Genomic DNA, 285218 nt, shown 5'->3' on the forward strand with positions numbered 1-285218 from the left:
GCTTATGAAGAATGTTCTACTAGGCAAATAAAATGCCAGCTGAATATATTATGCAAAAATCTGATTAAATTTAAAAAAAATCAAAATCAAATCAAATTAAATCAAATCTTGATTGATCATAGAATGGGGTTTTTCCTGGTTAAAATCATACTGTCTGCACTGAATTGTAGGTACGCTTTTTGCAGAGCTCCAAAAAGAACTTTCCATCTCTCCTCCTCCTGGCTTTCGCTGCTGTAAATCCAATCTAAAACCTGGTAAACGAAGAAGGATCTTCACAAAAGAATTTAACACTTGTTCCTTGGGAAAGTGTAAAGAGTGACCATCAGATAGGACTTTGCAGAGAAAATATTTACCTGCATTGATGTCTCAGTAACTTTGAAGAGCATTTTCCAATGAATAGTCAATGTTTGGCTTCAACTCAAGTGGCCCAACACCTAATTCAAGCCGGCAGGTTTTGTTGACCTGCAGACCTAATTATTTGCACTCTCCAGTATTGTGACCTTTCAGAAGCACATTTTAGATTGAAGTGAATGGATTTATGCCAATTTACACCAGCTGTGGAACCAGTCCTTAGTTTTACACCCTGTTCTTAAACATTCTGAGTCAGAACCAAAGTACAAGGGTTCATGGAATTTAAGTAATTTCTGGATGTGCTTCTGGATCCATATCCAAGATATCCTTGTTTTAGCCTTGCCTTCCATCATTATGAGTTCCAGAAGATGTGTTCAGTCAATGCTTCATGCATCAGAAAGGAGTCATTGCTGTTTCAGTAATTCCTGTCTAAGTACAGCATTTTTTTGTCAAGGCCCAGTCTGCTGCTGATTAACACCACAGAAAATCAGGAGCAATGTAACCCACCTGGCTACAAAAAAATGAGAATCTTTGCTGAAGACCACACCTAAGGAAGAAAGAGGAGGGAGTAAGGAATATACCAGCACAGAGCAAGTAAACTCTAAAGCCAGAAATAGCAGCTATGTTTTCCAGTGTTCTCTTAGTGTCACTGGACTAAATGGGTGTGTAATTCAGAGGCTGAATTCAGTTGTAAACTAAATCCATGGAAACACAGCAGAGGAGAGCTAGCCAGAATATCAGGCTCAAAACTTTGGTGTTGGAATTGGAAGGGCTCTTTCACCAAGTTCACAGAGCAGTTCTGGAGTCCTTTGCATGTAGAGCACCTGACTATGAAGTGAACTGGCTCCAGGTACAAACAGACAATTCCTTTTTATAACTTGAGCAATTGTGCACCTACAGAGATAAACTCTAGACAAATACACAGCTATTAGTGCACAGAACTGCAGCTGTCCAACACAGCAACTGGAAGTATTCGAGAGTTGTGGTGACTTTTTGTTGGTGACTTTGTTGCTGAATGTCACTGGATTCTGGTCAGGAGAATTTAATCCATCTTCTTACAAGTAATTGCAGTGGGGCAGATGAGAGCATTCCAAATCTGCTTATTTTAAAAACAGATTTTGAGAGTTTAATTCTTAATTTTGCCCAAGCATTGCTGTGATAAGGATCTCTATCTGCACTTAAGGTGTTTTTAGCCCATGGAAAGGGGCACAACCACAGAGTGAGCTACAGTCAGTGGAAAGATTTCAGGGGTTCCTGACTCAGTGTGTGGCACTGGTGCTTTGAAAAATAAGCAATGACGAGCACTAACTGCAACTGTCCTATTATTTTTCCACAGAAAAATACCAGCTTATCAAAACAGATTTTGAATTTTAATTCAACATTCTGATATTAAGGAAGAAATTTGGATCAAAATCAGAGAAAAATAAAGAGTGAAAGAAGCTGCTACTTCCATCCATTTCAAAATAGAGAAGAAGGTGGCAACTGGGACAGTTACTTAGAACATGAGTTGACTGGCTTCTAGTCCCTCTGATTCAGAAATTTAAAGCTTATACAGCAGCTGTACACTAACTATTACTGTGAAATTTTTACCTTGTTGGCTTCTTCTCTGATTTTTGGGCATGAGAATTCAGACAAAGTTGTTTTGTTCTTTGGGAAAGGCTTGAGAGTAAGTGCTAAAATTCAGCAATTCCTACAAAGTACAGTTCTTATTTCATAGCCTGGATTTATCCCTGAAGCTCTCACAAAGCTGTCAAGAAGGATTTCTGCACTCTTCCATCTCAGTTTCAGCTTTGAGTCTGTTTTGGGCCAGGGAGCTCTACTCCTGTGGACTGAGATTTCTTAGCAAACACAGACATTACACTGTACAGGAAAGACTAGACAATATAGAAACATTCTTATTCTTTCAAAGTCTTATTTTATCTCCTGGCTTTAAACTCACAACCATGTGTATGAGGAATTGGGTGTGCCAATCCCATTAAGAATAATGGGAGCAGAGGGCTTAATTCTCCACTGACTATGCTGAAAATGTGCCCCCTAAAGAAAGCTCTGTGTGTAATTGATTTGGGCTATTTGTTTGAACTTGCCAAATGGATTTCTTGAATATTTGTAGCTAGTTTTGAAAGCACTCCCATCCTCAACCAGACACACAGGTTATTATAGGATTTGATTTGACATTTAACAATTTTGTATATTAATATTCCCCACTTTTTCCTAGATCAACATAATCCTTCTAAATCCCAGCATCAACAGTCATTACACCAAAAGAACAAGATGTTGCTGCTGTCGCTGTGTTCCAGTATTGAATATTGTAGGAGCTTGGTTAATTTGGACAGATTTATATTCTGCCATTTCCTGAACTGTGAGCAGGACCTTGCAAGTTCAGCTCTTTGAAAACATTCACATAAACAATCTCACTTCATTACTTTGAAGGAAATAGATTCAGTGGCATCTGCTAAAGTGGTGATATTCTGTGACATAGAAAGATGTCTTTCTGCCCTCAGTCCTGGCTAAATAAGACTAAATCCTAGGTACCAAGAGACTGGTACCTGATGGAGATCTGATCTCAGATCAAGTGAGGATTCCTGTCATTCTGAGCTACTCTGGATTTCAACTGTTTCAGAGCAAGAAGCTTATTTTCAATTGATGTAATGATTGATAGTACTTTCTATAGACAATGTGAACTGCAAACCAAAGGATTCAATGGATTTTTTTACCCAACTTTTCCTAGGCCCTCATTCTATCTGGCAACACTAAAGTGTTTTCCTGTCATCTCATTCCAATGATCTCAAGCTCTAAACTGTGTTTTGCCAACCTGCCTCAGACTGGGTATTGCATCACTCAACAGATAATTCCATTGCAGTGAATTGGGCTACTCAGAAAATTTACCCTTCAGCTTCAGATCTGGGTGTGATGGGATGAAGAGTCACTCATCAAGTGACTTCCTTATTCCAGTAGGTAGAGCAAGGAAGGAATGTTGGCTCTACATGAGGAGTCAGGAGCCAAAACAGCAAGGTCAGCATAGCAGGAAGATGTAGTTTGCTGCTGGTGTAAACCAGCAGTAACTCTCTACCCCCCAAGAGAAAGTAATGAGAGTAGTGACTCAGAGGTGTGTCTGTGAGTCACAAACAGCCTGGGGTTTATCTTCAAGATGCTGTAATTAACACTCAACCCCTGTTGGGGGCTGTGCCTAAGGGTACAATATTCCTTACATGATGAACATGGATCTGAGCTGGGATTGGTGCTGGATTGAGTAACATCAGTGTTGAGTCTGGGTGGTGAATGTGAGTAGTACAAGTCAGCCTTTAGCAGAGGACACTTTTGAGAAATAAGGAGACCTGACACTTTTGGCAGAAGATGCCTAATTTTTTTTTTTTTTAAACTCTTGTCAGACATGCTTCAAACCCAGGCTAAGGAGCTTGGTTAGGTTAATTTAGGTACAGCTGAGTGTTAGTTATGGCAGAAACCCCCCCTCAGTGAATGAAGAACTATGTTTAGAACCATCCATGTATCAGCAGAGGTTTGTTCCCATGTCCCAGCCTAACTCTGACACTGTTGTGTTCTCCAGGCCTGACTGCATCTCTCCAGGTTGTATGTATGGCAAAAGGGAGAGAACAGCTCTCAGTCTAGAGAAAGGCCTGTCTGACAACCCCTTCCCCTGAACCTACTGCTCCATACACCACACTGAGCACCTCAGGAAATCTTTCTGACCCATTTTGCCTTTAGGTGTTAGTTCTGGATTGAGACATTGGGACCCTCTAAAGTTTATTCGTCATATAAACCAGCAGTAACTAAAAATATACTTCTTTCATATACCTCTTCTCTTTTTTTTTTTTTTTTGTTCTAATATGCTATCTCACTCTTCATATTTCTGTTATGATTCATGGAAAGACCTTGAGTCTATGATTCACATATTTTAAAAATCACCAGTTTTATGACCTTTATTTCCTAATGTGCTGACAGAAGTTGTGGTCTTGGTTGTATTTTGTAGTTTCCCCCTGGTAAAACATCTTGAGAGAAGTTGTGGTTGATGTTGTTATGCAAAAGAGGACTCTCACAGTGAGGATGATGAGGTGTAGCTTATTTGCTGGGCTCAGCAGGACTGAAGGGCTGCATTAGCAGCACAGGCATTGGCTTTTCTAAGCCTGCTTAGGACACACAATCCAGGTCTCAGTAGCATCTCCTTAACCTTTTCTGCTTTCAAAGCAAATTAATTAAGTAGCAGAGAGAAATGGGGTGAGAACTTAAAATCTTCTCTAGCTGTTCAACAACACGTTACACTTTGGTCAACAACACGTTGTACTTTTAACAAAACAGGTATTTTTTTAGTAAAAATACTGTGCTCTTGCTCATAGTGTTGGCTGCTTGCTGTTAGTGTTGGAAGCTCATGGATCCCTGGAAGAATGAGAGTGGCAATCTAGCCATTGCCTGTGAGCCCTGTGGGCATTGCCTTGTCCATGGTGGAGGGGCTGAAATGGTGCAGTGTCTCCAGCCTTCATCTTCATGGCACAGTTACCTAATCCATTTTCTGCCCTCAGCAGCGACAGCTCAGCATAAAAGTCACATTACCAACTTCAGGAGGAATTCAGAGAATGGCTCCAGTGTTGTTCTTAGGTGCCTGCCCCTGTTTCTGTCAGCTGCCACTGGCTCAGCCACTGCTGTGGAGAAAAAGGATTTCCCCTGAAAGCTGCTTCTCCCGAGGCCAAAGCATTTTTGTGACACTGCTGGACTGTGAAAAACTGATACACAGCAAATAGTATTTGTGCCTTTCTAAGACCCTTTGGGGGTTCCTGTACTTAAAATGTTGAAGACACAGAACTTCTGGGGAGGTAATCTTGTCATATTCCACTCCACCCTCTCCAGGTTAAGATGCAGAATTGCAGTCTCAAAGGAAATTATATCCCCTCCACAGTCTTAAACTTTTCATCTGGGCTTGCATGTTTGACTTACAAAAAGCTTGAATTAGGCAGGAAAAGAAAAAATTCTGAAACAAGGGAGCCCATAGCTCATCTTTATTTGAGCTGAAGTTATTTACTCTGATAACAGCCAGTCTTTGGCAGCAGCACTAAAGCACTGTCCCAGCTCCTGGGAGAACCAGCATTCACCCAAACCCACCTCATCTCCAGCACTTGCTGTGCAGTCCTGCAGCAACACATCCAGCCTGGACTCACCTCCTGGAGCAGGAGCTGTGCACAGGGATGGGGTCCAGCCCTCATTCCTCTGCCTCCTGGCCCCACAGGGCTGCTCCTGGTGCCCCAGAACCTGATACAATCCCACCCCAGGAAGGAGAGACACCTTGCTCAGAGAGCAGGAACAGAAGCTGCCGGGGTCAGGCCCACAGTGTGAAAAGGGATGAGTAGAGCAGCAACACTGATGTTTGTGCTTTTGATCAGTGGGGTTATTTTAAGATTTTCATGTCCCTAAAACCAGTATATATGTTCTACAATAAGTGGCACAACAGCCCACAACTTAGATCTGTCAGCTTCATTGAGTTCCATGCATGTCCTATAAATATGAATCATATAGTGAACTAAAAAAAAAAAGGGGGGGGTGCTGATTTATGCTTATTTCCTCTGTACAACTACAAACATCTGTGTAGAAAACAAATATGGACACTGAAGGAAAAAAAAAATAATTCCACCCTTTTCCTTTCCCCCCCTTATTTTGAAGCCTTACAAAGACAAGCCATGTGGTCAACATCTGGAATGTATGTGGGAATTATTCAAATGAGCCTTAGTGCCAGGCTGCTGAAGTGGCAAGGAGGAGTGACAGCCACCACAGTGTGTACATGCCACAGTCTTGTGCACCACATCCACATTCCAGTCATCTTCTCGCTGGGTTTGTCACTGGTGGCCAACAGAGCTGGTGGAACATGACCCCACCTATTTCATCTCAAGTATATTTTGCATGTGTCTGGCCATGTCTTTTCCAGGATCTGTGTTTCACAGTGCCTTTCTTTGGGAGGGAGGGAATGGATGTTACTGGCTTTAGTTTGGCGGGATAACCTTGAGCCCCCTGAGCAGGCAGAGGACAGTCAGTCACATGCTCTGTGCTGGAGCATACAATGAATTGAATGCTCATGAACTGAATTTAGGGATCAGCATCAGGAGAGAACATGGGCCACAGCAAAGACACAGTCCAGTCACTGCTGCAGCTCCCCAGGCAGTGCCTGGGAGACTCTGGCACTGGATGGCCACCAGGTGAAGTCTGTGGCCCTTGTGCTTGGGCTCAGGCTCTGCTTGCCTAAGGTGCACAGCCCAGGCCCCAGTTTGCCCTTTACCTGTGCAGCCAAGTTTGTAACAGCCCACCATGCTCTGATTGGCTTCGCTGAACTTGTATATGTATTTGTGAATATATAGATCTAAAATACTGCATTTAGTATCAGGTAGTTTGGGGTTTATTTTTCTTTCCCCTTGACTATTAGCTAAAAGTCACTGTCCTTACGTAGGGAGGACTTTAGCAAAATCTTTGTCTTCTTTGCTACTTTGTGAAGAATGGCAGAAAACACCCTGTAACTAAGCACACTTTCCCTCCTGAACAGACAAATCTTTCTCCTTTTCTTCCCAAGTAGCCAAGCATCTTCTAATTCGACGCTGGATCGTGAACGCGGTATTCACATCAGCGGCTCAGTACATCAGTCATCCCGACGCTTACGCCGGTTCCGGGCTAATTCTCTCCGAGTTAACTTCGATGGGATAGGCGTGCGTAAGCAGCCAGGAGTCGGCGGGAGCGTAGCGATTCCTTCAGTGAGATCAGCAGTGACCGAAGCTCTGCGCTTTCATCAGCGGAGCTCGCGGGGTGGGAAGGAGGCGCTGAGCCCGCATCGCCACCGGGAGAGCAGCGGGAGCGGCGCCGGGAGCGCTCGGGACTCGCTGCCACCGCGTCCCCGGCGCGGGCGGGCGAGGAACGCGCGGTGTCCCCGCGGCAGCGGAACCTTCGGACAGCCCCAAGGCGCTGCAGCTGCCCGGGACCCCGGCACCGCTCCGCGGCAGCCCGGGGCTGAGCCGAGCCGAGCTGGGCCGAGTCGAGCCGAGCCGAGCTGGGCCGAGTCGAGCCGAGCCGAGCCGAGCCGGGCCGAGCCGAGCTGAGCTGCCCGAGCCGAGCGGAGCCGAGCCGAGCGGAGCCGAGCCGAGCGTAGCCGAGCCGAGCCGAGCCGGGCCGAGCCGAGCCGAGCCGCGCCGGGCCGAGCCGAGCCGAGCCGAGCCGGGCCGGGCCGGGGCGGGCCGAGCCGAGCCGGGCCGGGTCCCCGGCCGTGGCCGCTCCGCCGCTGCCCTCTAGCGGTGCCGGCCCCGCGCCGCCGCTCCCCGGCCCAGGGTCCCCGGTGCTCGGGCAGGGCCCCGCCGCACCGGCCCCGCGTGTGCGAGGTCTCTCCCGAGCGCTGTCCGTGGGCATCGCCGCCAGCGCAGCACCTTGGAAAGGCAATATGTCTCACTGTTGGTAGGGCTGGCCACCAATATTTTGCCAAGGCTGTTTTTCAATGGAAAATTGAATTCAAACAAACAAACAAATACCAAAAGAAAAACAAAATAAAACAAAAAACAAACAACAGCATCACAACAAAGAAAACAAAACAAAAACCCCAGAAACATCTTTTTCACAATGGAGATCTGCTTTTGCAGAAGAAATGTGTTTCCCTCAAGAAGAATTCAGCCTGAATTTTCAACTTCTGTCTGCTCTTAGTTTCTGTTGAAATTACTCATATATAATTTTTTTTAACACAAAGTTTGCATTTCTGCAGCAGAGGAGGAGTCATTTTCCATACAGGTCTATGAATTAACTCTCATAAAACCCCAGCCAGCAGCATGAGCATAGTTTTCTTTTTATGGATGAGAAGCTGAGAAGCAAAGAGGTTAAGTGATTTGGCTTCAATTCCTACAGGCACAATTAAAAGTTCCTGGCTCCCAGTTCTGTGCTCAGAATGTTAGATCGCATGACATATCTTTGAGAGGCTGTTAAATGCTTTCAGACTCCCTTGGATTTCAGCGGGAGGATCAGCCAATGGACGGAGAACAGAAGGAGGGATGGATGGTGCAGCCTCGGCTCACACAGCGCGTCCTTCACGGGCTGGAGCCAGGCCTGGGGACTCTCAGTCGTGGCTTATCAGACAGAACTGGCACTTTCTTCTGGCCTGCCCAGGCAAATTTGTGTCTTAAGATGGAAGAGTGGTGGTTGTTCCATGGACAGTGGTGTTTGGCCTCAGTTTGAAATCTAGTTGAGACGCCGAATTGAAAACTGGAACAATTGGATCTTTCTGAGTGGTGACAGTGCAGCATTACACCATCAGTCCCAAGAGGTGATGGTCCAAAATAAAAGATTAGGTAGCTGAAAGGGGACTGAAGGGCTCATCTCAGCCTTTCTTTGGTTAGAGCCAATGAGCAGAAGTGCCTAACCTATATTTCCAGTTTAGGTACTTTCATGATGTCTAAAAATGGTTAAATCATAGCATTCCAACTCAAGCCATTCTACAACTCAGTTTTCCTCATACCTCAGTTTTCATATACGCTTATAAAGTGTTTCCTGGCCTTGTGAGGGAGCAAGGTCTTACTAAAAGGAATGGTATTTAGCTGTGCAGGAGCTTCAGTCAGCCATGCTGGGGGTTTTGTGTATTCTCCATAGTTGCAAGAGGCCAGATAACCTCCCACTCATGCTCTGAGTGTACACATGGAACTCCAGGGCCACACCCAAAGTGAGGTTCTCACTGTGGTGAGGCAGCAGAGTCTGCAGTGATGTCTTTTTAGTGATTTCCACTGACATGTCTCTTCTCAGATGTTTGGGATACTGAATCACTTTGTATATTGACTATCTCACTGAGAGCAGCCAAGATGGAAAATGTTACTTGGATTCTTTTGCACGCTGGAAAACATAACATTTGCTTTGGGGTGGTTCAGATCTTCTCACTCTTCATGCTCTGTGTGTGTTGATGTTTTTACATTGAAGCTTTATTATCTTCATTCACAATTTCTCTATTTTAGGGCTTGTTATTCCTTCCTTGATGTTCTTCTCTTATTCTCAGCCAGTTTATTGATGAAGCAGGTTGAGGAACTGAGCTGTAAGTTCAGAACAATTCCCAGTCTTGCAGGAGCTACACAAGAAGCCCCACACCGAATTCAGAGGCCACTGACCAAAGCATGCCTTTTATCACAGGAGCCAGTACAATTCTTCTCCTTTCCCACTTCAGAAAGAGATTGTTTTAAAAATACAGTTTCAGGGATGTTAGAAATTTATTTTTAATTCTGAATAATTGGTTATGGAGTCCTTACCACTTTAATACCAGGAGGTTTTTTATGAGCAACTTGAGATTTTTTTTTTTTGCTGTTCCTTAGCCACTTGTGGAGTTGAAAAAATCACTCAATTTTAAGGGAAAAAAACCCATACTTTTTTTTTGCCAGCACAAAACTTCTAATCTCGTTTTTCTTTGATCTCTAATTTCTGTTTCTTTCCACAGCAAAAAAATGACAGATGTTCCTTGTTTTAGGGCCTGGTGGGCACTAATGGCCTTAACTGCCCTTCACCTGTGGCCTCCCCACGCTGTGCCCATGGGTCCAGGAGCTCTGTTTAAGCTCAGCTCTGGGCTCTGAGCTCTTGTTTGGTCAAAGCTGTTGAGGTGCCTCTTTGCATCTCTGTTGTGGCTCTCTTTGGCTGTGGCTCCCACACTGTGGCCCTGCTTGCAGCCTGTTCTCACTGCTTGGTCTTGGGCTTATTGCCATGGGCAGGGCAGCACCTGGCCCTGGTTCCTGTCACCAGAGCTGACCCTGATGTGACTCCTCAACTCGACCTTGTCACCAGGGACTTCCCTGATGTGGGTGCTTGGCTGAGGCTGGTGCTGCCTGGGGCCTGCCCTACTCTCCTTGCTCAGGCAGCTCAAGGGCAGTGCCTGGTGAGCTCACAGCCCCATATTCCTTGTGGAGCAGCCAGCCCAGTTGTTTCAAACACATGGAAGCTGGGCAAGTGTTCATCTGGCTCTTTTACTGCAGTTCTTTTTTCTTCATGGTAGGGAGATAGAAAGAGTGATCAACTAATGCTAATCTTGTTCTTTTCCTCCTCTGTCTGAAACATAGGCTGTTGGAATGTTCAGAATTAAATCTATATCAGTGGGGATTTGGAGACATACAGACAGAAGCTGCTTATGCAGTAGTCTGACAGGAAGCCTAAAAATTAAACTCACTTCTTGAAACAGTGATCTACTACCCAGTGAACCAAATTAAAAATTTTTAAATGCATATTCCCTTCATGTGGAAAAGGGAGTTTTTAGTAATTCAGTTTTTATGTCCTTCCTCTACTCTGTTAAGGAATAGCCAGATAAATTGACTCCTCCTAGTCCCTGGTGCTTATGGTGTTTTGAATCACAGAGTTCATGTTGGTGCCACCTACTTTGCCCCTCATATGAGATGTTTGTGAGATCTTATTGTACTGAAATCACTTTTATTACCAAGTCAGTTCAAATTCAGTAATTTCCAGTTCAAATTTTTCTATTTTGCAACTCAGACAGCAGGTGAACATCTTCATCTAGATACACCTGTAGATGAACCTGAGACTGGTATCTAACCATCCACTTTAGTGATGTTTAGGCAGTGTAATATGTATCCTATACATTATGTAACAATGCTGGGAAAAGCCCGTGCCGTTCCTTTCATTGATTGTTAAAAATTAACATAATCAGCCAAAAAGCATAGGGTTTCTGCCTGAAACTGAGGAAACACAGGCACCTGGAGTCACAGCAGTGTGAAGTGCTGAGTGTGTGGCTGTTAGTGGAAAGTCACACATCATGTACTGGTGTCCATCACTGAAATACTCCACGAACATTAGTCCTCATAATCCCTCTTTCAAAGGCACACAGAGACAGAGATGGCTTAAAATAGCCTGTGCTGTGCCTTGTCCAAGAGCCTGTATTAAGCCACTGGCAGATGCAACATGAGGCCAGGCTCTTCAGTCCTGTTACTGTGCACCCAGTTCCCCCTCTGGCATGGTGACCCTGTCCTGTGCTCCTTGTCCTGGGCAGGTCTGCCAGCTTGAGCTGGAAACCTCCATACTGGGAGAAACTGGGAAAAAAAAAACTAAATTGGGAATTGGTGACCTGGATTATTCCTGTTCTTTGTCATATGATTTCTTCAATCCCTGATAAAATGAGTCTTGCTATCTCACACCAACACAAATAGAAGGAAAATTATGTTCAGTGTATTTGAGGGAGAGGGCAATGAGGAGCACTTCCCCAAAATATTACTTCAGAAGTTTTATGGGAGTTCAAGCTTTGGAGTCAGGAAAAGGCAATTCAGCTAGGCCTTCAATTTTCCTTTTTTTTTTTTTTTTTTTTAGCATGCTTTATCATAATTTATTATTGCTGAAGTATACAAAGAAGTTGTGTAAGTGGCCAGGACTTTCTCTGGTGAAAGCTGCTAAAATTCCCTGTAATTTGAGCAGGGCCACATCGATTGGCATGGACTGGGCATGGTCTCTCTGGAATTCAGTGGACTTCTACTAGTATCCAAAGCAATTTTGGTTGGAGATGCACTCTGATTTGTGTATGAGGTGCCTGGCAACGTGGTAATGAGCAGCTTTATAAATAACTCTGTATTATTATCTTTATGTCTTAGTACTAGTATTGTTATTTTTATGGTACTGTAATGTTTATTATGGCTATTTTATGGTGTAATTTGATTAGTATGTTACCATAATATCACATAGAAAAGGGGAGGGCATTCCTGTCATACTTCTGAACACTACCCCTTCTGTTTCCATCTGAGGAACCCAGAGCCCTTTGGTGATCATTAATTGTCCCACACCATAAGTGAACTCAAGCACAGAGAACTTAAATAATTCCCCCAAGCCCACACAACAAGTCCATGGCAAAGCTGAGAGTTAGACCTCAAGAATCCCAACTCCCTGATGTCTGTGTTAACCACTAGGAAACAATCCCATCACAGGAACAGCAGGTATAATAGAAATGAAGATTGCCATGATGCAGGGTTTTTTAGGTTAGTTGTAATTAGAACACTCAACGTTTTACAAACCCTTTAGGTTTCCTGTTTAGGACTTGATCAAACCATAAACTGCTCGTTTAAATAAGCTCCAAAAACAAAACATACTAGGAAGCTGAGGAGCAAGGAGACAACATTTAACAGCAAACTTATGTTTATTGCTCGTTTGCTTTCCTTGCTGGGATGATGCCGTGTACTCAGATTAAATATGCAGAGCCAAATTTATCCCTAGGGTGTAGTTTTTTTGGACTCTGAATGACACCAGGGTGAATTTGGCACATTTACACTTAAAATTATTATGGGTTTTACGAATATTTGGAATGGTGTCAAAATGTTGTGGGTTAAATTCTGTTCTCAGTTCCACCAGTGCTAACACAGGTTAACACCGTTCTGATCTGACGCTGGATTTACAGCAATGTAATTCCACTGGCCCAGCCTTCAGCTGGTGTGAATTAGTTTATCTGCACTGGAATGCAGGCAGCTCAGCTGCTTTACACCAGCTAAGAATCTGACCCACATTTAAATAGAATTACTCCTAAAATACACAATAGCAAATGCAATGTGAATTAGGTCCCCTGTGCCCCTGATTTGCTGTGGGGAAACACAGCTGAAGCTGGTTCTGCTGCTCTGGTGTGCAACAAACCAAGCTGGTGTCACAAACCTGAACCTGACCCCCACTCACTCTTGTGATGCTTTGTAAGTTTTAAAATAACACTGGAGCGTTACACATGCTGTGTGTGTGTAAATCATCTCAAACTGCTGCAAATCATCGTCCGTTCTCCTGTTTCAAAGCAGAGATTGGGAAGTGCTTGGTGATATTTGGGCTCAGTTCAGATATTCCAAAGCTTGGATGGATGGATTGTTTTGATTCTTTCTTTGAACTCCTTTCCCACCCCTGCTAAAAGAAACAGATCCACTCAGTTTAGCGACAGACAAGTTGGAGACAACGCGCCAGTGCCCTCCCAGTACCACCCCCCACATGCCAAATTTGCAGACATCTGCGAGCTGGAGCACGGCGCTGCGGCAGGAAAGAAGGGCTGGTATTCCTGGGATGTGCTGCCTTTAGCAGTCACAAATGACTGAAATTAACCTCTCTTCTATGGGCCTTAACTCACTTTATGACTGGGGGTCTTTGGTTTTATACCACTCTACAGAGGTGCCTTTGCCATGCTAAAGATTTAACTAAATTATAATGAATGATCCTCACCAGCACTGTGCCCCTAATTAGAACAAGTCGCACAGACATATTGTCTCCTTGATTTCCTCTGTTACATTTCTCTCACTCTCTTTCTCTGCCTGAGACACATGGGTCCCATTAAACATTTAGCATTTAATGTGGTTCCCTTAAATGACTTCTCAAGTTTTCAAGTTCCATTTAGAATTGTATGTTACTCTCCTGACTGTGGTTTTGATTTTGTTATGTTTCATGCATTTAGCCAAAGCAACTGCTCTTCTCTCCCCTCTAGTGGGGAGCAGCTTGGGTCAGTGGAAGCTTGTGTTTTAGCACATTTTGTAGTCATCCATACAAATCTTTACGTTTATATATAAAATAAGGAGATTGGGGAAAATAGCTCCTCATGATTGGTAAACACAAGTGTGGTGATTTTGTGGTTCTTTCAGTGCAGTGCAGTTGATTTGTCAATGAAAACAAAGCATCTTTTATCTCAGTTTACTGTCATGTTTCTATCAAGCTCTCTTTGTAAGTGGTTCTGTAATACACAGTTTCTTATCAATCCTTATATATTTCCAATCTAAATAGGAACTATTGACAAAAAGCTCTTCTAACACATGGTGAGATGTACAATGTATATTATCCTCACTTAGTATCCCTGTTGTACATCTGAAGTGCTGAAGGACAGAGATTTTGTTGTAGACTGCATTGTCTCTAATATACTTCCTCAGTAGCTGCTACAATGAGAATTCCAAATTGTCCTTTCCAAGAATATTGAGTCAAGTTCAAGGTCTGGACTCTAATCCTCAAGGTATTTTGTGGCCTGTGCCCAAGGTGTTTCATAAATCTTGTCTGTGTTTGACTTAAAGCTTGTCTGTACCACTGCAGTTATCCCATTTCAGATCTGTGCCTGGATAATTATTTTGGAATAAGAATTCCTTCTTTCCCCCACTCTTTCCCCATTTAGCTTATGCTCCTCTGAAAATGGGACATACTTATTTGAAGGAAAAGGGCAAGATAATCCAAGATAAGCATCTCTTTCCAAATAGTGTCATTAACAATAAAGAATACTATAATAGCATAACTTTGCACTGGATTTCTGTGCTTCTGGTTACAGAAGTGGTGCTGTGTGAGGGACCCATATCTGTAATGCTGTTGACTTTCTCAGCACCAGATTAACCCTGGCTGCTGTGTTAGGATTGTGAATCCAGAAGCATATTCCTTCTTGTTAAAGGCATTGATACTCTAGTCCTGATCCCATTGTTGCAGTGTTTCAATGGTGCATTGTGACAAGCAGCAACAAAAACACAAGATGTAATTTCAATGACAATGTCTTGCTGCTTAGGGACCTCAGATGTGAAATCAGCTAAGATTTAATTATGGTGATTTACCAACACTGCTTGTTCTTTAGGTAATTCTTAAAAGTTTCTGTGATGTATTGGGTTCCAGGGTTAAGCCACAAGAAGCTTGAAATGTATCTCTGGCGTTGAGGTTTAGGTTTCATTAACAGTTAAGCCTCCGTCTGGAGTGCTGATAGGTTCTGCAGTGGGGAACTTGGCTTGTTAGTAACATTAGCAGATTTGTGAGTCCTCCAACATGTCCATGGATAATTGTGTTTCAGCCTTGTGTTCTTTACTATAATCTGCTGTCTGATAATGGGTGACCAGGGAGATAAGAGGAGGAAACGTGCCAGGAACATTTCATTCAGTCTTGTACACTCTACCTGCAGCTGCTGCTCCCTCTGGGTGGTGGCTGGCTTGGCATCTTCTGCTTTAAAGCAGAGAAAGCCAGGACTGATGACAGGCTCTTTAAGGCCTTTCTTACCAGCCCCTCGTAGAGACTTTGCTGCAAAGAGATATCCCAGGTCTAGGGGCTGTTTCTGGAATCATTCCTCTTGCCATAATGCAGTCGGCCAGCTTTTGTTTCTATTGCAGCAATGATCACTGTTTCTATGAAATAGAGCTCTTTGAAATTCTTTTTGACAGAGCACTTTTCTATTGATAAATGCAGCTCAACTAAAACTGAAGTGTTTCTCCAGGGAGAACATCAGTTCTGGAAAAATTTTCCATGGGAAAGTTAAAAAGAGGCATCTTGGCTTTTTTGAGAGGAATGTCATGAAGCTGAAGTACTTTGGTTTAACTCCATAATTTTAATTGCTTTCTAGATTTTCATTTTTATACTATGCTTACAAAGATAGGTATTTAATACCATAAAGTTGCATTGGTAGATTTCATAGTTTCTACATGATTGTAATAAAGAGGTTTAGCTAATTCTGAAACTTGGAAAGTCTTAGAAATGCTGGGTTGTGGGGGAAAATGGAAATTTCAATTGAGAATGAAAACAGATTCTAAATGCTGAAATTTCCTACTAGAAGAAATGCTGGTTTCTGCATAGTTTGTGTAGCAAATGCAGACATTAATTTCTCTAGCTGTTCTTTTAATTCTTCGTAGCTCTGCAGCCTCTGCAAAAACTTGTATTGCATGAGAGCATTTCCTCAGAAAATATTATGATAAATATTTGCCTTTCTAAACTCTAGAGCTGCATTTCTTCATCTTCCCAGGAAGGTAGCCCTGTTTCCTACAGGCCTTTTCTCACAATACTGATCCCTTAATTTATATAAATACTCATGACTGCTGCTACTGTCTTTTCAATATATTGTAATCACAGCTGTGATTATAAGCACTGATGTTGGGGTAGAGATCGATTTTCTTCTATGAATTAAAAAGGTGACATTTTAATTTATTGATTTAAAAAGGTGAGAAGCCAATATCCAGGCTCTCAAAGACTCTCACACTGTTTTGGTTCTGACTTGCTCTATTATGGTACTCCTGTAAGACCTCTGGTGAGGAATTAACCGTCCTAATTTCCCTGAGCTCTTTGTGGTGGCTTTCTAGCAGAAGCTCTGTGCCTCTCACCAACAACAGCCAGTGCTGAAAAATCCTGACACATCTAATTTAAAGGGTTAAAAATCAAGGATGCAAAGCACAACCAACAAAATGCCATGCCTTTGATTTAATAAAGAGATAATCCTCTTTCTATTAACTACGATAATAATGACTCACCAGTAGTAAATGAAGGAATATACACAGAATGACATCATGTGAACAGCACAGTGTCTGTGGGACTTAAAACGAAGAGGATTATTCCAATATATCAGTTCTGAGCCTAAAACTGGCAAGGATGGATCTGGAGTAAAATTTAACATAAGAAATGTTTATTGAAGCACTAACATGAGAAAGGCATTACATAACTGAAGTTATTAAAAACAATAAGCTCCTATTTCAAAAGCTTTAATTTCAGTAGAATAATATACACCCAGCTCGACATAAGGCTGTAATTCTATTGAGTCATTCCAATGACATCAGGAACCACAAGAGGGGATGTGCTGTGGCTTATTGATGTCTGCAAACCCCACCCCATCCCCGGATGGAATTACAACCTCCATCTTTCCATCTTATGGAGACCAGAGTCTCATCTGGCTCTTCATGCAGAAGAAATTGCCCTGAAGGCCATGGAGTTGTTCTGGACTGGCACTGGTGGAAGAAAGAGGAGTTACAGCACTGGTGGCTCATAGTTCTCAATTTCCAGGCCTCCTGCCTCTAGGCAGCCCATCGATGTGCTTTATCACACAATAGTTCCCAAAGTCCTTCAAACAGATCACAGATTATTCAAAACAAATTACAAACTGGAGCAAAATAATATTTTGTTTATAAGGCTTTTGTCTGATTTTTACAGACAAATATCTTGTTTAAGTTGATTTTTTAGTCTGGATTGTCCTTGATCACCCCAAAGATTGCCTTGCTTGCATGGAGAGGGAGCTGGGGAGTGGCTGGAAGTTGCCACTTTGCCTAACTTAGGACTAAAAGGGTTGTTTAACTGTACTCTGAGCAGAGAGAGGTTCCTAAAGATGACAATATGGAACAAAAACTGAGTAAAGTGCAGATGAGATGGTCAGGCTATGAGTTGCATACCAGGAACAGGTGACACAACTGACTCCTGTGCCCCTGCTGCAGCCTTGGAGGGTTTCTCTGCAGCTCTGGTGGCCCCCATGGGGACACAGCTATGTATGATGCACACCTGAACCTGGGCCCACAAAATGCTTCTGAAGAATCTTGTAGCCCACCTATTTCTCTGTCAGAAAGTGCAGGTGGTGTCACTTGTGTGTTCCTTAGATAACTGCACTAGATACCAGTTAAGGTTTACTCATACTAGGCTTAGATTTAATCTTTTATTATAGCAAGTAAGGAAACACCATTAAGATCTAACAGGCCAAAGCTCCTTCTATTTATTATTCTTGTACTTGGATACTAAATCCTGAATATCTGTTTCTGGTAAACTGAATTGCAGTGGGGAGCAGAAGAATAACTGGGAGGTCAGTGGGATTCCCAGTGGTGCCACCAAGGACGTGTCCAGTGAACCCTGCTGTTGTCACAGCAGTGCTGGGGGGAGGACCTGCCCTGCTCCATGACACAGAGGGTGCTGGTAGGGTATCTTTTATGAGGCATTGGAAATATTCTGGAATCTGCTTCCCACCCCAGTCCAAAGGAGCCCAAATTTGGTGACTTTGCAGGCATGTTGCAGAAGACATCCATTGTCAGATCCCCAGAGAGGACAAGGACAGGGCTCTGCTCCTCTGCTCTGGAGTGGGGTTGAAATGCTGGGGAGTTGATTTCTGGTTATTTAGTCTGTGCTGGGACTCTTGGGCAGTCAACTTCATTACCTGAAAACTAAATAGCAAATGTATATTGGCCCACGAGGAAAACTATAATAGGGTCTTCTACCTATGGTTTGGGATAGGAACAATTTTGACACTTGGGACAGAGGGAATTGTTTATAAAATCTTATGTAAAATATAAGAGTCTGTATTTTCCCTGTGTTTCTCTTGTCTTCCCCACCCACCTCTTCTCATTGACTATAGAAATATTTTATTATCATTCAAAGAGCTGATTTCTTGGTTTGGATGTTGGTCTTTGATAACAAGTTTCTAAATGCCCACTTAAATTTACTCTGCTGCAGATTGCAGGAGAAAGGCAGTTACTAGATGAAGGCACATCAATAAAAAGGTGGATAAATAAATGGACAGGGAAGACGATGTTTTGGAGCAGAGCTGTAAAACTTCTAAGTAGGGTCATTTTTCTAATTATAGGATGGTGAGGCCGAAGACTCCAGTGCCCAGGCAAAGGATGAAAAAAAACTATCCAACTGAATAAATAAATCTCTTAAAGAAAAAGATAGTTGTCTGCCAAGAAACCTAATATGAAATGTTGAGAGTGCAGTTCTGAAAAAGATTTAATTGGAAATATACTCCTAAGAATATGTAAATAGTCTTTCCATTTCTAACTAAAAGGAGAAACAGATGCCAGTTCTAAGATCTGAGATCAAATATGAAAAGTACTGAGGCCTCTAAATGTCACTTTAAAAGTATATAATTAGATTCTTATCTTGCTAAGAGGTTGGCCAGTAGTTTTTCTGTGAAAGGTATAAACTCTTTGGATATATTTTACAGCAAATGGTTCAGTTGTCTGCTCTAAGTGCAGTGAAATTCAAACATCTAGATTTTAAAATGTAATTTAAAAATTTAAGTGGCTTTATGACAAAACAGTGATGTGTCAGTTTTGACTAGCCAGTGTTGTGGTGCTCTTTACTTGGGACCTGCTGATTGGGGATCCAGTGTCTTTTTAGTGTGTGGGTGCCCCAACAGTAAAAATTTCAGTGATGGTTTGTGGACTTGATTATGATGTCAGTTGCAGATAGATCAGTGAATTTGGGCAAAATAAGTAAACCCATTTTTATTAATTCAAGGGTCTGCTACTCAACAGAATGTTAGCCTTACAAACAATGGACAACAGTTCCATAGATTGGGGGTCAGTCATTCAATTCCATCTGGTTTTCCCCTCCCTGACTTTGGTAGGGACCACCCAGGAAAACAATGAACCACAGAGTAGGAGTTAATGTAGACAGAAGGGATGGCTCAGTCACTGCCTGACATTGCAATTTTTCATTTGCATGAGGATATTATATAATTTTTTTAAGAATTAATATAGTGTGCGCTATGCCTTCCTCAGCCACCAACAGACTGAGACACAGGGGTTTGTTTTGTTTGTCTGGGGCAACCACTCTGATTGCAATTCTACTGAAAGCCAAGACATAAAATGAATGTGACATTTCTGATCCAGCAGGAATTTGTAAGTACCAGAAAATTCAAGCAACTTTCATTCCACAAGTCACAGGTTCAGGTAGGAGACTTGGTCCTGGGCTGATTTTGTTCAGTTTTGATTACTGCAATAAATCTGAAATTAAACTGAGCTTTCCAATACTGAGTTTCCAGTGATGCCAGGCTAGATTTATGGTTCTGGGAACAAACCATACAGTTTTGCAGAGATTGTGGTGTTGCCATAGAATCATAGACCTAAAGAGTCTGGTTCAGTCCCTCTGCTTGCTCTAAACAAAATGAACTCCACCTAAATCCCTTCTAATCAGATGCTTGTCTAGCCTGTTTTAGAGACCAGTAATGGTGATTTTCCCTCAATGTTCATAGAAAAATACCTAGAAAATGGAAACTACTCAGACCAGCTCTTTTGGTACACACACCCAGAGGTACCTCATGTGTACACCACAGTGTCTGTGGCCCATGCACAATGAAACCAGATCTTTCTTGGATTAAATGTTTCCATTTTGCTGTTAAAAAAAAAATTAAATGAAAGAGTTTATACAAAATGACGGAGGTAAAAAATGGTTTCAATAAGCTTCTTTCCCTTATCTTGGGGAAAATCTTGGTTGAAAGCTTGGAAAAGTCAGTACTTTCTAGTTTTTCCAAAGAAATGTCCTACAGTTATGAAATTGTGACAAAATGCAGAATTCCTCAAAACTGAAGTTGTCCAAGCATTCCTAGCAGGAGGTCAGCATGGTGCTGGAAGGGGAATTTTATACAGTTTCCTTTGCCCATCCCTGTTCTACTGGATGTGCTTCTCTTTCAAAGCTGCTTCAGAAGGACAAGGAAAGAAATGGTGAGCGAATGTCACTGTCAGTAAAGCCAGCAGGAAACCTTCCCATTGCCTTCTGTTCACTCTTAGCAGTCATGAACAGAAAATCTGAGGAGGATTAGGAGTGCCTCATTCTCCTGGTTTCTCCTTTGTGGCCTTGTTACCCCCAAAGCCAGACTGAAGCCTTGCCCTGAGCCACTCCTGCCTCCACTCACCCTCCTCTGTGCTAAACTTCTGTAAATCCTCACCATCATCCCAGCGTGGTGCTCCACTGCTGACTGTCCTCTTTGGAATTAACAACAAATGTTTAGCCTGGCCAGGGGAATATCTGGGAGGGGTTTTTGTTTCTGTGGGGACGGCAGCCCTGGCCCTGGTTCGGCGGCGCCAGGGCCAGCACAGACGGGTTGGCATCCCTGCAAAAGCATCACCTTTGCCTTTGCTGTCTGCCTCCACACACACATCTCCCACACGGTCCTGGAATGTGCCTCTTGTCTGCTACTCGGCTGGCTTGGGAGGTTTTGAAAAGGTTTAATTTAGCTCTCATTTGAGTTTCTTTGCACTGCCAAAAAATCTGAACTTTGATTCCAAACAGAGTTTAGGAATCCTGATTCCCAGGAGAAAAGAGGAGGGGAGGACGGTGAGAAGCTGAGCATTTTGAAGGAGCGAGAAAGAGATGATACCACATTGATTTTTTTTCCCCTCCTGTTTAAAGGGACAGGTTTTTTGTGTTCCCATCCTCATCGCGCTGTGAGGGAAAGTGCGTGAGCAGCTCCAAAGTTTGGGTAACAGCGACACCCCGTGGTCAGCGGGAGCCGCCCGGCTGCCCTGGCCTCGCCGGCCTCTGTACCTCGGGGCGGCCATGCTCGGGCTTGGACCGCGTAGGTGACAATGCTCTGCCTTGTCGCTCTCTGCCATGCGGGGATGTGCCAGGCTGAGCTCCGAGCAGCCCCTGTGTGAGGCTCAGAGCAGCCTCTGCTTTGCGGTGTCCCCGAGAGCTCCGGCTGTGGCCGGGCATGGAGGATTTCCAGGTTATTCCCAGTGCTGGAGTGTCTCTGGCACACTGCAGCCCTGTCCCAGAGCACAGGCTGTGATGTGTGAGAGAGCTGGCACAGGTGGGCAGTGAGGGCCTGAGGACATCAGGAGTGTGAGTGTCATTCCATGTGCCACAACAGCTGTGAGCACAGAGCAGCTGTGAGCAGGGTCTGGCCCACACCACTGCAGAGCAGAACCAAATTTACAGCTTCATGGCCAAAGCAGGGACCACTGTCTGGCCTGGTGTAAATCACCATCACTCAGCTGAAATCAATACAGTGCTGGGATATCTTGTGGTGTTATTGGAAGTCTGGCAATATTTGGTGCATTTCTTAGAGCCCCAAGTCTTATCTCACATGGATGCATAAAAATCTCAGTTTTCATTTCCAGAAAGCTTTGTCCTTATGGAGGAAAGCTTGATAATGTGACCCAGCACTCTGTGAGGACTTAAATATCTGGAGGCAGATGGGACAAAAAAAAAAAAAAATATAAAAAGGGGAAGAAATCCACGTGAGTTCTCTGCTATACTTTCAAACTTTCAAAATAGCCTCGTTACTCTGGAGGCCCTGGTGGCTTCTTTATTAGCTGAGTTGAAATGAAATTTAACCATCTTCGGTGTCTTAGGATTTGACCTAAATTTCCTTAATACAATAGCATGGGTATGGCAATAAATTCTTCTCATTTCCTATTAATCATCCCTTTTTAGACCCTTTTCCCCCCTTTTCAGTGGTGGTAGTGTATTTCCAACTAAAACACAGCAGCTATGATCTCACTAGCTCAGAAAGAGTCAAGTTTGTAAGTTTGTAGCTATTGACAATTTTTCATGCCATCCCAATAATTAGACAAACAAGACATGTCATGTGCATGTGTAAGGAACAATTACACAAAGTAGCAGTCACAGGAACCACCTTTTTGGGAAGATATTTCTTTCCTGTCTGGTTATAGCATCTGTGGCAGGCACTTTAGCAGCTGTCAGAGAGAACTCTGAGGATCCTTAGAAGATCAGCAATGGGACATTTCCAATGATCTTGTTGACCTCACATGTCAAACATAATCAGCTAACACACCGAGCAGTGAGCTGCATGGAGCTGTCAGCTGGTTCCAAACCAACAGCCCCAGGGTGAGTTCTGCAGCCAGCAGGGCTCCTGAGACAGGAGCGGCTGCTAGGGAGGATGAACAGGAGGATTTCTCCTAAAAGAGTTCTGTACTGCTGCTCATGAGTCTGCTCAGCTGCAGGCCAAGTTATGATGGAAAGAGCAAAAATAAAGGCATTTGTGTTCTAGAGAGAAGTGGTTTCACTGTGAAGTTATTCATGCACTGTGGCCAGGGGCAGCAGTGGCCAAGGACTGCCAGGTTTTCAAGCTGACTGCACTGAAGGATGTGGAGGTGTCATTCATGCTTACCCTGGAGATGTCAAAAGATCTTGAGCAGCTGGAGACACAAATGCCAGGCACATCTGAATGGTGGTTGAGTAGAAAATGCAAAAATCTCAGCTTGCCCCAGAGACGTGTTAATCATCATGAAGATCTCTCCCACCATGAAATGCAAGGATCCCATTTACAGATGAATATTGGAACTGTACTTCAAACTTTTAGACTACCTGATATAAACCATACTATGCAAAATTTAAGTTTATGTTTTGCTAAGAATTGTATCCCTGTCACTGACCACTTCCAGATGTGAGAAATGTTACTGATCTTTTGCAAGTGTTATAAACTCAGACTATGTGACATACACTATAGGAAGGTGAAGTGCTGCAACAATCTGGATGAAAAAGGGAGCAGAGCAAATATCTGGGGAGGAAGGGAAAAGGGGTGGAATAACCAGCCAAGGAAACACCCTGTGTGTTTAAGCTAAAATTGAACTATCCTCAAAGATCTTTACTTGGTTCTGAAATGAGGATATCTCAACCTGAATCTGTTCTATTACAACAATGCAAATAATTACTTTGGAGACTTGTAGTGATATAAAGTGGAAGTAATTAAAAGGAGAATTGGACCTGCTTGATGGATAATGAAGAGCCCCAAAGTTTCAAAGGAACAGGCAACAATACTTTGTATTTCCATGTCACTCTTCATTTGAAATTCTTGTGTGCTTACAAATAGTATTTAAGCTTCAGAATTGCTCCTTTACAGATTACCAGAAAAATGTGTAAGGAGATTAAACAATTTTTCTAGATTGACAGAGTGAGTGAAAGCAGAAGGGAAAAGCAGGAAAATATCTTGCAGGAATGCAATGACCAAAGTGGTGCCCAACACTGAAAATCCATGACTTGTTGAAGCAGCATCCCACAGGATTGATAGACTGGTACTATTTCTGCATATATCTTATGCATTAAATTAGTTATAGATTTCATCTTCAAGGACTTTATTAAGATTGGCAAATAGGCCATTAGAGACTTGAAATGTTTGTATTGGTAGACTCAGTTATTGCATATCCCTAGCAGCTCTAAACAGGACTCAGTGCCTTCAGCTGGGTGACCTCAATTCATGTTTTATGAAGAGGAGAGTAGGAAAAGAGTATTCTGAGAAGGGGGCCAAGCTACCACAGCTGGTCCTTAGCCCAGATGCTGCATAAATACCACTCAGAGCTCATTAACTTCTTTTGTAGATGAATCCGTGTTTGCATGGAATGCTTTAAACCTGTCTGCACTGATCCCATGGATTCCCCACACCCTGTGCAGCTGAGGGCTGCATCATCCCACCCCATCTGCAGTTCTGGGACCCACAGGATGGGAGCTGGCCAGCAGGCACATGCACGTGGATGTGGAAAAGGCACAGACATGACTTCCCTGTTGCCTTATTCATGAGAGATCAATTTCTGCACAGTCATTGTAAATCACCATCATTCTGCTCTGGTTTGATATCCCACTTCATTCCTGCTGCCCTGAACACCCTGGCCTGGAGTGCTGTCACACCTAATTAAAGCTAGGTGGGTACAAAAAGATTGGGCTTCAAGTGTAGCTAAACATCTTAAATGCATGCTGGGGCCAGATCTTGAGCTGCTGTATTTCAGCAAGGATGTTATTTTATATCTGCTGAAGACATAGCTTCTGGTTTCTGATTAGCCAGAAAATAGCTTCCAAAAAGCCTGGGAATATAATATGCTGGGAATTCTTCACAGACTGTTTTTCCATTAGAACTGGCTGCCAGCCTGCTTAGGAGGCTGTCTGACATCAGGTATATCTTTCCTAGGAAGTCTCTATTATCTGATACTGGTATTTTTGTGCCAATTAAACTATTCTATTCTTATTTCAAAATGAAACCATTCTAATGTAAAAGCCCTGGATGGATAATATCCTTTAATTCAGCTGGCCCAAGACACTTCTTTTGTTTTAAACAAATTAACCTAAAATGGAAACAAAAGTTTTGACAGTCAAGAAAGCGTAGTCCAAAATAGCTCACAATTTACAGAGAGCTAATCAGGCAGATGTCTGAGACAGTGGAAGTAAATACTGATCTCATTCACACTGCTCTGAACTGAGAGCTACATGATGCAAGTCCTAGGAACCCCTTCTATCAGCTCCAGGCTGAGCTCATAATCACCAGCTATGGAACAGCAGCATGTGGCTGCAAATTAAACCTCACATCTTCTCTGCAAGCAAGCACCCTGCCCAACTGCAGCAGGGACTTCAGCAGCAAGGAGTATTTGGGGATTGTTTTTTGTCACTGACCAAAGTTGAGGGGAGACTGATGAGGTGTTAGGCTGAGACACCTCAAAGGAACTGATTTTTGGAAATCCTCAAACTATCATGCTGTTCTCAGGGCTGGCTCAAGTCAGGCACCCCAGAACGGGCATGCAAAATCACTAGCCCCTTTTAAAAACCATCAGTCTTCATCTGCCTAGCAGGCAGATTGGAAAATCAGGCTAATGTAGAAATATTAACTGTGAAAAGCCTTGAAAGTTCTGCAAATCTGAAAAAAGTACTTATTAGTGCTTGTAAAATCTGTGTGTATAGTGCAGGATTTCTTCTTCCACTGAGCAGTAGAACATGCTGTCCTTAGCTCCCATGCCCATGAAACTGTTAATATGCTGTATTTATGAATAGCCATTAGAAAAAGCGAACTGTCTTTGCAGTTTTGGTGCTCAGCCAGCCTGCCCACTTGCCCTTATTCTCCTAGAACTGCTGCTGACTGTGCTGTGTTGCTCTTGAGGATGAATTAGGGCAGAGAAGGAAATATTTCTGATAATGATGCAAACTGAAAAGGGCTTGGTTTGCTTTAGAACTCTAGTCTAGGTTGTTTGGGAATCAGCCCAAATGGGCTAGAGCCACTCACACAGATCAGTTTACACACTTTGCTCTCAGTGGCACCTCCTAACAGGCCTAATTAACATCTGAGAGATAATTTATTAGATATTTGACTTCACTTTGCAGTTACAGACCACGTAAATAAGAGTTACCCTGGAAACATGTTAAGAATGACTGTAGCACGTTAATACAACCCCACTGTACTGTCAGATGTTTAAAAAGGTGTTGGAAACTCCACTGCTGGAACTGAATACACTGAGATACATTTATTCAGAAGTTGGATTTTGCTCATTTCGGGCTCTTTTACCTCCTCCCACTCGTTCTACCTGTGACTCTCATCCTGGCATTCTGGTGAGCACTGTAAAAATTCATGTGTTGGCTTTGAAAAGCAAAATGATTCTAACCATCTGTGATGATATTAACATCTACTAAAAGCTAATGAAATGGGTGGCATTATGATGTCAGGAGGAGCAGAGCCAAAGGTGGTTTTCTGAACGGAGACTCTGCATGAATCTCCCCAGACTGCCCAGCAGTCAAGGAGATTATATTCTCAACTGTTAAAGCTGTTTACACATACCAACCAGCACTGACTGCCTCTTTGTGGCAAGTTGTTTACATGAATTTATTTTGGGAAAATTCCATTAGACGGGACCAAGATTTCTTCATAAATCATTGAATTTAGCTTGTGTACTGATAAAATCTGGTTAGTCATTTATTCTTCTGAGCAGTGTTTAGTTAGGAGTGTTCATTATTTGTAAGGAGCAGCTTACATGGGTAATATAAAAATAATGGATTGCCTATGGCTGTTTTCACTGGTGGATATTTTACTCTGCTGGGAAAGATGTATTAGAAAATCACCCTCCTTACCAATTCAGGTAATAAAACAAAGGACTCATTAACTGGAGTCACAGACTTAATGTATGCTCTGAATTTTGCAAATTTAGCCAGCAAAAATCTCCCAGCGAGACACTGAAACTGCTTTGAAAGTGGTCCTGCAGATCTGTTTGCTGTAGTCTGTGGCTGTGTCCTCTGGAGCAGTGGGGATCTGGCTGGGATATTGCTGCTGCTGCTGCTGCTGCTGCAGTGCTTTGAGTCAAAGGAGTCAGTGCTGTTGGATGGGGCTGCAGCACCCCAATTTCATGCACCAGCACAGAGTTTTCACAAAGTACCATTTACCACATTGCAGGCACATACAGAGTTTGGGAGGACACAAAATTCATTCCTTAGTTTTGAACAGAAACTTACTCTTGATCTGCAATTTCAGGTGAATCCACAAAATGTCTGAAAAAAACAACTCTCTCAAAATTCTGTCATTTATAAAGCATCTTTTCTGCTGATTTAAAACTTCTTTACTGGCATTTGCTTCTAATATAGCCATAGATCATCACTATGCATTTTAAAAAGGCCCAAAAAGCAAAGCCATTTCTAGACATCAGTTTTCATACAAACTTCTGGCAGGACCTGCCAGAATTCTGATTTCTTCATTTCAAGCAAAGGGACCAAGGTCAGATTCTTTGTCAGTACAACTGAAATAGCTTCTTTATAACTGTCTGCATCAGTTTACACTAACGTGGAATTTGACACATTGCCATCAAATGGAAGGTGACTTTTCATCCCCTAAATTCACACAGACATATTAATCCAACACTGAGGTTTGGCATAATCTTTAATTTTATATAGCACATTTCTTCTCCAAGTGCCTGACAAATATCACCCAAACACAGCCATGTCTGGTAGGGAAGTTAGAAACATTCCTCACCGCTCACCAAAGAAGGCAACTTAACGCCTCCTTTTATTAAAAATAACATTAATTCACAGAACCACAGTTTCAATTGTGTTGGAAATATTCAGTCACTCAGACTGAACGGCATGAAGCTCAGTTAATGAGGTGTTTAGCTGCTCCTTCCAGAGCAGCTCCTTCTTTACCTTTGCTTCAGGCAGTCTCTGTGTCTCTTGGATGATTCTAGATCTTTACCTTGAGTTAATAATTTGCAGGTCATCTCCAGAAGTTTGCCTATTGTAATGTCCAGTTTCCATAAGGACAAATGGATTACACCTCCTGCAGACAAGGCAGTTGCCACTAAATGATAGTGAACTGTTGGCAGTAATCCTCAAGGGCAAACAATATTTTGTCATGGAAGACATATTTCTGTGAATACTAGATATTTTCTATTTCATCCAGTGAATGTCTTCTTCCACAAGTTTGTAGCTTCACCTTCACCAGGAAACCTAATAGGCAAGTTATTGTGTCTGCTTGTATGTCTGAGTCCTAAAGCAGGACCTTTGAGATCTTTCTGTGTGCAAATAACTCAGATGGAGATTCATCCTCCTGAGACAAAGGAATAAACACAAAATCTTGCTTTCTAGACAAAAGGAAAAGGTTAGGACAACACAGGTGGTTTATAAGTTAGTCTCTGGATTACTTCAGCCAAATAAGGGGATTTAAGACAGACTAGCAGAACTGGAGTCTGGATGTTTGTTGCCTGTGCAGGTGAGGGGAAAATGCACGAACAACCCTTGAGTTCCCATAAGCTCCTTCCTCACGTGTTAGGTTGTGGATGCTGATTTTAGGGCTGCACTTCACCTTTGCAGAGGCAGTGGCATCAGTGGATATTAGGAAAGGGAACATGAGTTCCACATGTGCAGGTCCAAGTGGAGACATTCCCCTTGCTGGACTGCAAGCTGCTCATGTTCAGAAGGACTTCCCTTTGCAAACAAGAGCTTTATTTACCAGCTTGGGGTCCTTAAGGACTCTCTTAACAACCTTTCCCTAAGAAATACACAGGATCAGCATATCTCCCAGCCAGCTCAGCCCTAAACTCTGCTTGTTTGGCCCAACCAACTTTTGGAGCTCACCAGCCACACATTGGAGCATCCCTGGACAAACAGATGTGGCTGAGGCTGAGCTTGGGTGTGAATTGCACTCCAAAAGAGAAACTTCTCACTTAGCACAGTGTGGGAAGTCCTTGAGCAGCAACAAGTTTCAGGCCAAGCAGTTATTTAATTTTTTTTAAATCCCCTTATTGATTCTTTGCTTTTGAAAAGAGATTCTCAGACCCAGTCCTCCTGAAAGCACTGGAGGGATCCAGGGCAGTGTGGGCAGGATTTACAGGAGTGCCTCCACAGAGCTTTGCCAATGCACTTTTGTCCTGGCCAATGCCTTCTCTTCCAAGCCTTGGCCTCCCCAAGGCAGACACTACCAAGTCAGGAGGAACTGAGACCTGTTATTAGGTGGTTTGGAGCTGTGGATCCTGCCCTGCAGAAAATGCTGTGCTTGCCTTCTCCCTGACCTGAGGCAGCATTCCTGCTGGGCTTCCAAGGCAGAAAGTGGAGGGAGGCTAAGTGTGACCAACAGGGAAAGGAAATGGTGAGGAAGGGCCATGTTCACACCCCTCCCCAAAATCCACCCTGTGGCAAGGATCCTGCCTGTGACTTCCAAGGGAGGTTCTGCTTTCTGCAGTGTTAGGAAATTATGTGGTTCCAGCCTGTCCTGGGGATAAGGATTCCCCTTGCTCGCTGAATGTGGGGACCTGAGTCTTTATTTCAGTTGTTGTGCTGTGCTCCATGGTGCCCAAACCGATCCCAAAGAGCAAGGAGGAGCCCTGTGACCTTCCCTAGGGCTGGGAGGTCCTGGCTGCTCTTCCCCTGACAATGCACATGTACAGGGGCTGCTCTCTCCAGGTGCTGGGCAAGGGCTCAGAGGCAGCACATCCAGTGACCCCAAATACAGAGAACTCTGGGTTCTCCCTGATTTTCTGTGTGGCTTTGGGAAAACTCCTTGGCATGTCCACTTCTCTTCACCTTTTTTGCCTTTTACACAATCTTTAGGGATATAATTGCTTCTTCTAGAGAGGAGCTACAGGGTTAGGAATGCTGAGGCATTAAAAGTCATGTTCTTCAAGCTGGAAAATCTCACATTGAAATGAGTAAATCCAGAAACTGGCACAGTTTGATGTTTCACCTAATAGATCACTTTTAACTGATTAAAATTACAAGATTAGGGAAAACAGATTAGGGAAAACTTCAGCTTCCTATAAAACAACCAGAGTAAAGATAAGTAACTAGAGAAAGGCCATCTAAAAAAAAAAACCAAACAAACCAGAACTCACAGAAAACAGTTTCCCCTATGGCTAAAGGCACAAGCTATAAAATAGATTTTTTTCCCCCTTCACAAATCATTTAAACATAAGTAAGAAATCAGTAGCTCCCTCTTCAGAGGCACCCTAAGGAATAAAAGTGCAGTGAATCATGGGTATTTTATTACTAGTCTGTGTGTCTATCTGATGGCAAGCATCAATGGCTTCCCTTACACAGGGTGCCCAGGGGGATAGAAGAATGCAGGGAATAGCTTACTAGTTTCTGTGTCTGTCTGGTGGCAGAAATCCATGTTTTCTTATAGAAGACACTGTGGTAATGCACGGGCAGCCTTTCAGTGTGTGTGTGTGTGTGTGTGTGTGTGTGCCTGGATTTCTGGTGGCCAGGCACAAAGTGGGATTGAAATGTTGCCACTCAGTCATGGCTGCTGTGCCAGCAAGGCACAATTTTGGGCTCAGCCCCTCACAGCAGAGGCAGAAATGTTTGCCAGGCAGGTCTATAAGGGGAGCCAAGGACAAGATTAGGAGAATGCTGGAGGGAATATCCAGAGTTTAATATTAGAAACAGATATTGGTACAGGAGTTTGTTCTGAGGCATGGGAGGGGAATACAGGCAGAAAGAATCTTCTCAGGCACTGGTGGATGCTCTGGGTTTGCCTGGCAGTGCAATAAAGCACCAAACACCAGTGTTAGTGCAGCTCACTGGTTTCTAAGCTGCTTCTGGGTGAATGTTGACAGCACTGCAAACCAGCAGGTCCCAGTCTTTGACTCCCCATGTAGCCTGAACCTCATAAACAAGAACAGGGAGTCAGAGAGGGCCAGAGCCAGCCAATCCCAGAGGAAGAAATTTTTTATCCATAATGCTGAGTGATCTGTTAAAGGGCTTATCTCTGAAAATGGGTTTATTTTACCTGCACACGCTTTCAAGAGGGGCTGTCTGGCAGGACATGAGCATCATCCAGGGATCTCTCCATAAATTCTGTATGAGCTTTAATACTTTGCACAGAAAGTTAACCATGCTGTAGCTACACTGTGGTGTAGATATACACACCTGAGTATCTACACAGGGAGGAGTAAAGCTACACAGGGTAATTTTAAATAGCTGGGGAGGACAGAGATCAGTCCAGCTACACTCAGCACGGGATCATTTGCCTGACCAGCACTACTCTGCCTTTTCCTGCTGGACTCCTGTAGCTCTGTGAGCTCAGTGATTTCCAAAGGGGGCTCCTGTCTCTGCTTTACATCTCAGTGCAACACCCAGACATGCACCAAGTCTTGATTTAAAGACTGAAAGCAACAGGAATCTTGTTCAATCCTAGATAAGATACCGCAGTGATGAAGTGTCCTCATTGTTAAATTTGTGCCTGTTATTTCTTGGTATAGACACTGTGCCTAATGTTGACATTCTGATCTGAAAGGGAAGGGGTTTCTAAAGACCATGGCTGGTGCTCTTAAACCTCTTGGCTGCTCTGCCAAAGACTGGTGATTTTTTCTGATAATAGCAGCACTCCAAGGTCTGGGCAAGAATGGCTTTTTTTTCTCTTTACTTTGGTGCATGCTTCTATTCATAATTTCTTTATAATTTAAAAAAACAAGCCATATACAATTTTGTTCCTCTGATGATTTATTTTATTTTCATGGTGTCTGGAGACATGATGTACTCCCATCCTCTCAGAGTGGTTATTAGCATCTGGCCTGGCAATTTCTTATGGAAAATTATAAAAATGTTTGGTGAGCAAAAGAGACATACTAAGTGCTTTGGTGGTCTGATCAGGGAGGGTAATTAGGGAAACTGCATATTTGGTTTTGAATGACTGACCTGAAGCCTTTTCTGGTGGCAGAAACACACAAACTGCAGCAGAGTTTTGTATTTTTCTTTTCAATCATTCTTTTCACTTATAATGTCTGAATGTTTTGCATGAAACTCCTCACTGTAATGTTTTCAGTTTTAAACAACTTGTGGTGTTTTGGTGAAGGGTAAATAAGCATCCTGACAAAGCAACCATTGGAGCAGCCAAGGGCAGCTGAAATTTCATAAGAGTTAGAGGGTGAATGATTTCCAGTATCACAGAAGATCAGGAGACATGGATAGTAGGTCTGAGTCAAAGGACTGGAAATCAACCTCAGCAGGCTCTGGATCAGGCAAGTAAGAAGAAGAACTGGCCAGCTGGGAGAGGACAGCTTTCCAGAGGACATTGTAATGCTTCACTTGTAATTTCTTGGGCAAAAAACAGCTGTAATCAAACCCTGTTAGTACCAGAAATGTCCTTTTTTTGCAGTGTAATAATAAACATTGAGCTTATAGAGAATTAGAAGTACCACTTCAGTGAAAACCTTGCTTCATTAATTCAGTTTTAACAAGAAAACCACATTTTTCTCATTTTTTCAGTGGTTTTTGTCTATGCAATTTTTGAAAGAAAAACAGCTCAGAATTTTCATGAATGCATTGGAATTAGTAAATGTGAAAAAACAAACCCAAGAAGTTACCACTGAAATTATACTAATGTAAGACAACTGAAGCCTGAAGTATTCAGTTGCTCAATATCAAACTAACACCTACAAGATTAAACCCAGGAATTATAAAAGATTGTTAGAAAAACTAAATAATTTCATTGAACTTGCAGATGAACTATACAAATTCTAATAAAATATTTAAGAAAATGGCAAAAAATAATGCTCACTGTAAACTATCTGGGACATGATTACTTTCATGGTTGTATACAGAGAGGAGTTTTATAAATAGCCATAAATCACTTGTGGACCAGACATGGAATTACTATCACCAGCGCTGGAATTGGTGTTGACTTAAAATAATAAAATAATAATGATGCTGCTCTTGGACACCCTGTAAGAGACCTTGGCTCTCAACATACCCTGATTTCTTCAGCTTCTATACTTTCTGCAACCATATTGGCTGAAGAGCTCAATTCTTCCCTTGGGCCTTGAACTGCAGGTTTTCAGCTGCTTCAGGGTAGCACTGGCCCACAATTTTGTGACTCTTTCCATAGCTCTGTGCAGGGAATTGCTAAGTGAAGATGAAATTCCATGGTGGAGGCTCAGACCTTCCTGTATCTTCCAGCTGCAACCCAGAGAGAAGATACCTTAGGGAGAGTGCAAAACTTGCAACACACAGTCAATATTTTGTGCATATTCTGTATCAGACAATATTTTGTCCATATTCTGTGTTTGTCCATATTCTGTGTCAGTCAATGTTCCACATCAGCCCCTTTCCCCTGCAGTCCCCATTTTCTATCTGTAACTAATGTATATGCATACACATGCATGTTTTGATTTGCCACTTCATTTAACTCCTCTGTGCTAAGAGAAACACTAATATTTATTTCAGAGCACTGTAAAGCTTTTTTTTCCTACAGTGTCTGCTCTCTGATTCCAGGAGAACACTGTCATGTGAAAGAACCTATTCAAAATCCATTGCATTCCCGTCCTTTTAATTTATGCAGTCAGATTTATACTCTGACTTCACATATCAGTTCTTGTCTGCTCTTGAGTTCATTTGCTTTCACAGCAGACAGAGCTGCTAAAGTAGCTGCACACATACCAGCCTTCTTACACTGGAATGATATTGTCCCTAGGTGGGTTTCCCTATAATTGCCACAGATCGTCCCAGAAATTCTGGCAGAGCACATCACAAGTTCAGCAAATGTGAGAGGATTGGATGATAAAAGCCTGTTTGTGCTGCTCTTAACTCAGTAGGAGTAAAAGCTGATTCTTCACGTGCCCAAAATGAAATTAAGGGGGCTACTCAAAGAGGTCGTGGTTGCACGGTCACTTTAATCTGGCATAAATCTGGCTGCTGCTGAAAGGGGCTGTTCCAGCCCTCTCCCCCTTCCCCTGCACCAAGTCACTTCTTTCACCCACTCCTGTCTGGCACCAGTGTCTGCCTGGCTGTGCAATGTGTTGGACCACTGGATCCAGCTGAGTTCAACTCTATTACTTGAATACTATTTTTAAAAGTCAGTTTCTTGGGGTAGTAGAGGCACATGAATGCTTGTGCTGTGGTATCAATGTGCAGAGATGGGTGTCTGGGAGAACAGAGAATGGTTCTCCAGTTGATGCCTCAGGTTTAACTTTTATATTTTTCAGATTCTGTGCTGCTTTAGTGTGTAAGTCTAGGCTTCATATTAGGGGCTGGTGAGCTCTCTTCACAGAGTAGGGAGACAAAACAATTCCTTCTCTAGCTGGGGACCAAGGAGAACCGATCCAGATCTCAGGCCCAAGAGCACAAACAACATGGACTGAAGAGAGAAAAACAAGAAGGATGGAACTTCATGGGCCTGGAGCTGTAAATGGACAATTAGCTCCAATATGCAAATGGAGCAGAAATTATAAAAGTGTGAGATCCCATCGCTGGTCATCCATTTTGGGTTGTGCTGCCCAAGGTGGATCCATTGAGGCCTCTTAATAAATCCCTACTTTATTCTTTAGCTCCATCTAGTCTCTGCTCTAGGTCAGCCTTCACAAGGCATCACAGTAGCAGCCCAAAAGGCCATTGAATGATGGCCTGATTACACCAGCAGCATCCAACCCACAAAAATGAAACTACCCAGGCAAGGCTGTGAACTTCTCACATTTCTTGGCAACTTCTCTTCTCTTTTCTCATAAGCACCTTCCCATTTCTCAGTAGCCACTGGGCACTGAGGTTTGCAAACACTTTTTGTCCCAGGAATCTCTTTAGCAGTAAACACAGTTATCTGTGTTGCCTTCTTTTTTCCATTTGTAATGTCTACTATCCCCCACCAGCACTACTCCCAGCATGTCAAATTAATTCAAATTTCTCGTTGTTCTCTTTTTTATTTTCCTTTTACCACAATGTGCATGCCATCCTAAACTTTTCCAGAGACCAGTCAACCAAAGAAAAACAAGGTATTTTTCCAAATTATCCAGACAATGAGCATTTCATTTCTGAGACACATCCCAAAGTCCATTTCCCAGTTCAGTGAAATACTCTCCTAGTTCTGTTGGGCTCAGGGGCAGCACACAGTTGAGTAGTCCCAAGAGCAAAGCAGTGCTTTGGTTGTGGCTCCTGGGTTTCCTCCTTTCCAAAAGCAGCAATCCATGTTGGCATTGTGCTCGTTCCCCTCCTGGCTGCTGAGCCATGTGAGAGGAGCCAAACCAGAATTCCTGAGCTCCCCTTCCCAGCCCACCCTGCCCCACCCGGCTGTGGGGGAACAGGGAGGCCACTGCTGGGACCTGCCACACCAGCAGCCAAGGTAGGAGAAGAAAGGGGAAATTCCCACTGCCAAACTCTGCCACAAGAGAGACATTCCTGTATCCACTGCTGGGGCTGGGCAGGTTCAAACCCACAGCAATGGGAGCCTTTGTAGCATCTGTGGCTTTTCTTTACCGTGATGGAAAAAGCCCCTGTGTGTGGCACATTTGCACAAGACTTGATACCAGAACATGCTGGAAAAGGGAAGCATAAAACCTAGTAACAGAACAAGAAAATATCTAGGATTATTCTGGAAAGAGAGAAATCTTCCAGGTCAGTGTTTTGCATTTCCCCATCCTCGTTTCAGTTTTATCACAAAGCTGGTGGTAATTAGTGCTGGTTGCACCTTCTGAATCAAGTTGTCTGGTGCAAAAACCCTAAACTCCACAAGCTTCATCCTGTGCCACTGTTTCAATTGTACTGGGAAGAGTCTGGGACTTGTATCCCACAAAATCTGCCCATTCCAAAGAGTAGCAGGATTTGGGTGTGAATTGTTACACAATTGTGTGCCACAGTTTTTCCCTGCCACAGTGTAGGGTGCCATGTGGTGATGTCCATGGAGTCAGTGATCTGTCCAGCTTACAACAAATGAGGGTCTGCCCATTAAAATCCCTTCTTGGAGGAAAAAAGCTATGCTGAAACAAGGTTTTATTTTTAGGTGGAACCTACAAAGTCAGCTTGCCATGAGGAGTTCTGCCATTCTGCTACTGGTTTGAAATACTTGCACTGTGAGGATAAAACTGAACATGACAGTAAGGCTTAAAGCTTTATGTAATTATCCTCTGAGATGAATTATACACAATTTAACAAGAGGTTCTATGAAACAAACTGGAGTTTTCTGCAGAGAATTGTCTTTGTGGTTTTAGTCAAAACACAAGGGAAATGTTCTTAGCTTCTTTTTTTTTTATATACAAATTTTTAGAAGAAATGTTCTCTTTCTTGCCTTTTTTTTCTTTTCCTTTTTTTTTTCTTTTTTGGTAGCTTGCTTGAAATGATTTCTTATTTTTTGAATTGCTCTAGTCTGCTGTTTTTCCTCCCTGCTCTTGGAGCTAATTTCTCTTTCTTTGTCTCAAAAACTGATTGCATTTGTATCATCTCCAGACAGGTTACAGGATGTACACTGAATGCACATCTGGTTTATATCCTCCTCCCCTGAGCCACTTCCCATCCCACAATGCAGTAATTCTGTATCATTGCCATATATCAAAGCACAAAGGACACACAGACAGTGGAGCTAAGTGGACACAGTACATGAAACACAACTAAAGTCTCAATTAGTTTAAAATAACCACTTTTCTTTTAAGCACAGTTCCCAGTTTGTGCAGTAGAGCAGTACCAAACTGAAGAACTTCAACACAATGTAGTTTTCCACAAGGCAAAACTGGCCAACAAACTCAGTGTTCTCGGTTTCCCTTGCAAGAGCCTTCTGGCATTTGTATGTAATCCTGAGAGACTCGTTTTAGGGACAGAAAAAAAGAAGTTTCTATTTAGACAGAACTTGCATTGGTCTCTCATTTTTCATGATATGGACTAAAGCAGGGGTTGCTACACTACCTGTTATATATTTGTAGGTCATTTCTCAGGGGCCCTTGAGCCTGGGACTTCAGCAGGAGGGCAACTTGTCCTGTAGGTGACAGAGGCAGTGGAGATGCCTTCAGGTCAGCATCCACTGCCCCTTCTCTGGCAGCTCATCTGCTCTCCTCTTTGGGAGATGAGAGAATCTTTCTTGGTCAGCACAGGACAATTCACTCTGTGGATCAGAGTGAAAGGACTGAGCCAACAATCATCCCTGAGGCATCACCACTGCAGGCCAGGAGATGCTCAGAGCAAGGGAGAAAGAAGCACTTTATGCTGCCTTGGGTTGCTCTGGCTCTGGCAGAGTCTCACTGCAGAAAGTGTTTGTCCCATAGGCAGGTTTGGTCTGGCTGGCAGCAGCAGCTGCAGCTTTCTAGGGGTACATTTGCAAGTTTGAACAGATCTGCTCAGACCTGCTCAGTGTTTCAGACTTCAGCAGCAGCCAGGCAGGGCTGCAGCCATGGCTGGGTGAGAGGAGCTGCCACATTTCTGGCAATGCTGGGGGGCTGACAGACTGACTGACAGCCTGACTGACAGCCTGAGGGATGTGCTGCCTGGCTGACAGCCTGCAGACAGGGGTGCTGGGCAGCTCCAGAGCCAGCAGCTTCCTGAGGAACTGGAGTGTGCAGCCCCTTGTGAGGCTGCAACCTCACAAGGCAATCTGGCAGCCCAAAGATCAGCTCTCATAACTGAAATCTCTGCTTCTATAAACTCTTGGGTTTGTGGAAAAAAAAAAATAAAAGGCCCTCTGAGTGTCAGAGCTGGGCCCTGGAAAGTGGTGACAGGAATGGGAGCTCATCTAGGCACTGCAGGGATGGTACATGCTGGGAAGGGCAGCACCAATTGCCCTTTGTCTCCATCCTTCCACCCTCCATCCCCCAAAGCTACGTGCACACCTGCACCTCCACACACCCAGTTCTGCTCTGATCTGCCCCTGGATTGAATTAAGGATCAAAGAGCAAAGCTGGGACAGTTTCCACACAGAGCATACACTGGGGCTTCCTGCTGTGGGAGACCAGTGCTGTGTTTGTCCCTGCTGGCCTCACCTGATTCAATCAAAGCACAGCCCAAGGTCTGCTGTCCCAGCCCCAGAGCCTTCCCATCACACCCCCCATCAGCTTTCTTCCCACTCAGACTTCTTCCAACTTTGCACAAAATACTTATGCTCCAAAATGCCAGGAAAGTCTATTTTTTTCTTTTTTTCCCCTCTGGAGTTGGCATTAAAGCTGGAAGGAAAGACATTTCTGTCTGGTCAGAGAGAGGGAATATCTGTTCCAAATGCTTTTAAAATAGGCACATCAAACTTTATGATACTGCCTCTAACACAGTGGATTCTATTTTCCTTATATAAAATTTGGAGCAATTTTCCATGCCCACATCCATGCAGCCTGTCTTATTCCTGGGTTTGGGGAGGCTGGCTCTCCATTAACCAAGCAATGCACAGTTTCTTAAGGTAATCTTGTATTTTTGCAACCATTAAATCTTCAGGTGTAGAGTGAGCTTCTATTGAAAGTGTGGCTCTTAGTAAATAATAACACACAGTTACAGAGTTAAATGCAAACTCTTAAGCAGAATTAAGCTACTTTATTTAAAGATTTCCTCAGAGCATGCAGTCCATTATTCCACCCCAAAAATTGTAGGACAGTCAAGGTGATGAATTTATTGTTCTTAAGTGCCCCACCCTAATACCAATCAATTTGGGCAAAGGCTGCATTGTCCATGTGATAGAGACCAGGAGGTGAAGTTTGCAGGCAATAAACTCTGCTCATGAGGCAAATGAAGTGAACAATGTCTGAGTGATAACATTATGCTAAATGCTGATCTCCCTGATTTTCTGTAACCACCACAGCTCCTTTCAACATCCATCAGCTCTGTCACCACAGGGTGGACACAACCATTGCAGCCCAACTTTAGTGAGTTTGTCTGCATAAGATCCACAACACTGTATGGGGAGGTGTTTGCACTCTGTGTGCCATGGGAGTTGAGTTTTGACAGGGAACACTAGGTAATTCTGTAACTGGATTCCAAAAATAAAAGGAAGCTACCAAAAAGTGCATAGGCTAATAAAAACTTGGCATCTTTTGTAGTCCTTCTTGACTGTATCCATCTCCTGCAGGATAGAGATAGCAGATGAGCACAGCTGAAAACAAATGAGACTCATGTGTGGGAATAAATTGGGGCAACAGTTAAGGAAAAAGTGACCTTGCTGTCTTTTCATATATTTTCTTGTCTTGTTTAATTTAAGGAGTTATGTTCTAAAGAAGCACGTTTTGGTGTTTCTGTGGTCCCTGAGCTTCTCTCTGTGTGCTGGTGATTTACTGTGTGCAGCCCAGAGCTGGAATCCACTTTTCCCTCTGCTCAGGCAAATCCTTCTGGGCACACATGTGTCCATCAAACCTGCTTGTGTGGGAGTGTGGCTTGTGATTCAGCAGCAAAGATGTTGATGCACATGGAGCAGAATTTCAAGTTTGGGAATAAATTAGCTAGGTGGCTTGAACATTTGTCATCCCTGGTAATCAGGAAATAGATGGGCAAGTGAATTGATGGAAGTAGCATCCTCCTAGCCCTTGGCAGCCATGGATTTCAGACTGTGCAGGATGATTCCTTTCCTAAGCAGGGCTGAAGATGTTTCAGCAGTCTCAGGGTGTAAATCATGCTGCAGACCTCAGTTAGCCCAGTCAGTTCATCATCCATGCCCTGGGGATGGATCCCAGCCAGAGTTACAGCAATGCCCTCTGTTCAGGGCACTCTGAAATCCACTGTCAGAGCAGTTGGTTTGAGGGAAATTCCTCTTTGTTCCTGGGTGGATGAGCTGCCCTGAGCTCCTCTGGGGTGAGTCAGCCCTAGGTGCTGCTGGAATGATGAATTCAGAGGCTGGCCAGGGGCAGAGCTAAATGAGACAACCACAATATTCACCCTCAGACACAGCAGTAGCAGTGGGTAAGAAAGCTTTAACCTCCCTGGGCAGTTTGGGCACAGCTGCTGAGGAGGATGTGCAGCTGACAAAAGCAGCCTGAACTGCACTGAATTATCCTCAGTTCACCAAAGCTGGTGAGGTGACCTGAGCAGGTTCAATTCCCACTGAAAGCCTGGGGTGAGAAAAGGAAGACTTGTGACTGCAGAGGTCATGGTCTCATCCATGAGCAATTCTTCCCTGAGTCTGGGCTGGAAAGCTGTAGCTGGTGCAATCACACAGATGAGTTCTGTAAGCACACACCAATAAATAAATAAACGGGCTTCTTATCAGCTGGAGGGATTTTGGTCTTTGACTCTATTTTTGTGATTGCTCACTTGGCTGAAACTCATTGCATCAAAGTGTCTCTTAAGAAAAGCTTTTAGCCCCAAAGTCATATTAATATTTAAACTGTTGTTCTCGAGCAGTGCAACAGCTGTGTGATGTGAAATAAAGACATTTTTCTGTCTTTCCCTGAGCAGCTCTAAAGTATCAAATGGTAAATGAAGAAGGGGAATTTTTTTTCTCTGCTATGACTCTTATATAAAATACCAAATACTAACAACTCACCCCCAACCCTCCTCTGGTGCTATAGATTTGATCTTAGCAAAACTTTGTGTATCACTGAAATGCACTCAAATATTGAGGACTTAAAAATAAATTACTCTGGGCAGAAAATGTTCCTGAAAACCCTAATTTCTGCAGTTGGAATGATGAAATGCAGTTCAGATCCATCCACTGTTGAAACCTAAGCTACATTTCTATAATTTAGAGCACATTAAAATATTCATAAATATATATGCATGTAAAAATAAATATAGACACAGATCCACTTCATTTATTTGTTTTGCTTTTGCATATAAATGAGCCTAAAATCATGGTTTTCACAACTGGGAAATGAATAAATGTATTTGCATAGTTGGCAGGGCTGAGTGAAGGCACAGCTATGGCTCTACCATGAGGCTCCTGCTCAGACTTTAACCTGGCCCACCTGAGAATGGCCAGTAAATGTCAGAATTGGGAAGAACAAGATGTCACATGCCTTGGAACTGCTCCTCCCTAAAGACATAGAATCTGCTGTACACAATTTGTATTTCAAGTTTTTCTTCATACCCAGCAGAGTAGAACCACATTTTCTAAGTGAAAAATGAAATTCTGGTTCCTTCATGGGACTCTAGGAGATGACCAGTAGTAGTTCAGCCTTGATCCATCCCTGCTTCCAGGAAGAATTTGCTCTGTGAACATAACATTTGAAAAAGATGTACTTTATCTCTTTTAAGTCATTGTAGTTGCATTTTTAGCAAGGTGAGGAATCAACATACCCTACTCTGAGTAGGGCTCTGACAGGCTGGGATGGTCCATGAATGGTGACTACATCTGCAGCCTCAGAGAAGATGTTCAGCAGCAGGGAACTAAGAAATTAAGGAGTAAATTTTATATAGGTTGGCCTCAGATGCATTGTCATTTCCCAGTAAATTAAAGAGTCTTCCACTGGACCTTTAAATTTATTGTCCCAGCATTATTCTATGATTGCAGAAACAGCCTGACCCTGTTTTGCTGGAGTGTTCCAGTCCCTACAGGGGAGAGCCCAGTGCTGCTCCTGTGTGGACCATGGCACCAATAAATTGAGCACAAACCCCTTTTTGTGGCTTTTCCTGGGGCTGCCACTTAGTGTTGCTCTTTCTTTTTCACTGGTTTTTTCCCCTAGAACCTTAATCAAAGTATTTGCCAGGGAGAAAAAAAAAAAGTGTTCTGCTAATTACTTGTGTGCTTATAAACCACATTTTGGTAATAGAAGCACAGGAGTTTATTACTGATGCTGGGAGTAAACCCATAGAGGGCATGGGAAGCAGATAGAAGTATATCCTGCACTGATATTGAGCTCTGTTGATATCTGACAGGAGAAGTGCTGGGAATCTGACATTCCAGTCCATTTTGAGGACTGGTCTCAGTTTTATGAACACTACAGGAACATCTGAAGCACTTTGCTGAATTCATTTCTTGAAATCATTCAGTAGTTGCTGTTTATTCTGACAAATACAAAATACAAAATGAAGCAATGTTCTGCCTCACTTTGGTCTCAGATCTCCTGTGTTTAAGGCTGGCTCACTCAATTTAATAAATGTATGTGCATGATGCTTGTGTTATATAGAAAGATGCCCAAATGGATCTTTAGATCCAAATTTCCCCAAATGTGGAAAAAACAAATGCACTTCAACTGATCATCTCTTACTGAAAAAAAACAAATTATGAAGATGACCTTGATATTTGGAATAACATTAGTGCTCCAAACTTTTGGTTTCATGCTGAGCTGAAACTGGCCCTGCTGCTTTGATAGAATAAGGAGAATTTTATTAACTCAGAGTTCACTGAACATTTTCTGCTTTTTACTGTTTTTTATTTTAGTGCACATCTCTACCCCCAGACCTGAAAAAGGATTAAAATGCCAGATAGGAGACAGATCACTCAGCATTTCTAATCACACATCAGAAATCTCAAGACACATAGTTCTCACAAGATTTTCTACTCTTTGTAGACCATAAAAGGCTCAGATAACCTTCTAAAATCCACTCTGATCTCTTTAGTCATTAAAAAATAGGTTCTCACTGAGAATCTAAAGTAGGCTCCTACTGCAGTGATCACATTCAATCAATCCAATTTCACTCCACTGCTTCAGAAATTATTTATGCATTCATTCACTGGGAGCAACAGAAGTCTTCATTCAAAACAATATTCTGACAATTGAAACAGAAAAAAAAAAAAAAGAAAAAAAAAGCCCTGGAGTACTGCAGGGAAACATTTCCAACATTTTCATACACATTATATCATCATTTCAGATGGTTATAGGCATTTTCTTTGTAACTCTTTTTCATATTCATGTTTCAGTAATGTTCCAGAGCAGCTGTCCTGTCATAGTGAGTGGGAGAATGTGCTCACCTGCTCAGCCTCCCTGAGAAGCAGACAAAGACTGAATCATCTAAACTGCAAATGTTAGATTTAGTTTTGCATTTTTCATTACCTTCATCACTGTGAAAGTGAATTTCAAATAAAGCAAGGGACTGACTTGCTTTCAGGGAGCTTTCTGGAAATTCCTGTCTTGGTAAATAAGAACTTCTGGTGCATGTTTTCCTGCAAGGTAAGTCTGGTAGAAAGAGCCAATTAGTTGAACTGCCAAAGTGCTTAGTGGCATTAGTGTAACTACTTCATGTCCTATTTATCTGTCTGTGATAAAATCTTTTGGCCTTGCTGAAAAAGTTGATGCTTTCAAAAATCCCAGCCTTTGCCTTTTTTCAATGAATTCTTGTGTATTTAAAATTAGAGCAGATATTATGTATCTGCTTTTTATAGAGAGACACTACATTTCTGGCCCTGGGCACAGTGTGCCTTTTCAGTACACTTTGTACAGCACCTAACACATAGCTCCCTATGCTGCTAAAGATAATAAATGTAGGAAGATAATGTCATGCCTTGAAGAGTGATGCTTTCACCAATTGATCAGTCTGCAGCTTAATTTGGGGAAAGTGAACATGGATGAAATTATCTACTCTGAGAGGGAACAGCTTCTGCAAATACACAAAATCTGTTAGCAAAAATTTTCTCTGTGTGGATGGCAGGCAGTAAAAACCCACAAACCACTACAATGTGCTTGTAGGAACTTTCAACCATTTCTTTCTGGCATAATGAAGCAGAACCACACCTACACCCACACTCAGAGCAGCCTGCAACCCAGAGGGGGAAAATCAGCCATTTGCTGAAGGTCTTTATTTTATGGGAAAGAGGTGACTTTTGATTTTGATCCATTGAGCTGGGTGTTTTAAGAAAAGGAGTGAAAAACAAGCAGCAGGATGAGGGGATGTGGTGCTCTCAGTGGGCTGGATCCTGGTTGAGTGCAGAAACAGTGGCATCTAGTGGGCAGCTGCTCAGCTCGGGAAAGGCACTGGCTGTAAAACAGGTCCATGACTGGAGCTTATGATCATGTTTATCATGGATGGAAGATTTTCCCAGGTCTGTTTTAATCCCTCTCCTTAAAAGCATTTGGAAAACAACTATTTTTCCAGCTTTCCCACCCTGAGTATTCACCTTTCAGAATGCTTGTTCTTCTGCTTTGCAGGCATGTAGGAAAGTCCAGCATTTTCCCCCAAGATTTTAGACATGGAGAAAAACAAACCTGCAACTAATCCTTGAACACACTTGGTCTACTTCAGCTATAGAGAGGAATTCAAGCACAGCAGAGCTTTGAAGGAAAGATCTGTGTAGAGGAAGAGAAAAAAAAACCCTGAAGGACTCTGAAAAAAAGCTTAATTACATAATTCTGTAGCTATAACTAAGTATAATTATGCAGTGTTTTCTTTTTATGCTAATTATCTATAAGTTTTTTCACTGCTGAGTCACAATAAATGCTTGAGCTAATTTATTTATATCTCATCCTAAGATCCTGTTCTCTTGTTAGTTCACTGGATTCTGTGTAAAACACTGTGTATATTTTATAGACATACAGAAACACACAATAAGCAGGAGGAGGGGTTGCTGCACCATGGCAATAGTTAAAAGCAGTCATATGCCTTCACTCTCTCTTCAGCTTTCAGTGTTTGCCAGTGATGAGCAAACTTATGAAAGTCTGCTGTGCTGTGCTGGCCTCCTCTTCTCTGGCTGCCTCTCCCATAGGCTGGAGGGTGTTTCTGTGTTTACTTGCAAAATTAATTTGTATGAAGGGATGACTTGGCTTCTTAAATCTGGCAGAAGAGATGAATGTCTTAAAAAGCAGTAACTTGGCTATGTTCTTCATGATCACAGGATTCCAGGGGCACTCTTAGGCTTTAGTCTAGGTTTCTTTTATTGTTTTTAACTTCAACATTTTTAGTTCATTCTCCTTTCCTTCATACTTTTTTTCTCCCTTTATTCCCTATGTTTCAAACTTTCCTATATGGTGTCTGCTGCTTTTCTTGCCTTGAGGCACCAGGAGGTTCTTCAGTGGTCAGTTCTAGCCCAGGACAGAGGTGTAGATTGTAGAGAGATGGGTTTGGTTTGAACATGAGTGCAAATATGAGTTGGCTCCTTTTGCCATCAGCCTGACACCAGCATGGGCTAAAGGCTCTCAGCACGACAGCATCATTCCTTCCCTTGTGAAGTGGGAGAGAATGTGGATCAGTGATCAGGAAGTACTTCACTTCTCTATGTTTCTAGTTTTCTCCTTGTTAATTAGATTTAATAATACTTCACTTTTGGTTGGAGATCCCTACATGAGGCCCTCATGTGGAAAAGCAAACTGCAAAGCAATGAGCAATATTCCACATTTGCCTTAGGATTAGCTCAGTGTTACTGAGAAGAACTGAGCAGAACCTTCTGCTCAACCTTCCTGGTCACCTTCAAAATGACTGAGTACAACTAGGTGGGAGTTCTTTCATTTCAAAGAAGTACTTGAAAAACTACTTTCACAGGGTGACAGTTGACATAATTGTCATTAAATGAATTTTTCACTGTGCAAATAAAAACAGAGCCAGGATTTCACCTAGTGACTTTAACTCAAAGAGATATGCAAATTTAGATCTCTGTATTGAGAGAGTTATGAATGAAGCACACAATAGCAGCCTGATTATACTTTTTCACACTCCCAGATTTAATCTATGATTTATCTTGGCAGTAGGGGAAAGCAAGCCTTTGATGCTTTGAGATTTAAATTATTTCCTTGGAGTCATCTAGGAGAGCTGTTTTACTGGAAGAAAAGTGTACCAGAAAAACTGTTGATCTAGTCCAGCCTGTCAAGAGCTCTGTAGCACTAATTACCTTATAGCTATTCATTAAATTGTGTTTTATTTTGCTCCCAGTCCTCAGGCTTCAAGTGTGACTGCAGTGAGGAGCTCTGAAAGTTACTTTGCTCCATTTGTAACTAATTCTGTTGCCATTACAGATCACAGCAGTCATTTAAGAGCCATCAAGCAATTTTTTATGTTGTTTTGCAGGTATCATATGTTTCCCATCTGACTGTACAAGATATTCTTTTCCAAGAAAAAAGACTTCTATATAACTTATAAGTTATAAAGGCACACAGGCAGGAAAGGGCTGGCTGGATTGATTTGCCCCTCCTGGCAGAATTACAAGGGAAAAGGATAATTGTGCAGAGAAACTACACAATTATTAGTCTGCACCATTGGGCTTCCCAGCTGCTGGTCCTACAAAGTCCTCTGATGTTGCCTTAGTACTTCACAAAACTGAGCCTCACTTCCAGTGAGTTTTGTGAGAATATAGTATGGGAGACTAAGGGAACAAAATCATCTGCAAATGAAATTTGAGTAAAGCTTTTATTATGAGACAATACATGAAATACTCATCAGGCAGTAGGAAATAGTGTTACATAAATGTTGTGTCTTCATGAAATATTGTTATTTAACCTAGAAAACTGTAATTAAAGATTTCCTCCAAAGCCCAGAAAGCTGGCCTTCTCTTCATGTTGCTATTCTGCAATTTTCTCTTGACCTCTCCCTCCAAGTTCCTTTTGCTTCAGACAGTCTAAACCTGTGCCCTTGCTAATAAGTTGCTCATACCTCAGAAACTGTGGAAACCCTCAATTCAGTTATTCATGCATGCAATCATTGCTGGTAGAAAATACATGGTGGTCCAGGCCACTCAGAGCTGGAAGTTCTGCTGTACCACGAGGATTGCAGAGAGGTTCTGCTCTACAGGGAGCACATGGAGCCAATGCAGGAATAGACTTGTCCTCCTTAATCGTGTATAAATCCATGTGGAGATCTGCAGAAAAAAGAACGCAGAATATCAAAATCCATGCTGACATGGGCCATACCAATGACATCTTAAGGACCTCAAATAATATAAACACTTTTCTAACATTAATTCTGCACAGTGGCCTGGGAGCAGCTGTTGGGAAGAATTCCTGTAGCTAAAGTGAGCCAGCTTTCAACTGTGTCTCAGCTGGAAGATTTTTTTTTAAACTGCCAACTTACCTCCTAAGGCTGAAGTTTGGGAATGTTATGTTTTCATTTTTAAATGAGTTTCAGATCTTTGTCTCATTGTGGATTAATAGAGCCCCACTGAAGTCTACCACAATGTCCCAATTTTTAAAGGTATTCAGAGATGTACAAATAGATAAAAGAATTTTAAGCAGATGAACTTTCTATCTTTTGAAACAGATCAGCTGTGGCAGATACCATCTCTGTATTCTACTGCTTAAAACTTTTGAAATATGAAGCTAAATCTGCACCTCTTATATTAAAAAGTTAACTGGGAGCAATATAGCTCCACTTTTATAGTGATGATTCAAACTTATCTCAGTTGACAAATTTCATGTCTGTTTAAGAAACCTCCTTGCAAGTCAGACTGCATCCTGAATATCTCCAACTGAGACAACTGAGTTTAATCCTGCCCCAGTCCCACTGATAGCTAAGTGAACAAGTACGAGACTTAAACAGAACAGTTGGAAAAAGAACACAGGCAGACAGGAGGGAAACAGGAGCAATCTGAAGCCACATTAATGAGAATGTTCTGCAGTCACCAGCTTACACCCACATAGCAGAGAAATGCATAACCAGAGTTTTATTAACAGAACAGAGTGACAGATTTGATGCCTGGGACACTTCTGTTCCCTGCCCCTGCTCAGCTGCCCAACACCTTTCAGCACAAGGTGCTTCCCCCAGCCTTTGTTATTCCCCTCTCTCCCAGTGTTTGGCTCTGCCTTTCATTATGGAGAAAAAAAGATGCACTGTAGAAGATATATATATAAATATATATGTATATATACCAGTTGCAGGGTAGGCAATCCCATTAGATTGGGTGCACCAGATCCCTGTTGCAGTGTGGGAGGCAATGAGGATTCAGCCAATGTTCAAGAAATTGCTCTTCTGATCTCTGCTCCAAGCGCTGGAGGTGAAGCATATACTCCTATTTAAAGAAAAGCAAAAGTAATTTAATTGTGTCATCACCCAATTCTAATGTCAGGCCAGGGACCCAGGATAATTTCACAGCTGATGGAAGAGCCATTAATTTATCCCTTAAAATAATCAAATATAGTGAAATGTGTTGCTGGTCAGCTTGCCCCAGCCTAGCAATATTTAGTGAATGACTTCATCTGCAGAACAGCAAAGGTGTTGAGCAAGAATTATACAACAATATTCATAAATTAGGCATTCTGTATACACATTTCTTATTTGCATATCAACACAGGAGCCTTTGTTGGGCCTGAGGGTACAAAGGATTCTCACAAACAGATTTGTTATAGCCCCTTTTGAAAACTGGTTCCTGCTGCTTAAAGAACATTAACCCCTTGCAGGATCATGTGGCAGGACTGAAGGGTTCTAGTAGGTAGCACACACTACCTACACATTTCCCAAGCCACAAGCTATTCTAGTGCTGCAGCTGGTTTATTTCCATTACTCTAAACATTTACAAATCTAAAAATAGTTGCAGCAATCAAATTTAAGCTCTTATCTATGCCAAATCTATATCTTATAAAGTTACAATGGCTTTATCAAACCCCATTTGTAATTCCTACAACAAAATCATTCTGGCTTTATTTTAAGCACAGGTTGTTCAATACCTTTTGTGCTCATAATATCAAAACAAGTTAAAATGTTTATATTTATTTTATTTATCACCAGTGCTGACTGGTGATAAATAAAATAATGTGAATTTTCTACACTAATTTATAGAGAGAGGCTTTGGTCTTAGCAGAAAATGTATTGAAATAAAGCAGGCTGTGTACCAAAAGCTTGACCTCCATCAGGGACAAAATTTACTTTCAAAAAGTTCCAGTCCCAGTGGCTCATAAGCTCTGTGAACACCAGATGCATTCATTGAAAATGATCCCCCATTGCTTTGCAGAGTGGGCACTGTTGGAATGGAAGCTGTAGCCTAAAGCCTTTGCACTGGTCAAGTGTTCCAGCATCAGGATCCTGCCTTTCACTGGGCTTCCTCTGCTCACAGCACCAGAGCCTTGGCACAGATCTCAGGGCAGAGATGCCTTAGGAACCGGCAGGGAACACAGCTGTGTGACTGACAGGATGCCACATTGTCAGAAGCAGCATCTCTGTCAAATTAAGTCTAAAACGTGCTGATAGCATAAATTACATTTTCTTTTAATAATCAAACAGGGCTGATCTTTCTGTCTATAGCTGAACAGGTTCCTGACTCAAGTAGCACTGTGGAAGTCAAAGAGTGTCACAAAGAATTGCAAATTACATTCCCCAGCTCAGCATGATCTGGCCCAGTACAAACAGCTTTTGCTTAAAACAGATGAACAGAGGTGGGTTCATCCCAGCATTCATTTCATTCTGCTACAAAGCATCCATACAAAATCAGTTTTTCTCCTTGAGTCCATGTGCACAAGCTGTGCCCAGGGATGCAGCAGCCATGCACCTTCATTCACATGGAAAATCTCCACATTCCACAGGGCAATGAGGGCTGTTTTTTTATCAGGAGTTTTTTCCTTTTCTACTGAAAACCTTGACATTTAGAAAGCAAAACAAATACTCTTATGTTTGGATTTTCTTACAGAGGGTCAGCTTTGCTTTCCAGATGAAAAACAAAAGAAAATAAATAAAAGAAGGTTGGAAATTCTCAGAAAGTGTCTGCTCCTAATTGTGGTAGGACAGAAAATGTCAAGGACAGAGCAGCAGAGTCAGAAATCCAACATTTCTTTAGCCCTGAATCCCTCCTCTCCCTACACAGAGTCATAGAATTCATAAGGATCACCACATCCAACTCCCTGCTCCTCACAGGACCAGCTAAAACTAAACCACAGATTAAAAGTTGCATGCATGCATGTAGCTTCTTGCCATACAGGAATTACCTCAATCCAACTGTTCTGCTGCTTCATTTATTCTGTATTCAACATTGTTATATTTACCACATAACCTTAATCATGGTGGTATATTAAGCATAAGCCCAGATGGGAGCTGTATTCCTGCTCATTTGCAAAAACTACAAGGCTTATTTAACAACTTAGAAACCAACCCAGTCCTGAGTGTTGTGGGCAGCAGTGCAGCCTTCTGGTTTTTGGCTGTGTTGTGCAATTTTCAGTGTACAGTGTTGTCAACAAGCATGGAGCAATATCTGGGACAGCTTTGGTTTGTTGTGTGTTCACCCAGTGTTGGGCAGGTGGATTCTTTTTGGCTGGTGTACATTACCCACTGGAAAGGGAAAAAGCAGAAGCTGTTTCTACAATCCTGCAAGGCACATAGTGCTCCTCATGTCCTGTGGAGTCCAGAAGTGTTCAGCACCTTGCTAAACTGAGCCCCCTGTGCTCCTCACGTGCACAATCCCCTGTGTGCTCCTGGCTTCTGTGGCTCTGCCTCTCCAGAACCATGTGATTTTAGCTCAGTTTATTTACTTTGGAAAGAAATAGGCAGTAGTTTTAAAATACCTTAAGTACCCTTGATGAGTGCAGGATTATGTGTTAGGTCTTGTCAAAGCAAGGAAAACAGAAGGCTCTTTAATTCTGTTACTTTTTCTTTTGTTGTAATAGGGTTTAGAAAGAAAAAAATGTAGATATTGCATAAAAGCCCAAAACAGTTGCATTAAGCCAGCAATGAAAAACTCTTCCAATATCATAAAAAACATCCTATCTATAGCATCCATAAATAAGTCAATGAAAGAAAGTGATTTTTAAAGCTGGTTGAGAACTGCCTCAGCCTCCACACTGACCACTGACACCTCCATCTCCTCTCTCCCTGCAGTGCAGAATGTATTGTAAGCAGAAGACCTTTCCTGTTACTTACTTCAGGCACAAGCTGATGAAATCCACATCTCTATAAATTAAAAGCCTTTTTCTTCTCAAAAATTTGATTGGTATTTTTGAACCATGATAAATAATCTCCTCATTTTGCAAGTGAACATTTCCTGAGCCATACTCAGCACTTACAGAATGTTTTTAACTGTAATTGAAAGAATTTAAAGGTTTTTTTAATATTTCATGGAAGAACTCAGCTGCTTTGAAGGGTGATATACATAACATAATGTCTGGAAGCAACAGAAATTTAATACTAAGCTCAAACGGTTTGGGGGTTTTAGTGTTGGGTTTTTTCAGTTAATGCAATTTAAGAGTAAATAACATAAATCACCCTCATTGGTTCATCAGGGAAACCAGCTTTTCTTGGTCTCTCTTCACGACGAGTCCTCAGCATCTGTTTGGCATCTTTTGCAGACAAAATTGGTGAAGTGTCTAAAGGCACACAGAACAGCAGAAATTAATTCTGAAATTATCAAAAAGTTAGTATTTTATCTATCAGTTGTGAAATGAAATGTCCCCAAACCTGATTTTTTTTCTATAAACAAAGTGTTCTTTCATTACAGCCCGTTCCCAGGGGATATTTCATTCCAAGAGATAGGAGTGGAATTTTAAACCATTTTTATTTATTGTGTTTTCTCTTGTCCTACTAGTATGACGCAAAGGCCACATATTCACATGGTACTATAAAATGAGCAAATGCAACAGCACCATCAAACCACTGGCATTAGTTGCTCTTACAACTCTTGGTTCTTTTCTGTGTTGCTTTATAGGATTTTTTTCAAAGTAATGAGTTAGATACATTGCAAAGAAGAGATTGCATTGAACATTTCACTTGCAGGACCTTTGTAAAATAATATTAAAATAGTAAGCAAGTAAAACTAAAACTTTGGGGATTATAACAAATGACTACAGTGTGGTAATGCAGAGAGTTAAATATCAAATACAAAATCATGATTGTTAAAAATCAAATCATGGAAACCTGCAATATAAAAATATAAAAATGGTTGAGTGTTAAAATTAAATATATTAAAATATATGAAAAATTAATACTAAAATAGAAGGTTGACAAACTAATACTACTTATATGCTCTGCAGCTCTACACATATACAGGTTTGTTGATATAAACTCCTACCTGTAACAGTGGTCAGCAGGACCAAAAAGGAGACCAACACAAGAAACTTCTTCATTTTGATTCTGCTTTCTCTCAGTCTCTTCCAAAATGAGCAACCCTGACCAAGGCATCCTCCTATTTGAAGGAGCTACGTCAGACCCAAATGTTTGTTTGTGTTTTAATTTCAGTGATAGTACGATTCTGAAGACATCTGGTCTGAAGGTTTGAATTAGTCTATTATCTGCTCACACATTCTCTGCATAACTCTTTTTCCTGAGGGAAAGAAAATAGAAGGCCTTTTTTTCCACCTCAGGCTTCAGAACTACACTGGGTATTTTAAATAAACTTGTGAAAATAAAGTCTATCCCCTTATATTTAGCATGGCAAGCAAAGGTTTTTGGTGCCCAAGGTAAACTATTGTTTTTTAAAAGAAACAACTGCCCAGTACTGTTAATCTCAGAGGCAGCTGCAAAGGGGCCCCTTTCTCAAAGATTGTCTCTAACTTTGCTCCAGCAGAGAAGTACTTACTAATGGGGTTTAACTCTAGCAAAGCCAAATTATGACTGCTGAGAAAGACAGCAGAGTTTTCTATCAAATTAAGAGAACCAATAGAAATGAAAACCCACATAATTCTCCTCCTTTCAGGACAAGTTAGCAGAAAACAGGATTATAAAGCATATTAAGCATAGTGTTAAGGATGTAGGTTAGCAAATGTCACTGCAAACAGGTAGTTTTGGCTTTGAGAAATGTCTAGAGCTATTCTGGGCAGTGCCATGCTGAACACGTGGTACCAGCATCACCAATTTGTAGGGCATGAAATGCATCCCTTCAACTATAACATATAAAATAGATACTTGGAGTTCATCATTGGTCTTACATGAGGGAAGTGAGGAATTTCCCTGAAAATCTGAGTGTTGCCCAGCTGTGCAGTATGTGCATTTTTCGGTGTTTTTTTAAAGATACCAAGACCCTAGAATCCAATCAATTTTGTATATGCTGTATGAATTTACATCATTGCTCACTATACTGTTTTGAAAGTGCAAAAACCTGTAGGTTCTAATGGCAGCCACTATTTTTAGAATTGCTCCAGGGAAACAAACATGTAATGACAGAATGAAATTATGAGGGGAAGGCATTTATGGTCGGGCAATAAAGCACAACCGTGGGACGGACAAATACAGCACGAAGGCACGACTTTGGGGGACCTCACTGCTGAACCTGAAATGTTGTAGTGAGGTGGGGATTGGGCTTTTCTGCTGGGCCGACTGAGGACCAGGGGAAATGGCCTCAATCTGAGACGGGGGAGATTCAGATTGAAGATTATCATCGTTTGGATTATCATCATCATCGTGGTCAGGCTTTGGGAAGGCTGCCCAGGGAGGTGGCAGAGTCCCCATCGCTGGAGCTGCTCAGGAGGATCTGGACCTGGCGTGGGTGCTGTGGTTTAGTGTTACAGTGGCAGTGCCGGTCGGACCGGGTGACAGTAAAGGCCTCTTCCAACTCTGATGACTCCACCATTCTAGGGCAGAACGAAATTATGAGGGAAAACATTTATGGTTGGGCAATACAGGCACAAACACGGCGGTCACTCCGCCCCAAACCAGCGCGGCCTTCGCCTCGGGTCTGGGCCCGGCGAACTGGAGCTAGAGCCGGAGCCGAAACCGGAGCCGGAGCCGGAGCCGGAGCCGGAGCCGGAGCCGGAGCCGGAGCGGAGCCGCTCGGCCAGGCACTGTCGCGGCCGCTGAGCGCCGCTGGCGTCATCCCCGCTGTCGCGACAGACGGAGGGCGGGCGGCGCCCGTGTCCTGGCAACGGCCCCGGGCCGTTTCCGCTTCCGCCGCCCCGCGCATCCCGCGGCGCCGCTCCGAGCCCGCCGAGCGCCCCGGCCCCGGCTCCGCCGGCAGCTCCCGGGCGGGCCGAGGGCCGGAGCTCGCTGTCCGCTCCGCCCCCTGTGTCCCGCGGAGGGGCCCGGGGCAGCGGCGAGGGGCGGCCGGGGCCGTGCGTTCGCGCCCTGCCGGCGCCGGGGACAGCGGCAGGAGGAGCCCGGGGACGGCCGGCGCTGCGCAAGGCCCGGGCGGGCGGCGGAGGAGCCCCGGCCGGAACGCTGCCGTCGGCCCGATGCGGCGCAGGTCGGTGCCGAGCCCTGAGGAGGGATTGGAAGATGGTGCGTGAAGCTGCGCCCTGGCTCCCTGAGCGAAGGGGCCGTTCCGGGGCTCGCCCCGCCGCCTGCCCGGGAGGTGCGAGGGGTTAGGCCGGGGAGGCGCAGGGATGGAGGGCTCGGGCGATGCCTCCCCCGCCGGGGCCGACTGGCGCCTGGTCCTGTGGACCCTGTGCTCCGTGCTGCTGCCCGTGCTCATCACGGCGTGGTGCAGCTTCCAGCGCTCGCGGCGGCAGCTGCTGATCCGGGACATCTTCCGCAAGAGCAAGCACGACTGGCACTACACGGACCTGTTCGGGTCGCCCTCGTACTGCTGCGTGTGCGCCCAGCACATCCTGCGCGGCGCCTTCTGCAGCTGCTGCGGGCTGCGCGTCTGCGAGCCCTGCCTGAAGAAGGCGGACCGGCGCTTCCTCTGCAAGGAGATCATGATGAGGGGCACCGCCGGAGCCCCCAGCTCCATGCCGCACCACTGGATCAGGGGCAATGTCCCTCTCTGCAGCTGCTGCATGGTCTGCAAACAACAGTGCGGCACACAGCCCAAGCTCTGCGACTACAGGTACTGCAAGGCGGTCTGACAGTGTAGGAGCACTGCAGTGCCATGTCAGTGTTGTGTTTTCTACAGGGTTGTTGGGAGACCACACCCCAAAAGAGATCCTGCAGTAGTCAGATAAGATACTGTTAAAAAAAAAACAGCGTCAAATAACCTAAAATTAAAATAGATGCTTGTGAGTCATAGATTAAGAGTGTGGTGTTGTATCTCATGTCCACTCGTTCTCTTAATTGCATTACTCCAGCATGATGTGCAGGCTGCTGTATAATTACATACAAGAGCCTCTCAGTGTCCAAGGGAGTTTGTATTTATGGGGATGATATTAGGAAGTTTCTAATAAATTTGTTGGTTGTACAGTGGACAGCCTGAGAAGTTTGACTGGCACAGCTCACAGTTCAAAGAACCAAAGTGTGCATCTCAAAATTGGCATCTGCTCAGTGTAAGTAGAGCAAACAATGTTCTGTAGAGGTTTCAGGTTCATTTTTAAGGATGCTCAAAAAAGCTAAAGAGAAGTATTATAAGCTACTGCAATATATTGATAAAGATTGTGTTAAGAGTATTTTAAAAATACAATGAACCATTAAATGGACTTGCATTGTCATTAGTAAGGTTGCTTGCAAAGTTGTCAGTGCCAAAATGCAATGAAAGGTGCCCTGGTGTGTTACTTCAGCCTACTCAGAGGATCTTTTCAGCCTAGATTCTGCCAGCTTTTGCTTTGCTTCTATGTGATACTGTCAAACTGCTTGGGAAGTAAGCAGAATTACAGAGAAAAAGAGCAGATTATCAGAAACAAAACCTTGAGAGTGTGTGTAGGAGAGGGAAGGGCAGGAATTTGGAGGCAAATGGGAAAGGAAGGAAGAAGAGGAAAAGAGAGTCAGAGCATAGGCCAAGTGTCGTTGATACTCTAGTTGTGTGTTGGATTAGTCAGGAGGACTCCAAAAATAGCTTTCCCAGCTGCTTAAATCAAGGCTTTGGATGTAGTAAATGAGGATTAACATTCTGCAGAGGCTGGAAGTGGATATTGCAGTATTTCCTCTTGTTCTAGTCTTGTTTTCCAGGACAGCTTTTAGAATAGGTCATAAATCAAAGCAGTTTTGCATAACTAAATCCCATCAGCCTTGTACAGTTCTGTGTAACCTTTTAGGTTTCAGGTTTGAAGGGGTATTATCAATCTCAAGGAATGCATTCATTCATTACTTGTCTCACTGTATTGAATTGAGCTCCAGTATTTTATCTGTGCTCTCTAAGATGCTGAGGGGTTCAGGTTCTTTTACAGGCTTTCAGTGTAACTGTTAATAGCACAAACAGGAGCATATTTATGGCACCTATTTTTTTAATTAAAAACAACTGAATTAATTTAAAACTGTTGGATTTTTTTTCCCAGCAGAATTCAAATGCTTTCCTAGACCTGCAAGCACATGTAATTTTCTATAGCCAATACATAAGCTTCCAGGGAATGAAAATATTACTTATAATGGTGCACGTGAACATAAATATTTTGATAAAAGTCTAAAATAAATGAGCAAAATCAATGTGCCTGTTTGAAGATTGTTTTCATGTGTTTTGGTCTCTTTTCAGGTGTTTGTGGTGTCAGTACACTGTGCATGATGAATGCATGGTGGATTGTTTGAGGACTGAGAATTGTACATTTGGAGAATTCAAAGACTTAATTATTCCACCCTACTATTTGTCTGCAATCAACCAGATGCGTAAAGAGAAAAGAACCAACTATGAAAAGGTAATGGCCTGCTGCTGCTTGGATTTAGAATATACCAAAAAAACAACCAAATAAACCCACACACAGACCTTGAAATTTGAACTCAATACATTGTGACAGTAGCAACTGTCAGGTAAATGTTTCAAGATCTGTTAAGTACTTGCTGTGTTAATTCAGAGGTGTTTGTTATTTTACTAACGTGGTTGTTGAAATACAAGCAGATGTGGATTTGTCTGCCTTACTTCCTTGAACTTTTGTGAGTTTTTTACTGCTTTGTTCATAGCATTCATTTGTGAGCATTTTACTGCTTTGTTCATAGCATTCATTGTCCTGAGCACTGCAGAATCTTCAGCCTTGATGTATCAGAAGTTATTTGTGTTTCGTCTACTTCAGACTAACTGGTGACTTTCTCATTTCAGCCCTTGCAGGGGATGGGGCTCGGAGCAAGGCTGTAAACATTTTCAAATGTGCAGTATTTGTGTGACTGACTGGTTTTTACCTTTTGCAGGTGGTCCCTTACTGCAGTAAACACTGGATGCCAGTAATGGTGCTGGCCAATACTCGCAGTGGAAACAACATGGGTGAAATATTTCTAGGAGAATTTAAAATGCTGCTGAACCCCGTTCAGGTATTTACAGTGCAAAGCCACCATAACAAAACCAAGGTTTAGATCAGAATAGGTATCATCTTGTTTATACAATGGCAATAGGGTCATGTGGAAGATCAGTAAAGGAAACAAATTCATGCAGTTGGTTCTTTTAGCAAGGAAGAGCTTCACAGAGAGCAACAAAATGTGCAGAGGCTTCTCCCAGCCCCAAGTTTGTTAGGATTCTAATACTAGTCCATTTTTTTTGCTTATGGTAATACATGCAGTAATTCAGTCAGAATTACTGCATGTATTACCATATTACCAATTCAGTGGTACCAAAAGTGTACCACTTTTGAAACAGTGTACACTTTTTAGAAAATGAACCATTTAAATCTTCTTTATATAGAAAACCTGTATTTGAATCCTCACTTTATGTGTGGAAATGTCAGTCTTGACAGTTTTGCTTTGTGTAGTTGCTTTCCCCTTAAAATCCCCTGGGATGGCTCAGGATGTTGCATAAGGCAGGCAGTTGTTCTTGGATTTCCTGGCTGCACCTTAATACTCTTCCTTTGAAATTCAAAACCCAGCTGTAAAATACAGCCCAAGAGAAATCACTGTGTTTTTGTTTCAAATGCATCCCAATAAGGCTTTAAAGAATAAACCTCTTTGTGTGCTGAGTATTTTAAAATTACTTTTATCTGAAGTCTTTCATCTTTACAGAATTCATCTTCATGCTTCTAGATGCAGACTTTTCCAAGGGTTCTGTCAGCTCAGTTTATCAATGCCATTTAATCCTAGGGAGGCAGCTGGTGCTCTGTTGTGAATTTGGGAAACAAATCCTGCTCATGAACGTCAAGACAACTCATTTGCTAATGTAATATTGCAAATGGAGAATCTTTGTTTTGCATTAGAGTTAACTTCTTGAAGTCATTTATCTGTGAGGCAAATCCTGAGTCCTGTTCTGTGAACCTACAGAATTCCTTATTTTCCTTTTTTCTAGGTTTTTGATCTCAGCAAAATTGCACCTGCTAAAGCCCTCCAGCTCTGCACTTGGCTGCCTTGCAATGCTGTCAGGGTTCTGGTCTGTGGTGGGGATGGCACAGTGGGCTGGGTCCTGGATGCAATTGATGAAATGAAGATAAAGGTATTGTGTTTTAAATTAAAAGGTGAAATGAGTTTTGATATTGCTAAAGTTCTACCTCTCATCTCTTACCTGCATTTATTGCTTTCATCTTCCTGCATAGGCTTACAGAGGAGTATTTGCATAATTGCTTATTCATATTGGGAAAGGGTGTGGGAAATGCATCTTGTTATTCCTTGTAGTTCAGGGAAATATGAACACTTTAGATTTTAAATTATATTGATAGTAGTTCTTTTCTGCAAAACAAGGAGAGAACAAGCTGCTGGATATTTTCTGCATTGTTATTTTCTCTTTGTCTGAACAGATTTATATTGTCATAAATGGTATTGCTGATATTGGCTGGTGTGCTCTGACTGCTCCCTTCTCCCAGCACACTCAATCTTTTATAATAACCTCATCATTTTGCCAGCTATTCTGGTTATGTTGCCAGTGCATGAGTGAGTGCAGTCATTTGCTTCTGCTCCTTGTCATATGTTCTGAAGAGTCTGTCTGTCTGCAGCTTTGCCTATTAGCTGCAAGTAGAGGAGAAAAAAACAAACTCTGTTTACTGTGGATTTGTAATGGAAGATACTCTTGTTTATGGGATGCTCCTAAGAACTCCTGAGAAAATTAAGAATGTAAAATAATTTTAATAAGCTTTAGTGCTTTACCTAATAAACTTTTTCTCTAGTGCTGAAAGAGAAAAAGTTTTTATATCAAAGTTTTTTACTGCAGCTTTCTTGTTAATACATAAAATGTTGTAGCTGAAGGCCATTATTACAACTTCATGCATAGTCCAACAACCTCTTTGAGAATTATTGTGTGCTGATAAAGTAGAAATAAAGTAACTCTTAAGGTTAATGAATATGAGTATATGGTTGTGTGGTCCTGGGCACTTGATATATTGTCCCTCAGTGCTGATATAGTTGATGAAATCTGTGTTTTTCTTTGTCCTGTTCAAATTGAGTCATTGGTATTAGGTAAACTGTAGAGGTTTATCAGCAAAACCTTTTTCTTATCAGCAGTAGGTTATTTGCTCCCTTCATTTATCTTGACTTTCAAATACAGGTTGATACCTGGCTGATAACCTTTCTGGATAAAACAGTAACCAAAGTGCCAGTTTACTACAAGTGCTTTTCACAGCTGAATTGCAAAGGCCATAGTACAGCTGAAATAATTGTTCACCCTTCTGTGGTCAGGAGAGCCAAGGCCTTTGCTAAGGTGGCTGTTCTGAACAGCTCCTGTCACTGTGCTCTGCAGAGCTGATCTTCACCTGCTCCATCTGTGGGTGACAGCCTGGAACTGAGACACTGACTGTGCTCCTTTGAGTGTCTGTGTTTCTCTGTGTGGTTGAACACTGGTACTCTGTGCATCTGTTGTTTAGACCTAACCTCACTCAGTCTTGTAGGAGCATTTTGGTGTCTTGTTGCAGTTCACAGCCACGTATGTTACATCTCTCAGTGTTCATGTCACTTCCTAGATCCAAAGCATCATTCCTGGGAAGGAATACTCTGCTCAGTATTCATAATGTGTTGTTCCCATATTGTGTTTGTATCTCTTTCCTTCTCACAATGGTTTAACATTTCCTTCCTTTACCTTATGTCTGGGTAAGTAGCTCAATGTGCCACCTGCTCTGCCAGCCCCAGAGCTCTGCTCTGTGGAACAGGCTGCTGGGAAGGTGAATTGATCTAATCTGAGCATTGGGGATGGAAGGGAGACAATGAGTGCTGAAGCAGGAGCTAATCTGCAGTGGTTTTGTGTCCTAGGGGCAAGAACGATATATTCCACAAGTGGCAGTTTTACCTCTGGGAACAGGGAATGACCTGTCTAATACACTGGGCTGGGGTGCAGGTTATGCTGGAGAAGTCCCTGTAGAGCAGATCTTACGAAATGTCATGGAGGCAGATGGAGTCAAACTAGACAGGTAAGGAACAGTGAAAAGATAAAATGTACAGAACCAAACACTGCTGTAGCTCTACTGATGCTCCATTGCAGCAGTTTCTTTACATAAACATAAGTATTGCCAGAAGGAGCTACAACCTGAGGTCTGAATTTAGTTTTTCAGTTGTTCTACAGGGTTTAACTCTATTAATTTAACTAAATTTGAGTGTTTTGCCTTAATCCCAGTATAGATAAGAGATTCCTAACTACAGCTTTGATACTGAGGACTGTCTGTCTCAAGTCTAAGTACCAACTGTTGTTTTTCAGATGGAAAGTTCAAGTAACAAACAAAGGATACTACAACTTAAGGAAACCAAAGGTATTGTTTGCAAGTATAATATGAATTCTATTAAATACTGTATGTTGTCATTTTTTTTGTTGTTTTTATCAACTTCCCATTAAGCACTCTGAATTTTAAACCCTAATAATGATTTTTAACAAGGCATAATTGGAAGTTCTGTCTTACAGGTATTCACAATGAACAACTACTTCTCTGTAGGACCTGATGCTCTTATGGCTTTGAATTTCCATGCCCATCGTGAGAAAACTCCCTCTCTGTTTTCCAGCAGAATCATCAATAAGGTGTGTTTGCTAAAGGGACATTTCCTCCTTGGAGTTGTTGATTTGACTTCAGGCTATTTTTAGGTTCACATTCCTTTACCACTACATCTTTCTTGCCATTTTAAGAGTTTGAATTAACTTTTCTTAGGGAAAGGGATTCCATGGGTAAAACATGTTGGCAAGCCCACTCATGAGTGTTCTGCCTTGCCTCTGCTTGCTTACAAAATTTGCTGTTTGCTCAGTTTTTGCTCAGAATTTCTCATTTGCTTTGAAACCTCATGAATTAAGTGTTTATTCCCTTTTCATGTGGAAATCTAGTTTCTTATGCAAGTTGTAGCTCATCTCGTGAGGAAGGTCTAGTTCAAGGATGTGCAAATATATTATGTGTATGTTTTAAATAAGGTTTGCACAGCCATAACTATACATAAATATTTCAAATAGTCTTCCTATGTATTATCTTTTTCTAACGATATTTTCTTTTCTCCCTGTTTTGTTTGGTTTTTTGGTTTTGGTTTTTGTTTTTTTTTTTTTTTTTTTTGGTTTTGTTTTGTTTTTTGTAGGCTGTTTATTTTTTTTATGGAACCAAAGACTGCTTAGTACAAGAATGTAAAGATCTTAACAAAAAGGTTGAGGTAAGTTTTTTAACTTGCTTATTCTCTGGACAGTCAGTGAAGTGTGAAAACTTATCTTATGAAAAAAAAAGGAGAGAAGCTTTGCTCTTACCATATTTGCACTTAATGATATTTGTGTGAGGGTGGCTATGGCCTTGGAGTATTTTTGTGTTCCTTTGCTATCTGCAGCTTACTTCATGGAATTCATGTCTTTGGGCTTACTGCAAATTCCTGACTTTTTTCCTGGCCTTGACTCAGTTCTTTGAGTGCAAGCACTGATATTCAGCTGTAATTTGCCATAGCACTAGAGGCTTACATAAGCAAGAGTTCCTTTTTTTCTTTTCTCTACTAATAGAAATTTACTATCTGATTTCTTAATGATTTTTTTTTAAATATGGAAAGAAAACACATTTTCTTGGTGCAGGGCCAATTTTTCTTTAACTGGAAACCTATTAAATGCATAAAGTGAGTAAGTTCTATTGAAGTACTGAATTTGATCCACAGTAATTAACTTCTGCTTGTCTTTTAAAGCTAGAGTTGGATGGTGAGAGGATTGAGTTGCCCAATTTGGAAGGCATCATTGTGCTGAATATTGGATACTGGGGAGGTGGCTGCAGGCTCTGGGAAGGAATGGGGGATGAACCTTATCCTTTGGCAAGGTACAGAGGGCATTTTTTGCTTTGTTTTTTCCTTTAACAGTTCCTGCAGTATAAGAAATTCCCTCTGCAGACTGTGCTTTAGTAGCCAGGCTTGTCTGCAGGCTGCAAGGGTTCCTTGGGACAGGCTATCTCACATTTGTTTATTTTCCTTGAATTGGAGACTTAGGGGGTTTTAAGACTATCTCAAAATGTCTGGCATGACAGACAGCAGAAGCATTGGAGAGAGAGGCTATTAACAATAAAGTGAGCCTTCAAAAAGTAGAAGATAGATCCATTTCAGAATCTAAAATACCACATCTCATTAGAGGTTAAAATGGAAAGTAAAAACAAAACATGTCCAAAATTTTGACTCCCATGTTGGGAGCAATACCAAAGAGAAAAAAAAATTCAAACATTAATTATTCCCTGTTGTGACTTCTTTCTTCAGAAGGCATTTATATAAATATACCCATAGTTTTGTTACAAGGCTTACAATCCTGAATTTTTAAAAAATACTTGGGCAAGGTCCTTTACCCAGATCTAGAAATTTAAGCCATTAAAAGATTTTTCTTTTAATGGATATCTGAGTGAAAAGACAGAAAATTGTACAAGTTTATGGAAGACAAATCCACTGTGAGCCTTAAATGTGCACAAGAAGCCTTGGAAAGTCAAACATCCATGATTTCCAGAGGCCAGCTCGGGTGTGCTGACTGGTGAATTAGCTCCATAGCTGTTTGATGGCTTTCTTTGCTGCTCAGTGGGATTTGTGCTCCAGCACAAAATCATAAATGTATTGGTAGCACAACATTTGTCTTCTCTCTGGGAATAGCAGTAAGAGGACGTAATATTTGGGCATATGTGCTGGAGCTCATCAGCATCACTGAAAGAAGTCTCATTTTTTTATTTCATAGACATGATGATGGACTTCTGGAAGTTGTTGGTGTTCATGGTTCTTTCCACTGTGCCCAGATCCAGGTGAAACTGGCAAATCCTGTTCGCCTAGGGCAGGCACACACAGTGAGGGTAAGTGCTGCTTAGGCACCTCTTCTCCTAAATTTTTTTTAATACACAATACAGAATCTCAAGCACTCAACTGCTTGAATCAGATCTGAAGTTGCAGTTTGCAGTTGAGATGGATATTTCTCTTGCTTAGTAAAAATTTATTATGTCATAATACAAAGACCTTTGTTGCTGTGGTTGGTGGCCTGTGAGTGCCACCTACAGTTTCCCACTGGCCAGGCTGTGAATGTGTATTGCAGTTGTAAAAGGTGATTTCAGCCCCTTTGAACTGCTGTGGTTGTGTTGCTGTGTTTGGTGGCAGCTGTGGTTGTGTTGCTGTGTTTGGTGGCAGTTGTTCTGATTGCTGTGGATGTGTTGCTGTGTTTGGTGGCAGCTGTTCTGATTGCTGTGGTTGTGTTGCTGTGTTTGGTGGCAGCTGTTCTGATTGCTGTGGTTGTGTTGCTGTGTTTGGTGGCAGTTGTTCTGATTGCTGTGGATGTGTTGCTGTGTTTGGTGGCAGCTGTTCTGATTGCTGTGGATGTGTTGCTGTGTTTGGTGGCAGTTGTTCTGATTGCTGTGGTTGTGTTGCTGTGTTTGGTGGCAGCTGTTCTGATTGCTGTGGATGTGTTGCTGTGTTTGGTGGCAGCTGTTTTGATTGCTGTGGTTGTGTTGTTGTTTGGTACCAGCTGATCCTGAAGAGCTCCAAGATGCCGATGCAGGTGGATGGGGAGCCCTGGGCACAGGGGCCCTGCACTGTCACCATCACTCACAAGACCCATGCTCTGATGTTGTACCACTCTGGGGAGCAGACAGATGATGATGATGCCTCCAGCCTGTCAGAGTGACACCAGGGCAGGGAGCAGCTGGATCGAGACCTGGAGATTTTGTGGAATTGGGATTTGACGTGCGGCAGCGAGGAACTTCAGCTCATTAAAACACCGATGTCTGATCTGGACTGAGGTTTATCAACTAAGGTTCATACCTGTGAATGAACTAGAGCTGAGGAAAAAGCCATGCCTCTGCACTCATGGAAACTTTCACAGCTGAATTATCACAACTGGTTTGCTTTTAGCTTGGTGGGGATGCCCTCCAGCCTTTCCAGCTGTGGCATGCTCCTCTCATGGCTGGAAAGGGATGGATGCTGCAGCCCTTCCTTGCTGTGCAGTCAGGTCTCTGCACATACACAGCACGGTGTTTCAGAGAGATGTTTCATACCCTTGGAAAGGGGAACAGCTGGGGGTTTGACCTGCTTCCACCTGCCCCAGAGCAGAAAACCAGACCAAGCAGAATATGGGTTGATGTTCTGACAGCAGCCTGCTCCTGGCTACCATCTCTGCCTGGGAGCAAGAGCAGTAACTCTGTGCACCTGCTCATGCAGTGCATTTCTGATAAGCTTCACTGGGAGAGCAGAGGATCTGGGAGCTCTGGGGAAGGTACTCAGCAAGAAAATTGCTTTTGGACCAAAGGTTTCTGGAAATGTTACTTAGGAAATGTCTTTTTTCAGTGGCTTTGTAAGCCAAAGAGTACCCTGAGGTCTTGAGTCCCCAACATACAATTCAAAATACTTGTACCATGAATTGCACTGAATGATCCTGTGACTTGACTTTGCTTCAGTTCAGTGAGAGACTAATTCTAGTTTTTGCAAATAGCAACATCATAGTTTTTGGGCAGGCTTTTTGGAGGAAAACTTGGACAAAGGAGCATCTTTTTTAGCTGTTTAGAGAGAAGGGTTTTAAAGAAATTACGATGATTGTCAAATGTGGGGTATTTTTTAAAGACTGGTTGAAGAAGGTGGCTCATAATTACCTGAGAATGACCAGTAGTAAGTCAGTCTGTTAACTTCCAATTGTAAGTGTGGAGGTTGAGAGCTAAGTTTGCAGAGGTGACTTTCATGTGTAGGATTTGATTGTGGAAAAAAGCATGGAAGCATTTGTTTTCTGACTGGCTCTTAGGTGGTAAGAGATGCCTTGTTGGTTACCCTCATTTCCCTTCTGGATATAAAGTGGGGGAAAAGATGAGTGGTTGATCCTGGTAGTGGAGGCTCAGAACACCTACAAGAGTACACAGAGACTGTCAGGCATGTCTGAAGCTTCTCAGGTTAAAAGCTTCTCAGGTGAAAACATCTTCATGGTTAACAAAAGTAAAAGATCTTATTCCTGTTCTTTTTGTTGTAAGAATTTTAAGCCTGCAGCAAGTGAGAACTGAGTTGAGGTTTAAAATATCTCACTGAGTAAATTCAGTTTAGTTACTGAAGATGCTCTTCCAAGTAGGAAGAGAATTTATCCTGTGTAAGCCAAGATTATAAGAAGGTGAAGGCTTTGGTCTGAACTTTGAATGTTGCTGCTTTTGTCATGATCCCCCAGTTTTTAATTTTTTTTCTTTATGCTGACTGAAAATGAGACCATTGGGTAGAGTAGGCTGTGTTTCTAGGTTTTTTAAAATGAAACCATTTTTCAAAAACCTGTAAAATGATGTTTGCATTAACAGTGAATGATCTATTTATATTTTAAAATAATTTATTGAAACTTGGCAAAGTCAGTATTTTTAAAACCTTCAACTGTAATCCTCTTTGGAAAGCATTTTTAACTTGATGGTATTCCTTGTAGAAAGTGTATGTACTAGAACTTCAATACTACTGATTCTCAGTGAATTTATAGCAGTCTGAAAATGTGATTAGAGTGTAATGAACTGTAAAGCAGAAGCCATTTGTAAATTCCATATTCATTAGCCTTACATGCATAACTTTAATTATTTTATTGTATGTAAATATAGATGAAAAATAATAGTAAAATATATGTAAAAAGTGTTTAAAATATCCTAAGTATGCTATGCTAGATGAATCCATTACCTTGGGTTTTTTTAGTTTTGAGCTTTAATTTGTATTAGCTTCAAAAATCTTACCAGTTAAGTTATTTTTTTTTAATTACTTGTAACCATCAGCACCCTAAAAGTATTTAAGTTCTATGCTGTAGTTCTTATGTAACTGTTGTTTACAAACAAATGAGGAATCTGTGGAAAAGCAGGGTATGTGCTCTAAAAAGCAGTATTTGAAATAACACCACTGGCTACTTTAAACTGTACATAATGCAGTTTAGATTTCCCTGAAGTTGATCAGATGATTATTCAAATTGGTCTGAATAATCAATTTGAATAATATTGGTTTGTAGCCCAAGAACCTTGAACTGTTGAAAAACTTCACTCTTTTGACTCCTGACATCTAGAAAAGAAATAATTGATGCCAAGGTTGGAAGTCTCCCTGTGTTCCCACAGGTGAATGGGCTTCTCCACCTGTGCCCCAGTGGGGCTGTTTGTGCTCCCTCCCACTGCAGCTTGCCATGAGTCCAGCCCAACATGTGTGAAACCCTCTGGGAGAGGTAAATCCATCATTCCTGCTGGAGAAACAAAGTGTAAGCAGCATCTAACTGGGTGCTTGTTTGGGACAACCCCTGCTAAATGGTCTTGGTTTTGGAGGTGAAGAAGTTTATGTCTCACCAATGGACTGTAAGTGATGATGGCAGCAAATGTGGCCCTGGGGAAGCCTCCTGTGAAATTGTACTTATGTTTAGAGAACATTATGTAAGGCTGAAGTGTCCATTGTGACTCTGTAGCTGTCATTTGTGTGGCAAAAAAAGGTCTTGTAAAACCTTTATATAGTTAGCCCTGGAGTCTGTGGGAAGCCTTGCTGTTTCCAGCTGTTCTTTGGTTTCAATGTTTCCTCCTTTCTGGTGTGTTGCAAATTGGGTTAAAGCCTGTTTGGAATGACTTTGATGGAGCTGTTTCCAGTTTTAGCCCCAGTTTGGCCTCAGCAATGGGCTCCCAGATTGTCTGGCAGCAGGAATGGACTTGGCTGATTTGTACAGAGCTGGAGCTGCCCAGTGTGCATTGTCAATGTAAAGTGCTCCATGCTTTTTAAATGTTGTAGGTGCATAGAGCACCATTTCAAGCAGCTCCTCCATCCAAGGAGTTACTCCTTGTAGGTTGGAGCCCTGGAAATCCCCACACTATATTCTCTCTCTGGGAGAGGGGACTCTGCAGCTGGAGCTCCTGTCCTGCACTGAAGAGTTTCCCCTTACCCTGTTAATCATAAACATTGGGAAAATAGAGAAAACAATATTTCAAAAAGCCAAATAACAAACTGTTTCTTCTGCCAGTTTGTATATTATTGCTTTGTGTAAAATGTACAGGGTAAACAGTAACACTGATTGTCAAGCACTTCAAAGTGAGTTCATGAAGTTTATTTTTAAATTGTATTGCTGCATCCAGTAGCAAGTTTGGTCAGTTTCTGATAATTTTCTTTAATATAGGTTCTCAGTCCTGTGACAGGCAATAGAAAAAGCATAAATCTGCATGGAGAGCCTTTCTGTGGGTCAGCTCCTTGCCTGGCTCACAGTTCACTCATGTTGAGAGGATGTGCTGGGTATTTTTATGTGCACAGAACCTCCTGTCAAAGGCTTTGTCAGACAGGAAAATTGGAATGGCTTCACACAGCTGTTCTTGGCCCAGTGACCCACCTGGTTGGCTTTTCCAGTCACCATCACCACCAGGACTCCAAAGGTTCCCCAATACCCCTGGCCTGTATTGAAAGTACAATCTTTGTTCTCATTGCTGCTGGGGAGGAACATCCCTTTTCTCCACAGGTTCTGAGAACTGATCCTTAAAGGGTTTGGTTTCAGTCTGGCCAATTCCTTCTGGTTCTGTGCTACATTGCACTGAAGCTTTTACAGTGTGTGCTACTGTATCTCACTGGTTAAATAAAAAGCTCTGCACCTTTAGCTGTGATCAGCACAATAGCATCAGTGTTAGAGTAGTTACTGGTTTTTACCTGGCAACAAATGCTTTTGGTAGAGCAGCACTGTAACCCAGTTAGTGTCTGGGGAAGAGCAGGACACTTAAAAATCTGCATATGTTCTAACTGTACTGACTACTAGCAGTTTTATTCATTTTGGAAAATAAAAAAAAAAAAAGTCTTCAGTTGGAATTAAATTAGACTGTCTTCAAAAATACGAGGATGTAACTGATTCTTTTGAATGTCAACCACTTAATTTAAAATGCTGGTTTCTTCTGAGAAATGAGAGGTACTTCTTGAACACAGGGTGAGACAGCAGAGACCACTTCTTCCTGTGGTAATTAAGTAAATGGAGAGAATTTACACATTCTTTATTTCAGCAGTGTTGAAGCCAAGTTCTAAAGCACGATTTTATCATCTAAAAGTGCTGAATACCCAATTCAGGCTTTGGGCATCTCAGGGAGATACTTCAAGCTGGAATAAAGCCACATGCCTTGACTAAACCTAGTTATGTTGTGCAGACTGACCTTGGCTAAGGATCTTGCCCTTAACTGTTCAAAAGTATGAATGTGCTCAAAACTGTACTCTAATACTGCCCGGTGTCCTGTGCTGTGTGCCCCTGATGCTGTATGTAATTAATTATTTGCGTTGTTTAATTTGCAACTTGTTTGTAGGTTTCAGCATAAAAATTGTATGTGCGTTTATTGCATTCTGTACCTTCAAGGTTTACATCCTTCAAAAGCCATTTTGTCTGCTACAAACTGCTGTAATCCTTTGAATACCTCCAGCCATCTTCTCTTTCTAGGATTTTTGTAGTTAAACAGAATGGATTTTTATTTTTGTAGCTTGTAACTTCAGTATGTATAGTAGTTGTTTAGTAAGTAGTGATCAGAATACTGTAAAATGTTGCTTTTAAGAGCTGTATCTTTTAATTAGTAATTACTCCTCACAAGAAAATGTCAGCATGTTAACAGTTTAAAAAATATATATACTTTAGCTACACATGCTGTGATGCTGCCACATGGGATTTATATTGAATGTTTGTCTATATGTTCTAAAGTGGCACTAAACAAGGAAAATATGAGCCTCAAGTGCAACAAATAGCTCACAAAATAGAATTCATAACATTTTAGGCAGTTTTCAAGTGAGAAAGGTGTCAGTTGGGATTCAGTATTTTTTATTTCCCACAGAGCAGTAAGGAGTGATCAGTGGACTCTTGGCAGATCAGTTGTTTCCCTGTGGTGTAGTTTGAGATGTGTATTTAGTGCCCAAACGTGAGCAGACACTGACTCCACCATTCCTGCCCCTCAGAGAGCAAAAGCCCAGAGCAACCCCACAGCTCACAGCTGTACAGGATGTAAGGTCTTGCTTGCCATGAAAAAAACAGTTAGCATGATCTTGGACCTCCAGAATAAAAGTTTAAATCAAAATTTGCAAATTTTTCCTTGCCATCAAGCCATGTTTTCAAACCTCAAACTGGTTTTCCTTTGGTTTTGAAGAGAGGCAGGCTGAAATGGAAGGGTAAGGAGGTAATCCTGTAAAAGTCGTTGTTAGAAAAGCAGAGATGTCTAGTTTTACTTGCTGCAGAAGCACAGTGAGTGTGCTTTTGTCTCATACAAATTTGTCATGGTTGGTGCAGTGGTTACATGGGCACAATGTGTGATTTGGGCCAGGTTCTGCCTGAGAAGCTGCAGCTTCAGTGGAGCCCCAGAACTGCCCCTCTGTGGTTACTGCACATTAACACGGGGAAACTGAGAGCTTCAGTTGGTTGTACCATGGCCTCTCTCTGTGACTTACACTCCATAAAATTCTCTATACAGAAACATCTGCTCCATATTCTTCATAATTTGTAAATACAGATTTTTCCCAGCACTGGCTCTGTTACTGAATTTCCTAATGCATCTGTTTGTCTCGTTATTTGTACTGTATTTCTCTGTAGATTTAAGGGCGTGGATTAAAGTATTTAAACTCAGCTTTTCCTTTTCCTCGCTATGCATAAAAATAAATGTGAGTCTTCAACTGTGCAACAGCCCTGGGATGAGGATTACTGCCTGACTCTGGGAGGGCTGCAGCTGGATGAGCTTAGGTATTTTGAGAACTAAGTTGTATTTTGTTGAACTCTGTGGCCGTGCTACTGCCCGAAATTCCTGCTGCAAAATTTGAGTCTCTCAAACCTCAATATATGGGAAAAATTCTAGACAGCATGGTAATGTCATCTGGAGGTAAAACTAACACTGGTAACCTGCAAGAATCTCTCAGCAGCTGTTTGTCTGCTCCTGGTTCACTCTTCTCTACCTTGGGGAGGAGCTGAAGTTGTGTGGATTTTCAATAGGTGTGAAAAATGGTTTGAATTCCCGGGCTTCAACAGTAATGTGAAGTGTCCATATTCTGCCTTCTCACCTCTGGTGCCACTGATTTGGGGATCTTAAAACAGCTTCTGATGCTGCACAGTATTTACTCGAGGAGGGGAAGGAGCCCTCCAAATGCCTTAGCTGTGATGAGCAGTTTCAAGAACGAGGAGATGTTTTGGTATCAGTAGAAACTGGAGATGGGGCAGGAGGTGCTGCTGAGAGCAAATCAGCAAAACTCCCACGGGGCTTTCCCCAGCGAGGGGAAACGCTGCTGCCGGGGACGTTCAGGGATCAAGTGGCTCAATGCTTTCCCCTGATGGTAGCAGATGGGTTCGTTTGGGCCTTTGGAAGTGAATAAATCCTCCTGTGGGGCCACTTTATCATAGTGTCAGTTCCCTCCCCAAGTCCTCTCCTCTGTTCCCTGGTCTCATTTGCACAAAAGAGAGAAGGGCTCTGGCCTCTCAGCTCTTGTATTATGCCACAATCAAACCTTTTAAAGACTATTTGTGTGTTGTTTCCCATTCAGGATGGGGTCAGAGCATAGATATTCAGCAGGTTTTTTCTTAGATGAGTAAGACAATAGTTTCACAGAGCTTTCAGGATCACTGGCACTAATGCTAATAACCATCAAGGTTTGATGCATCTTTAAATGTTTTTAGAATTGCTAGAGCTATGCAGAGCACCCACTTGAGCCAAATTTTAGCCAAAAATTGTGCAAGGAGTCATAGCACAGGTATGTGTGGGGAAGAACACGGGACATTAGTAAAGTGCAAGTCAAGACTGAGATTGTTTCTTTTTTTGATAATAACAGTAAAAATTCAAAGTTTTTGTGAATGAACAGTAAAGTGGGTCGAAGTAGGATTCAAGGAGTCTGGTATCAGCCACTTGAGGACTAAAGCTCTGGTTTCAGGGTATCTCCTCTAACAAATTTATTTTCCTCTTCGGGAAAATCCCTCCTTGCAGAAGGGCTGCAGGCAGCCCCTGCCTGTGCATCTGTGGGCAATGTGAGAACGCGCTGGTAACCGCAAGGGAACAGATGGCCGGAGGGTCCCGGTGACCGCGGGCGCTGCGTGCGAACAATGCCCTGCGGATCCCGGGATGTGCCACCCAGCCGTGCCGAGCGCCATTGTCCCCGCCCGGCCGCGAAATCCCGATTCCACGCTTAGGAGCTGCAGAAAAGAGCCTCGCTCTCCCAGACCTGCAAAAGAGCATCTCCCCATGTCGTTCATTGAAAATATGGAAAGGGCAATGCATATAGAAATCTAATTATTGGCAGGCACAGCCCGGCTTTTAGCATGATAATCGTGGGCCCCGGAGCTTTCTTGTGCACGGACCCCTGAAAGATAATCATGAAAGCAGAAGTTAAAACTATTGAATTTCCATCATTCATTCAAAATTCGCTTTGATTATGTTGACACGATTTTTGTTTGTTCCTACACCGCGATGAGTAACTGTTATTATCACTTCTAAATATTTCAGAGACAAAGGGGGGCTGCCCGGCCGGGGCGATGGGGACAGCGGTGGGCAGAGGGAAGGGTGACGGCGGGGTGTCCCTGCTGTCCGCAGCGCTGGGGGGCTCTCCCCGCGGGGAGGGGGAAGGGGGAAGGGGTCGGTGCCAGGCGCGGCCGCCGCCCCCCGACCCCCAGCCCACCCCTTTCCCTCCCGCCGCCCTTAAAGCCCGGCCCGCGCCCGGCCGAGCCGCCGGCCCATGGCCACGGAGCGGGGCTCGCCCGGGCTGCCGGCCCTGCTGCTGCCGCTGCTGCTGCTGGCAGGGGGATCCCGGCCGGGCAGCGCCGACCGCTGCAGCTGGAGGGGCAGGTGGGTGAGCACGGCCGGGCCCGGGGGCTGCGGGAACCGGGATCGCGGGGAGGGAGCTGCGGTGCCGCCGTGCTGCTGGGTTTACTTCCGTCACCGGCAGGGAAATAGGCCACAAATGTTCTCGATATTCTCAAATATTACATCCTTTCCCACTGTCTTTTGTTGCCTTTTTACTTTTCTTTTAACTAATTATGCTGGTAGGGATTTGACTTTCATAAGTGACCTCAGCAAAAGTAACTGTTCTGAAGGCAGTGGAGTTCCACAGGCTTGAGCGAGAGCTCGGGAACAGGGCCAATGTTTATCAAAAACATTGTCTTGATGAGTTTATATTGGAAATATTAAAAGTAATTCTAGAAATTAAACCAAATTTTTCAGGCATAACATTGCTGTGCAGCTCCTGCTGCAAGTCAGTGGCTCTCACCCCCATCCATGCACTTGCAGGTGGGTTTTTCTGGACAGCTGAGCAGTGGCCAGTCATACCACAAGGAAAAGTTTTGAGCTATTTAGCAGTGAGAAATTGCCCTCTGACATTTTTCTGGGTACTGCAGACATTCAAGCATGGATTTGGTGAAAGGGAGTGAGGCTCCTTCCCATGCACCCAGCTGTGAGCATTCCCTGTCCTCTATGGCTCCTGTGTGGTGCTGCAGTTCAGATCCGAGGGGTGGGAGAGAAGGTACCCAGTCCAGCCGGAGGAAACCAATTTAAGGATCATTAGGAGAGTTAGGAATAAGACCTGGATGTCCAGATGGTGCGTGGTGCAGTGGCTTCTCCCCTCCCCTCCCCGTTACTGACAGTGCTGTTTCCTGCAGTGGTTTGGGCCGGGAGCCCCGTTCCCGTGCCGTGGAGCAGGTTCACCTGCGCTGCACCGAGGGCTCCCTGGAGTGGATGTACCCGGCCCGAGCCCTGCGTGTGCTGCTGGAGCCCAACGTGGCCGGTGCCCAGCACACCACGCTCTGCATCAAACCCTCCAGCGACTTCCAGGGCGCCAGCATCTACGTGGAACGTGCTGGGCAGCTGCACCTGGTGGTGGGCGAGGCAGAGGGGCCTCGGCCCCGCCACGTGTCCTGCTTCAGTGCCCAGAGCCCGCAGCGAGTGGCCCTGTTCCTGCAGGCCAGCCCGCACAGGGACATCAGCCGCCGCACTGCCAGCTTCCAGTACGAGCTGCTGGGCAAGCAGAGCACGGCCGGCCCCGACTTCAAAAAGATGGCCCTGGCTGAAGGTAAAAGAACAGGGGCTCCACTGCTGGGCAGATCTAAGGTGGCAGCTGGTGCATGCCTGGATGCCTGGTGACAGAGGCTGCTCTGGCATTGCCGAGGAGGCCCTTCTGCCCCGCAGTGCCCTCGCTGAGAACATCCTCTGCGCCTATTGCTTTGCTGTGGTGTATTTGTTTGCATCTGATCAGAGTGCTCTTCAAGGTGGTTGTTCTGCCCCATTTCCCCTCTGAATTCACCAGTCCTTTTGCAATTGGATGTACTAGAGTGTTACAGTAACTGCTCTGTGTTTTCCAGCTATGTGCCGTCCTTGTGACAACATGGAACTCCTTATGGCCATCTGCAGCAGTGATTTTGGTAAGCTGACTAAAGGGGAGTCATTCTGCCTTTAATTGATATTGATTATTTGGATTTATTTGCTGTTTTTCTTAAAATAACATGGCTGTGCTCTCTGATCTGGGAAAGAAACTGTGGAAAAGAATATGAATGGGGGGACACCAAGTGAAACCCAGAAGGGAGAAGCTTTGCTGCCAAGGTCCTAATGTCCTGCAGGCAGAAAGGTTATGAACTAAAACTGAACTGTGAGTATTGCTCACAGGTGTAGCTGAGTCACGTGTGTAGATGTACACTCAGGTTGAACATGCTTGGTGTGGTCATTTTTATTCCCTCTGTCTGTATTTTTTTTATCCCAGTTATGAATCTGCCTTCTCTCTCCCCAGTTTGACACTCCCCAGTTTTTTATTGTAGAGGCAGTGAGTTGAATCTTTGCAACTTAGCTAAAGATTTCATGTGATTTAAACTTTCTTCCAGTGACATCCTGGTAAGGTTTCATCCCTTATGAGAGAACAGCACAGTTATTAGTTCATAAGAAAAGAAATAATAAGATATAGTCATCTGATAATACATTAAAAAATTCTATTTTCTCTCTAATGCAATAGATTTTTTTTCTTTCAATTGTAATTTGTTCATTTTATTGCCACATTTTTCCACACGCAGATTTGTACCTCTTTGATTAGCTCTAATAGCTAAAGCTGTAGAGTTACCTCTCCACATAGCCACAATTCCATTGCTGTAAATGTACCTGCATAAAGACATAAAACTACAAACTCCATATTCAACAATTTAAAACCTCACCAAATCACTGCTTTCCCACCAGGGCTCACCATACTTTAAAGCTTTTAAAATCAGGCACCAGCATCACGGTGCAAATACAAAACCAGTGCAGAGCATGCTTCCTTAAGAGTGTTCCACATCTGGTAATTTTTATTCTTCTGAACTAACTGGTGCTATCCAGCCCCTTTTCTGTCCTGGAGGAAGGAAGGACTGGTAATTTTTATTCTTCTTCTGAACTAAGCGGTGCCATCCAGCCCTGTTGGGGTTGTTGTCTGTCCTGGAGGAAGGCGCGGTTCCCAAGCCAGCGCTGTCCCCAGTGCAGACTGACAGATGTGGGGGCCCGGGCACACAAAGGGGACACTCACACTCACAGCAGCCACAGCCCAGAAGGAACAGCCCTTTGAACTGACTCTGTTTATGGCCTGACTTCCTTGCCCTGCCGCTCACAAATCGCTCTCATCAGCTGTTTTGATTAGAGAAAATAGCTGCTAATGAAAGTGTAAACGACACTGCAGTGAATGGGGCTTTATGGTTGTCCTGAGCACGGGGGTCTGCAGCCACTGCCCCCCGAGCAGTGCAGGAGCAGCCTGGAGCACCAGGAACAAGGGCATTATAGCTTGTCAATAGACTTGACTGCATCTGATTAAAAATGGTCACACAAAGAGGAAGACAGAGAGCAGAGACATCTGTTACACAAAATTCTGGATTCCCTCGGAAATCTAAATGAATGAGGAAGTTCTTGAAAATTTCTGAGATAAGGTTTTTCTGCATCTTGGATTGTTGAGTTTTCTGTATAAGAGTGAAAGAGTTTAGTGGCAGGAGGGTGGTTTTGTAACCTCTCAAATGGTGAATGTTTCTGAGCCTTCATGGATGTGGGATTGAAATTAATTAGTAGAAGAATAATTGATTGTTGTGGAAAATGGGGGCAGTGACAATGATAAAGGTGGCTTCAGGACAACAAACACCTGTCAGATGGGATGCAAAGAATGCTTTCAAACAGAGGCAATGGCTTCTTATGCTTTCATTCCAGCTAGAATCCTTCTGGGAGAAGGTACATGTATGCAAAGTGATTTTTAAATAAGGCTTCAAATAAGGTCACTTTAAGAGTTTTAGTGTTGTTCATCATCTCCCAAAGTGTCTTTTGGTGGATGGATGACATTGTCTTTTGAGAGGGAAAAATCCCACTAAATGTTTAAATTAAAAACATTTAACAAGCTCTCATTTTTTTCTGGCCAAATAATATTTTGATTCTTCTTGGATCAGCCTCTGTTAGTGCTGTGAAAGGAAAAGCTCCAGAGTCCCCTGGAGTCAGGCAGGAGGCATCTGTGGTAGTCATAGTTTTGGAACACAGACTGAAAAAAATTAATCCCTGAGCTGACCTCTTGTCATGTGCTTTTTTATCCTCCACTACTTTGCATTATCAAGCTTTTTTCCCTGGTGTAGCTGGTTTGAGCAGTCATAAAGCACAATTCCAAGGATGAAGCAGAGCTGCATGGGGATCCCTTGGGCAAAGGATGCAATGTAAGCTCAGAAATGTGTCCATGTGCAGGTGGTGGTGTCAAAACTGCCCAGCAAAGCTGCTCTCAGTTCTTTCATTCCATGAGTTCATAGCACCTGCACTGTTCTCCTGCTGCTCCATAACCACCTCCTGTCTCCTTCACATCCAGTGGTAAAAGGATCCATCCGAGGTGTCTCCCACGACTCAGAGAACCACATGTCCCAGGTGGATGTCAGAGCCCAGAAGGTCTACAGGCAGAAAAACCAGATTTTCCAGCAGGAGGAGGGGAGTGGGGAGTGGCGAGGCCCCATCCGAACCCTCCTGCAGTGCCAGGTGAAGAAGGGAGGGGGCGATTTCCTCTTCACTGGCAATGAACACTTTGGGGAAGCCTGGCTGGGCTGTGCCCCTCGGCTCAAGGATTTCATGCTGGTTTACCAGGCTGCCAGAGAAAGGGGAGCCAACCCCTGTGAGTTTGAGCTCAACTGACATGAGAGACACTGAGAGCTGAAAAACATCAGCCCAATCTTTGGGTACTGAATCTGGAGCAGAGTTAAAACCAAGGACTAAAGTTAACAATTCCATCCAAACTGGGACCTGGAGGATTTCCTGAAGATAATGGCTCTGTGAGCCCTGTGAACTGACTTTTTAAATTCACGTTAATTTCTCTTTCATCATTTCATTACATTCATCATTACATTTTCTTTGCCTCACAAAATAACTCTGGATTTTGGAAAGAGTCTGTTGGGGAAGGTTAGAAAGCAGCCTGTGCTCAGTACTAGAAAAGTCTCTCTAACATCTCTTGCTCTTTTCTCTAGGTATTTTTCTCTAGGTATTTTTCTCCCCTCCCCATTCTCTGCTTGATTTCTCTTCCTTTAAAGGCAAATGTGAAAACCCTCTCTAACCTGGGAGGAAAAAACTACCTCTAAAGCAAAAAAAGCCCTTTCTTCACCAAGAATTACTTGATTTTTAAAATGGAATGTAGGTGCTGTAAAAAGTGCATGTTCTTTTCTGACATTGAAAAAATTAGGGAGTTTAATACCAGCACAAACAAAATGCAACTAAGTTGCCTCCTTAAAGTTCTGTTGAACTAATTTAGGATCAAGAATTGCTCATGATGATATTTTCACCTAAATTATCTGCCTCTTTTCAATTAGCTTTTATTATTTGATTGGTGGCTCCTCCCACCCTCCCTTAGTGCTTTAGCCAGACTCACACAATTGCCTGTATTTTATGTAAATGGAATTGCTACACCGTAAAATGATATACAAATGTGTCTACCACACAGAAGCCAATAAATGGTGTGAATAAACCCATTATTCCCATGTAATGGCAGCTGATTGCAGCCTGAGCAACACGGGGCTGACAGATGTGAGGGCCTGGAGAAAACTGAATGAGGAGAACTCTGACAGGCCACAATTAATTGACTTTTGGAATGACTCCTCTTTTCCACAGTTCTACTTGGCTGAGCAAGATTCACAAATTGCTGTCTTGAACTTTTTTATGGGACAAAATAGCTGCCAATGAAAGTCTAAATGACATGAGCTTTGAATGGAAGTCATACAATGACCACACTGTGACACGTTTTTAACTGACATTGATTATTTGAGAAGTAGCAGCCACTTAATTGGGAGGGAATTAGGAAAGGGGGGAAGAGATGGGAAGGAGTCAGAGGCCTGGGTACAGAAATATAAATTGTTAAACACTTACCAAGACAATTTTACTAAAATGGGGAATGTCTTGATAAACATTTTTACATATATTCACAGAGAGTTTGATCTGGAGTCTAAGTTACTTGTTCTTTTTTTGCTGTGAAAAAGTATTCACAAAGCTAAATCAGGAGCAAATGCCATTAGCAAGGAAGAAAACAGACCTTGTGTGAATATGATCATGCTGACTTCCCTGGGGCCTCAGTACTGCTCAGGCCTCTGGCTGTAGTCATAGTCAAGCTTACACAGGCTTAAAATATCTCTTTATCTGTCTTTGGAAACTGAGGCAAAGTTCTGGCAGACCTAATTGACCTCCTGGTCCCAGGGACAGCACAGGACAAGTAATGAAGATGAGGATTTTCCCCCCCTTGGTTTCTGTAGTACCTATCACACTGCTCAACACTGTGAGTCTGCAAACTCTTCAGAGATTTCCTTCCCCAAAACCTTCCTCAGCCCAACTCACTTGGAGAACTTGAGGTGGAAATGTTCAACTTGCTCCATGGATGCTTTGTTTGGGCTGATTCTTAAATCTGTTGAGGCACCAGAGCAGCTCCCTGATGAATTGTTTTGCACTGACCATGTGGGGAGGCAGCAGCTTGCAATTTCACTGGGTGAAATCATCAGGAATCATCACTTCTTGCTGCTTCCAGGTGTCAGTTAGGCTGGTAGATGCTGGATCTCACCCAAGGCTTTTTAGAGCAATTCCACACTGTGTCTTTAATTGTCCAACTTCCTCCAGCTGATGACCTTGGTTGTGCATGGCTGCCTCCTGACACAGACATATTTTATGAAAAATCCTTTTGCCAGGATCTTTTCTCCTGAAAAGCTGGGAAGCTTCAGCTTCTCCATGTTTTGCTGCCTTGGAATGTGATTTGGAGAATTGTTTACCCAGCATGTGAAATTGTTCATACTTGATGAACAATGACAGCCATCTGTGTCGAGGCTGGGAGTAGTCACAAGATTTTATTATCATTCCATTCCTTTCCTTTCTAGCCTTCTGAAGAAATACTTTCTTCTATTCTTTAGTATAGTTTTAATATATCATTTTCTTTTAATATAATATATATCATAAAATAATAAATCAGCCTTCTGAAACATGGAGTCAAGATTCTCATCTCTTCCCTCGTCCTGGGCCCCCTGTGAACACCACCACAGTCTCCAGTTTTGTTTCCTGGGAAGGATGATCTCCTCATTCCCAGTGAGGAGGCAGTGTCACTGATCATGGGTGTGGGAAGGAGGCAGTTCAGGACCAGTCCAGAGGACACCACAGCTCTGCCTGCCCCTTCCCCAACTCCCCACAGCCCAGTCAGTGATGCCCTAGAAGAGCTTTTGTTGTGTCTTCACTTCTGCCTCCCTCCCTGCTTCCACCCTGAGCAGAGAACCAAAAATCCAGAGTTAGGGTTTACTGTGAGTTTTTATTGAATTCAAGCCATCACCAAACCACCAGCCAGCCCCTGGAGTGGGCACAGGGACCAGGTGGCACAAAGCCCATGGTGGTGGCCCTGCCTGTGTGTGGCTGGCACAGCTACAAACAATAACACACCTTATACAGACTGAAGTACAGGGCTGATATATCAGTATAATCAACAGGTTTATAACTGCATATCTTTTTCTAAGTACACTGCTTTACTGATGCCTTTAATTGAAGAAAAGATTAAACATTCATTTATTTTCATTCAGCAACTGTTTTTCTGATTTACTCTAATTTGTATATTAAAATGCAAATCAATGCACATTCTCATGGTGTTAACACCAGAATTAGTTCTTTTTCTAGACTAGGTTGCTTTCATTTTAATACTAAAAATAGAATTACAATTAAAATATGTGCTCCTATAAATGCCTTGTTTAAAACCAGTGCAGCTCTTACAGGTAGTGCCCAAGTAAAACCACTTCAGTTGTGTTGAAAAGGCTTTAAAATGATCATTTATCATGCAGTAACTAGTATTTCTCCTAAACACACTAATATTTATTATTAGTTATTAAAGTTATATCACACTAATGTTCCAAAATATGCAAGAGACCTGAAGCTAACCAAAAGATTTCTCAGATGCCCAGAGATTGGTCCCAGTAATGCCAAGGTCCCCATTTCCATCCCCATATGGATCATTCACTCAAGAGCTGGACTCAGGGATCCTTGTGAATCCCTTCCAACTCAGAACATTCTGTGATTCTGTGAATTCCAAATTAACAGAACTTCACTCTATGACTTCTAGTCATTCATAGCACAAAAGAAAGAGAACAGAGGATCAGGGGCCCAGCAGAAGGCTTGTTTCACTGCCTGGAAATGCAGGACACCTCATGTGTTCCACATGCTTGGTCCTGCACCAGTGTCCCATGCCAAGGATCCCACTCTGTCCAACAAGGCAGAATAGAAGCTGCTCTTGACTTTGTCTGGGTGTCCCTCCAGACCATGGCCACAGACTCAGAGGCCAGCACTGACACCTCTTTGAAGTCAAGAAGCAGGGAACAGAGGATGGGGACTTTCTCCACTGCACAGACTGCTGGAGCACGTTTTTGCCCACAGCCAAGGGACAGAGAACTCCTTCAGCACCCTGCTGAGTGCATCTGCAGCCCTGGGCACAGCCAAGGAGCAAAAGGATTTCTCAGAGGCAACTGCTCTTATTTTTCACTGCTGAAAAACTGGAAGGGCGGAAAACCCAGTTTGTCACCCATTCCTGGCTCCCAGCAGGACACAGCCTCCTTCCTTCTGCACCTTTTGCAGCATTCTGCTCAGGCTGGGAGTTTTAGTGCTGACTGTGCTTTGGAAAGGGGGAGACCCTTCAGAGAGCAGAACTGCTCCAAAGACAGCCATGGCACTTTCACATCCACCATCCAATCCATATCCTATTCTGACCAAAAAATTGGAAGAAATGAGACTTGTGCTATCCTTGACAAAGTACTAAGAGTTTACAAACCAAGTAAAAATAAACACCAAGCCTGAACTCCTGAAAGCCTCTCTCCAAAGCACTTTGGCTAATGTGGAGTGTAGTCACAGAGGTTCTTTTAAGCCTTCTAACAATTCCCTGCCAAACTGCCAGCAGTGGCTTTGTGTTCTATTTCACCAAGTCCTGTAAGGGCAGTTTTAGAAATCCAAGTCCAGGAAGACTCTCGTGTGAGCTTCCCATGGGCCACAAGAAATAAAAGCTGGCACAAAAGTCCAGAGGCAGCAACAAGGTACAGGCCCTATGAGATCCAAACACCTTGATTGCCTACAGACTGTTTTAAAGTTGTAAGGAAGAAGTACAGATTTCTCTGTACCTGGTGAGAACTTCTGAAGACATACCACACCCCAAAGAACACCAGGAGAATTAAAAATCCATCCCAGGTAGAATGGATGTACACTCTCCTTTGTTCTAATTGCCTGTATGTCAGAAGACTCACCCTGTCTGCCCATAGGCTTCATGCAGAGAGGAACCAGCAGAGAGGAACCATTTTCCAAGTACTTGCACTCTGTCTTGAGACTCCTCAAACTGGAGTCCCAAAAACATGCAAGAAATCCAGTTTCTACCACCTGAACAACAAAAGATACACCAGCAGAGAATATCCCACCTCATAAAGAGGAAAACCATTAGAACAGGAGAACCTGAGAGCAGGAATGCACCCTCTGAACTCCTCAGCACACACAAAAACCCAGCACTGAAGAGCCTTCAGCGTAAAGATGTGAGGCATGTTTTGGGTCAGAAGGTGACACAGAATGCTTCATCCCACAATCTTCACCACAGGATGCACACCACTGCTCTGCAGGATGTCTTCCTGACAACTCTCTGCTGTATCCCCAGTGTCTGGGCTGATGCCATTTGTTTCCTGGTGATTCTAATACCATTTATTTCCCATCAGTTCTAGAAGTCTCTGCAGTTCCATTCTGATGAGATTTGTCATAGTGGCTTTTATAACTTACAGCCTGAACTTAGGGATTTCAACAGCTCTTTCTGTAGCATCTGGTGGAGTCCTACACTGAGAACACCTGTATGGACAACAGTCTGTGCACAGGCCAAAAGGCAACAGTGAGACCTCCCTCAAAGCTTGAATTTGTCAAGGAATTCTTCCTGTTTCTTTCTCAAAGGGGTCATTGTTACCCATGAACACATTAATGCTGTTGCTCCTTTACAGGAAACCACAGAAGCCACAGGCACCACTGAAGACATTTAACAAGGATTTGCATCATAACTTTGATTTCAGGGCAATCAAGACCTTTGCAAACCCTTGTAGTTTGTACCATCACCAACATTTTGCTGAATCACTATCTAAAGGCTTTAGCAATTCAGACCAAAGAATTGGCAGATTTTCTAAACTGCTTAAAAGAGATGATAATTTTGCTGTCAAATAATCAATCTTTGAGACAGATTATCTCTGCTGTAAATTAACTAAACTGAGATACCAGACCTTATTCTTTCATGTGACACAGAGAGAGAACAGCATCACTGGAGAACAGCCAGAAGGCTGGGTACAAGGCTTCAGTGAACTGGGCTTTGAATTTATAGATCAGGTTATTCTTCTCCCCCACTGCCATGAAAATCAGAAAGCCCCCATCGCAGTGGAGCAGCACCCCGATCTTGGTAGCCTTTGTGTTGGGCAGGATCTTTTCCACGTCGTTGTGCCAGGAGGACAATCTGGAGTTGAGCCACTCGATGCACCAGGACTTGCTGTTCCTGCCCAGGCGGCTCTGGGGGCCCTGGCGCTCCATGCTGCCGTAGCAGACGCCGAGGCCGCAGAAGCTGCTCTGCTGCAGCTCCACCTCCCAGTAGTGGATGCCCCTCTTGAAGCACTGGAAGCCCAGCACCTGGCGGTAATCGGTGAAGCGCTGAGGGTGGTGCCTGTGGCCTGGGAAGGTGTCTGAGATGGACATCCTGGTGTAGTTCTCAGCCAGAACCATGGTGTTGTGGGCCGTGTTGTAATCCAGGGTGATGTTGGCAGCATCTGCAATGACAAGAGTCACTCGGAGGTGCTGAAGAACAAAGCACTTCTGTTTATCCTGTCCCACCTCAGCACTTGCTGCCATGTGTATCTGCCAGCTCTGCTCTCCTCCTCAGCACAGCCAGCACTTAGGGCCACAGTGCAAACTGCTGGGTTCAACTGCAGCTCGATGTCACACAACAGGCAAATGGAGGGAGAGTTTTCTTCCTTCCTGCAGCCTCACAGGATCCCTTTATCACCCAAACACCCCAAAAAAAGGCAATGGCTGATCTGGCAGCAAAAGGTATGCCACGTTGTATAGCATCTTAACAAGCCATCATGGGCTCACATGAAAGCCTGCATTTTATTTTAAAACAATCCAGTGCATTACAATGTGTTTCCAGGCTACCCTAACGCTGTCTTTTTGGGGGAAACCAAGATCCTTACTTAAAAAACTTCATTTATCTTCATAAAGATTCACAGGTGCTGAAGATTAATTTGATTCATCCAGCAAAAGAACCTCCTGCCCCTCTTTTTCTCCAGAAATTTCCTTCATTTGTAACAATCTATTAAGCTAACAAAACCCCTCAGATGTAATTTTGTCAGGACAATAGAGAGGACACATAGCACCAGTACGACAAGAGCAAGGTTCATCTTTAAGAAGTGCAATGTTGGGTGTCTTACACTGCAAGAGCTCCTCTCTGGGTTTCTTCAGGAAGCTGTCAATCAGCACTTTAGCAGCAGCAGCAGCTGGGGCAGTTGGTGTGGTGGGTGGTGCTGTGTCAACAGAAGAACAGAGAGTTTGGCCAGCTGGGAAGAGCCCTCACATGTTTAACACCCCATCAGACACTCAGGCTGGAGCTGATCTGGTTTAGCCTCCTGCTCCATGCATGGTTAACTTCAATATTAGCCCATGCTGTTCACTGTCATGTCAAGTTTTAAAAATCCCACTCTCTGGACAGCTTCTCTCAGTGTTTGATTGCTCCCACATTGGCCCAGCAAGAGCTGAACTTTTGTTCAATACACTAACACTAAAGACCATCTTATCATTTTAAGAGCAGTCAATGAAAATTATAATACACATGATGAAAGTTTGGACTCACCAACTTTAGCAGCTTTCTTTTTCTCTTCTGAAGGGGGAAAAAGAAAAAAGTAAACTGTGAGTTCTACTGGGAGGCAAAAGCACTGGTAAGACTGTGTCAGCTGTAATACCATCACCATGGCTCTCCTGAAACTGCAGCAGTACAGAGAGTCCAGCAGGCTGAAGCCATGTACAAATACCCTCACACTGGAAAGTTGCACATCAAGCACAACCTTCCATTTGCTTCCTATTTCACAGGGTCATAAGCCTGGAAGGAGCTTGATCTCCCCTCCAGGAGCAGTGTGTCCAGGCAAGTGGAATGCTCCTGTTCCCGTGAGGAACACTGACTATTCCTTTCCTCTTTACCACAGAGCTTTCAGTGCAGCAACAGGAGCTGCAGCTCCATTGCAGTCCTGCTTCCCCAGCACACCCCCTGACTGCCCCACACCCAGCACTTGGACCATGTGTCAAGAGCTCCCTGGAAGTAACAGAAGCTGCTTCTTAACACTTACATTTATGTCAAAAAGAAAACATGGAAGATCATCCAAACAGGCTACAGTGCCCATTAATTCTGGTATCTGGACAAAACAGAACTTAAAGGCCCCAGTATAACCTGCCACAAAGACCAACACCCCAGCCCTAGACTGGAGGCAGCAAAATGTTTGAGTAAGGCTCCTTTAATCCCCACTTACTGGTGGTATCTGTCTCCCCATGTGAAGTGTTTTGAGCTGGGGGAACAGTTTTCTCTTTGAGGGTCTGGACTGTGAGGAAGGAAGAAAAAAACCAGAACATGAACAGATCCTAAGCAGAACTCAATACATACAAATCTATCAAACAAACCAAAAGGTGTTTGGCACAAATTAAAAAAAAAAACTGCACCAACAAGAGGGTGGAGAGGCTCTGCTTTGCTTTACAGCCCACACTGACACCACTACAGCTGATGCAGCCATGTACCTGTGCAGTTCACCTGTCCAGCTCACAAGACATGCATCCCCAAATATCCCAAAGCACCCTCCCTTCCCTGTGCCAAGGTGCAGCTCATCACTGCATCACCACCACAGCAAACAGCTCTTGGGTAACTGCCTCAACTCCTATTTAACAGTGAGGCCACAGCTGGGACAGGATGGTGTTCTATAGCACTTACCTGGTCCGCGAGGCTTTTTTCCAACAGCGGCTTTGCTTGGATGAGCTGCTGAAGGGATCTGAATTTTCACAGGTTTGGCTGCAATGGTGATAATTTACATTATGATTTATATGGTCAGGAACACTCATGCATTAGTGAGGACACTTTTCCATCTTATCCATCTTTCCTGCCTTATGGCAGGTGGAGTCCTGCCACTCTAAAGCCTTTCCAAGCTGCCTCAAATCCACATCCTAACCACATCCAACCCTGCTACATAGTTACACCATAAATTACTCCAAGGAAGAAAGGCTGAGCTGTACCAGAAGGGTGTAATATCATGATACTCATCAGCTTATCCAAGTACAGATAATAGTGAAGAAACACTGGCACGTTTTGTCTTCCAATTTAGCCCAGACTGTGATGTTTTAGTGTGGAAATGGAGCACTGCAGAGATTGGAAGACACAATTTATATTAAGCAACTGTATTTGTTGCACTCTTTTAAAAAATTGTATTTGGATTGGAGAGGAAAGATCCCTCATTTCAGCTCAAAGCAAAAGTAGAAAATGCCAATTTACCCAGTGACATGGTATCTTCTTTTTTCTCCCGACTCTGAATTATTGAAAGTTTCACTATGTCTTTGAGGGTAATGGCAGACTGGTAAGCGGAATGCATCACATTTTGGTCCATTTCAACTACAGGAACAAAAGCCTCTTTTGTTGATGTTCGTTGCAGTGCTGTTGCTCTCTGAAATGGCAAATGAGAGACCACCTTGTGTAGCACACAGAGAAAAATACAACCAACTTACTTTAAATGGGATGCAGTTTGTGCATTCATCTCAAATTCAAGGGAACAAAGGCCACAGTCAGACACAGCTCATGGCAAAATTCCAGCAGCAGCTCAGACACCTTAATTCCCACTGGTAACCAGTGACCAGGTCCCAGCACAGAGCTGCCACACCTCACAGAGGTGACTCCTGCCCAGTGACCCCTCTGCCTGTGGCAGAGGCTGTGGCTGAACTGGGACAGTTACCAGACACCCCTTCAGCATTCTTTCACTGATATTTGTGTACTTTTCAGGACATCCTTTGATAGCAGGTTCTTGCACACCACTGCATTTCCATTTGACTGGAAGTCTCTGGAGAGCAAGGCCACAGCAGGTTTTTGTCATTCTGCATTCTAGAATGAAGAATTGGATTCACACTTAAATGACACATTACCTTCAAAAAGAGAATATCATCACTTTCAGTCAGTGCCATCTCAATCTGATCTTTCAGAGACTGAATTTCATTCTTCTTATTTCCCAGAACACTGTAAATATAATCAAACTTATTCCAAACTCTCTTTTCTTCCTCTGTAATTGCTTTCATGATCTCATTTTCTCTTTCTTCAATTACAGCTTTAACTTCTGAAAACTCATTTCTGATCAATTCCTTCTTTCTTGAAGCTGTCTCCTGGGGCAGACAAGAGCAGATAGGCACTGATTTCAAAAGAACAGTTTATAAACAAAATACTCTTAAGTGCTACCAAATGAAAGCCTCTGAGAAACGTGGGCTTCTTTTCCTTGAAACAAGCAGGAGAAGAGCTGTCGATTTCTATGTGGTTTGGAAAGCAAATTCCTTCACTCAGAAGGAACGGAGCCCATTCTCAGCGTCACCCTCACGCGAGGGTGTAAAACCTTGAGCAGTGCCAGGTTCACTCCCATCTCCCACAGAGCTGCCTGGCCCTGCCAAAACTCCTCTTTTCTGTTTCTTCCTAGTAACACCTTCTCCTGCCAATGCAGCCTCAGCACCACAGCCCTTGTCACAAGGGTACAATGACCAACACCATGCAGTGGCCAGCGGGTGCCAGGCAACCTGAGAGCACTCTGAGCAGTTCCCCACTTACAGCAGATTGGCTCTGTTTTGTTTTCACCGTGCTCATTGCCCGGGCAGTTCTTTCACTCTGGTTATGCAGCTCCGCAAGTTTTTTCTTCAGCAGTGACTGCAACAGGAGAGACCAGAAAGCATTTCAGAGAAGCAGTTGTCATGTCTGCTCTCAGATTTAAATACTCTTGTAAGCATTTATTACTCTCAGCTTAAAACCTACCTTCCCTTGAACCTTAGGGGGTGTAAAAGTATCATCCTGCACATGTGTGGCTTGTGGCACCCACACCCTCCCCACCTCTCCCAGGAGCAGGATACCATTGCAGACACTCCCTTCGCAAAGGACCCGCTGCTTTCATCAGCACAGCAGTTCCCATGCTAAGAATAAATGTTACATTAGCTCTCAGGTTGGACTTCCAGCACTAAATTGATGCTACTGCTCACCCCACTCCTTTTGAGAACGTTCTCCCTCAGATGTGATTTACCTGTTCCTTTAGTTGAAGATTCTGCTAAGCTCAGTCAGGGCTAAGTTCTGCAGCTAAGCTGTGTACACACCCACTGAACAGATGGGAGTTTGACCACCTAAACCTTTTCAGCATACTTTACTCATGCACACTGATTTTCAGCTGTGCTGGAAAATTTGAAGGCCAGGCTCCCTTCCCTTCTACTCTGTGAACCTCCTTCTGTCTTTCATCTACACACTTGAGGTCTAGGATAGCTTTATATAGCTTTATAATTCTTCTTAAGTACATCTGCAGCGGCCTGTCGGCCCCTCAGGCAGTGCCAAACCCTGGCAGGGAGCAGGGCAGCAGAGGAGGCTCAGAGTTCTGGGTGACGCCACAGAATATGGGAGGCCTCACTGCTGAGCCCAGCCCAGCCCAGTCAATGCAGCTCCCTGACAGCGCCTTCCCAGACCCCTGCTCTTGAGCAACATCTTGGAGAGACGAGGAAAACGCGAGGAATGGCTCTGGGGACGTGCCTGAGCACATGTTGGAGGGCAGGTAACTGTTCACCAATGCCAGACACGAGATTTACAATCGACGGCTTGTTCCGGCCTCCTCCCCACACTCCAGAGCGGCTCCCCCGGCACCGAGGGAGCCAAGGGGCGCCCCGGGGTGCCCTTGGGAGGGGGTTCCAGCGCCGGGGGCCATCGGCCACCCCCGCCCAGCCCGGCTGCTCACCTGGGCAGAGGCTTTTGCCTGCTCCAAGGGGCTGGTGGGGCACAGCTTGTGCCCGAGCAGGCAGAGGGAGCAGATGCAGACGCCGTGCTTGCCGCAGAAGAACTCGAAGAGCCTGTTGTGCTGGGGGCACTTGCGCAGCTGCAGGTCGCGCACGGTCGGGCAGAGCTGGTGGTCGCGGAAGGCGGGGCTGTCGCGGTGCGGCCGCAGGTGCTCGGCGCAGAAGGACGCGGTGCAGGTCAGGCAGGTCTGCACGGCCGGCGCTTCCCGGCAGCTGTCGCAGAACACGGGGGGCTCCTCCGCCCAGCACCCCCCCGCCTCCCCATCCCCATCTCCATCCTCATTCTCCTCCTCTTCCTCGCCCTTGGCCCCGGAGCGGCCCTGGAGCTGCTCCACCACCCGGCACAGCACCGTGTTCTTCTGCAGCTGCGGGCGGCCCGCGAAGGTGGCCCGGCACTGCGGGCAGCTGAAGCCCCCCGTGAGGCCGGCCCAGGTGAGCTCCAGGCAGGAGGCGCAGAAGTTGTGCCCGCAGGGCACCGTCACGGGGCTGCTGAAGAGGCAGAGGCAGATGGAGCAGGTGAGCTCCTCCTCCAGCCCCGACAGGCCCGGCTCCGACTCCAGCGCTGCCATCGCCCCGTCCGCAGCTGCCCCAAGGACCGAAAGAAACCAGGGTTCGGAGAAACGAAACTATGGCTGGGGCTTTCCGGAAAATTACGTGTCCGATCCCCGCCCCGACGGGAGGGGCGGCAGCCGGGGGACGAACCCTGAGGCGCCCGCCCATGTGGGAGCCGGGCAGCCCCGGGATGCGGGGGCTCTGCCCTGCGGAACGGGACCCGCGGGGCTGCGGCCGGGCCGGGGGCTCCGAGCCGGGGTCGGGGCTGCGTCACCCGGCGGTGCCCGGAGGCCTCGGGGTCGGTTCCGGGGGCGTTTGGGTGCGGTGGCACCCGCGCTGCCCGCCCCGCTCCCCGCCGGGGCGGCCCAAGAGAACTCGGGACAGCCCAGCGCTGTCCGCCCGGGGCTCAGGCAGGGTGTGAACCCCAAATCCCCCCGAGCACCGCCCCAGCTGCTCCGAGCTGAGGGTAACCTGGATGCTGGAGATTCTACGGACTCATTGGGTTTGAAAGGACTTTAAAAATAATCTGTTTGCAAAAGCTGATGCCAGTGCAATGTTTTTAAAGCACACAGATTACTGCTTTGTGATTGTGGAAACCGTCTTAACAGAAGATGCTTCCTCAAATTTCTTTTTCTCAGTCTAACTGTTCAATAATCACTGTTTCTAACAGGAACATTGATGCTGAATAGCAACATGGCAAGTACTCCTGTCTCAACTAACTTGACTGCAAATTGTTCCACTGATCTCTTCCTCTTCTGCCCTGTCTGCGGGTGTCCCAGGGACTTTCTTGGCGCCCTCTGTATTTCTCCACCCATGCTGGCAGCAGGGATAAAAGGAGCAGCCTGGCACAAAGTCTGTGGCCCTGCAATAATTTGAACAGAACCTGATGGGCTGCAGCAGAAGCAGCCGTGTGCTCTCAACTCTTGTCCAGTGGGCAAAGAACACTTTGTGGGGAGAACTGCTGAGGTTCCCTTTAATGTCATTTAAAAGTATTAGCAGGCAATCTTGTTGGTGTTAGTCCTTGGGGACTTCCAAGAATGTTCAGGAGTTACACAGAATCACAGAATTAACTTGGTTGAAAAAGACCTTTAAGATCATCCAGTCCAAGCTATGACCTAAACTAACATCTCCTCATCAACTAAACCATGGCACTGACTGTCACATCCAGTCTGGTTTTTAAACTACAGGGATGGTGATTCCACCACCTCCCTGGGCAGACGATTCGAGTGCCCAACCACTCTTTCAGTGAAGAATTTCTTTCTAACATCTAACCAAAACTTGCCTTGGCACAGCTTAGGATTGTGTCCTCTCATTCTGTCAGTGCTGCCTGGGAGCCCAGCCCCACGTGGCCACAGCCACCTTTTAGGGGGTTGTAGAGAGTGATAAGGTCTCCCCTGAGTCTCCTTTTCTCCAGGCTGAGCACCCCCAGCTCCCTCAGTGGTTCCTCACAGGGTTTGTGTTCCCAGCCCCTCTCCAGCCTCATTGCCCCCTTTGGACATGTTCAAGCATCTCAGCGTCCTCCCCAAACTGAGGGCGCAGAACTGGACACAGCACTCGAGGTGTGCCCTCACCAGTGCTGACTACAGGGGAAGAACGACTTCCCTGGTCCTGCTGGCCACTGTTCCTGCTCCAGGCCAGGGGCTGTTGGCCTTTTTGGCCATCTGGGCATACTGCTAGCTCATGTTCATGCTCACTGTATAAAGCACTCAAAAGAATCAATGTTGGGTGGTCTGTTACAAGGGAAATCTGCTCCTAGCCAGTTCTTTTGGACTATTAAATTAAATCTGGAGAATCACTGTAAAGTTATGTTGCACAGAAAACATGAACTTGTACCTACATCAGTTATCCCTCCAGCCTTTTAACACTCCTTCAGGATAAGCTGCAGAGGGGTTGTGTGTCACAGGGCTCTGAGTCACTGCTCAGTAACAGGTGCAGGTGCAGAAAGGACAATGGAGGCATTTGGGGCTGCAGGGCTGTGACAGGAGCAAAAGTTCAGGGATCAGCTCTGTCATGTGCTGGAGGGTGGAGGAGTTTCTAGGAGATGGGCATGGTGCCACAGGTTTACAGCGTGGTTGGGATGTGCTGAGCAGGACTTTGTAACTGCTGTCAGAGGAAATGCAAACACCTGACAGGGGGTGGCTGACAGTGACTGCAAAGGAATGCTCTGGGAGAGCTGTGCTGTGCATGAGATGGGACAAAAGAGCAGCTCTTCATGTCTGCATTTTTTATTTTTCCATAGGTGAACGAACACCCTGGGCTTATCCAGACTAAGTAAGTCATCTTTCAAAGACTCAGCACCTTCACTGTATTTTCTGTGGCACTCAAGTGGTATCAACTGATATAGACAAAGGTATGCAAATAAAAAGGGTAAATATAAACTCTCGCAATTGCAGCTTCTGCTTCCGGAGCATAGCACAGTTTAGAGCTCAGATGAGCAATTTAAGTTCTACATTGTCAAAGAGGGCTTGAAATTCTGGTTTGGAGGAAGCCCAACCCCTCCTGTTGTCTATCAGACAATAAAGTTTTAACATAAAAAAATTACTGCTACCATTTAAATAGCTACTTAAGTTATTACTCACTTTTGCTTGCAAATACTTGAGAACTTCCTGTGGTTCTGAACTAAATCTAACCCTTTGCCCAGACACTGCACATTCAAAGTGCCCCACAGAGCCCAAGCAGGGCTTTGGAAGCACAGTGGGATAAATTGTACCTCCCATTCCTGCCCCCAGCAAAGGGGCTGGTGAGAGATGGGAGAGCCTCAGGGGGCAGGAAGGCAGCAGTGAGGGTTTGTTCAGCATTTCACCACCTCCTTGTGGGATTTATGTGCACATTGTCCCATCCTGGATTCCTCAGAGCAGGACCTGGATGGGACAGGGAGGGCTCTTGGCAGTTCCCTTGGGCTGCCTGCCCTTGGTCTGATTTGAATTGAGCAGTGAAGCAGTAGCTTCATGCAAACTTGGTAACAATGGGTAAATAAAACTCAAGATTTTACCTTCAAAATACCCTTTCTCAGGGGTGCATTTGTTTTCAAGCATCACCTGTTTGGCACAGCCAGAGTGACTCTCCATCCATTTAATTCATGCCAAAAATGCACAGTAGGCAATGGAACAAGAGGTACTGTGAAACACTTGCATTTAGCTTTTGCAACTTCCTAAGAATTAACAAGTAACAATTTCCCTTAGGAAAACAATCCTTCCATTAATCCCCACTGTCTGAGCATGACTGTGCTCGTGTCTGGCATCTTTTCATCCAGACTGCAAGAACAGCCACACAAATCTGACTGAACTTTTCTCTAAAGAAAAAAATCCTAGCATGAATTAATGGTATCTGAAGTGAACCACAAAACACAAACTCCTTTTACTTGTATAAAAACGATTCCTTCACAAACAGGACATTTTAGTAGGGCTGATGCAAAAATCAGTACTTTAATGGATTCATGCACTAGGTCAGAGTACATGACAGCTAAACCTTAATGGACAAATTTTCAGGTGTTTGTTTGTATCTAGGGTTTGTTTTCTCCCATGTCTTCTCTGTAGGAGTTAACTACCTAGCACAGGGATTATCTGAAAGTGTAAGACTTGCCAAGGCTCCAGAGGTACAAGGTGCCCCCTCAATGCTAATAATTACTAGAGCTGTCAGTGCAGTGCCTTGCCAGCACCTGTTGACCCATTCTGCTGCTGGAAAGGGAAGAAGAAAGGCAGCACAGAAACTTCAGCACTTTAGGGCAAGAGGGTTTGCTCTAAAACCAACAACAAAGGCTTTCAGAGCCTACATGGATTAACACAGTGGGGCACAATTGTCCCAGGGGTTCATGTTATATTTCACTGGTTCTAGGAAAAGTTGACAGTTACCAGTGCTATTTATCTGCCTCAAAACTACAGAAGCTTGAAATCCACAGGCTTTTCTGGATATGTTTAGGTGAACTCTTTAAATAACTGCAAAGTCACAGCATTTGTATCCTGTGGCAGCAGCAGAGGGACAGTTCTGCACAGCAACAATATTTATAATAATTTTTTAAATGAAAGTGACCTCTGGCAGTTATACGGCTTAGCCAAACCCAGACATTTAAACAGTTACTCACAGTACAGGGTTGTGTTTTATCTTTTAATCAAACCATTCCAGTTCTGCAGCTTGCTACAGTAGGATATAAATATTCAAACCCAACAGAACAATATTAGACTTCCTGTAATAAACAAAGTTTTCATGTATTACATAAAAACATAGCCTAAGGGAAAAAACTGTTTTTCTTTTGGCCTACTTCTTTTTAAGACAGTAACATCCACCAGTGCACCTACCACCCTCAGAACCAGAAGGCAGCATTTCACAGAACAGATCTGTACAATTGTTCACATCTTTTCACATCCTAGATGTTCCATTTTCAAGGCTGGATCCATTAACTGGAGGCTCCACAATCAGTCTTGGCTCTATCAGTGCATCCCAGCTTTCAGTTATCTGAAAACAAACCACAGGCAGCACTTGGCAGGTGCCAGCAGCACCAGCAGGCACAATTTCTGTGCTGTTATGCTTTTGCCTAGACCTGAACAACAAAACCACTGAACTGAGGTCACAGCCCCTCCTGTGAGTCACTGATCCCACTGGTGAACCTCAACCTGCCTGATGTCCTGGGTAAGGAAAGGTGCAGGTAAGAACAACAGTGATGAAAGGAAAAGCTGGTGAGAAAGGATCTTTATGAGACATGATGTTGTTTATTAGCCAAAACAAGAACTTAGATGAGTGGCTGTGACCCCAGTTAACTGAGTACCACACAAGAACTGATAATTATGATGTAAACACGCATGTTCTTGCTAGAAAGAAACAATGGGTTTTGCTTCCATTGATTCAAATCAGATGCATGATTACAAAGGGAATGTCCCTGAGGTGAGGAAAGGCAGGAAGCAGGGCAGGTGCCAGCCCTGCAGAGCTGGTGGCAGGACTCAGAGCAGGCCCCACGTACCTTGGTGTCCTGAGGCACGGCGTACTCGATCAGCTCCACTCCATCTGCAGACTGGTACACCAGGTCGAACTTCCCTGGCTCCTTAGCAACTGGAAAACCAAACAAACAGCTCAACCAGCTACAAACCAAAGGAACTTTAAATGTCTACCACAAAAGCCGATGAAAATCAGTTTGGTTTTGGGATTTGTTTTGGGGTGTTTTTGTGCTCAGTGTCCGGGTTCAAAATTGTAACCAAAAATCTCGAGGAAAAATTGAGTACTACACACCAAAATTAAGGTAATTATCTGACTACTCACACGAGAAAGTCAACAAATATATGTTGTTGAAATTTGACAAAAATGCTCATATGACAATTCATTAATTCTGGCTTACATGGCAACTGCAGGATACACAGTTTGAGAAACATTAATCATTTCAGGTCTCAGGAACTGCACCTTGTCATTACAGGGACTCACTTCCACACCCACTGAAGATACACCATTATCACCTCACACTTTCTCTCTAAAATAATAATATATTTTCTTCCTTTCTGAAATAATTTCTTTCAGAAAATGAAACCACAGTAGAGGTGAGTTACTGACCACTCAAACAGACTGAAAAAATTATTTTGTAAATACCCATGAGCATCTTTCAGCTCAACTAGCAAGGGTTAGAGCTTCTCAATGTAAATAGACATTTTGGGGAAGGAATGAGGAGGGGAGGGGTGTGTTGAGAATGATCCCAATGAAATTTGGAATACTCCTGAAAGATTAAGTGTTCCTTAGACTTCTGGTTTTCCAGGTGACAGCACATGACAACAAGCCCTTGGTGTCCCTAGGTACGTACATTGTCCTGCTGATGTTGAAAGGATCTCCAGTTCAATCTGCTTTTTTTCATCATTCCAACTGATTATTTTTGCCTCCTTCACAAAGCAACAAGAAAAGAATCAGGTAAGACACACTTCAGCACTGGATAACAATTCCATATTTACAACCAGTGCACTACTTGATTGCTGCCAGAGGAAATAAGTGTATTTGGCTATCACATTTTCTAGTCTCCATGTATAAAATCTGCAAAGAATTAATGTTGAGCAATCTGTAACTACTGGCATCAATAAACCAAAGTTACTCATTGTCACTAACTTTGCAGTTTAAATCAGTACTTACCCAGAAACCAAGTTATTTGAAGTAGCAACAAAATTTTACTTGAAGGAGTTTTAAGAACTTGCCCTAACTTCAAATAGCACTAGACTCAAATACAGCTACATTTTTCTACTTGAGGGCCTGCATTTTTTGTCATCTCTAAAATATTAATGGTTATTAATAATCCTTGTAGTTGGTGGTTGTTTGGTTTTGTTTTTTTTTAATAACAGCTACACTTCTAAAATTTTGAATTAGTTTTGGCTTCTAGAGTTTTGATTTTTACTGCTGCACCAGGAATAGCCTATGGAGCGAACTGGATGCAAGGAAAAACACTGCACAGCATCAAAATATTTAAGCCATACCTCACCTATCATAGTTCTGTGAATGAAGGGAGGAAAGAAAACCAGTACCTTATAGTCTGAAATTTCAGGACTGTAATTTTCATTTAGTTCCAGGCGCTGTTGAAAGAAATACAAGTAACAAATTGTAACTTTTCCCAATCTTTGATGATTCCACCTACATCCAGACACAGTTTCCTCAGCAACAGAAAAGTGCAAGAGCCAAGTCTCCTACTCCTGGAACCCAGAGCCAGTCATGGTCCCAGGCAGACTTCCAGGACTTGCTGCTCCAAAGGATTTATGTTCAGGTCAGGCTGTGTGAGGAGATCAGGGAGATGGATCCCAGTCTCCTCAGCTGCAGAGATTTAATTTTCATTTACTTTTTTATTTTGCAGTGCAGTGTAATTATTTGTATGGTAAGATTTGCAATAACATTTACATGGAAAATTACACTACAATGACAGCAGAGACAGCATTTCTTGTGTTCTACAAATACAGAAAGTCTAAAGAAATGCACTTAACTTCTGTATTTGCTCCAAACTTTGTCAAAAATCAAAGCCAGGCTTTACAACAAGTTAATTTTTTAGAGAAACTGTTAGGTCAGAAACTTAAGAGTGGCCCAAATGAAGCAATTTAAACCTCCTAACATTCATCATTTCCAGAGTTTACCTTAAAGGCAATTCTTTCTCCTACTTGGGGTGGAGCAGCTAGAAGAGGTAACACACTATAGTCTCTCTTGGGAAACTCCACAGGATTCTGTGAAACAAAGAGTAACCCACTGATTAAATTCCTGTATCAGTGAAAACAGAAGACAATGTTCATGCTGTTTGGATTGCAAGAATCACTGAGAAGACCAAGGTACATGTTTTGTTTTTAGATATAGAATACAATACAATTATTGTTTCACAAACACGTCCTCAGGCTGACAAATGGAATTGCAGTAAATAAAAGATCAGCCTTCATCCCACTAATCTATTTCTGCTCTTATGAATTACTCTCATCCTGTAGGTTCTTTGTACAGTTCAAGCTGCCAAAGAAAGGTGACCTCTGCCTGTGTCAGCCACTCACCTGGACAAGGACAGAAGTGTTTGTCGCAGCTTCATTTAACTGCCTCTGTTTCTGGCCTTCACTGCTGTAGTTATAGAAGAAGCCAGGGTTTGCTCCTCTCCCATGGCCCCTCATCATCCCACGAAACCCACGGCCCCTAGGGCCTCTCCAGAAGTTATCCTCTCCTGTTCCACGCCCCCTTCCACGGCTCGGGCTGGCAAAGGATCCTTGGACACTGGCTGGCAACTGTCTAGTGCAGTTCCTTACTATGGAATTACCCAGTCCAGCACCTGCTGCAGATTTTTTAATGACCAGTGTTTCTGAATCTGAACTATCAGAGTCTGAAGAGGAGCTCTGTGCTTTGGGAGCCTTGGTGCTGGCTTTTACAGCCACCACGTGGTTTGGCACTGATTTTTCCTTTGCAGCGCTGTCTTGTGCTGGTGTCACCTTCTCATCGTCTGTACTCGAGTCAGAATCTGAACTAGAAGACAGGGATTTTTTAGCATTTTTACTAATTGCAGTCTTAGTCTTTTCAGTGTTAGACTTAACAGTCACTTTATCAGTTTTCACATCAGATTCTGAAGCAGCTTGGGATTTGTCTTTGGGAAGTGTCACCACTACAGGTTTATGGGAAGATTTATTTTCCTTCACATTTAATTCACTGCTGTCACTGTCAGACGATGTGCTGGAGGAATCTGAAGTTCCCACCCTCTTTTTCCTGGACTGTGTTGTGATCTTTTTGGTGCTATTTTTACCAGAATTTAGAGAAAAGCTCTCATTTGCCCCTTCTAAAGCCATCTTTGCTGCAGCAACCTTTGTCTGCTTTTCATCCTTCTTTTTTGTTGCCAACTGCTTCTCCCTCTCTGTTTTTTTCATCTTTTTAGAATGGGAAGTAGAGCTCTCTTCCTTACCTTCTGCGAGTTTATTTCTTCCCCTAACTTCTTCCTTTCTTTTTCTTTTCGTATACCTTTTCTGAGAGTCCCAAGTATCTACAGAGGTCTCTTCCCTACAGGAGGAATACTCAAGGTTATGCTTCTCCTTTTTCTTTTTCCTTTTATGCTTGCCTTCATTCCTAGACAATTCTTCCTCATCCTCCTTGTGTCTGTGCCTTTTTTTGTCTTCTTTTGTTGTGTAAATAAAGCCATCATCTACCTCTTCATAATCATCTGCAACTATCTCTTCCAATTTTACTCTGTTAAAAAAAAACCAAACAAAAACAACCGTTCAGCAGAATGAGCACTTTCCCCCACATGTGAGCAGCTTAGGCAAGTTCCCCTAGTGTGAAGATGCTCCAGCTCTTCCCTGGACAGTCCATAACCTTCCCCTGCTCTCCTTCCATCTTCGGGAACATTTCCAATGGCTTGGCTCCCTCCATCCTTTTGGACATGCTGGGGTGTCTCAGGTGCTGGCACTCAGTGCCTGTGGGCGCCCGGCTCCCGCTCCACTGCCCAGGAAGGAACTGCTCAGACCCCAGGGAAGCCCCATCCCCATCCCACCAAAACCACGTGGAGATTCACAGAATCCCAGGACTGGTCAGGAAGGGACCACAGTGGGGTCATCTGGTCCCACCTCGCTGCCTAAGCAGGGTCATCCCAGAGCACAGGGCACAGGGTTGTGTCCAGTGGAACACTGGAATATCCCCAGTGAGGGAAACTCCACATGCTCTCTGTCCCAGCGTGCGGGCCCTGCACCTCATGGTCAGGTGGACTTTCCTGGGCATCAGTTCCTGCCCGCTGCCTTTTGTCCCACGGCTCGGCACCACCGGGCAGAACCTGGTCCCGCCTTGGCACCGCCTTTAGCTACTGATGGACACTGATGGTGTGCGTGTGACTGACCCCCGAGCCCGCTGTCCCGGTCCTGCTGTCCTGATCCCGGTCGGGATCCTGCTGTCCCTATACCGCTCCCACTGTCCCTATCCTGGTCCCTGTCCCGGTCCCGCTGTCCCTATAACGGTCCCACTGTCCCTATCCTGGTCTCGGTCCGGATCCCGCTGTCCCGATCCCCATCCCGCCGTCCCAGTCCTGGTCCCGCTGTCCCGGTCCCACTGTCCCCATCCCGCTGTTCCGGTCCCCATCCCGCTGTTTCGGTTCCCATCCCGCTGTCCCGCTGTCCCCATCCCGTTGTTCCGGTTCCCATCCCGCCGTCCCGGTCCCGGTCCCGCTGTCCCCATCCCGCTGTCCCGGTTCCCATCCCGCTGTCCCCATCCCGCTGTCCCGGTCCGTACCGCAGCGAGTCGTTGTCCCGCACAAGGCGCGCGCTCTCGGCGGGCGGCAGCAGCGCCCCCTCGAGGAAGAGGCTGAGGCGGGCGCGGCGGCTGAAGCCGAAGCGATGGCGGATGAGGCTGAGCAGGTCGGTGACGAGCCGCGCCTGGCCCGGCTCCAGCAGCAGCCAGCACAGCGCGCAGCCCGGGCTGGCCGGCGGAGGGTGGTCGAACACCAGCCGCAGCCGCACCGGGCCGCCGCCGCCGGCCGCCATCATGGAGGAGGAGGAGGAAGGGGCGGAGGAGGCGGGCGCGGGGGGCGGTGCCTCAGGGCGGGCCGGGTCGGCCGGTCCCGTGACCGCGGGAGTGAGGGAGCGATGGGGCTGCTCCGGGCCGTGACCGCGCTCTCGGTGCTGCTGCTGGCGGCAGGTACGGGCCGGGCTGGGCGGGACGGAAGCGGGGCCGGGGCCTCCGGGCAAAGCGCTCCTGTGTCCCGCTGCCGTGCAGGGCAGGGCCCGGGCTGAGCTGCGCGAAATTCCGCTTGCTGGGGTGGCGGTCGGGAGGGACGGAGAGGGTAGCGGCAGTCCCGGGGGAGCAGCGAAGCGTGGCCACCGTGGCTTGGAAAAGCCTTATTGCTCCCGCTCCAGTGCGCTGCTGCCTTCTGCCCTGATCCCTGAAATTAGCGGATGGAGTGTCAAAGGTCGGTTCCGTGTCCGAGATTGACAGTAGACTAACTGCGTTAGGTGACCGGACTTTACTGACTTAAATTATATTTTGGAGTCCTTTAGAAGTGACCCTCTATGTGTCTGCATCTGCTCTCTCTGGGGACTGAAGCGGAGCGGTCCCCGCAACCCCCGGCTCACAGTGCTGGGATGAGTTGGGTGCTCGGGTTATGGCGCCAATAACTCAAAGGCTGCGGGTTCGATCCCCGCCCGGGCCGTTCACTAAATGGTTGGATCGGTCTTTTTAGGTCCATTCCAACTCAATATTCTGTGATCTTTGTCGACATTGCAGCTGGTTATGGGAGTTATTTCACTGGGGCTGTGCTTTCAGCCCAGGCCTTGAAAACACTTCAAGAACAAATTATTCCAGCGATGGGGCTGTTATTCCGGCGGCAGCTCTAACGCCAGGCTCTGATAAGGCAGCACTTAATTACACACTTCATTCATTGACAATAACTCACCTGTGGGTGGGGGTGTAGGTATAGGCAGGTTCCTTATAGTAATTTCTTTTCATAGTAGTAGTACTTCTAATTATCACACCCAAGATTGAAATGTAATGTTTTGGAGCAATTCTGGTGGAAAGTCCAAAGCTGAGCCTTGTTACCTAGCTGATTGTTATTGTTATTCTCCTCAAGGTGTAGTTCTGAGGCAGCCCCAGGAGTCCAAAGAGGTGTGGGGATATGTGGAGGTTCGGAGCAAGGCCCACATGTTCTGGTGGCTCTACTATGCAGACAACCCAACCAAAGACTTCACAGAGTTGCCTCTTGTCTTGTGGCTTCAGGTAAGGTTTGGTGAGAGACACCTAAGCAATAATTCTTTCCATCTCTGCCTGGTTCAGTCTGATATCTGATATTGTGCAGTTCTACAGAAACAGAATTCAAAACTGCCTGGTTCTAAATGCCTCGCCTTGTGAATGAGGAGTTGGGGTTGGGAAAAAATAAGGGTGATTTCATTCTGCAGTTGTGGGGTGTCCTCAAGTGCCTGCCTTCCATCAAGTTTGATTGCAATAACAGAGGTTGTTCTTATCTCTTATGCAACAGTAGTGATTTTTGTGCATTGTAATTTCACAGCTCCTTTCCTGGAGAGTCTGACGTCTAGACAATGTTCAGGGAGAGAGAGTAAATAAAATAACCAGAGATTGAGGATGAAACAATCCCAGTTTGATAAAAGTGGTGGCGTGTTGTCCACAGTACATTTCAGAAGTTAATGCTGAATAGAATCACTTGAGGAGTTGTTCTAATTCTTTCTGGGTTATTTAATCAGTGTGAAATCCACAAGCTGTATACATGCTGATTAAGCTAATGACTTGCAAAGCTCCAGTTAGCAGATAGTTGACTTTTGCACTCCATATTTGGGGAATAAGGTTTTCAAACTGTGCTCACATAGCTCACCAGGCAGCTCACCAGAAGCTCTCACAAGTGGGTGACTGCTTCTCTGTTGAATTCTTGCTTTCAGAGATGGTGTGTGTGTGCATAGCCCAAGACCATGAGGAACAGAGCCTGCTCTGCAAATTAACTTGTAGTGAAAAAGCCATTTCTAAAAATTTACAATCTGTCTGTCTGGCTTGTATTTTTCTTCCATCTGTCATATCTATGCCATGCTGTCTTTTAACATCTGTGTCATTTGATATTTCCCTGCAGGGAGGTCCAGGATCTTCAGGCTGTGGGTATGGGAACTTTGAAGAGATTGGTCCATTAGACAAAGAAATGAAACCAAGAAATACAACCTGGGTACAGTAGAGTTCAGCTTCTAACTACTAATTACAAATGTTTGTTTGCTTATATAAGCAGATGATCACTACACAAAAAACCACAGAACAATTTTTCATTTAAAGTTCAGTAGAACTATAATATTTCAAGTTAAAATATTGTGGTTATTAAATTAGCTCATAGGAATAGCCTTGTTTAGAACTGAGGGGTAGACATTAATTTAATTTAATGAAGTATTCCATGGAACTGTGAAATGCAGATGTCTGGGAAGCAGAGAGGAGGGAAATTGTAGAAAGTGTTCTTTCAGATCACAGCTTCATTGTGTGCAGTCACAGAGCTTTTTCTGGGTGGCTGGCAGTGTAAAACCTATGGCATATAATTACAGGTCCAGTATGTCCTTCAAGAGAAAACAAATTACAGCTGCCTGTGAAGGTGGAAGTTTAATTAGAGCAATATATTTGTGCTCTGAGTTAGTAATAGTCTGAAGTACTCTGGAGTTCCCCTAGGTGACCTGCCTCTGGATCACTGGGAGTTTTTGGGTGTATTTCTCATTACAAATTGGGCAAATTGAAGGACTTTATGTTGCACCTAATTTTTCTGCAAGTTTTTTCAGGTCCAGGGATTTGCTGGCTCAGTTAATCATTTGTGCCATCAAAACGAAGTTTTTTTGCTGGTGCTGAACTGAGGTTTATACAAACCTTCTTTCTGCTTCTACAGTTGCAGGCAGCCAGTGTCTTGTTTGTGGATAATCCTGTGGGCACTGGATTCAGTTATGTGGATGATTGTAGCTTGTTTGCCCAAAACCTTACCACAGTAGTTTCTGATATGATGGTTTTTCTTGGAGAATTCTTCAAGTGTAGAACAGAATTCCAGGTAAGTGAATTGAATTCTTGTTTATTGTTGTGTTTTTCTCTGCTTTTCAATATAATGCAAAAAGAATTAGGGAACAGACTTCCAGATAAGCAGTGTTTTGCTGCTAGGTAGTGTGTGGTGCAGGTAAAACTGCTGTCTCTTATTTTCCACATTTCAGATTTGGATCTTGATTTTGGGGTTAGTTAGATAAGCATTGGGGTGGATCATTGTCTGTTGAGTGATCTGAGCAGCACATATAGGATCACAGCTACTTACAGTTCCAAAATGCTTCAGAACCAACCCCAGCAAACCACCAGGATGTTATGGAAACCTAATGTACAGCTTAAAATAAGAAAAACATTAAATGTTTGATGATGAGAGGTGATCAGCCAGTGCCTGGGTCCTGTGGGATGTGGGAGATGGTTGGAGACATCTTCTGCCCTCCATGCAATGAGTTTCTTGTGTGGTTTTTCTCTCCCCAGACCATCCCATTCTACATATTTTCTGAATCTTATGGAGGTAAAATGGCTGCTGGGGTTGCTTTAGAGCTGCACAAGGTAAGTACTTAGAGGATACAGTTCACTTTTCACTTCAAAACGGGGGTTCTACAAGTACTTTTATTTTCTGGAATACACTGTCCCTATTGCCTAATTCACAGAGCTACTTACTTTTTTCACTTAATGAAAACTAATTCTAGAGTCATGAATAGCTAAAATTTAATTCTTGGTGTTTTGTTTTGTTTTTCCACTTATTCACGAAGGCTGTTCAAAAAGGGACCATAAAGTGCAATTTTATGGGAACTGCTCTTGGAGACTCATGGATTTCTCCTTTGGGTATGTTTAAATTCCTCAGACTGTGGATGATTTGTTGTTGTTTTGTTTTTGTTGGGTGTTGGAATCATTGCATGAGTGCCTGAAGTCAAAAAGGCCATCCCTGCCTTAAGTGAATTAACTCTCCAGTGAGTTTGGTAAATCAAAAATAAATACTGCAGCCTTGCAAGTCTTCTTGTGACTGAAGAATCTCTCTTTAGAATGTATCTAGATTAGGAAAAGTCAGAGAGCAAGATCAGCAAGGAGCACACTTGTGTCTGAAGTGGAGGGATGGTAAAATGTCCCTACACATCTCCACGGCCTCTGAGGTGCTTTGTAAGAGTCCTGTGCTGAAATGTGACCACCAAGTGATTCACAAGGCTGCAAGTGAGATTTGTGTCTGGTGGAGGATAAAAAGCAAATTAAAGGGCTCTTGCTTGGTCCTTCAGTGCTATAGGCAGGGGCAGGCTTCACAGATTCTCTGCAGCACAGAACAGCACCAAGCAAACTCTTATCTGTGTGCCATCAGCTGATCCTTCAGAATTTACAAACAAAGTTGTTTTAAAACAGATTTGGTTTATAACTCAGTTTTTCCCTTGTGACTTTTCAAACAGATCAGTTTAGATAATTCCCATCCCTTGTTAGACCTCTGGCAATGTGCTGCAGTGCTGGGGGTGGGGGGAAACGTTTTGGTAGAAATATGTTGGTTGCTTTAAATAAATTTCACTGGTTAACTCATAGGGGGTTAATGATGTTGCAGGATTTTAAAGAACCTGCTCTGTGGTACATAACCTTAGGGTTAAACAGAGCTTACTGATTCATTTTTACTAATTAATCTCCATTTATTTTTCTCATAAATATTGTTGCCCCAGTGAAGGAGAAGTTTAATCTTACATCAACGATTGATTGTCAGTTTGATGTTTGAAATCTGTTCTGTTTGTTTAGACTCTGTGCTGTCCTGGGGGCCCTACCTTTACAGCACTGTAAGTACCTTCTTAAACTCTTGGTCCTCACCTGATCCCTTGTGCTGCCATACAGTACAAATGAATGTTGAATTTTAAGATTGGATGTTGAATTTTAAGATTACCTCTTGGCCTGAATAAAACCTCGAAAGCATGGAGGCTGTTAGCAATAAGTGGATGTAGGGTTGTAATTGAAGCTCTCCTTCTTTGTGTTTGTCTTCCAGTCTCTCCTTGATGATAATGGTCTAGCAGAGGTGACTGCTGTTGCCAAAGAAATAATGGATGCAATAAATAAAAATCAATATGGGCTGGCTACTGAGCTCTGGGGCAAGGCTGAAGGTGTCATTGAAGAGGTGAGATCTTTGACTAACATTAAGAACTAACTGCTGCCTGGGGAGGCACACGATTTCCAGTTATCCTTTCTATGAGTGCTGAGCTGGCATGAATTCTTCAACCCTCTGCCCAGTCATTTTTGCCAGGATTTGTTGTATCACAGTGCTGATATAAAGGAGTGTTTGCTATGACCTGCTTGGAGAGTGACAGAGAAAGTGGGCAGGACAGCCCTTGTGGTCTTCCAGAATTGCACTGAGGTTTCAGCATACAACTAGTCTTCCTGATTCCACAGTTTCCATTTAAATAAACTATATCTCCTGGAAAGCTTTGAATATTGAAACCTGCATCCACCAAGACACAAACTTGAAGTTAAGCACACATCTCTATTTGAAGAACTACAATAGGTGGACAGGATGGAAAGGAATCTCGAGTTATGGTCTGTTACTGTGGGTCACTGCATCTTGTTACTTAGAAAGTTCCCGCATAAAAGACTGGTGAAGTTTTGCTTTGGTTTCTCCTTAAAAGGTTGCTCCAAAATCTCATTCTATGTTACATGTACTAAAGAATGAGATGTAAGGCTCTGGCTTCCTTGGACAGAAAGGCTAATCTGGAGCCACTTTTTGGTCTTTTGGTTTGTTTTTTTCTTTTCTGTGATTCATAACTGACAGTGCCTTGCATATAGTTGGTTTCACTTCTTGCTGTTCAGAATGAACTTTTGGTTCCTGTTTTACTTTTCAAATCTACTTGGCTTCCCCTCTCAGTTGTGATGGTGCTGGCAGGTGAAGGCACTGCAGTTTTTGTGCAGTTGTTGTGAACTGATTTCTGACCTAAGCATCGGAACTTTAAAAACTTAAAAATCAAGTGAAGCAGGTCTTCAAGAATCTGGAGTAACTTCTCTAATGGCAACAGTGCTCACGTTTGTCCTTGGGTGCAGGCAGCCTCTGTCAGCTGCATCAGAGCTGCCAGTCTGCAGTGCCTGGGCACATCCAGCTGTCAGCAGCTCCAGAACAGGGGTGGCTCATACCCAGCACCACGTGTTCGAGGAAGCTTTTAGATTTTGGAGGACTGTAGGTTGGAAGGATGTTGAGCAAGAGCAGCACCACACCAGACCTGGCAGAAGGGACTGTCTAAAAGCATCATCTGGCATTGCAGCTCTGTGCCATGAGTAATGCAGGGTAAGACTTCCTGTAGCTTCACATCTGCTTCAGAGGGCAAATAGCATCTCTGGCACAACCCATGTGTGAACAACACAGGCTTGAGGAATCTCTTTCCCATTTCTCAAAGCAAATGTAGAACTGAAGTTTTTCCACAAGTATCTTCCTGGTGTGCAGGTAAAGTGACAGGTCACAGGGTCCTTTATTTAGGATTTACTTTTTTTTTTCTTTTCAGGAAAGGCTGTTCTATGTCTCTGAGAAATGTTTTTATTAGGTTACTGAAATTATCTTGTGTTTTCAGAACACAGACAATGTGAACTTTTATAACATCTTGACTAAGGAGGTTCCAGAAGTGAAATCAGATGAACAACAAAATCTCCATCTCAGTAAGTTGTATTTAAATACTTGAACTTCTGAGGCCCTGTGTTTCCATTCTCATACTTTCAGCTCTGACAGTGGAAAGAGTCTCAGTGTAGCACATCCTTAAAATGGATGTTGATATTCTCTCGAGCAGAACTTGTTTGCTGTTGCATAAGTAGGGACAGATAGGAATGTGGAACAACCCTATAGATGACACCTCCACCTATACATCCTGCACAAATTACAGCAAGGAAGCAGTCAGTATAATTGCAACATTGTTTCGTGACCTTTTAAGTTACTTCCTCTTACTGTCTTTCATTTCTGTCTTTAAGACAGGACACCAAAGTGTCTCATCAGTAGAAACAGTCAGATTAAATTCTTGCTCTGTGATTTTTGTGCATCAATGTGAAAAACACACGTGTAGAACTTCTTTCAAACTTTTTTTCTGTTGGCTTCATAAGGGAAGGTGAAATAAACTCCTGAAAGTAAAACATTGCAGCTCAAAAATAATTGGTCTGTTGAGAAGAGCCAAGTGGTTAAAGCAGAAGCTGATGCCCAGAAAAAGTGCAGTCTTAGCTAAAAGTAGGAATGGATGGGTTCTTCCTGTATCATCCTGTCCTAATTAAGGCTTGACTTCAGTGGTTTCTAGTAAAAGTAAGCAAATCTCTCTCTGTGGTGCTGCAATTTCATTAGAAAAGGGTTTGTTGGCCATGATTGACACTGAAGATTGTTATCTGTGCAGGATGGTGTGTTCAGTGTGCCACTGATCAAAGCCTGTTCGCCTTTTTTCAGTGCGGCTTTACCAGCGCCATGTCAGAAAAATGCATCAGAGCAGCCTCGATGAGCTGATGAATGGGCCCATCAGAAAGAAGCTGATGATCATTCCTGACTGTGTGAAGTGGGGAGGTACTTTCCTGTCTGCTCACCTGATGAGTTCATTACCACTGTTTTACAGGATTGCATCCTGTAGGAGAATACTCTGTCAGCTGGTCACATTCAGTTGTCATTGTCCATGGGGCTAAGGAGGGGGTTTGTTCTCAGAAATGAAGATGTTGTGGGGCAGGCCTATGGGAGCAGATGTGGTTCTGATTCTGCTGCTTGTATCTATCCTTAGCCAAGTAACTAAAAATACAGGGGGAGGGAGGAAGATCCTCTGTATTTCAGGAACTGGTTTCTGTCTCTCATGCAGTCTTGCTGAAACTCCTGTCAGTTTTTCTGTGCCAGAAGTCTGGTATCATATAATGATGCATCTTATGGAGGAGGGGGTGTAAAACAGGCTTAAAAGGCTGATGTCAGCACTCTGTGTGTGTAAATAGGAGCCAGAAATTACAGCACTGTCTGTGAGCTCCAGTGGGAGCACAGCTGCTGTCTGCTCCTCCTGCTCCTCAGACTGATAAATCACTGCCACTTTTGGCTAGGATTGTTTTTTGTGCAGCTGTGAACTCCATTTTAAAGCCTTTAACCCTGCTTCTGTCCCAGCTTGGGGATACATCCTTCATCACTTAAAATTTGTCTTTCTGGTTCCAACCAGGTCAGTCCAAACAGGTCTTTGAGAACATGGCTGAGGACTTCATGAAACCTGTCATCGATATTGTTGATCAGCTTTTGGCAGCCAATATCAGTGTTACAGTCTATAATGGGCAGCTGGACCTCATTGTTGACACCATGGGTGAGGAACCTTTTCACTGGGGCTGGAAGTAGAACATGTGATGAGTAGAATGTGGAGCTGTCAGTATATTGGTACCCAGATTTCTCCAATCTCCTGTGCAAATCTCTTATCTAACTAGCAGTGTTTAAATACTACAGTCATAAATGAGCAGCACTTAGGATATTTTGCTTATATCCCTCTGAGAGAGGCAAATCCTTTACCTCCATTATACTGTTGAGAAATGGATCTGCCACATCAGTAATTGTTTGTTTCAGTGAAGCTAATAATTCACTTAATCCTCCTGGATAAGCACATAGATGTGTATGTGTGTATGCTCATTCATAGGCAAAGAATGCTGGTAATTAATGAGGGAGGGTGCAGTGGAAGGGTGATCACACCTGCTCTCAGTGTAGGCTCCTGCACACCTTGGGCTTTGTTTGCTGCTTGCAAGTTGCTGCTTTGGTCCAGGGGCAGTTTGGGAGCCAGGCCAAGTGCTGCTGAAATGCCTCCCAAGGCTGCTGTGCTCCCTTCTGCTGGTCTTTTCTCACTGAGTTAAAGAATCTGCAGTCACAGACTCCACAAACACCCTCCTATGCTGTGAAAGGCTTTACTCCTTGTATGTCCCTGTCCACTTAGATATTCAGATGGCCTTCATGAACAGCACAGCAATCAATAAATCCAGGAAGCATGGTATTTAGGCTGTCAAAACAGATTAGCAGTTAGTGATGCTCCAGTTTATCACATTTTCATCTAAAATTGAGCTGTAGTTAACATGTAAATTCTTCCAGTAGTTCACAGGTAGGCTAAAGCTTTGAACCCCTTGGAGTCCTAGAATTGATCTTGTTGCTGTCTTGACCTCCACCTTCTCTAGCAGCACCTGAAACAGAAAGCCTTTTCAGTCTCCTCTCAATGTGTCCAACAAACAGAGAAACAGTGCCCCTTCTGATTTCCAGAAGGGGGACTTGGTATGGCTGATCCCTCTCCATGGCAGGACATTCAAGGTGTTTGAGGTGCAAAGTGAAATATGTTGGAATTTCTAGGGCTGCAGAGCCTCCAAGAAGCACATGTTCAACTTGTGCAATCCTAAATCCATTTCATACACACCTTCACTGTTTACTTATTCCCTTCTCCTCTCCATTGGTTTGTTTCAGTTTGTCCTGAATTTTCCTAGGCATAAGAAAATTTGTTTTAGGATCTGAACACACAGACTCTGTGCTAACTCTGCTGTACTGGTATCCAGTTCAGGGGGTGTCCAGCTGAACTGGACTCCCAAGCTGCTGTGGAACCAAGTATTGGTAATCAGTGCTGTCTCTTATTTCCAACAGGCCAGGAGGCATGGATCCGGAAGCTGAAGTGGCCTGATTTGGAGCAGTTCAGCCAGAAAAGGTGGAAGGCACTCTATGTGTCTCCAGAATCCACTGAGACTGCTGCTTTCCACAAGGCCTATAAGAACTTTGCTTTCTTCTGGATTCTCAAGGCTGGGCACATGGTAAATAATAAAGTCCTTGGGGTGGAATCAGCAAGAACGCTGAAGGTGTGTGTGTAGCTGCTGTTTCCTTCCTCATAGCAGCTGCTTATCCTGTGCTTTTCTCTGTGCTAGGTACCAGCTGACCAAGGAGAGATGGCTCTCAAAATGCTCAGGATGGTGACTCAGCAGCAGCACTAGGGAGGGGAGGTCATCTGGTCTGGCTTCCTGTCCAGCAGCAGGGCTCTGCAGGAGTGTCAATCTGGATCCTAAGCCAAAGGAGGCACAGTGGCTGTTTGGGCACACAGCCTCCCCCATCTTGCTGATACTGTGCACAAGTGCTTGTGGAAAGATTTTTTTTTTTCTTGAATGAGTTATTGCTTTTGAATTTTTAAGCTGTGATTTGCTGCCTTAACATTGTTCATAAATGACTCTTCCAGAGGAAGTTCCCTGTCATAAAGAACAAGCCCTGAACCTTTGCCTTGGAAGGATTTTGTGCTCTTGCCCTTCCCTGAATGCTCCCTTGTCTGTTTGCACACCAAGAGTAAAACTGATTTGACTTGATTTGCTTTGTGTTCCTCTGGGAGAGCTGACCTGCTTCATGAGGCTGTGGAATGTTCCTTCCTTTGTCCCCAGGCTTGAGTCACCTGGCTGGATTCAAGATGAAGCCATGGAAATGCCAGGACAGAGGACCTGCCCTAGAGGAATCAGTCCATCTCATCTTGCTGAGGTGCCTGAATTAGGATCCAGGATTCTTCAGACTTCCTGTGCTATGGAGAGAGAAAAACATCCCACAGAGGAGGATTTGTCCCTTTTCATCTGACCATTGGTTTCTTGTTTCCATTCTTCTTTATGCCTACTGCTTAAACTTTGCCTTTATCCTCAACACCTGAAGCACATCCAGCAGGAATTCCTGCTTTTCTGTATCCTGAAGCAGAAGGCCTTTTAATACCCTCTTGTACCAAAGAGTCCCGACAGACAGAAGCTTCTTAAAACCTTCTGGGTTTAGCCAGAAGGAAAGGAGCATTATTTGAGCAATAACAGCATAGTTCTGAAATATTATAGGAATGTTTAAAAGAAGGATATACAAAATCTTGATCCATGTCTTTTGGAGATTTTTTAAGTCTTGCAGAGACCTATTATTTTGAAACATTTTTTTTAATACATAGTCAAGAAGAGACTGGTCAGACATTTGACTTTTGCTATGGAACATGAAGTAGTTGTTTTTTATTGGTGTCTGATAGGAGGCACAACAGCTCCTTCCAGCTGTCAGAAACTCACTCCAGCCACTGAAACTGTCATGAAATACCTGATAGCATTGTCTTAGCAAGAACTGAGGCACTGTCCTGGTTTAGGGCAAATTTGTGAGGAAACTCCAACAGGGGTCCCTCTAGAAAGCAGATTCAAGCCCTTCCCTCTGCTGGTTTGGGAAAAGATTTCCTTGGAGAAGAGTGGGGAAAAAACTGTTTATTTAACAAGCAAAGTATTCACAAGCATAAAAAATGAGTAATATTAAACAATAAAACCTCTCTCTGTTCTGAAGAGATGGCAAATTCAGGAAGTCCTTGTCGTGGGGTGTGGCTTGGCTTGCTCAGTCTCTTACAGGTCCCTCTGGTGCTGGAAAAGGCTGTGACCCAGGCCCAGGTGGGCCACAGGTGTGAGCTCCCAGGGTTGCCTGGGTTTTCAGTCCAGAGCAGGTTTGAACAGTTCCAAGAAAAAAAAAAATAACACACAGTCCAGGGAACTTCACTGCCTCAGCTAGCTAAAAAAATAAAAGTAACTAAAAAGCAAAGGAGAGCTCCCTCCTGCTGTCCGTGCTGCAGACAACACAGTTCAGCAGAAAAAAATGCTGAAGCTCTCTGTGTTTTGAAAACAACCACCTCAGACATTTCACTGCTTCTCCTTCTCCCCCCACTTCACTCTCAGATCTAGTTTTAAAGGTGCAAAAGTTTTCTGGGCTGAATAGACAAATGGGGATGCAATTCAGCATCATAAAGTAACCCTAGGGCAGGCCCAAGGCTGTGTGAGCACACGTGCAGTCACCCAGCAACTGCACTATTGGAACCTAATAATTGCTTTCCTTTTTCATGTTCCCTTCTTGTATTCTTGAGACCTTTAGCAATGCAGATCCAGATTTGTTTTTTGAAGTACTTTTTTCAGTAAATAGGTCTAATTAATCTCTTCAGCATCACATTGATTTCACTGCTTGAAAAGGACATTATTTTCTGCTTTGGCTTTTAGGTGAACAAGAGGAGGTTGCTACCAGTGTGTAAATTTGCATATCTGCATTCTTTGTATATTTTAAAATAATTTCCCTAGCAAATCAGTATGCTTTTGCCTGGGTAATGTGCTGGTTTGGACTGGGATAGAGTTAATTTTCTTCCTAGTAGGTAGTAAAGGCTATGTTTTGGATTTGTGCTGGAGATTGTTGATAACACAGCTGTGTTCTAGTTGTGGCTGAGCAGTTCTGACAAGGCCTTTTCTGCCCTCACCAGACCCCACCAGTGAGAGGCCTTTTGGGAGCACAAGGAGTTGGAGGGGACACAGCCTGGACAGCTGACCCAAGGGGTGTCCCAGGCCAGGGGTGTCGTGCTCAGCTGGGGGAGAAGGAGGAAGGGGGGACACTGGGGGTGATGCTGTTTGTCTTCCCAAGTGACTGCATGTGCTGGAGCCCTGCTTCCTTGGAGACAGCTGCACACCTGCCTGCCCATGGGAATTCATGGGAAATCATTCTTTTGATTTCCTTGTTGCCTATCAAACTATCCTTATTTCAACACATGAGTTTTCTCACTTTTACCCTTCAGTCTCTTCCCCCATCTGTCTCAGGGGGAAAGTAAGTGTGCAGCTCTGTGGTGTTTGTTTGCTGCTTGGAGTTAGACCATGACAGCAGTTTGATTGGTCCTCAGTCCTGTTATATACAACATTCTGCATTAATCCTAAATACTGTAGGGCCTGAGAGAGGAAAATAACTGAGAAGGTGATCTCTTCAGAAAGCAGCATTTAGTGCTGTTCTCACCTCTTGTTATCAAATGGAACATTGATTCATTTGCCATGGGCTGGTGCTCATTCACAGGCTCGAGGCATCTGTTCCTTTTCCTGCTTTGTTTTAGCTTCAGCAGGTTTTTCTGTTGGCAGAGACAGCTTGTGATGAAAAAAGATGGTGTCAAGAAGGCTGGTGGTAACGATTTGTTGGTTTTAGGGGCCATGCCAAATCTAAATGTGCTAGAATAAAAACACTTGCCTATGGAGACAAGGGTTCATTTAAATGCAAACAACAAAGCAGCAATCCATTAGCATCAAGGAAAATTTGTTTTACTCCAGTAAAGGCTTTGTCATGGGTATGTCACAGCTCTAGATCCTCACAAAGGTAGGTCACCTGCCCAGCAGATGCTGTAAAAAATCAGTTGCTTTGAAAGGAGTTCAGGTCCTGCTGTGTATCTGATTGGCAGTGACATCATTTGTCCACTTTGAATTCATGCACTGTGCCTTTTCCAGATAAGAGCAGTCACTTGGCAAATCCATTAGAGTGATTAATTCTAAATATTAATAAGATATTTTACAGATGCTGGATCAGTCTGAAGAAAACAGCCCAGTGTTTGTATTTCATCCTCTGCAGCTGCAGGGTCTGATTGCATAGGTAGCCTGACAGCCACTGACTTATTTTGCTCACCACCAGTTTAAGTTAATTTTCACAGAAAGAGATCTCTGTTAAAAATCAGTAATTCAGCATGCTGCTTCAGCATGAACAGGTATGGCTTTCTATAACAATCTACCTTCTCCAAGTCAGAGAAAGAAACTTAAGAGTTTCTTTCAAAGCCACAACAAAAGAAGAATGTCTGTGTACTGAAGCAAGATGGAAATCTTGGTGCACTTCTTCGTTGTCATGTTGTGTCTATTATCCTGTAAATATTCCTATGTATGGCAGCACAATTTTTATGTGTCACTTCTGAACTCTGAGACATATTCATGATTTTTCAGAAGGGATTCAAGAATGGAGTAGCAATTTATCTGGCCCACAAACTGATGCAGAAACAGTAAGAGCTTCGATAGAGCAGAGTTCACCTTCACAAAGTTTCTCTGAACCTGGTTTTAGCATTTGCTGTATGATAGATTTGATAGTTAAGGAGTAGTTACAGGTCCTGTGGAGGAACAAATGAACCATTTGGTCATTGCTTGGAGAGGATTTTTTTCCTTTGTGGTGGGTGATTGAGGGAAAGAACCATGTTGAAGGAGAAGGGGTGTGTTAGCATGAACAGCCTAATGCAGCAGTTTTCAACCAGTCACCTAAAACATTGCCAAGGAAAGCAAAGCATCCTTACATATTTTATGTATTGACCATTACTCTTCACTGTGTTTAAGTTATTCAGTGGCAAGCATTAGCAGAATTGATTAGTGAAATAACTATAGCAATGGTCTAAACCAGCTGGGAACACTGCTAAGCCATGTCCCACCCATAGGGGACTTCAGAACTTCCAGCATTCATCTGAAATGCTCCTAAATTGTAATCTTCAGGACATGCCTTTTTTTATTCACTCCTCCTAACCTACTTGAGGCTGGAAAATAATGCACTATAAGGGCACAGCACTGTGTCTCAGAAGACCAAAAACATACAGATTCCAGCTAATGTGTCAGGCTCTGCTGTTCAGTATTTCCATCTCATTATTGCACAATTCTGGATGCAATGTACACTTGTGGTAAGGCAAGCTTTAGGATGTAGGACTTGTCCAAATTTCACTTGGATGTCACGTTGGCAAACACAAGGACAGATTCACAGGGGACTTGAAAAAAACAAGGCCAGAGTGACTGTACAGCAGAGGCAAACATCACACTTCTACTGAAGCTGGTTCAAATCCAAGAACTCATTCCTCTTCTCCCCTAGTTTTTATCCTCCAGTTTCAACACTAACAATTATAGGCAGATTCTGTTCTGAGTAGGGCTGTATCAGTTTTTAAATGCTGTGAATCCTCTAAGAGACAGCTGGAATCATTCCATCTGCAAGCTGTAGTGCCTAGACTTGACAATGCCTACCAGTCATTTCTGAAGGCAGCTATAAAGGTATGAAGTTCATCTATAAAGGTATAAAGGTGCTAGAACCAGCCTGGTTAAGCTGCTTTTCTATTGCTTCTCTGGTCCTGAAGTGTCCTTTTTAGGGCTGTTTCTCTACAAGCTGTTTGCAGAGTGTCTTTGAACCAGACTCAGCCCCACTTGGCCTGTGGATGGTCACAGCAATAAAGATTCTGCACCTACATTCTCCTGAATAAATTTGTTCTGTCCTTTATCTTCCATGATCAGCCAGCTTGGACTCATCTCCCTCCATCTGTTTGGAAACAACACAAGTGATGACTGACATTAGTATCAGTATGGTATACCATGTTCTAATTTTATTATTCTCTCCCATTTCTCCTTGCTGAATACAGCAATATCTGGGAATAAAATTCCTGTAGTCAGCTCTACTAAAACTGCAGATGGAATGTATGCATTCAGATGTGTATAGTCCATCTTGGATAGGACAAAATAAACAAAGTTGTAGAAACTTAATTTGAAGCACTAAAAGATGACTTTCAAGTTTATATATGTTGTGTTATGGGTGAGTTAGGCTGAAAAAATACATTGGCTGGTGCATCCTCTGTTACAGCTGCTAGATTATTTTCTAGATTATTCTCTTTTTTTAGAATTATTTTTTGATTTTTTTTTTAACTAGAGGGAAGGAAAAGAGTAAAAAAAGTCTTTGGGAATCTGGGGCTTGGGTCCATTAATGTGATTTCCTTGTTAGAGCCAGAGAGGAATGTCTGTGTGTCACCTAACAGCCCAATTTGGGGTAGAAGTTGAAAGGAGCATGACTGCTGCTACTACACTGGGTCTGCTTTTCACAGAGTTTTCCTGGAGCTTTAAACATTTTCTTGCTTTCAAGAGGTTGCCAGATGCAATTGTATGTAATAATTGGGGGGAAATGTAAGCTTGCCCAATTACTTGGAGCTGGTCAGAGACAAGTGGGCAGGTGCTGTCCTTTCCCTGAGGCAGCAGGCAGGTTTCTGGAACGTACCAAGAGAGGCTTGGCCCCAGGGCACCTGGAGGACTGTGGGATGTGGAGGAAGGAGAAATCTTGTCCATTCAGCTCGGCTTTACATGTGATTCTTCTTGCCAGCCTCGGCAGGTTGGGGTGGTGACAGATGTGCAGTGGAGTGACCGGCCACCCGGTGGAGTCAGGAGACCTCGGAATGCCAGGGGGACACGCTGGCCTTGGCATCTGCAGCCCTGCTGCTGTCCCTGGGAACACCGGGGAATATTCCTTTGATCCTGTGAATTCCCAGTGGAATCGGCTTTATGGGAACCTCGACATGGGACTGTTGATTTTAGCTCTAACTTCGGGAGAACAGGTAGTTTGGTCTTTGTGCGGTATGTGTGCTGTAAGAAGAAACAAGTAAGGCATTAATGGGTTTGCATTTAGTGCAGTTACTCTCTAGCTGGGCTCCTCTGACAGAGTTTTGCTCATGCCTAATTCATAATCTGGTAAGAATGCTGTTGAAATCACGCAAGAGCATTCATATTGTGTAAAATTAAACCAGTAAAACTTTTACAAGGTGAGGTCCTATAGCATCAAGAAAATTTCAAAGGAAGATCCTTGTTTATACAAACTTTTCTCCAAAATTTTTAAGTTTCATTCTTGCTGCTTAACTTTTTATAATAAAAAAAATTAGATTTGAGGAAAGGCAGTAAAAAAAATCAAGTATCTTGCTTCTGTTCCAAACTTAATTAAGCTAGTCTGAGAAAACTCCATTACCTCTTAAGTATTTTTAAGTTCTCAGGGGCAAGAGTATTAATAAGCTGATTATTTCTGCCTGTTACCTGTTGTTTGTGACATTTAAAGAGAATGTCCAATTGATAAAGTACATATATTATCTGCGGTTAACCAGAGCAGTTAATGGGAAACAGTAAGACTATGAGAAGCCAAATATTCAAGGAGGGATATATTGTGTGTACTATAAAGAGAAATTGCACTGTGAAGCTGTTGTTAGGGGCTGGTCTCTGGATGTGGCTGGAACACAACCAGAATTGTAGATAGGGCCATCAGCCCTGGGGAGTGCCCTCCTTAGACAGTGTTTCTGACACCAGATTACAATTTGCTATGTGAGTGGAACTGACATTGATGGAAAAGCAGCTGATTGTAAAGAAATCCTGCAAATGACAGCCATGGCCTGTGGTATGCAATGAAATATTTCCTCTTGAGCTATTTGTTCTTAGCATGCAAATATGGTAGCACCACCACTAGACATATTTCAAGTTCTAGAAGGAAACTGGAGTGGCAGTATGTAAAATATTTATTTCACATAGTTCATGAGTCAAATGGAGAAGTTGCCAATTATCTCTGATGAAACAGGTAGTTAGATATACCAATAGGGAAAATAGCCCACTGGTGCACGTCCTACCTAGAAATGGAGAAGCAGGGATGAGCAAGGAGCAATGCCAGCTCCACCACTGGAAATAAAAAACAACCTCCTGGATTCAGCCCTAAAAACTCCACCTTGGCAGAGCAAGCGGGTGGCAAGTGTTTGGTTCACTGTCCTGATTTCAGTCCCCATGGGACACCCCCAGTTTTAAGATCACAGACCCTTACTGACAGCATCTCTCATCCCAATTCTCCCCTGTTCAGTGCTATCAAATCATCTCCCAGCTGTCAGATATTTGCTCCACATATTCAGCTGTCTGCAATGACAGCTTCTACAACCTTTCCAGCTCTCTTATCAGCTTCATTCCAGTGTTTGCTGTCATTCAGGCTGTCTGTGGCAGTCCCTGGACTTCAGCACTAATTCCCCAAACCACAGTGTCTAAACCCAAATCTTTGTCCCCTGAATCCACCCATTCCAAGTTAGTGCAAGATTGACCCAGATTTTAATGATGACAGTTTTGACTGTTGCCTCTTACTTGGGTATCTAGACCAAGTTCCTTCATCTTCCAGCAGAAGGTAAAGGAGAGTCAGTGGAAATTATCTGGATTTCATGAAACTGAGCACAACCCCTCTGAGGCGTGGGAACTCTTCCTCTGGTCACGACAGACAGGAATATTCCTTTTTTAAAATGTTTTCCTACCACAATATCTATTGTGACTCCACTTCCCAGTCTGGGAACAGCTGCCCACCTGCACACAGGGAGGGGAGTCAGAGCAAGGAGTCACTGAGACAATCAGCAAATGAGGTGGGACAGTGACACTGATGTGCTCTGAGCCTTTGAAGGGGTTGAACTGACTTCAGAGCAGTTAGACTAACAGGAGCTGATTCCTGGTGTCTTCCCACAACTCCAAGGGCTACCAGCTCACAGATTTTTGAATAGGTGTCCCCAAGGTGTGCTGAGCTCAATCCCATAAAACCTGAAGTGTTCAAGGGTCTCAAGATAAAAGCTAAACATCCCACATCTCAAGAATCCTGCACTAACTAGACAGCTTCAGAGAAGATTGCTGATCAAATATTCTGCTTCCCTTTTTCCTTTCACATCTCCTCATACCTCTTCAGAAATTCTTTGCTTCCCAAGGTTCATATCTGATCTCTGCACTTTGATTTTTTTCCCCCCAGACTGAAAAGACCATTTAGTACATCAGTGAGGGAAAGGAGAACTCTTCTGTGATTTTTTTTTGGTAAAAAATAAAGGAAGATCAAAGTGGCAGAGGCTCTGGAACCAGCTGCTTATCTCTCTGAGGGTGGATATGTGGGGAATTGTATTGCTGTCACTGTGTTGTTGATTGACAACTGATTTGCAGGCTACAGGGCTACCAAGCCAGCTTCTTTCCAAACCTTGAATTTGCACATAAAAGTGATGAGAGACTCATGCTCAAAGAAATAAAACTTCCTGAGAACACACTGGTTTCTACAAAAGAGATAAATTTGAGCAGATTGCTCTAATCATGGACTTTTCAGGGTTGTTAAGGGCCATATGGACCTCTCCTACTGCAAGAAGCAAATGAATGGATACTGTCTCAATTCAAAACCTGCTGCACTTACATGGTCATTTTAGTTGGACAGCTTTATCAATCACCAACAGGACGTCACTCAGTGATTGATGGTCACCTGCACTCAGCATCTACAGCAGGAAAGGAGTGCTGGCAGAGGCACTGAGTACCTGAGCCTGATCTCCTGAGCTCCTTCCTCCCCAGGAGCTGGACTCATCATGCCTGGTCTGAGTGCTGAAACCAGAACCATCCCCAGTCTCCCCTCTGGCAGCTCACAACTGTGGGCTTCAAAGGCAGCCCAAAACACTCCTGAGAGAAAGAAAGGAGGCAGAGCAGAGAGGTCAAATTAAAACCCAGCCATGGAGCACAGCAGTTGCAGGCGGCTTTAATGAGGAATCCTGCAAAGACAGGGACCTCCTTTCGTTCCCGCTCTGTCTGATTAGAGCGGGGGTGGGCAGTGGCAGTGCCCAGCCAAGCGGGGATCCCTCCCCGGCTCTGCCTGCTCGCTTGAGCGCAGCGGAACGCGGGGAGCGGCGCTTGTCCTGCCTTGCCTTAATTGCCCCTTAACTCTCTACACTCGGCTTTCCCCCTCTACCCTGGAACTATTCAGACCAGGCTTTTTCTAAGAAAAAAAATATTGCAGTGTGACTGGTGTTTTATTTGGGGTGTCGGACTGAGGTATGGAGCAGTGAAGGGGCTGCAAACGGGTCCGTGCGCTACCGCAGAGCCCGGGGGATGCCAGGCCAGCTGCGTCCCGGGCTGCTGCTGTCCTCCTGTGCACCCTGCCTCGCTCGCTGCCCGTTCCCCGCAGCTTCCCTGCCATCGCTGCTGTTCCCGTCCCGCTGTCCCCGGTCCCGCTGTCCCCCCGCTCTCCGTGTCCCCAGTCCCGCTGTCCCCGGTCCCGCTGTCCCCGGTCTCCCTATCCACGGTCCCCCTATCCCCCCTTTCTCTGTCACCCCGGTCCCGCTGTCCCCCCGCTCTCCCTGTCCCCAGTCCCCCTGTCCCCTGTCCCGCTGTCCCCCCGCTCTCCGTGTCCCCCGGTCCCGCTGTCCCCCCTTTCTCTGTCCCCCGGTCCCGCTGTCCCCCCGCTCTCCGTGTCCCCGGTCCCCCTGTCCCCGGTCCCGCTGTTCCCCCGTCTCTGTGTCCCCGTCCCGCCCGGCCCTGCCAGGGCCTCCCTGCTGCCCGCGGCGCCCCCTGGCGGCGGCCGCGCCTCCCTCAGCGCCATCCTCCAGCTCTGCCCTATTGTTCTCCCGCCCGTCGCTCGCTCCCTCCCTCCGCCGGGGCTCGCGTCCTCCCTCCGCTCTCCTCCATCCCTCCCTCCATCCCTTCCTCCTCCTTCTCGCCGTCGCTCCCGCCCCGCTCCCCGGAGCTGATGTCACGCACCCGCTGAAGGCGCGGGCGATCATGGCTGCTGCGGCCGCGGCCGTGCCGCCGGCCTCCAGCTAATGCCCGCGATGGAGCCGGCCAGCCTGCTGCGGTTCCTGCGGAAGCTCAAGGAGGTTTTCGATGTGTGCGATGAGGATGCGGACGGGTTCATCCGAGTGGAGCACTTCGTGGCCCTGGGGCTGCAGTTCGGCCAGGGGGATGAGGTGAGTGCGGCGACTCCCGGCCCCCGCGCAACTTTCACCTGCTGTGTGTGGCCAGACCCCGCCCGGGCCGCCCGTCACCCGCCTGTCCTCACCGCGCTCCCCGTCCCTTCGGGAGCCCCAGGTTCGTGCCGCGGGGCAGCCCGGTCCCGCTCCTTTCGGGGTGGCTCGGGCTCCCTCCGTTCCTCGGGGGTGCCAGAGCCCTCCCCTTGGCGGCCTGGAGCCCCCCGCCCTCAGGGCCATCGGCCGCCTTCCCCCTTTCCCGTGGAGCCCTCCCCAAAACCAGCCCGGCTCCCTCTTTCCCCAGGAGCATCCCCCATCCCTCGGGGCAGCCTTAGACCCCTCGGGTACCGGGGCCGGTCGCGGCTCCTTTCGAGGGCTGTTTTTATTCCGGGTTTTGTCCGTCCTGGTTGAGCTGAGCTCGGTGGGGCACTGGGAGCGGAGCCGGTGCGGTGCCGGCAGTGTCTGGGTAGTCAGGGAAGCACCTGTGCAGGAACCGCAAACCGCCCGGGCATGGGCTGGGAGCGAGGGCTCCGTTCATCCCTGCCTCCCCCAGCCCTTCGGTGACACTGCGTAAATCTGGAGTCGCGCCACCGGTCTCGGCAGAGCGTTGCGTCAGTGGGACCGGTGTAAATCGTGACATCAGTGGAGATGGGAGTGGGATTCGGGCCAGAGGCAGTGAGGGCAACGCCATGCGCTGGTTGGAGACAGTTCCCTTCAGTGATTCAATCAAGGGCTGCAGCTCCAGCGAAATGAACCAGCAAGAAATGCTTTCCTAGGAGAGCTCTTGGGATGTTACACTTTACTGTTCAATTCCATCCTCTTGGGATGTTACACTTTACTGTTCAATTCCATCCTCTTGGGATGTTTCACTTTACTGTTCAATGCTTCGCGGTGCGCCCCAGCAACTTGGGGTGCCCGGGAGGAGGAGTGAAGTTGGGACTATGATGAGGTTCAGAAAACCAGTGTCAAACAACCTTTTAGAGTACAATAAAACAAATTAATGTGAGGAGCTAATAAAACAGCGATTTATAGAGGCATGCCAAAGAGGAAGCAAAGCCAGAGTAAATTCAAGTAATTGTTGGAGCAAATCTCTTATTTCTAGCTTGCCACTCATAATGAAACACAGCTTGTGAATTAAATCAGGAAATCAGGAGACAGAAGGCTTATTACTTACAGATAGTCACAGGTCTTAAACATTTTCTTAATGAGAAGCTGCAGTTTGTGGTTTTAACTAGCAAAATAAGGAGAAATGAGTAATTGTAACAAGTTTTATTCATTTTGGATTTATTTGTCTCTTGTATAATTTTATATAAACTAATAGAAGTATTTTAAAATCCTTATTGCCAGATAAACTGCATCCAAATTGCTTTTTGCACTGCTGTGTTTATTTGGAGGCAGATCAGGGGCTTTCTTGTGCAGCACTGAGGAAGGCTGACAAAATTCCACTGGCTGTTCTGCAGCAGGATGACACTGATGGTCATAAGAATTCTTTTTGGTTTTAGAAATCTTTCAAGTTGTGAGAGTGGAGTGGGTTCTGTAAGATGTGACAGGGGGTTCAGGTGATGATCTCATAAGCTTAGAGTGAATTGGAATATATTAGTAGAAAAATATTTAAATGGAGAGAAAGAGAAAACTGGAAATCCTAGTAAAGACAGGGCTAGGAAAGTACCAGTTGTCAGTGATAGTTTCAGGATGGGCTGCCTTGCTGGCCAGGCACAGGAGAGAGTGCCAGTGCTGAGAAATGCTTGCTTTGTATTTCTTTCAGTTGTAACTGGCAATGTTTGATAAGATATTTGTAAAACTGGGACAGAGAAATCTTATCTACATATCATACTTCTTTATTTATCAGTGTTATAATAAACTTGTTCTGGTTTACATCCCCGTGCTGGGTGTAGTTGGTGTTGGAAGTCCCCTGACTTCAAAGGAGCAGCTGAGTAAATGGGATTTGTAAATCACCCAAAGAGGTTTGCTAGTGAAATACAGAATCAATTTTCCAAGTGCAGATTTACTCCAGAGCAACCAGTGGAGGTGAAGGACTATAGTTTAAAGGCTTGTTGAAGGTGAACTTTTTGTGTGATGAATCACAGTTGATGTTTGGAGATGGTGAGAATCCACTCTCCCAAGGAACACAGTGCTTTCTACCTTGCATCTGCAGGAGCATCACATGTTCTGTGTGGAAATGCATCTCATTAAATTAAACTGAGGAGACTTAGGGAGCAGTTCTCTTTAACACATTAGAACATATTTACTGTCAATGTATTTTTGATTATGCTAAACTTCTTGGGCCTCGTCCATCTGGGCTCCCTTTACATTCAAAAGAAATCTTTCCATGAGCATCAGTGAAAGATTGATTTGCCCTCATGTGCAATGAAATATAAACAGCATATTATTCTCTTTATAGAGTTCATCTGGCCACAAGAAGGGTCCTATTTTGTAGCACTGTGTACTGAGTAATTCTGATACTTACCAACAGTAGCCTGGGGTCATGTTTATGAAATGAGAGAGTATCTATGAAGACCACACAGATATCCATCTCTTCTCTACCTCCTCAGAGCCACCATTATCCAAAGTTTGCAGTCTACAAATTCTTTATACTAACTTTAGTAGGGTTTGTAGGGCATTTAGCCTTTTGTGGTTTTTTTCTTCTTCTTTCTGTTTTCTTTTCCTTTCTTGTGTGTGGTGTGTAGTCAACATGCTGAATTTTATTATTCCTGAAAGATAACAACTCTCTGAAAACTGCCCCAAGGCAAAATCGTTGCAGCAAGGCAGCAGCTTTCCCTTCAAGCAAAGCACTCCTTACCTGCACAGTCAAAATAATAAACTGTACTGTTTCTGGTTAACTTTTTCTATTTTATTTTAATAGGCTTTTGAAATCTCTGCTTCTAATAGGTTCTAGCAAGTTTGCTTGCAAGCTTTTACTTTGCCCTGCAAAGCGTGTGGTTCAACTAGAGGAAAAAAGGATTTGGTTGCATTGATTTGGCAGAGCCAGACACAGAACCAGGTGTCCAAATTCCTGAATTTACAGCAGACCTGACTGGCTGTCAAGCACTGCTTGCATATACACACAGTTGTGGAACTCATACCTTTAGGCAGTTGAGCATTCTGGCCTCTGCTCATCCCATCTGACTGTGGGCATTTATTTAACTGAGTCTCCATCAATCTTTCTCCCTGGACATTGATGAGCAGTTGAACGCTCAGAGGCTGTAACAGGACCAAAGGATGAAATAAATCCCTCAGAGATGCTTCTTTGTCTCCAGGACAACAGAAATTCCTAGCTGAGACTTTTGGTTCTGTGCTTGGGTCTGACTTTCCTTGTGAATGGGGCGTTTGCCGTTTGTGTAGAAATCTGAAGAAAGGCACCAAGGGCTGTTTCCAAAGCTACTTGACTGGATGGCATGTGCTCACTAGCTAAAGAAACACTTCACATAACACTGAGAAATGCCAAGAGTCGCTCACCATCTGGTTCCCTTTCACTGGAAAAGAGTTGCAGTACAGCCAAGTGTCTGGGAGCATTGTGAGTGACACGTTCAGCAAGCCCCAGTTCTGGCAGAGGATTGTGTGAATGTGTATTTCAGGGTAGTGCCAGTTGATGTTTCATTATGCCAGATTCTCCTTAAACTCCACACTCAGTTTTCAGCAACAAGTGAAGTAAGCTGAGCGTGTTGACAACTTTTTTCTGAGGCAGGTAAACGCCTTTTGGAGGTGCAAACCATGCAGGTGCTCACACAGTCATCTTTGTCATGGTGAGATCTGCTCATTGACTTGAGCAGTGTCACAATTGAAAGGGAGCTTCAGCAGCTAATAAAATGTATAGGCCAATATCAATTACTCACATGAGTGGACAGTAACTCACTTAGACAATGGTTTACTAGTGGTGTAGAACAGAAATAGCTAAAAATGAGTTCACATATTTCTCATGAAGAGATGAAAATTTCTGGTCAAAAAAAAACTGCTATAGGAAAATGTTTGTTGCTAATTTCAGTCATCAGCCCCAGTCAGGGCTGAAATTAAAGGCATCAGCCTCAAGTGCTGCCCCAGCAGTGGATTGTGGCTGTGGCTGAGTTTAATGGCACTCCTGGATCTTCCTTTTGACTTGCTTTCAGATGTGTCCCAGGAGCTGAGGCTGTGGTACTCCAAACAGCCCTTCTGCTCTCACTCCAGAAGTAGCTTCTCCTGTAATTCAGGACTGTGATTTCACTGCCTGACAATCTAGAATCTTTCTGAGGAGTCTGGGTGAATTTCAGGCTCCTGGCTGTAGTGTTGCAGCTCAGAGTTGCACCCAGAAATTAAAGGAACCAAAATTCCTGTCAGTGTGCACCATGACAGAATAGCTCATATCTTCTTGGTAATATGAGTCTGCAGCCATGAGAAAAGGAGAAAAAAGAGACTTTGGCAGTGAAACATGGAAACAAAAGGGTGTTATCAAGGGATACTGCCATTCTTATAAGGGCATACTTTTTCTTTGCTTTTCCTGGAAATAATTATTGAAAGAAAAAATAAAATATTTGCCTAGACAGTATCAAAGACACAAAGAGCAGTCCCATGTGACAGTGTTTTCTAGGCAGCAGAAAGACTGCTATGCATTCAGATTCCTTAAAACTCTATTTGCTAATGATCCAGATATTTAATGTAATTTACAATGGAAAAAATAGAGTTCTGAAGTGAAACAGTGGGGTACTCAGTTTATGGGTTAGTAAAGGTACAGCACTGTAGCCTCCCTAATTCAATATGAACTAGCAGTGAATATGTTTAAAATAGCCTTTTGAAAAATGCTGAAACTAAGCATGTATTTCTGAAGAGCTGACATAAAGCAAGCTTGGTATTTAGTGTTAATGAAACGTTTGCCAAAGCACTGTGGTGCAGAGAGGAGCTGTGGGTTTGCTGTGCACTCATGAGTTTAATTCGTTATGTAATGTTTGCATTTCAAAGGTGAGAGCTCTGAGGGGTAAGAACTGATGCATGTACAGCTAAGAATTGATTATTGCTGTGTTTTGCAATACAAGTCAGTGATCTGAAACAGTAAATTCTTAATGCCTGAAGGAAAGGCAATCAATTTTGATAGCAATTCTTGATATTTAAATGACTGTATTTTATCACTACCACAGTGTTTGCATTTAGCACAGGTATAGTGATATTGTGTTGACATATCATTAAATGCAAAAGTAAAAAATGCATGAATGAAGCATAGAAGACAGTACAGTATAGAAAGTAGCATATGTAAGTGGTGTGTTAAAACATTTAGCTGCCAGAGAGGGCCAGATATTTTCTATGCAAATTTTTCTCCCTCCATCCTGATTCAGTCCATGCTGTTAAGTTGTAAAATTGATGTTCTTTGTCTGTGTTATGCCTTCATGTTCTCCAGAAATTTGCTCTTGCAAATCCTATGGAGGATTTTGGATTTCTTACATGTATTGATTTTCTTCCTCTAATATGATTAAGCTCTGAAAAGCAAATTAAACAAAATTGCTGGAAGGGAGGGTAAGTCTTGGAGGGAGAAAAAGCCACTGCCATCCACTATTGGTGGGGGTGATCCCCAATACAGAAATTTTTTTGGCTTCAAAATTACATTGTTACCTGCAGTTTAGCATAATTGTCTCATACTCAACAGCAGTGCTTTTGTAGCAATGAAGTGGAAACAAGTAAAAGGCCTTATAATGTTTAATGTTTTTATTCTCTGTGCAGTTGACATTATAGTTTCCTATTAATTTTACCTGATTTTAATGCTGATAGTCACAAACATTTTAAAATCCTTGATCTGATTTTTGCATCAGACTGTCTGCTCAGGAGTTCTAGCTATTCTTAAAATATGCAGGATTGGGGAACACACGTGATCTCTCAGACCCAGATCCTGGCACAGGCTGCTGAGTAAACCCATCCCTGAACGTGGTTAACTCAGTGCAGGCTGTGATTAAGCACATGAATGATAAAAGAGAGTGTCAGACACAATCACTACTACTCCAACATATGGTTTTACAACAGCAGTGTGAGTGTAAACCAAGCACTGTATGATACCCTTTTACTCAAGATACAATTGAAGGGCCTCACTTGGAGAGATTGCAGGTGTTTCTGTAGTTGTGTGTGCTGGTTTCAGGTTTTGTGTGCAGTTAAAGTCATAAATAATAGCAGGTCTCCTTCCTAAGCCTTGAATCCATTTCAGTTCTGAAGGATGTTCAGCCTCAGAATGAGAGACAAGACTGAGCTGTGGGGTCAAAATACAACAAGGGAAACAGGGTCAATGCACAGGGCACAAAATGCAGGAAAAATTGCAGTGTGCTCCTGGGATTCTAAAGCTGCATTGACGGTTTAGTTTGGGTGAAGCATTGTGGTCTTGGGGGGTCAAGTGAAAAGCTTAGAAACAGGTGAGACTTTTCTCTGTTAGGATTCCTGAAATTAGGAAGAAGGGTACTGGAATGGTGTGCTCTGAAATACAGAGGATATTGGCCTGGTGAAATGAGGGGTGTTTCTGAATGATCTACATTTCAGAACTTATATATGTGTTTTTTCAAGTATTTCATAACATCACATATACATATGCATTGTCAAACTTGGTTTTTTCTCCTTTGGGGGACATTCTGGTGGTTCCATCACCTCCAGATGAGCTGATTCTCCCTGATGGGATCCAGATGGCTTCTGGAATATGGGATATTATTTTCCAGTGGCACTTCTGTTGTTATGATAAAATATCCAAACAAACATGCAAACAGCTTTGTCCATGTGTTTGCATGGTATTAATAGATTTGAGAAACTGTCCTAAAATATTGGTGACTGCTAGTTTAGTAGTAAGTGACTATATGGGCAGTTTTAAGCCTAATATAGGATGTGTATGTTGGGATATGTTCTAAGGCCACTTTTCTCAGTCTTTTAACCTACAGGGAACAGGAGAAACCTGTAGGAGAATTTTGCTGCACACTTTATGCAGATCCTTTAACAATTGCTTTATGAGTCTGGCACATTATTTTTGCCTTAAAGAGGTAGGACTGTAATTAACTTCACCTTTTGGGGTTTCTTATAAGTATGCTATCTTGATGGATTTCATTTGAAGCTAGCTTTTTATTGATGAAATTTAAATCAGAATATTTGGCAAAAAACACGTGAAAATGCTTCAAAACATAAAATTTTGCTCAACACAAAGCATTTTTCTCTTTTCTTCTGAGAAACATGAAAAAGAATAAATGGGTTTGATTTCCTTTACTTGGTAAGAAAGCTGAAAAATCAATTTTTTACCAAGTTATGCATTGAGCAAGTGCAGAGACTTTCTGGATGTTGGAGGAAGGGACAGCATGTTGTTCAGTTCTCTGCCTAATGGAGTTGTGTTCAGGCTGCAGTTATCCAGAGCTGTGGGGAAAATAAAGCAACAGGTAAAGCAAAACCATGAAAAACACCAAGCCATGTAAGAGACTAGACAATGTAATCTGCATGAAAAGAAAATCAGTGAGTTTGTGCAGGAAGTAGGAACAGCTTTAAAGTGTGCTACAAGAGAATTTAGGATTATGGTCCATGAATGTTTATTTGGCTATGATTCATTTATTGCAGCCAGATATGGGGGAAACTTGTGAATTTTCGCCTCCAGCCTGAAGAGTGAATTGTGTCTTTCATTCCTCAGTTCTCTCTGGGATTGCTTGAAAATAAAGAATTGAGGAGTGCTTTGGGACACATCTTCAAAGGAGCTTTGATAATGTCAGTTTTGCTTTTCCTGCTGAGCAATTACAAGGCCTGGAAGTTTCCACTGAGGAGAACTGCATCTTGCCTCCTCACCTGGGAATTGAGTGCTCTTTGCCAAACACAAACTGCTCTGCACAGTCGGCTGCATTTCACTGGGAAGTGCTGTGATATTTGCTTCCAATCAGACAGTCAAATGTGGCTTGTTTAGAGAGAGAGTGAAATTGGTATGAGCAGTCTGCTGATGACAGCTGTCATTTGGGAAGGTCTAAATTTGAAGGTCAGTGCATCTGTATCTGCCAGTGTGACTTTGGGGGTGGCAGATTATGATCTTTATCAATAATCTACCACCTCTCTTGTGTCCTGTAGTCACCTTGGCTGGTGACTCTGCTGGTACTGGAGAGGATTTCTGGACATCTTTCAGCAGGATTGGAAGCTTGGGCCCTAACCAAGCTCACAATGTCTTTCCAATGGCTGAAAAGACAATTTGCTATGTACTGAGAATTTGGCACAGGTCAGGTTACTGTTGTGGTGCAAATGCTGGCAGATTCAGATCATTTGTTTCTTGATTTAGATAGTCACCCAGGTAACCTCTGGAAAAGGTCAAATATTCACAAATTACTTGCATTTTGCCAGAGGTTGTGGCACAGATTGCTTTTTCTGTGTGTGTAAGCCCAGGCGATTTCTCTTACTATATTTTTCTTGTACTCTTGTCCTCACTACTGCCAACTGCACTTCTTTTCAGAGAAATATTTTTTTTTCCCCTGTGGCATTCTAAATATGTTTTCAGAAGCCTGACAACCCTGGCATGTGGCAGCATCCTCATGGTACTCCTGTCTTGTTCTCCCTGAGTGGGTGGTGGGGGCTGGTGATGCTCTGTATCAGCTGTTTCTTTGGGGTGGGCACTGAATATTCGGTGCATTGGCACAGCAGGACCAAACTGCTGCTCTCAGTCTGCTGCCTGGGGCCACAGAATGGTTTGAGGAGGAGGAGGAGGAGGGCACCAGGCAGCAGGGAAATTTAATGCAGGAGGATGGATGGTGCCTCAAGGGAGGTATCATGAACAGACTGCAATCCCCACTGTCACTCTGCAGCATCACAGCCCTGCTTGGCCACTGCTTCTGCTGGAGACTCTCTAAAGTAATGTGATGTTCTGGCCTCACTGTGTTATTCTCTGGATTTATTCCTTCCTTCTTCAGGGACAGCTTCAATTTTGGACTCACCATGGCGTTTTGGTGGGTGCTCCTGTTTAAGTGAGGGTCATTGTTAAACTCTGGTTGTGTTACAGCAAAGTAGCACCTGTTTGGAAGGGAAGGGAGCTTTGGAGGGATTGGTCTAAGTGGTCGTAAACACAAATGATTTACACAACATTTCAGGTGAAAAGCTTGCTTGATTGAGTTGGTGGCATAATGTGGCTATAAATTACCTTCGGGTTTATTGCAGTTGGCTGCTGCAGCGGGTCTTTAGCAATACATTCTGTTTGGTGGCACTGCTCCTAATTCAGTGCCTGACACTGCTTGCGTTTTGTAGATGTTGCACTATTCTGTAGAGCTGCTTCCCTGGATTTGTGGCACAGGGTGAAGAGAGTAGGAGGGTAGTAGACTCCTCCCATGGCAAGAAATGGCTGATGTCTCTATTTTAGGGAAGAAGTGTAAAGAGGCACATTTCAAATACCTTTTTACAGGGGAAAGGGTTGCCATGGATAACAGCTGTGAAACATTAACATCACACCACACCTGCCACCCCCTGCCCTGTTTCACTTTGTTCTGGAAGGACCATGAGCATCCGATTTATCTTCCAGACCTCTGGATGGCAGAGGATGGCTGAAGAGACACAGGCAGTTACTCCTGTTGGCTTCCAGAGATGTTTTCTGAGCCCGCAGGGACACCAGGCTGAGCGCCCTCTGCAGAGCAAAGCTGCAGAGCCGGCCTTTTGGGAGCGGGGATTTTGGATACAGAGGCGTGGTCTCAGTCCTTTGAAGTGCCGGTGAAGTGGAACCTCGCTGAGCTGGTACCTCCCTTCCCTTTTACACTGTGTAACTGCTTTACAGCTCACAGTGCCTTAGAAGGTTCATTCATTGAATAACACGTGTGCCAGTCACAGAAGGTATTTCTTTAATTAACCAAATACTATTTCGACTTTAATTTCTCTTCTTTTTCCCCTGTGTTCTCTCTCCCACTCTTGCTGCTGATAGAAACATTCCCATTTTACAATCAGTCTGTTAATCATCACTTCTGCTTAACTTTGGTGAACCTGCTGTCAGTTGCACTGTGCCACCATCAGCTCCAACCTGTGGTTTCCCTAAATCAGCTGGGCAGAAGGATCTCGTTGGGAAGGGGGAAGAAGGATGTTCCCTTCTAAAGGATTGCAAACTTATGGACAGCAGTGAATGAATGCAAAGGAAATAACTGGTGAAGTGCACCCTGTGAAACAGGGTGTCACTGTTTGAGGGAGTACCTGTGTGTATCATAATACCCACAAGCAAGAATTGATTTCTAGGAGTAAACTGCCAGCCTGCAATGGAAATGGATTTTAAGACCCAAAGCGTGTGCTCAGTGCACACTGTAATTAGATTGTGATGGCAATTTCAGCACAGCACTGAACTTCAACCTTTTAAAAACTCCATCTTTCTTCAGAAGCTTATGGGGTTATCTATGATATCAGCAATGGACTCAAGGAATATCACAGCTATCAAATGGGGAGGAAAGGAGAGGCTGTCAAAAGATTAAATTTTGACAGCATATTAAATGTTACCCCCTACACTGTATTTAATGATTCTCTAGTTCTTCTAAAAATCAGTGGCTCTAAAATACTCCAGTCATTTTTGATAATGTGATTTTATTTCCCCAAGTACAGCACAGACTTAGTAAAATTTTGCTTTGGCCCTAGGAAAAGACTCTGGAGGTGCTAGACACAATAACTCATTGCTCTCCACAGAGCAATTTTCCCCTCTGTCAGAACTGGCTGTTGTGCTTTCTGTTATTAATGAGGGAGTTATAGTTCTCTTTAGGAGAGGTTTCCATGTTATCTGCACTTCAGAGACTCTTACTAAAGAGCTGATGTGATTCCCATGAAGATTTTGTGCTCTCTCTGTTAAATGGGTCACTCCATGCCAGATAACATGAGCAATGTCTGCACCATTTCTTGGGACCAGCAAGGAAAGCAGGCTCAGTACAGGCTGTGTTGTCAGCACTGCTTGAAAGGAAAACCCCGCACAATTTTAAAATATTCATCTTTGCTCAACTAGTATGACCAAAATAAAATAATAAAATAGACAGGGGTTTTTTGGTGCCAGATTAATAGATTTAGGCCACAGACTGTAAATGAGTGTGACTCAGCTGTGTGAATAAATCAGTTCACTTGATTGTGGGATGAATTTACACTTTCAAAGCTTTTAATAGGTAATGAATATTCAGGGTCTACCACATGGTAGGAGAACTGAAAAAAAGGCTTAGATTCCAGCAGGCCTGGCTCTCAGTCAGCAAGTGTTACAAAAAGAGTGTCTTGGGGTGGTAGAGAGCAGTGCTGCTCTCATCCCTGCTTTTTTTCCTCTTTGCTGTTGCTAATAGGAATGCAACAGTGTGATACACCAAACATGCAACTGGTGGCTTTAGAAGACAGGTTTTACCATGCTGTATTGATGCTCAGGACTTGTCCTGTTATCACCATTTGTGGACATCAGATGGAGTTGAACGGGTGTTGATGGGGATTTGAGATCTCCCAGCAGCCTGCAGAGCAGTCTGGGAGCAGTTGCTCACCCCGGCCCTGTAGGCAGGGAGGCAGCACCAGGCTCCATTTTAATTTAGGGTAAAAGGCTCAAATCTGAGCAGTTACAGCAAGTGTTTGGTGGAGCACTTACCAACTAAGTTCATGCTGAAGAAAGTGGCTCCCCTGGGTTCTTCTGAAGCCACACGAGGTTTGAGGTGGTAAAACCCTGTTTCAGGGAGAGTCATGGCATTGATTTGCACTGCAGAGCCCGTGCTCACGTAGGAACAGACAAGAAATGCATGACTTTCCTGGGCCCTCTTGAGAAACTCAGCATCCTGTAATAATTCCTATTTTCTTAGTTTTTTTAATACTATTCACAAGAGTGGTGGGGAAGGGAACTAAAGCTGCTGGTGCAAAGTTACCCGAGTTAAGAATAGCCTACAACGTGACTATCAAGTGTTTTGCATTCGATATTTTTGCTTGCAGTAGAGATTTCTTGCCAGAGCTCTTTGTGGAATTAGTTTGAAAATCTGAGTTCGAGGTAGCTGGATAAGAAAAAAGGATTTGGCAGTTCTGTGAAAATCTTTAATCAAAAAGGGTCTATCCATCACCTCAGCAAAGTTCTCCTGGGCACAGCCTTTCACTGCTTTGCATGTGCCAAGACTGAATCACAGCTGATGACGAAGCGGGAGAGGTGACAGGGCTGATCTGGAACGTGTCTGGTGTAGGTGTGGTGTGTGTTAACCTGCACAGGAACTTGGTGTATGGACAGCCCTGGGGATGGTCAACACTTCCTGAAGTGGGGAAAAAGGAGGAACACATTTCTTACCAAAGCTGAGCTTATGATCCATGTGCAACCAGGACCTTCTGGTGTTCCACTGAAATTACAGCATGCAGAGTTTGTGATACTGACAAGCTTGATAAACTTCCTTACTTCTGCTGAAAATCGATCAACTCAAAGACAACCAAATAAAACAAAATAAAAGGTGTCAGGTTTCTGAAAGGCAGTGGAAGATCTTAAAAACAGCATTATTGCAAGGAAGTCTGGTATAACCTGCATAGCTTCTCCTCTGCCTGAGTGTAGCCAGGCACTGATGGATAGTCTGAAACACGTGACAGTGTTTATACCATTGGTAAAGACAATGAAGGAAAAACCAGGGCTCAGCTGTGCCAAGCACTGAGATGGGTGCTCCTAGGGATGTTAGTAGGGTGTGAGTGTGTTAAGATAAAAGCATTGGTGGTTTCTGTTGAATAGGAGCAGGGTTGAGTACAAGGCTCAAATTGAATGCATATAGCTGTGATTTGTTGAATTTAAACCATATTTCTTTCTCCTCAAAAAGTCCTTTATGATTTGGGGCATCCATTTTAACAGGATTGACTGGAAATTAATCTGAAAGCATGAGGGATGTAAAAACTGACAGTTTTCTGGGTTTTAACCATCTATAGAATTCTGTAGCAAAAGTACAGTTCATTCTTGACTTCTAAAAGCAGAGTAAAAATCTGCCATTTCCATTCACTACCACCGGTTTTCTTCAATAAGGTGCTTAATTTATTGTTTGATTCTGTTATCTGTAAGAGCTAAGCAGTGGAAGAAGCTACTTGAGAGTAGGTGTAAAATGTTTAAGATACTTGAGTTGAATGCCTGGGTATTACTGAATCGGTCCTATCAGTCAATATTAAGCTATAGCATATAGCATATGATGTCTCATCATATTCCTGATGAGACAAGGGCCACATCTTTGAGAGACAGCTCTAAGGGCATAGCAAACAGAAAATGGAGAACCAGGAAGTTTTTTTGACAGACAGAGGGTTTGAACCTGCAGCATTCTGAACTGGCAGTTGAGCTTTGTGGTTGTGCTGAATTGGGGCTAAAGTGCTCAGCATTCTTGCAAGGTGGGAGTCTGAATAGCAGAGCAGGACTGGGAAGGAAAGGAGCTTGCTGATCAAGATGTTCCAAGGTGCATCTTCAAGACAGGTCTGAGTAAACACTTTGAGATAATGCTGTCAGACTAGATGATAACAAAAATATTCTGACAACCTACTTAGTCTGGAAGAGAACACTGTCTGTTCCTTTGCAGTGATTTCTGATTAAACTGGAGACTCTGGTTGCCAACAACCCTCTGCTAGCCACTGTGGCTCAAGCCATTGACTCTTGTTGGGCATAATATATTCCAATGTTTAAATAAAATCATGTGGATTATAAGAATCATCTTTTTATTTGGAAAATTTAACTGCTATAACACTTTATTAAAGCTCTCTGAGCTCTACCTGAGGCACAGACAGCAGTGAGAAAGCTCACATACACATGCCACAAAATAAAATGCTAAAGAGAAGGTTTTTGATATAGGTGCCCTCCATCTATACTTTGCAATTGTATCTGACCTTTTAAAATAACCCAGTTGCAGAAAACATGCTGGAATACATCACACCTAAGATGATCTTCAAATACACTTCCTGGCTTCCAGAGAGCCCTGCTGTTTGCAGTGAAGAGCAATCACATTAGTCAGAGTAACTGAGAAACAGGAAATGATATTCAGGAAAATCTCCAGGTGTACAGATTGTGTGCACTACCTATGCAGTACAGTCTGCATCTTGGGTAAGCTGTGCATTGGGAACAAAAGGATTTATGCCAGTCCATGAAGCCGATTTACAGTAGGAGGATTAACAATAAATAAACAGGTTCCTCCTCACTCGGGAAGGTCTGTCAACACATTGTGACAGTTTGGTGCATTAGTGAGCACAGCAGGCCTCATGTGAAAGTGTCACATCTGTCAGGAAATTGGCCAAATTACTCATAATTCTCAGGGCTCTTGTTGTCTCTAAATGGCTTTTTCCTTATGTGAATTTTCCCCATCCCATCTTCTTCCTAAATCAAAGGTGGGGTGTTGTCAGAAGCTAACACCTGAAATGTGGCATCTCACTTTCTCCTGGTGTAAAAAGACTGAATGTGCATTGATGAAGTTGACATAAGTTGCTTTTCCATTTCATTCTCTGCCATGAGTGTTCATGACCAGAGCTTGACCAACTGCCTGGAAACCAATCTGTAAAGTTAGAGAAAGATGCTGTGGTCATCTACCAAAGTGTAGGTGGAGCTTCTCTGACTTGAGGAGGGTTCCCTGTGTCCACAGAGGATGGCCAGAGCAGAGAGGAATCTATTTGTCACAAATACCTTGAAGAGAATGGGAAGAGGGTCAGCTATGTATTTAGAAGAGCATCCTTTACCAAGGACCATGGTTAGGACAGAGCTAAAAATAGATGCAAGGAAAATGAAGAAGTGTCAGAATCATTGAGACAGAGTGGAAGAGAATAAGGTACCTCTCCTGGTGTGTATTCAGTGTGTTTAAATTGTGCTTGGATTTTAAAATTACGGGACAGACTCAGCAAACAATCAGTCCTGGCACTTTCAAATCAACTAAAGGGCACTCAGCAGAAATGTTAATGGATGAGCTGTAGTGAATGCAGAAGGGAGAAGGATGGAAATAGTCTCAAAGGATATCAGCAGATTTCTCTGCATTGCTAAATGCAAAAGACCAAAGAGCAGTGGCTGAACACTGTGACCACTGCACTTACTGTACATCCTTCTGCAGTGTTTACTTTTTCTTACCAGTGACAGCTGTGATCTGGAACCTCTACTGACTGCTTAAAGACAGATCTTGTTCTTGCTCAGGAAGAACAAAAACTTATACCTAGTTCAAGTCTGCATCTTTACAGACAGGGTTGCTGTGTCTGTGGGAGTGAAGGAAGGTACACAGTTCTGATTGTATGCAAGATTCATAATTTTGCCTGAACTGGGCTTAGCCAAACCTGGACCTTTGAATTAAAAGTTTTCAATGCAAGCAGAGCACTTGTTTAAGTGTTTTCCATGTCTTTGTCCTTGTGGTAAGATTGATCTTTTCAAACAAAAACAAAGGTGTTTCATCTTAGACTGACTATCTTTGGTCTTTGCTGCTGGAAACCCCAGAAGTCTCATACTCTGTTTTTTACTGGCATGAAAGAGATAACAAGAGGGAGAACCTATGTGTCCTCTGTCACTCTTAAAAACACTGGAACATGAACAAAAGAAAACAGAGGCTTTAGTGAGCTAGTGGAAAACCACCTAGAAAAAAATAAGAATTTCTTCTTTCCTGTGAATTCTCTTTAGGAATTTTATTCCTTTGATTGAAGAACATTTCAAGGGTCTAACTCTGTTCTCCATTACTTCAGCATTGGTATAACTGAGCATTAATCAAATGCTGATTGATGGAACAGACCTGTAATGGTTCTCCTACAGAAACAGCAGCTGTTCCAGTCTATACTTTAAAATCAGGAGCCCTATTCCCAAAGCAGTTAAGTAGCATTTATGCAGAAGAAACAAGGAAGTGATTAATAAATGCTGTTTTAAATATTTACAGGTCTGTCTTGCTTCTTAGAGATGTGGTATGAACAGCTGTCATGGAAAAACTGCCCAATCTCTCTGCCTGACCAGGATTTCCCCTATTTTTGTGCACAGGATGCAGGCACAGGGGTAGATGCCTGACTGCAGTGCTGTGCAGGAGTCCTTACCCATCCAGCTCCAGCCCCACAGCCCTGCACAGGGTAAAGCTGTGTCTGTGTCAGTCATCCTTTGGAGGCCTGCAGTGATCCCTGTTGTCTTGGTCATATCCTGGCCTGCCTCCTCCCTAACTGGGAGCTTTACTTCACTCACACTCTGGCTTTTCTGGCTGCACATGAAAACAGCAGCTCCTGGGGATTTCTTCCCAGCTATGGGCAGAGTGGCTCCTGCCATTGTTTGTGATCTCCATCCCTTGCTACTACCCAGGGCTTAGGGCTCTGTGCCAGGGCTGGGAGGCTGATGGACTCCCATCACTTCTGACAGACCTTTCCCATGCACATTGCAGCTCCCTGGCTGCTCACAGGCTTCTAGACTTGAATATTATGGTATGCTTCTCAGCCCTGCAGTGGGGAGTGGGGATGCTGGTGGGATCAGCTCTAGTGGTGGATGAGCAGGAGCAGAAACATCTCAATAAGGGACAGTGGCAGGCAGGTGTTCAGTGCTCTCTCAGTATTCAGACTGCATCAGCAATCCAGTGCTTTAGAAATACACAGCACTTTCAAAGCTCTATTTGTAAGATTTTTCCACTTCTGAGAGTAAATACTTTAGATTAGTTCCATGATTTTAGTGTCACTGATCCCTGTTTGTGATTGATTCAGCAGCTCATCCTTAAAGTGTTTTCCCTCATTCCAAATCTTTATTTGTGAGTTATTTGCACAGGGTTTGCTGCTGCCTTTTTTCTGCTGTTGGAATTTGAGTTCACTGGCTGTGTGTTGTGTGCTGGATGGTGATTTCTTTGGCATATTTCCTTTCTTCTTTTGGCAGGTCCTAAGTTTATTCCATTATCTTTATGAAGTGAACAACGCCAAGCAGAATTTCCAGTGACTTTCACTTTTATTTAATTAGTGCTTGATCTTGACATTGTCTAGTGTGTAAATCTTGCCCTTTTGAAGACCAGGAGCAGTTGATGTATGATGGTTTTGGCCCTGGCTGCAGACACCTCTCTGCTCAGCAATTGGTGTGTGACACAAGCTTATTTCTGGGGTGGGCAGGTGGAACCACTGTTGCAGTTTACTGAGAGTATCTGGTAAAGTGTTCTGTTCAATAGTAATGGAGAATGTGATGTTTTATTGCTGCCACATGATAGCATGTGAATATTCACACACATTCAGCACTCTGAATCCTCCATTCTCCTCGGTTTCTTACACTGCACCCCTCATTACTTGCTCTAAACAGGCCATGAGTTTGCAATATCCTGTGCCTCTGCTTCCCTCTCTTAATTCCAAAAGCTGTAAAGGACAAAATCCACACATATGGGCTCAGTGCTGAGCCCATATTCAGGGCTTGCACTGAGCAGTCCTGACACTGCCTATGGATGTTGGTCTAATGTTTTGGATAAATATGGAGCATTAGTCTGCCATGCAGTGTGATACTCTGGAGAGCACTAAGTGACATCTAAGCCCAAGGGGACTTTTTAGGAGCCCATGAAATGACAGCATAGATCTGATCAGCTGAAGCAGCAGAGATTGTGTTTGTTATATCAAATAAGACAGATTATGCTCATTGTACACCATAGTGAGGTGAGGTTAAATGAAATTCTGTAATGCCAGCATGTCTGACTGCAGGATTCCAAGCTTTTCTGTGTGCTTGAAAGTGTCTCTTGTGAATGGGGTGCTGCAAAGCTGTAAGCCTGACTGGACCATGCACATGTTGGATATGGGAGAAGCAGTTTACCTGCAAGGCTTGGGCTGAAGTGTGTGCAAATGGCATCCACAGAGCAGGACACAGAGCTGCAGCACTAACCACAGTCTGAGGCTGTGGGATAACAACTGATTTTCCATCCAAATCAATGACAGTGCAGTGAAGGACTGAGACTAGTACTGAGGTAAAAATGGCTGGAGCCATTCCCAGGCTTGAACTGAGAGCAGAGTTTTGTCGTGTGTTTGCTGGGAGAAAGAGGAGCCTCCAAGCCCTCTCACTCATGCAGTGCCCTTGCTAGAGCAGAACAAGTTAATTGTACATCTGACACAGCAGGAGCTTACTGGGTGTCTTTCAGATGAGTTGACAACTGATTATTATATGAGAGCTACAGGCTGTCTGTCCTCTCTTACTTTCACTAGGGGAAAGCAGCACAAGGAATGCAAGAAAACCTTTGATTATACAGAAGGAAGTAGGATTTGTTCTTGTTGTTGCTTGCTCATATCATCTCCAGCCAATATTAATTCTTACAGCTGGATAGTTGCACAGTGTTGGGCGTGTTGCTGTTGTGTTTCAGATCTTACTCTAGTGGGTGGCTGGGGAAGATCTGCACATCTAGGCAAACTTCTGTCTCTGGTTTTAGCTCTCAGGACACACTTCCAGTTTGCAAGAGCAGAATTTGGGATGCAGCACATCCCAAATGTGCCAGCTTTAGTGGGATCTCATGCCTAATCTCCTGCTCTCACCGTATCTGCCCATCTCTCAGCAGTAACCCAAAGTCAATGTCAGTGATAAAATAAAAGTTGTTGAAAGTGTTAGATGAATTCTGGGTGTTATGTCTCCTTGCAAATTGTTCCCAGGTACTGGATAAGCATAGCTCTGTGACTGAATGAAATGGGCCGTGTGGGCTGGGACATAAACCTGCACAAACAATTACAGTGCTTTCACTGCTATTTCCAGCACCAGCTATGCAGCACCAGTTGTGCAAGAATTGGAACATGCTGTAGTCAAATGAGAATGGGATTGGGAAGGGGGGAAGAACAATATTTCTTCCAGCTTGCCATAAACTTGTGATGGGATGCTGTGACTCAAATCTGAGCCCTGGAATAGTCCTGCAGAGGAGGAAACCTTACATACAGGAACAGGATTTTGGTTTGGCTTGGTGGTCTGTTCTGGGGAACCAGAGGATTTTTTGGGTTTAATTGTTCCAATTTTACAACTCCTATAAGAGAGCTCAAACCACCCAGGCTGGGGATTAAATCCCTATTACTGAATTAGAGCTCTGTGTGTTTGATTTAGCATTAGGGTGATGTCCTACATCAGTTCACTGACAACTAAATTTTGTCCTACATCAGAGCTCTCTTTTGGCTGATTTGAGAATTTGACAATTTCTGGCTTATCCTCAGACTTAAAAAATCCCTTCTTGCATGTCTTATGTATGAATTTGGGCCATGTTTAGATTCTAGAAATGGTGTGCAGGGCTGCTCACAGAGCAGGACTGGAACCAGGTGTTCCTTGGGCACTGGGAGCTGCTGCCCAATCTGTCAGCCAGGCCAAAGAAACATTTTCCTCCTCGTGCTTCTGTCCCTCTCCCTGCATTGGTTATTTTTAGAATCTCTCCACCTCTGCATGTCAGTTGTGGAGCTGTGTTGCAGTAGATTAGAGCAGAGGCCAAGTAGGTTCAAACCAGCCAGGCTTGGTGTTTCTAATGGTTTTTATATATTATATAACACTGGTTGTATACATGGTTTTTATATAGATGTTTGCTTCTTTTCATATGTCCATGCTATATGCCAGCTCCCCACTGGAGCATTGCTCCAGTGCCTGAAGTGGAATAACATTCTGTTTTTCAGAAATGAGATTCCTTCACATAAGACTTATTTCAAGAAGAAATGTATGGATACAGAAGCATTCACTTGGTCTCTTAGAGTTCTTGGAGTGCTGTAATTGGCACAAGTACTTGCTTTAATGTGTCCAAAGCTGTGTATGCACACAGGTTTGGGGTCATTGCTGTGTGTCTGAATGTCTCAGTGTGTACTTACTGTCACTGTTCTGGGATTTGGGAGTGGACACAAAAAGAAACTGATGACCTTTCCATGTCCAAAACTGAATCTGTGGCTGAGTTGGTAATTTAACCCAGGTCTGCTCAAAGCTGAGCTACTCTTTCAAGAGCTGAGACTTATTTTGTATGGAATGTGGTGCTGGGGTGAGTTTTGCATACCATCCAGACCATTTCAGCAGAGAATTAGCCTTACTAATTACTTGCCCTCCTTCCTTAATTGAGTATTTACTTAATATCTGACCCCTTTTAACATACTCAAACAGTCTGAAATGACTTTCCCAAGGAGTTCAGTCCTCAGCACTTTATTCAGGCAGAATTATCTTTATACCAGTTATGCTCACTTGGAGCAGGGCCAGCAGCTCCTGCTCAGGCTAAACCAGGGCCTTTCAGACAAGGCACAGTTTTTTTTCATACTTGCCATTAGATGCTTTAAAAGCACCTGGAGAGTTTTGCTTTCAGTGAGGACAAGAGCAGAATCCAGTAAAAGATAAAAAATCTGTTTTTGTAAAAGATGGAAGTTTGTTGTAAGTTCAGCAGGGACTAGAGAAAACCACATAAAAACTGTACAGAAAACACTGTCTGGAGATATTTTTCCAGTGTCACAGACTGAATAATCTTGGAGCACTGCTGCATGGACACTTGCTTGGTGCAGAGTGCAGATGAGATCTGACTGCACTTTGTGTCACTGTGTTTTTAGAACAGGAAATCCCTCTCCTCTTCCCACTTTTATTTTCCATCCATTTGCTCTTAAAGCTTCAGAGTCTCACCTTCTCTCCAGAGGCAGCTTTGTGGCATTATGGGCTTGAGTCATGCTTCTTGTCTCTGGTGTGAGAAGGTGCTGGTGTTTGAATGAAAAAGAAGGACCCTGGGGTGGTAAATGCCTCAGCTGTGTTTGCAAACTTCCACAGGTGAGCAGTCAGTGGATGCAGCTTAAAGTACCAAGTACAACAGAAAAATAGTGATTTTTTTGAGAATAGCATTGTATTACATTCTTCTTTGAGCAGATAATTTATTCAAGGGGTGACAGATTGTCTTGTCTGTCTGAGGCACTAGCCTGCAACCCAGATTTAGCTGTGGTTTCCACAGATTCTCTTTGCTGTCAATATGCAGTGTATCCAAGCATAAAATGAGCCATCAGACCTCAGCTCAGGTTCTGTCTTAAGTTGGAATGGCCAGGGTGAGAAACCTTGAAAAGCCTTTGGCTGCACCTGATTCACAGGTCCTCTTAAAGGCTTTGGTCTGCAAAGCTTTAATTCAGCACTCTGTATTAGCACTGAGTTTATATCTTTATTAAATGTTCAGCAGGATATGAATAGCCTGCATAGCAAGTGTCTTTTGGAGCAAGTGGAGGGTTTCCTGTTTGAATCAGGCAAGAAGTTGATCCTGGAATACAAGCACAGGAAAATGCTTCAGAACCAAATGAGAAAGGCTAGAGATAACTCTGAAAGATCAAGAATGAAAAATTACTTAGAGATGTAGTGCAGAAAGGAAATGTCCTAGAGAAAGAGTATTCCATGTTATATGTAAAGTTTTTTCCACTGCCAAGAGAAACAACAGAAAATGGTGAACAGAGAAAAGATTTTCCAGGAGTCTGACACTTGCAGTTTGCAGCTTTTCCCTGCATACACTTCTGACAGAGCTCCAAAAAGCTGCTGATCTCTATCAAATCCCATGGCAAGTCTCACTTCTCTTGCTGAGTGCTGCTGCTTGTGAGAAGTTTGACCAGGGATGAGAAGCCTTGCTGGTCATTGTCGTCTCCTCGCTGCCAGTTCTGCACCCTGGCCAGGAGGTGTTGGGGTCAGTGGAAAGGATCCTGGGCACTTCTCTGAGCTTTGCCCCACACCACAGTTGGCTCAGGGTTACACCTGTGTTCCAGTGACTCTGTCCTGGCTGTTGGCCTCTCATCATGTCTCAGGACTCAGGGCTGTCCCTGAAACATGTCCTGTCTGCTGTGGAACCCCTCAGCAAGGTGGGCAAGGCTCAGTGGGGATCTCAGCCCACAGGAGGTTTGGCCACCTGACACCAAAACACCAAAACACTGGTGAGGTGGGCAGCACCTGCTTTGTTTCAGCCAATGCCAGCCTCCCCAGTGAGCTCCTGTGCAGCTTTAGGCTGAGGTCTATTATTGAAGGCTGTCAGAGTAAAACTCTGCAGCTTCCCCTGAGCTCAGCACTTGCTGTTCTTCTTCACGTGTCCTTTGTACACCCACATTCCATAAAATTGACAGCAACAAGGACAGAAACATCACCTCCTGATATTTCATCCCTTTGTATGAGTGTTGCCTTCTGTTTCCTTGGCAGACTGACCTCTGGCTGGAGCTGATGCTGCCATTCCCTGGTGCACCATTCAATGGGTACTATGCTCTTAGATTCTTTTGTTTAACTATTATTATTTATTCATTTTCATCCCAGACAAAGCATGTGCAGCCTTTATAAGGCCTTGCCATTGTTATCTGCAAGTGCAGCAGTAATTCAGTTATTGTACCTTTCCCTAATTCTCACCAGTGCAGCGGCATAAATACACAGTGAGCAGAGAGACACATGGTGAGAGCCAGAAGCAATTTAACCACAAGAGTTTATCATCAAGAGGCAAAGCACCCTGGAGCAGGGAAATTGCCTCCTCTGCCAGCTCACAGCCTGACTGTTGGCCAAATACACGATGCCCTTTTTTTTTTCACTGACAAAATATTCCTTTTTGTGGAGGCTTGGTGCTTTCCCTGATCTCACTGCTGGATGCAAACTACATGAAAGAGCTGTTCTGTGCTCTTCAGAGAGACATGGAACCCCCCTGTAGGCTCCATTCAATAAGACACCAAGGATATCTTCACAGAGTTGGGCAGGCTCTGGTTTGGTTGCAGTGTCTTGAGAGGCATTTGCAAGGCAGGTGGACCTGGTGGTCTTGAAAGGGACCACCTATTCCTATTTCCTGTTACAGTGAAGAGAAAAAACATTTTGTAAACTCTGGGCAAGAAGTAATGTATTCTGTTCTGTGGCTCTTCACCGCATCAGAGTCTGCAAAGCAATGGAAGTGATGAATTCCTGTGATGAATTCCCCACATGAGACATGTGGAAAGTGACCCTTTGTATGCAGGTTTGGAACAAGAGTCTGTACCAGCATTTCTGAACTATATCATGATAGACAGCCCAAACCCAAGAGTGCACTGGCCAAAAACCCACAGCTGCTGAGACCAGCAGGTGTGTAGGTTCAAAGCTCTTCTTGTTTGTAATCCTCAAGACTTCACATTTGCACTGATCCTGCCAAATGAGGCTTTACAGACCTGGCTATGAAGAGATTTGTTCTGGACCAGTGAAGGTGGAGGATGTGCTGTGCTATAGGGAGTCCTGACTGCTGGACCATTTCTGAGTTATGGTGCCTGCTGGGAAGTGACATCCACCTGGATAAAGTCAAAGTATTGGTCTGAGACAAATCTGATTTAAGTCCACATCATAATGATGCCTTCCAGCATCTCTTCAATAAGGGGGTAAGTGTTGTTTGCCAAGGTTTAGAAATTTATTGCAAAAGCACTTTTAGAGTTAAAAATCTCCCAGTGGTTTTGGTGATTTATGGCCAGATTTTATGGCCATTAAGTTCTTCTAGCATGACTTTCATTGTATAATACAGTACAAGTGGTTCCTGCGTCAGGTTCTTGCTTCTGGCTTTGCTCAAGGTCAGGTTTAGAATGGTGCTAAGGGAATTGTTTCCCTCTCCTGTCGATTCCCCCGCCTTGTGAGCCCTGTCCTGTGAACTTTTGATGATGTGATGGTTCTTTGGCTGCCTCACTACCTCGATACCCACCTCACTGCCTCTCTGTGTGGGCAGGGCTTGGTCATTTAATAAAAATGCATCAACCTTTGTTTGTGAGAAATGTGAATGCACACCTGGAAGGAGCAGCAAGGACGAGCTGCCATCAGGTGTAACATTTCACTGTAACTCAGCTTAGATGTGTGTATTGGAATGGCAAGTGCCCTGTTCCAGTCACATTCATCCAGGTGGCTCCCAGAGCATGACAAAGCATCTTCAGGACCACTTCCACCTTCTCCATCCTTGGCAGGCTGTGCAGCTCCAGCCCACTGCAGTCACACAGGGACCTGCAGAGCTGTCCAGCTGAGGGGGACATGGTGCCATCCAGCTAGGACATTGTGTTTGTCTCTGGTCCATCCCAGAGTCGCTGCTGGCAGGGTGCCCATCTCCACAATAGCTGTAACCTTGCCCACGAGGTTGTTATTCCTAATTGTACAGGAAGTGCATGGATCCTGTCCAAACCAGGAGGATTAAGAGCTATGGGAGCTGTTGGCTCTTCAGGGTGAGCGGGGTGTGGTTTGCAGTGGGGAGGGAACATCTCTGCTGCTGCTGAGGCTCCTGCATTTTGTTTGGCACCAGCTCATTTTTCCTCAGCATTTCCCCCTATGCACTGACCAAGCTACAGCCCTGAGGTTCACCTCCTCCTGCAGGCAGACTCTTCATAGAGAGATTTTAAGAAAACATGGACAAAAAGGCACCTGGTCCATGAGCACATTAGGCAGACTCAGTCCATCAGCCCTCTCTGTGGGGAGCCCTCCAGTCAGCAGTGGCAGAGAGACAGATGTAAAAATGTCACTTCAACTGAAGATGGTTAAAAACCATGAAACTGCTTTAGTCCATGGTGAGGAAACCTCACCATGCCCAGTGAGAATTCCTTTGTTGAACTGGTCCAGTGAAAGGTGCTCTCAGAAGGCTCCTTTTGATGTAAGCTCTCAGCATTCCACATCATGTTTCATACATGTGCCTTTGCTGAGCCTTATCACTGAAGGGTAAACTACATCCTTGTTACTGTACCAGGTATGTTCTGAGCAGGTAACACACAGCAGAGACTGGAACAGCACAAAAACCTGTGTTTTTTGGGGGGCTGGTACATGTTCAGCTATTAGCAGTGAACTGGCTTCTCCTATCCAGCACTGCAGTGAAATGCAGCTGGGTGAGGGCCTTGCAGCATAGATCTATTGTGATTTCTGCATGCTCTCACCTCTTGATTGTAACTCCTACAAGGCACCTTTATATTGGAGGAAAATAGATGCAAGCACAGTTTTGGCAGGCTGGGAGAAGGCAGCAGCAGCAGAAGCTCTGAGTATTTGAGAGAAGTTGCACTGTGAAAGGTCTGGCAAACACACAGTAATCAGTTTTTACCTATTTAGGGATTTCACAGGCAATCAATAAATTGTGAAGGGTGTTTAAACTGGTAACTGAAATGAAGGAGAGCCTGTGAACTGAAAGAACAAGACTGGGGTCAAAGTTCCTTCTCTGACTTTTAAAGGGACTCAGCTAGTATAGAAATAGTATTTTACTCTATATGTTGTACCTGGAATTGTGGTGAGGTGCAATGGGAAGGATAAACCAGATGCTCCAAAGCAGAGCTGCACATAATCTGATTGGTGTTTGTAGGGGATGTTCTTCACCAGAGATAATAATTTGAGGTCCAGTGACCATTTGTTACCTTATTTCTAGGGTCCATTTAGGAGAAGCTCTCCTTAAACAGTGCCTGTTTGTTTTTACACTGAAAGGTTGGTTGGTTTTGCTTTCCAAGCAATTCATTTTCACTGTCTGTGACCCTGTGGTGACATGTTGTCATAATAACTACAGGGAACATAGATTCGCTGGAAAAATCAAAATGACAATTTTTTGGTCAGGCTGTTTGGTTTGATTTTAATGTAGGAAAAAATGAATTCACATACTGATACACAAAGCATCAACAGATATCAAAAATAAATTAGCATATACCACTGGGAGATGATAAATATACACATGTTGACAGAGAAGGCAAGCTACATCCCTACTAAAAGGCAGTTGGAAAAGGCAGCTGTAGAAATGAGCTAGATCAAAACAGTAACTTCTTAAAAGGCTTTAGAAGGAAACAATTTCACAGAACAGGAACAGCCCTGTGAACCTCTGTGCTGTACATACAGGCATGAACAGTCCAGTGCCACACACCTGCACAGAAATGCCTCTCCAGTGACTCTTATCCTGAGTGACAGCTGGACTGGGAACAGTGACCTGCTTACCTGAGCCTGAGAGATGTGATTTTCCAGCTGATGGAAGTCACCACATCATTACCTAAATCACTTTTTCAAAATCTGCCTTTTCCTACTTAGTCCCCAGGCCCAGCACACTTTGCAGTCCATCTGTTTCTGGATAAGAAGAAAAGGTGAAATCACGTGTCAGTTGAGAAAATTACCTTTGTGTCAGATACTATCTTTCCAATAGTGTGTGCAGTGAGCCAGGAATGCTGGGTCCAGTCCCTCATGGAGCTTCTTACAATACCAAGACTAACTGATAGCAGATTCATTGGGCACACTGCTGAAACACAAAAGTACAATCCCATTGTAGCTGTTCACCTTCATCTCTTTTTGGGATTTTTCTATTGCATTTTGGATCTTTCTTCCATTCAGCCTTGTAACCATTTAGAAGTACTAATGTTGACCAGGCTGTGATGGCTAATGAGGATGCACAGTGCAGGCAGTCCTGTAACATGAGGAACCCTTGTACAGCTTCTAAGGCTGTAAGGAGCATTCCTTTTCTGTGCTTTCAGGCTTTGTATTTCTGACCGTTTCCACACAAAAATGCTGGCTGATTATCATTCCCTCTAATGGCTTTCCCCGGTGTAGATCAAAGAGCAGTGTGGATTTCTTTGTGTGATTTTATACAAAGTTTCCTCCACTGCAGTTTGAGTGACACATTTCTCCACAGGGGGATTGCTCATGGCATGGGAACGTGAGGGCTGCGGTGGCTCCTGGGCTGTTGCATTGCCTGGAGCCGGCAGCTGCAGCAAGGCACGGGGGAATTAGGAAAGATTAACAGGGTGTGAGTGCTCTGCTCAGGGCTCTGGCTGCTTGTGCGAGCTGGGCAGGAAGGGCTCCCTGCTCCCCTCAGCCCCGGGTAGTTCTGCTGTTGGTTGGGGGCTTCAACACTGACAGTCCGGACTGTGCTCATCCCTGGCTGTCACTGCCTGCTCATCCTGCTTCCCTGCTCTTAACGTCACAGCTGCTGCTCAAACCTGTTCAAACCAATTCCAGACTTGGTAATTATCCCACCACAATGAGTGGCACTTACTGCTCATTTCCTTCTCTGGTCCTCGGGGAAGGACGGGAAGGACATTATCTCCCAGCCACACTTTTCTAAAGGTTAAGATCTTTCCCTTCAGCTAAGTGGAATATTGTTCCTTTAATCATACCTTTCTACCTGATGTTTGTCATCTTAACTAATGTGTGTCTCCCTGAGCTGGATTCGTCCCATCCTCATTCCTCCCGTATTCATTTTTGTGTCAAAGCATTAATTTGCCATGAAATTTCTTTCATTCAGTTTAATCTTATGACTGCTGCTCAGGCTTTTTCATTTGAGATCAGATCTCAAGGCCTACATTTTGTGCTCTATATCTGTGAGCATGCCAAAAGCCAGCCACATTCCCTTTAAACAGTTCAAAACTGATTTCAGGAGACCAGGCTGAGACACCTGAGGATGCCCAAATTATGCTGCTCTGGGTGGGCCTCTGGCTGGCTCTCAGACCAAAATCTAAATTCTTTCTGAAAGCAGATGTGTGTGAAGCATAGCTCTGTGTGCTGGTTGTATGTTGTTATAAATGATCAAATCGAGAGCCAAATTTATAAAAAAACTTAGCAATGACTTATTAGATTTTCAGCAAAACAGAGTTTCGATCAGAGAAAAAAAAAACACCACAGCCTCGGGCAGCGTCGAACCCAGGATCGGCGCTGGGTGAACCTGGATCCGACCCGACCAAGTGTCAGGGTTTCCCCGTGGGTTCACCCCGAGTGCTTCTCGCAGCGAGCTTATATCCAGTTTATTCTGCCTGAGGCAGAAATGGCCGAATGTTCCTTTGTGTCCCTTCACATGCAGAACCGGGGCCTTACATGTGCAGGGGTAGACAAAAGTCCGGTTGCAGGTGTCCGGACGATGTCAGAGCACTCAGGAGAAGTCAGTATTCACGTGTAACAGGGTGGCGCTGGTAGTAGATGCAATCTCCGATGAGCAGATCACTCTTGAGTGGCCCGGGCGTTCCAGGGAAGTCAGTGATCATGGCCCAGGGAGATTCCATTCATATGTTTACAGGCTTGATATTATCTTAACATTGTCCGGCACTAATTGAATAAAAATAAGGCTCTGCTCCCGGCGGGGGTGGTCAGAGACATAGCTTGGATTTTACAATATTTTATACATAAATAGCATGAATTATCTCTACCATGTACTACATATATTGTTGGGTTAGCTTTGTGTGTTAAGGAGAGAATATAACAATAAAGCACACAGTCAAGAGAAGTGGCTGTCTGAAGTGTAACACTTGCTTTGTAACTTTGAGGCTAGAAATCCAGCCTTGTGAGAATTTGCTGACTAAACTGGGTGATACAATATCTTGTGAGTGCGGTTGCACTTAGTCCTGTTCTTGACCTGGGAATCAGAGATGAACGAGTGAAGTGCCATCGCAGGGCTGGCACAAAAGTGCCTTGTTCTGATTTGTGTCAGCCATGAAGTCTGGAGCCACTGCCTGGATTTCAGCACTGGCTTTTGGCTCTGGTTTGATGAATTTTCTGAAGCTCCTGTTTGAACGCTGTGTATCCCTGGCCCTGATGTCTGAACTGCTCCCTATAACAACCTACCTGACTTGCTCTGCTCTCCCCACCCTCTCCAGCTCCTTCCTGCTAGCCTTTGGTATTTAGTTTGTTCTTTGCAAACCATAACACCTCAATTAAATTGCACATGTGTCAGCAAGGAAGGCACCAAGAAAGTGTTTTCTGGCACTACGGGCCCCACCTCTCTCCCCAGTTTTACTACTACAAAACACGATCATTATTCTGAGAGTAGATCCTGCTTGGCTGATGTCTCACAACTGAAAGCCATGAAAAACATTATTCTGTGTAAGTTCCCTTTATGTACTGATGAGAACGATCACACACACTACAAGCTGCAGAGAGGAAGAATATTTTCACTGAAAATCAATCCATGCTGCAGCACTTGTAGATAAGCCCTGATGATATGGAAACATTTTCCTGCTCCTTGTTTAAAGGAAAATATGCTGCACCCACATGACCAATTGCCTCATGTATCTCTTGTGATCTGACTATTTTCTGCTGTATTTGACTTATGCTAATGGGGACGATAATGGGCTGCGCCTCGTTTCAGCTTGTCACAGCTTTTGCTAGCAGCCTTGTTTTCCCAGGCAGCCTTGGCTTCAGTTCTGCTAACTGTGGAGGAGAAGGTGTTAATGTAGCTCTGCTTATTTTAGCAAGTGAGTGAATCAGTGGTTTTAGGAAAACAGTTCAACACATTAACCCTTTGTTTCCAGAACAATACAAAAAAATCACTGTGGAGTGAACAGATGGCTCGGCATATTTTTAGCCTTGCTCTCTGTTCCCATGGTATTCCAGACTGTGTGGGATTCCCCACAGACTGTTGTAAGATTGGTGGGCCCAGCCAAATGTCTTGTTTTGCAACACAGCATCAGAGGGAAGGAGGGAAACGGAATCCCGTTTAAATCAGCTGTTTAAATAACTAAATGAAAGGTTCTCAGTTCTCACATATCCATAGATTGTGGGGGAGACTGGAGAGAGAGGTTGGTCTTACGATTCTGGCACTTGCTCATTGTCAGCTGCTACATTGCATTAAGAGGGATGAAATAAACGTGAATTATTTTTCTAGGGCTGTTGTGTGTATAAAAAATTGATACATCCAGAGGTATAGATTGGCAGAGGAAAAGCTCACCAGGATTTTGCTGGTTTCTGGCTTGAAGATAAAATGGGGGAGGGTAGTTTTTATAGCTGTGAACTGTCTCTTTGGGATGTGTACTCTGAGGAAGTTCTGAAACTTCTTAATTTGAGGCAATGATCCTTTCTCAAGTGAGGTCAGATTCAGAGCTATTCACATGCACTCTTGTTTCAAACTTCATTGGTGATTCTTTGTGGCTGTAAAACGTTTTGTTGTGTTAAGTAAGAGGTTAACCAGGAAGATGTATGGTGTGAGAGAAGGGGTTCCATAAGAGTAATGACTTTTGGATCTCAGCTATGGTTAGACATTCTAACTGGAAGGATGATACCTAGAAAATTGTGGTATGTATGGCAAGAATTGTATTTGTTGTTATCCCAAGTTAGGTTTGTGTCATCGTGTGTTAAAGACTGCAAGTGATTTCTCATTCTGGAACAGAAATCAGAGCATCAATTTTCCTAACACTGCCTGTATTTCTGTTATACACATTTATTGAGTTCATGGAGTATTATGTTCTCTTAATAGCTCATTTGCATATTAGAATGTTTTGAACAAGTCCATCCCTAATGTGTTCTCTCAGCAGTACTGTGTGGCTACTCTTTTCCCATCAGAAAATTAAAAAATGCTATTAGCATAACAAAATGCTGAAAACGAGATGATGACAAGGGTCTGCCCAGTGGGGCAGATTTCATTGCAGCAGAGCACAGTTTAGAAATACCTGTGTGTTGTGTCAGATCATGCCTGCTGCTCCATTGTCCAGTTGAGGAGGTGTATTCAGAGATGACAGACACCAGCCCCTGAGCAAGTGAGACAGGGTAAGAAACCCCACAAGCTACAGCATGGCCCAGCTCCAGGCAGCTTCCACTGCTGCCTGCAGCATCACTGCCTTTATGGGGCACTCTGAGTGCGGGGTCAGTATTGCCATCACCACTTTAAAGAAGGGGAAGCCAAGACAGATGAAATACTTTGCTGGTAGCATCATGCTGCTGGAAGATTTGCTGTTCTGCCCTGTGTGCCACAGCCCCATGGCCACTGGATGCCAGCCCCAATGCCACTGGATGCCAGCCCCATGGCCACTGGATGCTGGGCCCATGGCCACTGGATGCCAGCCCCATGGCCACTGGATGCCAGCCCCATGGCCACTGGATGCTGGGCCCACAGCCACTGGGTGCCAGCCACACAGCCACTGGCTGCCAGCCCCATGGCCACTGGATGCCGGGCCCACAGCCACTGGGTGCCAGCCCCATGGCCACTGGATGCCAGCCCCATGGCCACTGGATGCTGGGCCCACAGCCACTGGGTGCCAGCCCCACAGCCACTGGATGCTGGGCCCACAGCCACTGGGTGCCAGCCACACAGCCACTGGCTGCCAGCCCCATGGCCACTGGATGCCAGTCCCAAGGCCACTGGATGCTGGGCCCATGGCCACTGGCTGCCAGCCCCAAGGCCACTGGATGCCAGCCCCAATGCCACTGGATGCCGGCCCCAATGCCACTGGATGCCAGCCCCAAGGCCACTGGATGCCAGCCCCAAGGCCACTGGATGCCAGCCCCATGGCCACTGGATGCCAGCCCCAATGCCACTGGATGCCAGCCCCAATGCCACTGGGTGCGCTGTCCTGCCCCACAACAGGGATCTCCCAGTCAGGATAAGCCCGCCTGCCCCGGGGGCTGTGGTATGGATCCTACAGCTCCTCCAGAAGATGAGAGGAGGCTGTTCCTGCCCTGCTCTGCTCCCTGTCCCTGTGTGCAGTGCTCAGCAGGTTGGAGCTGTGTGTCCCTGCCTTGGGGAAGGGCAGCAGCTGCCCTGCCGTGTGCGCCGCAGCTCCGCAGCCACTCCCGCCTCAGTGGCTCTGCTGTGCTCGCCATCTGTCACCCACCTGAGCCCAGGTGCTTGTGCTTGCACAGAGCATTCATAACACATCAGCACTGGAAGCTTCCATTGCCTCTGAATGCACTCAGCCACCTGCAGTGCTTCTGGAGCCACCTCTTTCTTTCTGTGCCTTTGTGATTCACGGATACATTTCACATCCTCCACACGGTGGATGTTTTCTCCATCTGGATAACTGGTGGATATTTTTCTCCCCTTGGACTGAGGCCCCATGGACTCAGATCTTATTTGAAAGAAGATGCAATTCCATGTGTTATGCTAAACCCGGGGAAGACAAGTGAATGGACTCCCTTGGATTTGATTAGACCTTTTGCATTGCAGCCATTAGTAAATGATGGATTTGACAGATTTAGGAATTTGCTCAAAGTTGAGGCCAAGATTACTCAACAGATTTGCTTATGTCATTTAGAACACAGTCCCAAGATCTGCCTTCTAGCTGGTAAATTGGGTGTGCACAGTTAAAGCAGAAACTGAAACAATCCTTTCTATTTACAGACAGCTCACAGAGAAGCCAACTTTCAGGCTTGAAGCCCGCAGATAAAGGGGCAATGAGTGATGCTTGAAATCAAAATTCAAAGCAAATTCAAAGCCATTGTTTCCAGCAGTGATGTATGTCCCTGCATGCTTTGGGATCAGACAGCAGCTGATGGAAATTCATGATGCTGTTTGCAGTGGCATGAATTATTTACGATGCACAGTCTGCCAGGACTGAGTGGGCTGGCACTTTGTTGGACTCATGACTCTGAAATGCTGTCCCTCCACTCCTTCCATGTGTGACTGGGAACATGGTCCTGTGTGCTGTAGGGTCAGGCTCAGGGAGAGCATCAGCTCATGTGACATCCTGAAAGGATGACAGCTCAGATTGTAACCCACTTATTCTAGCCTAGGTAAATTTTCTAGGTGTGTCTCACCTTCTCAAAAGGCCTCAGATGAGGGACTCTGGTTGCTTTTTATAGTTCCAGACCCTTCCTAATTTATAGTTCTGGTGGGTAAACAATGGTGCTGATAAAACAATTGTCCTTTGCTTTTAACTGGAGTCTGTTCAGTTTTATTTTGCAGATAATGGTTCTTTGTGTCTTCCCTCTGCTACAATCTTCTTGAACCTGTAGTTCCCTGCTTGCAGAAATCTTTATACATAGTAACAAATCATCACTTGATTTCCCTTTTGCCAAATTAAACAGACGAAAATTCCCTTTTTTTGGTTGCATGAGATGTTTTAATTGTACGTCAGTTCTCTGCAACACGTCTGTGTATTCAGCATCTCATATGGCAGTGGGTACCACAATTGTGTAAGTGCTAGTTTCTCCAATGCAATGTAAAATAATTTCCCTCTTCTTGTGTTGCTTCCTTGAAATGCCACAATATCAGAGAGAAAAATCTCATTACTTTCCCCTCCATCTATAAATCCCATCTCATCAAAGACAGCCCTTCTGACTGAAGAGCTCCAACATCTGGGACCACATCAGTGCCAAGAGCACCTGAACCCAGGGGCTGGTGAAAAGAACAGGGGTGGCTCTCACACATGGGGTGGTCTCATTGCCCAGCCCTGCAGCCAGAGCAGCATTTCCAACTGTCCAGTGTAAACTCACACCCTTTCCAATATGGGAAAGGCCAGTCTGTTGAAACCAGGGCAAGTGCAGTTCTGCTGCTCCTTTTATAAATCATGTGGGAAGCTCTCTAATTCCACCCTGCGGCATTTACATGTTTAATCTCCTTTAGCTGTTTTTTTTGAGGTTTCTCACAAATGCTGCTGCCTCAGGAGATGCTGCCCAAATGTCACTGCCACAGCACAGCCTGACCTTTTCCTGCAAATGCTTGTGTTGCCTTTGTCACAGCTCCCAGGTGCTCCCTGCTTGCACTTCAGGGTGAGACGTGCTCACAGACTCCTGCAGTATGAAGGCAAATTACTGAGACAAGTTGTTTATATCAAATGGCATCTTCTGGCTGTGATTTGGATCCTGCTGCAAGATTTCTGTGGATAGAGCTGGTGTGGGGTCCCTCTGAACTCAATTACTTCTAAATCTTACAAATGTTTTTTGTGTTAACAAAATCTCTTCCTTTTTGAAGAAAATTAAGTGAGGTCAATAGAGGTCTGAGTTTCTTCTTGCCTGCAAATGGAAGCAGGATTCAGTTCCAGACAGAAAATCTTTGCTGGAAAAAGTACTGATGCTGTCTTGGCAGCTTCAGTACAAGAGCTGGCCAGGGCTCTGGAGAGGGTTCTTGGCTATTCCGTGCAGGTGCCCCTGTATTGAACTCACTTGCAAGAAAAGATCAGTTTCAAGAAATATCTTCTGATGACTGTCAGTAATTTGTTCTCTTTTCTCCCCTTCCTCCACTCTCTCTGCTATAAACCTCCTTTCCATTCTGCTTCTTCAAGTGTTCCGAGCCTCTTATTGTGTGTCAGAAAGCAGCACAGGGCAAACACCCCCTTGCAGGGCAGTCAGGATGGCTGGGACACCCAAGGGACAGGAGGCAGCACCTTGTTTGTTTGTTACAGTGGAGAAACATGTTTGCATTGAAAGGGTAATCACCCATTCATCCCGGCCAGTTAAACAATAGGGACAGAGGTTTGCTTTTCTCCAGTTGTTTCCCAAAGAAAAATGATTTATTTCTTCTCTCTTATATTTATGTCTTCTCTCTGACTATTGGATGTCTGCTGAAGAGTTCATTAGAGACACCCTTGCAGCTGCCAAAAGAACCAGCTGGATTATTGAGCCTGCAGCTCATTTTTTCTGCCTTTGTTCACTTCCTACAGTGAAGAACTAGTTTGCAATCCTTGTTTGTGCTGTCTATCCCACATGGTGGGGGACTGCTCTGTGCAGAGAGTGTCTGTCCCCAGCCCAAAACACTGCCCCATCTCATTGTGATGACTTCTGATGTTAAACTCTGGAGCACACCGTGCTCCCTGTGCTGCCTGTAGGTCCCACAGCAATCACACACTAATTTCACACTGAATTTTGGCAGCAGTTGGTTTTGTGGTCCTGTGTCCCTTGCCAGAGGATCAGCAGAGCCCAGCAGAGCCCAGAGATGTGGGGCCCAGGAGTCTGAGTGTGCCCAGGACTGGCCCATGCTGCGTGTCCCACCTGGGCTGTGCCACCTGTTCCATCACCAAGGACAGAGCTGCTGTCCCTCATTCCCTGGCAGGGGCTGTGCACTCCCCCAGTCCAGGGGGTTTTTGATTGCAAAAAATGTTTCAGTGTCCCCCAGCCTGCCAGGTAGGCTGACAAATCCATGAGGTTCCCAAGGCAATGAATAACTAAAACAACTTTTGATTCACTGTGGGGAGCCAGCCCTTTCTGAGAAGGAGGAAAGGACTTTATTTCTTTACAAAGTGAAGCAGAAGGGTGGTTTATGCAGTGTGGACACCAGAGAAGATTTAGGGGTAGCTGTAGTTTATTTGGCCACAGATTGAAATTTAACTTAAAGCAATGCCTTCAGTCTGGAATTAATGAGGAAGAGCTTCTTGCCTTATTCCAGAAAGCTATTGGTAAAAAAGCATGATCAATGCACTGCAGGCTCTTGAAAACTGTGTGCAAATATGGAGGAATTTATGTACCAAATATGTGTGTATATTAATGCACAAACCCTGTGCAAGTATCCACCCAAACAGAGTCCCTGGTGATCAAAATCCTTTTATCCCCTGACCTGCGATGGGAGCTGTGTTTATTCCTGGCTGAAGATGTGAGCACTGCTGGCATTAATTCCATCAGGCTGTTCTGTAAATTCTTTGTCATCTCCTGCACTGATGTCAGTTATTTGCATTGTAATACCCAACTGAAAACCTGCAAATTAGATTTAGGGGAAACTGGACACTGAAGCACTTTGCTCAGGTGATAATTTCATTTACTCTTAAGACATTGCTTAGACCTAAATGTGAACATATCCTCTGTTCCTCCATAATACACACTCCCAGGCATACAACATCTAATTTAATCTGATTTTAAAAGTGTAATTTTAAATGTCTGAGCAGCTAGTGGACAAAAATTATTGGATCAACTTTGAGAAATAAACTTAAAGTGCCAGATTCACTGGGAACACCCAGTGACACCACTTGTTATAGCACAATATTAAATAGACTAGAGGCTTCCCAGCTGGCTGCAGGAATCTGTGCATTAAAATTTAAAACACAATTGTTGTTTGTGAAGGTGACAGGGATAACACCAAGCTGGATTTTCCATATCAAGCATGTCTCTACTTAATTGGTTTCAGTCAGGATTTTCAGCTAGTCTGGGGTGCATTAACCACGCACTGTGGTTTCTGGGTTTCTGGTGAAGCAGCTTTTTTTTTTTTGGAAACACAGATGTGTGTTCTGGTGCTCTAAATTAGTGGGGTTACAGTAATTCCTTGTGATGCCAGGGTGGAAATTTGATCATGAGTCACACCATAGTTGACATTTGGGCTCTGCTGCCCAGCTGGCAGGACTGGAGCTCTGGAAGCCTTCTGCAATATGAAAGTTTTCAGAAAATGTCTAACTTGTCGTGGGCTCTGAACTCATCATATAGCTCCTTACTTGCCCTGCCTATACAAGCTCGTTTTTTATTTTCCCTAGGAAAATGAGAGGGGAAAGGATTTAATGTCAGGATCAAATTGTGCATTTCTCATTCAGTATAGAATTTTGCAAATGAGTAAAATTTTTTTCATTTTTTTCATCCAGATTTGCATGTTCTAAATGAGCTCTTTGGCTTATCATGGCAGTTATTGGTACAGAGGGAATTTATAGGCTCTGAGAAGTGCCTGTAAGAAGAAGCGTCATGCGCACACATGAGTGAATTATCTGCAGGGCTTTGGGAAGCTGCTGGGGTTTTGCTAGCACGTGGGAAAAAGCCACACCAGAAAATTGAGAAACTAGGTCATCTGGATTCATTTGCTGCGTCTTTGCAGCTGGGCTTTTGTTGCTGCTCAGACTGACATATCTGAGCTCACACAGACTGTGCTGCAGCAGGATTCTGTGCCCTCCTCCACGCCTGCTGTCCCTGCACTCAGCTTGTTCAAACTCCTCAGTGTCTAGAGGGCCCAGCCAAGGGCAGGGCTTTGTGGAGCTGCCTGTGAGCTCTTAGGAGCAGTAAGAGGCTGCCTCTGCCTCAGTGAGGGTCCCTGCAAGGTGCTACAGGGAAAGGCACTGGCACACAAGGGGATGTACACAAGCTCCAGCAGAGTGGTTGTCAAAAAGAGCAGCCAGCTGTGTGTCCAGGTGTGCACTCACCTCCCTGGACTGGTCTGCTGCTCACTTTATTCTTCTTTGGCTGCTTGTTCCTCCATTCCTTTTTTTTTCAAGACAGCACAAAAGCCTCTCCAGTCTAGGCTGCTTTTCTTCCTCTATCCCAAAACCTTCCTGAAAAATTTGCCAGATCATTTTTGGGGCAAGTACTAATTTGGTGACTGTGTTTAAATTCAGTATAATCTCATTCTATTGGTGAATAATGATCAGAAAGACTAAACTGTGAAGCTGAGATTATAAGGAGTAAGTACATTGCTTTTTTGCACAGGGTACTGTGATGGTGTTCACAGGACTCTGAGGATGAGGGAAGAGACAAGGATCTGACTCCATGTTTCAGAAGGCTTGATTTATTATTTTATGATATATTTTATATTAAAATGATACTAAAAGAATAGAAGAAAGGATTTCATCTGAAGGCTAGCTAAGAATAGAAAAAGAAGGAATGAATAACAAAGGCTTGTGTTTCAGATAGAAAATCCGAGCCAGCTGACTGTGATTGGCCATTAATTAGAAACAACCACATGAGACCAATCCTAGATCCACCTGTTGCATTCCACAGCAGCAGATAACCATTGTTTACAATTTGTTCCTGAGGCTTTTCAGCTTCTCAGGAGAAAAAAATCCTAAGGAAAGGATTTTTCATAAAATGTCTCTGTGACAGTGTACTAGGCACAACCATGCTCTCATCACATTAATATATTTTCGTACTGTTAATTTTCCTGTACAAAAATTTTATTCTCTGCCGTGTCAAGGAAGTTTGGTTTCATTCCAAGTGCCCAATGGGTTTTCTCTCCTATTATCCAGATTATTTAGGAAATGAGACTGCTATGGGCTGTGCACATCTTGGTCTGTCCTTTCCCTGTCCCTGAGAACTTGTGATAGAGGGGTGGAGAATCACTAAGGTTTTAAATTCCTCTGAGCTGAATGCATGGCAAGAGCTCCCAGAGAAGAGATTCTGTTACCACCCTCCTCTATGGTGAGAGGATAAGTCACAGATTCTCTCCTTATTAAGCTCTTGTGATCCCCATAAGACAGGATTGATGTGTCCCAGCTGAAAAAGTTTTGGTCAACACCAAGGTCATATAAGACATGATTTCTCCTTGCAGACCCATTTATTGGCTGGTTCAAGTGAACAGTGTGAGTATTCTTCAACTTGAAGGCTTTAGTAGAAGATACAGACTGTATCAGAGCAACAGACAATATGCCAAGCTCAACACATATTTTATCATCTTTTATTTTAGGTGGAAAAACTGGCAAAGTACTTGGACCCGAATGATTTGGGAAGAATCAATTTTAAGGACTTCTGTCACGGAGTTTTTGCTATCAAAGGTATGTGCATATTTCTTAAAAATAATCCTGTTCAGTTCCACTAATGTTTCTCTGGTTGCAGAAAATGTAATGATCAAAGACATCCTCTCTTTTAACTCTGGTTATTCGTAGTGACAGTAGAGCAGCTCTGGGAACAGAGCCAGGATATTTTTCCTTTTTGTGCATCTCATCATGCATTAATGGTGAGCAATGCTAGAGTTTCTGCATCCATAGGTGCTTGGACATTGGTTTGCTGCTAATTTTTATCAGAATAAATGTGTTGTTGTTTAAAGACAAATACAGCAGAATAAAGAGTAGCTTTGTAGTTAACCGACAGGGCCCATGTTTGATACTTCCAGATTCTGATCTGGTGCTGCCACTGATTTACCTCAGGGAATTAGGGAGCCCTTGGGCTTTCAGTTCTCTACTAGGAAATTTAAGACTGTTAAATTCCTCTTGAGGTATCTGAAAGGTATAATTAATTCATGTTGTTAGGGTACTTGGGGTCATGTATTGGAAGGAAATAAGTTAATTACAAGTTGGTGATGCAAACCCTGAAGATTAAGATCGGGTGGATCCAACCACCTCCTTTCCAAGGAAACAGTCCTTGACATTGTTATGCTTTAGAGCTTAGCCTAAAGGCAACAAAAAAAAAACAGTGAGGGGGGACTTCAGTTGATTTGCTGCTGATTGCTTTTCTAACTTTCCATAGTGAAATAATCCATCTTTTCTGGACACGTGGTGTGTCCTTTCTAAAGTGTTGCAGTGATGTCACAGCCCAGAGGCTTCACTTCAGGGACAGGGTGAATGTCACAGTGATCGTGGTGTGGTTCCAGGAGAAGCTGGGCAGTCTGCTATGATGAGATTATTACGAAGATATAACGATGCAAAAACGTAAAACCACAGTACTTTTAATTAAAGTTTGTGGCAGCCAAAGACAGTGTATAATTAGGTAAAATTGCAGTGAGAAGCTGCTCTCATCAATATTTTTGGAGACACCATCCAAGGTGACACCAATGTGTGAAGAGAAGGCAAGAGAAAGCCCAGGAAGAAAGCTATTCCGTTTGTGCCCAGACCCTAAAGTCTCTGCTTGGGGTTTTCCTTGAGCAGAAAATGCTGTAGCAAACTTGAGTTCTAGTTTAAGACACAAGCTCTGTAAATCATCTGGTGTCTTCTGTAATTCACAGTCTAAAGATTCCACAAATGCACAAAATATGATCAGGAAGGGATAGAAATGACCCAGAACATCTCTTCTGTGGTAACTGTCCCCTTGTCCATGTACCCTCAGTGATGGAGTGGGCAGCTGCATCTCCTTTACTGTGGGGACAGCATGAGAATATTGAGTTATCAGGAATGAGGCCTTGGGGGTTTTCATCCCTGGTCACCTTGTGGGAACTAATTCTTGTGTTCATATCCTAAGGTTTAATCCTGCAAAGATGTGACCAGGACAAACTGGTGTACCTTGCACTCCAGGTTTATGAGCAGCTTAAAGCCCAGGTGTGGAGCATGTAGGGTCCAGATCATTTGTGTGATGGTTGTTAGGATGTAGCTGTGAACAGATGCAGAGAAATCACCCAGTTCTGCAGCATCACCTAGAGCTGCCTTAGCACATCATTAGCATTTCAACACTTACACAGACTCAGTGCTAAGTGTTTATCATCCAAGCAGCAGCAGCTGTATCTATTTCTGATAAGACACTGTGCTGCATGTTTTCACAGCATTTCTTTAGAAAAACTGCTTCTATTGCTCACCTCACAGCATGGAAATTTTATTCATCTTTGGCTACCTGCCATATTTTCCTTAAAAATTAAATTGGTTATGTTAAAGTTCAGAAAGGGCATGTCTGCCTTTCAGAATGGAAAGCCTCCACCATGTTGTTTTAGTGCAGCCACATCCCAAGGGGAGTAGCAGGCTTATTATCTAACAAAAGCAATTTGTCTTGGCAGCAACAGATTATAAATATGATTCTTTGACATCTCAGCCTATTACAATTGCTTGGGGCAGTCAGATTAATAGAGCAAAATGAGATGCTACTATAAATCCACTGGGGTTTTCAGTAATAGAGTATGAAGTTATGCTATTCTTAGCAATGGAAGCCAAATGTTTAAATTCAAGCTTTACAATCCTAATGCCTTACTATATTTCTTATTTATGAGATTTCAAATTAATTTGTCTTAAAGTTGCTTGCCTTTATAGTATGGTGATGAAATTGTTTGCTGCACATAGGTGATATAGTGTCAAGGTTTTTTAGTGGTTCAGTGCCTTGAATTTATTTAAATCATGAGGTTTCAGACATCTAAGAGCAACAGATTCAAATCAGAGTTGACCTCTGATGATGTTGGTTTGAGTATTTCATATCCAGGGTTGAATTTCTGTGAAAACCTAAATACTGGAACTTGAAAAAATCCCAAACATCTAAGTATTTAATGCTCTGTAACTGGTTGATAGAGAAACTCCAATCCCTGGATCTAAAATCTGCAGCTTGGCCTCTCTCCTCCATAAACCAGGGCATTGTTTAGTCTTGCATGGTACACATGAGAAGGGTTGTGTTCCTCTACAAATGGACATCAAGTCCATTGTTGGACTTGTTTCCTCCTGGAGCTGCATAAACCTCATGACACATGGGTCATGTATCTCTGCAGCAGCTGCTGGGACTGTCAGGTGGAAAACAGTTCATTTCCTCCAGCTGGTGAGTAGCAGGAGCTGTGGGTAAGGATGAGAAATCTCACTGACAGTAGGACCTTGGGAAGTGGTGGAGAAGATTTGTGTAAATGGAGGTGAGTATTCTGGAGGGCTGAAGGTCCTGAAGGAGCTCCTTCCCACTTTGTCTCTGGGGTGGAATACTGGACAGGTATGGTGCTTGCTATTTATGGAAAGCTTTGCTTTTTCTGCTGGTCTTTTGTGGATTAAAGGACTTTGCCTCAGCATCTGTGCTGAGTCCCTGCTGTCCAGGCTGCTTTCCCATGCAATTAGGCTTTTCCAGAGCCAGGGATAGGCTTGCCATCAAATTTAAAGCTTTGCAGCAATTTCATTGGAATGCCAGAGTGTGAAGGTTTTACTTGTGCTCAAGCTGCCCTCTCTATCTGCTGCCTGCAGGGCTTTAATAACTGTCTGCCTGTAGAGCAATTGCCATGAAATAACACCTGTAGCCTCTTACCTAAGTGCTTTGTGGCACTGCTCAGAGACACTGAGAGCAGCCAGAATATCACTCAAAGGCTGAATTCCCATTAATTTCAGCAGGGTCAGCATGAGAACCATTACTGTTTGCTCAGCAGAGCCAATGAGTGTTTTTGCTGCTCTGAATTTATATTGTACTGATCCAGTAAATATTTTCTGCCACTTGTAATACTTAAAAGCTTGAGTGGAGCTGTTAATTCCCTGTGCTCTGCAGGCTGGTGGGTTCCACAGTCAGATATGTTTGCAGGACCAGGCTCTAATTGAGTCTGACCTGTTCCTTGTATTCTAAGATTTCTGTTGTCTTTCCAATAATCTCTTTACTTTGATATTCTGGTTAAAAGTACCCAAACCCTGACTAATAAAGGGGGAGCTCCCCCTACTGCCCTCGGTGTTACAGCTCACCGTGATAAGAGGGTACTGTATGAACACGGATTAATACAGAATTAAAATACAAAGGCAGATATATTCTGACTTTATAGCTTATTTTAACCATGAAAACAGTGCTGGCTGCTGTGCAGTGTTTGGAGGGTCATGGCTTTTATAAACGGGAGAGACTGAGCCACGTCAGCACAGAGCATTTCTGCATTTCTGAATCTCTGTGCTTTAGCAGAGTCACTGTTTTGTTCAGATGAAATCATACAGCCTGTTGTCTCCTGGAGCAAGGGAGTCTTTCCTTCATGTTGTAGAAGTTTTAAGGACATTTTAGTTATGCTTGGTTATGGAATTTGAAAATGGAGAGTTGTAGGATCTCCTTAATATTCATTAACAGCATGGAAGAAGCACAGCTGTGAATTTATACACTTCCCCACCCGCAGCAATAGCAACCTTTGAATCTTCAAAAAAGTAACACAGACCATTATGTGCCTTCAAAAATCCATCTCCGTGCTTCCCTAGATCCTGAAGCATCTAATTAGTGCAGTTGGTTGGAAAGCTTCTAGAAGCAAGCTTATATATAAGCACCTAAAAGTTAAAAAGTAGATATGTTTCTCTGTGAGTTCCTAGCACTTTTTAATGAAAATTTCAGGAGTACAAATTTACCCAATGTTTCAAAGAAATGTTCCAAAAGGGATATTGGCTGTTCTGCTAGCTCAGACTATGGCAGGTTATTTGGACTGTGAAATAATATGAAAATAATAGAGTATGAAATTTGATGGTGTTTTTTCATAACAAAGTTTTCCAAAGCAGAATATTTGTGGCCTTCTGTTTCACTGGAGATTATTTTTTTTCTTAATAGCTTTTATAGTTTCATTCAGATGCTCCAAGCAAATGTCTTTCTCACAAAACCAGTGTCAAGTTTTGGCCATCTCCTTCAACTAATTATAAAATCTAATTTGCAGTCCCATAGCTGAGAAAAGTGTTGTGCCAGCTGTGCCCTGAAGATCCAGCACGGACTAAGAGATGGGTGTGTTGCAGTCATGTAAAAGGGAGTTTATTTGCCTAGAATATCTAGGACCAGGACAGCTGCACCAGCATGGGAATTTCAGTAAAGCACATCAGAAAAGCCCAAAGTCTACATGAACCCATTTAGGTTTGTAGCTGTAGATCTCAAACTTCAATGAGGCTGTAACTGGAGCTGATCTGATGGATCTATCTGTTCTGGTAAGAATAACTTACTGACAGGGGTGGTGCTTGGGATGGCTCAGGGACAAGGACTGTCAGTGAATGTGAAGAGCTGAGCTCTCCTGGAATTAATTACTTGTGGCTGCTCAATGAACTGAAATTGGCTACTCCTGAAAAAACTTGAGAGTTTTCGAAGACTTCACTAAATACACTCTGAAACCATAAATGAGTCTAATACACCACTAAAGATCCAAGGGCAGATAAAGTGAAAAGCTCTTGCTGTTAGGAAAAATGCCAGAAACCAACTACATTCAATTAGGTAACCAGATTTGATTTCCTATAGCATTAAAATTGCTTAATTGCCTGTGAAAATTGTCTGATGTGTTATGGGTTAAATCTCCTTCTTGGAGCATTTGCAGGAAAGAGCTTTGCTAAAATTGAGTTTATTTGTGGCCAGAATGTCTGTTTGCAAATTGAATTTTTGTTAGGGTGGGAAAACCATTTATAAATAAAACTGATTGTAAATTCTTAAAATTATCTCATAAGGGATATCATGTCTAGTACCTGAGTGAACTGAAAAAGTTAAAGGTTCATGTCTTCCCCTTCAGTGACTTGTAAATGACTTTCATCCTCTTTGCTTAGGACTGGAGATGACCCTGTTCTGGCCAAATGAATTGTGTTTGCTTTTTCATTTGTAGTATTAGGATAAATATTTTAAACTCAGATAATTTTGTCAGACCAGGCTAGAGAGTGACTCAGTGCTTTGTTAAACTAGAACTCATACACATCCACGTTTCAAAGAGTCTCTTGAGTGGACAGAGAAGCTGCTTCTGTGCTGGCTCATCAGGTGTTTTTAGCCAGGAAAGAAATTTCAGCAGCTTCTGGCCACTCCCATTTTGTGATCTGATTGTTCAGTCCTTTTTTCAGACACAAGCTTGCTGCCAGTCTGTGTCACAGTGATTTACTCTGAGCACAGCCTTTCACACTGTTTCCCCATAAAGGGCAGCCTTCAGTGGAGCTGCAGCTATTCCTGCCTTACTCTTTCCTCTCTTTGCTTCCTCACTGTTATTGCAGTGCAGATAGATCTTCTTGCCAAGTGCTGCCCAGAAATGTAGATGAAATTTTCCCAACTGCAGCAAAGGAAAGAGAACATTGAGCACATTAATATCTTAAGATACAAGTAGACATCCAAATGAAATATCTCTAATCAGCCATGTAAGTGGCTTTCAGTTCTACCTTTTCCAGGAAAATGAATTTATAGCAATAATAGGACATCTCTAGTGCAAGAGGCCCTTAAAGTAGCCAGGAATTATTCCTTTGCTTCATTGCAATGGGTTATTTTTGGACAGATTCTAGCCTTGGGTGCACACTGCTGCACAGCTTGAAATATCCACCATGGCAGTTCTGCAGACCTCAGCACGTGGGGTTCTGCTCAGGAGTGGTTCTGCTAGCAAAGAACAAATCTTTGTCCAGTACCTTCCTATTTCCATATTGAGATTTGCCAGAGCAAACCTTGATTTGTTGGTTTTTTCTGTCTGGACTGTGGCACACTAATTTAGCTCACTGCACTTCCCAGGCTGTGTTCTAGTAAGAACATGTCCTAGGTAATAAGAGCACACATGGCACAGCATTGGAGACACTCCAGTGTTCTCTCTTTATGTTACACCTTTGTGTAACCCTCTGGACTACCTGAAAATTTCAAATTATATTTAGATGAGGGGAGCAAAAGGTGAGATTGTATTGGCACTGTTGCAGAAAAACACTGAATAAGAAAGCTGATTCATCACATGTGTGATGTGCATCACCTTCCTGGTGAGAAGGGGTGGTGCAAGGAAAAGACCTTCAGCATCAGTCCTCTTCCAGAGGGAAGAGATTCCAATTTGAGTCCCCACAGGGAAGAGGAGAACAGAGAACTTACTCTTAAAACTCAGTTCTTAACAGGGATAAAAAAGTGGCACAATCTTGAGATTCTTGAAACCACTGGATATTTTTTTCATTGATTTGCTGGATGTTGGAACAGGTTCAGATGTCTGCAAGGTAGTGGTGATGTGGTTTAGGAATCTCAGAGGAAAATGGTCTCTCAGCATTTCCTTCTCTTCTTCCCTTTTTAATGGAATATAATGACCTGCAGATCTTCCAGGAGGATGAAGAGAGCCAGGCTGTGAGGCCAGCTTGCATGCAGAGCAGGGCTCAGGGGATACTGCCTGCTGCACACCCAGACACCTCCCCACTAAAAACTCACCTTGGCAGAAGGAGACTGGCTCAGATGAACTTACACCCTGAATCTGCCAGCACCAATGGAAACTTGGCCTGTGACTACAATAAAAGCAAGATTTGGCTTTGTTTTCCATTTTAAGCTATGGAGTTTGGTAATCAAATTGGATCATATGGCTGCTGATGTTCTGGAAATGGATTTGGGGCTTGGCCAGGTTCTGGATCAGGCTGTAAAAGCCTGGGTCAGGTGCTCTGGTGAAGAAGTGGTGAGGGCTGCACTGAGTCAGTTGGATGCAAAGGAGGCAATGCTTTTCTCCCCAGTGTTTTTACTGAATAAATGACAGGCCAAGAGCTATCATGAAGTGGTTCTCCCTAATGGACAAGGGAAATGAAAGAATGTGTTCAGGAGAGGAGACACAGAAGATTCTACATTTCAGACCCTGGAGATATGGGAGCTGTTTGTGACTCTAGCTCTAACAGACTGGCTGGCCTTTTGAAAGGAGGCACGGTAGAAACATTTCTCACACCCTTGTTTTGGGCAGTTAAATCCTTATTTGAAGATCCACAACTTTTGTGACTTTTCCCCACGAAAAAAAAAAAGAAAATTGGAAGAGCACTGTTGTGAGCACAACTGTATTAGGAAAGTAAAGCTTGGAATTATGGTGTAAACTATTGTTGTTGAGAAATTTTAGAACACTGTAAACATGCTCTGTTCATTACACCAACCTGCATCCATTACTGTGTAGCACTTGGGTATTTATTTCCTTTTTTGCTGGAGGTAATTCGCTTTAAGGAGTGGTTGCTCCATCTCATGCAGAGACCTTTTAGCAAAACAGTTCATACATGTGATGAGTCTCACAGTGGGTGCTGGCACAAGGCAGTTTGATGAGCAATAAGCTTTAATTGTTAATGTCAAAAGGTAGAAAAAATAAATTGAATTTTCCTCTGTGAGAGGACTAGCAAATAACCTTAGGCAAGCACAGAGCATTTTAAGCTAAAACCAAGAGGAAGAAAAGGATTATGGCTGGGTGGGAAATGTGACAGTTACAGGTAGGGCAAGTTGTATAGAAAGATGCTCTCTCCAGGCAAACAAGTTTAACATCTTTCCTCTGTCAGTCAGTAGATTATGTTTTTGATTGTTAATCCCAGATAAACTCCTCTTTGGGAAGTGACCCTACCACACATTCTTGCCCACTCACTTCTCCAGCAAAGTGGGTATTTAACAGCTTCATTTATCCTCATTTATCTGCTCAGTACCACCTGAGACTCTCACTTTGCTGCAGAAGCTGAAAAAGGGAAACAAGTCTTGCTGCCTTTGTCCATGTGACATTTCTGAAGTCCTAGTGATGTCTCCATCCAGCAGGTGCTGCCTCAACATGTACCTGTGTGTGGCAGACAGGGACAGCACAGTGATCCCCCTCTTAGGCTTTTTCATCTGGTAATTTTTTCTGGTTTCTAAAGTACTCCTTTCCTTTGCAAGGGACTCCTCTCCATAACCACAACATGTCTTCATCCCTACAGATGTTATTCCTTCATGCAAAACCAGGAGAAAAGGTCAGCTAATGGTATAAATCTGTTCAGTTCACACTTCCTTCCATCCCCCTGTTTCCTCTGGCTCACCTACTTTGGGATCCATGTGTAATGTCACAGCCAAATATATTGTATTAGTGCTGGGATGGAAGGGAGGAATAACTGCTGGGCAATTGCAGCTTCCAAGTAGGATAGTGCACAGCAATGCTGAGAAGGTTTCACACAGCCTGGGCCCAAGGCTGTGAGCTGGGTGCTCTGAAATAACCTGGCCTGACATTACTGCCTTCTGCAGCTCACCCTGCCAAGTGGAGTCACTGGTAATCAATGAGGAACAAGGCATCTGGTGATTTCAGTGTTTCTATATTTGTCTCAGGTTTTCAGATAAGAGAAAGACTGAGGGAAATACAGACATTGATTTTTCCAGCTCTTAATGTGGTTGTTAACAAAAGCAAACACACAAGCTTCAAGTCTCTGGTTGCAGTGCATAGATACTTGCTTGTGAAACACTCTGTGACAGAGGTTTTTTTTGAAGGGGGATTTGTGACACTTGGGCATTGTCCCTTTGTCATTTTGACCAGAGAAAATTAGAAGCAGCTCCACCTGACACTGATGTGCAGTAGTTGGTAGCTCATGCCAAGCCTGCAAATCCAGTGTTTGACTCCAGAGCCTGGGTTTGGTTAGAGGTGGGTTGGTACCCCACAGGGTAGTTTACTGAGCCAAGCCATGCTCAGCTTTCAGTTTCATTGCAGGCTAGTGTATCCATGCTGAGATAATTGCACTTTTCAAGTTCCACACCTTAAATGTGTGCTGGGCAGAACTCTGAAGTCAGAGTTGTGTTACATCTATTTAAATAAATCCCAAAGCTGCCTTCCAAGGTTTTGTGCATGCAGACTGGCTAGAAACCAGTGTTTCTTCCTCCATTGTCCATGTAACGGAAGATAAGCTCTTGGCCTGACCATTTTGTCTTGTTTCTCTTTGCCAGGCTGTGAAGAGTTACTAAAAGATGTCCTGTCTCCTGAAAACTCAGAGCCCCAGCACTACCAGCCACAATATGATGATTACTATTACCAGGTAAGAGAAGCTCTGTTTCTGTCTCATGTTAGTGGGCTGAGGAAGCCTCTGGAGTGATGTGTAGCTGGATCATTGCAAATGTTGCTGTTTTACTTGGCCTATTGACTCTTCCTTCCTAGGTTCATGGCTGTCAGCAAGCCATCCATACTGTTTAACTGCATTTAACATGGGTTAACTGGTGGGAAAGTATTTAGCATTTAGGTAATGTTCCTCTTACAAGCCTCAGTATTCACCTGGCTGTGAAGGGAGATCCCTGTACAAGCTCCCTGGCACCTCACAAGTGGAAAACACTGGTTTGTATCTAATTTAATCAGTCAAACTTTGTAGGTGAACAAGTCCTTAGGGACCTTCTGCAGATAATAAACAGGGCGTCAGCAGCTGTTGGGAAGCAGAAACAATACACCATTGGAAATCTTTGCTAGTGTTTTGGCTGGTGGGTATAACATATTTTTAAACCATTAAAGATCCTCATTTTTATCCTGAATTTTCCAGTGTCTTTGGTCTAAGAAGTAGAGCACTGCTAAGTTTTCCTTTTAGCATCTCTTTGTCCCTTCTTCACTTTGGTTTTAATCACCTCCACCCATGTAAAGATTAAAGGTGCAGTGAGCATCGTGCATTCAGAGAAGGATTGTGTGTCAGTGGTCTTACAGACTGCAAATGATACAGAAATCAACAGGAAAAGCATTTTACCTTCACAGGTAGTGAAGTGTGAGGACAATTCTCATGTGTTGATGAAGGATGTGATAAGTGTGCTGGTGAGCTGCAGTTGGTTTCACTGTCCATACAAAAAATACAGAGATGTTTCCTGCACCTCAGTGCCCATCACCACTCTGCTTGTTTCTAAACCCCTGGTTTTTGTACCTGATGACACAGATACCCACCATGCTGTTGCTTGGTTACCTTAATAGATGCCATAACCCAAACTCCTTGGTTTGCAGTAGCTGATAGAGGCTACAAAATGCAAACAGGATCTGCACAGTCAATGTTCCCCTGTTGCTATGCAGATGTGTCAGGCTGGTGCTGACACTCTTAGAATGCAGGTGACAGCTGGGTCTGTGTTCCTTAGAGATTTCACATCTGCTGTCATGCAAAGATATGCTGGGGGGAGCTCTTGAAGACAAACTGCAGAACTCTGCAAACTGCACCTCTTCTGCCATCCATCCTCCAGGAGAGCCTGAGGGTTGGAATTGCAGTTGCTAATCCTGGTAACAGCTGCTGAGTTTCCCATTTGAGTGCTGGATTTGTGCCTCTGGAGAGGGAGGGGGCAGAGGGTGACCCTCCCTGTTCAGAAAGAGCTGATCTGACCCTGCTGTGCTGGAAGCCTTGCTGGTCACTCCTGATGTCCACCAGCCCCCTGGATGGTCCCTGCAGGGGGTGGCATCACTGCAGGGGGGTCCTGCAGCAGTGTTTGTCCACTTTAATAGACACAGTGTGGGATTTGTGCAGCCTGGGAGCAGAACCAGGTCCTTCCACACCTGCCCAGGCCAGGTGAGCTGTCGCGGTGGGGAGAGAACAGGGAATGGTGTGCACTGTTGTACATCCCACACTCATCCCACAGCTCTTCTGCACCACTGCTCTCCAGAGGGGCTGGTTCCATCTCCCATCTCCAGGTCCTCCAGGTGCAGTTTGGAAACTGTTCGCTAGATGTCAGCTAAAGACTGGGAAAGGGCGTGAGCAGCCTCTGCTCCCGCCTCGAGGATCCTCTGCTGTGGCAGGAAGTTGGAATTTTCCAGCTGATGAAGCAGAGGAGAACTGAGCGTCAGTAGATTTGAGGCTGTCACCGTTCATGGTGTTTGTTCCCCGTTCCCAAAGAAGAACATATGGCAAACACATACACTGTCCTTGCATCTCCCAGACCTTCATGAGTGTGAATTCTTGGTGCTGTAATCAAGTTTGCGGGCAGCTCCCATTGGCACAAATGTAGTGGCCTGTCTAATCTGATTTTCAGCCCAGTATGCCCTTTGCATGTCTCTAATTCTCAGGTGCCCTCAAATTCCCAGGCAGGAGAAGGACACAACTGCTATGATGGTACAAATAGATACTTTAAAAGGGAATGCATCTTTTTTATTCCACCCAAGGGGCTGGAATAAAAAGGCAGGTAGTTACACAAAGGCAAATACTGAGCTGGTTCATTGTTATGCTGTCTCTGCACTGATCACTTGAAAGGAAGTTTCCCCTGTCCTCTGCTTTCACTTTTGCTTCCCCTCCCAAGAGCCCCCTCCCTGTACTGTAGCTTTCTGAAGCCCAAAGGCAGCAAACTGAGGAGGTAAAGGTAATTCCAAGAGGTGGGATGAAGTGACAGGAGCCACTGTGAAGTGCTGAACTGGTCCAGCTGTTTGCATATGTTGAGTCAAATGGGGAAGAAGAAACTGCCAAGCCTCCAGCCTTTAATTAAAATCAACTGAGTGCAATTAATTTAAAGGGATACATAAAACCCCTTGATAACAGGAGCTTGGGGCATTTCATTTGACATTTTTTAAATGGTCTGATTTTAATTTTTGTTTTTCTTCAGTGTAAACAAAGAGCAAAAGCCAACAAGCTTTTAATGTCTGAAAACTTTGTAAAAAAAATAAAGGCAGGAAAAAAAATCCTATTGTGTATGCAATTCAAAATGTAAGGGCCATTCCATGGAAGTTTTTTAATGGCCTGTATTGGGAGGCTGTGTGAGTGATACCACAGGCAAATGGTGAGCTCTGCTGTTGAGCTCAAGGCTGTTAAGGTGTGATAGGCAGAACATAAAGAGTGGAACTTTTATGGGTTACTAGAGGATGTCCCACTGACTTCCATCAGCATTGATTCAGGCTGCAGACTGTGTTTTCTCTTTGGACCAGAGACAGCTGGTCCAAAGAAACTTAGGAGGATGGGATTGCAGTTAGGAGTTCTAGAGCCCTTCAGCTTTGGGACATAGAAATAAACCTTTTCTCTCTGTCTGTGAGTTGAGTCTGTTGATTTGGTTAAAGTCTGAATTGTGCTCCATTTGAGGCACTGCTTCAGTCAAGTGCTGTTCATTAGTATAATTTCTGTCTCTCACAGCCTTTAGAGAGGTAATAGAAATATTCAGAATTTGCCAGAAGCCAATTTGTCAATCCCAAATTCCTTTCCCAGTGTTTGCTGCTATGGCCTCAACTCTTGTTGTGGCTTCAGTTTGAAGGGAGACAAAAGTCTCCCTAGTCAAGTTTGCTTTGTGGCAGGCATCTAGTAGCACTTCAGAGCCCTTGGATAGCCTTTTGGAGATGGTAACCAACACAAAATCCACAGCTGAAGCCTGTGTGTGAAAAGGCAGGCCCAGATTGAGCCAGCTCAAACAAAGCAGAGTGCCTGTGTCTCAAATTTCCAAATGGCTGGCTCGGAGCCTTCCCGGGCACGCAGCCAGCCGGGAGCACTGGCCACAGGACTCACAGGGAGCTGGGCTGGCTGCATCTGCAGCTCTCTGGCCAAGGTTTGCACTGCAGGCCCTGAGAAGCACTGGTGTGGGTCTAGGTGCTCTTCTGTCTAAACACCTAAGTTTAGGGAAATGGGAATCAGAACAGGAGCTCCTTTGTCAGCTCTTCACCTGGTGGATTTTGGCTGTTCAGATTTGAAGGGAGCCTGAATCTAGACCACCCCAACAGGTGACAGAACAGGGGGCTGAGTGACAGATCTTGGAGCCTCTCACCATCAGCTAGCAGGGTACTTCTGAGTGCTCCTTGTGAAGGGACAGGCTCTTTTTACATGTCAGTTGTTGCCTTTTCATCTGGAATCAATGGCCAGAAGCCATATGTGCAAACCCAGTGGAAGAGCATGTTGTAAGGAACAATAATGGCAGGGTCCTTGTTTCAATCAAAGCTGTTTGTTTCTTATTATTTGTTGCTGTATTGAGTTGCCACATACCTTTTTTTTTTTTCTGTTCCCATCTGTAAATAAGAGTGAGTTTGTCTCTTCCCAAAGTACAGGATGATCGCTGCATATCAAAGGATGAGCTGTCTTTTCAGTCCTCTGTGTGTTCCCCTGCCTGCCAAGTGATTAATTACACTGTATGAACAGCAGAAAAATTGTTGAAACATGACAAATAAATTGTGTTTGCCTCTGGGATGGAGCTGGGACTGCTGGCTGATCTGCTGCTTTGAAAATATTTTCAGTAGCAATTAGGAGTCCCTCACCAGCTTCTGAATAAAGTTTTTTCCCCCACTAGCTGCTTGAGGATATCTCCAGACACCTGTGTCAGAGCAGAGGGGACCTTATGAAGACACTGTGATACAAATGGGTTTTTCACTAGGCTGTGGAAGAAGGTAGCAGGAGGGCTGAAACCAGAATATTTTGAATTTCAATCTCATATATTCTGTGTTTAGAAACAATGACTCCACCATGACCATCAAGTTGCCAGTGTTTTTGGAGAGAATAACTGACCTCATTTGTTAGAAGGTTTTTCTTGATAATGTTTTTCCTAGCATCAAACACAAGTGTTTCCAATCTTAATGTGAAATCCACCTTTCCTTCCACCTTCTGTGGAATAGTGGAGACACTCCTTCCTATCTTAACAAAAAAGCACACAAGGGTCAAGGTGGAAATGCCTTTTCAACCAATGGCCAAGAGAAGAAGCCAGTCAGTGTGGTAAGGACAAGCAGTATTAAACACATCAAACTGAAGCTTTTTTCCCCTCTTTCTTATCATCCTCCAGTTTTCTGCACCACCCACACGCGCTCGGTCCCTGTTGGCTCCCATTGCGTTTTCAGCCCTGCAGATGCTCAGTGTCTGTGTGTGAGGATTCCCCTCCCTGTGCTCAGGACCTGGGGTGTTTCTGCCCCCCTGGGATCACACAGTGCATGTTTGCAAGTTGCTCCCCTTGCCAAGCTGCTGGGGGGCTCCTGTGTCCTGCTGCCCCTATGGGACCTGGTACATCCAGAGGTCTGTGTTAGATCTAGTGCTCCTAAATCTGCCAGGTTCTCCTTCCCCTCAGCTCCTGCTGCATCCCCTGGGAAATAAATATGTTCAGCATCTCCAGAGATGGCCTTTTGAGAGGCCCAGCCTCAGGATTGATCCCAGCCCCAGCTGAAATTGGTAGAAATGCTTCTTAGACCCTGGCAGGTGTGAGATCAACCTCTGGGCTTGTTCCCAAGGTCGTTGGCTGAATCCTTTCTGGAGGGGTAAGGTGGGAGAAAAGCTTGCTAATACAGCCATACAGCTATAGAGAGAAAGAAGTGCCTGTTCCTGGGCAGGATTTGACACAGGCAGTGTGCACTGTCTGCCCCAGTGAGAAGTTTATTGTAACCTCTGCAGGCAGTACTCTAAGCAATTCATTTATCCTATTTTTTTTTTGAGCATCAAAAAGCAACATTAACTACAGCTGCTGAGAAACCCCCAGTGAGCAATTACCCAGAGCAGTGAAGAGCATGGTGTGCCACCATTTGGGATTCATTTACAGGGAAATTGCCTGCTTTCACCTGGTGATATTCTGAATTTTATTTTTTAGGTTTGTGCATACATGCAAAAATAACTGTCCTTGGTCAAAACACCTGCATAAAAATAACCTGCCTCTCTGGCTGCTCAAGCTGATTCTGAAATGTTGCCCTGAAGAACTGCTGTACTGAGAATGAGCAGTTCTGCACTTGGGGCAAGGCAGGCACCTTTCAACAAAATAAATGCCAACTCCTCCAAACACAGCCATAAACGAGATTGAAGATTATTTTCTTTCTTTAAAACCAGCTTGAATTTTTGATTTGGTGGAACATCACACACTGACATTTTTAAAGGGGAAATTACTTTGCCCCTGACTCATTTTTGCTCAGTTGTGGTATAAAATACACATAAAATAACTCAAAAGAAATAACACCCTCTGGTCTGGTCAAAAATAATGATTCTCTTTCTCAAAATGTATTTTGGGTTTTCTTTAGAGAGAAATCTGAGTTTTTGACTTTCTCATCCTGGGCTAGGTCAACAAAAATACTCTGAGATCTTAAAGCCTGTAGGCTGGAGAAATCTTTTCCTGTGAAGTTCTTGGCACAGCACCCCAAATGCAGCCCTAGTGTCTGAGGCCAGCAGGGCTGGGCAGAGAAGGCACAGCCCTCAGAATGGAGTGTCTCAGTGCAAAGTGTTGATTCAGGTAGGGCCCTGTGAGAATCCAGCATCTGGGCTGAATCTGTGACAGTGCTTTTGTACAAATTCTGCCAGTTAGCTGGTTTAAATTTTAAGCACCTGCTCTTGCAGGTGAACCACTGTAATAGAAGCATAAATCAGTGAGGGGCCAAAGATTGTTTGCTTCCCCACAGGGTTGTGTCTGAGTTAAATTTTACTGTTTCTTAGGGCTAAATTTGGCTGGGTGGTTTGAGACAGGGGGAAGTGTGGTTCAGACGTCACAGCTGTGACTCGGCTCCAACTGGAGCATCCTTCCAGGCATCCACAGCAAAGCCATTTTGTACACTTATTGTTATCTATAGATCTCTTTTTTTTTTTTTTTTTTTTGAGTATTTATTTTCTGTGACCCAGGTAGAGTTTTGTATAGCATTCAGAGCTTTACCATTTTGAAGCCTGTCACCCCTCTCTTTGGCAGAACCACTTAATAGACATTTTCTGTCTCAACCTGAATTTTCTTTCTGAGTCATTATCTTCAACCTTTTAATCTGCTGATTTTCTGACAGAGCACAGTTTTGGGGGTGTTTTTTCTGAAATTGTCAGTTGCCATGGCAAAATATTCCTCCCATCCTTGGATAAACCAATTTAGGCTGTGGCACAGTCTTTAGGTAGAAGCTGTGAAATGACTGAAAGCTAAAAGTTGGTCTCTTTTATTGAGGAGGTCTCATCCCTATTGATTTAGTCCTTCAGGTAAATATGGCTTTGTGGTTTTGTGCCTTTTTCCTTTTGTTTGATGCGCTGAAAATCTGTCCAATTTGTGGTGTGTCCTGAGTACAGCATTCTTAGCAACAAAAGCAAAGAAATATTATGGCAGCACTTGCCATGCTTTGTGTTCCTGTGAAAGAAATGCAACTGCTTGGTCAGAGGGTGGTGAGCAACTCCTGCCTGATACACAAATACAAAATATCTGTAATAAAAGTAGCTCTATGAGGGCACGGCCCAGAGCATTCACTGGCTTTCTTGACACTTGCTTGACAAGGAAACCTTTGTCCTCCACTCTATAAATTGACACTGGTTCTTTCTTACTTGCTTACTTGTTTTGTTGGGTTTTTTTTAATTTCTTATTCTACTTTGTATCATTTCTCCTTGCTGCTTGGGGAAATTTCTGCTTCATTTATGGAAGATTGTGGGACAATGCACAGTTGTCTTCTTCTTGGAATATTTACAGTGATAAGGCTGTGAAATTGAAGTATAGGAGGTTTTTTTTAGTAAATAACATTGGTTTAAATTAGTTGTATTTTTTATTTGTTTGTGGGTTTGGTTATTGGTTTTTTTCAGAACAAGAAATTTCTATGTAAATGTGTAAAAGCTGGATGATAAAACCAAGATTCCAGGTTACTATGAAACTGTAAAGAGAAAGTCAACCACAGAGGGATGTTCTAGCTGATAAAACCAGCAAAATACCTCATTGCTCAAGCAAACAAAAAGGATCTGACTGCTTCTTTTCTCCCTTTGAACTTCTCTGACAAACCTGAGAGCAGTGTCATTTTTTGAAAGTAGCTTCTTTCATTTTTCAAAACAATAGCTGCACATACTGCTAGAAACTTTCCCACTAAAATAAAAACATTCTTCCATAGGTGAAATCTTACAGGAGTCATTTCTGTCACACAGCTGTTGCTGTGCTGAGACAGTGTTTCAGGGTTCATTATTCCAGTAGCCTCAAGAATTGCCACCAAAGTGACCCAGACAGTTCATGAAATTGCCCAATTCTTTTCCCAGTTAGGAAAGCTCCAGGACACCTTTCCCACGTCCTTTGTCTCTCACGTCAGTCCCAGCTCTTGCCACATCCAAAGTCCCCACAAAAGCACGTGGTCTTTGTCCTGCTCTCTCAGGTGTCCCCAGGTTCTCCAGGCATGGCTGTGACCTGGTCCTGCTGTGGGATCTGCCGCAGCAAAGTGTCACACAAGTGCTACCACGGCAATGTCCTGCATCAGAGGCAGCAGAACTGTTTAAAATTAAACCAGTACTCAGCTGGGCTGATAGAGCTAAAATGAGATCTTGATTATCCTATCTGTTTTTAGAAACTGGAGAAGAATCAAAAGGTAATTCTTTTTAATTTTTTTTTTTTTACATGCTGCAGTGTAGAATGTCTTTGTCTGGGTGGAGGCAGCTTTGCCAGCACTGTCACACATCTGGGCTCAGAGAAGCAATTTGTGCCTGAACAGGAAGAAAAAGTAGGCCAGCCTACAAGAGAGTATCTAGGAATTACTCCTGAGGGATTTGTGCTACACTGCCTCCAGCAGCTGAAATAACAGCATGAAATTGCGATTAAAAATTAAGAAGAGATACGGGCTATTTGACCTTCTTTCAGTCAGGGACACAGAGGCCTTGCTAGGATGGGAATCACTGAAATGCAGCTTCTGTTGAGCAATTATGTGCCAGCAAGAGGCTACTGAGGTTCATCCTAAGCTCCATGGAACAGGGAGATCATTTCTTTCCTGGCAGAACCAGTTTCAGCGCTGGTCAAAGTGGAGAGAAACTGTCCTTGCTCCAACAGCTACAGGTGAGAAATAGGAAAGAAACTGTCAATTGTTACATTTTCTGAGTTTACAGAAAGCTAGGCAGGATTAATTAGGCCCCTGAGAGGCTGTGTTAATTAGGATTTAATTTGCCAAACTTGCTATTTGGCTCACCTTTTTACCCAGGCTGTTAGTGTAAATGCCCAGCTGACTCCAGCATCAGCTGGGGAACAGACCCTGAGGCAGAGCAGCCTGTTGGGGTGGATGTGTACCCTGATCCCAGGCTTGTTTTGGAACTGAGTTATGATAAGCTGCTGGAAAATGTAAGTTGGAATAATAACAATAATATAACCATGGCAGTGTTGACACAGAGCTGACGCAAATGCTGATGAGTATTTTGGGCTGACAGTGTAAATCTGGTGGCTCAGTCTGGACCACCAGGGCTAGGAAGGGTTTGGAAAGGGAATGCACAACGCAGAAAAGGCATATCAAAAAGGGTGATTCCTTGGAGCTTGTGCCAGCCTGTGTAAATAAGCCTGTGATAACAAAGTGTTTGACTTTGCAAGAGGTTTTGATTTGTCCTGAGCTGTGGAGCCTGAGAGTCGGTGAGGAGACAGCCCTGGTGTGAATCCTGCTCCTTTGTTACCTCTGGGCATCAGTCTCTGCTCCACAGATTGTCTGGGGAAGAGGCTTTCTCAGTGTGTGTTTGTGCAATGCCACTAGAGCCAAGCAGGATCATGACTGGAGGAGAGAAAGTTTGCAGGCTCTGCACCCTTTAATAGGTACAGCAAATACATAAATATGGTATAAATACATCATAGAGTTTTGGCTACCCATTTGTATAGAATAGTGCAATATTTAGGTAAATTGTCTTGCCCACAGTAGAAATTTATTCATAGCACTCTAACAAAGCCTGACATCATTTAAAATGGGGAGAGCTTCTCAACTGACTTGACTGTGCTGCCACCTTCTTCAACTGACAGAGAGGATGTTTGTCTTATTTTGGTGACAGAATAACAGACAGAACCTTGTGTATTTTTGTATATTCTCTGCAAGAAGTTTCCTATATCTGTAACTGTTCTGCATTTATTACTGCCATATGCATGTTGAAAAAAGTATTGGTGTTTGTTGCTTCAGTGAGTTCTTAATCATTGTGTCCTTGAAGTCTAATGCCATTGGGGAACATTTCTGTGGGTAACTGGGGCATGTGTCTTTCATCAGGAGATGGACATATGGTTACAATGCCCCGAGGCACAATCATGGAAAGGTCTAGTGCATGCAAGGTGGGAACCTGTCCAGAATGGAGAGGGGAGCCATGAAGAACTGTTTGTCAGATTCTTAGATGATAAAAATCAATTTAAGAACATAAGAGAAACAAGTCTGTGTTCCTGCTGAGCTGGTTGTGAGTTTTTTTCCCACCTTGTAAGCTTTGGAGACTGTTACAGTAGGAGCTTTACCCATATATATCCCTCCTTCCAACTCTTACAGCTCCACCTTTGGCAGGGTTCTCTTTGGGTTTTCAGAGTTTCAGAATTTAAAATGGCTTGTCACTCCTCAGAATATTTCACAAACTAGTTATTATTGTGAAAAAGTGAGGAGACCTGAATAATGAATGAAGTCAGTATTTCACTGCACCTCTGAGATCTGATTTTTATGGAAATCAGTAATGCAGAATATTTTATGAGACTAATAGATAAATATTGCCTTTCACAGATATTTGTTTTCCTCTGAACTGTTCAGCACGAGGATCAACAACCATCCCACTATGAATCACACTTTGCAGGGTTATCTGCCTGTGGGAGCTGCCACAGGTTTGTCACCTGGGAAGTTGTTAGTCAAGTGGCAGAGTAAATCATCAGCTTTCTCCTTACACTGTGTTTTGAAACTGCACTTAAATGTTTCTGTTTGTCTCACTGCCAAGCAATAGTGAGATATTATGGGGAATTATAAAAGGGAGTTTTGTGCAGTAAATTCAGAGTTCAACTGTTCTCTACTACAATTCCTTGCCTATAAAAGAACTCTGAGGAAGCCTTCTCAGATTACTGCACCCTGAGAAAATACTGCCATCAGGAGACATCCTGTGTCATGGTGTGGTTCTCATATCAAAGGGGAAGGAGTTTGTGCTCAGATACTGCAGAAGGTGCCCTGCCAAGAGTGACTGATACCCTGCTGGTTTACAAAGAAAAGTTTTAGCAGTGAAATGTACTGAATAACACAGCCCCATGTGCTTTGTGAGGCAAGGTCCTAGGGCTGAGGAATGTCCTGGAGCACTTTCTCTGCAGTTATTGAAGGTCACTAAATTTCCCCCATAAACAAAATCATCAGATGCTTCCTGACTTAGAGCCAGGGCATTACTTGCTGTACTGTTGAGGGACATGCTTTTCCTCTAGCTTGTGTCTAGTCTTACTAGATCAAAAACCTTCACAGGAAGAGACAGACTCTCTTGATTGTATTTTTATAGTGCCTGTCTTGTGTTCCTTTGCCTCTCTCCTGGGAGAACAGGATCGCTTCGTTTTAGAAGGGAGACATTGGAAAGGGAAGAAAGCAGCACTAGTAGGAGTATTTCAAGATTTACTGAGTGGTCATATTTAGTTTGACTTAGATACTTGCATTGTGCATGGACTCACCTTCCTATGCAAGGTCTTCTTTCCTGTGGGGGAACTGATACCCAAGAGAGGAAGGACTCTCCTGAATAAGCTCCCAGGAGTTCAGACTGGCTAAGGACATCCCCTCTCACCTCTGTTAGCATGGCTCCCTGGGGCTGGCATGGCAGGTCTGCCTGGGGAGGCACCATGTCCCACTTCCAGGAGGCTGGGGCTGCCCTGGCACCCCTGAGGCTTCCATGAGAGCCCCTGGGTAACAAGAACCACGTGGAGCCCACACCTTCCTGCTTCCTGAGGCACTTCACATCTGTAACTGCTTCTTGGATGACTCAGGGGCTCTCAGAGTTTCCCCTGTGCTGACAGCTCACTGCCTCAATTCTCATGGCATCCCAACACTTCCACACTGAATGTGATTAATTAGAAGGGAGAGGTGAGTGTCAAGGGCAGGGATCAGTGTTTAAGAGCAGTTCAGTGTTTTAATTTGAGCAGATTATGGAAATAGAATGTGAAAGGTAACTAGAGATATTTTGCTCCCTGCTGAAATGGTAAAGAAAGGTCATATTTAGCACAGGGAGGGCCCTTTCCATGACCTGTTCTTTACAGCACATGGGGCACTGCAGGCCCTTGGCTGGACTCAGCCCACAGCCATGGGGTGTCTTGGTTTTCAGTGGATGATTCCAGTCTGCACTGTAGGTCATGGTGCAGGTGCTGGCTGGGAATCTTCTTCATTAGCTTCATTTCCCTCTAATATTGTATATTCAGAAGTATCTGTGCAGCACCAGGCCATTGACAATACTGCTGATTACTTCACATCACTATTTAATTAGGATGAAAGACACGGAATGAGCAAGCGGAGATTTTACACTTGGGAAAGAAATTGATTTATGGAACAATCAGACTGTTAGCTCCAGCAGACTTTTCTTTAAAAAAGTCACTTTGGGATTGATTTAAATCAGGGAATTTGTACAAAATTATTCTTCTCAGCCTGTGATTGCAGAGACCCAACAATGGGGCAGAAGTGGATCCTCTGCTGCGTTCTGTACTGTACCTCAGGAGTGAGGAGCTCAAGCCTGGACTTAGCAATGCCTCAGTGGGACCCCATTGAAAGGCCTTGCCTGGGCCATACCTGTTCAGTCACAGAGCTCTGCTGTTGCTATAGCAAGGAATTTCTGTCCTTTGGTCAGTGTAGAATCACCTGGGAGTTAAAACTGATCTAATCTAAAGGCAGCTAGGGGATGTACCTAGGTGCTGCCCTTCCTCATGCCTTGTAAAAATGCAAATACCACCCAAAAGGTGCAAATCAGTCTGAAAGGTCTGGATAGTGTTAATATTGTTACAGCCTTGCCCACACTCGTGAGCTTTGTTGGGCAGCTGTACATTTCTGCTGAAGCTGGGAGTTTTCCCTGAGGCATCCTGAAATAAATGTATGAATTGAAGGTGTCTTGCTTCCTACAGCAGATCTGCACCTGCTGTTCCCTGCTCCAGGCTCAGCCCAGCACACCCAGTCTGGCATCATCACACCCTGCTCTTGCCAGGCTGCCAGCAGCCATGTGAAGGCCTTGCTGTCTGACACCAAATGTCTCCCAGTTCCTGTTCACAGTGAGACTGAACAGGGGTTATGTTTTTCCTGGGATATCTGTGTTTGTCGAGGAAACTTTGTTCTGCTGATATTTATAGTCTTAGTGCCTGTGAAGGGACCATAACAGAAACAAAAGGCTGTTCTGTCATTCTCTCAGGCTGCTGCAGCACTTGTTGCCCCAGAGTTCCTGTGGGGAGCTGGAGGTTTGGCTGAGCTATAGCTGGGTTGCTTTTTCTTCCAATTTCTGTAGCTAGAAAAGGGAGTATTTCTGTGACCAGGGCAGAGAAGTTAATAGAAATACTTGGCTAATGAACATTTGTCAGCCAAGAAAAATTAATTCTACCTTCACTGCTAATGAAAGGTGTATTTGGAGGGACTCTAATGCTAAACACAGGACCAGGAGAGAAAACAGCTGAATTCATTTTCTTATTACTACAAACCTCCCATGATTTTTGGGACGGGCAGCTGAACCATGCCCTCCATATACCATGCTGTCCTCCTTATCAGTAAAATAAGGATAAAACTATAAGTTCTGACTATCTGGATGGCAAGCTGGCTGGCAGGGCACATTCACATGACTGTAGTTGCCAGCTGTACTGAGCAGAGTAGCCCCCTCCTCTTATCTCTTGTCCAGCTCCAGAGAACTGTCATGGAATTAACATGTGCTGCCCCAAGTCTGGGAACAGCAGCCACATCCCTCAGCAAACAACTCCAAAAGGGCTTGACAGTTAAATAATTGCCTCTGCTGCCTGGCTTTTAAGAAATTAAGTGAAACTTAAACGGGAGTTCTGCAAAGTTTGATAGTCCTTCCACTTTGGCAGTCCTTCCACTGCCATCATTCATGGTGGGTGTTCAAGCTTCCAGCCTAATGGAGATTTTTGGAGGCATCAACTCAGAAAAAATGTCAACAGCACCACAGGTCAGACAAGGACATATTATTATTCACCTTTGAAAACACAGCCAGACTTCACATCTCAGCCCAGCATGCAGCAATCATTAGTCACCCTGCATAATCCCCTTGACCTATTTTTTTTTTCCTTTCACAGTGGTCACATTTGAAAATATTGTCTAGAGCTGGTTGGGCCCACACAAGGTTGTTAATTGGGACTGTCTAGCTGAGGGGTGACACAGAGGCCAAGTTCAGCATGGTGTGCTCAGCACCCTGGTGGTGATGCTGAGGGCTCCCAGGGAGGTGGTGGCTGGGAGGCCTTGTGTCACCAGTGTGCACAGGGACATTATTCCTGATGTTCCGAAGGGGCTGGTTCTGAAGCACCTTGGTGCTTTGTTTTATCTGGAATTAAGAATTTGCCAGGAGCTGCCCCAGCAGGAGAGTTGGAATGTGAGAAGTGCTAATGACATTTACTTACAGGAGTGGGGAGACCCCAGCTGGAACAATGGAACAGCCAGGAAAAGCTGCCCACACACCTCCATCCCAGAGAGCTGGGTGGGCATGGCCTTAGTCATTGGGGGATTTTAAAGGGGTTGCCGTCCTTCTTGTTTCCCCTGAAGGCCGGTGCCAAAGCTGAGGGAAGCAGCACAATTCCCAATGCACTGGGGCTATCACTCATTATCATCTCACAGCAGCTGCTTTCCCTTATCCTGCAGAGACAACTGTGGGGTGGCCCTACACGGGTGGAGAGATGTGGAAATGCTCTGCAAGCTTGGTACAGAGGCTTGTAACTTCAGAGAGATTTATTCCACCTCCCATATATCAGTTAAATTACTGGAGGCTGAGGCCAGATTTATGTAGATGAAGGAATTAGCATAAAAACTATTTACAATACTTATTCCATTATTATACTATCAAAGTGCTTCACAGGCTCTAATAAATTCCTGTTGCAGCTTCTCTGGGAGCTAGAAAATTGTTATTCATCCAAGTCTGAAGATAAATTGAGCTGTTCAGGGATAAGGCCCCGGTTGGTGGCAGAGTCAGATTGGTTTCCAGATAAGCCAGGTGCCTGCATACCACTGAGGTCACAGAAGATTCCATCATCGTGAGGACAGGTACCTGGGGCTCAGCTAGTGCCCTGTCTGCTTTTCTATCTGAGCATCTATAACAGCAGTACTTCTGTGCATGTAGGTGGAATTTGATACTGAATTTCAAAGGCTAATAATTTTCCAGAGTGCTTTTCCTTGTTCCTCTGTCTGCAGAGCCTTCCCAAATGAAAGGCAGAGCAAAGCAGGGCTCCTTTGCCTCAGCCAGGGAAAGGATCAAAGCCCAGGATGGTGCTGAAGGCACATGCCTGTCTTGCTTACCTGCACTAGTCTATGAAGCTGCTGGTCCAGGGAGATTGCTAGGTGTCAAATCTGCTTTAAAAAACTGCACAAGGGTGGCATTATAAGTTTGCTGCACCGTTGTACAAAAGGCATGTTCAGTTGATTAGGTCAGGATGTGTTTTGCTGGAAGCAGCCAGTTTTGGAAATCTTGCTTCTCCCTATCACATCAGCCTTCCTGCCTTTCCCTGATGTCTCAGGAGCCACAGGTGAGTGTGCTGTTTATCCTCCAGTCCCTATAGGCATTTTTAAAATTTACAAGGCTGAAAAAAATTTGCAATGCTAAAATTTGGAGCTGATGGTCTTGAAGCATGGTGCCTACACTGCCAAACAGAGGTGATCAGAAATTGCTTCTCTCCTGCTGGAAGGCTGCACTTGATGTCAGGAGTGGTGCATGGAGTGCATTTGAGGTATGGTGCAGGTGTCTTTGTGAAGCTGTTTCCTTGTCTGTTTTTGACCTCCTGTCACAGGACAGAGCTGTGTCAGTCTGTCGTGATTATTCCTACCTTTATTAAAGCCCTGGGTGCTGAGTGTTACTGCCTGTGCTCTTGTGCTGTGCATTCAGGGATTTAGGGCAGAAGTGCTTCATGATGCCATCATCATCTTGTAAGGAGCAAAGAACAAATGTGCTGCATTCCCTAGATCCAGGATAATCATATCTGACAGCATACTAATTAATCATCTCACAATCAGGTAATTCTTTCCCATGTAGCTGTCTAATTACTGTTTAGTAGCCCAGACTTCACTGTGCAAATAACTCATATTTTCAAGCAGGGGTTTCAAGGAGAGGAGCATGGTGGGCCATGACTCCTGGTGTAACTCCTTCATCTTCTTTGAAATACTCCTGGGATAAATTTGGTCTGTCAAATCTTTTAGTCTACTGAACCACAGAGCAGCCCTAATTGTTACCATATTGGCCACAAGGAAAGAGTGTGCCCAGCTCCACTGCTCAGTGCAATGGGCTGAGCTGCTGATAATGTGCTCACAGTGCATCCATATGTTGGCTCCCCAGGAGCTCTTCCTAACCTAGCAGATTGTAAGATAATGAGCCTGAGCCATACTTTGGGGATCAATATACAGGATGCTCTTAAAAGATGGCGTTGTATATTAGAGTGTGCTGAATGTCACTATGATAGAGATTTACTTGTAAACCAGGGAAGACAGCAAAGATAAAAATTACAATTGCTTAACATGTATAGCTTGAAATTGCTTTTTGTCTGCCTCCAGCTCATTCCCTTCTGGTTTAGTTGGGTTTCCCAGTGTTTGTGATGTGTCCTGACTCTGTGTGTGCATGCATGAATCCAAATTCTATCCAGCCAAAAATTTAGACTCATTCAAAAAATTTAACCACACTTGGAAGAGCAGCAGAAACTTTACAATATTAATCTTTGGTGTGTCATAAAAAGAGCCTTTTTTATGGGTTTCATTAAAGCAAGACAGACCTTCATCCGTGGGACTTCCCCAGTGCAAAAATGGTTTCATACTCCAGCACTATTCCCATATGTGAAAGAAATCAGTGAAAGCTGATGCAAGGCAGTTTCCAAATTGCAGAGCTGCCTCTTGGGCTGGAAACATTATTTAGGTGTGTGTGGTTTGGGTTGTTGCTAGCTATATCCCATAATATCTGTGTCAACACTATAAAACTAATCCCTAAGACATCAGTGTCCAGCTTGAACAGCATATGTACACCTACCTTGATGTTGGCTGTGGACCCACTGATAATTTAATATCTCCCATTTTTTCAAAGCTCTGTGACCCTAACAAAGAGGTGACTTCATGTCCTGGTATCAGGTTTACCCCAGTCATATTGCAGCAATTTTCTCATGTTTTTTATTGCTCAGTTGTACACAACTGTCTCTGTATTTGCTGCATGGTTACGCCTTCAATGTCCAGATCATCAGACCTTTGCCCAAACCAGCCTGAGAATGGCCTTGCAAACATTCTGAGGAGCTGAAGTGTGTTTGATTTTCCTTGGCTTATTTGCTTTCCATTATGTGTCTTCATGGTGATAAAAAGTGCTGCTGCCAACCTCAGGAGTGCTCCAGCTCTGCTGTGTGGAACACACAAAAGGAGGAATGATCTGCAGGCTGTGCTCCCAAAAACTGCCTCGTGGAGCTTCTCCCCAGAGGAGCCAAGAGGAGGGAAATGTCGACCACATAAATAGCAGGGGCTCTCCAAGAACGTGTGCTGAAATAAAAGCAGCTAAAAATAGTCTCTAGGACTAAATGTGAATCATCTGGAGAGCAACTCACAAAATTTTCTGCAGGAAAATCCTGAAAGGAGGAAGCCATGCTTTCAGAAGCAATCATGCAAGCTGGAAACAAATAAAGTCTTCCTATGAAAAACTGCAACTTCCAACATGTGCTCTTGGAGACAGCTCACACCCTGCCCTGGGTCTGGCTTCTCCAGTTGTGCTGGGGCTCAGTCTCATTCTTACTGGTGCAGCTTTTGGTTAAGTCTCCCAAGGACTGGGATATTTTTTTTCCCAGATTTTGATCCTAAAGAACCGGAACTCCAGCAAGTGGAATCAGGCTTTTTTACAACAGCCAGTCCACAGAATTTCTCTCTCCTCCAGGCAGTTTGCAGGTGCCAGAACCATGGGAAGGTGGTAAAACTTCTTAAAAAATAGTGGGTTTGGTTGCACCCCTTCTTCCAGTGCAAATGCTTATCCCCACTGGCTTCTCTCAGCCATTCATTTGTCCCTCTTTGCCTGTTGTAATCTGCTGCTGGGCTTTACCAGAGCTATTTCCAATGCAACGCCTTTAATCCGAAATTGAAAAGTCTTTGTGCGCTGGGGCCTCAGTGTCGTGTGGTGAATATCTTAGATGCAGAGAGGGATCAAGGTGGCTTCTTAGTTACCATTAGTTAACACAACCCATTGTGGCTGATTTAATTGCCATTTATCCATGTCTTTGTGTGCCCTGCTCGGAACTGGAAATAAGGCAGAGGATAAGTAGCTATAAATAGCCGTGGTTCTGCTGTGGCACCAGGAGAAAGCTCAGCCATAGAGCAGCCCTGGTGTGCTCTGACAGGCATTGAGGAGCGGCTGAAGCCTTTCTGCAGGACAATGCTGGGCCACAAAAGCAGCATTAGGGCCTGCAGCATTGGGGCCAGCAGCAGTAGGGCCAGCAGCATTGGGGCCTGCAGCATTGGGGCCTGCAGCAGTAGGGCCAGCAGCATTGGGGCCAGCAGCAGTAGGGCCAGCAGCATTGGGGCCTGCAGCAGTAGGGCCAGTAGCAGTAGGGCCAGCAGCACTGGGGCCAGCAGCATTGGGGCCCGCAGCATTGAGGCCAGCAGCATTGGGGCCAGCAGCATTGGGGCCAGCAGCAGTAGGGCCAGCAGCATTGGGGCCCGCAGCATTGAGGCCAGCAGCATTGGGGCCAGCAGCATTGGGGCCAGCAGCAGTAGGGCCAGCAGCATTGGGGCCTGCAGCAGTAGGGCCTGCAGCATTGGGGCCTGCAGCATTGGGGCCTGCAGCATTAGGGCCTGCAGCATTGGGGCCAGCAGCATTAGGGCCTGCAGCATTGGGGCCAGCAGCATTGGGGCCAGCAGCATTGGGGCCTGCAGCAGTAGGGCCTGCAGCATTGGGGACAGCAGCATTGGGGCCAGCAACATTGGGGCCGGCAGCAGTATTGGGGCCTGCAGCAGTAGGGCCAGCAGCATTGGGGCCTGCAGCATTGGGGCCTGCAGCATTGGGGCCAGCAGCATTGGGGCCTGCAGCAGTAGGGCCTGCAGCATTGGGGACAGCAGCATTGGGGCCAGCAGCACTGGGGCCAGCAGCATTGGGGCCTGCAGCATTGGGGCCAGCAGCATTAGGGCCTGCAGTTGGGGCCAGCAGCCCTGGCCAGGCAGGAAAAGCTGATTGCAGAGGGATCCCCAGCAGAGCCCCTGGGACAGGACAGCGCTGCCATGGCCACGCTGCTGTGCCAGGAGCGGGCACTGAGCTGGCACAGGGCAGTGGAGGAGCCCTGGACACACAGACACTGCATCTGTTAAAAACGAGAGCAGACCCCCGGTACTAAAGTGATTTCATCATTTATTATAAGAAAAAGAAAGGCCTAAGGCAAGGGGGCCCGGGCGGAGCAGGAGCATTCCCGTCGAGGATGCTGCAGCGCTGGCGCTGGGGCTGCTCAGCAGCCATGTCCCAGATGGAGCAGCACAAATTCAGTGGGTCAGAAGCCTCTTTTTATCCTGTTTTTTTGTCCCTTTGGATTGGTTTCTTTTTGGATCCTTCATGTGCATGAAGGTTGAAGGCGCTTGATTGGCCCATTACAGTTGTGTCCTGGCTGGCTCGTTTCGCTTGGTGCACTTTACTGAGGTGTAATATGGTACATTGAGTACCTTTTACAATATAATAACCAAACTAACAGTACATGCTTAATGATCTATCAACTATTTTACAGCAGTTTCTAACCTATTTTTAACACACCTCCACCTCTGCTCTGCCAGCTGGGTGTGTTTCTTCTCTGTGTGTCTTGCAACTTCTCTTTTTGCATTGGCATTTCTGGCTGAGATGCTGGATGTGTCAAATTCAATGGTAAAGCTGTTTCCTCTCAAAGTTGAAATGTCCATAAAATGCTGATTTTGACAACATTTTGGCTCGGGAAAAAGGAAATTATTTGTGAATTTCAGAGTTTCTCATTTTGGTGTCTTTCAAGAGTAGAAGCTTCAGTTTTTCATTTTAACTTGATTTTTATTTGTTTAATCCTTAAGAATACTTCAAGAAACTGATTGGCACTAGTCTTTACAAAATTCTTCTGGTGAGAACTTTCATATTTTCCTTTAATTCTTTTCAGGAGTATCAAAAATTCTCTTTCAGAATTCCTATTTTCAGCCTGAGGCTTGTGAAAGACAGGGCAGCTACCCAACAAAGCAATCTAGGAATATAATGGGAACGATATTTCATGAGAAATTGTTCTTTTCCATTCAGGAGAAGAATGACTAATGTGTAGTGCTTTTCTACTAGCTGTTAACAATGCATTTCGTTTTTCCTGACGTGTTTAGAAGAATGCGACAAGAGCCCCGAGGCATCTTCTAACAAAGAAACGTATCACTTGGCGTTTTTACAGCGAGCTGAGGCTTTTCTGGGTTACACCCGTCACAGTGAAGTGGTGGGTGTACCTTCCATTACCCACCAGAAAGGAAACAGAAGGAAACAGTCTGATAAAGCCATAGTTTTATTAAGCAAATATTCCTATGTAAGGTCAAGACATTGCTGCCTGCTGAATTTATTCCAGACTTCAGGCCTGCTTTTTAAAAAGCTTTAAGTATGAAGAGATAAGGAGTTAATTTACCTTTTCAGAATTAGACCTTCTTAGACCTTCTGAAAAATTCATGGAAATTGTGAATGGGAGAGATACATTTTTAAACATGCTTGGTTTATTTAAGTGTAATATTTGCCAGTCTTTGCTGTGATGTGTGGAGCCCTCCCCTCTCAGTTCATACCCCAGGACATCCTAACTGCTGGAAAACTGTCTTCACCCTCTGCCCTGAACCCTTGGCTCTGTATTCTTAAATGTTCCAGGCATCAGGCCCAGCTGTGCAGTGGTTTGACCTAGAAACAGAGCCTTGCCTGCCTGAGAGTGATGTGCCTTCAGCATCTGTGTGCAAAGAGCATGAGCTGTCTCAGGTGCCTCGCTCCCCGGGGTGTCCAGAAGTAGCTCCATTAACAGATGATCATCCTTTTGGCAGAACTATTCACGCTTAATCTCTTTTGGGCTGAGTGATGAAGCTGGTTGGAGGCAGAGCACTCCAGGCTCAGTGTAAATGCAGTGCCAGGAGCTGGCAGAAGAGCAGTTTATTCTTCTTCCAGAATGTGTCTGGGCGTACAGTGAAGTGTAAAAACTCAGATGCAAAACCAGAGTTACCTTCCCCTGGTACTCTCTTGACCACTCTCCTTTTCAACCCTATTATTTGAAGTCAGGAACTGAGGCCCTTCTGGGAGGGGACATTTAACCGGTTTACTCCAACCATACTACACGTGGTCTTGTACAAGGAGTACATTTTAAGTTACTTACACACCCATAATGGTAACTGTAGGAAGAAAGAAGAGGATTAAAGTATATCCTCCCTGAAAACTTAAATATTGGGAATATTTGATATGTTTCCACTTTGAGCAACCCCTGTCAGCAAAATTCACCATTCAAAAATTTCCATTGTTGCAGAAATCTGAATTATAGATGTTGGTCTAGTTTATGATTAAATTATAGAAAAGGGCAGGAAGTGTGTTTTCTATACCATTAAAATTTGAAAGATACTGAAAAATGTTGCCTACCCTAACTCAAGAAGTAATTTTCAGGCCTGTTTGTGAGCAATAGGGAAAAAAAGAAAAAAACATGTCAGATCAGTCATACTGATAATTATAAAATGCTTTGATCTGACTTCCATAATGTAAACATTCTTATTGTAGTTGACTCACCGGTAGAAACACATATTAATGTTGAACAAGGAAGCTGGAGTGCATTTAGGATCAGCTGTAACACTGGAAAATGAGATTTTTAAATGTCTGTTCACCTCTTCTGGTTTTGCACAGGCTTCCATGAGCTCTGTGAACCTTTTCCATCTTAGCCACCACTAAGATACGGAATAGCCATTAACACAATTAACACATTATGAAGGGACAACAAATTCAAAAGGATGAGAGCCCAAAATACTCCTGTAATACTCTGGGTATTACAGACCACCTGTAATACTGATTTGAGAGGTAGCAGAGAGGTCATATTTTCTTCAGATAGACAAGTTTGGTTTCTGCTGCACTTGCGACTTCTGTCTTCCTCTTATCTGACTATTTCTTGCTCTCTGAAACTTCACACATTTTGTATTTTGGACTGTGATATCTTTGAGAAAAACCTTGGCACCACAAGAGCCGAGTGTCCAGGACCTGTTGCCATAATGCAAAAGTTTAATTCTGTGTTTCTGCAGCAGTTGATTTTATGAATTCCATGTTTCCATCAAGAATCATTTACCTGCAGATCATGACATTTTGGCATAGCAGATTTTTACAGTTGTTCAGAAATAGCTGATTCAACTGCAGATTTTAGCATCAAACCTGGGGGCAGACTTCAATCCTGACATTGTTTCCGAGATCTTGGAGCAGCTCAAAGCAGGGGGGTGAGGCAGAAAGTTTATTTATTTCAAAAAAAAGTAACATCGTTTTTAACATGTTACAATTCCAGATAGAAAATGTTTCGCTAATAAGCCGTATTTCAAACTGATGAGAGCGCTTAATGGGAGTTTATCTTTACCTGAGTTAAAGCAAACGCTGCTGTTCCCAGCCCTGTGTGATGCCCGTGGCCGTGCTGAAAGGAGCATTTGATTAGGAATGCCTCGGCCAGGGCCAATCTGGGAGCTTTGGAGTCTGCCCCGGGAGCCTTGGCAACGATACACAGGAGAGCCCGCAGCAGCACAGCTCAGCACAGAGCGCGTCCCGGCTCTGCCTTCACATCCCGCGTGTGCAAGGCGGGAGAGAAACTTTGCTGCTGCTGAGACGGGCTTCAGAGACACTGCACTCCCCGTAGAGACTTTCACAAGCACTCTCAGTAAGTACAATTTTAAATTAAGGAATGGTTTTTTCCCTCTGAAGTCATCTTTGTTAAGCGTGCTGTAGTTCAGGGATAAAAATCAGGCTAAAACCCGCAGTTAAAATATACAGCAGCCTCCTTTCAGTTAGTGTGGAACTGCTTTAACCAGCCATTCACTGAGTGCTGTGGGACTGAAGGAGCCGGGTCTTAGAAAACCTTAGAGACTGGGAAAGCAGAGCCTGACCCTTCCCCCTTTGTCAGCCTGTTGTTTTCAGGGTGAGCCCGTGGCATTGTGTGTGCAGTGGTACCTACAGCAGAGCAGGGACAGCCCCGGGCTCTGCTCATCTCCCCCTGCACGGCTGATGCAACAGGAGCCCTGCAGTGCACAGGAGCCATTCCCATCCTTGGGCACTGGAGGCAGAGACTGTGATGAAGAGGCTGGAAGAGAAAGACTGAGCTGAGCTGCTCCCTGGTTTCTAAGGTGTCTATTTTCTTAGGCAGAACTGGAATGTATTGTGAGGTTTCATTCTCACCAAGCTTTTCTGCTTTCTGAAATGTCTATGTTTGCTTTTAGTGGAGTATGAACTGATTGTGGAAAACCTGGAGATTTATCCCAAATCAGAGGAGAGGATATGATTGTGGTTGTATGGCTGGTTTAGGATAGGGGTGTCTGCATCCATCTCTGGCCTCTGTCACAGGCTCAGTGTGGCCTCAGGGAAGGAGCTGCTCTCCCTGAGCACTGAGTGAGCCCACACAGAGCCTTTCTCCCTGGCATGTGATGTCCCTGTGTGGGCTGCACTGGTGTGGGTGGGCATGACTGCTGCTGGTGCTCATGGCAACCTCTCCCTGTGCCTGTGATGCAAACAGCAGTGGCTCAGGGATGTCTGCACTCCTGGTTGAAGCATTTTGGGGCACAGCTGTGCACAGACAGTGGCACATCCTGTGAGGTTGCACATTCCTATGAGGTACATGTAGGGTAGAGCTGTGGCACTCACAGCACAGCACAGGGCTGGGCTGGCCCAGCTCCCTGCAGTGGTACCTGTACTGCTCTGGGGAAAGGCCAGGGCAGTGGCACAGCTCCCCATATGCAGTTCTCTCACAGCTCAGCTGCCTAAAGCTGGATCATGAGGAGCACAGCTCCCATCAGTGCTGGGTGGTAACTCAGGCTGCTGCCAGGAGCTGGGTGTGTCTGCTTGTCCTTCAGCCAGGGACAGGGACCCTCTGTGCCACCCACCCCAAAACAGCAGCACTTTGCAGCAGCTCCTGGTGTGGGGATGAAGCAGATCAGTCACAGAGTGCAGTGAGTGAAGGACTCAGACCTGATTCTTTGGGAATAGTGAACACTGCAGTGAGAGGAAGGGGAGTCATGACTCGATTTATCGATGCTTTTTGATCAGGCAGTTGTACAAATGCTTTCTGTGGGGAGAACTGAGTTTAAAGGAACTTAGTTCAAAGACTTCACACATCTGATGCTCAGGCCAAGTCCCTGTAGCTTTGGTTCCCTGTTGGAATGAGTGTGTAGTTCAAGTGCAGGCTGTCATACTTGACTGGCAGCCAGATGAGGCTGCTGCACCTCATCAGCTCTCCTTGGCCCAGAGCTGCTCACAGCAGTGTCTGTGGGAAGCCAGCTGCAACAGAGCCAGGGACCTCTTGGGCTGAGAGGCGACAAGGATTTGGCTGGCCCTGCTCTTCTCCACTTCTAGTAGCACATGGGAGATACCAGAACCTTGCCATTTAAATCAGCAGAGCTCACTGAAATCAGCACTGGGACTGTGCACCCTAATTAACAGTCTGGCCTATCATTTCTTCAGAAAGAATCTGACAGCCCTGCTGAGTGAGAAGTGTGTCCTGTGCTCCCTTGGTGCTTGGGGTGGTGTGTAGTCTCCTTGGGTGTAGTCTGCTGTTGATTAGATGGTTTGGGGTTTCCTCTTGCCTTGGAAAAGGCCGAGCACTCCACAGCAGTATCCATATGGATATTTCTGATTACTCCCCTGCAGCCTCATGTGATGGCCTCAAGAGTTTCGTGTAGCTTTGGCTGAGCCTGTTCCTGCAGAGAACTCCTTTGTGTCACCCAAGTAACCTGTGCACATGAGCTGTGCTCTGTCTGGCTCAGAGGTGCCAGTTTGCCTCTGAACTGTGCTTCTGCCATGGCTGATGGGGAATTATTGTGGGAAAGATGCAGAATAGATCACATCCTTATCATGTTGTGGCCCAGTTCACTGTAATACTTGTTCCCTACAAGGCTGCTTAGGGATACCTAACCCATTTTTTCCCTTTGGAGAAAAATGTGGTCTTTTCATAGCAGAAACCAGCATGGATATTAGTTAATTCCAGATCCCAACATATTGTGGTGTTTCCTGTCTGTTTCCCTCATTCATCTCAGTGTGTAAAATGTGAGGAGACTTTGCATGAGTGAGGAGCAAGTCTCTTTCATCTGTGCCTCCCTCCTCCCTCATGGAGTGTTTGTGTGTTAAATAAAGCATCAGGCTTGGTCAGCTCCAGCTTGGACTCATCTCCTGAGTATTAAGGACTCTCTGTCTCTCTCACTTTAATCTTCCCTCTGCTTTCTTTCTGTTCCTTCCTCTATTTTTCAGCAACAGTGCCACCTAATTAGGTCATGGATTGTTTCATACTCAGAAGCTTTCAGGAGGTTTTCCAGTAGCTGTGAGTTTTGTTATTCAAGGCACTGGTTCTGCTTGCCCAGCTTTCCTGCTTTGTGCCTCTATTAGCTGCTCCTAACGCTGAAATATTTCTCATTCACATGGCTGCAGCAGTAAAAGCCTTGTTAGTTCCATAACAAGCTGCTACTGACTCCTCAGGGAACTCCCCAAGAAACATTTTACTCTGAGATCAGTCTGCTTTTCCGCATTCCCTACTGTTTTATTAATAAGGATATTTTCCTGAGAAGGAGATTCTCACAGAAAGTTGCCTGCAGCTTCACTGGCTGCTCCTCCCTGGAGCCCAGATAATGCCTCCTGCTTGCTCAAGATGTCAGGATCCCCATCAGGGTAACAACACACGCGTTGCTGCTTTCAGGGCAAGCAGGGGTCAGCAGCATGTCGAGACATTCCTGGGAGTGTGGCCTTTAGCTCGTGTGAAACAGACCTAATCCAAGGTGGGGCTGGCCCCAAATTTTCTTGCATCCAGATTCAAGGACTCATTTACCATGAGGTGTTACTTTTCCCCACAAACAAAGTTCAGTTAAGCCTTAAGGAGTAATTCCAAAGGATGTGCTGGTCAGTATAATCAAGAGTGGCAGAATTGGATTTTTTATATCTGTAACCAAAATCTAGGAAACACTCGATACATCCAAATCAATCTGCAGCCAGAAGTCTGTGACAGAATGAGCTGTGACCAGATGCAGCCCTTATAAGTGGTATTTGTAGCAAGTTGCTACCTCCTTCCTCAAAACAAAATACCATTTTTCTCCTGTTCTCTAATCCTAGATTTTAAAGCTTTTTTTTTATGGTCCTAAATTATGGTTGTGAATTATGGTATCCCCAAATATTCTTAATAGCTGTATTAATACTCAGGAAAAAAAAAACCAAAAACCAACAACCCAAACAGATGAAAGAAGGGCTGATAACTCAGAAGGATTGAAAAGATTTCTACTTTTCTTCCGAGTTAATTGAGAGCAAAGGCTGTTGCCCCTTTACTGCACAAATTTCAATTAGGCTGACAGCAGAGCTGGTCACAGAAGGCTGAATCTGGCCTATAACAATTTGTCAAGGAAAATCTTTCCTGTTTCAATCATTGAACCTTATTAAATCAATTTCATACAATGTTTTAGTCATTGGCTTTCATTCATGCCCAACTAAAGCTTTTTTATAGCAAGCAGTGACAACAAAGTTTGCATGCTAGCAATAACAAGACTGGCTTTGCCTGGTCACATGTGGCATAAGAGACTGTCCAGAAATTTTCATCCTGTTGTCTGCTGGGTGAAAAGAGGGGCAGGAGGTGCTTCCAGCTCCTTCTCCAAGCAAGGTACCCGTGCATCCAGGTGAGATGGGGGTGTCCAAGTTTTTAGCCTGAGTCCTAAGTGTTTCACTCGGGCTGTTCTGTAACACTTTTCAAAGTGAAGATCACATATGGCTGTGGAGGGACCACCTTGGCTGGCTTTTTTTCCTGTGATATTTTTTGACATTGCTTGCTAAATGTGGCTTAGCAAAAGAGTGGAGAGTGATGAAAGATGGGAGTTGGACAAGAAAACTACATATAAAGTAAAGGAAGTAAGAACTGGAGGGCAGATTTTGGGGCAGTTAGGATCTGAGCACCAGGTCTGAGCACCACTCCTGTCTCCAGAAATCTCATAAGGTAGGTTATTCAGTAAACTTTCTGGACTAGTAGATAACATCTCTTTTGCAGTGCACTTCTGCTCAAATTTGTATCCACGGTTTGTTGTGTCACCTCTGATTTCTTTTGAGATTCACTTCTCATTCCTTAATCATGTCAAGCACTTAAACCCAGTGGGAATTTGGAGTAAGTCAAGAGTTTTGAGCTGAGTCTCTCCTGCTGTCTGAAGCTGAAATGAGCCAGCCTCAAGAGCTCCTTGAGATATCCTTTTTGAACAGGATGTCCTGTCAGGTTTACATCGAAATTACAACTGCCTTGATAATTTTATTTTTCTCCTTCATCCCTCTGTCGTAACACGTGAGAAATCAGGGATGCAGACTGACCTCCTGGAGGAAAAGGCATGCTGCCAGGGAAGTAGGTCTCAGGTCTTTATAGAAGGAAGTGTCACATTACCAGCTGATTAAAGCCGTCTGGCAGAGCCTAAAGCACAAAGCATCGAAGCAGTAATCCAATAACTGTCCTGAGAGGAGCCTGTGTAGCCTTTGGGGTGTTCCCAGGTGAGTCCCTGCAATGTCTGCAGCCTCAAAGGACAATCCCCTGGGTCTTGTGCATTCCTCTGAGTTTGGGCCTTTGCACTTTGCAGAAGGGATTGAGGGAAGGAAGGCTCACACAGCTCAGGGCTGCTCAGGTGATAGAAAGGCTGATGGCTCTGCCTGGGGTATCTTTAGCTCCAGCCACACAGGCAGCCTAAGAAGCCCAGCAAACTGCAGCTGGGTAGTGAATTGTGTTCACAGCTCAACACATGAGATGAGGAGCCAGGCCCCATGGAGGCTGTGGCTCTTCTCACCCTCTCTCCTGGGTGCCTCTGCCTACCCTTTGTGGTGTGGGCTCCTGGAGAGGCTGTGTCACATCCGTGTGAATGCCTTGAATACTTTGAGGTTTTGAAGTGGCATTAAATGTCTGTATTCAGGCAGCTGAAGGCAATATTCAGTCACTCTGGACACCAGGTAGGAGTTACTGATGGTGCTGATCCATCCCTGGGCTGTCAGTGCTGCCTCTGCCTGCCTGGGGCTGAGCCAGCAGGAAGGAAACAGGGAGCAGACACTCCCCATCAGGGATAACTGACAGCATGGGGCCTGTGCAGACACTGCAATTATTTCCTTCATTTTCCTTTTTCCTGGTTTTAAGATGTGTGATTGCCATAGGGGTGACCACCTACTGTTGTACTGATTTGAGAAAGCCTTTGAACTTGTTTCTCTTGAGCTTTGGTCACCCAGATGTAAAACAGAAGCAATTAAAACACGGGAGAAGTGAAAAGACCTGGAGGATGGATCTGGATCTGGTCAGAGCCAGCTCTGCAAAGGGGGTGGAAGAGAAGGAGGGCAGGTTTATCTCTGGGGTGAAGGCCCCCAAGACTTGCATGAAGCCTTAAACCACACCTGCAGCATCCATGCTGTTTGCAGGCAGAGCAGTTGTGTCTGCAGGACAGGTACAAAGGCAAACTCCTGGCAGAGCTGCCACTCAGCCATGTATCTGAAGCATTTACTTTGTATCAGTTGCTACCTACAAGTGCATGAAAGTGCCAAAATGCAGAATTTATTCTCTGTGAGCCTGGAAGATAGAACTTTTTCCTGGCAAGGAGGGGCTGGCAGCATTTGGGAAGGTGTAGGAGCAGAGCAGTCTGGTAGGACACACTTCCTGTCCTGTCCCCTTTTAAGCTTGGTGGATGAAGGGCACCAGAAATTTCCAAATTGTGTCCTGGCCCTGGGAAGCCTTGGCCTGCCTGGAGGCACTCAGGGGATCAACACTGTCCCCAGGCAGGGCACAACAGCACCTAACAGGGAGATGAAAGCAGTAGAGATGTTCATGAAGTGTAGCTGGGACCCTGAATGAGGGTTTTGAGGGCTAATGCCAAATGTATCTTTGTTGAAATAAAAGTTTGCTACTGATGTCAGTGGCTTTCAGACCAGGCTTGGGCAAAAGTGCTGGTGCTCACTGAGTCATTGTGGGCTGCCTTTATCTGGTGGCCAGCTTCTTTTAGCATAGTTGGATGTCAAAAAAACACATTGCTTTTCCCAGGAGCAGCAGCTGGAATATTGGTTTCAGCTGGAGAACTCTGTGATGGACTTTATTCAGGGCTTGGGGAGACTTCCAGTTTTGATATTAATAGTGATTTAATGATAAAATGGCAGCATGACTTGGGAAAGAGAGACAATTGATCCAGTGAGGCAGCCTCACAAACAGCTGTGTCCAGTCTGCTGGGGAGCCAGAGCACTGCTGTTGCTCCAGGTTGCTGCCCAGGGCTCAGCCATTTGTCTGAGCACCAGTGAACAAAAGCAGAGATGAAGAAGGAAATGCATCCTCTCTTCCACAGCAGAAAATTAATTGTGAAATATTCTCGCCCCACCCTTGCCCATTACTCAGGGAGGAGGGAAGGAGTGGAGCCAAATATTTGAGGAAAATGTTTCCAGGATGAGGGTAGTTCCAGTACTGTGCAGTATCCATCCTAGCAGGGCACTGCACTGAGTCCTGGGGGTGGCATTGCAAGCATGGGGAAAGAAGCATCCAAGTCCTGACTTTATCACTTTTCTTGTCTGAGCTTGGAGAAGTCACTTGAGAATAGTTTTAGGGCTGGAGACCATCTAGGCTGTATTCTGCTGTTCAGCAAAGCCTGTATTTCTTTGAGCTTTTATCACACAAATATGGAAGAGAAGCAAATAAAGGGTGGGAAGTAGGTGTCTGACCACCTTTAAAGGCACAGCCTCTCTCTGTCAGATTGCAGTGAAATGGCAGCAGCCACTCTTTCTTTTCATGCAGGTGTTAGGAAATTACACTGGTGGTATCCCAGCTGTGTTGCCTGGAACTTTCTTCCTTGTTCCATGTCTGCCCTGCAGCACATGACAGCACCTCCAAAAGGCCAGTGAGTGAGAAAAGCTTCTCCTGGGCCATCTGGGGAAATGAGTGCAGCTGTTTGTTCACATTGCAGGTGAGCAGCATTGAGCCACCTGTGCAGGCTCCCTCTGCAATAACCCCAGGTTTCCTCATGTTTTTTCTGGTGCTCTCTATCTAAAAATGACCCTCTATTGGAATTAACTTGTGACATGTAGAAACTATTGCAATGATCCCAGAAGAAACCACAAACTCGAGATGAGAGTTTCTGATTGCTTCCAGTTAAACACACACAATGGGTCCATTTTACGTCAGCTGGCATTTGTCAAACTTATCAGTTTATGGTTACCACAGTGTTCTTTTGGGAACCATTAACACTGTGTGTGTCACCCAGGGAAAAGGCCACAGGAATCCAACTCAAAATATTTGCATTGCTTGCAGCCAGGCTTCACAGCGTGGCAAGGGCAGTTCATGGTGCTGGATTTTGGAGGTGTTGGTGTAGCTGTGCCCCAGGTATTGAGCTGGGAATTAAAGACACAGCAAGGGCAGAAGGTGACTGGGACTCTGTACATGTGCTGCTGAGGACAGATGGCTCACAGCCACCCCTTCCCTCCTCACTGCTGCTCAGTTTATACTCTGACAAATAACAACAAAAGGACTTTATGAAAGACATTTGCATTTGTGATGTTTATAGTACAGAGCCTGTTCCTCCTACTTAACTGTATCATGAGTTAATCCATTCATTTCAGCTGCAAAGCCTGATGCTGAGTTGATTTACACTGGATAATTCCAGGTTAACTAAGCTACAGTCACTGAGCAATCCCAGTTATAAGAACATTCTTGAGTGCTGGGAGAGAAATCAGACAAGGTGGAAGCACAGGCACACCTGGCAGGCAGGCAGAGCAGTGTGAGTGTTTACAGACCTTACTGTGAAACAGGGAGGTGAGGCTGGAAAGAGCTCATGATTGTGTGCTGTGTATTCAGGCTTACAGGTGGGGTTTGTGTGAAAGAGGAAAGTTTGACAAAAAGTGCTGATGAAGACCAGGCGCCTGTCCCAGTACAGACTAAAAATACATTGCATTTGTCATTGTGAACATTTGCACTTATTAATAGCCAATATTAAAAAAGCTTTCTGAGTCCATCTGTTAAAGTGTCTGGCTCAGGCAATGTATGTTCAGGGTAAGTTTTTGAAAATTCCTGCCTTGGGAAAGATTTTTTGCTGACTTTAAAATGTTAACAGCATTTTTCTGAAATTTGATAAAAATGTTTTACTTACTCAGGTTTATAAATCATAATCAAATTCTCACTGTAGCACCACTGTATTGAGCAGTGGCTGAGGAGTATTGAGGTCAGAACTGGATATGAGTGATCCAGCCTTATGTTGGCATGGTCAGGACTGTAGACACCCCTTATCAGTACATCAAGGACTTGGATAAAATAAAGACCATGCACCAGGTGAATGATTAGTGATGGTGGTTTTGGGTAGCCACTTAAGACAGGATAGCACATGGATACAAGATTTACGTGCTGGGAAATCTGTAAGAAAAAAGGCCCTTACATTTTCCAGCCTGATACAGGACATCACCGTTGTGGGATAAATCTAGAAGATATAAACAATTATCTCCATGTGAGTGCTGGCTCAGTGTGGAAATGAAGGGGCTGAACAGTTCCACACAGAGCCAGAGGGAATCTCTTCATGTGACCCCTCCATCCCTTGCAGGGGGACACCTCCTGCAACTTTGGCCTGGAGGAGCCTCGTGTGGTGCTAAAGCTGCCATCCCTTGTGTTGTTCCAGGCAGCAAGTGCATTTCAGGGTGAGCATCCCCTATCAGTGGTTCCCATGCTAGTGACTGGTTTGTCCTGGTGACTGACAGCTGTGATAATGAGGTTATTGTGAGGAGGCAATCAGTGCACAGAAATGTTTTTATGTCTTATGGTCTGGGATCTTGGGGGTTTTTGTGCCCTGAGAGGCTCCAGCTGGCTGGGCCAGAGCAAAGGGCAGAAAATGGAGTGACTGTACAAGAAGAATCCTTGTTGCTTTCTCATCTGCATTAGGTGTTAGTTTGTCAAAGTCATTGTAGGGCTGTTTGCTGTAGTATCAAGACAGAGTTTTCTAAGCATTATTATGTACCTTTGAAGTAAAAATACCTGGGGAGCAAGGCAAGTCCATTAGTCCCTATAAACAACTGGTGGTTCACAGATGCTCCATTTCTAGGTAAATCCCCTCTGCTGCTCACTCTCTCAATGCTCATTGAACTCTGTTGACTTAACTCCAGGTTTTTACACAGCTGGCTTATCTCTGTACAGTGCTGTGCCCCTGGGAGCCTCAAATCTGGGTCTTGGCTTAGACCAGAGCAAAATACTGAGTGATCTGACTGGATCTGGCTGGGCAAGGGTGGCGTGGAGGAAGAGGGTGTTCTTCTGCTTGCAAGATTTGATGAAAATTTAACTTTTCTCTTTTATTCTGTGTTTTTGTCTCACTGGAGTTGTGGAAGCTTTTGCCAAAGCACCACTTTCACCATGCAAAAATCTTGTTTCCTTTCTCCCCACTGAACTTCTGCCTATTATATATCTGTGAGTTGCAAAAAAGAGCCTCAAACCAGCAGTGGCCACAACAGCTCCTGTCTCTCAGGGACAAGATTAAAATCCACCAAAATGAGGTGTCATGGAAAGCATTGAGTTGCCATTCTCTGGTGCCACAGAAAATTGACTTCCTGTGTCTTGCTGCAGTGCAGAGCCCATGGAAGTACCTGGCTTGCTGGATTTCAGTGTGAATGGAGATGGGTGGTGAATAGGATCCACAAATCACAAAGGTAAAGGAATGTGCTAGGGATGGCCCAGGCTGGAAATTGGATCATTTTGATGTCTGTACTGAATTGTTAAGGCTAGAATTCATGTTCCAGATGATAAGACTGTCCCTGTGTAGCTTTTAAATCAGAATCTGTATGTTTCTTACTGAGATTGGACTTCCCTTGGTAATATCCAACCATGCCTCTGAAATGCTTTGTAGGCAATACTTATAGGAAGTAGTGGGAGTTTTCCATCTGCATGTTAATATTTTAGTGGTTGCTATTTTTTAGCCATAACAAGAATGAGAATTCTGTTTGTGGATGGAACTGGCGATTGAGCCCATTCCTGACATTCTGCATGATCCAAGATCCTAAACACAAAAGTAATCCTGAACCAGGCATGTATGAATTTGCTGCAGCTGCAGCTCAGACTGAAATGATTTTATGAGCATTACTTACTGAAACAGGTTTAGCCTGACAGTCCAGCTCCCTGCTCACACTGTGGCAGTGTCTCTCCATCAGAGGGAACTGGAAACATCTGGTTCCTTATTTGGTGAAGCAAAGAGCCAAAAGTGAAAGAAAAGGGGTGCAGCAGCCGAGTGCCACAATGTCACTGAAGTGCAGAGCCACAGAACCAGAGCAGTTCCCGTCTCTCTTGTATCCATGGAGACCCCAGGAGTGCAGGGGCTGGGGGCTGTGACACTGCTGTCACCACGTGCCCACAGGTGACAGGAAGATGAAGCTCAGCTGGCAGGGAGGGCCCTGCAGGAGTCACAGGGCCCTGTGAGACAGCAGAGCCCAGGCAGAGCCACACCATGACCTGGTGGAAATGGCCAAACACGGCAAACAGTTCAGCTCCTGCACTTTGCAACCTTCTCATCCCTCTGACAAACAACTCTCCACTCAGCCTGGATGGAGAGGCCACAGCTGTCAGTGCCAGGGGCTGAGCCAAGGCCACCTCGTGCCCATGAGTGTTTTTTCCCTGGTGACACTGGTGTACTGGTGGCACTGGGATAGATGACCAGCTGCTTCAGGAGTCCCATTACTAGGTATGTGCTACATGAAGATGGTGCTGGATTGATAAGACAGAAAAGATTAATGGTCTCAGATGCAATTTTCCAAACAAACAAAACTTTGATCTGCAATGTAATTTAATCTGCAATGTAATGATTATCTAAATCCGACACAGTCTGGGGCCTGAGATGTATCAGGATTCTCAACTAAAAAGCATTTCCTGTGGCACAGTTGGTGTCTTTCAGGCATAGCAAATGAAAAACATTTTCTTTTAACTTCCATGTCCCTCTTCTCCCCAGGTTTTGTTGTCTTTCCTAACCTTATTCATCTGCTAAAAAACAGGGCTGGAGACAGGAGCTTGTATTGGGCAGACCTGTGAGCACTTGTGAGGCCTTCTGTGAAAGAGATCATGAGGTGAAGCAGAAACTAATGCCTATGTTGCATTAAAAGTCAACATTTTGACAGAGAAGTTTTCTTTTGAGTAGAAAACTGTCCATTTGAGGGCAGAAAAGGAAGGATCAAACATCCTGCAAGCTGTGATCTATCATCATATGGTGCATGGTCAAGTTATCAGTCTAAACACTGTCCTGGTTTGCAAATCTCCATAAGCACAGATGTGCTTTGGGCACAGTGGGCTCATTGTCCCAAGAAAAATTGAAGGGAGCTCTTGAATGATGTCTTATTATAGAAATGTTGCTGCTAAAAGCAAATTCTCCCAGAGAGTAAGTGCAGATTGTTTCTGTTATTGATTGCCACGGTCTCTGCTTCATTGAGACCACATGGCCCACTTTGTTTTTGTAGCTGTCTTTTATTAAAACTGACAAAGAGGTATCAGCATTTAAAAAGATGAGCCTTGAGAGTCCCCTGGGCGGCATTTTCATGCTGTAAAGTGATACTGGCACATTTGATCCACAGATGCTTTTAACACAGTGATAAAACAAAACCTTTCCTTCCCAGGGTGGTCTTCTACACTACACAGCTTTCTGGTTTTTCCATGCTCAATGGGCCAAGAAGTGGAGAGAACCTGCAATTCCTCCTATCTTAAACTGTGCTCTCAGGATCTGGTCCTGTGTTCTAAGCTGCTGAGGACATCCCTGTGTGTTTATTTTTTTAAGTATACTCTGCTGCTTCGTCAAAGGCTCATAACACATTTTACATTCACATGGGTTGTCTGAACTGGTCTTTAGTGTTCCTGAGACTGGTGGTCAGAAAGTTTTCATCCTTCTTCCTGGTAACCAACATTTACAATCCCTAATCCTCTCCTGTTCTTGTACCTGACTTTCTAAGAAGCCAGTCAGAGTTTTATTTGAACACACAAACCTTGTTTGTTTTCATTTTTTTGGCATTATATTTGAAGATATCTAAAAAAATTTAGATCTGAGACATTTCATACTAGGACCTATCATGAATGGAAATGTTTGACCTCAATCTGTCTGTGCAGCAGCTCCTGATCTGTAAAATGGGAATACCATCTTCTCTCATTTTGAAGAGACTTTATGAAGATAAATTAATCGTTGCAGAGCACTCAGATGTCAGAGTGATGAACACCACAGAAAAGCTTAGGGGGGAAATAAATAGTTCTGTCTGCAGAGCAGGCTGTTAGTAGTAGCCATAAATAAGACATGAAGCTGCACTTTGATCAAGAGACTAAAGCAGATATTGAATAGTTGCTGATAAGCCAAGCACCAGCCAGCCAGGGTCCTGAACACTTCCAGACCAGTGGGAAGTAGTGTGTAACTGTGTGATTAAAGAGATGTGGTAATGCAAAGGAGCAATAGGACCAAAGTGAAGTTGCACCCATGAGCTCAGTGCAGGTTTGTTCTTGCTTTTGGATGTTCTGTTCTGCAGCCTTGCTGTGTGCCATGAGAGAAATCCTAGCCCCTGGTGAGCATGAATTATTCTTATCCTGGCCAACTGATTCTTTTTCTTTTCCTTTCCTCTGCTAACCAGTTGTGTTACACAGAGAAGGGACTAAAAGCTTAAAAACATGTCGTGAGAACATGCTCAGAACTGAAACTTCCAAAAAGTTCTTCTGGCAGCAGCCTGTCTTCTACAGATCATGCAAAGCATAATCCAGCAGATTCATGTGTCAGAAGGGCAGTCAGAACCCCCTGCTCCATCTGCAGCCCCAGGCTCACCTGAGCCCTGGCCAGTTGCTTGCTTGGCTAGGAAAAAAGCACTGAAGCCTCCTCTCCCTACAGCCACAGTGGAGAGAGGTAAGTAAATGTGATTCCATCTTTCTGGTGCAATATGGAGCTGCTTGCCTCCACTTTGGTTTAAGCTCTGAGGTGGCTGAGGAATGCTCACACTTCCCTTTCCTTTCTATGCTCTTGTCAGCAAAGTGAATGTGTCCAACCCTTCCAGAGTCCTCCCAGCCCATTTCTAAAGGACAGGCTACATATTTTTCACTTGAATTTGCTCATGTAGCCTGTTTTGTTTTATTTATTACTGATCATTTTGACAAAGGTTAAATAGAATAGATTTTGTGTCTGGCATATTTTTGTAATGCTTTTGACAAAGGTGCTTTAATCATGGATTCACAGCTACAATTCTGAGATGCCTTCAGAGCTTGACATGAAAAACCTAATGGTACAGTTGCACTGATGAGGGGGATGTGTATCCTGTGCCATCATCTGGCCTTTGCACTCACAGCTCTTCACTACTTGTCCCTCATGAGGGATTTTGGAGAGGAACACAGAAAATCCCTCCAAACGCCTCATTAAGCAGCCAAAGTATATAAACTACTGATGGCAGGCAGAGAGGTTACAAGTAGCTCATCTCTGGAGAGAGCAGTGGGTGAGTCTCCTGAAATGTCTTCATGCTGTAATTGCATGTCCCAGAGTCGGGCCCAAGTTCATTACAGGCCCAAGGAATGGGTGCTCGTGGCCCTCAGCCTGTCCCGCCTTTGGTGCTCTCACCTTGCACAGAACCGAGCCCTGTGCTCAGGCAGAGCTGTTTGATGTGCCTGGCTCCTCCTGGGGGCAGGACACGAGCAAGCTCTCTGCTCTGGGGGTCATGGGGAGAGCAGACCCCTGTGGTGCAGAGTTTCAATTGCTGCCTCCTTAATTACTAAAATAAGCCTCTCTGCAGGCACTTGGGGTTTTGTTTTTTGGGAGTGGGACCAGGGGTTGAGCTATGCCTGCTGCACCCAGAGCAGTGTTCCCCTGCAGCTGTAGTTTGGAATTGACCTCCTTACCCTGTTCAGGGATGAAGGGATGGGGAGGGCAGGGAAGAAACTGCAGAAAGTTCTGGAAAGGCTCTGCCAGCTGTAAATGCAGCCTGTTTCTGCCTCTTCTGCAGTCTTCAGCTCCCGTGCTCTGCACTTGTCCTGTGTTCATCCTATCTCAGCCTCCTTCTGACTTCCCCTTAAATCATGAGAACAAGTTGTAGTTGGGAGCAAGTTCATTCTGTCCTCTTTTCCCTACCTCAAATGTCTTTGCCTTTGTTGTGATTGCAAGGTCTTTGGGGCAGGGACTGTACACTCCCTCTGTTTTGGCAGAAACTGCCTTAATTAGGGATTGTTCTTGGTTTGTTCTGTCATAATAAAAGGGATTCATAATAATACTGCAGTAACTCATGCCAGTCTTACTGCATTTCCTTCAAAGGAAGCACTCCAAAATAAGATGAGAGTAGATGAGATGAAGATCAGACCAGCTGTAATTACAAGTCTGAGATATCTCATTTTGGAGCAGAGCAGTTACACACAGTAGTAACTTGGCTAGCTCTTATTGTAGGGGAAAAACCTACACAAAAGGTATTTTTACCTAAGTCTCTGTAAAATAGCCACCAATATTCTTCAGAGAGAGCATGATTAAAGGCTTTTGAAACATGATTGGAGTTGCCAGTTTTCATGAGATAATTAAGATGCAGGTTTGGTGTATATATATTCTGGTGATCTCATTACCTTCATTATTAATTAGTCTCTGTTCTTCACATTTCAGCTCCAGTTTCTTGTCATTAGGGTGACTCGCCTGTGAGCGATGCCTTAGTGAGATGCAGAGGAAGGATTCTGCCTCTGGAACAGCAGAGGAGGTGCCAGCCTTTGTTCAGAACTGCTCCAGAGAAACTGCAGTGCTTTGTACCAGATCAGCAGGTTTCCCTGCCATCAACCCTTTCAGTGATGTGCCCTGCTCGGTGTTTCCTGGCCAGGAGCCCCTGGTTTCACCCGGCACTCTGGGTGCTACTGGAAATCATAGAATCATAGAATGGTTTGGGGTGGAAGGGACCTTAAAGATCATCTCATTCCAGCTCCCTGCCGTGCCTCACCTCCTGCAAAGGGAAGGGAACAGCAGTGATTTTGATTTAGGCTCTCAGTGAATATATCTCAGTGATATATTCAGCAATCTTCTTCTAATCACCCAAATAATGAATATTTTCCTCAGATTTTCTCTGGCCTGCTTCTGCAAGCACCTTTTTCAGGATGTATAGTGTTGGTTTGGGAGATCTGTGGGATCTCACAGTGTCAAGCATCCTTTTGCCAATCTCTTTTCTTTCCTGTGGTAATGAGGATAAAATTTACTCTCCATTGACAGCTACTTGTCACCATGCTCAAACCCTGGACAGGATTCAGCACAGGTACTTTGCTTAATACAAGTGGCATATGGAGGGTGGGACTTAGGAAAAAACAAGATGAATTAAGGTGGAACCTGAGTGTGAAGGGATGCCCTGAGTGCAGCAGTTATGGCACTGGATGAGTGTAGGCATTGAAGGGCTTTCCTCTGAAAGGCAGCAAGTCTGCTGCTGATGGGGTCACAAATACTGTGCTCAGGAGGGTCTCAGTGTGCAGAGCCTGCTCGTGCAACCACACACAAATCCTGGAGTGTATTTCAGTGTCTCTGGTCATCTGAGCAGTCACTAACCTGCACAAATTCCTCAGCTGCCTGAAATCATGACAGGAGAATAGATTCCAGTCTCAAATGGGAGAAATGCATCACACGAGCTCTCCTTCCGTGGCGCTGACTCAGTTGAGCTGCAGCTGCACCAAGCGGAAGCTGCTGTCCCAGCAGACACGCAGACACCCTTCCTCTGCACCCCTGCTGCTCTTAGGCATGAAGCACTTAAAGGCCTGTGGCACTCCCAAAATTAATCCTCATTCCTTCAAGAGAAGCCAGTGATGGTCACCTGCCCAACCTCAGCCATGACAGTGTGCTCTGCTTTTCCCTTTGTAAGAAACAAATCTTAAATCAAATTAAACAGAAAATTATCACTTTACCATGAAATGTGTAAAAATAAGGGGTTTGTCTCAATGGAGATCAAAGGCAGCTTATAACAATCTCTACTTAATCAGGCTTAGCTTTAATGAAGTGAGAAATAAACCTGTATTATAGCTAGGGTTATTACTTAATAAAGATTTTATACAGTCGCTCCTTAATGAGGAGTGATTGTCTAAGGTCCATACATTTTCCAGGACTTTTATGAGAAATGCATCTATCAATGAGAGATTTGTGCCTTCTCAATTATTACTGTGTAATAAATATCAAAGCCCTGGGTAGCAAACTGAGTAGGGTGTTCAGCAGGTGTACCACACAGTTGTGCATATGTTCTTAACATTTCTATTACAATATTCATTTTAATTATTGCTGCTTTATCTTTTTAATGCTTATTTTATGTTTTTCTCATCACAAGCTGTTGAAAGTAGATCTGTGTTGGGTAATGGTTCTGTAATTGTCAGGTTTCATAATGTGCATAGTAGTGCCTGATCTGTGTAACAGTGCCTGATCTGTGTAACAATACTAACACTTCTGACTTGCATCTTTCAGGAAACAATTACAAAATGTACCATGCAGGTACTTATTTCACGTGTGATTGTTGTTTATTCTGCAGTGAGCCCCTGACATACAACTGTCTCTCCCAAATTAAATACTGAAAGGAAAAGCAGATTTTAGAAGTGTCCTATTTAAAAAGCAGTGAAGTTGTCTGTCCCTGAATCTGTCTTGTAGAAATTGCTTTGCCATTGATTTAGATCAATGATAGGAGGATGTTGGGGAGAGTTTTTGATTCGTGTTGCACTGTTCATGATCAGCTTCTCAGCTTCCTGGGAGAGCCCCTGAACAGGAAGGGTCTGGGGTCCCACTGCCACCTCAGGGAGCCCAGGGTCTGCAGGGTCCCCATGTGCAGGGACCTGCCCCGAGTCCCTGCGAGTCCCAGTGACCTCCTTGCACACGTGGGGACGGCAGTCTGTGCTGGCTGAAGCTGCACTTGGCTTTCATCTCTTGCTGTTACACTTTGTTACACTAAACCTCAGGCATCCCCCACCCTTCCAAAACTTCTGTGCTCAGCAGAGATGGAATTCTTTTCATTTTCTTTCAATGAACTGCAAAAAGGGTCAAGTTCAGTGAATTGCTTTAAGCATTGCATATATATAAGAATTGGGGCTGATTAATTTCTTTCTCTTCTTTTCCTTCTGAACAGCAGTGTTTACACTTAGGAGTCACTGGCTGTGATGAAAATGAGGGTAGGTTCAGGGAATACATGGGCCATGAGATGTTACACTGGTAAATGGGTCTGTGTCTGCCTGCTCTGCTCTGTTTTCTGAGAATTTCCTTATCCCTTGCTTCAAGTAACGTTTGGGCCTCTCTGGAAAGTGCCTTGTCTTTGGACACAATAAAGTCCAAAATATTTTAGAAGTATAAAGTACTTAAGTGATCTTTCAGTGATTTACATTTCCAGCATCTTTGTAATTCCATGTGTGAACACTGTTTCAGAAGTACACCCCAAAGAGCTTTGCCCCTTCAGAAATACCTGGAGGTGACATTAAAGACAGGCTTTGGAATATGGCCAGGTCAAATGGCAGAGTAATGGCTGGGGACTCTTTCCTTTTCCGAGATTTTCAGTGCCATTGCAGTTGGAAGGGAGGTGTTTGTTTGCTGGCTGAATCTGCAGGATGGTGTTTCCTTCCATGTGTGACACAGCAGTGAAAACTGTGACAGTCAATAAGGGCAGGGTTTGGCTCCCAGATAGAAATTTTATGGAAAAATGGTTTTTTTTGTATTCCCCTTTCTGCCTTGTAGTCTAATGCTGCAGAGCCAGGGAAACAGATTTTCTTTTTCTTTCTTCCTTTCTTCCTTTCTTCCTTTCCTTTTCCTATATTAGCACATACAGCACAGTAAACAGCTCTTACGAGGTGTTGCGAAAAAGGAAGTTACACAACTTCCAAGAAGTAAAGTGAATATAAAATAACAAAGTCAGTGTGACTGTTCTCAGTCTTTTTGTTTTGCTTCTCATTATCTTGTAACTAATGGGATTAAAATCAAGGACAAAACAGGCATCACTTCCTAACAGGATCTGTTTTGCTTTGAGCACACTGAGGGTGCTTTAGGCTGTCACCATCGCAGGGAGGCCGTACGTATGCGTGTTCAGTTGTGACTCTGTTGTAGGAATGGGGGTAACCGGGCAGGTGAGGCTGTCCCCTGTGAACCCTGATGTCCCCAGAGATTGTCCCTGCCTGGGGACCTGACAGCCCTCAGCGCCTGCTACTGCAATCCTTTCACTTATGAAGTATCAGAAATCCAAAATCAGTCTGTAAAAATTCTTCTGTTTCATCTCAGATGTGTTCCTGCACACTCACCACCTGCAGGAAGATTGTCAATAACCCTGGGGTGGGGAGGCCCTGTCAACCTGGCCTTGAACACTTGTGGATGGGGCATCCACAGCTTCTCTGGGCAAGCTGTACCATTTACACACACATATAATTATATAACCCCATATAAATTACATATAAATATGTAAATATATAAATAATAAATATATAATTACATCAATTTTTATTATATATGTTATACAAAGTTATATAATATATCATTATATAATATAGAGAGAATTAATCGGGTTTTAATCGGGTTTTAAGCCACATTTCATTCCTCAGGAACCCTCCGCATCTTCCCCTCTCACCAGCAATTGCGCATAATTTTAATTACAGATAATTTTGAGCAATACCGCATTATTTTTGACCAAAACCGAGTGACTACGACTAAACCCAGGAGCGGGGTCGGGCGCGCGTCACTCACACCCAGCGGAGCACAACACGGAGCCCGTGCTGCGGGGCCCTTCCCGCCGCTGTCCATCCGCCCACGGCCGGACCCGCGGCGGTGGCGGTGGCGGCTCTCGGGTGCCCGAGGCCCGGCCCGGCCCCTCCGCGTCGCCCGGCAACGGCGGGGCGGGGAGGCTCCAATGCCGCCCGCCCTCTCTGCGGGCGGGGACGGGGCGTGGGGACGGCAGCGACCTCCCGGCGCCGAGCCAGGTACGGGCAGCCCGGCAGGAGGAGGAGGAGGAGAAGGCGGGAAGCGGCCGGTGGCTCCTGCGGGGTGAGGAGGAAGTTTGCGCCGGGGTTCTGGGGGTTTTCCACGCCGCAGCTCCGGCGCGGGCTCTCGCTTTCCCCTACGGGGAACCCGCGCCGGGGCTGCGGCGTGAGGAGAGGGGGATCCGTGAGGGAAGGGGGATCCGCGAGGCCGCTCTGCTCCGCTGGGGATCCAGAAGCGAGGGGGAAAAGCATCGCTGGGGGTTTTGGTGCGGTATCGGCGTTCTCGTGAAATGCATGAAATTGCAGGTGGAGCGAAACCTGCTGGGGTTTTTTCTTGTTTGCTGAAGGAGGGGATTTTCGCTCCGGAGTTGTGTGTGCTAGAAGGTTGGGCTCGCTATGGAAGTGAGCGGGTCCTGGGGATGTTGTTACACGGGAAAATCTAAAAACGTCTGTGTCTGTCAGCAGCTGTGTGGGGTGAAATGGGGATGTAGGGGAAGAAGCAGATGTCTTCCTGCATAGCTGAGCCTCTTACAGCTCTCAGCTCTGTAACCTGGAGGTGCCCAAATACCTGGGATTTAAACCTTTAAAAGGGGAAGAGGAGGAAAACCGAGTACTTTTTAAGGATGAATGCAAGCAGGGTGCTTGCTCTGTAATTATTTTCTGTGGCGCTGGCAATGTGTTTGGATTGCCATTACTTATTGTTGAATGTTTTTAATACCCAAATGTGGTTCTGAATGCATTTGCTGGCTCTGGGATGCTAGTGACATAGGCAGAAAAATATGATTTGTGGTTGGTGTGTGGCTGTCACGACAGCCTGTGCTGGAACTACAGATGCTGCCTGTAGCCCTGGTGTGGGACCAGCCCTGCCCTGGTGCGGTGGGTGAGGTGGCTCTGCCCCCGATGGGCCTGTGCGAGGTGCGTTTGGCAGCATTTGAAAGCAGCTCACAGCAGAGATCTTGTAGATGTGAGCAGTTCCTGGCCTGGAGTTCGTCGTGTCCCTGAAATGGAGAAGGGCAATTGTGCTTTTCTGTTAGGCAGAAGTGACGTGTGGTTAGAGATCCCAGGGCAGGCAGGCGCCCTCATTGCTGTGTGCTGTGCTGATTTTGAGGTGGAATTTTAATGTTGCTGCTTGGGTAGTAGCAGTATTTTCATTGCTTGTGGCAGATTTTTAAGGTTGGTGGCTTTGGGGGCATAGAGAATTATTTATTCTCATGGTATTCGGCTGATTTATCTACTGTGGGTAAGGAGGAGGCACAGATGGGAGAAAACTTCTGAAATGGGTTCAGAATAGACTCCCTAAATGTGAACTCAATGGTACCCGTATCCAGTATATTATATTATTACCTATATACCAGTATTATTTGTGATTATTTTGATCCCTTTTGCTATGTTATCATAACTACTTCTGTTGAAAATAGTTTTATTCTATTCAGATGACATGTGAATGGGGGGATTGCTCCAGTGATGGGACTGGATTGCCCTTTCCCAACAGAAGTTATTTTTCTGCCTGTGATCCCTCTGGTTTTTGGGGGAGGTGGGGAATGACTTGGTGTCACCACCAAATATGTGCAGTAGTGTGGAATATTGTTCTTACAACTGGGCACAGAAGGAGGGTGGAATTTCTATTGGGTGTTTGTTTGCCCAAACTGAGAGGAGTGTGAGCCGTACCCAACACAAGATGTGGCAGCCTCCAAGCAGTTTTAAAACCATTTGTAATGGGTTTCTTTTAAGTTTGTTATTTGAAGAATTACTGCACACAGCAGCAAATGTCCCAGAAGCCACCTGATGTGCAGATGTTTCTCAGCTGTGGTTGTCTTGAGAGGGCTCTTACCACCAGGGTAGTTGGGGAATCTTTGCCATGTGCAAAACAAAACACTTCCCATGCCAGAATAGCAGGGATAATGGAATTGCTTTGCTCCAGTTATTGATTAACCAGTACTGTTACATTTGTGGAGCATAGCTTGATCTTAACTTTTTCTTTAGAATAGTGTTTTAGTGAAACACTTTAAGGAAAACTATTTAATAGTTTATTAATTTTATAAATTTATAAAATTATAAATAGTTTATTAATTTTTATAGTGTATGAATTTATTAAATATTTAATAACTAGGTTATTAAACTAATCATAGGTTGTTTCTGAATTAGCCATTATCCAAATATTAATATCTTCAAATGCTCACCATGTTTATGTAGCTGACCCTTAGAATTCTGAAATGCAGCATAATAATGTCACTCCTTTTGTACTTTCTTTAGTCATTTAGGTTGATTGCTGCACCAAACACAGGACAGGCTCTGTAAGTGCTCCCTGACAGCACAGAACAGTGCTTTGGGCACTGTGTTGCAGCTAATACTGAATACTGCTGGTTAGTAGTAGGGGGTCTCTGCATATGACTCTGCTTTGAACTGTGTTTTCAGTTTGCAGCCTAATCTTATAAAGGATTTCTTCTTAGTTCCCATCTGCTTTGTCTGTGCAGGTTCAAAGGTATCTACAGCCTATGTGTATTGACTGTGTAAATAAAAAAAACCCCAGCTTATTGACCAAGCCAGGGTCTATGATCAGTGGGTTCTTAGTTTGTGTTTGTCCTGTGTGGAGCTCGATGATGTGCGTGGCAGCCCTTCTGCAATTAAGTGCTTTAACTTCACTGTAGAAACTGAAAAAAAGAGGAAAAAACCCTGGAAAACAAGGACTTTTTCACTGAGAAAAGGAGCAGGTATGTGAGAGACTTTGTTTAAAAATAAATAAAATGTCTTTTATAAATAGATGGGCAGACTAATTTTTTTTTTTTTTAATTCAGCACTTGGAATCTTCCCTGGGTAAAGGCTGCAATTCCAGTTATTCCTGCAGCAGAAATGCTTTAACCTGTGGTTTGCCCAGCCACCAGCTGAAGAGCAGCCAAGGTCCTGCAGCTCCTTTCTTCTCCTAATGAGGAGCTCTTCAGAGCTACTTCGGTATTTCTTAAACATGAAGTAAATTACCTTTTAGGCTTGTCTACATTCAGAGTGACCAATGAGCTCTGGGAAGTGTTTCTGTATAAACTACAGCAAAGCCACATCCTTAATGCTTTCCCTCTGCTTGCCAACATAAACTACTCCTCATCAGGCATGGCTGGACTTCTTACTGTGGTGGAGAAAGTCGAGATGTTTCTCTACCTCTTGGGGTCTGAAATTGCTCCCATTTCCCAAGCATCCCTCCCTGCTGGAGACTGCAGTGTAATCTAACCCGGGTGGGTGGCAAGACAGAAGTATGAGTTGTGAGACAAAAATCTTTTTTTTTTCTTTGTTTTTCTTTAAATGGCTGTATTTCCTTGTGTTTGCTGGAGACCAGACTTGCAGTAGTATAGAAAATAAATGCAAAAATTATAGTTTCCAAATTCCTTGGTGGAAGAGAGTTTGACCAGTGTGAATAATTAGCTTAGACACAGGCAGAACTGTTCCTGCCTGGGACAGCTTCTTCCTGTTCTTCACGCTGTTTGTGCCTAATGGTGCTGTGGAGGTGCCAGGAGGTGCCTCCTCCTCCTCCTCCTCCTCCTCCTCCTCCTCCTCCTCCTCGCCCAGGGGCTGGGGCAGCACTCAGTCAGCTCAGGGAGCTCTTCCCCGATGTGCCTGCAGCACCCACGGGCAAGTGTGATGCAAGGGTTTTGTTATTTATTGAGGCCCCGCCGGGTGACCTTGAGGCTGGTTAGGGAAAACATGTTGGGTGTGAGCTCAGCTGTCCCCCGAGCAGCCACCACCGCTGGCAAAGAGCATCTTGTAACTTGGAGCTGGATAATTAGGGGTCTGAGCTGAGAAGTGAGTGCTGAACTGTGCCTCAGGCATAAGGACATTTTTTTGAAAGCAGTCTCCAGCTTTTTGTCAGCATGGGTGTTCGCTGGTACCATTGCTTCAAAGTAACACAATCTGACCATTCCTGTGACCCTTGGTCTTAGGACTGGTCTGTACTGGGGGGTCTTTGGGGTGCCTTTGACCATGAGCTGCAGCTCTGTGTTTGCTGTGTGAGGAATGCTGTGACATCTGGCCAGGGCACCCAGGACACAACCCAGGGCACAGTTTTGCCACCAAGTGTTGCTGCCAAAGGAATGGTGAATGCTGCTGCCCCCAGTGTGCCAGAGCTGCCCTCATGCCCTGCTGGCAGGTTCAGCAGGGGCTGAGCCACAGACCCAGGCAGCAAACCCTGCTGAGAGTTTGACATTTTCTGTCCTCCCTCCCTGATACTGCCGTTCTGACTTTAAAAATAGAATGAGATTGTCTCATCTCAAGGCAAAGGCTTCTCAAGAGGGTTCATTATGTCACATGTATTATCTGCTCTGCAGATCTTTTTAGGCAAATATGAGTTGGGTTTTTTGTTGTTTTTTTTTTTTTTAAGTTGTATACCAGCTTTTATAAACCAATGTCTGCAGCACTCCCACACACAGCACGAAGGTGATGCTGAGTTTCCCACAGCTCATTTTACATACAGCTGCCTGAGCAGGGTGCCCTGTCCAGGAGGAGGGGGTGGCAGGGGGTACCTGCTGTGGGCTGTCCCAGCAGTTCACTCTGTGGGAAGAGCTGTGTTACCACTCTGAGGAGCTCTGGCAGCTTGCACAGTCACAAGCATTTCGCTCTAGAAATGTTACCAGAGACTTTTCAAGTAGTTAGATCTCGTTTCTGCTCTTATTGGAGTGGGCAGTGGAAACTTGGAAGTTTCCTGTGTCATGTTTGTGATGTGTCAGCTTGTTGCCACTTCACACCACTTTTTCTAGATATGTGAAAGAAAAAGGAAACTGTCTTGCAGTTCAGAGGTACAAGTACCTTAAGCAATGCTGGAACAAAGTGCCAAACGATGTGGTGGGTTTAAATCTGAACTCTGGTTGATGTGCTGGCCCCGTCCATGCTGAAGGTAATGCAGTCTTCTTCCTAACACTGCAAATTAGGATGTTTTTTTCATCGGCAAAGGGATTCTCCTTGCTTTGATGACCCTCCATTGATGGCTGATGAGTGCATGATAGTCCAGTAGTGGGGAGCAGCCCAGGGAGTGATGGGACACAACTTCAAAGTAAAAGGAAGAGCTTTCTATTTTTTTACTTTCTTTAGAGGATCAAATTAGCAGTCTGCTAAAGCCCTTTAATGTTAAAACTTCCAGAGCATAAACAATGACCTGTGAAAAGGAGTGCTTGGATCTGGACCCTGCATATGATGAAGTCTGGCATCTCCATTATGGCCAATTAAAGTGACAGCAGAGTGTAAACACTCCTGACTCCTTCTCCTGGCTGCACATGGCCTTTCTCTTCTGCCTTGGGAGAGGCACGATGTCACTTAGAACTTCCCAGCCAGAGCACAGAGCAGCCTTTCAGAACCTCTGTGCCCTCTCCTCGGGTGGTTCAGCAGGAACAGCCCAGAAGCTGAAGCTTGGTCTTCCAGTCAGAACCTGTTGTCCTTGAATTGCACAATTGTACGAGAGACAGATGTTATCCTGCAGAGGGAGGGAGGCTGGCAGTGCACTGCAGCACGGGCTTGCCCTCTCTCTGGGGCTCTTCACTGCCTTTCCAGGATGCTGTCTAGCACTCAATCCAAGAGCTGGATTTTAGGAATAATCTTGTCCCTAGAAGTTCCTTCCAATACTCACAACAATGTGTGAAGCTTTGCCTTAAAGAGAGCTTCAAATATTAGATTTGAGTAACTAAACAATCTCAGGAAGCTGTTCTGTTGACCAAACTAACTTTTGGCCCTAAATAACTTCATATTTGAACAGCTTAGAAGAATATTAGTGCTCTGCATGCTGATCTTGAACTTGGAGAGATTTTATATTCCCAGTTATACGAGGAGGCTGGGTGTTCTTCCATGTGCTGCAGCCTGAGATGGAAGTGGTTTCTGTGACTTCCTCCCTCCCCCATCAGCCTACCTGTGAGCAGCCTGCCCTCCCCTGTGCACAGGCACAGCAAACTGGGTGAGAGAGAGAGAGAGAGAAAGAGGTGGGCGAGAGCCAGATGTGGGCAGGAGGGAGCCAGCCGTGGGTGAGAGTCACTCACGTCATGGACACGGAGGCACATGGGTGGTCTCACTTAGCGCTCCTACATTTTCCTCTTCTGTCCCCTCCTCGTCTCTCCTGTTCCCGTCAGATCAAAGGGCAGATCAGCACCTCCCCACCTCTGCCTGACAACTGAAAAGGAAAGGAAATACGCTGGGGAAAACCTGTGCTTTAAAATATGTAGCCCACTTGGTGTAAATATGCAAATGTTTGTAGAGGAGTGGCTGTTTCTAAAACACATTAGGGAGAAATGCTTCACACCCTTCTTTGTCAGTCAGTAATTAAGAGAATACTTCCCTTCCAATGCAGTGGCTGCTTAAATAAAGATGAGAGAGCCTGGATTTTCTCTTATGATGGAGTGCAACAGTGACTTTCATCTGAGACCAAGCCTGGCACACCTCCACATGGCACCTCTTCCAGTTGTGGTGAGGTGACTTTTCCTGTGCTTTTGCTGGGAAGAAAGTGACTGTGGGGAAGGTGCAGGGGGCTCAGGCTTGTATCCCACAGCAGATCCAGCTTGTCAGAGGGGTCAGAGACATGGTCCTGGTGAAGGAAAGGCCATGGCTCGTCTGCATGTGGTATTTCTTGTTTCTGGTCGTGTGTGATGGGTCCAGCTCTTCCTATTCAGATTGCAGAGTGGTGGGATACTTGGATCCTCTTTTCTTCCCTGTCTCCTCTGGCATACTGTGAGGCTGTCTAAATGTCAGGGGTACTGGTGATTTGGCTGTGATGGGAGTGAATTTTAACGAGGCTTGCTCTTCAGCATGAATGTATTAATGTAGGCATGTCATGTAGCCTGTCTGTCAGCCAAGTTTCTAGCTTTCAGCTGCTTTATATGCATATTTTGGGGATTGCTTCCAACCTGGGAAAGCCCAGTTGGGTCACTGCAGGGCAAGGCAGAGCTGTATTCCCATACCCACCTAATGCTGACACTGCTTTCCTGCCCCACAAGGATCAGAAGGAATCCATGGGAATCGCTGTCTTCTGGCTCCTGCTTCTGTTTGGGGTGGCTGTTGCAAAGGCAGGCTGGGCTTACTCATCTGCCTTCAATGCAGCCACACAAAGCCTCTTTCGAGGAAGGGAATTCATTAGTTTCTGTGAAGTGGCCTTGGATCTGTGGGCAGCAGGTGCTCCTATAGAGCAAACTGTTGCTGAATATTCAACAGTTGCTATACAAGCGTCTGGCCGGCTGCCTGTGAAGCACTTGGAGTTATCTTGAGCATCCGATTGGATAAAGTGCAAACCACTTAGGGCTTTTAAAGATACCCGCAGCTATGTTGTGTTGGTGGTGTTTTAACTTTCAGGGTTGGGTTTCTTTTTATGAGAATCTTCCAAGATCATAAGCAGCAGCTTTATCTCTTTTGATTCAGCCAACAAAGAAGGGAGCTGCCTAGGAGAATGACAACCCCAGTGATTCATATTCAAGTCGTCAGAACCTCATTCTCTTGGCTGGTTTCTGCTAATGACATGTGCACTGGAAACAAATGACTCAGGCTAGAAGTGTCTATTCATCTTTAAACTTCTTAAACTCTCCTTAATCTCAAGTTAGCTCTCTTGAGGCTACCTGAATAACACTTGTTCTTGCCAGCCTCTAATTTGGTACATGAAATACTGTAGATATCTAAACTATGAAGGAATAATCTGAGAGGCTGATGTGTGCAATCAGCCTTTTTTTTCACTTTAATTTCCTTAGGTGTGGTTTGTAAGCAGTTTTCACTAGATGTCATCATTGGAAGTACAGTTCTGTGAGAAACCATGATCACTGAACAATTACAGCTTCAAATAACTTACAGCTTTACTCAGTAAGGTGTGGATGCCTGTATATTGTTTACCAGTGACAAGACCTGATTCTGTTGTCTTGTAATAGCTTACTTAAACCTGTATAAGTTGTTTTAAAGATGCTTTGTCTGTGTTCTCCTACTCATTATTTATGCCACAGAAGGAAAAGCTTTAATTCAATGTGTGATTGTGACAGTTGCGCTGGAGGCTGGTTTCACCCAGGGAGCTGAAGAGACACCAGAGTGGTGTTACCCGAGTTCCATGCTTTCCAGGATCTGCACGAGGGGTCCCCATGTGCCAGGAATGTTGTATTATCAGGGGGCAGGGATTCCACACCCCTGAGCTCTCAAAGCTCAGTGGTACAGCGTGTGGTTCTGCCCACAGGGAACAGACTGGAGCACGGTGGGCTGATCCTGGCTGCTGTGCATCCCCTGGAATCGTGTTAGCACCCATTGGAGGTGGACCTTGAGCACCTAAAACTGGGAATTGACAGCTACTGCAGCTGAGCCTCCTGCTCCTGGCAGGGTCACTCGTGGTGCTGCTGGCTTTGGAAGGACTGAGGTCTTCAGTGAGTGGTTTGGCTGCCAGTTGCTCAGGGAGCAGCTGAGATGTGCTTCCTAAACATCCACTTTGTTTGCATCGGCAGTGGGTCGGGCCAGGTTTGTGAAGAGGTGCCGTGGCAACCTGGGGTGTGGCATCTGCTCTTCCTCACACATTGGCTTGTTCTAATAATAGCAGCTGAGGTTCTCCATTTATCCAGTCCCCATCAGTTCCTGAGCTCCCACTGCTCGAGGGTGGGATCAGCAGAAGGGAGGGCCTGCTTCCAGAAGGGGTTCCAACTCTGGCAGTGAGGCATTTCAGGAGCTGCAAAGCAGGTGTGGAGGCTTATGATGGACCATTGCCTCCAAAGCCTCATTTCTTTTATTCTTCCTTTTTCTTTCTCTTTTCTATAGATAGATAGATATAGATATAAATATACACACACATTTATATACACATATGCATTTTTTTTTTTTCCCCAGGAGGCTTTAAAGTGCAGGAATAGAGGAATAACACTTTAGAAAAGAATCCGTGGCACTGAGCAGGCTGGGGACAGTGGAGTGTGTGCTGTAGGTGTAGATCAGCTCTCCCATACAAGTAAGCTGTGAAGGTTGCCAGAATGGGACAAAGTGAGCCCTCAGCCCATAGAGATGACACTGCACATTTAATTGCTAATGGACTCTTCAGAGAGCACCTCAGCTGCTATTATTAGAACAAGCCAATGTGTGGTGTTACCTACAGGGAGCAAAAAGGGAGTCTTTCGTGATCTTCTTGACCTTTACTTTCTTGTGTTAATTTGTTTAATACCGGAGAGATTTTCCTGCTGTAAAAACTTGCTTAAGCAGAGACTTCTCCAAGATCTCTGAAAAAGAGGTGCTTATTGGGAGCTTCAGGGATCCACTGTGTACTGCTTGCCCCTCTCTTTCCCTCCTGGATCAGACTTTTACCAGCTGGTGCAATTCCATAATAGCAGTCAGGCTTTATTGCATTTAATTTGCTAAGAAAATAATGTCTGTGCCTGTGGGGCTCAGCGTGGGGGAGGAAACTTCGGGCAAATGTTAGATAAATAAACACTTCTGAGTACTTCTGAAACATTGTAATTGCTCTTTGCAATCTTTGCTTTTTCAACACCTACTAAAAAGGATTTACTGCTATTTGTAGCTCCCAAGGTAATTTGCAAAGAGCAGCAGTGGCGTTGTCCCTGCTGGCTTTGGGAGGGTGCAGGTCAGGTGTGCTGAAGAACCCGGGGCTAAGGCAGGGCAGGTTCCAGGGCTGGTGTCTGACCTGCCAGACCCAGGCTGGCTGGGGATGAGGGGCTGGGGCTCAGAACTGTAAATCTGATTGCACGAGGCAGCGTGGCTTCAATAAGTACTGTGTGGTATAGACCAAGGATAAATCCTTTGGGACACCTCTTGAAGCAATACCTCAGGAAAGTTTCAGGCATAATAAGCCTGACACAGAAAAGTGGGAAAAGGCTTTTTTAATAGTGCCAGGTGTTTCACTGCCAGTGCTTGTTAATCTGAAAGGCTTGTTGAAAGCTCAGCTAGAAAAGCATCCAGGTGTCTGCTCTGAGAGTGTACCTGGAGTTTCAAACACAGCAGGCAGTGCTGTCCTTTTCCCTGCTGGGGTATTCATTAGTTAATGAGATTTGAGCAGGTGGGGTTGTTTGGAATTTCTTCAGCCTCCATATGCTAGGAGATTTCAGAGTTATATAAATTGGTATTTCAGGAAAAAGGTGGATGGTGAGACCTGCATTTCTAACAGGAGTTTCTGCAAATTTTGAAAAGCTGCAGCTGCTGCCTGACTCTTTTCCTGTTGAAGTGGAAAAGACAATCGGTGTCATCAGCACAGAACATCACTGGTTCTGCAAAAGTGGGTTTGAGCCTCCTTGGCTCCAGCAGAAGAGTGTCCAAAGGCTGTGGGGATGGACTTGGAGCTGAGTGGTGTCACTGGGCCAGTGTCAAATGTGCTCACCAGCAGGGCAGGGAGTGCTGGTGGTAGTGGCAGTGCCTTGGGATTCCTGGCTGGGATGACAGTTGTGCCTAAACACGAGGTATATCCATGAATGAAATGCTCCATTCCTTGTGCCAATGAACTCAGCTCTAAAAGCTTCACTTGATAGCAGTAGCTCAATGGTCAGGCTGCCTGTGGAGCTTCCAGATGAGCTTTGGAGTAGAGCTCTGAGTCAGGACTTGCTCTGCAGCTCTGAGTTATTTGTGTCATGCTGGATGGGAATTGTCAAAGCTGCATTGTGTGGCTGCTTATCAAAGGATAGAGTAAAATCTTAGCCTTTATTTTTTCAATTAAGAATTTTTATTTGTGCCTCAGGGACAAGCAAATAGAACCCAGCTTGTCTTGGCTATTCTTAGTATTTGTGGGGCAGGAAGGGGAGGGAGAGGGCAAACAGCAAGAGCAAGGAGCTGCAGTAATGAGAATGATGTCTTATTTTAGTTGATGCTTAATCAAGACGTGTGGCTCCAGGAAGCAGGAAGAGATGATTTTGCCCTTTTTTTTCTGCTCTCATATATCTTTGATTATCACCAAGACCTCCTCTAAACAATTTAATGCCTTTAATTAATTTTTCATCTTACAAAATTTTGTCCATCCTCAAAGACAGGGTAAACTGATAAGCAGATCAGGGCTAATCTGATTTGCTTTCATTTAATCTGTAATATTAATTAGAGGACTAACTCTTGGTGACTAATATATTGCCATCTCTCAAAAGATGCCTAAATTTTTTATAAAACTTTGAGGATATTTATTACTTCAAGTGCATTTTATTACATATTATTTAATGTGGTGAATTAGGGTAAAACTGACTGCATTTTAGAGCTGGGTGTTGTATCCTTCTCTCCTGTGAAGTCAGAGGCAGTCCATGAGCCCCTCTGGAAGGTACAGGCTACTTTATTGGCTTGCAGGAGCCGGCTTTGTAAAGCAGGTCAGCTTTTTGTTTCATGGCTTTTATTCAGTATCACTCTTGCTTACCAGGGCATCCAGAGACTGTCTTGTTGCTTCTCCTGTGTCTGCTGAACTGCCTTCAGGGTTGATCTGCACTGACTCCTGATTTTCCTTGTGCCAGGGCGGTGAAATCCAGGACTGCGCCTACTTGGACAGCGAAAGCACCTACAGCGAGTCAGAGCTGTTTCCTGATGAGGAGGGGATGACTCTGGCCCAGCAGGAGGTTCACCATGAGTCTGACATGGACAGTGCCATCGAGAGCGCCCAGAGCTCCGAGGCCTCGGACGTGTGTCGGAGCGAGGACAAGGACGGCGGGCTCGGTGGCCTCTTCCTGCCCGGGGACAAGTGAGTGGTGCCAGGGGGGAAGGAGCCTTTATGTGGCTAATCCCTCCTGGGGGAGGCTGAGGATGGCTGATGGATTTAGAAACTTAACATCCGTTTACAGCATAAGGGGGATGGAGGTCCAGGTCCTCTAAATGGCTTAGATAGTCTTGGTCCTGGCTCCTTCTGGCACGTTCTGTGAGCACTCACAGGACTTGCATGTTGTGTGTTGAAGTCAAAGCATTGGGTCTCCCCAGAACAGATCACTGCAATAACATCCCCCAAAACATAGATTCTTCTCTGCTGCCATAAGCTTTATATGCTGGAATTAAAACAATACTTCCTGCAAAGCAGTTCAGTATCGGGAATACTGCTGCAGTCTTTTGTACATCTAGTTGTGTGCCTGGTATTGTGGGCTCTGCTGATTTGCTTTGCTACTTCATGTACCAAGTTAATTCTTTGTGTTTCTAATTTTCCATAACCTTTATTGTGCAACAGTAAATTGTGTTTAACACGGGGTGTCCTGGCATATGTGTGTGTAACCATAGTTTGCTGTTAACACCAGTGTCTCTGTAACCCTAACTTGACTCTTCCCAGGTGTGTACCTGGGAGTGCTGGTTAAAGATGGTTGTGGGGGAAAAGAACCTAATTTGGCTTAATCCTGCTTTGAATTGAATTAATGCAGTCACCACCAGACAGAGCTCAGCTGGGCTTGCTTTGTAAGCCTCTGCCTTGTCTTCCCTATTTTGGGCCTGTCATCTTGATTTGTGCTTCTTGAGCTTTGTTTGTTGCTAAGGCAGCCTTTCTTCTCTCTCCTGGGCCTCCTCGGGTGCTCCCTGCGCTGCCTCATTCCTGCCCTCCTCCTGAATTTCTCAGCTAGCTGAGTTTTGGCCTTCTCCCATCTGCCCAAGCAACCTCAGAGACTTTATCAAGATAATTACAGTTTCCATCAGCTCTTTATCAAGCTTGTCTCCTCTGCTTGCCATTCCCAGTTCTCCAAAGCCCCATCCTTCTGGTGACTGACTTTTTCCCATGCTGTATTTGAAATGTTTTTCTTCTCAGCTTTGCCAGTCAGGCTCTTGTGAAGGGGGTGGGCAAGGCATTGTGCCTCCTGTACCCTCCTTCTAGGCCAGGCAGGAGCTACCAAGAGCTACTCTGCTCAGATAGACCTTGATTTATCCTCTGAGACCTCCTCAGCTTTGGTAAATCTGTTGGGGAGAAAAAACATGAGAAGCTTCATGCATTTGTGTTAAAAGAGGAAATAGAGCTATTTACTTTGGGCAATAGAGAGATTTACTTTGCTGCTTGCTGAAGAAGCAGGTGGGTTGCTATCAGGTGTATCAGGCCTCCGAAATCTTGCTCTGGAGAAGAACAGGAGATTACCTTTGAAAACAAACAAACAAAAATACCACCCCCAAAAAAAAAAAAAGCCCCAAACACTTGAAAGTTCCCTTCAGAAAGTGTTAGAATGAGGAAAATCAGTCACTTCCTCTAATGCTGGAGGAAGTGTTACAAGGAGCTTCTTCCCAAACTCACTTGGTGTAACTGCAGTTGAGATGCAAACAGCAGTAGGATTGTAGGATCTCCCAAAAACTTACCAATACACAGTATGTCTGTGGCACACTTCATGAATAAATGTTAGTGTGATATGTTGAGCTTCTCACTAATCCCTCAGCCAAGGAGCCTTGTTAGATAAGTTTCATCTATTTCTTGTATGAGTATTCCTATCTTTATCCTTCAATAGTGTGCCTGGCTTGACTTGCCCTAATTTCTGTTAATGTGAGTTAGATAAATGAGTTGCAGGTTATAAATGGATCTCATCAAAACAGGAGAAACAAAAGAGCATACATCTGAAATGTTGGCAGGCTTCCTCTTCTACTAATTGCTTTTGGAGGGAAGGGATATGCAAATGACGCTTGCACCATCCACCAAAGGAACACTGGTGCATCTCTTGTTTACAGCTCAAAGTGGAGTATTACAGGAAGAGGACTCTCCCTGTAGAGAGGTTGAGAGGCTCAAGGTAGACTCAGAAGAAGTTTAGGGGGAAATATTGTTGAGCTGCTGGAGAACCATGTCACCTGGGAGCTGCTGTCCCATGGCTCAGCTGGTGGAGCTGGAGATACAAGCACCGTGCACTGAAGCAGAGGGAGAGAAAATCTTAACCTGATCTGCATAAAGTGCCAGCAGATTCCATTAGTGCTTGGTCTGTACTGCAGAGGCCTTGGATTCTGCTGGAGAGGGAACAGCTGGGCAATGCCAGGGCCTCACAATTGAGCGTCCATTTCAGGTTTTCCAGGTGCGTTTTCTGGAGGGAGAAGTTTGTAAGAACTTTTTTGTGAATTTACTGGCTTGTCTGACTGCCTCACCAAGGTGGGAGCTGAGTAAACCTGTGTAAAACACCTGCACTCTGCAGGTGCACTGCACAGGGCAGTCTGGAGTCTGGGCAGGCGAACCCTGTGCACCCTCTGCAGCCACCTTGCTCTGTTTTATTAGATTTGATGCGCTCAAAACTGCTCTGCCAGCTGCTTTCCTGTGGTGCCTGACTCTGCTGATCTGTTTATGTGCTCTCTTTCTCTGAAGTCACAGGGTCCTGCCACTCCCTACCCATTTAACATCATTTTAGGTACTTTTCTGGTAGTTAGACAGCCTTTTCTTGTGGTCCATATATCCTCTGCAAGACAGAATTTGTCCTGATGGAAGGAGGGGCAGGAACCCAGCCTCCATTAGTCACATCAGTAGCTTTAGTGACTCTGGTAAGTGGTGAGCAGAGGTTTCTTTCTGACCACACAGAGGAGAGTGGCTGAAATTCCTGGGGTGTGGGAGAGGGTATATCTGGATTACTGGGAAACTCTCTATTGTGGAATAAAGTGACAGCCTCTGTCTTATACATGTTCCTCTCACTATCCCATGCATTTCAGAGCTGTCTGCATGGTTCCTGCATTCAGAGCAGAAATCCCCATGTGGTCTTCACATGGACGTGGTGGCTGAGGATCATCAAAGTGTGCTCTTTAAAGCAAAATGGTTTGTGTTGATCCAAACTTGTCACATAGGGACCTTGTTCATAGATTCTCATGCTCTTGTCTCTCAAGGCACTCTGTCAGCTGCACATCAGGTACATTGAGCACTTCAGGGCTTTAGCACAGAAGTGGGTTACAGCTTCAAAGAGGGGACAGCCTGTGAAGGTGGAAGTTCCATATGAGGTGAGGTGCTATCAAAGTCGGCCTTCGAGATGTTTTGACCTCTTGTTTCAGGTCAAGTCCTCACAACCCTTCTGCAGCATCTGACCTCTCCACTTATTCCACCGCCTCCCTGATCAGTAATGAAGAACAGTTTGAAGACTATGGGGAAGGAGATGATGTGGATTTTACTCCCAGTAGCCCATGTCCTGATGATGAGACCAGAACCAACGCCTACTCTGACCTTGGCTCATCTGTATCTTCCAGGTTGCTCCTTATTCATTAACAAACAATTTTTCATTTTTATTCTTCTCTGACCATAGCAGAGTTTACACTGGTTAGGTAGACTTACCTTATAAGCAAAATATGATGAGTTCATTTCCTGCCTTTTAATTGACAGACTGCATGAAATAATAAGAGCTATAGCAAATATGTTGTTTCTGGTAACCTCTGTTGGGTTCTGTTGAAATAAATGGTCTATTTCACTTGTAGAGATTTCTTTCTATTGCAGACAATAATTCCACAGTTCAGGGCTAGTATTGGAAGGGATTTGCTGCAAGGGAAACCAACTTCACATTATGTACCCACTCTGGTATAGTGAAGACTTACAAGAGAGAGCTGTTTCTGTTTAGCATTCTGATACTACAAATCCTTAGCACTAATCTGTGAGGGGAACTGCTGCAATATGTTCAGGGGGTTATTTGAAACAAGCATCCTATTGACTTGGAATGTCTTGGGAAACATAAGCAAGGAGCTGCTGTCTGTTAGGTGCTACAAATCCACAGCAGTGCCCTTGCCTCCTGCATGTATCCTCGGTCTCTGCAGCTCTTACATCTTGTGGCCAAGGCAGGTCCAGACTGTGCAGTCCTTCCCCCAGGCAAGGGAATGGGTGAGCAGGGCTGGGAAGAGCTGAAGGAAGATTCTCTAGGATTAGTCTGCTTGGATCAATAGCACACGGAGGTCTTGTCTTCATTGCTGACACAGGACAAGCTCACTGCATCCTTCTGTTCTGCATGCAGCCCCCCTGTGCTCCCCGTGTTTGCAGCATTTCTGCAATCCTGCCTGGCCATGTCTCTCATGCATGCAGAGCCAGATCCTTCTCCACTGCCCCTTCATGGTGATGGCTCCTGTCTTTCATCCCCTCTTTCCTCAGGTTTATGCAGCACTTTCCATTCTCATTCCTGGGGCTCAATGCACATCATGCCATGATTGCTGTCTTTTATTTGAGTTTATTTTCTCTTTATCATGCCAAGAGGTACTGCTATCTCCTCTATAGACCTGGGTCCACTTCTCCCTTCCTCCTCATTCTAGGGTTCCTATCATCCTACCATCTGAGGGGGTTCATGTGACTTCCTACCAGACCACTCTGTTTTTCATCTTCCTGCCTTTCTTTTGGAGAGAAGACTCTTCAGGTTGCATGCCAGGCTCTAGTGGGAAGATGGGCAAGATGAGAGGGGGACATTGCTGAGGTTGAATATACTCATGTAGCTCCCTTTGCTATGTGCATCACAGTGGACCACATGTACCTTTTGCTTTTCTTTTGGTCACCCAAACTGATTCTTTCCACTGCCACCCAGAGACATCCACATCTTCTGGAAGGCCTCAGCTCAGACTGGTGGACTTGCCCTAAGAGTAGCACTGGCCATCATCAGCTCTGACATAGATGACTGTGGTTAGAGATGGTTCTTCAAGTCCCTCATCTGTGATTCTGACACACAGACACAAGGAAAACCTGTTGTGGGTTGGTTACTACAGCCAGTAACATCTCTCCTTTCCTGCAAACAGTGCTGGCCAAACCCCCCGAAAAATGAGACATGTTTATAACAGCGAGTTACTGGATGTTTACTGCTCACAGTGCTGCAAAAAGATAAATCTCCTCAACGATTTGGAAGCCAGGCTGAAAAACTTGAAAGCAAACAGGTAAGCAGCCCATTGCACTGCTTTTGGCAATGCCCCCTTGACATGGGACTGGCTTATAGCAGGAGGAGAGGGAGAGCAAGCCCTCTCCCTTCTGTATCCCATTTCATCTTACACGTGCGTTGTTCTTACAAAACAGTAAGAAATTTAGACTTGGATATTTAGCCCAAACCAAAATGCTGTTCTTCATCAGCTCTTAAATATTTTTTCTGATTTAAGGTGCAGACATCATTGCTAAACTCAAATATTTTAACCAATGAGCTCTTTGATTGCAGAGTGAGAGTGATATTTCAAGGAATTTTTCCCAGGAAGTGGGATCTGCTGTGCTGCTTAGTGCAGATCTACAGTTAGCTCCTGCTTTCTCCAGGTGGGAAGGAGGGATCTCCAGATCCTTGGCTAATGCACATAACCTTACATACACCTCTCCTAAAGCTACTGGTCAGCAGAGGTACTTGGCTTCTCTGGGATTTTTTTTGTGATGTCAACAGAACTTGGAAAAAATGATAAATCCTGTGGCAGAAGTTATTTTTAGAGTTCTTTGCAATTTCAGCCTTTTCCTTACATTTCTCTCTCTGCCACTCGATCACTCTTAAGCTGTGCTGAGCACTTAAAAAGTGCTTCTAACAATCACCTAGAGTTTTTGAAGGGAATTATTTGGTGGGATTTTAGCTCCCCCTAGAACTGGATGTGAGTTCTGCCTGTCAGTGTAATCTCTGGGATGCAGCACTGCCCTGCTGCTCTTCACTGTGCACAGCAGGGTGGAACCTGCCATGAACAATGTTCCTGCCCTGCAAGGGTCTGCCAACATCCAGACCACGGCCAGCCAGGGCTTTGGGAATTTTCTGAGGGAGGCTGGATATGCCTGACCAAGAGCTGTGTCTGTGCACACAGAGCTGTGACATCCTCTTACCAAGAGATGCAGCAGGATATTTTTGATCTGGTTCCAGTGCTGTCTGCAGCAAAGGGGTCTTCATTTAGATAGCACCAGTCTCTGGCTGCACAAGGGAACTGTAAAAATAGAAAGACCTCACTTCCTGTGCTGAACTGGGAAGCATTATGGGGAAGGATAAACTAACTGTTCATAAAATCATCTAAAAACTGGAAATCCAGAATAAATGTCCATCACTAACTTGGTGTCCCTTTGTGGTGTTTCTAATTTTAGTTTCGCTCTGATTTACACTGACAAATCTCTGCTACATGTAACAGTATCTGCAAATTGACTTATTAATGATCACAGTAATTTGTGGCTTCACTCATCTTTGTGTTCTTAGTAATTGCAGCTTTTGATTCAGTTGTTAAAGAATATTGTTCACAGAATCATCTTTTGAGTAGGCTAAAAAAGTCCATTATATTTCATTGTGCAATTGAAATTGAAGCAAATAAGTGTTAAATTCCTATATCATTCCTTCTGTATCCATGTAGCCCTAACAGGAAAATATCAAGCACAGCGTTTGGAAGGTAAGAATCTTCAAGTTTTGTATGAATATTTGCGGAATCAGCCATAACAATTCCATAAGTGGGAGTGGGAGACAAAAGTAGGAATAATTTTAGAAAAACAAATGTACCAAAATAAGTTTTTAAGGGAAGGGGCCTGTGTTTGGGTATGAATGTTGCCCCTGTTACTCTTGGAACAGGCCCCTGAACTGGAAACAGCTCTGTTAAAAATATAGATAGTTTTTGCTTCCTTGTCTGCCAAATGTATGCCTTTGTACTGCTATTTTATCAGTCCAGCTGCTGCTTCTTTAACCCTCATAATGTGGGCATTGCTGCTGTTGCCAAAATATGGAGGAAAGCAAGAGCAGCCCTTTAAAAAGGACATACAGAATTATCATCTTCCTTTGACTGAGTGAACCAGCCCTGGTCTGGGGAGGGCTGTAAGGTTCAAAGACATTTTAGATAATCTCCAGTGTTGCATATTCTGACACTATTCTGCAGTGGGAACTGCTTGATATTTCTTTTTTTCTGTTTTTTTTAAGTTCTTACGGTATGAAATTTTCTAGCTTAACTGTACCAACCAATGTGCAGTGGTGACCTTATTTTAAATTTGTAATAAGGCAAATACAATTCAGTGCATAGTGTGAATAAGACTTAAGTATTTTTAAAACTATGTTAATGCTGGTGGCAGATCCTATCAAAAGCAACAAAGAACTCATTCCATAGAACTAATGTCATTGACTGTGCTCAGTATGACTTCATTTAGCTACCAGTCTCTTGTAAGGCTTGGGCTTAAACAGTTGTAATTGTAACTGAAATGATTGCACAGATTTTACCATGGGTGTTCAAAGTCTGAAGCCAGACTCTTTGTCCTCCCTCCTCATCAAGCAAAGTAATGATCCTTCTGATCTTTCAGACAACTCTTCCACAACAGTAACTTCAGCAGCAGTAATGGCAGCACAGAAGACTTGTTCAGAGACAGTATAGACTCCTGTGATAATGATATCACTGAAAAGGTGAGAATCTCTGTGCCCTGTGAGTAATGTACCCAGCCAAATCCTGCTGCAGCCCAGCATCAGGGGATCAAGATCTTGCTCAGAATTACCCATGACCTGAAGTAGCTTATTTCAAAATGTCCTTCATGTTCCATTACTATTACAACTTTTCAGGCTTAATGCAAGAATTGAGCAAGCACAGCTCTAGGCATTGTGTTAGGACTTCTTTATGGTGTATTTGCAGTGATCACCTTCAAGGAACATGCAGGGTCTGGAGAACTCAGAATTGAGGAGCTTAATTTTGCTGCTGGCTTTGCAGAGAAATATGTCCCCTTTTAAAATGGTAGAGTAGCTAAATGCCAGTTAGAACAGTGAGGGAGTGTTTGAAGAGAGACTCAAACTCAGTCTGTTTTGCTTGTCCTTCCAGGTCACCTACCTAGAGAAGAAGGTGACAGAACTGGAGAACGATAGCCTGACAAATGGTGACCTGAAGAGCAAACTGAAACAAGAGAACACCCAGCTGGTTCACAGGTAACAAAGCACAGAGCCAGGTCTCTTCAGCACAAATATTCCTTCCCCACAACCAGCACAGTTGTGGGGAAGGAATATTTCTACCTCTAGAGTATGGCCAAGTCTTCTTCCTTAATGCTGACATATGAAATAAGGCTTCATCTGAGAAGTCCAGGTGGAATAGGGCTGCCTTGCTGAATTTTCAGCAAGAAGAGGCCTGCAGACAAATGTTTTTGACAGAGATGTTACTGACTTGTACAGAGAAAATGCTTCTGCTGTAAGAGAGGTTACCCCTGAAGGTTGGGGTTTTTTCCTTCCTTGTAGCAAGAGTAGAAGGCTGGGTCTTCGTCCCAGCTTCATGAGACTGAAAGAATACTAGATGAACTGATGCTACTTAATTCTGTGTTTATTGGTAAATATGAGAGATACTGGGAGATGTTAAATGCCAAAATAGATGGTGAATTAGAATGAAACAAGGAGTAGGCAGGAAAGAGAGAGGCAATGAATTTGCTTCTGAAGCTGTTACTGAAATGAGATCTGATTTCCTTAGAGTTCATGAACTAGAGGAATTATTGAAAGACCAAGAAACATCAGCAGAACAGACTCTGGAAGAAGAGATAAAGAGACACAGAGAAGCTTACAGCAAGTATGAAAAAGAGAAAGGCACTGAAATTGAACTGCTAAATACAAGGTAACAAACATCTTGGTACTGCCCTGAACAGGGCAAAAGGTCTTCTTTTCTTCGTTTTTACTTTGCTTGTAAATGTAGGCTGTTCACCAGCAACAGTGCACAGATGGTGGCAGGTTGGCAGCTCTGTAGAGTAGCTCTGCAGTCACATGTCTAATGCCCAAAAGCTTGGAGGATGCTTTACATTAATGCTTTAATCCACGTGGCCCATGTAGACAGCTTAACTGGATATTTGGCACACATTCAAGGAGGGAATTGTGATGAGTTCTAGCAAATGTTTGTGCCTGCGTTTGTTTTTTCCAACTTAGATTTCTTCAGCTACCTGTTGTTAGGAGCACAAGAACCTGAGGGTCAGGGTAGCATTTTGGGCCTTAGAACTGAACAAGCAAAAATGCATGTTAAGAAGGGCTATGATTAGAAAGATTTTCTCTATTTGGCCTTTCTATCAAGTTCAAGTGAGATGGCTTTTTAGAGCACACTATTGTACATGTCTACCTTCTTGAAGAGGTATTTGCTGTAAGACTTTTGTTATTAACACAGGGTTCAGCAACTGGAAGAAGAAAATGGTGATCTGAAAAGCACTGTCACACGGCTGAAATCCCAAACAGAGAGATTGGATGAGGTAACAAAACTCCTGAGTCCTCAAGCAATTTAACAGCAGTTTATGTAAGAGCAAACTCTTGCAGTGCTTGGCCCAGCTTCTTAAATTTTCCTTCCATAAACCAGATTATTGATGGAATTGGAACATTGGTCACCTGTAGGGGCAGGAACATCCTGAGACACAAGGCAGTTTATGGCCAGCTGTGTCTGTAGGTTCCTGTTGTGAAGCTGAGCTGTGTCCTGCTCTTGCCATCCTGTTCTGAAGTTCCCTGTTGGTTCCAGGAGAGGCAGCGCATGTCAGACAGGCTGGAGGACACGAGTCTGCGACTGAAGGATGAGATGGATTTGTACAAGAGGATGATGGACAAGCTGCGGCAGAACAGGCTGGAATTCAACAAGGAGAGGGAAGCCACACAGGAGGTAAGTGTGAAGAGGGATGTAAGACCAGGCAGTCTCATATCACCTGCATGGAAGCCCTGGGGAGAAGGAATGGGCAGGATGAGCACTGAGAGCACCATATCCAGTGAAGCTGTTGCTGGATTGTGTTTCTGTGGGAAAGGTGCCCACAGAGCAATGAATGCTGCAAGAATACTTAAGAAGTGCCAATCCCTGACCCAAAGGGCCTACAGCTCTTGGAGAATTGTGTGCCCTAACATTTCCCTCTGTTTGTAAGGGAAATTATGCATGAAGCTTAGCAATCACAGCCATTGCCAGCTCTGGGGCAGTTTAGGGGACCTGTGCTTGCAAAGGAAGAGGAAGAGGCTGTAGTAGGACTGGCCTCAGCCAGGCTCAGGGAGTGCTTTTGCTGGAGTACAGAGGGGGCTGTTTGCAGGGAGGGCTGCACAGACAGGGCCTGTTTGCTGCCCACAGCTCATCGAAGACCTGCGGAAGGAGCTGGAGCACCTGCAGCTCTACAAGCTGGAATGTGAGCGTCCTGGACGTGGCAGAAGCTCTTCCTCCAGCCTGAGTGAATTCAATGCCAAAACCAGAGAGGTGGAAATGGAGCATGAAATAAAACGGCTGAAGCAGGTGAGCAGGGAAGGGCCTCTCAATCCACATCAAATGCACAGGAATACCTTGAAAAATGCAAGCCTAAGCACTCTGCCTTTAGATTTTGTCCCCCCCTTTCTCACACAAGCACAAGAGCCTCATTGCATATGTGCAGGACTTCTTTGCACTGGTGATATAAATTATGCCCCAGGAAAACTCAGGCAGGGAGGCCTTGTCACTGGAGGTGAGAGTTGCTGTCAGCTGCAGCCTCACTGTATGTCATCTAAGCTACCTGTGATGTTAAAATATTTTTTTAATGAAACCTTGTAAAAATAACTTAAAAAACAATGTCTTTTCATCCTTAAATAGGAGAATCAGAAACTTCGTGACCAAAATGATGATCTGAATGGACAGATTCTAAGCCTCAGTCTTTATGAAGCTAAAAACCTCTTTGCAACGCAAACAAAGGCCCAGTCACTGGCTGCTGAAATCGATTCTGCATCGAGAGATGAGGTAATGTGCTTTTCTAATCAGGTACTACTTCCAAATATGCAATTTTCAATGTAATTAACTGTCAAGGTTGAACTCTCTGAAGCTGACAAATGAACGACAGAAAATTTTGCTCTGCTAAGAGTTCAAGGGTGTTAGAAGATTGCCTTAAATCTCACACTGTTTTGGTATCCTTATATTATAACTCTCCCATTTTTCTGTCAAAAAAAATTGAATTATTAAGATCTCAGTGAACTGTTTTGCAGTTCTAACATTTTGTATCTTGCAGAGTAATGTGAGAGTATGACATTAATTTCATACAAAAATGGTCATTGCTAGTTACTTTAATTTTTACTTTCTGTTCTAGATTTAGTTCATGTTACTTCACTAACAAGCTCTTACTTATATATTTGAGCTATATATTCCCTGTAGCAGAGCTGAATTCTTGGAGAAAGTAACTTCTGTGCAAATAATAGCTTGGTAATGCTTTGAAAAATATTCTGGGGAACCCGTTTGTATGTGGGCTGAGTGCAGCTGGTGAAGCTTCCTCTGAGCTCCAGGACAGATTGTGAGATCAGGCCAATGGATACATGAGAGCTCCCAGGGAAGAAGACAGGTTAGTGGTGAAGGAGATCAAAGGAATTGTTTGTCCTTGATGCTCTATCTCTTCCAGACAGAACTTCCCATTTCTTCATCAAGAAAAGTTGTGAGACAGAAAAGTCCTTTTTACCCAGTCTGTACTGGACTGACCTGTCAGCCTTAGCTCCTGGGCAGGCCCTTGAAGTGAAGGCCCTTGAATTACATATTTGAGAACTTAATTTCTTTCTGAACCAGAGCACTGTGAAAAAAGGTTGTTTACTTGGAGAGCTCTAATTAGGTAAAAGCAAACTGGCTTTTGCTATTGTCAAGAAAAATCTAACTTTGTCCCTTTCAATCTCGTGGCTCTGGCTCATGTGGGGAGTATCCAGCACTCCCCCTTTAAAGGAGGAAAGTGCCTGAAAGCTGTGGCCCAGACTCAGCAAAACCTCACAGACCTGCATAAACTGTTCCCCTTGTGCCATTCTCCTGTATGATCAGAACAAAGGTAACAATCTGCAGATTCAGGGTGGGACTTCTGTGAAGTCTTATGAAAATGGACAGGCAAATAACATGAGCTTTAGGAGGATCTGGAGCTCTGACATGCCTTGGCAGCTTTTTCAGTTTGGCATTAAACATTCAGAGATGAAAAGCAAACCAGTCTTCATCTTTAGAGAGGTTGAGGGGCCTTTTGCAGCCCAAAAATCTGGTGAAACACATGGATTTAATACAGAATATTGAGTAGCAAGTGGGTTGTTCTTGTGGAGTATGTAGTGGTTGTTTTGGGGATTTTTTTGAGAGAGAGTATGCACATCTCTCAAAGAAATCCAGAGGAGTTCCAGAGGGAGCACATATTTTTCCTGGTGCAAAACACTGAAATATTTGTTCGGTTCAGCAGTCTTTCATGCAAACACCTTTAGATTTCAGTAGTAATGAAAAAAATTGAGTATCATGAAGCTCTTGCTCTGAGATGAAGCAGTGGTATGGATGCAGGATGGTTTGGCACGTTAGATGGGGAACTTGTTTCAAATGACCTGCCAGAAGATCCCTGGAGATGACTGTTCACCACTTTCTTTGGTAGCAAAGATCTGTAACATACAGAATTGTTTCTAGTACAGATACAGGGAGGAGCTGGAGTTAGAAAACCTGTCACAAAAGGAATTGGTGATCCTGAGCAGGCACTGGTCTCTCACCTGTCTCAATTTCAGGCTGTTACATAAAGTACTGAGAATATTTCAGGAGTAACTTGGAAATGTTGTGTTTTAGCTCATGGAAGCCCTCAAAGAACAGGAAGAGATAAATTACAGATTGCGACAGTATATGGACAAGATAATTTTGGCAATCCTGGACCACAATCCATCTATCTTGGAAATAAAGAATTGAAGAGAATATGAGAAGGAAAAGCAGCAACTGCCTGATATTTCTGCACATGCCACTGGATCTAAGCAGCACTCTGATACTGTAAATGAATCTATAAATGATATAATACACACTAGGTGTGAGTGTGGGTGCGTGGGTGTGTTTATATGATGTTTGGTACACTGTTATTTGTCATTGAATTGGCTTGGTTAGACTTTCTCCATGCACTTTCAATACCTGTGATGAGATGGATACTGTATATTAATGTAATAACAATATAACTGGATCATGCTGTTTTAGATACTGGACAAAATGACTCTACCTCTAGTTGTAAAGGTAAAAATAGACAATGGAAACATATGGATGTGGCCCTAACTTTAGGAGCAAGAATTGTTTTCTTTGTTCTTCCAGGAATTTGGGTACCACAAACCAATTTACATACCCAGGTTCAGTTCCTGACTGGTGCTGACTGTAGTTTCCTATTTGATTTAGTTTTAGTACTTAAACCACACATCAGATTAAAAAAAAAAAACAAAACAAAAAAAACAAACAAACAAAAAACCCCACAAAAACACAACAAAAACCCACAAAATTTGGGAAAATACACAAAGTAAATGGGAAGGAAAGGAAGATACTGCAGAATTTTTGCTATTTATAAAAAAATCACCATCCATTTGTTTGCCACTGTCAGCACAAAGTGTTTTTCATGTAAGATCACTTTGGAACTTGCTTTCAGATGCTCTGAGCCTGCTCTCTAGTGTGTGTGCATGTGTGTTTTTTTATGTCAGGGTCCCTGTAGCATTGAGGCAAAGATGTTTCAAATCTGTTCCCCTATTTTCAGGGGTACATTATGGGCCATTAAAATGAATTCTGGGATTCTGCCCCTTTCCCTCACCCTGCTTTTAAAGATTTCACTGAAGGAACACATTCCAGTTCTTACCAAAAAAAAGAAACAGAACAAGAAAATATTTGCATGAAATATCTCACCTTAGGGGGAGGAGGAGGACCAGCCCTCCACATGATGTGCTGAGTTGCTTTCTCACCCCAGACAGCTGCACTCCTTTGAGAATGGCATTTTCTGGGCAGGCTGTGCAGAGGAACAGCTGCTTCCTGGCACAGCAGTGGAGGACAGTCTGGGACAGAGTGGCTTCTACCTATAGGACAGGAAAAAGAAAAAGAGCTTCATCTTGCAGGAGTTGCCAGGCCAGACTGAGCACACACGTGCATATCTAAAGCTCTGAGTAGGGAGCACATCCCAGTTTAGATGAGCAGTTGTGCAGGTGCTTGACTTTAGGTGTGTGCTGCATCTGCTCATGGATGTCAGTGGGACAGAACATTAAGCTTTAAAGTTGAGTGTATGCTTAAATGCTGCCTTAAATAGGGATGACTTCAACATGTGCCTGTGTTCTCCAGAGCTGGATCTATACTGTAGGGCTAGGACATTTTTAATTAATAATGTAGCTTATATAAGGAGCTTATGAAATTGTTTGGGTAGTTGAATGCTAAAAACAAATTTTATTCCATGCACTTTTTTTTTTAAAGTAAAAGTTTCACACATTTGATTCACACCAACTGGCACAGAAAAATTAGCCAGAGTATTTGGCTTTCCCCAGTGCATAGAGATGTTTCCTCTATTAAATACACTCCCCAGGAGAATGTTACAGTAGCAATGACTGTGCTTTTCTGTGTATTTCTTGCTGTTGGCAGTGTCTTGCCCCTAGTATTCTCTTGATGTATCTTGGTGTGTATATGTGATGCATTTTTCCTGAATTTGAATACATAAAACTGTATTCAGTTCGGGATGTAAATATATATAATTTTTTTTTCTGCAATCTCTGTGCTCTTGCCTTCAGTGATGTGTTACTGGAGTGATGGGAAGCAGGGGACGTGCTGAAATCAGGCTTTCTTGAAGGCAAGAAAATAAAAACAGTTTGTTTCTATGTATCTGCATAGGCAGGTGTAAAGTAATGGAAAGAGAGAGGAACCAGAGGAATGACTGAGACACAACACCCCAGTGTACACAGGTCTGCAGTGCTCTGGGAGAAATGGGACAGTCTGGTTCAGTCTGCCATGTCACAGGGCTGGGTTCCTGAGGCTCTGGGGTAATCTGGAGGAAAGGATTTAAAGACCACTCCTTTGCCACCTGGGAATGGTGTAAGATGTAACACTGCAGCAGCTTCTGTTTGTTTAGAAGTAGGTGGAACCCATGGAAACCCCACACATCCACCTTTCCCACCTGCTGCTGCTTCTGGATGTGCTGCCCAGAAGGTGGGAGAGAAGCAGTTCAGCCAGCTCGGTGCTTCCTGCCTGCAGGACTCCTCACTTGCACTTTGGTGATGGCATTTCCCTCTGCCTGGTGCTGTTTGTGGGTTCTGCCAGAGACTTCACTCTTTGTAGGCCACAGAGAACTCTTCCCCAGTGTCAGGGGGCTGTTGCAAACCTGCTGTGACCAGCAGGGCTGGGTGACCCAGCAGCCCTGATTCTGGAGCTGTGTTGCACTGCTGTCCTGCTCTCATGCAGAGCATTTCAGTTAGAGTGAAGCTCTTGCAGCTTAGGCTGGTGACTGAATGTTTTCCCCTAATTATTTTTAAGTAAGCTGGACTTGGCTTCAAAATTTCAGTAATCTAAAGCCCAGTCCCATTAGGGTGGAAGTGTTGAGGACTGTTGCACTGAAAGCAAAGCCCATGGACTTGAACAGAAGACATTATTATAGTGAGAGCCAAGTTTTTGTGCAGATAATTATATGTAGGAGGTGAACAGTCACTAGTAGTGACATGTAGTCACCAAATCTGGCTGATATCCCAAAAGGAATGCTCTAGCCAAGGGTACTCAGCAGTGGAAATTTCTTAAATCTTGCAGGACTTCTTGTTCAGTTCTGTACCCAGCTGTGTAAGTATTTAGAAACTCTTCCTTGCTCCAGTGTTTGCATTTGAAGAGATGTCTTACCACCATGTTGGTGGTGTTTGTAGCTGTGTTTTATTGTGTAAAGGAGGTATCCTTCTGCTCCTGTGGGGCCCTCAGTGTGGTACTGCCATCTGTTACTGTGGAAATCATATCCAGATACTTACTATGTTTGACAAATAATGTGAGTTGGAGGTGGGAGAGGATTTCACTGGCAAATATATTTTCCTCTAAGGTATCCACCTCTGAAAATACTAATTAGCAATTGCATTCTTAGACTGAGTAAGTACAGATATTAGAGCAACTCATCTTGCAGCTCAAGCCCTGGAGAACCCTTTTATCCCAGAAAAGAAGTCATTGTGTTTTATGACAGGCAGGTAATTTGGTAATAAAGGATCACTTGGTGGCTCACTGGGGCAGAGAGAAGAGTAATCTGATACCAGTGTTGCAGAGAGTGCATATTTTGATAAGTGTCAGACAGACACTGGCAGAACAGACAGGAGATGTTACAAATGGGGAGACACTACCTCTGCTGTCTGTTCTCTGATAAATTTCTTACTTCTTTGCTGTGGACATCCTTTGTCTTCCCAGGCTGGCCAGGAAAGTACAGCCTGCCTCTGTCAGTGTTACTGTTGGTGGAACAAGGGCCTCCCTTCCCTGGGTAACTCACTTCAGATACAGAAATGTGCTGTCATCTCTCTGGCAATACACAGATGCAGTAAACACTCCTGTGTCAAACCCATGGTTCTCTTTAACCCTTGGGGGTGCAAACATAATCCCAGGTATTGTATCTTGACCTTAGATTCTGAAAAGCTAAATGATATTCTGGTCAAACCTGTTGCAAACCACTACAGGTATTTCTGGACAGTGGAAAATAAGACTGGCTTTTGGCTAGAAGCTGCCCTTGGTCAGGCTAATCCCACGCAAGGTACTGCAGAAAAATTACCTCTTTCAAAACTTGCACTTAAAGAGTACCTGAAATGCAGTCTCTCAAGATTTTTCTGGTGTTGGCTGCTTCCCTCCAGACTTCAGTCTTCAGCTGCTGCCTAGTTCTGATTTCAGAATGATGCTGATTCAAAACTGCTTTGACATCAAAAGAAAATTTTTCAGCATTTTGAATAGCTTCTATTTAAGACTGAAGCTGTTAAAGAATTTTTCTTGAAGTGCAACATTGATGAATTGTAACTATCCCATCTATTTTTAAAGAATTTTAAATATGCAAATATGTAGGAAGTTTCAAAGAAACCCAGCATCCAATGAACTTTTGTTGCCAACTTTCCTTTCACGGTCTTTGGGAAAAATTCAGATATTTCTCAGCCAGCTCTGTAGGGAGTTGAACACAGCATTATTAATTCTCAGAGATGTGTATCAACAAATATTTTGCTGTCTGAGTGCAGCAATGCTCCATTTACTTTGGTAGAACTGCATTGCTCTCCAGAGAGGATCTAGGGCAGTATTTAGGCTCCCTAATCTGGTTTGTAAATGAGGGCTTGGAAGCTGATATATAAACACATATTGTGGGCTGCTACACGAGGCACTGCTCACTGGTCTGTGCATCACAGTTCCTGTGACATGTGATGAGCCTAAGAACTAGAATTTACAAATAAAAGAATGCTTTTTTTACATTCTTTAATGGCAGTGGTTTTCTCTTAAAACAAATGCTGTATGGTGTGATCTGAAGGATTTTTTTCCAAGGAAGGAAGGAAGTAGCAGCTGATCAAACACTTGCCAAATCAGTGGCTTGGCTTATACTGATTTAAGTGAAAACTTGACTCAGACTTTAACTGAGCAGCTCCTGGTGTAAGCAGCAATGCTCATATTCTTGTCATTTGTTACTCAAGAAACATTGCCAAAAAGTCATGACTGGTTGGTTTTAAAGGACATAGTACCACAGTTCTGACATTTTGTTCCTTTGCATTTCAGTATTTTTGAATTCAAAATATTGGTCCTAGGAGCAATTTGTTGGTAAATCATGCATGGGTTTCTAGTTAATGAAACTCTGCATGTTGCTTTAGAGTTTGATGAAGATTGCAGTCAGTGTTGGGTCTGAATCCTGTCATTCTGCATAATGCACTGGGAATTGGTCTGATGTGCAAGAGAGTTGTTTCTTTCTGGGACTCTTCCTCAGCGTTCTGTTGACATTTCCATTCTTGGTCTTGTCCCCATCAGGTGTCTGTGTGCCTTGGGGCAGCACTTTCAGCAGATGGGAGGGACAAATTCAATATTCTTGGCTTTAGTGTGACTTTAGCTACCAAGGCAAGAATTTCAGTCCTGTCTTTCTACCAGGCCAGTCCTGTCCTTGCCTTTTTTTGTGGTTGTGAAAACTGGTTGTGTCCCGTGTACATGACAAAACTGTAGCTGGTTCTCATGGTATACAGGCAGGTGGGGTGAGTAAAGCTGAAGGTGATCCAGGTGAGGGATCCCTGGGATGTGCCTCGGTTCTGTGCAGGTGTCCCACTGCACACTCTGGAGGCTCAGGCCTGCAGCTCAGCGAGGCCAGCACATCACAGAGGTGACAGCAGCAGCCCCTGAGGATCTGCAGGCAGAATCTGCAGGCAGGGCCACGCTACCCCAGTTTGCCACAGTGTGGAGCCACCTGCCAGGGCTCTGCTGTTCTCTGCACCCCGGGCTTCAGCCTGCTGGCTTCAGTCTGCAGCTTTTGTTCAACTGCAAAAGCAGTACCTGGTCAAACATACTGTTAGAGAGATCTGGTTTTACTTGACTTTAAACCTAATGAAAACATTAACAAACATGGGCTTCTGCAGTGTAATTTGGACACCTAGCCCTGGAATGGAGGTGCTGTGAGTGGAGCGGCTGTGACACCTGAGCCGTCAGCTTGGCTGTCACTGCTCTGGGCACAGTGACACCCTGGAAACCCCTCAGAGCCGCTGTGCCCCAGTGAGGGGTGGCAGGTGACTGTTCTGGGGGACACATCTGTGCAGGGGTCAGGGGGCTGCAGACACTCCTCCTCCCAGTGATGAACTCGCACTCCCCAGCATCAGCCCTGATTTATTTACCACCTTATCCATAGCTAAATTATTCTGGCTTTGGAGAAAGGACATCAGAAGGAGAACCAAGAATTTAGTATCCTGTGAACACTTCAGTACACTACAGGGCAGTAAATGTTGCACTGATATATATTTAAATGCCGAGACATTTTCAGAATTACTGTAAAATCAGTTGTGAGAGCCATTTGTTTTTCTCTGTTGCACAGACTAGTCACTTTTTTTGCATGGTTACATATTTTAGTACTTGTGCCTTTTACTTCTCTGTTGTGAGGATACATTTTATTTTCACATTTTATCATCTGGTTTTGGACACTTTTTATATACACTTCTTTAATCATCTGGTTTCTTGTAATGTACATGTGTATATATAAAATAGATCAGATTTGTATTCATGTGCCTCTGAGATGTAAAAAATATTCATTTTGTACAGGTTTTTTTAGAAGCACTAGGTCATGGTCTAAATTACGTAGCAAATGAAATTTAACATAATTAGCAGTTCTTTGTCTTCTTTTAGGAATGTTGTGTCAGGTGGTTGGTCTCTTGTAAGGCAATGTCACACACACTCTGCAGATTTATTGTTTTAGTATTGTTTTGAGACCAATTCTATCCACTTGTTGGCTTAAGTTAATTCAAAATAATAAAACACTTAATTAAATGTTACAGTCCTGACTTGGTGATTATAGTTTTTATTTCCATTAAAGCAAATTTGCTTCCTTTTATACTTGAAATGGGCACCAGACCAAAACCTCATTTGAACACATTGCCCATTTCAGGTTAACTTCCATTCTGGGATTATTTTTGTGGGATCAGGCAAGTGATTTACTTTGACCATTGAAATAGAAAAAGAAATAGCATTACCAATTGATAGACTCTCCATCTTAGAGTGCCTAAAATGTTTTAGTTACTCCTTGTCTTCCCTGCCTGGCTTCTGTGGCAGCATTTCCTAAGGACAGACCCTGGGTCTGCATTCCTCTTGCAGATGTGAGAGACTGGGTGTCTTGCTCTTGACATTTTGGCAGATGCTGAACAAACTCCTTCCCTTGGGGTTTGTAGCACAGCATTCTCCCACAGCATTTGGGAAGCTGTGTAGATGCATTGTGAACCTGGACATCTGTAACTGGCAGCGAGGGCCCTGGTCCTAGAAGTGTCCTTCCCTCCCTCCAACCTCTTCTTGAGCTGGTGGTTTCATTTCTGGAGTGTTGACCCTGCTCATCTGACGAGATCCTCAAATTGTTCCCTCTCTCAAACCTTGTTGTTTATCAATACCCCACTCACCAGCCCCCAGACAGTGAGATAATAAACTGTGGTAAGTCTCGAGGAAAAAATCATCAATATCCCCTAAATCTTTCAAAAAACAAAGTTTTTATCTATAAAAGAATATGTTCCATTCTCACAGAGCAATTTTTTTTTTTACTGAATTTGACACCCATTTCACAGAAAAAAAGCTGCCTTAGAAGCAAGGAGGTGTTTTTTTTTTTTTTTTTTTTTTTTATTTCAAAGGCTGCTTGGTATGAAAATGAGCAAAGTTCACTTGCTCCATTGTTACTGAAAAAAAGCAGCCAGCAAAAGTGGCATATGACTATTTTTAATCTCATTCTGTAATTTATAACATCAGTGAAGTGATGTCAGTACTGTTGCAATGTGCCATTACACTATTTTCTCTGTATTTTCTTGAAATACTTTTTGGGGACAATAAAGCTGTCCTTGCTGATGTGGATCCTTCAGGTAGCTGTTATGTACAATCAGATGTGTAAATAAATTATTTGCTTTCCCTGCATGACTAAAGCATTGTCTGTGGTGGGTGGCTGATTCAATGTCTCTCCTTACCTTCCTCCCTGCTCCACCTCTATTTCTGTGCTTCATTTAAAGAAAGATTGCCCAGTTCTGTTCTCACCTGCCCAAACACCAGCTTCACTCACTTTGCATAAGTTACACAGATGGCACCAGGGAAGATGTTTGCTCAGTACATGCCTTACCTGACATCCACAGTTGTGGAAACCCAAGCTTCACAGGACCAACCCATTAATGTTTCCACCAACAGTGCTGCCCTTCTCAATTGATGGGAACTCCAGCTGGGAGCTGTTTGCAGCTTTTTTATGTGACTTAAATACAATTGTTTACTGACCCACGTAGCTAATGAGCACTCGCTCCCTGAGGAGCAGTGAGCTGTTTGTGGGGAGGGCACAGCCTGGAGCTGTGTCCTGGGGGAGCCGGGGCTGGGGCAGCCTGGCCTGGCATGGCCAGCAGTGCCCACCCCAGGGCACGTGCTGAGGGGACTTTCACACCTCAGCCAAAGGCAGCAGCTTCCCCGGGAGAGTCCTGAGGGAAAACTCTGCCATGGGCGGCCCCTGGAGAGGCCGAGGCTCCTGGGGGGGCCATCCTGGGAGCAGCACCGCAGGCTTTGTCCCTTCGTGAGGGACCAGGACAGTGCTGGGACACCTCTGGCTGTGACTGGCAGCCAGGACCTGTCACAGGTGCCAGCTGTACAGACCAGGGGACCCTCAGCCTGATGTGGGCTCAGGCCAGCACTCCCCACGTCCCGAGCAGGCGGAACAGGCTCTGCGTGAGGTGCGATGGTGGAGGACACACCCAGGGCCTGCTCGACCCACACTCTGAGGTAATTTTTTCTTTTAATCTTCAGTTTGAGCCATCAGATCTGCTGGCTTCTTCTCTGGGCTTTATTTTAATGCTGGAGTCAAAAGAATGACAAGTGAGGAGCAGCTTAGGTTCCAGGCTGCTTTTTGCAAGATCTGTGTGGAGGGGGGGAGTGCGCCATGGGCAGGTCCCTGTGGGCAGCCAGTCCTGAGCTGGTGTCTGTGGGCACATTGCCCAACAGAGGGGTCCAGTGCTCTGGGAAAATGCTGCTGGTAGAGGGGCAGACACTGTCAGCCCAGAGAAATGCTGGATGCTCCTTACTCGGGAAAAATGGAGCCTTTTTGTTATGTGCTGGGGACACTCCAGGGTGAGGTGTCCCCTCAAGCAGCCCAGCGCAGTTCCTTGCCCTGTCCTAGCTGCCCAGCAGCATCTCGGATGAAATCACCAGGGCCGGCCTGGGAATGTCAGCAAAGCCCACCCTGACATAGCCACGGGGTGCAGGTGGGTCAGGGATGTGTTTCCACAGGGGTTTCATGGGTTTGAGTTTGACTCCTGAGAAGCTGCTGCTCCCACCCCCAGCCTGCACCTCCAGTGCCACCTCGTGTCCTTGGGCTAACAAAATGTGACCATTTTGCACCTGTGTGAAAGATAGTGAAGGTAGCCAGGGAACCAAGCCTATGGCATGTTATTTAAAATACAAAGCAGAGTTTAAGGTGGTAAGATCTCTGCCTCCAGCTGGGCTTGGGGCAAGGCAGAAGAGGAAAGGGAGTTTTGAAAAGACTTCACTAGTCAGCTCAAGCCTTGTAGGGCAAATTTTTTCCTTTCAAAAACATTTTGATGGTCTTCAAGTGATTATACTCTACCAAACAGCTTTCGTTTGACTGACAATAGTCTCTAAATGTAGTATATGTCTTTTAGAGTATCATCCCATGAGGCTGTGAGGTAGCTTTTCTCACAGTGGGCACAGATATTTGGGGACTATTTGGGGAATGAGAGCAAAGATACTGTATGAATAATCCATGGAGCAATGTACCCATGTGTTATCTTCTCAGGCTCCCTGTTCCCAGATTCCTCCCAGCAATGAGATGTTGGATATTCAGATTTATAACAGCAGGCTCAAAGAAAGCTCCCTACTGTGTATGCTAAACGACTTCACCAGAGAGACAGGGAGCAGTTTTGTTCCCAAATCTCAGCACCTCAGTCTAATGTGCTGTGCTACTGACCTACTTGCACAGCAGTTACTTGCTAGTACACGAGAAAGACACAGTGGGAAAGCAAATCACGTGTTACTCTGGGGGCAGGAATCATCCCCACCTTGTACCACAAAGTCTGTAATAGTTTCTAGCAAGTTTTGCTGTTCTCACTGGGCTGGTGAGACACAAGACCCTTCGGTCATTTTACAGTCAGGAATTAAAGCTCAGAACTCCTGGGAGGTGATTGTTGCCTTGCTCTGATCGTCGGGGGGGAAAAGTGGGTTTGGAGGCAGACAGAGGCTAACTGGGGTGGTAGCAGAGTTGGAAAGAGATTGCAAGAGAACTGGGGAGTGACAAGGAGGAAATACATCTCATGGGAGCACCAAGGGAGTACATCAGCCAGCTCCTGTAGTCTGGCAGCAGGCTCTGATCTGCTCAGGTTGTCTTGGCTGACACATTTTCTTCAGCATAACAGCCTCAAGACCCTGACTTTGATGTTTTGCCTTGCTCTGTTCACTGTTCGTGATGGCCCATGTTTCAATGTTGTCCTGAATCTCTGATGGCAGACTGGGATCTGGGGTGTGTCACTCCACCCCAAATGCCTTTTGACACATGCAGTGCAGCAGGGACTCTCATGGCTTGCGTAACTCAGGATGAAATTTGTCCTGAGAGCCAACTGCTTTTTGGATGCATATGACCAGTAAATTGAAGACTGTCCCAGATATATAACTAGAACTATTTGGGTTATTGGTGATTTTTAAATGACTTTGCAATGATCATATGTCAACATGTCCTCTGGGATGGTGCTTAAATCTGAATTTCCATCACACTGGGACCTTTGTGCCTTAGCAGATGAGGATGCAGTTTGTATTTTGATGTGATAGTGTGTAACAGGGGTTATGACTCAAGTACAAACCGTTGCTGAAAAGACAGAGGAGTTGGGCTGTGGCACCAGCAGAGGTGATGGAACTCAGCTGCTGAAAGGCTGTGCTTGTCTCTCCCTGCTGTACTGGAGAAAATTGCTGGCTCTCTTTTGTGAAGCACTGTCTCTCTTGGCCATCCTGTGCTTTTCTTAACGTGCTCAGGCCTTTATTTGAAACCTGAGCTGTCACTGGGCAGAGATGCTCTCAGCCCTTTAGGAATCCTCTGGTCAGCCTGAGCACTTGTCCCACCTGACAGAGCAATAACCCTGCCCAAGCCTGTCCCTTAGCTCTGGCTGTGCACAGCAGGGAATGGGGGGATGCCCTGAAGAAAAGCAGCAGCAGCAGCAGAGGGGTTTGCTTTCATTCTAGGAAATATTGTGTAATATCTGGATTAAAGGTGCAGCCCTGAAGCCCCTTCTCAGTGGCCCCATTGCAGGCCATGGGCACAGCAGAGCTTCCCTGCAGCAGAAAACAGCCAGGCTCTTCCCATCACTCTGCCAGAGCAGAGGAGGGAGGAGGAGCCTTGCCAGGGCTGTCCTGTGCTCAGGAATCTTTCACTGCCCTGAAATGCAAAGTCCAGGGCAAGAGGGTGCAAAACATCTGCAAGTTCTGCAACCTCAGCAGCTCCTGCCACCCTGCTGTTTTCAGGATCTGAATATCTCTGGAACCCTGACTTCCCAAATGACTGTAGCCTCAAAAAGTAAACCTTACTTTTTTTGGATAGGCTTGTTGCAGTATTTATTTGAAGACCTAAAAATGGGACCCTCAGGAAAGCAACTGTTTCTCTTTGGAATGAGTTGATCAGGCCTCATATGGTTGGTTTATTCGAGCAAGGAGCACACTGTGAATACAGGATGCATCCCTGTAATAAAGGTTGTGTAACTCATCTGATTCAGCAGAGAGTGGGGCCTGGTTACAAATTCATAAAGTGAAAATAGTGATTTTACTATGTCAGATTGGTTCTAACTGTGCCTGGATTTTTTTGCTTTTTGTTTGTTTGGTTTGGCTTGTAGTTTTCAGGAGGAGTATGTAAGCCAAAAAAATACCAGACTACTTTCTGCTGCCCAACATTGGTTCAAAATTAGAAACCAGGATGAAAAATTTCAATGCAAAGCTAAATAATAGTTCAAAACCACAACCTTCAAATTCTTCCCTCCTGCCCTATAGCTAGTGATAAAAACGAGAGCTGATTCATTTCTTGAGCTTTAACCAAGTGTTAGCCATAAGACTAAATATTTGGTAGCTGGAAACCCAAAGGAGGAAATATTAATAATCCAGTATTGTATTTATGATTTATGCTATTATGATTTGACTATGTAAACAGAACATAATGGGTTTGAAATAAAATGTGAAAATTCAGCTTGAATATCAGGAAACATAGACTGCCTGATACTGTCCCAAGGGAAGGGGTGGAAACGCCGCTGTTTGGCTCTCAGGGAGGAGGCGGTGGCAGTGCCGGAACGGAGCCGCGCCGCGCCGGGACAGTCCCCGCCGTGCCCGGGCAGCTGTGTCCCGCCGGGCCGGGCTGGCTCCTGCCCCGGGGGATCCTCCCCGGCCCCAAACCGGGAGTAGGGCCCGGAGCACCGAGCGGCAGCGCCGGAGGTGTGTGCGAGCTTGGCAGGACTTTCCTCGTTCCGAACAGCGGCTGTTTGTCTCCCGAGGCAGCTCTGTGATTTCGCAGTGATGCTCCGCGTTCCTCTGCCGTGAGAAACACCGGGAGGAAGGAAAGCAAAGCTTCACCGGGGATTCCGCGGTGTCGGAGCAGCGGCGCTCGGGGACACCGGGGGCACGGCGGGGGTGGCGGCAGCGGGAAGGGCTTTCCGAGGAGCGCCGCCGCCGCGACACGGGACAGGGGATGCCGAGCTCTGCAGGCGGGGCAGGGCCCGCCCGCGCTCCCGTTCCCGGCGCTCCGCCCCGCGCCCGCACGTGCCCGCGGGAGCCCCCGCACGGCGCGGCCGCCCCGCCCCGCCCCGGTCCCACCGCCCCGGGCCGCCCTCCCGGCCCGGCCTGTCCCGTCCCGTCCCGTCCCGTCCCCGCCGGCCCGGCCGCGCCGCTCGCTGCCTTCCACTGGCGGCGCGCGGGTGCAGCCAGCCCGTCGGGCGCGGTGGCCAAGTGGTAAGGCGTCGGTCTCGTAAACCGAAGATCGCGGGTTCGAACCCCGTCCGTGCCTGCCGAGGCAGCGCGGTGCGCTGGCAGCCCCGCCGCGGGGAGGCCGCGGACGCCGCCTCGTTTGCGGCTTATTTTTGCTGTCAGTGTCGGTGATCCGGCCCCGGATCCCCGCGAGGAAGCTCCAGATCTACGGGGGGAGTTCCACCGTGCGCCCGGCCGGGTGTCCCCGAGTCCCGCGTGTCTGTGCTGCAGAACAGGGCGGGATCCTGCGGGTGGCACCGGGCAGCCCGTGGCTGAGCAGTCCCCGGAGCCCCCGTGTCACCCCCAGCACCCCAGATCCTTGCAGACACTTCTCGGCGTTTTGCCTCAGGACCTGTGTCCTGGACTGGGTGAATCACAGCTAAAACAAAGCAGATGTTTGCGCTGTGATGCTGCAGGGCAGGTGTTAGGAGCGCTCGGTGTGAGGAGTCCTCCTGCTGGTGCTTTCTCTGTACTTGCTGGGTTTGATTCACTTCTCACAGATAGACAGGCTGAATCCTGGAATAAGGAAGTGCTTAGTGCGGTTAAAATCATGCGATCGGTAAGGTTGGACAAGCCCTGTAAGATCATCGAGTCCAGCCATTAACCCAGCACTGCCATGTTCACCCCTATACCGTGTCCTCAACTGCCACATCCACAACTTTTAACCCTTTCAGAGATGGTGATTCCAGCACTTCTCAGGGCAGCCTGTCCTAATGTCTGACCACCCTTTCCATGAGATTGTACCATTTATACCAGAATTTACCCTAATTGCTTGGTTCCTGATCAGTCTGTGCAAAGCATGACACGTGTGCAAGGGCGTTTCTGCTGCCTCTGTAGAACATCACTTTGGTTATTGCTGCTTTCAGAGAGCTTGAAATATGTAAAGAGTAGAGTCATTGTATTGCAAAATCAGCAATAGCCAGATATCTGGGCAGAGCAGAGGAGCCTCTTCGAAACAACTTGCTGCTTCCTTTGATGTTTAAGAAAAAGCTGGTTCTGCTGTTTCCCGTGCCACACTGGCCAGGACCTGACTGGGCAGGAGGCTGTCTGCCTTTCTCAGCAGGGACTGGAAGTGTGTGTGCATGAGGTGTTTGGGGAGGTCTGTACAAAATGGTTGTGCAGGATGTTATTAGCAAGCCACAAAACAAGCTGTAGTGTGTTTTGATATAAAGGCAGGAAATGCAGTTTAGAACTTGTTTAGAAAAATGCAGACACTATTTTACTTGCAAAATAGAGTGCTGTCAAATCCCATCACCTTTGTTGGAGGTTTTTGAGGACGAAAGTTCCAGCTTTGAAACACCCTCTTTTGATTTATTTTTTTCCCCCCTACATCATTTCACAGCGGAATGTCAAACCAAAATGTTTCTACCGGTTCAAAAGCCATCTTGCTGCTTTTGCAGAGATTTTCAGAATTCTGTGGGTTTGTTTCTGGTCGAAACCAGTTGTGAAACTGAGGTTCTCCCTGGAGCAGGTTTCCCATCCTGTAAAGTCGAGCAGTCAGGTCCTGCCCAAACGTGTGCCACGAACCCAGGACTGTGAACCAGGTATTTTAATAAAGCTCTGGCATCGCTGTTCTCTGTGGCCATAACACATCCAGGCAGCTCACCAGTTGCTTAACTTCAGTCTCTGCAGAACTGGAATATTCCCTTCTAGCTCCCAGGTGTCTGTGAGGAAGGTCCTGCAGAGGCTCCTGCTGAATTCCCAGGGAGAGGCCCATGGGAAATCCTTGGCCCAGGATTGCTGTTGTGCATCTTCACTTCTGGAACAACACCACAGCAGGATCCTTCCTGTTCAGGGACAGGCAGTTCAGTGTGGGCCATCCTGCCCTTGTTGCTGTCTCCAGGGCAGGGTTGTGTTGGGCAGGTCACGTGTTTGCTCACCTCCCAAACTCCCACCCCCTCTTCTCACTCAGGCAATAAATTTGATTTTGGCTTTAATTAGTAGCTAAAGTCCTGAAGTGCCAGCCAATGAACTTTAATCAAGGCATTTATGATTTGATCATAGCTGTGCTGGGGATGGGCTTGGCTTAGGGTTTTTTGGTGGGTTGAGGAAAGAGTTGTTTATTTTGGACACAAGTCCTGACTGAAAACAAAATTTTTTAGGTGGCCCTTTTGAGTTGCTTTAACATCTTTGATTTTTTTTTTTCCAGAAAATACTGAACTGCCTTTCTCTGAATATAACACCTCTATGAAATGAGGAGCTATTAAATGAGGATTAAAATGAGGCCCCTGTTAATTACCTAATAAAACCATATTACAATTAAAGTACTTAAAAGATGTGTTACTGCTGGAAATCTTGGCCACATTTAAAAACAGAATTCCCTGTCCTCTCTTGCTTGACAAACCAGTTATTCAGAATCCAGACATTTTCCTGACTGCTTTAAAATAAGTACAAAAATTAATCAATTTTAACAGTATTTCTTGTAAACTTTCAGTTTTAGCAGTATTTCTGAGTTATGTATTTTTAAGAGGCTGACAGAAAATGTTTGCTTTTTAAAGGTAAGATGTGAATGAGCACTGAAAGTAATGGGGTTTGTTTGGATTATATGAACATTTTCAGCACTTTGCAACTCTTCTGAGTGTCTGTTGCATCCTCCCTTGGGTCAAACTTCAGCAACCAAAGACAGGGTGTTAGGAACATGGCAGGAGCTGTGTCTGGGTCAGAAATAGCACTGAGATCATTGGAAAGCCTTGCTTGGACCTTGCTGAGTGGAGCCAGGCAGGGGGATTGGCCCAAAAGGTGGGCAGACCCTCTTCTCCCATTAATAATGTGTTGGATTGATTTCCCACCTCTCTGCTTTTTGGGTTATCCTTCCATGGGATGGCTGTCACCTTAAAAAACAAACAAACAAAAACAAACAAACAAACAAAAACAACAAAACAAAACACAAAAAAAAACAGGGGGGAGGGAGAAGAGAGAGGAAAAAAACCCAGCCACCCAAGCCCTGAAACCTTGACCTTGGAAAGAAAAGGCCTGTGCTGGGTTGTGCAAACAGAGCGTGGTGTGCCAGGGGTGAGCAGGCTGAGCCAGCTGGGCCATGGGCTGGCACAGTTGCCTTCCCATTGTGGGGGGCTGTCCCTGCAGCCCAGACCCCTCTTTGTAAGGAGAACAGCACAACCAGGGTGGGAGGATGCTCCATGTGCTGAGTCCAAAACCTCAACAACATTTCCTGCAAGTTGGACAACTAAACACACAAAGGGTTTTATAAAGCTGCCAGTGCCAGTGAGACCACCCCAGACTGGGCAGGAAGCAGTGAGCTCAGATGAGGCACAGAACAGTATTTGCAGTATTTGCAGCATTGTCTGAGTCCCAAATATATGGCAGAGTAAATTAACCCATGAGTAAATAAACCCCAAACTGTGGAAATCTTCACATGGCTACAGGAATGTGATTCTCATTTCTATTATGCCTGGAATTTAATGGACTGCTGAAGTTTGACCAAAAGGCATTTCTTGTGTCAAAATGAAAAATTACAGATCAAAAGGGTGACTTTGCAGACAAACATATCGATCTAAAGCCTGGGTGACACAGACTTCCTGGAAGAGAGCCCAGAAGCATGTCTGTGTTTAAAGTCAAATGGCTGTAGCCTTTTACCACTGATGAATAAAAAATGTTTTTGTCTGCATGCTGAAAGCTCCAGCAGAAACAGAAATTACTCGATTTGTTCTGCCAGAGGAGCAGGTACGTGTATGTGAATAGTAATCCTTTGAATGCTGCAGAATTCAGTAATTTTAAAAATGACAGTGAGATAGGAAATAAGAATTATTTTTTCCCCTTGAAAACTCTGTTTATGTCACTGTAGGAAAGACAGAGTGAGAATCCTTATTCTGTGTTCAAGGGACAGAGCTACTGGTGTCCTCTTCTCCAGAAGTGTGAGGGGAGCAGTTGGGAAGCTCCCCTGTGAGGAACCCAGTTGTACTTTTGCTTTACTACAGGAGTAGCAGCTCTTACACAGGTCCCCAAGGTTGCTATTGTCATCTGTAATTCGATATTAATGGACAGGTCAAGGTGTTCCTACCTGACCAGGAAGGATGGAGGGCCCAGCACAGCAATGCTGCTGTTCCTCTGAGAGCCCGGGGTGCCAGTGGGAATGACAGCTGCAGGATTTTGTGAATGAGCTCCGAGGGCACCCACGAGAGGGAGTGGGAGTCCTCAGTGCTGGTGTAGGGCAGAGCAGCGCTCAGCTTCCCCAGAGAACCTGTGAAACAGATTTTAGATTAAGAAAGTGGTGCTGAATGGCAGCTACTGCTTCTGGGGAACCCAGAAAATGCCAGCTGACACTCCAGGCAGTGTGTCTCAAATGACCTGCAATTATGCAGGGAAGGAGGAGCAAGATGGATGGATGGGAGATTACTACTCCCTTCTTTGCAGCCTGTTTAACCTCAGCAGCACAGGGCCTGCTGCTCACAGAAGCCCTGCTCTTCTCCCTGACTCCCTCTCAGGCACTTTCTTATGTTCCTGGCTGTAAAATATATGAAAAAAAATTAGAAAGAGTATCAGAGCCTAGGCCTGGAAGGTTTGTGTGCAGGGTTCTCTTTATCTGTATACACGCTTGCCTTTACCACTGAAGGAAGTTCACTGTAGTGAGCAAGCTGTTGCAGGATGAAGAGCAGTAACATGAGCATAGCTTTTATTGTGATGATCTTTCTGTAAATTGGGAAAAAAAAAATTCTATTTGAGCTGATGAAATGATATGTTTGTAAATGCAGTGCCATGGGAGCAGAGTCAGGTGTTGGATTAATATAGCAATAGGACAAGAGGAAATGGCCTCAAGTTGCACCAGGGAGGGCTTAGGTTGGATAGTAGGAAAAATTTCTTCACCCAAAGGATGCCAAGCCTTGGAAAGAGCTGCCCAGGGAAATGTTTGAGTCACCCTCCCTGAAGGGATTTAAAAGATGTGTTGCTTAGGGACATGGCTTAGTGGGGCACTAACAGTGCTGGGTTAATGTTGGACTCTGAAAGGTCTTTTCCAACCTAAGCAATTCTCTGAATCTCATGGAGAGGAATTGCCTTTGCACTCTGCACAGTGCAGCTGCACAGGCCTGGTGATTACAGTGACAAAGCCAGGCTCAGAGGCCAGCCTGAGATCCCAGGTCAGTGCAAAAGCTTCAGCAACAAACAGGATGAGACAAAGGGCACACACTGAAGCACAGGAGGTTCCATTCGAAATTAAGGGAAGAGTTTTCCAGGTGAGCAGGACTGATGTTGGAATAGGTTGTGCAGTCTCCATCCTTGGAGAAATTCAAAAGCCATCCAGACACAGCCCTGGGCAGCCTTCTCTAGGTGACCCTGCTTGAGCAGGTGGTGGGACCAGGTGACCTCCAGAGGTTCAGCCTCAGCTACTCTGTAAAACTTCTTTGCCTCTAAAGTTTTACTGTTTGCTGTGGCTGAAGGACACGGGGCCAAACCATCCCCTGCACTAAGAGGAGTGGCTCCCTCAGAGGGTGCTCTCTGGGGCTCTGCCTTGCCAGCTCATTTGTGGCAGTGGTGCTTCAAACTAGTGCTGAGTAGGTACAATCACCCAAGTTAAAGAATTTAAACTGTATATGAATTCAAGGCAAGGACAGCCTAATATAGAATGTGATGTTTACTGTCTTTGAAGAAGCTGTAATAAACTTGGACAGGAAGCTTAAGCAAGAGATGGAGCAATCAGCTGGCCTTGCAAGTATGTCAGAGGGTCTTTGGGAGCCTGAATCTTGTCTGTGTTATTGCTGGGCATTGTGGCTATCAATTGAACCCAGATGGTTACAAGAGTTCAGTGGTGTGCAGTTTGCACTGTCACAACCTTATTGGGACTGTGAGGATTCTGCATCTGGATCAGGGGAATCCCTGTTACTAATTTCACAGGGATTGTACCCAAGTTTGAGCACTGATTTCATTAAACGAAAAGGAAAGTGGGAGGTGTGTGAGGCCTTACTGGTGACTCTGGGTTTAAAGCCTCATTTCATATGTCCAGAGTATAGATAGGAGGACTCATACTGTGGCAGCATCTTTAATTTTAGGGAAGCATCTTGTAGAGTCCTGTGATCACTGTCCCCTCTCAGCAGTCACTGCAATGCCTCAGTGCCTGTGCAAGACCTGCACAGTGAGAAATGAGCTCCAAGCCTGAGCCTGGTCCCTTTGAGACTTGCTTGGGCTGAATTCCTGACTCCTGTCCTTTCATCACTCTGGGCCCAACTGACAGAGTACTTGTGAGCTACCAAATATAGAATGTGCACAGCCTATTTCACAACTGGAACTTGCAAATGCTGGAGTGGATTTCATGGACTGAAGCCCCCCAGGGAGGGAGCATTACAGTAAATAATGTTAGTGCATTTGTTTAATCCCTGGGGATTGTGGAACGTAGGATTAAAGTGGGCTAAGGGGATTTCCCCATTGACAGCTGCTCCACAGTGCACAAACACACACATACCCAATTTTTTTTTATGTAACTTGTTCAGGCCCAAAGAATTTAAACTGCATATGGCACTGACCGTTATTTCCACATCTGGTTACACATATCTGTCTCCCCCAGTAATTGTCTTTAATAGACACAATTGGGGATGAGGTATTGTCCTAAGAAGAGACAGAGCTCAGTGTTTGAACAGGAAACCATTATTTCTGAGCTTAATCAGAGCTCATTAGTTCTGTGATTTTCTCCTTTCTCCAATATATGCACACATGCTTTAAATATGAAGGCCCAATTTTTGGTAGGGCATTCCTGTTGTATGCATGATTTGCCAGAGGTTCTTTGGACAGGCAGAGCCTTGGCCAGTGAGCAGAGAACCAGAGCATGTCTGGGCAGTGACTGGGGGCTGCAGCTCACTGGTGTTACATGGGTGCTCTGAGGTGAACCACCAGGTTCTAGGAAGGATCACAGAGGAGGGACTGCAGTTTCCTATGCATCCTTAATGAGCCTGGCTGCTTGGTGGTCCTGCACAGGTACATGGGATCAGGCCAGCTCCCTGCAGTACATATATTTGCACATTTCTGAACGTCTAATCACAAACTTGCTATTCCTACTGTTCTGGCTAAAAAACCCCAACCAAACAAACAAAAAAAGATGGGGAGAGAGAGAGATCTGACCCTTGTCTCTGGCATGGATTCATATTCGTGGGTGAAGACCAGAATTTCATCCTGTGCCATCAGTGGATTTCAACTGTTCCTATTGTTACACTGTGCTCAAGTTTAACGTCTTTGACAATCCACTCTCTTTCTCAACAAGGTCAGATGCCAAAATACCAAGCTGTTGGCTACAAGCCGTTCTTGCTCACATGCTGCTTAGTACCACACACAGGAGTTAACAAATCAGTTAATCTCCACTGGCAGAGAAAGGTACTGCATAGGCACAGGCAGGATTGAGAAACACAGACTCAGATTAGTGCATGTATTCATTCAACTGGACCAAGCACCATCCACAGGGTCCATGTCCCACTCAGCAGCAGGCAGGGCACTCTCCCATCCACAAAAGATCCCTCCTGACTTTGGAAGTTTCACACCTGGCTTCCATTTTTCCATTTTGTGAACACCTTTAAAGAAGCTACTCCATCTGGTTTGTGGTTCTTGTGAAAATGTTGGGGTTTTTTCCCAAAGAGGGCTATTTTCAGAAGTGACAGAATATGTTGTTCCATAGTTATTGTTCTGGGCTATTGCTGGTCAAACGTTATTAATATATTAACCTTTTGCCTGCCAAACAGCTTGAAAGAAACTGGTTATGTTTATTTTTAGAATTGTGTAAGTTGTGATGCTTTATAACTTGATATGCTTGTGATTACATCTGAACTCTATGCAGACCTAATCCTCTTCCCAGCTCCCATCCAGGCAGGGGTGTACTCATGCATTCCCTGTACAGGGATTCTGCACACCAGGAAGGGCAGCCAGCAGGTATTTGTGAGAGGAGACGAAGTCCTAAGACCCGACCTTCTCAGGTGTGGAAGTACCTGCTGCCAGGTGAAGGCTTGCCTGAAATATGCCTTATCCTGTGACTGCCACAGGGCTGCCAGGGGCATCAGTGGGAATGGGCTGCCAGCAGCTGAGCACATCCCATGGGATCAGGCTCCCTGCAAAAGAGCTCCTGCTGGGCAAAACTGCTGTGTGAAAGTCTCGCTCTGCTCTCGTGAAAATTAAGTGGCGCTTCACATCAGTACTAGTGGGGGCCAGGTCAAGACAAGAGGCAACATGTTTTGAGGCTGCTGAAAATAGCAAATTAAGCAGTTGGTCAGGACATCAGAGAAGCAATGTGCCATCAGCTCAATTAGGGAGGAACTCCATTCCCTGGCTCATGCTCTTCCTTCCATACACATAGGTACATTTTTTTGCTGTGAATTTGTTGTTCTCAGAATTATTTTGTGGTGTTTCAAGCAGCTACATGATTGAGACCGAGAAAAAAGTATAAAAAAAAATTTAAAATGAGAGTGAAGTGGGCAGATGTAACTTGCATCCTGTAAGAGTAGCAGTCTCTTATTTCCTAAAAGCTGATGAGGCCTTTTCTTGTTCAACCCAAGGGATTTCTACAGCATCTATTCCCTTCACCAGAGAAAAGGTTAGTGTCTTTTACACCTTTTTGGGAAGTCTTAATTTCTACTGTACTCTCTAGGCATCATTTCTGCAGAACTCTTCCAGATGGTCAAGAAATTCTTTCTTTTTCTACCTTCTGCCAGAATGTCTTATTTTCAAAAGGCTCATAGAGCTCTGTCCCTCTTCCGACCTTTTCGCCCATGGCCCATGATTCACTTTGCATTCTACTATCAGTTTTAACCAACATGTTCCTTGGCTCTACATATTCATCAGGCCTCTAGCCAAGGAACAAGTTCTTCTGTGTTGAGGATGGTTTCACAGTGTTGATCGAGAGCAGTTCTGTGGCAGATCAGTTCAAGTTCTCTCTCTGGCATTCGATCCACACAGGCCAGGGAGAGTCACTTGCCACATCCATAACGATGCATACACAGGGCTGCCTTGTCTTCAGTATAGATACAGGAAAAAAATGCAGTGTAGATGGCAGAGAGGTGCATTGGGTGCTGAACCCAAAGATTTAAAAGATGAGGCCTCTGGCTGTTAGCTTTGATTTTTTTCATGCATGAACACACAATTATTTAATGCATGAACACACAATTATTTAATGCATGAACACAAAATTACCACATGCATGAAGGCACAATAATGTCATGCATGAGCACACAATTATTTAATGCATGAGTACACAATTATTTAATGCATGAACACACAATTACCTCATGCATGAGCACATAATTACCTCATGCATGAGCACATAATTACGTCACACATAACACACAATTACGTCACACATGAGCACACAATTACATAATTCATGAGCACACAAGTCACCCAAAAGAAGCCAAAACCTTTTCAGGTCCATGTGGCATTTTCTTAAAACATATTTACAACTGAGTGTAGTGTAAAGAAACTACACAATTTATCAGGGTACAGCTATGCTTTGTGCCCAGATTATCTCGGTCGTAGAGGTGTACTCACCCAGCTTTACTGGAGATGTAAATGAAGAGACTTGGCACACATGGAAGGGCAGGGTATGTCCTCTGACATACCTGTGATACACACAAGGTGTCCATGCCCACTTCAAGGTGTGCAGGGGAAGGCTGGACATACAGGGAGCAGTGCAGGGAGACATGTGGGGAGATACCCATAGAGCACCGCAGGAAGATGTACGGGAGATGCGCAGGGAGCAGTGTAGGGAGATGCTGGCTGCGAGCAGCCTCGGTGCGTGCGGGGTGCGGAGCGATGCCGGGGTGGCCGCAAGGTTTGGCCGTAGGGTTTGTCCACAAGGTCTGTCCGCGTGGTCTGTCCGCAGGGTTTGTCCACAAGGTCTGTCCGCAGGGTCTGTCCGCGGGGTCTGTCCGCAGGGTTTGGCCGTAGGGTTTGTCCACAAGGTCTGTCCGCAGGGTTTGTCCCCCCGGGCCCGGCTCGACCCCTGCTCCGCGCAGCGCCGGGAGCGGCCGGCAGGGGGCGCGCCGCCCCCTCGGTGCGCGGGGCCGCGGGGCTGCCCCGGCGGGAGGAGCGCGGGGAAGGGCGGGAGCGGCCGGGGCTGCGCGGGGCGCGGCGGCCGCTCCGGACCGCGGAGCCACCGCCTGCCCCGTGCGGAGCCGGCCGTGCCGGCGCGGTGTCGCGGAGGGCAGCGGGTGGGGAGGGCAGCCCGGGAGAGCTGCCGAAGCCGCCGGGCCGGGCTGCGGCGGGAGCTGCCCGGCGCAGGGGTGGGGACTGGCCGCTTCCTTAAACGGCGCGGGACCAGCGGAGCGAGCCCGCACCGCCCCGGTGCGCCGGGCCGCGCCAGCCCTCCCGGGACGCGGCCGCAACACGTGGAGCGAACTTTTGAGGGACGCGTGTCTTCGCCGGACGGGAGCCCCGTCGCCCGGGACCGCAACGCTGCACGGAGCAGCTCGTCTCTCTCCGGTTTGATGGCTTTGGGTGTTGGATTTTGGCTTTTTTTTTTTCTTCTGCTTTTGGGTGGTTTTGGTATTTTTCCCCTCTTTCCCCTACTTCTCTGGTGCTCTTGTGTCGGGACACTTCAATCTCGCTGGGGCAAACGCCGCGTTTGAAAAGCCAAGAGAAATGTTGCAACGTCCCTTGTGGCAACGCATTTTATTTATTTATTTTTATTTTTTGCCTTTTGCAAGGGCAAAGAGGAAGGGTAGGAAAAAACCCACCGTGATCAATACTGGCTTAAATACCCATCTGCGAGCCCCTGGGCTGCGGGAGGCAGGAGCGGGGAGCGCGGCCGCCCGCCCGCCCGCCGCCGCTCCCCGCTCAGCTGTAGCTCAGCCCGAGCCCTTCCCGTGCGGATTCCCGAGGACCTGCGGCTCTGGGCGGGGAGGCGGCGGCGGGGGCCCACGAGCCCCTTTCCCCACGTGCCCCCCCGCCCCTACTCAGAGCAGGTAACGGAGGGGGCTCGGGATTTTCTGTCCGTGTGGTGTTTTCGCTCTCGCCTCTCCGCGCACGAAGTTCCCGCAGGAGCGGGAGCGGGATCAGCGGTGCCGAGTCACGATGGGCGTCGGGGCCCGGCCCGAGGTGCGGGACCGGCTCCGGGAGCCGGGAGCGGGACTGCTCTCAAGTTCGGGGAGGGGCGGCGCGGATCGCTGCCTTTCTCGGCCGGGGGAATGATCCCGCTCCGGCGGGTCCCCGGTGGCCTCGGGGCGGGGGCTCTGCGCTGGCGGTGAGCACCGGCCAGAAAAAGGGGTTCAGTTAAAGATAGCGGTGAGTAGTGGTCGCCTGCGCCTGATGGGCGAGCTGAGGGCTGGGTCTTTGCGGGCGAGATGAGAGGTTCATGTCTTCAACTGGCCTACAAAGTCCCAGTTCTCGGCTCCCGGGACCTGCCGGGCGCGCAGCGGGCGAAGACGGAGCGCGGCGGCGGCGCTGGCGCTGCCCGGGGCCGCTCGGGCGGGACGCGGGGCCCGGCCCGGGCGGGTCGGTCCGGGGGCTCGGCGGGCGCTGCTCGGGCGGCCCTCGGGGACCGCGGCTTGCCCGGCGCTGGCGCCGGCGGGTGCCCGGCTCGCCGCGGGGAGAGGACAGAGCTGGTTCTCCGCGAACCGTAAGTGCATTTTGTATTCTTCTGCCTCGGAAAGGGCCTTAAGCGTGCGCGTCCTACCGGTGCTGGCGGCCATCCCCGCGGCTTCGCGGCGGTCCGGACCGGCTATGCCCGGCCCTGCCTTGGCGGAGCGAGCGCTCGGTTTCGCTCCCGCAGGACCATGTGCATCCTTCCCTCCGCTTTCGCTTTCTCAAAACACATCTGTTCTCTTTTTTTTTTTCCTTTTTTCCCCCCCCCTTTTTTTTAGTTTGGTTTTTTTTTTTTTTAGTAAATCTAGTCACATCCATACGGAGCAGCCGGGCTACCGGAAATTCTCTTACTCACCTAAGCGTTTTTACCACCCAGCATTCCGGAGTTCCTTATTATTTGTCGGATTTCGATTCGGCACACTGCACGTCTGCAGACACTGGTTTGTGCTCCTTCTTTGGGCACGGTGTATATACAGCTCCGGGTGTGTATATTACTCTTGGCTTGTATAGCGTCGTATTTATAACTTCTATGCCCTTCTGTGTTATGTTACATTGCATTTTAAGTTCTTAGAACTATTTTGAGGGTCCTCATAATTTTTTGATTTATGTAGAGATGTTTTTTACTTCTCTCTTGTAAAAAGTCAATGATATTGACCTCTATTAAAGAAAAAGGCCAAGTGGCAACAGTATTCTCATGGCTAAGGTCTATAAAAGCAAATGGAAAATTAAAATCTTCCTGTGTGTTTTTTTGAGCTGCTTAGAATTTAATTTTCTCTCTGATGTAGCATTGTAGGAGTCTACATTCTGTATATGTGTACACAGACTCACACAACTTTTATGCTCTTTTCCCATGAAATTTTTACGAACAAACTCAGTTTTCAGCACAATTTTTTGTAGCCATTGCCCATGAAAAATAAGCGTTATTTCTTTCGCAGTTGGGAGAAATTTACAAATGCCGTTATAGACCTCTGCATAATTTTTTCTCCTTCAGCCCTTTATATACAAACACTTGTGTGCAGCACACTAATGTGTATTAATAGCTATTGCTCTGACACAGCTCCTGACACAGGTCAGGACATACAGACCTTGATGGATCAGAATTATCTCCTATGTGTGGTCCCTCAGGTGCTTCTTTTGACTCAGGGGACACTGGATGCAGTCAGGTCTTACTTGGGCCTGTTCTCTTCATGAACCTATTCCGGTTGGGAGCTTTCTTTGAAACCAAAATTTCAAGAAAACTTTTTGCACGTTTCTTTCCCCCATATGCCTGTTTTTCCAAAGAACCCAGTCCAGTGGCCACAAAAAAGAGAAGTACCTGAAAGTAAGGAGTAAAAGCAAAGATAGTGTTACCCGTTTAGGAGAGAAGCCCTTGGAGCCCGCTCTGCTGGCCCGTTTGCAGCCGTATTCCCCCTGCAGATCTGTAGCCCTTAACAAAATGAATCTGCAGTGAAATCACAGAAATCTGATTCTAATCATCCGCCCTGGAACAAGCCGGCGCTGCAAGAAGACGAGCATAGTGTAAAAATACTTGAGGCACGCGGAGCCGTATCATTAACATTAAAACCTGATGGTGTGAAAGGGGGACGGGGAGCAGATTCCTGAGCCTCCTCAGCCCACTCCTTCCAACTTGTGCAACTTGTTAGTTATCTCTGGCAAGCAGTGATTTTTGTGGAGGTTGGTTGTGTTGCTAGTCGGGCTTCTGGACTTGCTGGTGGGCTAAAGTGAAGTTTTCCCTTTCATACCAGAGTTTCTTAACTCTGTTCTTTGTTAAGAAGGGTAAATAGCCGAGTTTAGCTTTTGTCAGGTTTAACATAATTTGGATTCTTTTTTTTCCCAGCAACAATTAGTTTCTTCCTGGCTTTAAGTAGTTCTGGCAAGTTTTGTATGCCTGAAACCTATTTTGGAGCACTATACAGCATAATTTGAATTACTACCTTTTCATTTGAGTGTACCAGTCAAGATTCCGTGGAAGCCTGTCTTCTGTAGAAAGTGAGTGCTCAGCATTTTACAGTCACCAAGGCTTGTTAAATGTGTACCTTTGAGCTTCCAACTCCCTAGTCACTTTTAGAGTGTTTTTTTCTTAATGGCATTTGCCAAGGTGAAAGGACACATTTTTTAAGCAATATTCATCTGTTTGCACTAGTGTGGATATAGTTGTCTATAGCTGCGAGGACTCTGTTGACAGACTGGTTGGTACTAGGAGTGTGGGTTTTTCTCCATTCATCTGCATTATTAGGATTATTTAGATCATAGCCACACACACTGCATTGACAGGCACTTTCCAACTTCTGTCTGTGCCCCAAAGAACATACAGTACAATGCAGATGTACTTCTCAGCATCTGGTTTACACTGTGGAGTTTAAACATTCTCTCTGAATTAATGTTCAGGCTGGAAGGGAACATTCCCTCATGCCCCAAGTGACTTTTTGTGGGTCAAATTACCAAGTAAAAATATTTTATTTTTAAATAATATTGCTCTGAAGGCTGGGTTGGGGGTAGACCATGGTTTAGCACTTTCCAAATTCTAAAGAAGATGGTTCAAGCTTCTGCTGCAAGTTGTGGACAAGCTCTTAAATTATTGTTTTAGCTCTGAGGCTTTCATAATGTTCTGTGCTCTCTGGGATGCAGATTCAATTATTCCCCCCTCCCCGGTTAATAATGGGGCTTTGTTTTATTTTCACTTATAAACTTTATGCCTCTCTTTCTGTGTTATGCTAATCTTTCTGTGTGTACAAATATGCTTCCTTTGTCAGTCAGACTTGGCAATACTTAGGCCACACTAAACTAGTTCTGGGCAGTACAGTGAGGCTTTCTATTTATCAGGGCCTTTCCGGGGAAGTTTATTACACTGTAGGGGTGACATTTTCAGCCTTCTGAAAGACTTGGTAAATATTTGGCAGGTTTTACTCCTTCAGCAAAAAAAAAAAGGGCCATATTTTATCTGTGATAAGGCCTGAAAGAAAACTATCTAGGCATTAAGGTTTGAGTTGTCAGGCAGAAGGGTGGGGTTCGTGCAGGATATTCTTTGAATTGCCCTGAGTGAAGTCAAATGTTTGCCTGCAATTTAAGAACCACTGTTCTTCTATGTTTGCAAATAGAGACCTTCGAGCCAGGGCTGTATTTTAAGTTGCAGGAGGGCACAGAGCAGAGCAAGCCTGTGATGTCTGGGTTACAGGTATGTGTGATCAGGGACAGGTTGGAGTCAGATCGTGCCTGGGATCTGCTCTGTTGTTCAGTACAGACCTTTCCCAGAGTGCTGGACACGCTTGTGTTAGAGCCTTGCACCCGTGGAGAGGGCTGAGCCCCCCAGGAGTGGAGCAGTGAGTGTGTGCCCAGCTTGCAGGCGCTTTTCCCTCCGCTCTTGGCTCCATCTGCAGATGGCAAATGCTGAGCTTGGGCTGTGCTCCATGCCAGCTCCTGCTCCAGGCCAGCTCCTGCTCCAGGCCAGCTCTTCAGCACTCAGAGGCAAACAGACAGGGAGGGGAATATGCTGCTCCTTCCCACTGCTGGCCTACTTGAGAAAATCCTTCCAGCTCCTGCTGATTTCATCACTTCCCCTCCTGAGGACCCAAAAGTGCCAGGTCCCAGAGGGGAGTGGAAGAGGGGAGGAGAGCCTGGAAGAGGCTGCAGGGATGGCTGGTGCTGGCCCACAGGTGGGGACACACCTCTGAGGTGTTGGCTCCTTGCCACAGTCCGAGTGACAACCCTGTCAAAGGTAAATTGGTGGCACCTGCATGACTCTCCCAAAGCACTTTGCTGTCTCCTTTTGCCAGTGTGATCCTTGCTTGGTAGAGGGGTTTCTCTTGGGCTTGATTGGTCTGGGGGAGCAAGTGAGAAGAAGGAGGGTCTATATGATGGTACTGCCGGGAGGGTTACAACTGCTCAGATCCCAAAGAGGGGAGTGTCTGATGGCTGGGGTAGGAAAACCCTTCCTTGCTGGAGGCAGAATACCTCTGTCAGGTCCCATTGCCAGCCTGGGCGTTTGTGTGAACCTTGGTGTGAGCCACAGCCAGCAGTGTGGAAAAGAAATCATGTGGCTGCAGACTGAAGAAAATGAGCCAGGGTGATGCTGGTCTGGGGACAGCTTCCCCTTCCCAACTCATGGGCTTTGGATTCATGGCATATTTCTTTAGCACTGAAGAATCAAAGTATTTCCAAGACATTGCTCAGTAGATTTGATTTTGGATAAACTTCCTGAATTTTATTTGGATCTCGGTGGCCTGTCAGTTTATGAGGCTTAGGCTGTTGGGTTTTCCCTTCTATGGCAGCAGGCAATAGGTCTTTGTTCTTTGTGTCCTTTGGGAGAAAGTCTTTCACGGTGTCCCTGATGTCCACATGGGTGGATGTTGTGCCCACACTTGCAGGATTTCAGTATTTTCCCAATACAGATTTGTTAGTGACACCATTTATAGGTCCAGGGCTGGAGTTGTGACTCCTAGATCATACCTGATACAGATGTCATTCTTCATCATCATCATCATCAGTAGTAGTAGTAGTAGTAGTAGTAGTATTTTAAATACAAAGCATCCCACCTGACCAAGGCTTTGGAGTCCTGCTCAGGCAGTTACTGTGCAGGACTCAGATGTCAGCCCATGGAGCAATGCCCACTGCTCCAGGTGGGATTTTGAGGAGCAAACATCACCTGAACAGTCCAATCTGTTGAATGGGTCAGTCCTGGATGGCTGGAGGCACAGCAGGATCTTTTCCCATCCTTTTGCTGGTGAAATCCAATGAAAGAAAATAGTGGCGTTCCAGTTCTTGCAACTGGTTTGAATCTCTATAAATGCACTTCACTTTTTTTTTTTTCTTTTCCTGTTCCAAGTATGGAATTTCCTCAAACTATAAAATTTGAAAGCAGATTTGATTCAACAAAATCTCTCTGCATGATAACTTTTGAAGTATGGTGATTAACTCAATTTAAAACACTTTAATTCAATCAGCAGGCTGTAGGAACTAATTTACAGTGGCCCAAAGGCCTGCTAAAATTAGTCATGGTTTTATGTTTTTGGGAAAAAAACTCTTTAGGGGTGGCTCTGTTGTTACAAAGAACAGGACTTTTGAGTATATGACTGTTGGTAGGGTTAAATTCAAATATGCAAGTGCAGTAGTTTGAGGAATAAATTCCAGAAGCTGTTCAAGGCTCAGCTGCATTACAGAGCAACGATCAGGTTGGGTTAGGCAGAACTGCCATGGACTGAAACATCTGGAATAATATCACATTTCCCCAAAGTGGAATTTTCTTTAAGAGCAGCAGCAATTGCTGATATTTGAGAGGGTGGAGCCAGCAGTAACCTACAAATGGCTGGAAAATGAATTAAGAATTTATAGAGTGAAATATTGAGACTTTGTCAGGAATCATGATTTTGATTATGATCTCTTGTTTAAAGCATCAGCTAATTCTGAGAACTGGGGCTTTCCAGGCTGTGGGGATTGGCTGGGCAGTTTCTGCCGCAGCCAGAACTCGGCAACTTGGCACTTGGCTTTTTAGTCTTTTGATGAATTCCAGTGAAACAAGTTGTGGCAAACTGATTTGGAGCCTTTGGAGCCAGAATATGCATGAAAAATCTTGTATGAAATGAGAGATTGTTTCGTAAAGAATTTGAATGTAGTTCAGCTAAAATATGCTTGATTTAAAACTGTAAATGATATTTTGATTTTTTAAAGAAAGATAAAGGTTTCTTCAATTCCTGCATTATGGGTGTATTTTACTCTTGAAGGATACTATAAAGGACTTGAAGTCTCAGTTGCATATTAAAGTACTTTTTATTAAAAAATCTGCTTTGACTACAGAGATATTTTGTATGATTGTGACTTCATCTGTTAGTTTGGAAGGAAATATTTCTGGAGAAGAAAAACATTTCCATGCAAATAACAAGAACAAGAAACAGAAAGGTGCTTAATCACAAGTGAACTCACCCATTTTAATTTACCTTGGACCATAGCACCAAAAAAAATCATTTGGAAAATAAACCCTAATCAGATATTTACAGTATCCATTTTTCCATCTTGTGGATTATTCAGCACTGCAGTTAATTGTTTACATCAAGCTTTCAGTACATTAAGAATGTGTGCTGCTGTACACACCCCAAAACCAGCCTGAATCCACATTTTAGAAGCAACTTAAGTGAAGGGAGGTTTTAAACAATTTCACTGAACAATAAAATTCAACTGAGTAACTTAAGCCGAATTTCTTAAATCTGAGTCAGTAAAGAGCTCCCAAAATGTCGTGCACAATAGATTGTAACAAAGGAGCAGAACTTCCCCGAATCTTTGCACAGTGTTTGTTACTGCAACTCAAAGTGCTACTTTGAGATTAGAATTACTTTACTCCAAGTCCCAGCCTAAATTTAGCTCCAGGATTCACATACTGCACTCGCTTCATTGGAAGAGTTTGGTTTTCTTGCAGCATATTTGAGCTAGTTTTGCATCTCCTTGGGGAATAAATTACAGCCTGAATGAGAACATTCACACGTATTTATGGCATTAATGCTCTGTGCAGTCGGAGGGGCTGTGTGCAGGCAGCCTTTAAAACTAATGCTACCTCTAGCCCCCTTCCAGGGCTTCATTTAATTTTTGTATGGATGGCCATCAAGGGCAGTGAGAAACAATGAACAGTGTTTCTTTGCAAACACAGCAATAAGTTTCTCACTTTAGAATTTCTATCAGAGTGAAGTCTTCCCCCCCACAGCCCAGCCCCACTTAACTGCACTTGTATAGCGAGTTGTTTCACATGCCCCAAATAAAAATGCAATAAATCCAGAGTAAGAAAAATGCTTATGAGCCAGTTTAAGGTGTTATGTAATACTAGTTACATAAAGTTTTGGATGTCTTTTTACTTTTATGGTATTATTGCCTTCAAAAAGAACACAAACGGCAATTTAATTTCAAAACATTTGATAGTAGTTTTGTCTTAAAATACATGAATTTGGCTTGTAGATGTGGCTACATCATGGAATGAATTTACAGCTCTCCAAAGAAACAGCAGGTGTGCCCAGTGCTAAATAAAACATCTCCTGTAAGCCAGCAGAGATCTCCTGATCTGCACCAGCCCAGGATTTATCCCGTGCTCTAATTTTGGTGACGGGTGATGTTTTCAGACAAACAGTCACGAGCACACTATCATTCTATAGCACTGTGCTCAGAACTGCTGGGAAATTCTGATACTTTCAAACCTTCTATAACTTTGAAGTATGTTTTCCAAACAGAACTATTTTATAACTGGTCAGCTATCAGTATTACATCAATGCCAAATTACAGTCAGTGTTTGCAGGCAGCAATCAGGGTTTCAGTGCTTAAAAATACATCTAAAGAGGTTGTTGCAAAACACAGTATGAGCTGTGCTGTAGGGTGGTGTGGATGGGATTATAATCCATGAAGCTCTGACCTGGTGGGCTGCAAACATGAGGATTTCTTTTAAAGCTGTGGTCAGGACCTTGTGTTAGCTGTGCCTCTCCTGCCTGTGGCCTGTGCAGTGCACAGGAGGTGAATGGAATCAGTCACAGGCTGAGCTCTTCCTCTCCTGCCTCCTGTCCTGCCTGAGTGAATTCACACCTGGAAGGAGACACTTCAGTGAAAGAAATGTAGTACATCCCAATACGGCCTCCAGAAATAGTCTCCCACCTGAATGATTTCCACAGCAACCAAAGATTTTACTTTTAATGAAATTTGCTATTACTTCACTATTCCAGGCACAGCTTTGAATGTAAGCAGCGCTGCTGAGCTATTACCTGACAGCCAGAAGCCTCTTGTTCATTAAAAGTATTTTTAAAGGGATAGAATTTCCCCTTTTGCCAAGCATTTCTTGTGCCCCCTGCAGTACTGGAGGGCAGTCATGAACCTGGACGCTCACAGAGCATTAACTGGTAACATCTCATTCTCACTGAAGTATCTCATTAGAAGTATCTGGCAAAATGATTCCTCATTCACCCCATATGGAGTTCAGTTGACTTCATCAGTCTAAACCGTGGGTCCTTGGTCTGGACTTCCCCTCAAGGCAGAGGAAAGGGGGAGATGGCTCCAGGGTCAGGGTGTCTCACTGAGTGAGTTCATACTTGAGGCTGGGAGACAGCTCTTACCTCACTAATCAGGAAGTTTGTACAATCAGTTTTGAGTCACACATGTGGAGGCTCCCCAGCCACCGATGCAAATGGAAAGGTTTTAACCTCATATTTCAGTTAACTCTTAGATTTGCTTGATGGCTTTGGTATAAGAGATGTAAAACTTGTAGATGAGAAGCTCACTGGTGGTTGGGCACTGAACACCCACAGGCACCCGCACCAGGGTGTGCCTGCAGCACCCAGCTGTTCTGAATGTTGCTGTGACTTTCTTTCAGTCTCCATGGCAAGTGAATTTGGTTTCTTTAACCTATTCTTATGGCTCTGAACTAATAGCAATTTTAAGGACACCTAGTTCAGCTTCATGTTGCCAAATCCTGTCTAGTTTAATTAATGTCATTCAGCAAATGAGGGGGGTTTTCCTGTGACTTGCTGCTGTAAGGAGCTTCTGTATATATAGAGTTGGACCTCAAAACCAGTGGGCATTCTCCACAGTAACCAGTGGTTGTGAACCTGTGCCTGGCAACCTCCTCCCTTTGAAAAAACCATTTCAGAGTTACCCATAAGAAGTAATGCTGAAATGAGAGGGAAAAGTAATGTAAATTTCTCCACACACGCAGCACTAAGTCTGGGATCCCTACGAATGTAAACTTCATTTTCTGTGCAAGATTTTACTGCGTTTAGTACCAAAAAAAAAAAAAAAAGGGTTTAAGCTAACAACAAAAACCAACCTCTTAAGCAGAGAGCAATATAGTTTAAAAGCCCGAGGTCAATGTATTAGTGCTTCGAGATGAGTGAGTGCACCTGGGCTTGGCCAGCTGTCTCTCTGGGAGCTGTGGGGTTTTTTCTCTTCTCTGTTGTGCCCCAGTATCCAAAATAGACACTTTTCATGAATGTGCTGGCAAGGAACAGCATGTGATGGGATTAGTGATGAGGCGAAGCCAAAACACTTATCAATTATTGTATCTGTTTACTTCCTCAAAGAAGGCTCCCTTCAGAGGCACGTGCCTCCTCGCTTGTAACCAAACCCTCTGTGCTCTCCCTCGCTTGTTGAAAATTGATTTGCACATGCTTTGCTCCAGTGGAAGTCTCTTGGCTTGTCCCTGTGAAATGTCACTGCTGGTGGGTGTAGCTGGGCGTGGGTGTTCCCTGCCCTTGGGATGCTGGCACTGCACACGGGTCACACGCCTGCCTCGAGGAGTGGCTCTGTCCAGTCCATCCAGGCTCCCCGAGTGCCACTAAAAGGGCACTTGTGTCTTTAAAGAAAAAAAGTGGAGCTTTCAGGTCCCAGTCTTGTCTACTTGCTCCTCCCCAGCGAATGGACACAATTTGACCTTCCTATATTGTTTTGAACTAGGAATAAGCCTTTGCTGAAAAGGTGGAAAAGCGCAGTGAAAAAAATTCCCAGGATCATGTAAGCTGTGGCTAATGAAATGTGGATTTACGTGACCACCCATAGCTGATGCACATTTTATGCTTGACTTCTTCCATGCGATGACTCCACTGCTAGCAGGGGCAATAGTTTCAATTATATGCTCCACATTTTTTTTAGGGCTTTGTACACTGCCCAGACATAAGGGAACTAATCCACAAAGTGTGCAAATGAAATGAATCTAAGTTCTTACCTGAAGCAGTATCCAGGCAAAGTAAAAAACTAAACCAAATGCTTTTTAAAAGCTTGAAAATGACAATAATTAGCTCATGTTTTAATGCTAATACATTCTGACCATGTATGTAGTATTGTAATGCTCATAATCGGTGCCAAAATGGGGAGAATAATCCAAATTTGTAATTTTTTAAAAAGTCAGAAACTGGACTTTGTGTGAATTCTTTGGAGTGTATGAGCACAGGAGTATTCTTACATTCTTTCCACTTATTTGACCTCAAAGAACTGGTAAATGGAGAGCACCAGAACAGCTGATAGATCTACTTCAAGCTCCAGGTCAGTAGCATGCTTAAGCACATGCTTAACTTAAAGCATACAATTAATCACATCCCTTGTCCACAGAGTAATTAAACTTGTGCTTATGTACTTTGTACAGCACAGTACCTGCCTGCAGGCGTTCTCTGAATAATACTGTGCCTGAGAAAGTGGTGAATCAGAAAGTGATTTTTGGCTGGAGTTTGAAAGTGAACTTAAAAGAGTGAGTTAGGCACCCAGAACTTGTTAGATTTGAATAGCTATGGAAAAGCTGGTCTTGTCAGCAAAGCCGAGTAAGTAGCAAGGTGTGGCCATTTACTTTATGGTAATGTCTCAGTTTTGTTTAAAGTGAAATGATTTTAAAAACCCTTTTGCTTGGTAATTCTCTGCTGCTCTCCTGTAACTCTTTGCTTCCCTCAGTGCTGGGCAGAGCCCAGGCGGGGCAGCCTCTTGCTGGCAGCTTCTCTGTTAACTCACTGGTCAGGGTTGAGGTGGGTTGAGCACTGGGGGCCAGCACTTGCAGGTCGAGGCCAACAGCGTGGCTGCTTTTCCTGTCATTGACCAATCTGGGCAGGGCTCTGTGGGAACACACTCCTCTGGAGCCAGCAGGCACTGCTGGTCATTATCCATGCCCCCATAGCCCTCTCCAGTGCTCCAGCACTGCTGGGGCCAGAGCCTTGGCTTACAGCTGCACTACTGAACCCACCAGCTGATGGTACTGAGCATGGTGCTGGGCAGAACTGTGACCTGGGACTCCTCCAGCCAGTCCTGGACATTGTCTGAAACTCAGCATGAGCCATGCACCATTTTCAGGAGGCTGTTCTGATGTGTCCCCTTTCCCCCCTTCTGTTGGAGACTTTGACAAGACAGCAGTGGCCAGACTGGGCTGGCTGGCCATGCCCTGGTTAATCTGCTAGGAATCGTGGAGCCTCTTCCAGCCACAGCTCCTCCCCTGGCATTTGTCTCCTCCTGCTCTACTGTTCTCCCTTCCTGTCCCTGTCCTGATGCCAGCCAGTTTGATGTGTCAGCCATCACAGCAGTGAGCTCCCACCTGAGCTGCTCTGGGTGGGGGATTTGACCAGGCAGCACTTCCATCTTCTTTGCCAGCCTGAGCCAGGTCATGGTCTCTTGCCCCTTGAGTGTAATGTGGCAGCCTCTAGTAGCTTGTTGATTACTAATTGTTTTATTTTTTATACTTAAAGTCAGCTGCTTTAATCTGCTTGTTCTCCAAGGCTCTGTGTACAAATGCTAGTGAGGTCACTATGCTGAGGCAAACCAGGGCAGCATCAAAAGCTCCTCTTTGAAACATTGGTGCCTGGGTATCTGAATGGTGGGAGGCTTGTTTGCAAAGCAGCCTCTATGGAAAGTCTTCGTAATGTGTTTGATTATCCAACCTTGCCATTTTCAAAGGGACTCAGTTAAGATGAACAGAGCCTGGATGTACCATCTCCCAAAAATAACTCTGGCTTTCCAGCTCCTCTGCTGATGTTGGGAGTGGGAGAAAAAAAGGTGATGCTCCAAAATTGGGATTGTAAAGAGAGGAGATGGCAAATGCACTTGGTCAAACCCATCTCTTGTCAGCCCTGGATGAGCACCCTGGAGGATGGCTGCTCTTCCAGTAGTGCTCCAGTGTTCTGCCCTTTCTGGTCCCAGGCAGCTTCCCCTGGGCACTCTCCCAGCCAGGAGCTCAGCTGGGCAACTCTGCTGGAGACAGTGACAATGGGGACATGGCCTGTCCCTTGGCAAAGTGAGACACTTCCTGAATTCCCCTAATGTGTGTATTTTTAATTTTTTGTGGGTGAGGGAGAGGGGCAGAACTGGTGAGGATGGATCACAGTTCTCACTCTGCATTTCTTTTGTGCTGTACAGTTAATACAGTTAATACTTTCTTGGGGACTGCTCCTGTAATTTTCAAGATGGTGATCAGCCTGATCTTGGTTTTGAGAGAAAAATCAGAGCCACCCCTTGTTTCAGAAAGCAAACCCTACATGTAATGGTTTCTGGAAGTTTTGCCAGCGTTTCTCCAAAGCAGATCAATAATTCCAGGGCCATGCTGATATGGGCTGCTCTCTTGGTGTAGTGCCCACTGGCTCATGCACCTCGAGTCAGCTCCAGGTTTGGGAAGTGTACAGTCCCAGAGTCCTCAGAGCCTTGGTGTCCTTTCAGCTGCTCTGGAGGCAGCCCTTCGTCTCTTCCAAGCTACATGGATCCAGCACTGCTGCCATCTAAAGCCGGAGGCTGAAGCTCTTGTCCGGGCACAGCAGGATCGGCAGCTGCTGGTTAAAAGGCTCAGATCTCTCCTGTGAGTGGGTGTTACTCACTTGGTAATACCAGTCTATTCCAGCTGAGGATCTGTCCCTTTGTTTTGTGTATGGGACAATTTGTTTTCAATTTTTGTTTCTGAAAGGAAACTGTCAAGACAAAATTCACACTTAAAAAAATTAAGGGAAACAGCCTTTTGTCCGTTTCTAACAATCCCCTTCCATGAATAAAGCTGGAAGAATTCTAGAAACTGCAATAATTTTCTACCTTCACTTTGGTTTTGTTCTGCTCTTGCATTTTCTAAGTTTCAGATACAGCGCAACAAAAATAATTTGAGTTAACATCAGTGTAACCTAGAGATGTGTGCTTTGATCATCAGAATCTGATTGTGCTTTATCTGGAAGTGGGACGGGGGCAGCAGGGAGCCAAGAGCAGCTTAGGCAATATTCACTCTTCTTGTAGTGCACAGCCTGGTGCTGGCTTTGCAATCCAAGAGGGAACATGCAAAACCTCTGTGGAGGGTGTGCCCTTCAGCACATAGCCATCCTCACTCAATTCTGCCCATGACCCAATGCCAGTCAAATCAAACTGGGAGTGAGACAGCCTGCCCAGGCTGCAACAACTCCAGTTACTGCATTTCTGTGCCCTGGGTCTGCTCTGCCTGCTGGGGCAGGGTCCTGGCTGCTGGGGAGGTTGTGCTCTCCCTGGGGCAGGGGCTCATCAGATTTTCTTCCATAGTGGTACAGCAGCCAGTGCTGCAGGGACCTGGTCCTGCCTGGGGCTCCCCTCAACTAGAAAGATTTGTTTATTGTCAATCCAAGGAGAAGAAAATAAAACAAAAAAACTTTCGAAAAGAATAAAAACATGCATCTTATTTTCATTTTAGTCCTAAAAACTACTTGATGCTCATTCCAAAAATGAATGAAGCAGCCAGGAGTGCTGCTTTCAGTGTGGGACTGCCGATGCTCTGACTCATGCTCTGCTTCTGGTGGGCTCTTTTATACTTCATTTAGGACACCAACATCATTAGCATTTAGAGGGCTGCTGCCTTTTAAAATTATTATTATTGTCACATTGCTGTTGTAACTTTCTCAAAGATGCAAGTAATATTTGGATCCAATCATGGCTCATGTTTTATTACCAAATCAGGACACAAGGTTTGCTTTCAGTTGACTTACAGAAGAAATTGTAATGAAAATAAGGTGTGGCTCTGTAGTTCTGAGAGGGTCTCCAGGGTTTTTGGATGCCAGGTTGTCTGTTACCATGGAGTGTCATCCCATGTGGGATGGGTGAGGATATTTTTCTTGTGTTGCACAGGGCTGGGACCTTTTTCTACAAGGGGAAGGGAAAGAAGAAAAGCCCTGAGAGTGCTGAGGGGTTCCCTGCTTTGACACAAACTCTCCTGGAAGTCCTTGAGCATGTCACAAAGTCCTCTCAAGGGCAACAGCTTGCAGGGATGCTTGCAAGCCCGTTATGGGATGGGGCCCACCCCAGCTCTCTACAGGCAGAATTCATGGGGAAAGAACAGAGCAGAATTGTGGGAATCTGCCTGTAGTTGCTGTTGAGTCCACTGCCATCAAAATACTGATCAATTGAAATGAAAATGTTACTCCTTGCCCTAAGAACATGCAAGGCTGGGCTGGGATTTCCATGAGGACTTTTGAATGAGGGTTGAAAATTCCCAGCCAAATACTTAGCCCCCTTTTAGTTGGAAATGTATAGATCTTCTTCAGATATTACTCTATCTGAAAGTTGTTAAGAAATCAGAAATAATTCCCTAAAATTCTCAGCTTTTTAAATAAATTAAAGGCAACTGCTGCTGCAGATGGATGTGAACTTTCCTGCTGGGACCTGAGTGCTGCAAGTCCCCAGGGGAGCTCCAAGTGCCCCTGGGGTTGCAGGGTATGACCCAGTGTGAGATGTGGGGCCAGTCAGCCCTGGGGTCTCCACTTCCCCTGGCCAAAGACCACTGCTCACATGGGTGCTGGAACAAGGAGAACCCACAGGACGGGGTAATCCTGCCCTGCACGGTGTTCAGGGCTGCCTGCAGCGAGCTGTGCCAGGCTCTGTTCGGTGGCATCCCTGCGAGTGACAGACGAGCCATCTGGCATGCTGCTGCAACTCAGCCTGGCGTTCACTTAGGAGGAGCCTGCAGCGATGGCAAAGCAGTCGCACTCCTTCCCCTGCCATGGGCTGGTGCTGGGGCTGGGGCACTTCTGGGCACATCAGCAGAGCCGTGTGTGCCACGCTGGAGAGAACGGACCCTGTCAGACCCTGCCCTCCTGGGGACCGACTGAGCGGCAGCAAGAAAAATGAGGGACTTTCAGGGGCAGCTGTGTTTTACTAACCCAGTCATAATGCCCCTAAAAATCCTTATTGTTCTTGCAATAGTCAACTGTGGCACAGGGAGGCCTGGAAGGAGAGCTCGAGGCAGGAAGGAGGGCAGGCAGGTCGGAGCAGGGTCAGGCTGGGGACAGGGTTACTGTTGGAGCAGAACTACAAGGACGTGGAGTTGTGACCTGTGGTGTGGAGCATGTGCTTCTTATGATGCTCAGGGCATGAGAACTGGAGCACAAAGATGGAGAAATTAAACAAGCCGAGTCCTTTCGCTCCCTGTTGTGTCTGTCTGACATTTCCCCCCCACCAGAAATAAATGCAAGAAGAGAGATGCACCCCAAGCCCACAGAAAGAGCCCTTACCCAAACCACTCCTCCCCTCCCAAATCTGTTTTACTCTTCTTTCAGCAAACTCATTGCAGGTCTCTGGTCATCCACAGCATCTTTCTCTGAGCTTTATTCCTGCTCTCATATCTCAGATCAGACCATGATGAAGTAATTGCGTGCAAAGAAGCAATTTGTTAAACAGAACCTAATATTCAATTATTTGCTGTCTTTATGCATTCTAATACTTTATTTGCATTTCTGAGAGCTTCTGTATGCTGAGTAAAAGTTTTTATTTTCATTGAACTCTGCAGCAATGTTCAAAGCTTTTATCCTTTAATAATTCTAGGGGTATGGATACACAAATTAATGGCTCCCTGGCCCCACAGCAGCAGCAGTCCTTTCACATTGTCTCTGTGGATTACTTATTCATTACCTTTCTGAAAAGGCTTTGTTTACGGCTTTTAGCATTTTTATCAATTAATTGATATGATTATCAATTAATTCTGCTTTATATGCCCATGCCAATAGATTAGGAGTGCATGCTTTTTTTTTTTTTTTTTTTAAACTGGGTTTTATGGCTCTGGAGCAAGATTGACTCATTTGTTATTTGTCATTCTCAGGAGCATTTCAACTGCTTTTCTTAAAGCTGAATTCTTTATAAAGGAGAAGTGACTAGAAACCCTGAGCTGAGCCCCAGGTCTGGCTTAACTTTGTAAGGCACACTGACACACTGAGGCTGCTCCACTTAAGGTATGGTATGAACCAGGAGCTGATCCCGTGGCTGTGGAATGAGTGTTCACATGGAGTCATCCTGCTGTAGCTATTGCAGCTGCTGTGTAAGCAAGTCCTAAAGGACAAGCCTTGTTCCAGTGACAGTGTGACAGATAAGACACACAATGGGCACAAGGAAGGCGCTGCTGTCAATGAAGGATGGATTCTGTTCAACCCGCAGGGAATAAGGAACCTGAGCTGCTCAAGGCCCACAGAACTGTCCAGGAGTGTCCTTTGTGCCAGCTGATTCCAGGAATGTGACACTTTTGGAACGGTTTGTGTCAGGACTTCCTGCTTTGACACCTGTGATTTCTGAGACTGCCTCATCATAGGAAACCCAGATCTGCTGCTCCTCTCCACAAGGACTTCTGTATCCAGCAACCCTCATGTCTTCTTTGGATATTGAAACAAGAGGAAAGGGCTTGAATGTTTCCTTGGCAAGATGGGAGGATGGAATTAATTTAATCTGTTCTGATTCTGACACCTACAAGTCAACTGACCCAATCACCTCTTCTGCTAACAGACTGCAAAGCAACACTCTACTACTGTGGAATATCCTTTGTGATGAAAACAGGAGGATCGGGAATGGGGGTTTGTGACTTTTTTGGATGAGTTTCTGTTACAATTTTTATCTTTAGTATTAACACTTAAAATAAGGATATTTATATGTTAAAATAAACACATTTTTTGCCCTGAAATACTGGAATATGCCTCCCCAGCCTCTTCCTACCTCAGCTCTGCTACTGTGAAGAGAAGCCAACCATGGATTTTAAGGTCAGAAGGACAAGTCAGAACTTCTAAGAGAGGATGTGCACAGAACAACTCCTGTAGTTCATCCTGCAGCCCAGACCCTGATGAATGGATCTTTTTCTTATGTGCTGTGAGAACTCTGCCTATAGAAATGTCCGAGAAGCTGTTCCAGGGCTTTATAACCTTGTATCTTGTTCCTTGTGGCAAGCTGCAAGTTGCCTGCTTATCCTGGCCTCTGTGGACAAAACCCTCCATGTGTGTGACTGCATGTGGGAAATAGGAGAGCACTGTGGTTTGGTGCTGGTTTTGTCAGAGCTGTTCCCAGAGCAGCTCCCCCAGGTGCCACACTGCCTGTCAGAGAGGAGGGCTGCTGCAGCAGAGCTCTGTAGGGTCACTCAGTGTGTGGCCAGGGGCTCACATGCAGGATCCCTTGTGCACATCCTGCAGTGGGATCCAGCCCTGCTGGTCCCTCTTTAGCACTTGAGGACATTGTCAGCAAACCAAAGTGCATTTCTTAGTGCCCACACAAAGCCACTAAGACTTCAAGAATGAATCTGTCTAGATGGAATTTTCTTTCTTTTTAAAGTTCAGTGCCACTTAACACCTCCAATTTAGCTTGGAAAAAAGCAGAAATACCTAAAATAAAGGTGTTTTGAAAAGTACATGCAGGCAATCATGGGGTTTTTTCAGACTCAGTGAAAGCTCAGGTGATACCCTGAGCTTCTACTGCTGTTAAGCACTGCCCCAGACTTCCTTCAAGTTGCCATCCCCAGTCTGTGCCAAGCATCATGAACATGAAAATAGATCCTGTTGAAATAAAACACCCTGGTCCTCACATGAACACAATTTTTTCTCTGAAAAAAGGTAATAGGAGATGAACTAAGCCTGAGCCACTACTGATGCTGCTTTGCCCATCCTTGGAAGGCGCAGAGCATCTGGATTGGTGACTGCCCACAAAGAACTGCCCCGAGGCAGCACAGAGCAAAGGGTGCAGGGTGAGATCCCAACAGGGAAAAGGGGGGAAAAAAAAGAAATTTCTCTTCAAGTACAGGTAATTCTGTTAATGCCTACAAGGAGTCTCTCACTGCAGGGGATGCTTGCTGAAATGCCTTGCACTGTTGTCAGCTGCTCCCAGTGCACAGCTCCTGTCCAGAACAGTTTAATGTGCTATGTTCAATCAAACAGAAATTGTATGTCAGACACATACATGGAGTAAAAGCAGAGCAGGAAATACATTTTGCAGACAAATTTATTGTTTTCTTTTATTGAAGCCCTGTGGTACTTTGCTGTAGTTTCTGATGAATAAATAGCTGCTTCACAGGGGAAATACACTTATTTAGGCAAACTTTTGTCATAGTTTAAACATTTGATTTTCAGCAAGACTGAATAAATCCAAGCTTTCAAGGAACCTTTAGCTTTAGCAGGTGGTTATTGGGCTTTGTCTTTTCAATTGTACCAGAATTGGCCACGTTTCACCAAGAGAGCATTTGCTGGAATTGGTGGGAAAGAAACTACAACTTCTCCAGTGGGATGGCTGGGCCAACCTTCACACAAACTGGACCCTGTTCTGGTGCCCAGTTTGTAATTGCCTTGGTACTTTTTAAAGAGAAAAGCCAAAACAATACCCCAGCAAAGTGAGCTGACATCCCTGGGTCCCAATTTCAGAGCACAAATGTATCAGCTGATCTAGAACAGCATGACTGTGCCTTTCTCTGTCACATCAAGTTTGAAAAATTTGTTATGTCATTGGAGCAGGATTTGTCTTCTTAACCTGGAAGCCCAACAGACAGAAAGTCCTCTTGTTACTGAGCTTGATGCTGCTTTATATGCAGCTTTTAGGAAAAAAGAAAAGAAAAAGAAAAAGTATGTGTTGTTTCTTTAATACTAAGGATACAAGAAAAACAGTTGTGGTGTCCCAGGTAGAGAATTGTCGGGTCTAATGATTTAAATCCCACATTATGATTGTGAGGAGTCCTCTTTGCTATTTGTTCTGGTGTCATGGGCCCATGACCTGGCTCAGTGTGACAAACACTGAAGGGGTCCCTGATGATTAGTGTACCTGCAAAATGTTCCTTATATTTTTAAGTTGATATTCCTGTAAACTTCACTTTTTCTTTCTGTCTGTAAACTCAGACTGGTTCTTTAAGCTCATTAGCAACACCCTCATAGACAAAAAATGCAGAGAAACTCAGAGTTGTAGCAACCCAGTTTGTAAATGAGGGTGCCAGTAAGCCCTTGGAGCTGGGCAGGATGCATTTAGTCTGCACTCAAAGGAAGGCACCCCCAGACCCCTCAGGCTGCTCATCTGCCTCATGAGAGAAGCTGAGCAGTACAAGGACTCTCTGCTGCTCTTCTGAACCTGTGGAAGAGCAATTTGTTTGCTCAACAATTTGCTCTTTTTTAAAGGAAAAATTAAAGTCTTACTGGTTTCTACAGCCTACCCTTTACAAATATACCCCCAGTTCGTCCAATTCTGATGATTCATTCACTTCTCCAACAACAGACTGACATCCTGAGTAGTGCCTGCATATACAAGAGGCATTTTCAGTCATTACAGAATAAAGTGGAACCGGGAAGGACTAAAGGTCCAGTAGGACCCAGTGACATTTCCAGGGTGCCATTGCACAGGACAGGTTGGTACCACACTCAGACCACTGCCCCATTACAGCATATTCTGATATTTATGTCTGGTGCCATGGATCTTATGCTATGTGTAGTACCAAGTGGTTTTTGCTCCATGACAGGTGAGAAGCAAATCTATGGATCCCAGTGTGTGGATTTCCAAGCAGTTACAGCTTGCACTTAACTGGGGGAAAGGAAGCCAAAAGAAATCATGTGCATTGGAATCAAATACCATTTTTAGGAGTGTGTATTTCAACAGTGATTAAAATAGCCAGGGGCCAAGGCACACTCATGATTAATGGTCTCTGTGAGCTGAGGGCATGTCCCACAGCCTCAGGCCCTCCTGAGAGACACCCGTGAGGAGCAGGAACTGCTTGGTTAGGCTTTATCTTCCTTCATTGTGTGGATCAGCTTTATCATGTGGCTTGAATTACTCTCTCCTGTTTCTGGAGCCTGTGCTGTGTGTGAGCAGCTCCAGCCCAGCCTGAAGCAGAGGCACATCCCTGCATCCCATTCCCATGGGGCCAGCATGGAAGGCACTTCCTGAGCTCTGCCTGGCACAGCTGAGCTGGTGCTACACTTGGAACAAGACCAACCAAATGATTATTTTAAAGCCACCCATTTTTTCTGACTCTGTTCTCATTCACATTTTGTGACTTTGCTACTTCCTGAACCCCTGCATGTCCCTCTGGCCAGTTGTAGCCAAACCACTGAGCAGTGACTTCCTCAGCGGGTATAGACAATTTCATGAGGGACAAACCTGTGAGACACATGAAGGTGAGCTTGGAGGCCCTCACTGTACCCTGTCCCTGTTACAGGACACAGCTGGGTACCTCAGGACTGCTCAGCCCTGCTCAGTGAGGCTCCCTGGCCAGTCTCAGTGGGATATGGCAGCAGGGCTGGCACTCTCCAGTTCTCTGATTATTTGATGCCAGATGAGAAGCTCCCCAGGGCTCTCAGATCTCCTGGAGCAGTTGTGAGTCTCTCTGAGGGTGCTGGGGAGGGCTGAAACACGCACAGGAGATGAGCTGGGGGCTGCTCCACGCTCCACCCTCACTCCCTGTGTGGCAAAAAGCACAGGCTTAACCTCTGCATGCCTCCCACCCCGGCTGAGCCAGAGACCGAACTCTCCCTGCCTCAGTGGGTTTCTGCAGCACTTAATTGATTTGTGCTGCTAAACAGCCCTGCAGTAAATGAGTACAAGGTGTTAAAGAAGGATGAGTTAGTGGGAAAGATCCAGCTGAAACAAAGCTTAGATAGAAACCATGTGTGTGCTGCGAGAGCACTCTCACCCCGTTCCCAGTGCCCGGCCCTGCACGGGGTGATTAATACTTTACAGAAACCCTGGCTTGTTTTCAGGCCTCTGGCTTGTCCTGGAGCATCCTTACAGCCCAACTGTCCAGTGGGTATTGCTGCTGCAGAGCCCAACCAAGCAGCCCAGTGGCACCAAGGAATGCAGCTGCCCTGTTCCAGCCGCATGCAGACACCACTGCTTTGCCCATTAAGGACGTCTTTTCCTGCATAGAGACAACAATACAAGGCAGTGCTGTAAGAAAACTTGAAAAAGACATAAGTGAGGAATTTCTGGGAATTCCTCAGGTTTTTTTTCCAGCTGCAGATGAGGGTGAAAACTTTTGGTTACAAAAATATTATAGCTTATGCTGTTAAACAAATCATCATTTGTCAACAGGTAGCTGAATTATGTCCAAGTCCACTGGCAGAGCTAGAACTGATTTTGTTCCCAGTGCTATTGTATAGTTAACAGCTGGCAGCAAACTGGCAGTGAGGGCTGTGCTGGGCTGATAAATAACCCAACCAGCCTCACAACAGAAGTGTCTCATGGAGCAACTGCAGCTCTGGCTGGAATGTGTGGAGTAACCCTTGTTAACAATCTATGCACAGGCAGAGAACTGCCTGATGAAAAGGTACTAGAAAAATGTTATTTAAATTTAACACAGATTTCCTAGGGTTATCAAAAGAACAAACCAGGTTTTAGGTCTAAGAACACTGAATCACAGCAGCAAACCAGCAAATGTTAGCATTTCTCACTGAAACCAAGTCTGGTAATAATGAGTGAAATGTCCCAACCAGTTCTAAGATACGAAAGGCAAGCCAGAAAACCAACAGAGAGAAATATTTCTGTATTTGTTTCACAGCCCCCAAATTCTGCTGGAGAATTTTCCACTCTTCCAGATGTTTTCTGAGGGAGGGAGGGGGAGAGAGAGATGGTCTGATTTCAAATGCTGTGTTGCTTCTAAGCCAATGAGACCACTCTGTACCACCTGGGAGAAGGCAAGGTGACAAGTGACAATGCCCCATGAGGCTCATACAGTGATGTATCACTGCCCTGTGTTCTGTACTTAACACTGCTCTGGTTTTGTCTTTGCTTTGCAGGCATTTTATTTTTATCATGGGTAAGACCAGGAATGTGTGTCTCTGAGAGAGAATGAGCATGGGGCTACAAGCTTCATCTCAGTGCAAATAATATTTTGGCAGGAAATCTACAGGAGATTAAATTAGGGGCCTAATGACTGAATATTAAATATTTCAAGTTTTGAGTTCCTTTAAATAAGCAGCTACAGAAAAAGGAGAAGTCTGACAAAATTAGCAGGTCCAAAAGCACTAGAGGAATCCACTAAGGATGGCTTGTTTTTTTGGTGCAAATTTAAAAAGACTTTTTATTATTATTTTTATTAGTAGCTGTATATGTCAATATGCTATTTCCTCAATGCGTTTTGAGTCCAGATTAGCCAAAGTTTTAGGTATTGGCAGACTTGCTACAATGGAAGGGAAATGCCAATGGCATAACTTTAAACATGATCCAATCCCTGATGATTCATTGGATGTGTTAAAATTTCCTTTGAGACCATGTAAGTAATGCAGGGACTGGAGTGCAGAGTGCCTGTGACTCAGCTCTCTGAGGCAGCGGGAGGATGTCAGAATTACTCACTGGGACAGGAGGAATCTCATTTATCTATTTATAGGCAAGGCTGAGATGAGCTTGAACCATTAAAGAGCTGAGTTTGCCAGTTCCCATAGGGGAGGAGGAGGAAAGGACCTCACTTTAGCTGTTGAAATCAAAGCTTCCTTATTTTCCCCTATTTCCAAAGCTGGTGACTGGCCAGTTATGCTTTCTCCTGCTCACACAAATAGCACAGGGCTCCTCCTCCTTGTTAGAGGCCAGTGCCCACTTTGCCAAAATCCTGTCTGCTGCACGTTTCTAGGAACACAGGGCTCAGCATTACTGAGCCAGTCTCCCACTATCACAATCAATTACATCATATCATGCTTTTTGGCAGCCTATTCCAACACTTCATCTTAAATTTCCAGCCCTAATATCAATTGTTCTTGTGCCAGCATCATAATTTAGTTTAAACAATTCTCCTTTTTTCTCTGATCTTTACCTATCAGATGTATTTACCAAAAACAATCCTATCTGCTCTAGTCTTTGTTTTGAGAAACTAAACAAATGAAGCTCTTCTAGTCTCCTCTTGTTCTAAACCCTCTGATCATCCTTAATGCCCTTCTCTGTACCTGCTAATCTTCCTTGAACATGAGTGAACCTGTATCTTCTAGGACTGTGTTTGCCTTTCCATATCAGATTGGTGGCTCACAGTTATCCCTCAGAGCAAGTAATTCTCTCTATGTGTTTTTTTTTAACCACCCTGCTTTTGTCCTTTTCAAGTGAGTAATGTGATATTCTAGTGATTAATTTTTAACTGCCTGTCTTTATACTTTGTCTATTCTATCTCAAATTCTGTCATTAAGTTATTGCTGATTGATGTTCTGATCCTTCTTTGGATTAGCAAAGCCCATGTCCTCAGCAAATTTCTTTCTGACATTCCTACAGCTGTGCCAGAGTCATTAACAAAATAAGTAGGACTGGCTCAAGACTGACCCTTGAGGAGTTCCACTCTCTGTCCAGCTTTTCTGCTTCCCACAGAGCTCCCTGTCCTTGGCTTTAGCAGTTCTGCATTTGCCATCCACACTAATCCCCATCTTCTCAACTTCAACTACTAATTTCCCATGTGGTGTAATATCAGATTCTTGACTCATGTCTGGATAGAGTATATCACCTGTATTTCATTTGTCTTGGAAAAAAAAAATCAGTCATCAAAGAGAAATATGAGGTTATGCTGAGCTCCTTTAATGTGCCAGTTCTTTCCAAATCCTGAGGTGGAAATCTGCCAGGGCACCTTGATCTGAGCACATGGAATTCTTTAAGCTTTTCCTTCCGTCTTACATGTGATAATTTTCATTCCCTTAAGTATGTTCCTACTAGAAATCCCATCTTTGCCCCATTGTCCAATATGATAATCTCTACTGAAAATGTAGGTAAAGTGGTTTTAATTGATTTTGGACCATATGTAGACTAGTCTAATCTCAATCCCACTCTCCCTATATAATGACCATGTTTTTCCTCTTCTCCTCTTCTGTATTTATCTACTGAAACCTTCTACCATCTGCTTCATTTCCTTTTCAAAATCTGGTTCACAACTTTACTTTTCACATTTCTCATTCTACCCTTATATTTTCTGACCTCAGCAAATTAAAACGGGAAGACTGAAGCAAATAGTGGCTCCAGTCTTGCCCCAACACTCTTCTCTGATGCCACACTCCTGGCAAAGGTGACAGAGTAGCTCACAAGGCAGGTCCAGAACTGCTGGACTGCACATGCCCTTGGTGATGGGCTCCAAAGGCAGGTGCTCATTCCCTGCAGTGGTTCCCCTACAGATCTCTAATTTCAGTCCCTGGCTGCACCTGAACCAAACACCCCATTGCTGCTCAGACCTTCTGCCCATCCCTTGTCTGCTCTCACCAAACTCCTGCATGTGTTTGGGGCTGGTTTTGGAGTGTTTCCCTTCAGGGTTTGTCCTCTTGCATGTTCCAGCTAGTTTTGGAATCCAGTTCCCATCACATTCAACTCCTCAACTCTTCAGTGCAGTTGATTCCACTCCTTTGTTCCCTTAATTTCTCAACGTTTGTCCTTTGAGAGATGAATACTGTGTGACTGTGTGTGACTACAGACAGTGCTGGAGATTCAGCCCTAATGAGGTACCCTTAAAAACTCTTAACCAGAGTCTTCACAGGCTCTGGATGACTCAAGAGCTCAGTGCTTTAGAGACAGTGAAAGAACTTCACTTGCCTTTCTTGTGTGAGACACTGTAACCTTTCTCAGGATGAACCAGCATTTTCATTTTATAGACAACTGAGACATAAAGATCACATTTCAGAACATACTGCAATCTATGAGGAATTAGTAAAGTGCCTGAGGTGAAGTTCAAAGCCTCCTAACCCCACTGAGATTGCTGCAGCAGCCAGACCTTGCTCACCTGAAAATGAGGTGCCTGTGCCAAGCTATTCACTTTGAATTCTGTCTGGTTCTTGAAGAAAGCAAAGCTCACCCAGACCCTGGATTGACCTGCTCCAGACATGCAGCCAGGACAAGCAGCAGAGGCTTAGCTTAAACTGGCTGTACAGGGCCTATTCTAGAAAAGAGGAAACCAACACTCAAAACACATCATAAAAATATACTGGTCATCCAAACCCCTTTAAAAATCACTGTCATGTAGGGTATGTGTACTCAGAGTGGGACTTGAATCTCAGCAGAGGGTCACCCACCCACTCACTGACTTTCCCCACTGCCATGAGAATCACTCCAGGATCCTGCCTGTGACTTGTCCTTGCTTTCCCTGTTTCTGAGTTGCAGAATGGCAGCAGCACAGCCCTCGCTTCCCAAAACAGCATGAGAGACCTACCACAGCACTAAGGCCATGCTGCTGTCCCAAAAAGATGGAAGACGGATGGAAGCTCTTCCATTGGCAAACTGAAACATGTTCCATCCCCGGAGAAGAGATGAAATGGCAGAGCAAAGCAAATTTCTCTCCTCTCCACTAATATACTGTGAATACTCTGGAGGAGGAGAAAAGCTGTGCCCCACTCCCAGAGCATGTCTGCCTCAAATTCACAGTGCTCTGCTGGGCACCTACTGACCTTGGCAGTGTCACAGGACTAGTGTTTGTCTAAAAAAGTAACCTCCTTGTGAACAGGCTCTTTGCTTTGGGAAACACAAAGCAGTCTTGTCTTCCAAGTGTCCAAGCCTTCTTTTCATGTCTGTTTAGTCCTTCAGTAGCATTTATTTTTGGCCCTGAGAAAAAAACACAACTCCACATTAAAGGGATGGTGTCCAGTTAAACCCACAGGCTGCACCACCCTTTGCTCCCCCCTTGCAGGGGAAGGCAGTGGAGGAGACCAACAAAAAACAAGAGGAAAGTCTATCAGCTGTTGGGCACAAAACTGCTTTTGCTTTCTAGTGAAAAGGAGCAGAGCATCCTCAGCAGCACAGAGCAACTGGCCAAACAGGCCAGAGCCTGGATGCCTGAGGCTTTTGAGTAACAGTAATAATAACTCCAGAGGCTACATTTCCATTTGTCTTCATTTCCAAAAGCCTTTCCAGCTGAGATAGCTCAGAGCAGGGAGACACCAATGCTCCACATTGTTGTCTTGAGTTTGTGGTGGGTCTAACTCTGGCAGTGCCAGACTTCAGCACATCACCTATAAATGATACAAACCAGAAACACACCCTTTCATGCTGCCCCTCAGTGCCCAGAGCCCTGCCAGCCCCTCAGGACAAGGCTGCCCTGCTCATGCTGTGTGAGGAGCTGAGGAGGGGGCTGCAGGCACATGTCCACCCTGTTCCAGGTAAGTGCTAAGCCAAAGTGCTCAGGCTTCCAGTGGATGATGCTCACCTGCTTAACTCCATACAGGAGAGGTATTCCCAGACCCAGTGCCAGCTTTGTCACCTCCAGCAGAGTCTCATGACTGTGTGTGGCCCGAGGCAGCTGCAGAAGGGCTATCTAAGGGCTCACAAAGCTGAAGCCTGAGGCACAAAGTTCAAGGCAGAGGTTCTGTATGGAGAGTGTGTGTGGTCAGGACCTGCATTCCTTGGGGGAGAGGCAGAGGAGAGCAGGACTGCCTCAGGAGCTCTCCTGATGGGATCTGCAAGAGGAAATAAGCTCATTTTGGCCACAAACTATGTTTTGGGCCACCCATCATCATTCAGCATCCCAGGTCAGGGAGCTCCCTGCTCCCTGCCCATAGCACAGTGACTGAGCTGGGCCCCGGGACAGTCACTAAAGCACTGTGCTCTCAAGCTCCCACAGGACAGCGACCACAGCCCTGCTCCCTGAAATCATGGGACTCTGGCCACAGTCCTGATTCCTCTCCCTCCTACATCAATACCTTATCTCTTACATCCACAGACTTCAGTGACTGGAGCCGTCAGGCCATGGATGTCCATAAGGGCATGGCTGGGCCCAAAGAAATGGAGGACAGAAGCTGCAATCCATGTCTGCCTCACACTGGGCGAGGTAGGGGAATATTAACAACGCATCACTCGGAGTAAGTGCTCCTGGCTGACCTTGGCAAGGGGCACTTTGAGAAGGATAAAACTGCATTTTCATTCCTGAGAATCCTCCTCCAGTAATAAGATGTTCCCCATGGGATGCTGGTAGCACATTGGTATTGTCTGCAGAGTAGCTGGGGGCTCAGGGCTGACATTGCTAAACCATACACACGAACCACCTCTGAATGTCATCAGTCCAGACCCAAGATTTACAAACACACAGACAGTCACAGGTAGGCTGTCTTCCAATTAGTCTGGGAATCTAAAAAAAAGAAAACAACACCAACCCAAACCCCTCAGTAATTTTGTATTCTTTCCTTTGCATATAAAACATCATTAAAATAATTAGTAAAACAGATGCATTGTATCAGTAACTGACAAATTAAGAATTCAGTCATGGTTGTTCAGAAACCCACTGCCTCCTTGCAGTACCAATAATGATTATTTATAGCCTGCTCTGCAAGGAAAGCAATCCAGAAAAACAGAATGATTATAATGTAATGCACTCATCCCCAGGGAGAAGTCTGGTGCAAGTTGCAGCCGACATCTCACACCATTTCCTTGTCTTGAATTTTAAACTTTATTGTAAGTACTGTTTGTGTATTTTGCAGAGAATGTCTCAGTTCCTCTATAACAAGTACTCATTTTATTCCTGCTGAATTTCATTGAACTTATTCCTGTTATGAGAGGCAGATCCATATTACTGCTTTATAGAGCAATCTCTAAGCTGCCTATTCACAAGAATGCGCAGCCTGGCAAAAGAATGAGCTGAGGGAATGAGCTGGGTGGCAGATGAGCTATTACTCTCCATATCACCATAGCATCTGGAGCAGTTACACGCAGCACTAACACGGGCTATGAGAAATTCTCTGCTCTCAAAAAGAGCTAACAAAGAAAATACACAGAGGGTGGGAGGTATGGAAGAGCCATAGAAAAGAGAAGGAGCTGCACAATGTCACATTGCCAGCAACTGAGAAGAGCAGGAGCCCTGTCTCAGCCCCCTCCAGCTTCATGCTGCCTTTGCTCATTTTTGATTCTGCATTTGGATATGATGCATCTTTAACTGGAAGTTCAATTCAGAAAAAGAAAGTAATTTTTTTCTTATTTGCTAAGAAAACTGCCTTTCTGCTGGTTGTGCAAACAAATTCTTTCCCATGATTAATACCTGTCTCCTGTGCTAAAGACATCAGTCTCTGCATGGATCAAATCTTAATGAAGCAAAGCTCTCTTCTCAGAAAAGAACATTTCCCATTTTTCTTCTGCAAGCATTCCTCCTCACAATTTCCCTTGTTTAGCCATATGATAATTTTATGATGCACTCCCAACATAACTCACAGTACTTCTCATTATTGTGTGCCACAAGTGTTTACAGAGCCATTTTTGTGGCAGATACCAGCCTTTAGACATTCCACATTTCCTGTTTCGCTGGAGCCAATCACTCACTGTTCACTACTGAGATGCAAGTCCCTAATTAATTTATACACAACAAAGCACTTCAGTCATTGCAATGAAAGCGAAATGGAGAGCAGACCATTAGCAAATATTGGCTATCAAGCAAGGAGAAATTATTTCCTTTTCATGTTTCCATCAATATTAAGATTGATTCATCATCTTGCAAAAAACCCCTCCCCCAATACCAAACTGCCTTTAGACTTTTCCACCAATGCTGGATGGGATACCTGTGCCAGTTTTGTTTTCTCTCACATCAAGGAAACCTCTCTGATATGCTGAGAAGAACTGGGGACTTCACAGGGGACTTCACAGGGGACTTCACAACTGGTTCAACCCTACTCATATTCTCTTTATAGAATCAGAGCATAATAGCCTGGTTTAAAAAAAAAATCAAGATTAAATTCAATATATTCTGAAGGAGTGAAAATTCCTAGCAACAGCTGAAAGAGAAGTGGAATCTATAAATGCCTCTTTCATCTTTATCAAATTACTATTCAGTGCAGTTACATTTATTAATAACAACATCCCTGAAACCACATTGTGAAAATCCATTAGCAAGAAATGCTTTAAAATGCTCAACAGGCTGTAACAGGTGATATATCAAAAGTTAAAAAAATTAAATACTATGAGCAGAGTGGGCATTTTCATGGGCCATGGAGCTTGGCAGGGGAACATTATGGTATGATCAGAAATGGACATAACTTTTTAATTCTATAATCTCCATTAGGAAGGGCACAGGCAAGCTAAGAGTGTTTTCTAACTTTTCCTTCAAAGTCGTCACCTGTGGCATTTGCTACACTCTGAGGTACCAGACTGCTCTGAATCAGGTTTGGAGAGGAACCTGTGAGAGCAGATCACTGCTCCCAGAGGAAACATCCTCTGACTGTCCCAAACCCTGACAAGAAGACCCCTCTAAGAAATTTAATTGTCCCCATGAGGGTCTGACCAGGGAGGCAATCACTGCATTGTTTTCTCCTTCAGCACACCCTGCACTGGCCCTGGAAATTCTCCTACTCCTCTCCTGTATTTCTTTACTTGTCCTTTTAAACACAGTTGAAATGTCAATCACTGCTGAGCAATCACTGTGAAAGAACTGGATATTGACTCTAAATTCAGGTGGAGGATTCTGTCCTTATTTTCCTGCAAAAAAATTGCCATTCCTGGCTTTGGTGCACACCCCACAACACAGAAGGTTCACTCAGGTCCCAGGGGATGATTCCAGAGGGACAGACTGAGAGTCCTTCTCTCGCTGCTTCCAGCTTGGAGCAGAGAACAATAATGGCACAGAGAGCTCCACTGTCCCCAGCCGTGACTGCGGCCATCGCAGCTCCCGCTGCACCAGCCAAGGAGCTGCGTGATGACATTTTCTTTGTTGCTGCAGAAGGCAAAGCCTGAGTCAGGGATTACAGGGAAAGGTGAGGGGGAAGGGGCAGGAGATGCAGCCACAGCTGTGGAGGGAGTGAAACAGCAGCTCTGGGGTCTCCATGCACTTTCTGGGCTGCGCAGGGGGTTGCTGTGGGGGGTTTTGGCTGACCTGCAGATAGATCAGGTTCCCCTTCCAGGTTTGATCATTCCCTAAATCCATAAAGAGATGCCTGATGCAGGTCAGATTGTTTCTCAGGCAGATACACACAATGCAGCCCACTTCCCTCCGGAGTGAAAAGCTCTTTGCACATCTAAGCTGTAGGTTTAATTTGCCCCAGCTGACAGACCTGAGTCACACACCAGCCACCCTCGTGTTCACTTGTCCCCCTGGGGCCTTCCACTTAGGAGCACAAAGCAGTGGCAGAACAAATTTGTGGCAGAATGCAT

At 44.7% G+C, this 285218-nt stretch overlaps 7 protein-coding genes, 2 long non-coding RNA genes, 1 other non-coding gene and 1 pseudogene across 19 annotated transcripts; 7 read left to right on the plus strand and 4 right to left on the minus strand.

Annotated features, from left to right (window-relative positions):
• Positions 1-45890: 45890 nt before the first annotated feature.
• Positions 45891-52289, minus strand: C19H17orf67 (chromosome 19 C17orf67 homolog). Its single transcript, XM_054645251.2, has 4 exons — positions 51482-52289; positions 50680-50780; positions 47364-47503; positions 45891-46357 (listed from the first exon to the last, which is right to left on the minus strand). Exons 1-3 carry the CDS (start codon positions 51534-51536, stop codon positions 47387-47389), a joined length of 273 nt encoding a protein of 90 aa, XP_054501226.2. The 5' UTR covers positions 51537-52289; the 3' UTR covers positions 45891-46357; positions 47364-47386.
• Positions 52290-53275: 986 nt separating this feature from the next.
• DGKE (diacylglycerol kinase epsilon) lies at positions 53276-69100 on the plus strand. 2 transcript variants are annotated; one of them, XR_008535255.2, is made up of 12 exons: positions 53276-54172; positions 55745-55904; positions 56392-56511; positions 57473-57616; positions 59359-59516; positions 59801-59852; positions 60002-60115; positions 60655-60726; positions 61237-61364; positions 62255-62366; positions 62525-62611; positions 63029-63140. XR_008535255.2 is itself a non-coding variant. In XM_054645412.2 (11 exons), the coding sequence occupies exons 1-11, from the start codon at positions 53727-53729 to the stop codon at positions 63185-63187; spliced, it is 1665 nt and encodes a 554-aa protein (XP_054501387.2). In that variant the 5' UTR covers positions 53277-53726; the 3' UTR covers positions 63188-69100. The 2 variants fall into 2 exon arrangements, 1 of the variants encoding a protein (XP_054501387.2); XM_054645412.2 differs by lacking the exon at positions 62525-62611 and having other exon boundaries at positions 53277-54172; positions 63029-69100.
• Positions 69101-71128: 2028 nt separating this feature from the next.
• On the plus strand, positions 71129-77920 carry LOC129128148 (meteorin-like protein). The gene is made up of 4 exons (XM_054645273.2): positions 71129-71297; positions 72107-72516; positions 72806-72865; positions 75289-77920. The coding sequence occupies exons 1-4, from the start codon at positions 71188-71190 to the stop codon at positions 75603-75605; spliced, it is 897 nt and encodes a 298-aa protein (XP_054501248.2). The 5' UTR covers positions 71129-71187; the 3' UTR covers positions 75606-77920.
• Positions 77921-78220: 300 nt separating this feature from the next.
• Positions 78221-87776, minus strand: TRIM25 (tripartite motif containing 25). Of its 2 annotated transcripts, XM_054644771.2 has the most exons (9): positions 86966-87752; positions 85807-85902; positions 85140-85373; positions 84499-84667; positions 83944-84021; positions 83492-83560; positions 82822-82848; positions 82403-82495; positions 78221-81742 (listed from the first exon to the last, which is right to left on the minus strand). In XM_054644771.2, the coding sequence occupies exons 1-9, from the start codon at positions 87590-87592 to the stop codon at positions 81210-81212; spliced, it is 1926 nt and encodes a 641-aa protein (XP_054500746.2). In that variant the 5' UTR covers positions 87593-87752; the 3' UTR covers positions 78221-81209. The 2 variants fall into 2 exon arrangements, with proteins under 2 accessions (XP_054500746.2, XP_054500747.2); XM_054644772.2 differs by lacking the exon at positions 83492-83560 and having other exon boundaries at positions 86966-87776.
• LOC129127882 (uncharacterized) lies at positions 86657-96197 on the plus strand. The gene is made up of 3 exons (XR_013184775.1): positions 86657-86785; positions 89815-94846; positions 94997-96197. It is a non-coding gene; the product is annotated as an uncharacterized LOC129127882 (long non-coding RNA).
• COIL (coilin) lies at positions 91666-97540 on the minus strand. Its single transcript, XM_054644774.2, has 7 exons — positions 97260-97540; positions 95057-96227; positions 94658-94744; positions 94061-94108; positions 93355-93430; positions 92530-92618; positions 91666-92027 (listed from the first exon to the last, which is right to left on the minus strand). The coding sequence occupies exons 1-7, from the start codon at positions 97511-97513 to the stop codon at positions 91932-91934; spliced, it is 1821 nt and encodes a 606-aa protein (XP_054500749.2). The 5' UTR covers positions 97514-97540; the 3' UTR covers positions 91666-91931.
• Positions 97512-108802, plus strand: SCPEP1 (serine carboxypeptidase 1). The gene is given in 14 exon segments (XM_054644770.2): positions 97512-97599; positions 97602-97664; positions 98593-98738; positions 99598-99687; positions 100384-100539; positions 101001-101075; positions 101279-101351; positions 102273-102310; positions 102514-102642; positions 104078-104162; positions 104929-105042; positions 105668-105805; positions 107110-107273; positions 107385-108802. Coding segments are annotated over 14 exon segments (1425 nt in total). The 3' UTR covers positions 107451-108802.
• Positions 108803-117634: 8832 nt separating this feature from the next.
• Positions 117635-238945, plus strand: RAB11FIP4 (RAB11 family interacting protein 4). Of its 7 annotated transcripts, XM_077188383.1 has the most exons (15): positions 117635-117778; positions 155530-155617; positions 165060-165148; positions 218318-218541; positions 221769-221960; positions 223479-223613; positions 225033-225068; positions 225961-226060; positions 226467-226570; positions 227100-227240; positions 227778-227859; positions 228120-228257; positions 228708-228866; positions 229197-229340; positions 231159-238945. In XM_077188383.1, the coding sequence occupies exons 1-15, from the start codon at positions 117635-117637 to the stop codon at positions 231273-231275; spliced, it is 1893 nt and encodes a 630-aa protein (XP_077044498.1). In that variant the 3' UTR covers positions 231276-238945. The 7 variants fall into 7 exon arrangements, with proteins under 7 accessions (XP_077044498.1, XP_077044499.1, XP_077044500.1 ...); XM_077188384.1 differs by lacking the exon at positions 221769-221960; XM_077188385.1 differs by lacking the exons at positions 221769-221960; positions 223479-223613.
• LOC143695527 (uncharacterized) lies at positions 183170-212925 on the minus strand (annotated as a pseudogene).
• A 5024-nt stretch (positions 238946-243969) lies between the features above and the next one.
• Positions 243970-244041, plus strand: TRNAT-CGU (transfer RNA threonine (anticodon CGU)). Its single transcript has one exon. It is a non-coding gene; the product is annotated as a tRNA-Thr (tRNA).
• A 10863-nt stretch (positions 244042-254904) lies between these two features.
• On the plus strand, positions 254905-272589 carry LOC143695495 (uncharacterized). 2 transcript variants are annotated; one of them, XR_013184741.1, is made up of 2 exons: positions 254905-255540; positions 271027-272589. It is a non-coding gene; the product is annotated as an uncharacterized LOC143695495 (long non-coding RNA). The 2 variants fall into 2 exon arrangements; XR_013184740.1 differs by lacking the exon at positions 254905-255540 and adding an exon at positions 257296-259221.
• The last annotated feature ends 12629 nt before the right edge of the window (positions 272590-285218 follow it).

This window comes from Agelaius phoeniceus, chromosome 19 (assembly GCF_051311805.1).
Source record: "Agelaius phoeniceus isolate bAgePho1 chromosome 19, bAgePho1.hap1, whole genome shotgun sequence".
NCBI classification, from domain to species: domain Eukaryota; kingdom Metazoa; phylum Chordata; class Aves; order Passeriformes; family Icteridae; genus Agelaius; species Agelaius phoeniceus.

Coding starts and splice junctions, on each gene's coding strand:
- TRIM25 (XM_054644771.2), bottom strand. CDS start 87,592: ATGGCAGCGCTGGAGTCGGAGCCGGGCCTGTCGGGGCTGGAGGAGGAG. Junction 85,903..86,965: donor AGGCAAAAGCCTCTGCCCAG/GTGAGCAGCCGG, acceptor CTCCTGTTGCAG/TCACTGCTGAAGAAAAAACT. Junction 84,022..84,498: donor AGAAGATACCATGTCACTGG/GTAAATTGGCAT, acceptor TCACCATTGCAG/CCAAACCTGTGAAAATTCAG.
- C19H17orf67 (XM_054645251.2), bottom strand. CDS start 51,536: ATGAAGAAGTTTCTTGTGTTGGTCTCCTTTTTGGTCCTGCTGACCACT. Junction 50,781..51,481: donor CCTGCTGACCACTGTTACAG/GTAGGAGTTTAT, acceptor GTGTGCCTTTAG/ACACTTCACCAATTTTGTCT. Junction 47,504..50,679: donor TCCCTGATGAACCAATGAGG/GTGATTTATGTT, acceptor TTCTTTAAATAG/GAGTATATGCTTCACCTCCA.
- RAB11FIP4 (XM_077188383.1), top strand. CDS start 117,635: ATGCCCGCGATGGAGCCGGCCAGCCTGCTGCGGTTCCTGCGGAAGCTC. Junction 155,618..165,059: donor CGGAGTTTTTGCTATCAAAG/GTATGTGCATAT, acceptor TCTCTTTGCCAG/GCTGTGAAGAGTTACTAAAA. Junction 226,571..227,099: donor AACACCCAGCTGGTTCACAG/GTAACAAAGCAC, acceptor TGATTTCCTTAG/AGTTCATGAACTAGAGGAAT.
- LOC129128148 (XM_054645273.2), top strand. CDS start 71,188: ATGGCCACGGAGCGGGGCTCGCCCGGGCTGCCGGCCCTGCTGCTGCCG. Junction 71,298..72,106: donor CGCTGCAGCTGGAGGGGCAG/GTGGGTGAGCAC, acceptor TGTTTCCTGCAG/TGGTTTGGGCCGGGAGCCCC. Junction 72,866..75,288: donor CATCTGCAGCAGTGATTTTG/GTAAGCTGACTA, acceptor CTTCACATCCAG/TGGTAAAAGGATCCATCCGA.
- DGKE (XM_054645412.2), top strand. CDS start 53,727: ATGGAGGGCTCGGGCGATGCCTCCCCCGCCGGGGCCGACTGGCGCCTG. Junction 56,512..57,472: donor TGCTGCTGAACCCCGTTCAG/GTATTTACAGTG, acceptor CCTTTTTTCTAG/GTTTTTGATCTCAGCAAAAT. Junction 61,365..62,254: donor GAACCTTATCCTTTGGCAAG/GTACAGAGGGCA, acceptor TTTATTTCATAG/ACATGATGATGGACTTCTGG.
- COIL (XM_054644774.2), bottom strand. CDS start 97,513: ATGATGGCGGCCGGCGGCGGCGGCCCGGTGCGGCTGCGGCTGGTGTTC. Junction 94,109..94,657: donor GAGAAAGAATTGCCTTTAAG/GTAAACTCTGGA, acceptor TTCTTTCAACAG/CGCCTGGAACTAAATGAAAA. Junction 92,619..93,354: donor TTCAACATCAGCAGGACAAT/GTACGTACCTAG, acceptor TTGGTTTTCCAG/TTGCTAAGGAGCCAGGGAAG.